The 288,358-nt window shown below is 40.3% G+C and overlaps 1 protein-coding gene across 5 annotated transcripts; it reads right to left on the bottom strand.

Moving 5' to 3' along the window:
- Positions 1–89,719: 89,719 nt before the first annotated feature.
- Positions 89,720–241,943, bottom strand: DOK5 (docking protein 5). 5 transcript variants are annotated; one of them, XM_001488976.6, is made up of 8 exons: positions 241,197–241,943; positions 175,277–175,384; positions 144,927–145,041; positions 144,722–144,841; positions 141,761–141,950; positions 126,009–126,144; positions 98,628–98,748; positions 89,720–90,480 (listed from the first exon to the last, which is right to left on the bottom strand). In XM_001488976.6, the coding sequence occupies exons 1-8, from the start codon at positions 241,260–241,262 to the stop codon at positions 90,416–90,418; spliced, it is 921 nt and encodes a 306-aa protein (XP_001489026.3). In that variant the 5' UTR covers positions 241,263–241,943; the 3' UTR covers positions 89,720–90,415. The 5 variants fall into 5 exon arrangements, with proteins under 5 accessions (XP_001489026.3, XP_070103309.1, XP_005604851.2 ...); XM_070247208.1 differs by having other exon boundaries at positions 241,024–241,213; XM_005604794.4 differs by lacking the exon at positions 241,197–241,943 and adding an exon at positions 207,296–207,348.
- Positions 241,944–288,358: the final 46,415 nt, after the last annotated feature.

The raw sequence follows: 288,358 nt of genomic DNA, 5'->3' as shown, positions 1-288,358 counted from the left end.
GTTATGTCAAGTAAGACATGTCTTAGATTGTCTTTTGAGATTATGCTTTGCTGTGAGCAACACTTCAGTCCCCTTGGCTTTTTCTTTCTAATTCCTTTTATTTTTAAAGGGAGACAGTTTGGGCTTATTCTCAATTCTAGTCACTAATCATCTCATCTGAGAATCAATTCAAATCAGAAGTTAAAAAATATCAAAATATAAGTTACCAGTCATTGGGCACTCCAGTGGAGAGGCTGTCACCTTTCCTCACGACAAGTAACTTCCTTAAGCAGACTCCCCTCCTCTTTCTCCACTCACTACCATCACTCTAATTCACCACTGCAGAGTACAAGGAGGAATGCTGTGAATTTTACCCATCCAAATTCACATTTGAACAAACAGATTACCCCTAAGTGAACTTTGAGGAACAAAAAATGCAAACCACTGAAGTCAGAAAGACTAAAATACAATGATTATGAATGGGAGTGGAAAGAGACTTTGGTCCAGATAAATATATATTAGTCATGAGTTTCATACATATCAGAAATAATTCCTTCTCCTGCTCTGGCCCACCGAAGTGGAAAATTGATTCACCTGCTCCGCCAAGGCACATTACGTCTGTCCTCCATAATCCGCTGGCGATCTTAATTGACGCAGCACTGCCTGTCTCTGGTTGGACACGTAATCACAGTCTCAGTTCTGTGAAGTATTTTCTGCTGTAGGAGGATGAGAAAAACAATCTACAGGTGTTACATTGAAGAAATTCATTAAATTATCTATCCAACCTGCCCTCAAACCAAGCCAGTGGTTTATTAATTTTGTAAACCTAGATGTTTCTCATTAAAGGGAGTACATTCAGGTATTAAATTCCACTGATCATACAGGATGGAATAGTTTAAAAGGGAGCTGGATTATTTTCTCATAGAAATTAAATTTAGTATTTGCAATGAATATTTGCAGCTGCCTCTTCAGCATCCGTTTCCCGTTGTTCCAGCCATCCACGATTTTTTTTTTTATTTTATATTTTTCCTTTTTCTCCCCAAAGCCCCCAGGTACATAGCTGTATATTCTTCGTTGTGGGTCCTTCTAGTTGTGGCATGGGGGACGCTGCCTCAGCGTGGTTTGACGCAGCAGTGCCATGTCCGCGCCCAGGATTCGAACCAACGAAACAGTGGGCTGCCTGCAGCGGAGCGCGCGAACTTAACCACTCAACCACGGGGCCTGCCCCTGCCATCCACGATTTTTTAAGGGCATCTTCCCATTTTCCATTCTCAGCATACGTTATCAGAGAAGAGCTCCATTCTCAATCCTAGAACAGAATCAATTAGCCACATAACTTGCCCTGAGCACGTTCAGGGATGGGCATAATATCTAAGCTGGACTGATTAAAGTGAACAGTGAGGCTTTTGTTAGAAATATTGGGAAAAAGAGCCTCACTCTTCACTCGATTTGACCTTGGAAGGATTTAGCCTCAGATTGTCCTGACAGCCGTGGTGCAAATCCAAAAGGAAAGGTGGTCTGCGAATGGAATCAACAGAGAAGATACAGAGTTGAGTGATGGAGAAACAGAAGCAAATAACTTTTGACAGTTTCAGTCTTTGCTTCCAGCCTGATCTGCTCTGTTCTGTTCAATTGTGTGAGCAAGTAAATTTATTTTTTTCTGTTTAGGACAAATTGGAATAGATGTTTTGACACCTGCCACCAAAGAAGAAACTAAAAGATATAGTCTCTGACAGTCCTTAAATGAATAGGAATAATTACCTTGTTCATTTTGATTAAGACAAAGAGAGGCCCCACCACGCATCTGATAGGCATGACTGGAAGCACTTCCTTTGAGCATCTCCCTTTCCTAAATTCTGATGGTGTCATCCATCTGATACATATGACCACCCACATAGAGCATGAACTAAGAGCTCAGCCTATGCTGCCAGACTGGCTGGATTCAAATCCTGCTTCACTACCCACCAGCTGCATGAAACTGGCAAGCTCTCTCACCTCCCTGTGCTCCAGTCTCTCCATCCATAATACTAGCACATTCCTCCTAGGGGTATTAAAAGGCTATAATGGGATAATTTATGAGAAGTCATAGAACAGAGTCTGGGATGCTCTTAATGTAAATGAATAAAATGTCAGTCCTAAAATCTCATTCACCTGAGAGTTGTCTTATTGATAATAAATGTTCTATATAAATTGACATGAATATGTATATCAATCACAGATATCAACTTTTAAATTTTTAAAAATTTATTTCCCTCTCTAATATCTCCTCTTCCTTGCCAGGCACCCACTGCCACTTAGCTTCCCATGGTGTCCTAGCCTAAATTTACAGCCAAAAGAAGCAAACTGGAATTGCTTCCTTGCTTCTCCCCATCCTGTCCCAAACAAGCTAAACTTAGAAAGACACTTAGGAACTGATTCACAGGCATGTGAAAATGGTTGGTTATAATCAATGCATTGACCCTACTTGCATTTTATGTATAGATATAGATGGATAGATATAGTACGGATATATTATAGATAGATAGGTAGATAGATAGATAGATAGAAAAAAAGAATATGGATATATATATATTTATATATATATATATATATATATATATATATATATATATATGTTTCCATTTGTCTAAAAATAAAGAACATGCCCTAAAACAGATTAACATGTCAACAATACGGGAGTCTGAGAGACCTGAAATAGGTTCACAGAACAGCTGTGACAGAGGAAAACTACCAGAATACAAGAAATAATTCTGCTTAAATGGTTACCCTTTAAAGGGCCTACTTAGATATATGATCCAAAAAGAGACGTTTCCAGTTAAGGAGCTTAGTCGGCATAGCCCTTCATTGATCATTCTCTATTACAAACATCTATTAGCAGCTATTTGTGTGATGGACACTCTGATAGAGGGTGGAGATAAAAATTGATACTATATAATCCTTATCATGTAGTTGTTTCCACTCTAGTGGGAGATACAAAACCAAATTAACGTAAAAGCAACACGGTAATATATTTCGATAAATATATTGTGATTCTCACCTAAGAGCTATGTTAAATGCTGGTGATACAAAGATGAATTTTCACATAAATCCTATCCTGGAGGAACTCACAGCTATACACTTGTGACACATGCAATAGGGGAAAGCCAAATGCAGTGTACTGTTGCAGCACACAGGAGAATGAAGCAATTAATGATGTCTCTGAAGAAGAGGTTGGTTAGGAGAATGACCAAATTCGGTGATAGATTTTGATACAATGGTCTGCGGGGACAGGTGGTTTAAGAAATTTGGGGGTTTTATGGACTAATAGAAAATATAATCATGATTGGATCCCCAGTGTTCAGCATGACACTTAACAAATAAATCTGAGCCTAACGTGAAGAGCACAAATGTATTGCTTCCCACCCCTGTGTGTACTTTTTATGGACTGAGAAGCTATCTTTAAACAACTTGGTGACGAGAAACACTCATGTGGTAGATGCCAGTTTTCCTCCAGTGAAGGCAGCCTCAGTGAGTGGAAAGGCAAGACTGCAAGACTTCTGTTAGGGACTAATTATTGCAACAGGCAGAAAACGATATGAACTCTAAGAATTCTGTACAGTATAAATTCTATAAGCACAGATAACGGTTTCTCTCAAGATATAGTTATGTGTTTGCAGAAAAGGGCTTGGCATTCTTATGCATCAGTGAGCAAAAAGAATGTTCCCAGAATATAAGGTCCGTGAGAATAGAGCCTGAGTCTGTCTAGTTCACTGTATATCCTTGGTGCTGAACCAAATGACAAGCACAGAGTAGGTGTTCAACAAATAGTCACTGAATAGACCCCTTGATTTTAAATTATTGATGATTTACAAACTATAATTTCCAGAATGAATGGGGGAAAATGACCTCTCATGTGCCATGGTGGAAATATAATTTGATACAAGCCTTGCAGAGGGTAATTAGGCAATATGCATCAAAAGCTTTGAGCATGTACTTTATCATCATCTCCATCATCATCATCATCATCATACAAACTCAATACCTTTTAACTCAATACGCCTGGCACTGTGCCAAATACTTAATATGCACGGTTTCATTTAATTTTCATCACAGCCTAATGTGCTAGATATTCATATTAACTCCAGGCTTATGTGTAAGGAAGCATTCTTAGAAAGAGGCATATGCCGAATTACCCAGCAAGCGAGTAGTGGAATCAAAATTCTAACACAACCATTTCTGATTCCAGACTCATGTTCCTGACCGCTATGGTATATTGTCTCTAAACAGACAATGCAATGCATTTTTTTTTATTGTGCAGTGCCTTTTCTAATTTTCCTGGAAGAAATAACTGTGTGCTCCAAAATTTAGTCAAAGTGTATGTTTTATTTGCTTAACATTCTTGCCTTGTCCTTTACTTTTTTGCTAAAATTATATAACTTGAGTCTTTGGTCAACAATCCTTTGCAAAATTGTCATTTTCCACTCAATAGTTTGGAGAATTTTTGAGGCAACAGCTTCAAATTAGACATCAGTTACCATATCTGTTAAAATCTATTGCTGTTCCCCACTGCAGACCCCTACTGGCCATCTCTCTTCTTGGACACCATGCTACCATATTTCTAGAATGAGCTTCTTCCACATCAAGTCACACCTCTCTTTTCTTCTTATAGTCACATCTATAGAGCCCCCCCACCTGTGGTGAGTAGACCATTCAGTGAATTGGCTTTCAGTGAACTAGCCCATACTTCGTACTCTAGGGCCACCAGCAGAGAACATATTCAGTTCCTTCATGATGCGGAACAACTGACCTCCTTCACTCAATCGCTCTATTTTAGATTAGACTCTGGGATTGGTTAAATAATTTGTGGTATAGTAATACAATAGAATACTATAGAGCAAATCAAAACTATATTGCTCAAGAACAGTTAAGAATCTGGTAAAATATTTAAAATATATTGAGTGAATAAATATATGGAGGTTATAAAAGGATAAAATATATTACACTACTTAAAGGAAAACTTTAAGTTGCATTTATGTTTATGATAATATAATCACAGATTTTTTTTTTGAGGAAGATTAGCCCTGAGCTAACTACTGCCAGTCTTCCTCTTTTTTGCTGAGGAAGCCTGGCCCTGAGCTAACATCTGTGCCCATCTTCCTCTGCTTTATATGTGGGATGCCTACCACAGCATGGCGTGCCAAGCGGTGCCATGTCCGCACCCGGGATCTGAACCAGCGAACCTCAGGCTGCCGAGAAGCGGAGCATGTGCATCTAACCACTGCACCACCGGGCTGGCCCCATATCACAGATTTTTTAAACCTATGTAAATATATACATAAATATCTGCAATTGCATACATAGATTAAACCCTGGAAGAAAATTCAAAATACTTATCTGTATTGTCTAATTATTCTTAAGTAAGTATTATAGGATGTAACTCCACAAGGTCATGGATTTTTGCCTGTTTTATTCACTGCTGTGTCACAGTCTCTAGAGTGGTGTTTGAGATGTTAGCCACTTAATATGTATTTTTGAGGGAATAAATGTTTATTCTTTTATTATATGATATAATTCAAAACAAAAGAGGCTAATTTTGAAAATTAAATGATGCGGAGAAAATTAGTCATCTGTAAAGTAAATGAATTGGATACCTACATCACACCACGTACCAAAATCAAATTGCAGATAGATACAAGGGTTGGGTATAAAATAAAAGTCTCTTGTCCTCCTTCCAATCTATTCCTGATACAGCCAGAGTGATCTTTCTACAGCACACTTTTGATCATATTGCTCCTCTATTTAAAAACTTTTAAGGCTTTCCCGCTGCATTGGTATTGAAGTTTTAAATGTTAAGAATGCTCAGCACAGCCTGGAGGTCCCGCCTGGTACGATACCCGCCCGCCACTCCAGTTCATCTTGTCCTCTATCTCTCTTTCCCAGTTGCATATTAGATTGGGACTTTCTCTCCTTCTCAAAGAACTCAAGATTCCCAGCCTCAGGGACTTCCCGCAGGCTGTTTCCCTCCTTCTGAAACACCTCTCAACAGAATTCTCATAACAAACTAATCACTGCCCATCTTTCAAATGGGACTTCCTGGATATTTACATGGTCTCAAAGTATCTCCCCACAAAATACATACTTATCAAAAAGGGAAATATAGTAACTCTATAGTACAGGAACTGGCAGACACGTCCTTAATCAACAGGCCAAATCCCCCTGAGAGGATGCACTGAAGAGGTCACAACATTGTTTCTGTGGTGTTCCTGCCACAAATGCCTAACCTGAAGCTAACGGACGAGGAAACACCATCAAACCCACATGGGGAGACATTCTGCATACAGTCAGTGCGCTTCAAGATAGCAAGGTCACGAAAGACAAAGACTGGAGACGTCTTCCCGATTAAATGAGATTAAATAGACATGACAAACAAATGCAATAAGAATTCCAGATTGAATCCCAGACCAAGAAAGGACATTAGTGGGACAACTGGAAGAATCTGAAAGGTATGTTGATTAGGTAATGGTATTGCTATTGTTAATTTCTTGGTTTTGTAATTTGTACTCTGAGTGTGTAAGAGAATATCCTTGTTTTTTTTTTTAGAAAATACACACTGAAATATTTATAAGTGAAGTGGCATCATCTCTGCACCTTACTCTTCAAGCTCATGAGAAAATAAAAATATAAATACAAATAAATATATGTATATTTACATACACACATATTAGTGCAAAATCATAGCACAACAGTACGAAGTCATCACAACTGGATATTGGCATTGATGCATTCAAGATACAGAATTTTTCCATCACCACAAGGATTCTTCACTGACCTTTTATGGCCACACCCACTTCCCACTCACAGTCCCTTTCTAATCCCCATAGATTGCTAATCTATTCTCCACAGCTATAATGTGCTCATTTCAAGAATCTTATATAAATGGGATAACACAGTTTGTAAGCTCCTAGGATGGGCTTTTTCCACATAGCATAATCCTCTGAAGATTAATCTGGGTTGTAGCAGTTATCAACAGTTTGTTCCTTTCTACTGCTGAGTAATATTCCATGGCATGGATGTACCAGTTTGTTTAACTATTGGAAAACATTTGGTTGTTTCCAGTTTGAGACTGTCATAAATAAAGCTGCTATAAACATAAATGTACAGATGTTTTATTTTACGTAGGTCTTCATGACCCTGAGCTAAATGCTCAGGAGTGTAATTGCTGTGACATATGGTAGCTACATGTTTAGTTTTATAAGAAACTGTCAAACTGTTTCCCAGAGTGGCTGTGCCATTTGACATTCCCCTCAGCAATGTATGAGTGATCTATACCTACAGAATCTCCCCAATCCTAGCTAGCATTTGGTATTGCCACTACTCTGTTATTTCAGCTATTCAAATAGGTGTTTAGTAGAATCTCATTGTGGTTTTAATTTGCATTTGCCTAAGGGCTAATGCTGAACATCTTTTCATACGCTTATTTGCCATCTATATATTCTATATATCTTCTTCACTGAAATGTCTCTTCAAGACTTTTCCCTATGTTCTAATTGATAGTTTCCTTTTTTACTGTTGAGTTTTGAGTGCTTTTTATATATTTTTAATACTATTCCTTTCATGAATATGTGGTTTGCAAATATTTTCTCCCACTTATCTTTCCATATTCTTAACTGCTACAGGAAACATTAAATACAGCCCAACTTATGGAAAGGATAACATATAATCTCACATTAACAGCCTATTTACAGCAGTTCCTATTACCAAATACAACATATTTGGCTTTTTACAAATATTAGAAGACATGCTAAAAGGCAAGAAAAAATACTGTCTTAAGAGATAAAACAAGCACTTGAACCAGACTCAAATATGGCACACTTGCTGAAATTATCAGACAAAGAATTTAAAATAACTATGATTAAAAGGTTAAGAGCTCTAACGGAAAAAAGTATTCAACAGGCAAGAACAGACGGGTGATGTAAATAGAGAGATGTGATACCTAAGAAAGGTTTTTAATAATGCTAGAAATAAAAAACACTGTCACAGAAATGAAGAATGCCTTTGATGGAATCATAAGCAAACTGGATAAGGACGAGGAAAGAATCAGTGAACTGAAAAATAGGTAAATAAAAACTTCCCAGACTAGAGTGTAAATAGAAAAGCAAAGAAAGAACAGAATGTTTAAGAACTCTGGGACAATTTCACAGTGAGTGTCATATGCATAATTGGAATATCACAAGAAAAAGAAAGCAAGAATGGAAAAGAAATACTTAAGATAATAATGGCTGAGAACCTTCCAAAACTAATGATAGGCACCAAACCACAGATCAAAGAAGTTCAGAGAACACCAACAGGAAAAATACCAAAAAAAAATGCATCTAATCATATCACATTCAAATTGCAGAAAATCAAAGACAAAGAGAAAATCTTGAAAGAAGTCAAAGAAAGAATAAACACCTACATTATAGAAGAATAAAAAATATGAATTACGTGGGCCAGCCTCAGTGGCCTAGTGGTTAAGTTCAGCACACTCCACTTCAGGCCTAGATTTGGTTCCCAGACGTGGATCTACACTGCCCTGTTAGCAGTCATGCTGTGCTGGCAGCCCACATACTAAAAAGTAGAAGAAGGTTGGCGTGGATGTTAGCTCGGGACGAGTGTTCCTCACCAAAAAAAAAGAAGAAAAATGGTCAGCCTTAAATTGCCCCTAAGAAGTGGCAGTAATGATGGCTACTTGGGATATTACTATACTGGCACAGAGAAGACAGATGAAGTCCACCGAGGCTTTCTTATTAAAACCTGAACTTTATCACACCAGGGATCCTTTTAGTATTCGTTAGGACATCTTTTGAAAAAGCTTTGTATGAAGTGAAAAAAAACATATTTCTCCTATCAAGATATTTAAATTAATTCATCCAAGGTTTTTAGCTATTGCTGCTCTAGGTTACTTGAAAATTTATCGTAACATGGAAAAACACCTATCACAAATGAATACTTAGCTAATAAAAAAAATATTTCGAGTCCAATTTATGAAAGTCTCTAGAGAGACAGTGTTATTTAGTTTTTAAATGAGTAACAAACTGATGTTTCAAATACTTTATTTATTTCCAGGAAAGAATATATTTAGAAATTTGAACATTGAAAATAATGGAAAGTGGGTGTTAAAAAACACATTTAGAAAATTAGCCTTTAAAAAATTTTTTTTCCTCTGAAGAATCATCTTGAATCATCAATAAAGAAATATTTCTGCCATTCTTTTCTTGGTAGTTAGGAAATACAGAAGTAAGCCAATGTTAGTTCTATGTAAGAGAGAGAAAAAGCCAACAGAAGAGAAATTGACTACCTGGAGACAGTTTCATCTGGAAGAAGGATACTCTGCTTAAAAATAAAAATCAGACTAGAATTCCACTAGGAAACCGTTAAAATTATTCCATCGATAATTTATACACTAAGATGTTGAATGAAATATTTTAGCAAAGAACATTTGGTGTTGCATATTTAATAAGGAACGAGCATATTTGGATATGGTATAAAATGTTATTCTACATTGCCTTGCTTTGTCCTCTTCAAATAGTTATTAATAAATTATTATACTTGGTTAAACTGAACATTAGTTTATAAAGTCCCAATTACCAGGTAATTATTCTGGGATAATCCTCGGATATTTGCTGACCTGGAGATTCAATATTTGTTCAGAAAAGCAAAGTGTTATTGTCCTAGGGTATGCCTTTTAAACATCTATATTTTGAGATGAAGCCTATCCCCATCAAACATTATTGACTATTTGATGAACAAATTCCATGTTAAACATTAGTCTGGATTGCCCCCTTTTCATTCACGTATTCAACAAATTTGTAAAACACTACATGCCTGCAAGTGTGCGTGTTGCTGGTATCGTGGAAAACTTACTAATGTATCATGCTAAGCACTAGGTATATTTTTACACAATAGCCCTGCGTGAATAAAAATTAGGTACTGTTATTAATTTCATTTTACAGAGGAGGAATTTGCAGCATAAAGAGAATTAGTAGCTTTCTCGAGGAGTCATACCTAGGCAAATGGACAAGTAAGCTTTTTATCTTTAGAGCCCAATTCTTAACAACCATGCCATCCTGTCTCCTTATTAAAAATTTAAGTGTTTTCCAAGCAAATACAAGTCTTCAATTCTTTATCTGAAACCCAAGGGGTAGAATTTGATTCTGCTTTGAGAACTTTTCAATTCTAGAAAGGTAGTACAGTTGCCCCGGTAATCAATCATCTTACTGTTTCCGCAGTGAAATGCATGGGTGAGGGCTACTGCCCGCCTCAGCTTAGTTTCGGTTATGTTTTACCACCACACTAATTTGGGATATAATTTTACCAAAAACAAAAAAGTTTGATGTTCAGAACTTTCTGTACGTGAGAATTGCAAATAAAGGATTTGTGGATCTGTTTTTCAAGTCAGAGCTAGTGCCAACTCAGTGCTGCATAGAGTTCATAGAAGCAGAGACACGTTGTCTGATCCCTTCTGACCGTCCCAGTTGACTCTCCTGCAAAGCACAGCCCTCTCCAGAGAGGTTGCTGCAGATTCTGAGTTTCCACAGCCCCTTGAGATAGCCCTCGTCTAATACCCTTGGATTCGAAGCACCTGCAGTAACATGAATGCAGTGAAAAAAAATCTCATTATCACATAATTTTTTTTTTAAGGAAAGGCTTCAAAACTTATTTATTTACTTATTTTGCTGAGAGAGATTCACCCTGAGCCAAAACCTGTGCCAATCTTCCTCTTTTTGCTTGAGGAAGATTCCCCCTGAGCTAACATCCGTGCCAGTCTGCCTCCACTCTGTATGTGGGTTGCCGCCACAGCATGGCCACCGATGAGTCGTGCAGGTGGGCCCCCAGGAACCAAACCCAGGCTGCCGAAGCAGAGTACACTGAACTTAACTACTAGGCCATGGGGCCAGGCCCCAAAAATTATTTTTAAAAACAGCTGCCTAGAAGTAAAGAAAGCCACTTATGCTTTTATATAGAAATTGATCTCATCTAAGGCTAAAAATATACTAAGCAAAAAAAAAAAGTGTACTAAAATGTTTGCTGGGTGTTAATGATGATTTCTTGTTTTACCTTCCTATGTAAACTTTCTTTTTCAGTTGTCTGTACACATTTTCACTCATTTACTCAATAAACATTTTATGAGCACTGATTCTGTGTTACTTTGTTGCTCACTGAATGAATGGATGAATGAATACTTGATGCTTGGGATACAATAAGAAGTGTCTGATCTCCTAGTGTCCAGAGCCTAGCGTCCATGCCTAGTCTCCTCTGATGTGCACAGCCTAGCAGAAAACCAGAAGTAAATTTTATTAAGAAAATATATAGTAAAAAATGAAAATAGCATTTTAAAATGGATATACTAAAATTTCACCAAATTACTTAAACTGGGAGGGAAGTAAAGACAAATATGAATTACTTTAAGTTTATATGTTTCTTACAACTTAGAAAGATTTTTACAATTGTATAACTTTCAACTGTTTCTACTAATACTAATAAGGAAATGAGGTAAAAAAAAAAAAAAGCTAAACATGTTAAGTGAGCCTTGTAAAAGTTTTAGTACATTCCAGCCATGTGAAAGCTATTGCATTGGAAAATTGATTAAAATTTACTTTTAAGTTATTTATTTACCTCATTTCATTACTAATTTCATTTATAAACCCCTTTTTAAAAATTGTGCCAAGATGTATTTTACCACGGAAAGCCTGAAACATGGCAATTTTCAAAAGAATGAATTCCAAATTAATGTGGAGCTCAGTATCTATGATCTGCCTCACACCTAGTAAGTGATAGCCACGCGCTGAATAAACCAGAGTGCAGCTAGAGGATACCACCGATAGTGTATAGAGTAGATGGTGTAGCTATAGCACATGCAATACAGCGTACAGTATAGTACAGTAGCTGTAGACTACTATAGTGCAGCTAAACTGACATCTTGAACAAAATAAATCTCCTCAGTGACAGTCCCTTTGCCCTAACCTAAAATGCAGTCTCTCTGTTTATAGTTTCATGACACCTGATGGAAAAATTCAGTCAAAGCTCCATCTTTGACCTCAAACAACAAAAAACTTAGAGTGATTGGTCATTTCTCTCACTGAACTGACCATTTGTTCATCTCTGTGGAAGTTGCACAATAGAAACAATTGTCACAAATGATGAATTACCTGGAAAATGTGGAGACTATTTCTTTTTTTCCTGACCAATTATTGTATGCCAGGAACTATTCTAATGTTACAGAGGATTATTTCATTTAACCTACTGTGTAACTCAGTTACAGACACAGAGAGCTTAAATAACTTGTTCAAATTACATAGATAATAAATTGTGGAGCTTGCATTAGATTCCAAACAGAATGATTCCATGTAAATTATTTATTTAATTTGTAAATCAGCTGCGAAGAGTTGAAAACAGAATATTAAAATGAGTTTAGTATAATTTAAGAGGACTGTCCAGACATTCCCACTGCAGTTCCCCAGAGGTCTGCTTCAGGCCGTGAGACAGACTGAACACTGTTAAAATTCCCACCAAAAACAAGGTAGAGAGCAGAATGCCAATTTATTAATTTCAGAGAAAAATCTAATTGTTGAATGACGAATACTTGGGTTGGCAAGACAAGAGTATGTTTCCTTTGTTGTCATGCAAAATCAAGCTTCTTGCAAAATCAAGTCATAACCAGAAAACATTTGATGAATGCGTCATGAAAAACTGCTCTCGTGTAGACTAGAATTACTCAAAATCCGTTTCTTGAGTCCTTCAACAGATTGCATCGAAATCATAATATTGGTGATAAATATGCAACAAACAAGTAGAGCTAGCTGAATCAAAAAGGCCTTAGCATCAGCTAATAGTCATTGATTAATTCAATAAGCATGGATTGAACTCCAACAATATGCCAGAGACCAGGGCTAGAATAGTGAATAGGACGTACCAAATTTGATAAAGATTTAACCTGGCATCTGACAAAGACATAACTTGATGAATTCCTTCCACAATATGGATTGTACTACTTATTTCATAAGCATGTATGTAAAAGACACTGTACTAAATGCTTATCAAATATTAACTTGTTTATCACAACCATCCTATGAGGTATGTTAAAGAAAAATTATTCATGATACTTGTTAAAACAGTAAGGCAGACTTTATTCAGGAGGTGGCTACAATGGGGCTTTGCAGTGGGGAGAGAGATTGGGTTCAATTTGAAGACAACAAGGAAAATAGGGATTTATAGCCAAGTACCAGAGGAGGGGGAGTGGTTCGTGGATGGAAAATTACTAAGTGGTTAGGGTAATTCTAGCCAAGTAACCTAAGAAGGCAAGGCAGGCCAGAGTGATAAGATATTAAGATACGACCTGGGGGATGAGGAATTTGGTCAGATATTGAGGGAGATCATATATCGAGGGTGAGACATTCTGGCAAAACGGACTTAGCAGGATTCTTGCCAAAACTGGACTCTACAAGGATGGGGACTGAAGCTCAAGGTTGGATCAAGTTGGGCAGAGGGCTCAGAGAAGCCTGACTACTGTTTGGTCCAGGAGATAATCTCCGTCAGAGGTATTACTAGAATCTCCTCTTTACAGACGGAGAAACCAAGGCAAAACGTGGTTAAGGAACTAACTTAACATCATACAGCCAGTAGATAGCGGAGCCTCCTATCTACGTCTGTGCTGCTTTAAGAATAGAGCTGTATGTTCTCTTTGCCCCTTCCCCCAACACGCACACACACATTGCATCATCTTCATATAAACGCACAAAGCTCTTTAACTCAGATTTTCTCTCCTGGGCAGTACTTGGGATGGGAACTGCCAACATTTCTCATGATCATGCTTTTACTATGCTTCCTCTGCTTGTTGACATTTTCTTTATTAAATAATATAAATCAGGGACCTATTCTGCAATGAGCTGGCATTTTTCTGCCCCGACCAACAGCATATTGATTTTATATGTTAAGCAGGCATTATGAGTTGCATACAAGTATCTTTTCACTGAATTTGTTCTAAGTAGCAATATACTCAGATAAAAGGTTTGCCTTGCCAAACTTCCTTGCAGCAGAGGTGGACCTGTGACTGAGTTCTCATCTATAAAAGGTAGGTGGGAATCTACCACATGGAATGCTATTATTTTCCTGAAAAAGGTGATAGACCTGGCTTCACTTTCCTTGTGGCCTTTGCCCTTATGCCACTCTCTGCCTGGAATGCACATATGATGGCAATAGCTCCTGCAGCCATGCTGAGACCATGGGTGGACGTTTCACGGCTGGGGAAAGCAAAGCAGAACTATAGATGCAACCTGGATCTATGCCAGCTTCATGGAGCTACCATGTTACGCTTAGATTTCTTCTTCAGCCCACTCACTATGTGAGATAAATAAATGCTCATTAGGTTAATCCACTATAGTAGAGTTTATGTCTCATGTACCTGAAGACAATCATAAGTAGCAGACTAATTTTAAAAGGGAAATATTGACATTATTTCCTCATTCTCGGTGAACATCTCACTATAACTGTTAAGTATTTATAGTAAATATTATCACTTACAAAATTTTATTGAATAATGCACGAGGTTTATATTTTAGGTAATATCATGCAAAAGAAATTACTCAGAAATTGCTTTCGCTGTTGTTTCTAGAACTCTTCCTTCGTCTGGTTATTTTCCCACCCATTACATTTCATCAAATGACCACTACAGAAATAACAGCTGCATTTTGAACTTTGCTATTGCTCAGTTATTTGGAACAATGGTGACCCTAGAAACAAAAATGGAGATGGTAGAAATTAGTATTCTGAAATATCCATGGAATAGAATGCAGATTGTACAGCCTAAATATCAGATATAATCTGATCTGAAACCAAAGAACTTACCTAGTACTTAAATTCATTCTTCATGAAAAGGAGTGTGAAGTTTTCAAAAAATAACAGATTCAGGTATATTCTCAGTTTTCTGAAAACCCACTCATTACTTTTCAAGCATCTTTGGCTCAAAACCAGCCATTTCCAGAAATGCAATCATCATTCATAAGTGCTTTTGCAGCATAATCAAGGAAGGAAGATCAGAAAATCCAAAGATCCAGATTATTTGGGGGGAGAGGTGGCATGAAAAATGGTCACTGGTGTATAATTTCACTTTTGAGAAACAGAAAACCTAGAGGGAAAAAATACAGACGCGAAGGTCTCTGAACTGCCTTAGAAAGAGAAAAACAGTTTAGATTGCTCTGCTGCCATAACAAGCAGCAGAGTTTATTGTTTTGTTTGCAGACTGAGGTCTGCAGAAAATAAATATCTGCAGCTGAGGGCATCTAGAGATAATGAACATCCAGAAGTGCGACTACACCCCAAGGTATTTTGGGAATCATCTTACTGACAGGGAAGAAAGGAGATAAAGTAGCAGAGAAATGTTAGCAGTGATGAAACAAAGGAAAGGCTACAAGAGAGAGCAGTCGACTGGTAAGGAATAGAATTTCATCCCCAGTCAGCAGCCACATCCACTCAGGGCTTATTAAACAGGACTCACTTAGATTCTGCTGTATGGCCTTTAGCATCCGGAATGCTAATCAACCAGAGAAACAGTTACAATTCCAAAAAGTTGAACTGCATCTCCTTTCATTCTCTTCCATCAGCTCCATCTCCTTGCAGAGAGCAGTAAACCATCACACTCAAGATGGCTTGATTCATATTCATTTTAAGAAAATGCTTTTAGGGGGCCGGCCCCGTGGCCAAATGGTTAAGTTTGCGTGCTCCTCTGCGGCGGCCCAGGGTTTCGCTGGTTTGGATCCTGGGCGCGGACATGGCACCCCTCGTCAGGCCATATTGAGGTGGCGTCCCACATGCTACAACTAGAAGGACCTGCAACTAAGATATACAACTATGTACCGGGGGGATTTGGGGAGATAAAGCAGAAAAAAAAAAGAAAAGAAAATGCTTCTAGTTAATGGTAGAGAAAAATTAGTACCAGAAAACTCAAGTGAATTGAGCTGGTTTCTCTTCTTTTTATAAATTATGTATCACTCTACCAAATGATAACCAAAAAATGATATGCTTGCTTTTTGTTTGTTTTTAATTCATGTCTCAGGTCCCATATTATTTCTAATACCTTGGGGATTACATGGAACATCTGGCTTATTTGTTGTTCTAGAAACGAAACTTTGAATGTTCCTAAGGTGAGACTGAGTCATTGCAAAATGATAAAGTGGTCTGATGAATCCAGTAGCTATTCAACCGACTTTATTCATTCATATAGGAATTTACTGATTCCACCAATGTCTATCTCATACCTCCTACGCCCAAAGCACTATGCCAGGTGCTGATCTATACAGACAAGTGTGCTACACAGATTCTGCCCTCAGGAAGTAAAATGTAATAGAAGGAAAAAATAAACATATATTTACAAGGAAATGTAAAAAGTAGATGATGACGTCAATGATAGAAAATTATCTAGGAAAACAGCATGGGAATAGTTTTAGCTATGAGATAAAGGAAAACATTATGGACACAGCGTGTGAAGCTGATGGTTTTGACTGTTTAGAATTAGTTAAGATGACATTGGGGCAAGAGAGAGGAAACAGGAAGCTGATGCATCTAATAGGGAAGCGTGCTGTTCCTCTGGAGAAGGGTAAGCATTTGTCTGGACAGCAGCACTCGAGGAAAGCCAGAAAGGGAAGGCACGTCCTACGGTTGTCTCTCTCATTATCCAGTCACCCCCCTACCACTGTATGAAGTTTGCAAATCAACTCACTTTCATTGACTTATTTTTTGTTAAGTTGATTCATTTTTTCTTAACCACTCTTTACATTTTACTTAAAAAATATTGCAAACAAGTAAAAAACTCAGTATCATTTGACACGAATAGAAAGTAGCCATAAAATTTAACTGAAAATAAAGCAATGTGGTTAAATTCTCCCAAGGCCTTCTTGGTTGCTTGAGTTCGCCTATTGATGTTAAAAATGGAGATTAATAAGAGTTAGGGAGGGTTTAATACCACTGGAAACAAACTAGGTGTTTCTTCTTGACACACCGTCAGAGAAGGAACCAGAAGAAAAGAAAACCAGTGTCTCATCATTGAATGCTGTTTAATGTTATGTCTGAGTTCCACAAAAATGCAGCTCATATTTATCAAAGATATAAGTGGCACACTTTGGCAAAATCAAACTACAGACATAGGAAAGCTTGGATTCAAATTACAGCTCTACAATAAACTGACTAACAATTCTGTGTGTTAAACTTTCCTGAAAAAGCTCTCTCTCTTTCTGTCTTATATATATAACATTTTATCATACGTATGAACATATAAATATTTGTGTCTATAGAGACACACATATACAGAGAGAGAGGAACAGGGAGGGGCATCTAAATGTACATTTATATCTATATCTATCATTCTATTTATGTCAATATATACATATATACAGATTATATGTATAGATATAGACAGATTGATAAAAATATATAGAAAGACAGACATATTTAAAAAGAGACAGGGGCTGGCCCTGTGGCCGAGTGCTTAAGATTGCATGCTCTGCTTCAGCGGCCTGGGGTTTTGCTGGTTCAGATCCTGAGCGCAGACATGGCACTGCTTGTCAGGCCACGTTGAGGCAGTGTCCCACATAGCACAACCAGAAGGACCTACAACTAGAATATACAACTATGTACTGGGGGGTGTGGGGGAAAAAAAAAGAGGAAGATTAGCAACAATCTTAGCTCAGGTGCCGATCTTTAGGGGGAAGAAGAAAAGAGAGGCTGATACATACCAGACGTGCAATTTAGTATTGAAATAACAAAATGAAGTTAAGTAAAAGTTTGGGACCAAACCATGGAACTTCAGACCAGATATCACTAAAAGTACATATTTCTGAGAAAAAAGGCACATCGGAACACTAATCTAGTGCCAGAATCATAAGAAAAACAATTAAAATGGTCTTGGTTAGTGCTAAAAGGCAGACAAAATAGCAACTGAATTCCGAACTTATAAACATGCAAATTTAAGTGCTAATCAACATGCATACCTATATATGAAAACGTATAAATTTATTTTGATTTCAGAAGACTTTAAAATAAGTCACATAGTTGTCTTAAAAATTTCAAGTAATGCCCTAAGATTTTCTGGGTGAAAAGAGAACAATCCAAAAACCAGCTGCCATCTATATACCTCATCGAGCAGTAATTTTGTTCTTTTTGAGGGGTGGGTTGTTGCCCCAGAGGTTTTACTGATCTGTTTTTTGTTTGGTAAAATGACTAACTATTTGAGTATTCCAGCAAAAGAACATAAATGACTCTTGCTTACAGCCAAGACTCCGTTATCCATATGCAAATAATTTTTGATGTGTTCGTTATCCCAATGTGCCATTAGCCTTCCGCCAAGCAGAGTTTTCTAGGCCAATTTTCCCCACTGCTGGTTGGGATATACTTAGGAAATCCACAGTTGTTTCAGCCTGCGCCTCAGCAAGCCACAATTAGGTGAGTCTGCTGAAACAGTCAAACTAAATAGTGCATTCCGAGACCAAGATCAATTATAGTAGATGACGTAAGCTTCTGGGCTGCCATCCATTGGCACAGAGAAATGAACACTACATTTTATCTTCATTCTATATTTGAGTCTATATGAAAATGGATGAATAAATCACTCGACTCTCACATCTGCCCTTCCCACACTACTATTCATGTAAAAAGAAGATAGTTTAAAAAGTAACCGTATATCCGGAGGACTGTCTCTGTCCGTGATGTTGGTAAACTTGATTTGCCATTCTTGTCTTTCTTTATCATCTAATTAGGAAAATCATACCATTCCTGACTTCCATTCTCTGTCACCTCTTTCCCAGGGGAAATAAAAGCAAAAGAGGACACATCCCACTGTGATGATGGGAGTTTATGGCTCATAGCTTAATCAGTAGCTGGCTTGTCCATCTAGTGATTCTAATTGAGGACAAGTTGATGATGCCCTTAATTGGAAGAGCGCATAGTACTCTAATTATAGCAACTTTCATTTTCTGAGTACTGTCTGAGTATTTACTATGTGCCAGACACTTTGCTAAGCATTGGAAAAATGAAGAGTGTTACATAACACTTACAATAACACTATAAGATAGGAACTGAATATACCCTCATTTTAGTTATGAAAAAACAGATTCAAAAATGTTAAGGGCCCGTCCAAAGACATAGTGAGAAAGTGGCAGAGGCATGACTTGAACTCTTGTATGCCTGACTCCAAGACCTAGGTTCTTAGTGACTTGACTTTCCTTTCTCCTTCCCTGTGTCCAGATCCATGGACACAATAACACTAAGTCATCGCAAGCCAGAAACATTCACTAAGATCAGCAACAGTTAAACTCAAGTTCACGTCCTCAAATGTGATTTAAGCTTGGAGTCCTCACAAAGCAGAGAAACAGAAGCTGGAAATTATCTGGTGGCTGGAGGACAAAGAAATAAAGGCCAGAATCCTGAAGGTCATATAACCCTCCTTGCAGATTTCCGTGTTAGCTGTTTCAAGGTTGATGCTTAATTTTGGTGTCTTTTCTAATTTATTTAATCAAAAAAGGTCATTTCAAACTCAATGTCTTCTTGGTGGTGATATACTGATTTTTATCAGAATTTCCAACTGAATTGACTAAAGCCTGAGAAGGTCAAGGGCAATGAGTCAAAGCTCTGACCACACTGGAGCTGGGACTGTATTTGGCTCACTGCTTCTTGCTCTTTCACTAATTACTCCAGTATTTGTTTAATATTGTGATTCATCAGACAAATTACTTGTGTTAGGCTCAAGGACTCAAAGACTCAACACCAAGTCCCATCCAATGTCTGCTTTAATCAGGTTTCAATGAAATAAAATGCATTGGGAAAGCAGGAAATTGTATTTCATGTAAGAGGAATGCAGTGTATTAAATTCATTTTAAAAGGGTGCCAAAGTATTCCCAGGTGCTATATAACAATAACCAGAGAGAGAAGGTTTCTGCTCACATGGTGATTGCATTCTAGAGGGCATCTCTTTTTGCGTATATTCAATCCCCTTTGCTCGTTCTTCTGGTTACTGAAAACTGCTTCTCCTTTGAGGAATCGCTGCTCTGCTCCTCTCAGACCATGTGTAAATTTGACCCAACTCTAGCTGCCCAGTGGCTGAAGAAGGATGAAGCACATGACCCAGGTCTGGCCAATCAGCACTGTCCCTTCCATTAGACATACTAATGGGTTCCAAGATGGGCATATGACCCAGGTGAAGCAAATGAGACTCAATTTTATGACTTTTTCTGGAATTTTGGAAAAGTGACTGCTTGATAGGATGGTAGAATGTAATCCTGGAGCAGCTGGTAGCCATCTTGCCACCACATGGAAAGAGAATGCCTGAGAAAGAAAAGTCCAACATACACACACAAACACACACAGACACACACACACAGCAGAGTAAAGAGAAGTAGAAAAATTTCTACGATGTTATTTGAGCCCATAGATTCAGCTGAAGTTGTGTCTATCCCTGGGCATGTTAAGTTATAAGAGATAATGAATTTTCCTTTTGTTTTTCTTTTTTTCTTCTTGGGCTAGGTTAAGGAGAGATTCTGTTCACTCGTAAGCAGAAGAATTCTGATTAATAACTCCAAGAATAATTTTATCTTTTATCCTTTTCAAAAACATTTCTCAAATGAAGAGTTCTTTCCTTCCATAATAAGTACAGGTATCATATGCTTTCCTTGCCAAGTCAGGGTCTCATGCAGGATTTCAGTCCTCAGTCTCACACCTGGAGGAGAAGGAGGAGATTTGCTTTAATATTTTTGGCTCTGAAGCCACCCTGGAAGTAAGGGATTTTGAAATAAACAGCTGACATCCATTTATTTCTAGTCATTTTCCAATTTCTGTAAAAATTAGAGTATAAAATGTTCATACACACACATATGTAATCGATAAATGACTCTCCTGATTGGTAGGGACAGAGGCAATTTTGTTAATAGGTCTTGAAAGTCTATCTTCTAGTCTGGCAAAGCTAGCTTACATCTAACTTGATTTGTCCTCTAAGCAATGTGCTTCCTTCCATGACTCAATTTCCTAAAAGCTAGAGTGGCTAGTGTCGTTATCTAGCTTGGGAAAAAGAAATTGGAAGAAGACACTACACCAGCTAATCACCTGAGGTCCTAGAGAATGATGTGTGATTGGTTTCCTTCTAGTCAGTCAAGCCAACGATTGAAAGCCAGTGATTAGCCAGAAAAAAAGAAGAAACCAGCTGTCTGAAGTGATCATACAGATGTTAGGTCATATAAAGGCTACAGAGTCATAGACTGTCCAAGCCTCAATGGCCTTAGGGACCATCTAGCTCAATATCTTCATTCTAATTTTGCTCCCTGCACTCCATTTTTCATTCATCAGCAGAGATGTCTTAAATAACTCAACATAACATACCATAAAATAAAGTGATGAGACGCTCTTATTGAAAAATGTCCAACACTTTTTCACCATACTTAGGATAGAATAAAAAATCCTTAACCTGGTCTATTAGATCATACATATTCTGATTTATGCCAACCTGTTCTCTTCATCTGTCTAGACAGCCCCTACTGCCCTACTCTTTAGTTTTTCTCATTTTCTACCACGCCAAGTTTCTTCCAGACTCAGGCCTGTTTACGTTGCTGTGTCTGTCTTGAATTCTCTTTAGTCACTTCTCACTTGGGTAATTCTAACTTCTCCCTCGATCTCCAATTACATTAAATTTACTTAGAAATTTTCTTTGGCATTACTAAAACAATTAAGATCTCTCATTTAAATGTTAATTTAACACTCTATATAGTCATTACAACATTTCCCATAATCTTTAATTATATAGTTAAAGTATACTTTTTCTTTAAATGTTTGTTTTCCCACTAGTCTTTAAGCTATGAGGTCCAAGGATGTGTTTATTTTGTAACAAGCTAATGGTACCAACATATAGTAAGTATTCAACAAATTTCTTCAAAGTGAAATAAATGGGAATGTCTACGGAAGTGAAATAACTTGCCCTTAGAACGAAAAACCATGTTAGATGTTTTCATATTTTTGACCCAGAGATTCCAATAACTCTTTAGCATTTGATTTTAATGGTAATGAGATATTGGTATATATGTGTAAATTTTGTATTTATACATACTGTAATTTCTTTTCAATTGTCTTCTAATATCAATGTTCAACTATAAGTTATAACAATGTCATATGAAATAAAATATAAATAAAATGTAGCAAAGTATCAGAATGTATAGTAAGCTGGATGTTATTTCATATACTAGTGGTTTATATAGAATATATATCTCTGTGTATGTTTATACACACATACATATATACACATATGTACATGCACATCTATACACACATGTATGGGTACAATAAGTTGTGATGCAAAATGTATTTCTCCTTGTGAATTACAATCAAAGTGCCTGAAAACCACTATATTAGTCGTTCAATGATAAGCCTTTATTAGCTTCTAATTCTTCCTTAGCATTTTTTTCTCTATCTCACCATCACATTTTAAAAAGTCATCTATTTGTATACTATCTTGTATTTCGTGTCATTTGTTACCCAAAATGGTAGCATAAACTTGGGATTCACAGCTAACTAATTTTCCTGGAGGAAAAGCATGTATCCTAATTGTCTGAAAGAAACTTTCAATATCAGGAAACCACAGCAAGATCAGTAATTCAAAGCCCACATTCCCAAATCCATTCAAAGCCTTCGAAGCTCTAAGTTTTCTAAAAGAAATTATGTATATACACACACACACACACACAGATATGTATTCTATAGATGCCCCTCTCTCTCACATGCACACACACCACTAATATTTATTTCCCCCAGGCTGTCAGGGAGAGGCTGCCCATAGAGAAATTATGCCATGCCTTAGCCAAGAAAAAGATGGACATGTCAGTCCAAGAACAAGTGCTACTTAAGTGAGGTTTAGGGAGACTAAGGAAGGAATTATAAATCAAAGAAGAACAAAACCTTGTGCTTGAAAATCTGTTAGGAATCTGGCTCCTATTTCCAATCAGCCTTATGTTTTTATGGTCTTCAAAGGCCACTACTCTAGAATACGTCAGATCTTAGTTAATAAATTTTAAAGGGACCCTTAGCAGAGACCAATATATGACAGAAATGATAGAAAATTAGTCGATGAAGAAGGCAAAGGAGGAGGTGAAGGCGGGGGTGAATTCCGAGACCAAACTGTGGATTCAAATTCCAGAGCGGACGCTCACCAAAGTGAGGTCTCAGGCAAAGGACTTAGGCTCACCTGGCCTGAGATCTCTCTTCTGTAAAGGGGACACTACCAGTGCCTTGTAATAAGGACGAAAAGAGAATTCAGGTAAAGGTATAAGCTTAGCAACTGGCAAGTAGAAAGAGCCAGTGTGTGTTTGCTTCTGTTGTTTCTGTTGCTGTTACGTTTATGATTATCATTGTTAACCTTTTCCCCCAATTCTGAGTAATCTGAAGTACTACAATATTAATTGAGTGTTTTCTAATGATTAATAGCATCAGAGATTAAACCTTTTGTATTTTAGGCTGTGTCAGCTCAAGTATTCCGAAGACAAAAAAAGTGATTAGTGAATAAGTTCATGTAGCAAACTAATGACACTCATCAAGGGATCCGCTATCTCTCTCCACATAAAATGTATCTGATTTATATGGACATTGTAGAATTCCCGTTAATTCTTAATTTCGCCTTTGGGGTCAGACAAACCTGGATTTGGTTCCTGGTTCCACCACTCTCTCACTATTTGACCATGCCCAACTTCATGAACTTCTTGGAGCTTCAAGGTCCTCAACAGCAAAGTTGCGATAATAATAATATCTTCCTTTATGTTCCCCCAGAAGCAAACCTTAAGACACATCTTTGAGGGTATTTTACAGGGAAAGAGTCAGGAGCTCCAACGGAGACGTGGAAATGTGGTGCAGGGAAGGGCAGGGGGCCGGCAGAGGGTGTACTGTTAAACCTGTCACCACAGTGGAAAGCAGGAGTTTCTTCTCCCAGAGAAGAAGCGGGCCCCGTGCAAAACACAGGCATCAGAATCACCCCCGAATGGGGCAAGGGAGCTGGGATACTGTATACCAACTCTTGAGAGGCAATAGGTGAGAGCAGCTGTTCAGGGCTGTCAAATCGCAGCCACATCTGGGCTGTTGTTTGCTCATGGGGGCAGCAAGAGTTTCTGCAGTTGGATGTGGGGTTTGAAGAAGGCTGAAGAATCCTCAGGCACAGAGACTGGTAGAACACACCAAAAGGGCCAAGACGTGTGGGCGTGGATCTGAGAGCACCTGCCTCAGAGGAACAACTTACTGAGGCCTTAGGGATGAATAAACGAGATGATGCATGAAAAGTATTTGGCATCATAAGTAAGTAAATTGCTGAGCACATAGTAAGCCCTTAAGAAAAGTTTTCTTCATCTGGTAGCAAAAGGAGGAAATGTTTGGTCTCGTTTTTGGACTCATTCTAACAGGAGCCATAATCATTTCTCTTCCACATGCCCAGTGTGAGATGATTCTCTCTCGCAAATATTGCCCAGTAAAAAAAAATGAGAAAGCTTAAAGAATGTTCTAAACTTTTTGTCAATAACCCAACAGAATAAATCTCCAAATCCATAAAAACAAAATTTCAAACAGTACAATCTTTCCTGACTAAAATATAACTCATCTAATTTGTCATTCTATCTGTGTCTAAATTTAATGTTCAATGTTTAGAAGATCTAAGTTCCAATTCCATTCAATTCAACACCGTACATATTTGTTTAGGACCTATCGTGTGCAAGGCAATATGCTAGGTATTTGGGATACAATCATGAAGAAGGCACAATGCCTGTTTTCTTAAAGATTATCTTTAACACTGTGTTCTTTAAAAACTTCTGGTATAATGGGTGATGGTATAAGCTGTGTCCTCAGTTTCTTCTCTTTCATAAAGACTGGCTTTTAGTAAATGCCACTATAATATTTTAGCCATATAACAACAGTATAATAATACTGATTAATTCAAAAAAGTAAGCAATTGCTTAGATGTATTTTAAGCAAAGATTTACCCAGCACAAAATTAAATATATTCTGTTATCAAAGCTTATCTTCTCAACATCGTTGAAGCCAAATGTGCAAAAACATATTTTAGGTGTTCACATGCTTGTTTTTATCAGATTTTAAAAAAACAAAACTTGATACTTGAATTGAATTCTACCAAGAAAGAGGACATCTGGAGGGGCTTTTGCCTATTATTTGATTTCACAGAAATAATTCAAAGTTTATTTCTGTTAGTGGTCAAAAAGAATTTTTAAGTACTTATTTAAAAACAAAACATACACAAAGTTGTTTTTCAGTGAATGATTTGAACTGACTGAGGACTTCAATATCATGGGGCCAAGCCACGATGTTAAAAGAATAAAAATAAATGAAGATGATAAAAAGCATAAGACTTGATACCTCACTTGCTTCTAGCTTCTAGGAAGGTGAGCCCTGGTAGACAATAGATGACCTAAAAACCAAATTCACACAAGGTCACATCTAGACAGGTGGACTCAAGGCTGCCATAACCTCCCGCGCTAATCACTGTCCCCCCTTCCTCGCTCCTGCCGTGTGGAGAACCCTCCCCATCCTCTTAGGTTTATTTCCCACGGGCCCGATGAGTAGGCAGAAGCCCGCCTGACCTCATTGGCCCAGGATCACCAAGGATCCGAGTTAAGCCCCTCAGATTCTCTACCCCAGAGATTATGGAGCTGGGTTTAAGAGATTCACTTGGGCTCTGAACTTGAAAAGGAATTTACTGGTAGGTTGGGGTGGCCTAGCTACAGTGACAGAGAAGAACAAACAAGAAGAAACATGCAGAAATGAGATCTCATTCAACCCTTGAGAGACAAAGAGAATAACTTTAGTTTTTAAGTTTATGGTTTCCAGTTCCAGTCCCTCAAACCCGTGTATATTTCCTCTCCCTGAGTTCTTAAGACATCTTGATCCTCCTAACGTGGCTATGGACACACACACGCATACATACATATTTCACTAGAACTTAATCAAGTTGCACAACATTTCTGTTACTGGAATCAAAAATTACTGAAAACAAGGATCAAAACTATTATAACAAAAATGGCAACAAAGCTAATTACTCAGTTGAGTCTACTCATCACGGATAAAACGGTAACCTTCCTGTACTGTCAATTCAGTCAACAAAGATAACACATAAAAAAATCAGATACCCTGTAGTTTACTTTGGTGCCTAGATTGACCACACATCCTACTGACCCTTATTCCATAAAATAGACAAATTCTTATGCTTTGCGTGCACCAAGGCAGAGGCCTTGGGGTGGCTTCACAGTCACAGATTAGGACTAGGAGATGACACCTGGTCTTGCAGACCATGTAAGAGCTGTAAAATTCATAGGGCCAAGATCTAATAAAAGTCAGAAGTCTGAAATCGGGGATGCAAGTCAGCCATAAGAGTCCTATGGCCCAATGCCCCAGGTGACCCTGTACGTGTCTCGTTCCTAGGGTGTTACTCACAGGTCACCAAGGGGCATCTCAGAAGAGACAGATGGTTTCCCTAGCTAAAAAGGTAAACTTCTCTTAGGAGCCTTCTGTTGCTCTTTCTGCTGTTAAATGGTTCAGACCTTGACCGTTTACTTCCATATCAGGCAATGTGTTAATAAAAGGCAAGGTAAAGCCCACAATTGTTTAGTGGGTAAGAGTGTAGTTCTCTGGAGCCAGATGGATGGGATACTGATAATCCTGCCGCTTAGTAGCTGCGTGAACCTCAGCACATTGCTGAACTACTTTGAGCCTCAGTCTCAGGGCTATAGCATATGCTTAAAGACAGTGCCTCTTCATAAGGTAGTTGTAAGGATGAAAGGAGATGATGCTTTGAAAGTTCCTAGAGAAGCCCCGAGCCCAGAGTAAGCACTCGATAAACGTGCGTCATCATCACCATCTGCCCTGTTAGGAAGTCCCACCACTTGTCATTGTAACTTGTCAGATCCAGGTAATAAAAGCTAATCCCCTCCTGCTGTTACTCCCTTTGTATCCACTCATTTGTATTGTTTATAATTTATTTAATAGTTATAACCATGTCTTTTCTCAATCCAAACATTTAAAACCAGTCTCTCTTTTTTTAGTTCCCTTTTCATAGAGATCCTATCTTCTACCCCCTCAAATCCTAGATTCCTAGCAATTTGAGCCTCACAAGATCAAGAAATCTTAGAGGACTGATGTGGAAGTAACCAGGCTTTCTTGTTGCGTCTCCTTCTGAGACCGTCTCTTGCCATTAAATGAGCTGATGGGCCACAGTTGATCTCTTCAGCAAATGGCGTCTGATCAGGTAAACACACTGACTTTATAAGCTATAAGGGTCAAGACATGACAGCAGTGTATGAAAGACCAATATGAAGACTGGTGCAGGCTGCCCTGGGGACCTACGCAGCTGACCTTAGGGCAGGAACTCCCAAAGCAGAGAAAACACACAATTTTAAAGACTGTGACCCATAGATGTTGTTGACCATGTTCACACTTCCCGTTACAAAATAACTCCCCAGCATTTCCCTGTGAGATTCATTCATATCCTGTGGTTAATACTTACGTAGTTTCAGTTGTTATTCTGAAAACCAGGTGTGAGTTTGTGTGGCAGTTACACAGTGACATTCTGCTGCTTTACTCTCCAGCATGTTCCCTAATTAATATGAAATGTCTGGTACGTGAGAGGCTATTTTCTGAACCTAACCACGGATAATCCTTTCAGAGGTCTATTCTGAAGCGCATTGATTTATCTCTTTCAAATAAACTATTTGCTTTTTCTCCCCAGATTGTTTCAAAACAGAGCTCATCTCTCGGGTTGGCACAGTTGAATATGTATCCTCAACGCGAAAGCGCCACTGCTCAGAAGCTACATGGATATTAATACCGTTTCCCTGTATTTCCCACCATTCAGCATTCATCTGCCCGCAATTGTTTAAGCACAGGTGCCTTCTGAAAGGTGGAAATTATACAGGGGAGCAAATGGACCAAATCAAGAATAGGGTAGAGCGCCAGTGGAATAATTCCACTTCCGAAAAACAAATGACCGAACGTCTTAACTTACCACATCCCTCTCTCCCACTTCCATTAGGATATAAATAACTAAGTTCTACTTCCCTTCAGAAGCAGTTTGTGCTTATGCAGAAAAAGAAACAACCAGCAGAGTTACATCCAGTAACTAGAACAGACCTTGCTGTAACCCTTGCTAAAGCACATCTTTGATAAATAAGAGTAGGTTTGGTGTCCCATCTGATTAAACAGAATGAGTCCAAGGTGCTATTTAGAGACAGGATTCCCCGAAGGTCATAATTTAGGGTTGATGACAAGCTCAAAGAAGAATGGGAGCTGGAAGTTAGGACTAAATCTTGCCTGGAAATGTTAAAGAGGAGTAGAAATGTATCTCAGACATGAAGCATATGAACGTATGTACCAAAGAAATCACCCCTAGTTTTATAGTTGCTGCTATTGAACCTCTAGGCTAAGATTTTTCAAGTGGCTTTAGCCATGGATCCCTGATTATTTCGTGGTTATTTTTAATCACAATGAATCCTTTCATAGTGTATGGAAAGGAAAGTATTTGGAGCATATCATGCTTGCAATCTTTTCTCCCCTTTATTGTGGACGTCTCAGAAAAGAAAGTAAAGCAGTCCAGCCAAATCTCATTGAAAATATGCTAATGACAGACCAACTGGAAAACTCACAAAATGCATTCATTAGCAGGAGAATCCTTGTCTATGAAATGCTTTCAGTAGGATGTACCTGGTCTGTCTGGGATTGTAGGGGTAAACTAATCTGGACTCTATGGATCTATGAGACACAGCTCCCTGGAAGATGCTACGTAAGTTATGTAAACATCAGAGCATAAAATGAAGACGTTTGAATAAGTTATGCAGCTGCATACATTTCTTAGACACCCTGCATGTTAGATTTGGCTGGAGCCTGACCAAGGACACCAAGGAAGAACCAGAGGAGCTGTATTGGCAGTCTCTGGCTGCACCCTGCTTTGCCTACACTTGGTGATCATCTGTATGCTGGAATTAATAAGGCAAGCTCAATACTGAGTAAAAGCTTAGTTTTTATGCTCACTTAATTTAATTAATGCCTCAATATGCAAAACAATGGCGCAGTGTTTAGTAGTGTAAATATAATTACTATACTTTAATTAGCTGTATTATTTCACATATAAACTCAAAGTGAAACGAAGATTCAAATGATTAAATTACAGAATTGAATATATACTAAAATGCTATTTGTTAGGAAGTACACACGCACACCACACACACACACACACACACACACATTGGTAAATACTTTGGAAATAATCTGGAAGATTACATATACCAAACCATTAGAAGTGGTTGTCGTAAATTAAAATTGAGTGGAGGAGATTCAAGAGTCTTTCAATTCTTCCTTTATATACTTTCCAAATATTATGTGTTATCAAAATAATAGTCTGATTTGGACACATTTAAAATAAAGGGTTAAGTATTTTATATGCAATGCAATAGTTTAGAAGAGCACATCATATTCACGTTGGTGGTTAGAAATGGTAGCTCCAGTCTCCTATGATCCTCATCATCCAATTTATTTCTGTTTTTTGCATTGCATGCCCTAAAGTATCAAGTAAATCCTGGGTCATACAGATAAGCAGATCCAAATGCTAACCAATTTTCAGTCTTTGTTGCAAACTTTAGTATTCAATTAACTCATTCAAAATCATGAGAGTGAGGTAGCAATTATATTTTTCATTTTTTTCATTTTTAGTTTATTTTAATTTATTTTTATTGAAGTCATAATGATTTATAACATTGTGTAATTTCAAGGGTACATTATTGTTTATCAGTTTCTGTATAAACTGCATCGTGCTTACTTCCAATAATCTAATTTTTATCCATCACCATACATATGTGCCCCTTTACGCCTTTTGCGCATTCCTCAATACCCTTCCCCTCTGGTAATCACTAATCTGTTCTCCTTATCCATGCATTTGTTTATCTTCCACATATGAGTGAAATCATACAGTGTTTGTCTTTCTCTGTCTTGTTTATTTCGCTTAACATCATACCCTTGAGGTCCATCCATGTTGTTGCAAATTGGACGATTTTGTCTCTTTTTATGGCTGAGTAGTATTCCATTGTATATATACCACATCTTCTTTTTCTTTTTTTTTTATTTTTTTCCTTTTTGTCCCCAAAGCCCCCCAGTACATAGTTGTATATTCTTCGCTGTGGGTCCTTCTAGTTGTGGCACGTGGGATGCCGCCCCAGCATGGTTTGATGAGGAGTGCCATGTCCATGCTCAGGATTCGACAACCAACAAAACACTGAGCCACCTGCAGTGGAGCGTGCAAACTTAACCACTCGGCCACGGGGCCAGCCCCATACCACATCTTTATCCATTCATCAGTTGAAGGACACTTGGGTTGCTTCCACATCTTGGCTATTGTGAATAATGCTGCAGTGAACGTAGGGGTGCATAAGTCTCTTTGAATTGTTGATTTCAACTTCTTTGGATAAATATCCAGTAGTGGGATAGCTGGGTTGTAAGGTATTTTGATTTTTAATATTTTGAGAAATCTCCATACAGTTTTCCATAGTGGCTGCACCAGTTTGCATTCCCACCAGCAGTGTATGAGGGTTCCCTTTTCTCCACATCCTGTCCAACATTTGTTACTTTTTGTCTTGGTAATTATAGCCATTCTGACAGGTGTAAGGTGATATCTCATTGTAGTTTTGATCTGCATTTCCCTAATAATTAGTAATGTTGAACATTTTTTGATGTGCCTATTGGCCATCTGTATATCTTTTTGGAAAAATGTTTGTTCATATCCTCTGCTCATTTTTTGATTGGGCTGTTTGTTTTTGTTGTTGAGTTGTATGAGTTCTTTACATATTTTGGAAATTAACCCCTTGTCAGATTGCAAATATTTTCTCCCAGTTGGTGGGTTGTCTTTTCATTTTGTTCATGGTTTCCCTTGCCTTGCAGAAGGTTTTTAATCTAATGTAGTCCCATTTGTTTAATTTTTCTTTTGTTTCTCTTGCCTGAGTAGACATGATATTCCAGAGGATGCTGTTAAGACTCATGTCAAAGAGTCTACTGGGTATATTTTCTTCTACGAGTTTTATGGTTTCAGGTCTTATATTCAAATCTTTAACCCATTTTGAGTTAATTTTTGTGTATGGTGTAAGAGAATGGTCTACTTTCATTCTTTTCCATGTGGCTGTCCAGTTTTCCCAACACCATTTATTGAAGAGACTTTCCTTTCTCCTTTGTATGTTCTTGGCTCCTTTGTGGAAGATTAGCTGTCCATAGATGTGGGGTCTTATTTCCAGGCTCTCAATTTTTATCCATTGATCTGTATGTCTATTTTTGTGCCAATCCTCATGCTGTTTTGATTACTATAGCTTTGTAGTGTATTTTGAAGTCAGGGATTGTGATGCCTCCAGCTTTGGCAAACATCATACTTAACAGTGAAAAACTGAAAGCCATCCTTCTGAGAACAGGAACAAGACAAGGGTGTCCACTCTCGCCACTCTTATTCAACATAGTTCTAGAGGTTTTAGCCAGAGCGATTCGGCAAGAAAGAGAAATAAAAGGGATCCAAATTGGAAAAGAAAAAGTTAAACTCTTGCTGTTTGCAGATGACATGATTCTATACATAGAAAACCCTAAAGAATCCATCAGAAAACTATTAGAAATAATCAACAACTACAGTAAGGTTGCAGGGTACAAAATCAACTTACAAAACTCAGTTGCATTTCTATACACTAATAATGAACTAGCAGAAAGAGAACTCAAGAATACAATCCCGTTTACAACAAAACGCAACAAAAAGAATAAAATATCTAAGAATAAATTTAACCAAAGAGGTGAAAGACTTATACACAGGAAACCATAGGACACTATTGAAAGTAATTGAAGAAGACATAAAGAAATGGAAAGATATTTCATGCTCACGGATTGGAAGAATAAACATAGGCAAAATGTCAATATTACCTAAAGCAATCTACAGATTCAATGCAATCCCAATCAGAATCTCGATGACGTTCTTCACAGAAAAAAAGCAAAGAACCCTAAAATTTATATGGAACAACAAAAGACTCCAAATAACCAAAGCAATCCTGAGAAAAAAAACAACTACATTGTTTCAAAGTTGAAAATTAAGAACATCTAATGAATGCCCGATGTTTTAAAATAAATAAAAAAGTGAGACAAGGAATTATAGCCATTCCATTCTTACATGTTTGCCCTTGAGAAGCTCTCACACATTTGCATACGGATGTGGTTTGCACAACCATGTACACTGCACCATTCTTTGTAAGAATGAAAGATTGCAAACAACTTTTATATACAGTAATTGAGAGATGAATAAATCCATCGTGATGTATTCTTACAATAGTATTACTGCACAGCAATCAAATAAATGAAATAGGGATGACCTGTCAGCATGAATAAATCTCCAAAAAGAGCTTGAATGAATAGAGGAAGTTGCAGACAGATATGCTTAGTAAAGTATTATTTACATTGATGTTTAACAACAAAAATGCTATATTGTATTTTAAGTATTGGCCTTTGGAACATCCATTTGTGTTAAAATATTAAAATCATGGCTGTGTAAGATACACAGCAGCTTCAGAATAGCATTAACTGGAGGTGCAAAGAGGAGGCAGATAGAAAGGAAAAGGAACAGAGTAGGGGGAAATTGTGTCTGTAGTGTTTTATTTCTTTAAAAAATTAATTAACATTTTAAAAGTTGATACCTATTATATCTGAGTAATAGATACATAGGTGCTAATCATGCTATTATCTGTACTTTTCTCTATTTTTGAGATATTTTATATCTCAAGTGATGCAAAAATGATATTTTATATAATATAGACACATAAAATACATGTATCTCTAAATATACTTATAAATGCATGCATTATAAAACCAATATATTATAGATGTTCACATATGGAGAAGATATATGTATATATAAAGTATAGATATTTATGAAAGGTATTTGGCATATAAAAGATACATAAAATATATAATATGTATTCTATAAATTTATATATACTTCAAAAATAAAATTACAGAATATAGTACAACTATATGTTATAATCAAATGAGAAACAATTGGAAATACTCCCGAAATGGTATGCTAGCATCCCGATATTATGTTACACATTTCCTCATTATTGCTTGTCCTTGCATAGTAGCTAATAATACATATGTGATCATATATGTGCTGCTAGGGCAGAGCTTCAAACTTTCCAAATTAATGATGCATTCACAGAAAGTTTGTATAGATGGATAACATGACAAGAAAAAGTTAATGCTGAGGTCTGCACAGCACCAGCAACATTAATAAATTAGGACTGCCATTTGTTTTGTGCTTTCTGTGCAGCAGACTGTTCCAAGTGCTTTACCCATTCAAGTTCATTCACTTCCTACACAGCTACAGGAGGTAGGCATTATAATTGTACCCGTTTCACAGATGAGGAAGTATATCACAAAGAATGCAGGCAACTTGCCAAGTCACGCAGCTAGGAAGTGCTGAAGGCAGCATTGGAACCAGGCCCTCTGGCTCCAAAGGCTGTGTTCTGAACTACAGAGTTAATCTGGCAGCAAAAGATGATATCCTAGTATTCTCCAGTGAGGAAGATTTATCTAAAACACACTTGAGTGTACTTGCTTTCGTCAGTGTTCTCAAACTATCTTACATAAGTTTTAAAAATGAAATATAGCAAGTTTTCGCAGCACCCCGTAAGCAACTCTGAAGAACTCTAGGGATCCACAGAAAACATTACAACTCATCACAGGAATCTTTGCTATCTGGGAAGTATAAATCCCGAGACGTTTGTAAATTCCGTTTTCAAGAACACCAGTTAGCATAAAATACTCCCCCATAAGGCAAAAACAATTGGTGCATAGGAGTGAACCCTCAGTTTGAACAGAGTTTGGCCATTTTCCAGAAAGAAAAATCTGCAGAGTACTCGGGCTGCTTTATGAAGGGTGAGAAACAGAGACCAGCAAAGCCCCGCTAACACGCACGTGCTCAGCAGGCAGCTGGGCTCGGTCACTTGCGTCTGCACCCCAGGCTCACAGTCCTCAATCTTCAAATTCCAGCTTCAGAGAGCAGACCATGGTGCACATCAAGGCCATTGCTGCACCCATTAGACTCTTTCAAGTCTCAAAGGAAAGTGGTGTGCTCAAGAGGACGTGACCCCTGGTTGACCTGCAACCTGTTCCCAGGCACTCAGAGGTCCCTCCCCCATCCTCTGTCATTGGAATGTACCTTCCACACCCCATTCCCACAACTGCAACCACTTCCAAGGATACAGCCCTGAAAGAGCAAGGCATTGCTGAGACCATCTGGACTGTACACGTGACTAAGGCCTCTCCATAAACTTTGAAGATTCTGGTGGGTGGATGAGAGATCTACTCATCTTGTAGGACTCAAGACAAGCGTGGTATGTAAGATCTCTTGCTGGTTAAAACCGCACCCTACCAACCTGAAGCCATCTTTTTTGGTCTCTCCTTACCCTCCAGCGAGGGGGCCCATGTCAGATTTCACTCTTGGAGCTCCCACCATTGGCAACTAACATCGGGTTGCCTCAGATAGGGCAGATGTTCTGAGGGAGAGAAGGAAGGCAGCCACTCTCTTAGCAGATAAGCAGAGTTCATGACACCACGACCATTGCTACTCAGAATCCCTAAGATGCTCTGGCGGCCAGAGAGCACTCTCCCATCTTAGTTATTCAGTCTTGGGTAATGGGGTCATCTTCTAACGCCTATCAGTTGCCGATACTCTCTACTCTTCTCCCAATCTAGTTTCTCACACCTTCTTGCTGGGTGCCTCAATTTTTATACTGCTCTGCTTTTATTCTGTGTCCCTCTCTGTCATGCCAACCTTCTGAGAGAAAGAATCTGATGGACCCATCACTACCTCCCCAACACTCAACAGCCTTCTCAGCCGGAGCTCTCTAGCCAGGCCCTCCCTAAGGCTACTGGCCTCTCTCCCGACTTGGCCACTTCCGGGTTTATGTGAATTTAGGAACTTAAGCTCTATGTGTCTCAGTTTCCTGTGTGGAAAAGAGGAGGTTATCAGAGCATATTTCGCTGAATGAGATGACATACGGGTGGTATTTAGAAGAGTGTCCAGGTGGTATAGAACACTGTTGTTCTATATCTGGGCCCAGATTGCCCAGGTTTGTCCCAGGTCATACTGTTTGACCCAGCAGAGTATTAACAGAGCCCCGTTCCCTCTCAATACTGTCCTGGTTTTGACCATAAGTTATTTGGGTATCCTACCTATACCTATTTTATAGATATTTTCTTTTGGATCAGACAACAGCCTCCACTCCAAATTGAGGTGGCTGGGTGTCGTGATCCAACGGCTCAAAGTCTGGCTGGCTATGACCCAGGAAGCCCGCTGGCTGTTCTGTGGATGAGGACCAGGTGAGCACAACAAGACTCTCCCCACATCACAGACTCCTCTCTGTGAGTAGTACAAATCACTAGCACTAATCCTCAAAGAACAAGTGTTTTCCACAGAGAAGAAACAAAACTGCATTTATCCCATAGGACCCATACTTGAAAATTTTTTATTTTTTTTAATCCCTTAAACTTTTTTTGTTAACACCAAAAACAGGTTGCCTCAGTTTCTCTTGGTTAAGCTGGAAAATTATAAACCATGCCTGGATTCTCCTGCCTTTCTGATAGATTAGCTCTGGCTCCTCCTAAGGCAGAGCTGAGATCCTGCTGACCTTTCTCCTAGCCCTGGGCTTCTACAGGCTGAGCATGTAAGAAATCAAAAGCAGAGCAGAAGATGTAACTCGACATTCTCTCCATGCAGAATGCTGAAAGGTACTCCAACTTGCTTTTCAACTGTTAAGGGCTCCAGGATTCCAAATGGGCCAGATCTGTGCAAAGCAGTTTCATTCAACACTTAGCTTGCCATAGTCCTATGAGTCAAAGGAAGTTCCCAGAGAAAGAGCAGCAAAGTCAGCACCTTCATGCCAAAATTCAAGATACCAGGGTGAACGGAACCATCTGTACCTTTTTATTGAACTGGGAAAAGTGGCAGAAGGAGGAACTGTCAGCTACATCTGTTGTTGAGAATTTATTAAGCTGGCGTACACATATATAGAGGCTTGGAGTTTATTTTTTTCTTATGACTGACACATGCTATAATGATATCCTACATTTAATAGAACACAATAGCAGTGTGCATGTACACCAAGAATGAATTTCACAACCAGACAAATTTCTGAGAGTGGAGAGAATAGACAAGTCTTGGAAGCAAGTATTCAGCAGCTAAAAGAGCTGCTAAAATAATTGAAACAGGGTATTTTTATGTTTCTTGAAAGCAGTATTGCAAACACTATGCATTATTTATTTTTTAAATGGTGTATTTTTTATTGTGTCAGCTAAAAACATTTTCTCCCTACTGCTGATAAAACGACAAGTCCCACAACAGAAACAGTCTGTCACAGAATCAAAGATGTGAGGAACAGAGAAGTCTGATTATGGTGTCTAGATTTCAGATTCTCACCTAAAGATTGCACTCTGTGGTACATTTGCATGATCTCAGTTCGAATGAACAGAAACCAAATACAAAGAGTTGGAAAAACTGACTTTCAACCATCTTTTTTTTTGACTTTGACATTCAACCCTTTTCTCTGTTAATTGCATAGCCTTTGAAGAACTCAAGCTAATAATATCTTTGAGGGGGAAATTAAAGAAGATGACAAAATCTTAATACAAAAGGCAGGATGCTTAAGGAGCAGACAATTGTTGCGCTGTTTGGGATATTATTCAAGTTCTTGGGGAAAAAACACCCAAAATAGCAATGACTTAAAGACTTGCGTATTTATATTTCTCTTTGTGCATCCAAAGTTTCTCTTCTTATAAGGACACCAGTCAGACTGGATTAGGGCCCACCCTAATGATCTCATTTTAACTTAATCCCTACGTCATATAGGGTCACAATCTGAGATACTGGGGTTTAGGGCTTCAATTTACAAACTTTTGGAGAGACACAATTCAGCCCATAATAGACAGGTATGATATAAGCACTAAACATATATTATTGGCCCCCCATTCTTCAGCAAAAGAATGGTTCTTGTTCTGAGTCTACTTTCTCCCACTCTGGGTCTACTGAATTGAGGAGAGGTCCACTGCTGGCTTCAGCACATTGCATTCTGCAGGCTACAATAGTAGGTTCAGGAGCTACTCCAATCAGAGTGGATCTCAGGAATTCTGTAGGAATGAGTGGAATGGGGGCTCTGTTTCTGGCTAGACTTTAATCCATGAGGTTTTACTTCAGCAAACTTGCCATCACTGGGGGAGAGCTTGGAATGGGGTGGTGGAAGGCCTGGTACACCACATGGACCCTAGCCATTGCATCAATCCTACTGGAGGAAGCCACAAGAGTTGGAGAGAAAGAAAGTTCTATTGACATCATGTGAATCCCGAATCCAGCCCCATGTCTGAAATGAGCATAACTCTCAGATTTTTCAGCTGTGTTTTCTAAAGTGAATTTGGGTTGGTTTCTTTCTCTTGGAGCTGAAAAAAGTCGCAACCAATCTAATAGATACCCTACATTTTGGACATGTAGGGAGATGTGAACTTCCTCAACTGTTGCACTGACATTTCCTTTCCTAGAAACAAGAGAAAAAAAGAGTGGATGACATGTCCACGTTATAGCACAAGTTTAGGCGTTAGAAGCACTGCTCAAATTTCACTGTAAAAGTCACCTTGACATTTTTGAACATGTAAGATCAAGATCCCCCATCTTTCTAGTAAGTAGCAAGCATCCCACTCTCCAAACATTAAGACATCTATGCCTCATGATATTAAGAAAATCTGAGGACCATTTTTGCCCCCTAAAATGGTCAGTGTTACTATAATTCTCCCTAGAGTGTTCACAATAAGCTACAAGTCTCTACAGAGCACAGCATCATGTTATTCTCTCATCCAAAGTCAACGTTTTGGTCAAGGGACTTTAGACACACTGGAACCACCTTTCCAGAAACCTCAGAATCAATGGTACTTCCCTGAAAAATGAATATGCAATATTGTGCACACATCTCTAGCCCGTTGCTTTGGAAACTTAATGAAGATAAATGTCATTGGCATCTCAGTTTGCACTCAACTGGCAAGACAAGTCATTCTTGTACAAGCCAAGCCCTGAGTGTACGTTATGGGAGGATGTTTATTTACGATGTACTTCACCGCGGTCAGAACGCTGTCTTGGCGTTGTCAGAGTCTCTAGGAGAAGGAGACTCCAAGGCAGTTGGCTTCCACAGACTTAACAAAAATAAAATAAAACAAAAGTGAAGTCCTAGAGCCCCTTCATAGTATATATGTGTTAGAGAGAAAATGCACCCATTAAACTGCAGCCTTTCAGAGCATGATGTCACAAGTCAGATCCTATTAAAGGAAGCAGAAGATGAATGTTTGCTCCAGGCAGCTGGAAGGAGTCACAAAGAAAATACATTGTAAATCTTTCCACTGCGTGCCTGAATTGTAAAAGATGAGTTTCAGCCTCACGCAGACTTCTTCCAATGAATAACTTCTTCCCAAGGAAGAAATTCCAAGCAGTCAGTAAATATAATATATAGATAATCTGATTAGCAGAGGAGGACGTGTATAATACAGTTTGTTCCCCACAATTGAAACCTGACTGAATTTTGAGGAATTTTTATATCTGAAGAGGGACCAGGGAGGTTGTGGAATTTGTACTAGGCAAAACAGAAGGGTAGAGAATTCAGAAGAATAACTTGATCCACATAAGCATCACAACTGAATACGTCATTTTTTTGTGATCTTTCCCCCTGACTGGACTGTGTGTATGATTACCCCATCTTTCCACTTCATTTAGGCACCTCCTTGGGCCTAGAGCATTGGTTTCATTATCACTGGTTAGTGGCATTTTATTTGGGAAAGGCTTAAACAGATAACAATGAAGAATGACATTGGACCTGCTCCCCAGCACAATTTCATGGGCACACGCGGAGACAAGGCATGCACCCCATATCACTAGTATGTTGCAAGAGAAAGAGGCCTGCTGGGGAGGAAAGAAGGGTTTTCAGTAGCCCGATATATAGCAGAGGGAAACCCTTTGGAATAAGACCAAGAACCAAAAATCAAAGCTACTATATAATTTCGAAATATTGCTAAATGTCTCTCATATATTATACACATAGACATCTGCATACATCTGGGCAGACAGCCACAGCATATGTCTTTACTTCCATGAGTGCACCAAAATGATATATGCTACAAAGTAGCTTAGGTGAATGCGAAACAAAAGGAACCCAAAGAGTGTGGGCAGGAAGAAAAGGAACACAAAGGAACAAGGTGAAAAGGAAATACAGGGAGAATGGAAGTGCTGAGAAAAAGATATGGGTGCAAAATGGCAAGGTTGTCAGTAGGCTTTTTAAGTGCTGTTTGGCATGTCTCCAAATTAGAAACCCACACTCTATTGAGTTGAAATTAATGAACGAGTGCCATATTGAATTGCAGAGATATTGAATATTGGACAGAAGGTTAGTTTGAATTCAGAGCGGGTAATTAATGTTCCAATTTATCATTCTAAGATAACAGAACTACCCTCATCCCCTCGATATATTGATCGACCTTAACATCTTTTGGGAGGAGGAATTCTGCATTATAGATTTTCATATAACGTTGATTACAACAACTTTCTAGATATCAGCCTTCAGATTTTTAGAATGACCATTACAAGAGGAGATTTGGAGGGTCTAATTTTTTCAAAACTCCCAAAGTCTATCCTAGCAAGTCCAGAAGTATTTTTTTAAGTAATAATAACATTAAAACATTGATAAACTAAAGATTTACTATATAATATTTGGTAAAAGAGTGACACATAGGGAGATGTCAAAAAACAAAATAGCAATAATAAACTATTCAAACCTTTAAATTTGGAAATCATCTACGGACTCAGGTGGGAAGGAACTCTACAAACCACCTCACCAAGGCATGACAAATATTCCTCAAATTCCTCGTCAAATCTATCTGATTCAGAGTCATTATCTGTGTTGAGAAGGATTCTGAAGCTAAAGAAAAATGTTTTTTCTTTACTCACACCACTTGATGCCAAATGTGTGGATTTTTTCTCTACACTGACCAATTCTCCAGCACCAGCTGGATATCCTACAATTCGATTCAATTCTGACATCTCTACCTGGAGTTAACATCAGATCCCACAACTTAAGGGCTCAATCCCAAAAGACTGGCCCCACTTCAGATGTTAATTGCATCTGACAGACCAGCTATAAATCAACAGTTCCCATGACCCCCTCCTCAGGTTCAACAATTTGCTATAACAGCTCACAAAATTTAGGGAAACCCTTACTTACATTTACCAGTTTATCACATAAGAAGGGATATTATAAAGGATAGAGGGGAGCAGCCAGATAAAGAGGTACATAGGGCAAAGTCAAGAAGGGTCCCAAGCACAGAAGCTTCTGTCCCTGTGGAGCTGGGGGGCATCATCCTCCTGGCACATGGATGTGTTCACCAACCTGGAAGCTCTCTGAACCTGCACTTTAGGGATTTTTACGGAGGTTTCATCATGTAGGCATAATTGATTATAAGCTCAATCTCCAGGCCCGTTCCTCTCCCCAAAGGATGGGGAGTGGGGCTGAGAATTCCAAGCTTCTAATCACGATTGGTCTTTCTGGTGAATAATCCCATCCTGAAGCTATCCAGGAGTCACCTCAGTAAAACAAAAGACACTCCTATCACCCAGAAAATTCCAAGAGACTTAGGAGCTCTGTGTAAGACGCTCCTATCATCCCCAACACTCAGGAAATTACAAGGGTTTGAGGAGCTCTGCATCAGGAACCATGGTCAAAGACCAAATTTAGAACAAAAGATGCTACTAGCACCTCTATTCCTCAGGAGATTACAAAAGCTTTAGGAGCCCTACGTCAGGAAACCGGGGCAGAGATCAATATGTGTATTCCTTATAATTTCACAGAGGCTCAGGAGGAAAGAATACAGTCATGAATACAGGGAAGGTGACACCTCTACCTCGGTCCCCAATTATTCACATATTTCTGTTAAAGATAAAGAAACTGAAGGGCTTATCTTCAGAGAGTTTAAACAATTTGCACAATGCTACAAAGAGAATTACTAGAAACTCCATTACAAGATCCTAAATTTCTTAATATTCTTACCATCATCTGTATAGCACATTTTGCCAAGTCATGCTGCCTCCCGCACTGAAGGGCCAGTACATTTAATATACGGTTGGATCAAAAATGAAATCAACTGAACGCTTAAGACTGCAGATGGCCCATTAGGAGCAACCTAGTAAGTTATGAAAATTTGACCCAACCAAACTGTTCAAATATGATCTCCCTAGACAAAATGCTTTCCAAGAATGTTTTCAAGTTATCTTCTTAATGAGGAAAATTCCCAAACCACAAATGAATCCAATTCTGCCTTTACTTTACAGCTTCCTAAATTACAGGTGTTGAAAAAAGAAAAGGAGACACACGACTCATCTTTATGCAGAAATGTCAAACTCTTGGCTGATTGTGTTTGTGATTAACCAAAACCTCCTCATCTTATTTTTTTCCTAAAGATTTTATTTTTTTTTCCTTTTTCTCCCCAAAGCCCCCCAGAACATAGTTGTACATTCTTCGTTGTGGGTCCTTCTAGTTGTGGCATGTGGGATGCTCCCTCAGCGTGGTTTGATGAGTAGTGCCATGTCCGCGCCCAGGATTTGAACCAATGAAACACCGGGCCGTCTGCAGCGCAGCGCGCGAACTTAACCACTCGGCCACAGGGCCAGCCCTTCTCATCTTTTTTTTGAAAAATAAAACACACACGTGCACACACCCAAAGGGCAAACACACACAGTTATGCTCAGCACTTTGCTATCTAGACTTGTTAATAAAGGGGTTTGTTTTAACATAATTAAACTTTGCTTTTACGCCTGTCCCATATTGTCTTTTGGGTTTGGGTCTATCATTTCATAATCTCAGGTATTTTTGTTTCTTTTTCTTTTTCTTGAGGAGGATTAGCCCTGAGCTAACTACTGCCAACCCTCCTCTTTTTGCTGAGGAAGACTGGCCCTGAGCTAACATCCGTGCTCATCTTCCTCTACTTTATATGTGGGATGCCTACCACAGCATGGCTTGCCAAGCGGTGCCACGTCCCCACTCCAGATCCAAACGGGCGAACCCCGGACTGCTAAAGCAGAATGTGCACACCTAACCGCTGTGCCACCAGGCTGGCCCCTCAGGTATTTTTCAATGTGATTCCATTGGAAGCCCTTGCTAAACTTGGGTCATTTGAAAATTTGAGGAGCGTGGTTTTTGTATTCAAGTTGACATTCAGGCAAAAGGCAATTTGGAATGCTGCGCTGTCATTTAGGTATCCAATTTAGCATTTAGCAACGTAAGATAACAGGATTTATCATATACAGTCAAACCAATATGGACTAATCAATTAATACATATTGGCCATTGTGAAAATAATCACAATCCTATATAATTGTGCTATTATATATCCTATTTCTTCCTTCTGCCCGGTAGTATATGTTGAAAGATTTTTGCCAAATATTTTTCTGCACTCTCACTATATCTTTTATCTATACCATTCATCTGTTTTAATAATTTGATGTACCATTTTTTTAAAGTTTGATATTTATTTTTGTTAACTCACACCAGGGAGTAATCAATTGTTGGTGCATCTGCTTGTTTAATAATGTATGCCAATATAGTCCAGTAATTGAGCTCAAATATTCTGGTCTATGGTTCCCAGAAGTAACAATTCACCACATTTTAGAATATTAGTACACGTCTGTCTCCAAATTTGATACTTTACTCAGCCAATACCATCTGTTATGGATTGATGGCAGCGGTTCCTTAGTCATATCTCCAGGTTTTTGCTATGCTCGTATACTTCATTTAACAATAGAGAATGTCATCTCCCATTGAAACTGACTAAGGGATCTCTTATTTCACGACCAGCATCTATGGCCCACAAGCCAACTCTGGCCCAACGCATATTTTTATAGGGCTCAAAAATTAAACATGGGTTTTTAAAAAAATACTTTTAAATGATTAAAAAAATTAAAAGTAGAATAACATCACATGGTGTGAAAATTACAGGAAATTCAAATTTCAGTGTCCATGAATTCAGTTCTATTAGAACACAGCCCCACTCCTTCATTTCTGCCTATGTGGCTGCCTTTGTGGAACAACAGCAGAGCTGAGTAGTTGCCCCAGAGACCAGAAGGCTCCCGAAGCCAAGTATTTATGCTCTAGGCCTGTACAGAAAAACTCTGCCAATACCTGACTTATTTTACTGTTGTAATATGTCTTTAATTCTCCCCTTAACGATGCTCGCTTGACACTTTCAGATTGAAGATCAGATTTCTTGGTAAAGAAGATTGAGACAAAATGAGGATTGAATGGCTGTGCCATCATTTAACTTCTTACTACGCCCCAAGCAGACGTGCCATTTCCTTCCAGTTTATCTTGTCTGACATATCACTATAAAGCATTTTTCCCTTGAGATAATATTTCCACAAGTTTTAATGCATCGTGACCTTTAGCCTTCCTGAAAATCTTCCTACAGGTCTGCGACATTTTTTCTTTAGTATTTGGTCTTGGTTATGTTCTTTTAACTCCATCCTCTGCTCATGTTCATGAACACATCAGAAATCTACCTCCCAGAACCCAGATAATCACATATTAAGCTTAAATAATTAATCACCTTATTTTAGTGCCCGTATGTTTTTAGAATCTCTTTTCAAGTCATTTTACTATTTCTAGTCTTTTTAAATCTGTTTTTGTAAAGGCAAGTGTGGTGATAGAACTTATGTGACACCAGGTGTCCACTCTGTAATGCTTCATCCGTTGCAGACGTTGCTAAAAGACGAATGTGCCGTTCACCCAGCCCCGGCCCCCATGGGACCCAGACCTCTGTTCGAGTCGGAGATTAAAAGGCCAATCAGAGTCGGGAACCACGCCTGCGTTAGCTTTAGAGTCTGAGAAGCAGAAATCCCTCATTCAAAGCTGAAATCCAGCCATTTCCTTCTGTGAAGGGACTGATAGTATTTATTGAAAGTTGCAAAGTTTCTAAATTACACATCTGGTTCACTAAAGTTCCATATCCTCAAGAGAGAAAAAATATAGGAAAAATGCCTGCTCAGGATTTCCTACATAGCGGAAATTTTGAAAGTCAAACTGTAATTTGTTAGAAATATTAACTGTATCTCTCAATGTGAGAACATGAGAAAATGCGTTCTGATAAGAGACTTCTTCCAGATTGCAAACCTATTTTCTGGTGAAGAAGAAAGAAGACATTTGAGGAGGAATTGATCCCGATTCTCAAATCATTCCTGAGAAAAGGAGTCACCTAGCTGCCCATCTGAGATGTGTATTATCTGTCTAGTACAACATTCCAGAAAGAATTAATCAGAAAGTGTCCTTTTTCCTTTTTTTAAATGTCTACTGTAAGTAGATGCATAACACAGTCATTAAAAGGTACATGACAGCAATACTGAAATTTTGTTTGTTTGTTTTTGCTGGGGAAGATTTACCCTGAGCTAACATCTGTTGACAGTCTTCCTCTTTTCGTAGGTGAGCCACTGCTGCAACAGGGCTACTAACAAATGAGTGGTGTGGTTCCGAGACCGGGAACTGAACTCAGGCCGCTGACGTGGAGCGCACCAAACTTTAACCACTAGGCTATCAGAGCTGGCCCTGAAATAGATTTTTTTAACCAAAGAATAACTTTAGAAGCCCTGCTTGCTACCAAGGTTTTTTTGAAATCCCATCTTCACTCATTAGTGTTAAACAGACCCCTTGACTCTGTCAGTTTAATTATTCCATACAACGATTTTTAAAAATTACAAAGATTTAGTATTATTTGGGGGCCCTGTTTAAGTTCTTTAAAATATGCCCCAAAAAAGTGATAACAGGCATTCAGGTAAGGCTGTGTCCTAATGACAAGCACCAATCATTCTCCAAGATCTCCAAAGAAATAGCCAAGGAACCCAAAGGCAGCTTCAGAGTTGGAAATGAAGGAGGTTGTCATCCAAACACCCAGAGAGTACACGGAGTGGACGACAGGAGCCTTAGAAAACCTTTCCCCTTCTGTGAAAGAGGCTATTGCTTGGGATATAGTAGGAGGAGATACTGGAAAAACCCCGCTAACATATAGCCACGTCATGCGCATGCTGAGCTACACAACTTCAACATATTTGCTAGATGGAAGATGGATAGAGAGAGAGAGAGAGCACTAGAGGGAGAAAGAAAGGAAGGTATGAAGAGAGGAGGAAAAGAAAGAAAGGGCTAGATGAATCATAACATCAAAGGAGCTGAAGTAAAGGAGGTTACTATAATGTAAGGCCTTTACGTTAAAAACTACAAAAGATTACTGGAAGAAATCAAAGATCTAGACAAATGCGTAGATATATCACTATTATGGGTTGAAAGACTCTATAGTATTACAACTACCCCAATCATAATCCTATTAAGTTTTGTGTGTGTGTGTGTGTGCGGAAATTGAGAAGCTGATTCTAAAATTTATATGGAAAGTCAAAAGACTTAGAATAGCTAGAGAAATCTTGAAAAATAACAAAGAGAACTTATATTACCTGACTTCAGGGCTTACTATAAAGCTAGAGTACTCAAGACAGTGCTGTATTGGCAAAAGGATAGACAAACAGACCTCTACTTGATTCTGATTTACTAGGTCAATGAGTCTTTTATCTGTCCATCCATTCATCATTTATTATAATTCATGAACTGATACACAAAGAGGAATTAGGATCTAATTGTCAAAGAGTTCTCAGTTTAACTGGTGCTTTAAACATGGACAAAATAATTAAAATACAAATATATATATACAGATAAATTTATACATATTGTGTTTTTGGAATATAGAGGAAGTAAGAGAAATGTCAAAGTGTGTCTAGGAGACTGAGTGGCATATTGGATGGGGATAATGGACAGAAGGTAATTCTGAAAGAGGAATTAGCAGGGACAATACTTGACAGATACTTGAGACAGTCTGTGTTTATGGAGCAAGGAGTTTGAAAAGCCGTAAAGAAGTCAGAAAGGAGACAAGGTCGTAGGTAGGATGGGACAAAGACACAAAAGGCTGTATAAGTCCTCAAAGAAGCTTATGCAACAGAGAAGCAATGTTTTGTTTACTTTTGTTGTTTGTTTGGTGTTATAAGCAGGTGACACAGTACAGTTTGTTTTGTACAAAGATAATTGGAAATGGGGAAGATGAATCAGCAAATTTGCATGGAATGGTTAGAATAGGAAACCAACAATTCCATTTAGTATGTAAAATTATTCCCCAGATATATTTTCTCACTTGAACACTGGCAAGACAACTGATAACCACTTAGAACTTGGGAAGAATTTTTATTTCCCTTAAATGTGTTGATGTGCCTTGCCATCAGGAAATGGAATATTGAATGATTGATTATATTTATAAATTATTCTGCCATTGTGCAGCCATCAGAAGGCATTTCTGAAGCATAGTCCCATTTGGAGGCTCACAGTAAATTTTTAATGTGTCAGCATGCTATGGTAGCCACTTCTTCCCCAAGCTCCGGCAAAATTTCTAGAGCAACATGTGTTTACTCTACCACTGATGCTTAGAGACCAACACCAGGGAAGAAACACAACATGAAAATGTAAAACAATTCAGAAAATAAGTTCAAAATAACTCAATTAATATTTTCCATTTGTCTCTGAACCAAGATTGCTTTTTTTGATATGAAAACTTACATAAGTAAGCAATGAAAACCGAAAATATGACTTGGAGCTATCAGTCCCCATGTAGACACTAGAGCAAGGAACTGTACCTCAAGGGCCACCCCAGCCCTGCTGGACTGTACCATCGCAGGCTGTGATGTGGAAACAGAATGCATGCTGTCTAACACAGTCAATCTTCCATTATCTGCTCTAGTGGAAAGAATAATCACCTTTCGTGTTATATTGTAATTTATATTTTTACATTCTGTCCCAAACTAGACTATGGGAAGACCAGGGTAAGGGAATAAAATCCTCATGAAGCAAAAAGAACATGAGTTTTGAATACAATATTTAAAGCCCTCCTTTACCACTGTAAAGGGCATCTGTTTTTCCATCAGCTAACCCTCCTCATCCTTCTTCCAGCTACATCACCCCAGTTTTTATGTTATTAACAACCTCTCCTTTACTCTCTGCCCCTGCAGATGGTCCAGTTCCATTCACCGCTTACACTTTCCCAATTCCAGTTCCATGGATGGTCACACAACTCAGATATGATCATGCTCCTGTTACCATGGTTGCATAACAAATCTCCCCCAAATTTAGTGGTTTATGACAATAACAATATCCCTTTTGCCCACAAATACGCAACGTGGGCAGAGTGCAGCAAGGATAGTTCATCTCTGCTCCGCTCAATGTCAGCTGGAGAGGCTGGAACGTAGAGGCTGGAATCATCTGAAGTCTTACTCATGTGTCTAATAGTTGATGCCTGCTGTTGGCTGACACCTTAACTTTGTTGCCCAGAATACCTACATGGAGCCCCTCCATGTGGCCTGGGCTTCCTCACAGCATGGTGGGGGTCACAAAGATGAGCATCTTAAGAGACAGGGACCCAGGTGAAAGCACTCACTTTTTATGACCTAGCCATGGCTGTCTTGCAGCATCACTTCAACCATATTTTCTTCACTAAGGTGATCACAAAACCCCACCTCATTTCTAGAAGAGGAATAGACTACCTTTCAATGAGGAGTTGCAAGGTTCTGGAAGAACATACCAGACCCAATTATTGTTGCAGCCATTTTTGGAAAATGCCATCTGCCACGTCAGCATATTGCATCTCTCTGACCTTGGTTTAAGAATTGGAATTCCACTCCCACAAGACTGAATCCTAAGACTTTTCACGGGACTATTGTAAAATGCATAGTCTGTCTCTTTTCTAGATATGCAGAGAGGCCAGGAGGGATACTGGAGCTTCTGATGAAATGTGCATGCTGAACCAAGCTAATCAGAAAAACCCAGAAATATAGATATTAACACATATATACTAACTTGAGTTTTCATTACTTTCCTGCAAATGGAGGGTACAAATCTCTACCACACAGAGTTCTTTTGAGGATATGATGGGAAAGAAAACACAGCCTATGTGAACAGTCACAGAAAACGGCCCTCTCCTGCAAGTGCATCCACAAGAACAACTTTACCTCTGTCGATTCAGGGAACCTAGTCTAAAATTTCCAGAAATCCTAAAGACATCATGATTAAGATGAGAACTTTTCCACAGATAACCACAAAACCTCAATTTATCCAGATACTACAAATGGAACCTGGGTGTAAGATGCCTTGGGCTTGGGGAACCAGGCATGTTTCTTTCATGTGCTGGACCATTAGCTCAACACGCAGCAGTAAGCACATGACTGCTGATTTCGTAGGGACCCATGTGTGCTTCTCAACTCCTCACTGCACTAATTATGTGTTGTTTTATCTCTTTAAGCCTCAGCTAACCTGTCTCTAAAGTGGCAGTAATAACAGAACCCTCTTCAAGGACACTGAGAAGATCAAATGAGTTAAAACATACAAATGAACTCATTAGGGCCTGGTATTAGTCAGCGAGGGCTGCAATAACAAAATATCACGCACTGGGCGGGTAAACAGCAGAAGTGGCCTTTCTCACAGTTGAGGAAGCTGGAAGTCCAGGATCAAGGTGCCAGAAGGCTTGGTTTCCGATGAGGCCCCTTTCCTTGGCTTGCAGATGCCCCGGCCTCACATGGTCTTTCCTCTGTGTGCACGCACTCCTGGTGTCTATTCCCTCTCTCATGAGGACACCAGTCCTATTGGACTCAAGGTTCACCATATGATCTCATTTAGCTCTAATCACTTCTTTCAAGGCCCTGTCTCCAAATACAGTCCCACTGAGGGGCAGAGTTTCAACCTATGAGTTTTGGGGGGATGCAATTCATTTCATAAAAGGAACTTACACAAATCAGCTTAAAGAAATATGGAAAACATTTAACTACACATTTTACAGAAGAAGAAACAGGCAGAGGAACAAGATTGTTTGCCTAACATCCTACAGACAGCAAGTGGAGGAAATGGGCTTAAACCAGGTCAGTCGGGCTCAAACTCTGCTGTCCTTCCTTTCCATGGGGCTGTAGAACCAGCTCTCCTCTCTGTATTTTCCATTCCTGTCATCTCCATATTCGCTTTCCTCATTTACAGGAATTTGCATAAATTTGACTATGGCTTTTATTTGGAAAATAGTAAAAAAAAAAAAAAAGTTCCCTTTAAGAGTCAAAAAAGGACCAGAAAGAAGCAGCAGCTTGGGCCAATCAAGATAGATACTGGTGCTGTCACTTTTACGCCATGCCTTTTAGGCACCGCTGGCTTAATTAAAGATGTAAGCAACCAGTAAGTTGTGGGAATGCGATCTTCAATTGGAAAGACATGAGGAAAACGTACGAATATTAGGCTTACTCAAGAGCCATAAGTGAAAGCAGGGGCATCACTAATGGCATGTTCGGGATCACTTTATTTATCCACCCTCAGGAATCCCCTGGACGAGTTTTGCATCGCTGCTGTAACCAATGACACAAACGTAATGGCTTAGAGCAGCACACATTTATCATCCCACAGTTTCGTAGGTCAGAAGTTGGGCAACCTCAACTGGGGTCACTGCTCGGGGTCTGCGCAGGCTAGAGGCAAGTTCCCACCAGTCTGGGATCTCATCTGGAAACTCTGGGGACAGCCCACCTCCAGAGTCATTCAGAGCCATGTGGTTGTATGACTGAGGCCCCTGTTTCCTTGCTGGCTGTTGGCCAGGAATAAGTCTCAGCTTCTAGAGTCTTTCCGCATTCCTTGACCCGTAGCCTCCTCCATCATCATATCTTCCAAATCAGCAAGAGTGAGTCCAGTCTTTCTCTTGCTTCCAATAGCTCTGAATTCTTCTTCTGCCCTCAGGCAGGGGAAAGCTCTGCTTTAAAGACTAATATGATTACATTGGGCCCACTCTGATAATCCAAGAAAATCTCCCTCTGTTAAAGTCAACTTAATTAATCTGCAAAGTCCCCTTAACCATGTAACATAACATATTCACAGACATGAAACTAGGGTATGCAGAGCACAGGGGCCAAAATTCTGCCAACTTCAAAATGCATATAAAACTAGAGGGAAATGCATCACTTCTACTTTTCTTCTAGAATTATCTTCCTTAAAAAAATGCGTAAGGGATCTGATCCCTGCTATGAAAGGAAATGCAGGGGGATTGTGATCAGGTGGGAAAGGCTTAAGGGACAGGCATGTGGTAATCACTCACTCCAAGAGGGAGGGAGATGGGCCTCATGGAGACTGAAGTCACCCATCTGAATCAAGGAGAGGAGGCTGCTAGGAGAGAAATAATGAGGTAAAAAGGATTATCTAAAACCGAATGACCATAAAAGGTAGCTTAACAGAAACAAGAAGAATTTTTTCTTTTTTTTTTTTACTTTTTAGGCTGGGTTAAAAAAGAAAAAAAAAAAAAAGACATGAAGTGTGCCTTGATAAAGATTTCTCTGCTATGTGGAGCCTCTGTTAAATATGGCCAGGGCATGTCAGTGACACCAGTAAGAGTCAACATTCACTGAGCATCCTGTGGGTGGTGGAACCATCTCATTCGATCCGTAAACCTTACTTGGCAAGAACACTGTGGGGTCATCATTATCATCATTACTTAAAGGTGAGAAAATTAAGTATGGGTACAGTTTAGACACTTGCCAGAAGTCACACCACTGCTAGAGCTTGAAGCCCGGACTAAACCCCAGCAGTCTAACTCCGGAATTCATGGTCTTAAGCATCTCTGTTCTTTTCAGGAACACATTCTCCAGCTTCAGCACGGGGCCTCCTGGAGATGTAAACACTGGAGTAACAAGAGGCTGCAGAAAGAATGAGGCCATTCATGGCCTCTCAAGCCAGATATAGCCAGGAAATAGAATAAAAGAACTCAAAAAAGGCAGTGGTGTTATCTCTGCATTTTAAGACATAAAAGAAAAAGTGGACCAGAGATAGTGCTTATAAGCAAAGGCTGCATCTACACAAACTGGAGGTTCCGATGATCCAGGCTTTTGTATTTAATGTCTTTAGATACTTGTTTCTAATTTAGTCAACTTTCTAAAAGTTGATTTAGTTGAAAGGCTTGAAAACTGGAAACTGAAATCTATAGATTATGCAATAGAGAAAAAGCAATCTTATGACTGAGACTTGTTCTTAGTTTCAGAAGCATCCTGCACAGTTCTAGAAAGTTCCACAAAGTTTGTGGCCCATGTACTGTTCCGTCCAGAGATAACCACAGGAATAGGGTTGGTCCTCTTCTTAGAACACTAATTGCTGTAGCCCTGGTATGGTCAGCTGAATTACGGCCCCCCTCAAAGAAGTAACATTCCAATCCCCAGAACCTGGAAATTTGTTTCTCTCTCTTTGTTTTCCTCCCCAAAGCCCCAGTACGCATTTATATATTCTAGTTCTTCTGTGTGAGCTGCCACCACAGCATGACCACTGACAGACGAGTGGTGTAGGTCTGCGCCCAGGAATTGAACCCAGGCCACAGAAGTGGAGTGTGCCCAACTTTAACCACTAGGCCATCAGGGCTGGCTCTGAATTTGTTTCTTTATGTGGCAAAAGGGACTCTGCAGATGTGATTAAGTTAATGAGCTTGAGACGGGAAGATAATCTTGGATTGTCTAGGTGGGTCCAGTGGAGGGTCAGGGATAGAGATGTGCGACAGAAGCAGAAGGCAGAGATAGAGATTGGAAGATTCTAGGCTGTTGGCTTTGAAGATGGAGGAAGTGGCTATAAGCCTAGGAATGCAGGTGGCCTCTAGAAACTGGAAAAGGCAAGGAAATAGATTCTCTCTGAGAGACTCCAGAAGGAGCACAGTCCTGCTGACACGCTGACTTTAGGACTTCTGGCTTCCAGAGCTTAAGACAACAAATCTGTTAAGTCACTAAGTGTGTGGTGACCTGTTAGAGCAACAATGGGAAACTAATACATCTGCTTGTGTGTTTTAGCTATACAAGCTCAGTAGTTTCTCTCATCTCCATCTTTCCCTCTGTTAAATGGGGGAGATCTTCTCCCTTCACAGGATAGTGGTGAAGAGGAAATATTACAAGGTAGGCATGAGACAGAAGTTCATTCCCCTACCTTACTGTCATAGTTGGTGCTCGGTTAAAAAGAGCTGTCCTGCCCCTCCAAGCTCCATTTCTTTTTTCTCTTCAACTGGGTTTCTGGTAAAAGTGCAAGGAATGCGAGGGGAGACGACAGACGTTCCTGAATTTGTCTCGTTTATTAGAACTGCTTCGATGGACTCTACCTTTTTATCTTTTATTTGAGCAGCCCTAAATCAGGTATCAATACAGATAAGTTGGAGATAGATTTGTGCAAATGAAATCATGGGAAATTAACATTTTATTAGACACAAGAGCACACTAACGCCACATAAAAACTGCCAGCTGAGCATTAAAATATGTGCAAAGACTCACACATAACTCGGCAGGCGGACCCCAGGCAGCTTACTTGGGAACACAATAGCCGAGGCTGGAAGCTGAAGCTAGAAAAAGAAACCATTTTGCCAGCAGTTATCCTATTGTAGCATGCTGCAACATCTTCCTGGACCCTCTGGTCCTAAAAAGTCTTTCCTGAATCTTGAGGATTCATTTAGATTTCATTGCTTTCTGTCCCTGCCTCCAATTTATGGCACCCTAGTAGCAGAAGTTTAAGTGACAAGCTCAGCTCCAGCTACCGCACCATCACATCCCGTGACAGCTGACAAATAGCAACGGAAACTTTCTTACCACGAAGTTTATTCTCTCCTGATGGCTCCATTGTGTTTAAATGCATACCAAGCTAAAACTACAAACAGAAATGCAGCCCAGGTTCTGCAAAATGACATTTTATTCTTTGGCTCTTCTCTCTGATAACTGTTTTTGTTATCCTATTAGCCAGATGCAGACAGACTCCAAAGTCATCTACACAATGCTTATATTCTTGTATCTTCTTTTTATGAAAACAGTGTTTACTCCTTTTCTTTGCGTGAGGGTAAAAAATATATAATAACAATTTCAGACACCCCTGCAGCAAAAATGCAAAGAGGCCACAATTAAACCTCCATCAAGGATAATAATCTGAAAGTTGCAAACAAAAAGTAACATGACATCATGGATAAGGAACTGAGGTTGCAAATAAGCTTCTGGAACTTGCATTCTCTCTAACTCAGGCTAGACCAAAGCTATGACTCAATCCTCCTCATCTGGTGGCATTTCTTTTTGCTTTGATTCTGGCTGTCTGGTTCACAGTTGTAGAGATAACAAAAGCCTTGCAATTTAAAAGCAATGAAATTCTCAGTTGATAGGGCCCGGGAAGCTATAACCGGCAAATCTGATTGTGTTACAAACAAGTTCGCTCTCAAAGAAGGCAGCAGGAAATTCAGATGCTGCAGCTGCCCACCGACGAACCAAACCACCGCTGAACACCACATCTGCAAAGATAATTAAACTGTAATTAAATGCTCTGCCCCCCTTTAAGCAGTGGATCTGCAATTGAAGTGCTCTTCTGCTGGGATTGGACAGTCACGTGTCCTGGGGAAAAAACAACTTTGGATTGATTTTGCTTCGCTGTGTAAACAAGTAAATGAAATAATCCATTTGAGAGGCAAATGGCAGAAGTAACTGGCCTGCCCCGCCCCAAACCCAGTGTAAATGAAATTTGCATTGCCTGTGGCTGCTTAAGATCACTTCCAAAACTAAAGGACAGAGTATAGCAGAGGAAAACAGTCTCAGTCGAGGAAGGGTTGAGGTGGTTGGCCCTGAGGACAGGATCTCAGTTTCTCAAGAAATTAATGGTAAAGGAAAGAGTATTTCAAAGTAGATACTTAGGGCTATGGCAAATTTTTCCCTCTGCCAATGCATGAACACATGCACGTGCACGTGTGTACGCGTGCACACGCATACACACATGGACACACACATCCTTTCCCTTTGGTCTCACAGAGGATGGGAAGATGCTGTGATTTGCTTGGAATCATGCTGCTCACTTAGGGAAATCTAGTTTCCCATCCCTGACCTCTACATTTTGGCTCATACGTTCACATCTCCCTGTCCCTAAGTGGGCTTCTCCTCGCTCTAAAATTGAAAGACTAGGGCTGGCCCCGGGGTGCAGTGGTTAAGTGCACACATTCTGCTTCAGTGGCCGGGGTTCACCCGTTCAGATCCTGGGTGCGGACATGGCACTGCTTGGCAAGCCATGCTGTGGTAGGCGTCCCACATATAAAGTAGAGGAAGATGGGCACGGATGTTAGCTCAGGGCCAGTCTTCCTCAGCAAGAAGAGGAGGATTGGCAGTGGATGTTAGCTCAGGGCTAATCTTCCTCAAATAAATAAATAAATAACATTGAAAGCCTATGTGAACAGATTTGTATCATTAATTATGAAAGGACACGAAAAAAGAGGAGAAATCATTCTAAGCATGTATGTCAAGCTCTATACTAAGAGCTTTGTATGGTAAATTAATCCTCATAACAACCTTACAAAGCAGGTTCTGCCTGTGACGTTTACCTCCTCAAAGAGGCCTCCTCTAACTCTCCTCTCTAAAATACTCTACTCCCATCACACTGTCCTTCCCCACTTATCACTAACGGGCACCATGGTACATGAGTTCTTGTTATTTCTTTATTGTCTCTCTCTGCCAGTGACATCTAAAGTCGTTAAAGTCATGGACCTATTTTATTCATTGAGTATTTGTCAACTCTTCTAATGAATTATGATCTGTGGTTCAAAGATATATAGCAACTTATCAAAGGTAGTAGGGCTTATGACAGACCTAGGATCCAAATTTGAGTCCATCTGAATCAGGGTCTCAGTCTCTAGCCGATGTTCTAAACTACAAGCTAGACAAAGGCCTTCTCCCCTTAAACCAGGCCTGCCACTGCTCTGCATATTATGCTTTTAATAAATACAGTTGTAAAACAATCAAGAAGCAAGATTTCAAAAGGCTAGAGATCCAAATTCTATGTTCAACTTGCGGTCTTCTCAATCTCTCTCTCTGATTGATTGATAGACAAACAGACAGATATAGAGAGGAAGAAATATAGATTTCTTATTTTGCCATCTTTACCACCTGCCCTTATAAAACCCAGATCAGTGAATCATAAATTGTCAGAAGACTAAAAGGGGCCACCTCAACTACGTTAGCCCTGTTTCTCCTCAGATTCAGTCCAGAGCACTGGTTTCAGATGATTAACAAGCAAGATGGTTCCATATACTCACTGACTGATCCATTTTGGGACTCTGAGGGATTATTCTGATAGAGAGGGGAAATTGACTTTAAAAAAATAGAAATAGAGAAATTATGCTCAACATGTCTTGAGAAATTCAAGAGCTTTTGATGGAAAAAAGGACTTCTCAGTATCACTGAATACAAAAGTATTTCAAAGCCAGTCTTAAAAATACCACGGAAGCCTTCCTCAACACAGTCTGCATCTAAGAGAGATGTAATCACCTGAACGGTGGTACCTCTCAGTTCACAGAACCCATCATTAGATATTTGAGGCCTGAGAGAATCAGAACTATGACACGTAATGTTGGTCAAGGTGTTACTTACAGGTTCGTAATGATGCAGAAGATGCTGCTGCTGCTGCTAATGATGGGCCAACAATCACAGTAACCGGTCAGTAAATTTACAGCTATTTGCCAGCACTAGGTTAAGTAATTTACAGGCATTGTTTCATTAAATAGTCACAAGTACTAAATAAGATAGGTGTTACATTTATCCCCTTTACAGAGAAGAAAACTGAGATTTAGAGAGGTTGAGAATTCCCCCACAGTCACATAGCCTATCAGCTGTAGAGCTTGGATCAAAACAGGTCTGACTCTTGACCTCTCAAGCACTAGCCTATGCTGTAATCCATTCACTTGTGGATTTTAAGCAAACACACAATTCTGTATAAAACAAGTAAAACCCAACAATCGAAACTTAAATCTCTCTAAACTAGTGAGACGGATAAATCAGAAAAATAGTAACAAGGAAGTCGGGAGCAGGTAGTCTCACACACTGCTGGTAGGAAGAGGAAATCTATAGCCTTTGTGCTATGTAATTTGGTGACATCTAGTAACATTTAATTATACCTATCATTTAACCTAGAAACCCTGTGGTGGACGTATCATAAGGTGACCCCCAGTGAGTCATGCTCTTACATAATTTTCTCCTCTTTTGTGTAGGCAGATCACATGACTTGTTTCTAATCAATAGAATATGGAAATAGTGATGGGATATCAAACCCATGATTAGATTTCGTTATACAAGACTCTCCCTTAATAGCCTGGAGGGAGAGAGATTCTCCTGCTCCCCTCGAAGAAGCAGGCAGCCTAGTTGTGAACTCTCTGTGAAGAGGACCACACAGCAGGGAACTGTGAGGACCTCTAAGAGCTGAGAGAGGGCTGGGACGAATAGCCAACAAGAACATGGGGACCTCACTTCTACAGCTGCAAGGAAATAGATTCTGCCAACAATCTGAGTGAGCTCGGAGAGGGATCTTGCCCTAGTCAAGTCTGCAGATGAGAACACAGCCCAGCAGATACCTTAACTGCAGCCTTATGAGACCCCAAGCAGAAGACCCAGCTAAGCCGTGCCTGCCCCACAGAAACTGTGAGATGATAAATGTACGTTGTTTTAAGCTTCTACATCTGTGGTCATTTGTTAGGCAGTGACAGAAAACTAATACAAATTCTCTTTGGGGCCTCTAGTCTAGAGAAATGAAGTGGAAGCACATGATATTTGTTCAAAGATGTTTGTGGCAGCATTATTTATAACGGAAAAAATGGCAATAATATGAATGAATACGCATTGATATTATAACAGTTGATTAACTTGTGGTTTACTCACATGGTGGATTATCGTATAGAATAAAAATCAACAAGTTATAATTAGCTATTGACCTGGAGAAATGTTCACGATGAATTAGTTTTAAACAGGGATTTAAATACCATTTGTATTGTTATTACTAAGAGAAAGTTAATATATTTGTTTGTTTATATTGAACATAGAGAAATATTTGAAAGGATACACTGTGCTGTTAATATTGGTTATCTGTCGGGGTAGAGGGAGGCAGCAGATGGCGGGAGGAAGCAGAATATGGAAATGGATTTCTCGTGTGTCACTCATTCATTATAACTGAAACTTACTGAGCATCCATGACGGGTATTGTTCTGTGCATTGGAGGTAACTTTAGTTAACGTTGCTGTAGGAGGAGCCAGACCATTGAATAAACAAATGAATACATGAGATCATATCAGGCAAGAATAGTTGCTATAGAGGAAAAAAAACCAGGGTAATAAAGAAGATGCGCTCTAGACTGAGAGGTCTCACCCATCTCACTGAATTCCTATCATTCTCTCTCAGGACCCTTTCAAGGCACTTTCTGATGCTAAACAGAGAGTTACTCTGCTTCACGTTTTTGAGTTTATTTGTTGTCAACCCTTAGAACACAATTTAGGGCCGCCAAAGTTATAAACACACACCCCAGAATTAAAAGCAAAATTTCGTTCTGGTCAAACATTGCCTGTGCATTTATTGGCAGAGACACATATTTCTTTGATTCTGGTGACACTTATCTGAAGGAGTTCTTTGTATTATGTCACTATTTGTGCTAAATGTGTTTATTTGTATAATTTTGGAGTAGTATTTTTGAATTAAAAAAACATACAGGAATGGGAAGAAATGCCAACGCTGGGAATTTTTAACTAGATCATTTCCTTGTCCACAGAGCTTGCCAGGACCGCCACACACCTCTCATCCTTGCTCTCATTTGGGTTTTCGTGTGTAAGAGGTTGGATGACTGACTCACAGCCAGTTTGTTGGCTGCGTGGATGGTACAGCTGTTTGTCTTTTATTTACCACCTCTTTTTACGTGCTGGGAAGGACTCAGACTGCTGGGGATGTTTCCTCACAAACACCTTTCCTGAACCTACATTCGTGAGCCCTTCATCCCTATATTTGTCTTTTCCTGATTCACCTCGAAAATGTAGGCATATAATTCAGGTACACAGACCTGTGGCATAGTTTTGATATAGAGATCTAGAGTAAGAAAGGACCTCAGAGACCACCACAGGCAAAAGTCGCATTCTACAAAAGAGGAAAACAAAAACACAGTAAGCGAACCAATATAAAGGTTAAGTGCATGCCCACTGGGTGTGGAATTCCAGGGTTCACATCCGAGGTCTCCTTCTGCCTGCATGACTTTGGGCGAATTAGTAGGTACTGCTCCGTGGCTTAACCGCCTCATATATAAAAAGGGGGGAGGGTCATCAATTTAATTCAAATCAACAAATATTCATTAAACACTGTGCTGGTGTAGGAGGTTCACTGAAGAATAAGCAAATGAGCTCCTGTGTGTGGGGCTTCACAGAGCTTACAATCTAATGGATATAGTAGTACTTACTTGCCAGGGCTGCTGTGAAAATTAACTGAGGAATATTATTAATAGAGCGCATTGAGCACTGTGTACCATGTAACAATAATGATAATATAATGATTATAATCATACAGTTGTTATAATAATAAAATGTTACAACAATAATCGTTGTTGTTATGGTTATTATTTAGTAACAATAATATACATAACCATCACATCGGGGGGTTAATCTGAAGACCAAATGACTAATTTATGTAAAATACTTAGTAAAATCATCTAGAAACCTTCAATACATTTTATCTATTGTAATTATTGCTAGGTTAAGTGGTTTTGCCCAAGGCACAGCATGAGTTACCAGCAGAGCTGAATCGAGGATTTCCACCACATGCCTATGCCATTTTGCATACCTTCCAGGCTGTACTCTGATTATCTGATTGCCTGCCTGTCTCCCCTCTTCAGCCTTGAACCATACATTCTCTCTGGCTCAGACTCATCGTGCCAGGCCCCTTGAGGGACCTCTACTCACCAGGCCTCAGCACCAAGAGCAACTAAGGACAGTAATACCATCAGTGAAAATAAACATGGTAACTTTAGATTCCTTCTGGTACCTTCTGGGACCTTCCATCATCATTCATTTATTCAACATTCATTTAAATAAACATTTGTTGAGACCCTAACAGACACAGTCCCCTCCCAGCTCAGGTGAACCCACAACTGCCACTCCACACTCCTCCCCTTGTTTTTATTATAACACTGACCACAACTTGCAATTATTGTAAAGTTTGTCTGTCTCCCCAACAGGAATATATAACTCACAGAGGATGGGTATTGCTTATTCATAGACATATCTTCACATGGGGCACATTGTACATGTGCTACACCATAAATATCTGTGAATCGGATGAACATGCCAGCTCCCTGGCCTCAGTGAGGTGGTGGACAAAATACTGATACACGCCACAGCGTGGAAGCGCCTTGAAAGCAGGATGCCGCATGAAGGGAGCCAGGCACAGACCACCACCTACTGTCTGATTCCCTCTGTGCCAATGCCCAGAATAGGCAATCCAGAGACACAGAAGGTAGACTAGTGGCTCCCTGGGGTTGGGGGTGGGAATGGGGTTGGACTGCAAATGGCACAAGGGATCTTTTATGGGAAAATGAAATGTTCTGAAAATGGATTATGGTGATGTTTGCACAACTCTACAAATTTACTAAAATGAGTGAATTTATAATATATAAATTATCTCCACAGAGCTGTTTTAAATCAAAATATCCTGCAGAGGAACAGACCTTAAACAACTCATTACTCAATTACTTATTTGATTCCAGCGTGTTGAGTTCTATGCAGGGAAAGTCCAAGGTCCTGATTACCTCCCGCATCCTGCAGTCTGGGGAGAGGTGCGCAGAAAGAGCATCTCTGAGAAAGGGCTGTTTAAACTGAGTTCAGATGGGGCAGGGGAGGGGGTAATCAAGGGCAGAAGACACAGCATGTGAGGGACTCAGGGATGAGAATGATCCCAGCAGCGACGGCTGTGGGAGGAAATGAGAGAGGAAGAGGGGCATCCATGCGGCTGGAACATAGACTTTGCGGAGGAGAGATGCTCAACGTGAGGCTGAAGGAGGGCATGGGTCACAAACTCAAAGGGCCTTCTAAGAACTTCGTCATTTAAGCCCGTCAGGACCGCCACCAGTGGCCGCGGAGCGCAGGACGGGATTGGAGCCCCAGCTGGGCAAGAGTCACTGTGAGGCTTTTGAGGAAGGTGTCCTCAAAGCCGGCTTTTGGACTGCCTGGCTTTCTCCCCTAGTTAGCCAAAGGGATGGGTTTTTGCACAGTATCCCCACAGAGACTTCGTTTGACCAATGTCCTGTACATTGCTGATTCAAATCACAGGAGGAAGAAATCAGCAAAGCGTCCTGCTATGCAAATCTGATGTAGAACGCATTTGAATCCAGGTGAATCTGATGGAGAACCCTCGGTTCATCCGCTAATTGAAAGATTTCAAAGAAAGGCTCCTAAAATTTCCCCACGCCTATAAAAATACTTTCAGATGAATCCAGTATGACCAGTAAGTTACTGTCAAGTTTCAGTGGGTGGTCCACTAAGAGGATAATGATGGCGGAGCAGCTAGGTTTGCAGCCAAGGCTCAGAACTTTTGGCCAAAGACACTTGGGCAGATCCAGGATTTAGACAAATATGCTCCACAGATTCTGACTCAGAGACAAAACCAGATTACTTTAGTTGTAGGAGAATCTGAAAATCTGTTTTCAATGAGAGCTATTTTTGAAGAAATCTCCGTTTTAAAAACATCACACACGTGCTCACGTGCACGTGCACACACACACACACATTCTATCTGAAACATCCTGCGGTCTCGTTGTGAATCACGTCTTTTATTCTCCTACATTCTTCTAAAAATACACACAGTCCTTCATTAACACCAGAAGGCTCTCTCTAAGCTATCCTACATTTGCGAAGGAGCAAGCACTCCGCGCCTGACAAAACAGCAGCTTTTCCCAGCGCATTCTTAGGGAGCCAGACGACCAGAGGGGACGTCTTAGAACTCCTTTTCTCTGCTCGCGTTTCGTGTTCCTTCTCCCACCTTCCCCACTATCTCAAACATCTCCACTTCTAGCTGCCTCTGAGGAAAGGGAGGGTGTGGGTCACCACTCTGCTAAGATGCCCCCAAGGAGCATATGGACTGTGTCAGAACCCCAAAGGGGCTGCTGGGCTCCCGTTTTCTCCTCCACAATGAGTTTCCTACTTTCAGAGATAAATGAATTGAGGAACAGGGACCTGTATGCTCCGGAGATTTAGTGGAAAAAGGGTTTATAAATATAGACTCCAATTATTTTCAAATTATATGCATAATGTACATACATAACTCTATGTATATATGTGTATAGAGACACATATATATTACATGTAACTTTGTACACACAAATACACAAACCATATTCCCCTTTAGAAAAGTGAGCCTTTTAATGTGTTGAAGTCATATTAAATAACACCTCTGCTCAAAACCCTCCAGAAACCTCACATTTCACTCAGAATGAAACTCAAAAGCCAAGGTCTATGAAGGCCTCTATAATCTTCATGACCCCACCCTTACCTCCCCACCCTCCTTTTCTACCACTTTCTCCTTGCTCACGTCATTAGAACCACACTGGATTCCTTGCTGTTTCTCCAACACATTCCGACTACTCCTACCTCAGGGCCTTGGCATGTGCTGTTCCCTCTGCCTGGAATGTTCTTTCCCCAGAGAATGGCTTGGCTCATTCCCTCAGCTCCCTGACAAATATCATTTCTATCACACAGGTTTCCCCAACCATCCCTTCTCTCTCCCTTAATTTTCCCTCCTCTCCTTATTGCCACCTGGCACATTATTTATGTATCATTTACTGCCTGTATCTACCCCATTCTAATGAATTCTCCCCGACAGCAGGAACTTTGTCTTAGTCCTCTTACAGCTCCCATGCCCAGAATAATGTGGGGAGGCTCTGGAACATTTGTTGAATGAATGCGGCTGGTCTGATCCCATTGGACTAGACTGCTGCCAATCACAAAACTTAGAGCTGGGAGGGATTCGAAAATGGCAACTCATCCATCCTCCCTGCCAAGAAGTCAAGACCATGCAGGTGAACCGGTGCCCTGAAGTCAAAGTCATGAGAAACATCGCAGTCCAGGACGGGCAGCTCAGAGAGCCAGCCACTGGCAAAGGGCCCGCTCAGCACATCCTGTGGGGGAGGGTTCAGATGCCAGACCCTTACCAAGCAGGTTAGTGAGGTTCCCAGAGCTGTGGGCTGAGGGTGCAGCACCCAGCAAGGAGAAGCAAGCAGGCCTAGGTGGCTGCATGCTCCTTCGTAATGGGCAACTCATCCCCGAACTTATTTCAGGCTTGGCATCTCTGGGCATGTGGGCTGAATCCTCCAGAAGCTAGACCCACTAATAAAAAGCCCAGGGCCTAGAAATCAGCTTCAGCCAGCTCCGTGCAGATCAGATAGAGTCTTGCAGACCAAGCCTGTGGCAAAGCGAAACAGTCCAGCAGCCACAGCTGAAGCTCGCAGGGCAGCCCTAAGTGTGACTGCCCCTCAGGACCTCTTGGGAAGAGGAAGAGCAGGCAGGCCACGCGTGCTGCTTCTGTTGGGCCCGGTGCTAAAAGCAGGCCTCCCAGTCTCTAAATCTGCTCTCTCCCCCATTTTTCTACCCCACCCCCGCCCAGCCAGGGGCCAGGCCACCTCGGAGAGACATTCTTTAGTGAGAAAAGGAAGAGGCTTTACCCCATTTTTCATAGCGGCAGATGCAGCAGGTTCACAGGAAACAAATGCACAGCAGCCCCTTTCCATGAATTGGAGGAGGAGGAGAGATGGAGAGATGGAGAGATGGCGAGATGGCGGCCAGTCAGGAAGGGGCCAATGGGCAAGGAAGGAAATGCACCAAGAAAAAAGAGGAAGGAAGTGTTTGTTTCTATTAGAGGAAGAGACGCCGATTCTGAATGTACAAGTATGAGAAACAGAGTTGGACGAAGGGAGGGAAGAAAGAACCGGCACTGAGATCTCAGTAACCCCAGCACTTAGAGCAGAAGAGGAGTGAGGCGAGTCTGAAGGGAATAAAGACTAAAGGGAATGAAGACTAAATCGTGTTAACTTGCCTTCTTGAGCTCAAAGGAGAAATTGCTAACACTCGTGTGCGCTGGCCTCAGACAGGCACTTCCCGTATCTCCGCCCCCACCGGCTCCTGAACCGGCTCCCATCGTTCTCCTCACCACAGGGACCACTGTCACTGTTTCTTGCAGCGAGAGCTGACAATGAACTCCTCCCAATGAACTGTCCTGTGTGATTCAACACTGTCATTTGGAGGTTGAGGAAATCTACACGGGGGCACCATCTATGCAGTCAGAGAAATAAATGGAAATTTTAAACCCAGCCTGTTGGTTGCCCCCTCCCTCACCTCCCACCTTCCCCAATCCTCCATGCTCTGGAATTTGTCCCTCGCTGACTGTCATTCAGAAGCGGCCATTCGCCTCTGGTTGGGTGCTGCCCCTCCAGATAGACAAGCTGAAGAAAGATCTTTGAAAAACAGTTTCATATGCTATTTCTTAAAACAGGTCTTTGGGCAGCCGATCTTCTGTCTAAATTCAATTGTCTTGGAAAGCTGGAATAGAAGGCACAGCTGGTTTTTTTCTCCCCTCACCCTCGAGACAGTTCTCCAACTCCTCATTCATACGTGCTTCTGTTCTGCTCTTTCTCTTCTGCAGCTCTGTTTCTGAGATGATGCCTAGAATAATACAGATGTGCCCCTTGTATACAGTTTGCATAGCAATTGCCGCAGAAATAAATATTATGGGCTTGGCGTGGCAGGATCTATGGAAAGTGACATAAGATAAATAAAAAAGGAAAAGTGTGTAAGCTGTTTTTTCTTTATTAGCTGTAAACCCAGGCTTAAGCAGGGATCAGAGAACCCAGCAGACATCATTCAACAAAAACGTTGCTCCCTCTTTCACTCGCTTTTCCATTTTTCCCAAATGAGAATATCGCCACCTGGTGGTAAATTTCTGAATCGCCATCAACAATTTAGGAAACAACTCGGAGACAGAATTTAAACCCAAACCCGATCGTGGAGGTCAGCGGTTGGCAGAAAGAAGGAACTGTAGATAATAGACGGAGCACAGATTTCAAATTACTTGCTGACCTTTTAGAGTCCCTTATATATGACTTGTTCCCAGGGGACCAGATCTCCCCCGATTGCTTCTTTGTTCTTGTAAATGTTTGTCTTCCCTGATTATGGGTTTCCAGGTCTTGCAATTCCCTTTGCTGCTACTTGCTCAGATTCTATCCATCATTTAATGCCTAGCACACTAGCCACATTCTTGGAGAATGCATGGAAACCATTCTATCCACTTTGGATTGCTCCCTCCTCTGGCCTCGCAATGCAGCTCATGTGCTGCAAGATACATGACTTGATAAAATAACCTGCTCATTGCTCCTGAGCTGCTGGAACTTTCTTCTCAACTAAGGTCTGAGCCCCTGGATCTCTTAAACATCTGTGCCAAGGTCTCCAGCTGGAAGCCACAGAGGCAATCCAGCCAGGAGATAGGTTGGGTTTGGGGACACACATTGTGAAAACAAAACAAAAGCCATTGTTTGAACACTGGGAGATTTCACATTAAAATTTGGATTTATAGAATTTCTAAAATAATCTTACTATCTTCCAGAGCTGGGTCCACATGGAACAGGCATGTTCCTATTTTTCCACAGTCCCCCCCACACCCTATTGTACCATTAGTGCCAGGTCTGAATTTCAGTTGCCGTTTATCATTATGCTTCCTCTGAGTTTTTCTTACATTTGAGAAATATATTTTCTATCTATGTCTCTATTAAAAGTGAGGAAATAAGTAATAGCCCAAGCAGAGCATATATTCAAAAAACAAATGGCAGAAAGCAAATTTTGGAGGATCTTAACCATGTAATAACCATACAATCCACTTCATTTACTTCTGTTACTTGTCTGGCCTTTATGAGACTTGAGTCTGCAAGCTCTGGTTTGCTGTCAGAAGCTCTAGACGTTCCTCCAGGTTTTTGTTCAATTTAAAGTGCTCTCCCCACCCAGTCCTGCCTATGCCCATCTCTCCCTTTGCCTCTAGAATAGAGGCTGGGAAATCTTTTTCTTTGAAAGGATAGCTATGAAACATTTTTGGTCTTGTGGACCATATGGTCTCTGTCATGACCACTCAACTCTGCTGCTATAGCACAAAAGCAGCCATAGACAATATGGAAACAAATGGGCATGGTCGTGTGCCAATAAAACTTTATTTACACAAACAGACAACCGGCTGCTAATCCCTGCGGTAGGATATCTATCCATCATTCGACCCTCCTTTTGACATCACTTCCTGCAGCCTCTGCTAGCCTTCCCTGTGGTACATTCTCAATTAAATAACTCTTCACTTCAAATCTCGTCTTCCTTGCTAGGCTGAAAGCGCCAGATTCCGAGGGCAGGGACTCCTGTATCTCCAGCGTCATCAGCAGAGTCCCATGATTCAGGTAGTGGAGCTAAAGAAGGACCATGAAGACCAGCAGGTGAGGGCGCTGGCTGCAATGAGATGGAAATCGGCTGCTTCTGGCTCCTGTACAGATCCCAGCAGAAGCCCGTCCCAGCCGATACGGGACTCCCACTGCATCAGGGACCCCGGCGCCTTCTAACTTGTCGTTCTGTCATCCTAAAAGGCAACTCCCAGCCCAGGCTCCAGGTGGCAGTGCCAGCTCCCGCCACAGTGTTTGCATGACAGAGCCCAAATTCCAGAGCATGTTTCTCAAATGCGGGTGTCAGTGGAAGTACCTGGAAGCGACCATAACATGTGACTCTGCTGCAACCATTTTCATTTTATTTACTTATCTGTGTATTCAACAAATTAACTCTCAAGGAGGACTAGTTACTGTTAAAATTCTGAGCATGCCACTACTTCAGACGTCTGCGTTGTTGCTACCTGGAACGTTCTTCAAGATTTCATAGGATTTTCCTCCTCCCAACACACAGGGAAAACCCTCTTCTCCGTTCTCCACCAATTTACCGTGACTTTTTCATAGAACCTGTTTCTATCTGATGTTTCTATTTGTTTGTTTATCAGCCGTCTCACTTCCGAGAGTGTGACTCCGCGAGGACAGGACGGGCCTTTAACAAAGGTCAGTCAGCGCCTCCATCACTTTTGTTATTATTTCACTCTGAGGAAGACATTCCGGTGAGAGGAGGGGCAGATTCTAAATGTACAAGTAGGAGAAACAGAACCGGATGGAGGGCAGGAAGAAAGGACCAGCCCTGAGGGAGGGGACAATCTCAGCAACCCCAGCGCTAGGCTCGTTTCCGTGTAATTCACACAGAGCACTTAACAACCCGAGCCCCGTGTGACCCTGACAGTCCTGGTTTGCTATGCTTCCAGCAATAAAAGAAATCTCCTTGTTCAAAGTACAGTCGCTGCCCACATGGTGTTGCCCATTGATCCTGCATTAGAGTTCTGCTTCTTACGACCGCCTTCTTTCCCAAAGCGTGAGCGGCTGGAGTAGAGATCAATGTCTTCATCATCACACTGGGCTCTAGAGAACCATGAGCTCAGTGTTTAAGGAAGACAAATGTATGTACTTATTTATATGTTGTCTTTTTGAAAAGGAATAGTAGAATGCTGGTTGAATAAAAGTGAACAAAATTCCACAGTTAGAGATTAATTCATTTGACTTAAACTACATCCCCTTTTTAATGAGTGCCACCTCCACATCATCTGTCTCAAACAAGGACTTCCAGCCCTGCCAAATTTTTCTATTCCCCAAATGTAGCACAGAATCAGGAGAACTGCTGGACCTCAGATGACAATGAGGTGAAGCAGAGTGTAGTTCAGAGATCACCAGCAGGCTCTTTTGAGTGCATCAGCAAAAGACCCCAGGACTTTTGTACAACCCAGGTGAGGCACTCCTCAGGCAGGCCAGCAGAAAGCAGAGTCCCGGGCCCAGGGGCTTCCTGTCCTAGAGGGCAGAGCTGTGATGCTGGGTTGACTGGAAGACAAATGTGCCCAAGCACCCGCCACCTCTCAGCCGGAAGACTGGAGTCACCTCCTGGCTGATCTCCACACCACCACCCTTGTTTCTTATGGTTTCCTCTCCTCAAAACAGGGATCCTTCTAAAATGGGACCACTTTGCTCCCCGTAAGCCCTCCAGGGAGTTCACATCAAACCTGGAGAAAAATTATATCCTTATGGTGACCTTCAAGGCCTAAGGCCGCTAAGCCCTGGCATGATCTCCTCTGCAGCTGCCCCAACCTTCCTGCCCCAGGGCCTTTGCTCTTGCTGTTCCTTCTGCCTGAAAAGCCTCTCCCCTCAAAACTTCCCATGGCTCTCTTCCTCACCTTATTCAGATCTCAGGAAGGTCTTTCTTGCCTAGTCTACTTAAAACAGCCTTTCCTTCCCAGCCCTGCCACACTCTCTGCCGTCCCTGCTTTACGGCTTTCATAGCGAGAAGCACACCTGTTAACTGTTTGTTTATTGGAATGCTGTCTGCCCTCTCCCTTAGAATACAGCTCTGGGAGAGCAGGGGCTTGATTTCGTCTACTGTTGTTTCTCTGGAAAATGGTCTGACACAGAGATGGCCCCAACAGATGCTATTCCCTGAGTGAAGCCACCCAGCCATCCAGTCACCCGCCCACCCACCTTCCAATACTTTGTTTCTTCAATGGAATATTCAGTGAGGTAGTGAGCTCACCATCACTGGAGACATCCAAATGAAGCCTGAACTACTGTTGGCAGAGATTTGCAGTGGACATTAAGCTATCTGATATACTAGAGCCCTGAGAGGAGGTTTTACATCCTGGGATACACAGACATCTGTATGAATAACCTCAGGGAGTCTGAGACCTTGTAGATTATCTCAAAGTTTCACGCGCGTGGCTAGATGTTTACAAAAACAGAATCCTAGAAATGTTTGCTAACTGTTCCTCAGATATTATTGGAAGTGCAGGGGATTCAGGGATGACCAAGGCAGACCCAGGCCCTGCCCTTATGAAGGTTCAAGTCTAATGGAGACAACAGACGGGTCACTGAATGAGACGTACAGGGGGCCATGGCAAGGACCCTAAACCCAGTCTTAGGCGCCAAGGAAGTGACTCTTGAGGGAAAACACGAAGAATGATTTGGATTAGGTCAGGTGAAGTTGGAGACCAAAAAGGTTAAGAAACAAAGACCTAGCAGATTCCTTCCAAGAACAGTGGAAGAGCATGCAAGGCGTCGGGCATGCCCAGAACCACCCAACTGGGCAGACGATCCCCACACTCTCAAGAGCAAACCCTCCTTGCTCTGAGAGACGGCAACAACCAGTTTCCCAGACGCCGAAGTTTGACAAAAGTCAAGACACCAAATAGGGCAACAAGAGCCGCGCCCGTGGAAATGCTCGGGTCCACAAAAGATCAATGTGTCTTTGTGAAACTTAATGAGGACATGAAACTATCACGGGGAGCCCGAGCTCTGAGAGCCTGGAGCAGTCACATTGTCATATGCTGTCTAGAGCTCGGCAGAAGCGGAGGCCACTGCCATTCCATAGGAGCACAGGGCTTTTATCTATATGAAGTCTCCAGAGCCCAGACGTGAAGGGCTTACCACCTGCCTGATGGACTCTCCGGCCCAGAAAAGGCTCTGCCCCAAGGACTCTCTTCCTCAGGGCACAAGCAGAGAGGTCCCACTGAGAAGCCTGGTTAGGTGTAAACCTGCAACAGCCCCAGGGCACTGGGCTCCCCTGAACGACCCACTGGGAGAGCCGTCTACAGCAGTCTTACCAGCCCAGCAATGGGGGAACATGTCAATTCTGTGTCCCTCAAGTTTCTAATCAATAAGCTGGATAGAAGAGCGTTACCTCCGCCAGTGGGCTGCAGTAAGGAACAAATCAGGCGCTTTGTGCACTTGTGAATGACTGCCAATTCTTCCTCCTCCTCCTTTTTCTCCTCCTCCTCACCTTCTGAGCTTCTAAAGCACCGAGCATCTGGGCTGTCTGTAAAATATGCTTAATATATGGAGTACATCTTATATCGGAATCAGAACCAGCTGCCTAACTGGTGGTGCCCAGTGCAAAATCAAAACACAGACCCCTAGTTCAAAAATTATGAAGAATTTTGGAATGGCAACAGCAGAGCATTAAACCAAGCCTGGGGTCCTTCTAAGCATGGGGCCCCGGGCAACTGCCCCGGTCAGACATCCATGGAGCCATCCCTGACTGGGATAGCAGGTGAATAACACTAACGGTAATTTTTATAAAATGATTACAACACCTACTACTACTATTTACTGACCTCCTAATTTGGGGCCAGATGCTGCTGTGTGTCGTTATTTCAATGTATCCTTATAACACCTAGTGGGCGTGCACTATTACCGTCTCTGTTTTACAAACAAGGAAACCAGGTCTCAAGGGGTTGAATTCAGTTAAGTGAATTGATGGAGGTAACACAGGTTTGGGATCCATTTCTGCATGACTCTAAGGCTGTGACCTAAGGCTCTAAGGAGTCATCAGTTTAGGCTAAACTGAGTATTCAGATGCCTAGGATTATCGTCAATCACACCTAGCCCTCAGCAGGAGGTGGGCCAGGAAAGAGAACAAGCCAGGAGGGCAGCAGAAGGCATCTCTCTTCAGTCGGAGCAGAGGTTCCATGCAAGGGACATGCCTGGTGACAAGAGTCGTCACCCCCAGGAGAACTCAAAGCTGTGGCTTCCCATGGCCGACTTGTGGTCACTTCCAGGCCCAGGCGGTATTCTACTCGGTGGTCATTTTTAACCTGGTAACACAGCTGGCATGTCATCTTTATCAGGTTTCCAGAGCAACAGAGGTAGCAAGTTAGCCCAAGGCCAAATACGTCCCTTGCAGAAGAAGAAAGCACTTGGGTCTCCATTGCCCACAAATGCTCTTTACCACCGCAAAGCAATTCCTTAATAGGCTAAGAATTCTTCCTATCCGAGGGCAGCGTTAGAGGAGATTCCATGGTGGACACTGCGTGGTGTCTTCTGCTCTGTTCCACCACCTCCAAGTGGGTGTGCCATGATTAACCTCTTTAGCCAAAAAGTTTTCTTTTACTTAATGATAATATTTAGTCAGAGCAAGGAGACAGTCAAATAGGCATAGCCAAAAACAATTGAAAGACTGTAAATTTGTTCAACTATCTTTTGAAAATGACCAGGGTAATTTGGGCTCTTGACTCAGTGTTTCCCCTTCTAGGACTCACAGCTGAAGGTGACTAGTCATGGACGCTCATTGCAACGTCACTGAGAACAGGAAACTTTTTGAAAACAACTTAAATGTTCAAGCGTAGGGCAATAATCAATTTATGAAAAATTCTTATCTCAGAATATAATGAAACCAACAAAAAAGCATGTGTTTTAAGTTTCTTTTATAATCTAAAAAATCTTATAATATCATTTTGAGTGAAAAAAGCAATTCTTTACAAGGTACAATTTTTAAAATAAAAATGAACTGTATGTATATGCACAGAAATGACAAAGGAAACACCAAAATGTTAAAAGTGGTCCTAGGCAGTAGGTGAGACGATAGTTTATTTTATTTTCTTCTTTACTCATTTCTGTATTTTCAATGATGCACTTGCTTGAATTTTTAAATCAATAAACATAAAAGAAGTTTATATAAACAACAACACAAAAATAGAACTTAATAATTCCAGGGAAGTTGAATTGTGGGGTTTTCAGCTGGAATGGAGTTAGGAACAAACTAACAATGATCTAGCCTGGCATTCACAGGGGTTTCCTGGGAGCTGCCAAATTCTGTAACGTCGCTGCTTGAAAGAACAGCTGTGTCCTCATTGTCTGAAGGTGCCCTGGACCAGGGGCTCTGCTTAGCCCTGCAGACCTGACCTACACGACTCCATCACGGAGACACGCAACGTGACGCGTGCAGCTAACTGTCTCAAGAAAGCCAATGACACTTTCACTTTCAACCATCCTGTTTGATAAAATCAAGGTCACAGTAAACACCTCAGAAAAAAACAAGAACCTAGGTTTTATAGATTCTACAGGTTTTTGCCAGACTATAAAAGTGTTATTTATTCCCTACATAAATCAGACAACATATTGTCATTCACAAGAAATACATTTAAATTTACCCCAAATCCTGCAACCCAAATATTAACACTTAATATTTAGGCTGTCTGGGATGCTTATACCCTCTTTGAGTTGTGTGTGTGTGTACACATAGACTCATTACACACACATGCATGCATAACCTTCACCATTCACACACATACACATATACCCCTGTAAATATATGCACGTATGTAAATCCACAACTTATCACAGAGATGGTGATATTGATGTGCACTGTCCTCTACCTTTCTCACTTAGGAACATGTCATTCATTCAGCAAATATGTACCGGGCACCTACCATGGGCCAGAATCTCTCCCAGGTGCTGAGGCGAGATCAGCGGACAAAACAAAGATCTTTACCCTCATGGAACGTATGTTCTAGGGAGGGAAAACATCATAAACAAAAACTATAAACAAGGAATTAAGTTTTACCATGTTAGACCGGAATAAGTGCCCTAGGAGAAAAGAGGCACAGAGTAGAGAGTCAAGGATCAGAGGTGTGGGCAGGGGGCAGGGGGCAGTCATTTTTAAGGAGAGCATTTTAATGAGATGTTGCGAAGGATTTGTTTGAGCAAAGATCTTGACAAAAGTAAGCCAATCGGGGATGGGAATTGCTGGTGGAAGAGCAGTTAAGCAGAGGGACAGACAGTGCAAAGGCCCTGGGTACAAGCATAGCTGGAGGGTTCAGGAAGAGCAGGGGGCCAAGGTGGAGGGAGCTGAGCCACCAAGGGGGAGAGGAGGAGGCAAGGAAGTAAGAAAACTGGTAGGAGTGGGGGACATTGAGGTGGGCAGACCGTGTAGGACTTTTTTAAGGCCATTGTAAGGACTCTGGCCTTTCTCTAAGCTTGGCAGGAAGGGATATTGTGACTGATGGGTAATAGCTGCCGTGGATACAGAAGTAAAGGCAATTGTGTGTATTTGTCATTGCCAACATGAAGGTGGCATCCTTGGGTACATCGTCAGACAATCCTTGTCAGCCGACTAATTTATGGAAAGGAAAAGATGGTGGATGAGTTACGCAATAGGCCCTCGATATTTCACATCTGTGATGGGAACAGTGGTTATTCCATCACTTGTTTCAAACACACCAGTAACAGAAACTAGGCTTTTGGTGGTGAGCATGATGGAGTCCATACAGAAGCTGAAATACAATGATGTACTCATGAAATTTACACAGTGTTATAAATCAATGTGACCTCAATAAAATAAAATTTTAACATACCCGTAAAAAAGTAGATTCAGCCATTTTCAGGCAGTGATGGAAGAGGTGCACTCATGCATGCCTGAACACACACAAGGACAAGGGCGGGAAGGTTCCTCCGGATACAAGACAAGCGTTGGAGACGAGCTGAGTGGCACAAAGACTTTACTAGTGAGTAGAAATCCTTCAGCAGTTAGGGGCTGGAAATCGACATCTTCCACTGCTGCCAGCTGCACAGTTTTGGGCCCGGTCAAGGACAAACAAGATGCCATCTATACTTTCCTCCCTAAGTCTTCGCCTGTGCCGTTCCCCAAAGCTCGATGGCCCTTTGTGCCCTGACCTGCCCTCTCGCTCTTCCCCCAACAAACTCACTTTTCTCCAGGGACCCTGACCCCACTTGTTGTTTCTCAGCATCCCTGTTCCAGGGCTTTCACCCTCACTGCTCCCCTTCTTGGAATGCTCTTCCCCAGACTCTACGAGGATGACTTGCTTTAAGTCTTGGCTCAAAATCACCTTCCCATTGATCACTCTACTTAAAATGACAACACCCCACCCAGAACGCCCCACACTCATCCCTGCTTGGTTTTCTCAACAGCATCTATCAACAGCTGGCATAACGCAAATATTGCCTATTCTTTACTTCCCTCCACAGAATATAAGAACTGTGAGGGCAGAGAATTTTGTCTGTTTTATTCACCACTGTATCTCCAATGTCCAAAGTACATCATAGGCGCTCAGTAAGCGTTTGTTGAATGGCCGAATGAGTGAATGAATAAATGGCTGTAAGGAGCCACACTTTGCACAACGTTGCCTCTTTCATGCCCCATCACAGCATCTGCTCTCTAGCAGGAAATTATAGAGGCCTGTTGAATAGTTCCTTGAAATGGGGGCAAAGGGGACTTCTGTGCAAGGAGATGAGATGAGCGAGCTTCTAGCATGCCACTCCGGAGAGGAGGCAATCAGGAACAAGACACCAATCTTCTCTACCACCCTGGGCTCTCCTACCCTAAGGCAAAACAGCTAAATCTACCAAATTGTCTTTATTACCTCCTTTTCTTTTCCATCATTTTCATGACATCTTCCTTCTCTTCCATGGCCTTGCCCTCCTCCGAGGCTTCAAAATGCTCTAGGGTAACCCCTGTCTTCCAATAGATTGTTCCTTCTCTCTCCACTAAGACTATCTGCTCAGTGGGTAACGCCTGTTTAGGTTTCAACACGCTTCTTCAGGCATCACCTCCACCAGGAAGCCCTCCATGGCTATTTCAGTTAGGATTAGGTCCCTCTCCTCTGGGCTTCCAAACACCCGGGACTCACCTGTCATCACAGCCCTATCACACGCTGAACTTGCATCTCTGTCCCATGAAGCTCTCCCACATGGTATCAACCGGCTTGAGAAAAATCACTTCGAGAAATAGTTCTTCATGCACCCTGGAATCTAACGTGCTGCTTGGCCCATGTCAACGTTGTTAGTCATATTTGAGGAACGAATAAATAAATGAATGAATGAACATACATATATGTGTTAATATAGGTTTTTTCTGACTGAGAGAATATAATATAATCACCCAATAAACTATTATTCCCTGCTCCCCTAGGAAAGTTTGGTTTTAAACAAAAGACCATGTTGAAAAGATGAAATGGAACACACGACAGGGAGCATGTCTGGGGGATGGGGGCATCTTAGCTTCCCCAAGTTATTTGCGAACATAGTTAAATAATGTGTTGAATATGTTTGGAACTTCAAACTATCAGATTTCTTAAAGCAAGTGCCCTGTGCACTGCTGGGCACATCATAGGCATCATCCAGTCATGGGCCAAATAAAGAAAGGGACACCCAGTCACCAGGATGGTCCTTTGAGGACATATCCCAGACCACTGCCACTGCCTCTCCAGGAGAGTGGAGAAGATTCAGCAATTGTCTGGTTCTTTGCTCCATGTCAACAAGGCTTCAGTGTGATTGCTCCTGCCCCAGGGTGTGGTACATCGGCACACGGTTCTCCAGTGCCTCTTTGGAACTCCTGAACCAGGCAGGGAGAAGAAGGGTTGAAAACGGGCACATTTGATCGCAGAGAATGAAACTTTGAGTCTCTGTCTTCAGGAGAAAGAGAGTGCTGCTGTTTCTTATATGGAATCTAAATGAGTTGATACAAGGAAAACGTCCTCTTCTTCTCTACAGGCAACTTTGCATTAAGATGTTTTCTTATCACAGCGGGATCTATTATGTGTTTGTCTCAAATTCACTTGGTGTGTTTTTCTGCATGCAATCGGAAAAAAATAAATAAAAGTAATCCTGTGCATAAGATATTTGCATACAAATTGTATTTGGCACTTTCATATCATACTATAGAGTCTTCAATGCACTCTGATGTGGCACAGAATATTATAATGGGGAAATACACATTTTTCTAATAACCAATTGCTTTTTTCACAGATGGATCTGTAAGGGAGTTATAAGGCAAAACGAAAAAACATCCCCACAACAAAAAAAATAAGCCACATCTAAAGTTCTGACAGCTTCTTCCAATGAAAGCTGGTTAAATGGGTCTTTGAATTACCCGATCCTACACTGATGTCTGATTGTTGTGCTTAGAGAATGGGTTTTACAAACAGTTATACAGAACAAAATCATTACAGAAGAGATGCTGGGACATCACAGTAATGATTGTGGGAAGGGGCACCGGGCTTAATTAAATTCAAGTGCAAAGCATTGCTCTTTTGCAAAAGGTAGAAGGATCTCATCTTGAGAAGAAGCCACTTTCATAATCCCAATGTTCCGCCCAGCAGAGAGGAGATAACAGTGGACTTTGCAATGGGCTCAGTGCTCATGGCCAAGTGGAAGGGAATTAAAAACAGAACTGAGTGCCAGATATTGGGTTTCATGTGTGTGGACTCCTATAGTCCTCAAAAGACCGCTACCCAGACAGTGTCTGCTATATCATGGCATTCCAATCATTGTTGAATACATGTATGAATTCATCAATCAATTTTATAAAACTGACACCAAGATAAATTGAGAAGCTTCCCTCAAGTCACACTGGGGTTCACACCCAGTTCCACTGGGCACGGAAGCCTTTCCAGTGGCCCTTGCTTCCTCTGTTGAAGGAGGTGTGTGCTCTTCTATCCATACAAGAAGATTTTGGAATAGAAAATAAGCAAGAAGAAATGAGAGCAATTCCTTTTTGAGATGAGGAGGGGTCCCGGGCTGCATAGTGACTTTCATGGGCCATCAATATTTTTGCCTTCATGGGCCTCTTCCTCCATAAAACGGTGTTAAAAATTATATGACTGAGTTTGTACAAAGACCAATATGATCCAAGTTGGATTTTTCTTCTTATTTTAAAAGAAAGTAAAAGCTTTTCATGGGTCTCGAAAAGTACCACGAGTCCCAGGTACCACGCCTACTGCTTAACGGAGAATGAGGTCCTGACGGTACCATGTAAAACCTCCATCAACTATAGCATTGCACACACACACAAAATACAGTCAGTCCACGTGTCTGCAAGGTTTGGATGCTCACAACATTTGCCAAACACCATTGAAATAAATACCTAACAGCTTAATTAAGATTTTGTTTGTCTGCACATACTAGAGACCCATCAATAGTCACTTACCCAAAAAGGAATTTTTCATGTGAAATAAGTCCACACATGGGCAGTCCTGGGTTGGTACAGATATTCACGGGGAGTCATAAAGGACCCATACTCCTTCTAGCTTCCTCTCTGACATCCTTCCAAGTGTCTTTGCTCCTCATGGAAGCAAGATGACTGCTTCATCTCCAGGCATCCCATCTGCATTCCAGGAAGTACCATGGATGAAGAATGAAAGCCTTTACCTCTAGAGGCTCTGTTTCATTGGGGAAAGGAAGCCTTCTGCAGGTCACCTGCTGGCATCTCACTGGCCAGATGTGGGTTCCATGACATTCCAGAGAATCTGGAAATGCAAATATTTTTAAGTAGAATCATTGCTTCCCCCAACCAAAATCAGGGTTAGTAAGGAAGTAAATGGAAATTGAGCAGGCAGTCAGCAGTGTCTGCTTCAACAGCCGTAATTCCTATAAAACAAAATGACTCCCTAGTCTCAATGCATGACCAAATCTTTGAAAATATGACTCAGTTCAAGAAAGTTTCAGCCTAACGGAAAACTGGGAGAGCTCTTAGGTTTTCCCCAGAATAAGGTATTCCAGGCCATTCTGCCCTCTGTTAGCACCTGGGCCCACTGAGAAGAAGACGGGCAGTCACGCTGTCTATTTGCTAACATATATTTGCCCAGGCTGCACTTATTTTTGTAAATCGCTTATTTCCTAGTACAAGACACTGGAGTTATCTTTCTAGGCCAATAAAAATAGGCATGTCATTCACATCTACTTCTGCCTGAATAGATCTTATCTGTTGGCTAACGTTTTACCTCAAATGCTATTCTCTCAATAAAACCACTGCTGTAGGCACCAGAACAGGCTAAAAATGCTTCTCATGCTCTCCTAGCCTAGAGATCCAACCTCAGCTTATTGGGGCCTCTCTTCCTGGATGGTGGGCTGCACTGGACGCCTGAGACTAAGCAAGGTTCTTGGTAATTGAAGCCAGTTATCAGTGTTCATGGACCAAACTATGAACATGACTCAACAAAATCTTCAGCTGTTCAGCTGAAGTATGACTAGGGTGACCAACTGCCCGTGTATGCCCGGGACTCGGTCTTCCCAGGATGTGGGACTTCCTGTGCTAACCCAGGGCAGGCCAGGATGAGCTCATCATGTGGGCACAATGCCCATGCAGCATTGGCTTAGAATCAATTTGAAATAATATCATTATTAACAAAACCTAACGTTTATTGAGTGACAACTCTGTACCAGGCCCTCCCATAAGCACTCTATATAATATGTAATATGCAACTAGTATTCTGTTTTCACAAGAAATCTAAGAGGACGGGACTATTGTTATTCTCATTTTACAAATGAGAAAATGGAGGTGGAAACGACTTAAATAACTGACCCAAGGACATACAGTCAGAAGAAGCAGAGTCTAGACTGAAGTCCAGGCAGTGTGGTTCAAAATCCCAAGGACTCTCCACTGCCCAGGATGCGCTAGCGCCTCCCTGGGATCCCCCTGAAGACAGGGGGCTGTGAGAGCTGAGGCCCCTTCAGCTCAGGCTGGCGATCCACCACACGTTCAATCTGTGGCCTCACTGATTCGCATGAGAACCCTCATTTTATAACTGGGGGAGGAGGGAGGAATTTGTGAGCAGGAACATTCTATCCATGATTTTAGTGGTTCTGAACTGCCCCAGGGGACATTTGGCAATGACTGGAGACATTTGTGGTGGTGGGGAGGTGCTACTGGCATCCAGTGGGGAGAGGTCAGGGATGATGCTCAACATCCTACAGCACACAGAAGAGCCCCCACAACAAAGAATGGTCCAGCCCAAAAGAGCCAGAGTGCTGAAGCTGAGAAACTCTGTTTTATCTTGTGAAGTAAAGTCTGGTCCAGGAGGAATCATGACAATCATTCTACAAAGTAGGAACCAGAACCACAGAGAGGCTCGGGGTCTTGGTAAGGGTCAAGAAACCCTGTAAACAGCAGAGCAGGACTAGACTCTGGTGTGACGCCAAAGCCCATGCTCTTAGCCACCCAGTTCTGGAGGCCTTCACGTCCCGCCTGTGAGCAGAAGACACCTGTTTCTGCTTGTTCTGACTTACAGCTTCCTGCCTAGGGCTGGACATTTAGCATCTAGTATTTGTCCATTAGTAGTTTGATAATCTAGTAAAAGCCAGAAATGGACTTTATTAAATTATATTTTTATTCCTATTCTTTTCCTTCTCCACTCCTATTAGCTGGCTAGTCACATGTCCTGTCCAGTTCATCTCACATGGTTTGAATCTTAGCTTCTCCTCCCGCTAGTTGTGAGAACTTGAACTTAGCTTCTCTAAGCCTCCCTGTCCTCAACTGTAAAAGGCAGCTATGCCCCCGTACAGGCTCGTGGTGAAGATTAAATGAGATAATGCATGAGGTCTGTGCCTGGCACAACGGTGAACACACAATCACATATCAGCTCTCACTATTCCAATCTCTAGTCCTCCGGCTGAAAAACTGGCCCAGATAATACATGAAATTGAAATTATTTCCATTTATCAGTGACATTTTTAAGACTACTAGAGTACTTTTTTCCATCTTTTTTGTTTTGTTTTTTTAGCTATGTTGATTCTGGCACATAGTAAGAAATGTATATTATATGATGATCTAGGACACATACAAACACACACACACATAGACACACAACCCTAGAACAAAATTTTATATAACATACTCACCATTACTAATGTAATTCACTCTATTTTCTATTTCATTTTTTAAAAATACTGGTTGCAACACATTAAATTTACCCACAGTTTAAAAAACACTACATATCATATGATTCTATTTATATGAAATTCTATAAAAGACAAAACTATAGGGTGAGAAAACAGATAAGTGGTTTCCCAGGGCCCAAGGTGAGGGGAAGGGTTGATTGCAAAGGGAAAGGAGGGAATTCAGGAGTGATGGAAGGTTCTAAATCTTGATTGTGGTGGTGCTTATATGACAGTGTACTTTTGTTGAAATTCACCAAACTGTACAAATAAAAATGGGTGAATATTATGTTTGTAGAACTCCATGAAGCTGATTGTTTAACAGAAGAGTATTATGCGGTTAGTAAAATGCCAATGTTTTATTCCATCTGATTTGGAATTTCCTAGCATTCAAATTACATATTTTAGGAATACCCATATTAACCATCTAAGAAGCTAAGAACTATGCACCCTTATTGGCTGGCCATCAAAACTGATAACCATTGCCATCAAAACTGGTACCAGGGCTTTGCCATTTCACTTAGTGATGGAACCACAGTCTGAGGGGTCAACAATTTCAGAGATGAGGAAACTGAACTGGTTGTTGGTGTAGAAAAAACCCACACATTTGGTGTCAAAGTGTGGTGAGTGAAAATCGCGCTGTCTGATTCTATCACCCATAGTTTTAACCCTGGGGGCATGATCTCCCACACGGAGGAAAGTCTGTATTTTCTATTTGCTTCTCTGACTCATTTGGCTTCAAGGACTATTTGTCATTGCTTACGTGTTGGATCCAATCTGCTGCTGCCACTTGAAGAAATATATTTCCCATGTTTCGACAGACGTTAGACGTTACATACCAAATACTACAGCTCGAAAGCAATATCGCATCAGTTTGCTTTTCTATAAGAAAGCTGGTGAATAACAACAACAACAAAATTTTAACTAATTTAAAGGACCTTCATGCAAAGACCAAGGTCACAGCATTTTCAGGCTTTCCAGATAACTGTGGCCAAGTTTCATCACGTCTGGTCAGTCCATTAATAATGTCTGGACAAAGGTATTTACTGAACTGTCAGTTCTATGATAAAATTTCCCACGCTGTCACTGCTAAAGAAGATGAATTAAGGGATCAGAGCTTTAAAGTCTCAGAGTGGCTCAGGGGAAAAACCGGACCAAATTATTAAATGATTAAAGAGCAAAATTAATGGAAGAAAGGGCCCTTCGTCCTACCCTGAGAATCACGCAGCAGAAGGTGCTACCTCCTTGCACATTTCACCACCGTGTCTCTCTCCCCAGTTGTAGAATGATATTAGTAATAGCTAACAACAGCAGCTAATGATAGCAATGGCAATCCAACTTGGGGGCTTAAATGGAAGGCCTGTTACTGATGTTAGCCCACAGACCTTTTTTCTATCCTTTGGCCCAAGGCATTAACCAGCACAGATTCTTTTTACATTAGTTTAAATTAGTTTCCAATATTTAAAAACTGAGAAATTTCACTAATCCAGAGTTTCCGCTTTTAATTAACCAAACACACAAAAACAAAAACCCTGAAGATTTAGCAACTCTTGAGCCCACATTTCTATGCAGCAACAATTGGCTGGAATTCAGTCTAGTTGCCCCTTTGGATAGGTGGTCCCAGTCTCCATGATCTCCCCCACGCCCCAAACTTGGCCCAACCTCACTCATTGACGTTACCTGCCCAGCCTCCATAGGCATTTGAATTTGATACCCAATTTAAATATGAGCATGATTCATTTTCTGAGAAAAAAACTAATGCTTCCTCTTATTGCTGACAGACTGTTCGATTCTTAGATGTTTTGCCTTAGCAATAGATGGGCCAGAGTTGACATAAGGAAAAGCCCACTCGTTATTCTCACTGGGCACCCTGGGAAAGCAGCCAACACTGTCCCATTGTACAGCAAGGCACACCAAGGCCAGGCAGGCAATGTGATCCCTCAGTGCAGGGGGAACAGTGCCTGTTTTGGAATTCTGACTGGCTCAGTTCAAGGCCATTCCTACTTACCAGCTGTGAGAATTTGAGTCATTATTTCCCCCTCTGCATGTCAGTTTCCTCTTCCTAAAATAAAGGTAATACCCACTCAAGTGCAGCTGAGGTTCAAAAAACATAATTCATTAAAAATCTCTGGAACCCAGTAATTTCTCAGTAAGTATTAATTGCCTTTGTCTCTCTTCTACAAGGTGGAAGCTGTGGGTGTCTTTATTTGTAAGGCCAGTAGTAGCTTTCATTTCATACATACTCATTTTAGTCTTCATGCCATCTTGGGGGAGAGGCCCTTGATTTGGGAATAACTCTAAAAGCACCTCATATTTTAATCATTTTTACAATTTACAAAGAATTTTCATACCTATTACTTCATTTGGTCTTAATCAAAAGGATAGAAGAATTGTTGCTGTTAGTTTGTAGATGAGGATATTGAATCAGCTGTGTATTCTAGCTATCTCTGGAACTTTTCCAGTTCTTACTCTCTTTTATAGTAGCCTATAAGGCATTTTTATAAATTATTTTTATTATTATCCCTTCTTTAAGAATCAGAGCATAGAGAGCTTAAATGACTAGCGCAGAGTAACACAACCACACAATAAGCAAGATAAGACTCCTAGGTCAAAATTCTTTCCTCCTACCCATCAGTTCCTAAAGCGGAGTCCTAGGAACCCCAGTCCTGAGAGATGTTCCAGGGAAAAGAGTTCTCCTAAATTTCAGAAACTACTGTAATAGCTATAATTTACCTTCAAATAGTAACAACAGCAAAAGTATGATATATAAGTATGTTCGTTTTAATCTACACATTTAATACTTGCAATATCCCAACTGGAAATTTACATTCCAGGAGTCGAGTTAACATCTAAAAAAAGAAAACCCATTCATCAAACTCCCTCCCTCCAGAAGCGGCCTCTGCTGTCTTTCCATGTGGTCAACACCAGAAGCTTTGCTAACTGGCGTGCTGAATATCAGAAGTGGTTTTTCTTGGTGACTAAGGGGGTGTCCAGGAATATATGGACCAGCTAGAAACTCTGTAGGCATTCCCGTCCCTTTCAGGATTAGGGAGTGAGACTCCTGCAGGCCCAAGAACCTTCACCTGGCAAAATGGTGCCCTCATAGGCTTGGGATTCCCAACTGGTCCTCTTTTCAGTTGACAGCTGTGAGATGCCCCCACCTCCCCGTAGAACCCTAGCTCAATCTTGCTGCTAGAATATTGTCCCATCTACCTCAAGGAAATCTTTCCCACACAACACAGTCAGAACACCTGAAAGGAGAAGGAGCTTACCCCTTGGGCCACATCTCTGTTTTTGTACCTGCTGCCTAATGTTGTCAGCAAGTATCTGGAAGTTTGGTGCCACTGCGTTGTAAACAATCATCCGGCGGCCATGATTGAGGGTGAGGAGACCTGCCTCCACCCACCGTTAATCACTGGAAGCTACTGATTCAATAACAGCCACCACCAGCCAAATTGGCTTAAGTCACATGGCAATAAAACCTCGGCATCATATAGCCTGCTCCTCGGCCACTGCACTTACTAAACGTAAGGCTCCGAGAAGTCCTCAAAGTGAAGAAACTGGTTTGACTCAACATTTACCAAAAAACGCACTTGAGGACAAAACTTTGTGCTTTTGTTTTTCAGGAACCTGAATTGGCATCTCATGGAATGAGCTTGGGAAAATCCTGGTCTAGCCGTGTCTGACCCCTTCGCTATTAACTGACATTTCCTCCAGGCAACGAGAGGACCAGACTTAGACACCGGGCTTTCACGCCTTCGGAGCTGAGTTCTTCCTATTGTTCTCTGCTCTTTTCTTCCTTCTCTAAGTAAATCACAGGATCGTCAGAAACCCTATTGAAGCCTCTCTAGGATGGCACTGTGATCTTTATCTTCAAAGCCATCCTGCTAGGCCCTCTGGCTTGAAATTTGCATGACAGCTAAAGGAAAGTAAATTTGGGAGCTGGCTTCCTTTGATAACCAAACGCTTCTCTTTCTTTCTTTGTTCTGAAGGTACGACTTTAAAGGAATTCAGTGATGAGGAAAATAATTCTACAGTATTTAGCTCTGTGCAGCCACTGTGACTGGCTTGGGGCATTTGCTTAAAATGGGAACTGTGGGGCTCGTCTTCAATAGAGGTCAATTATTAAATGACTGGACTGGAAGGTTTAAAAGGCAAGCAACCGTCCTGGGTGGGAGCCACATGTGGACGCAGGAAAGAGGCAGAAAAAGTCAACTAAAACATCATCCTCAGTCCCACTCAGTTTGCCTTCTCTTTAAGGAGCTCTTCTGCACAGGTGCAGCCACTGAATTGTGAGATCCAGTGTAAAATGAAAATTTGGGGCTCTGGGGCTGGCCCAGTGGCCGAGTGGTTAAGTTCACGCACTCTGCTTGGGGGGCCCAGGGTTTCACTAGTTCGGATCCTGGGCACGGACATGGCACTGCTCATCGGGCCATGCTGGGGGGCATCCCACATGTCACAACTAGAAGGACCCACAACTAAAAGTACGAAACTATATACCTGGGGGGCTTTGGGAGAAAAAGGAAAATAAAATCTTTAAAATGCAGGGCTCCGTGTTCAAAAAGCAGGAAAGAAGTGCCGTTAAGGAACTAAAACATAAAGTACTTTCCTTTCTTCCTTAGTCTCTCTCTCTCGTCATTGCATTTCTCATTTGCAATTAATGTCATTGCAAGTAAGGAAAAATTAAAATTTTTAATTATTAGCATGAAGTTTACTTGTTGTCTTTATATGGTGCAATGTCCACTTTAAATGTTAATATAAGAACATTAATTCACATGCTGAATCACCAAAATCACACAACTTGTAATGCATAGCTCGTACATGCATATATATTTTGTCCTTGCCAGAACAGGAGAAATGCTGCACAAAACTAACACAGCTGTTTTTATTTCGCTTCTTGATACACACACATTCTAACACTCTCTAGGCCCTACTGATGAGTAAGGAAGGGCTGAAAGGATAAAGGAGCCATGGGTTGCCCTGTCTTTCCTTTTCCTTCTGAGTCATACAGGGAAGTCACGTGAGTAAGGAAGGACACGATCGGCTTCCTTGGTTTTTCGTGTTTCGTAGAACGTTACTGCCTTCTTTCTGCATTTGAAGCAAGTTCTGGTTCAGAGAGAAAAGCTCTTGGGGCTGGAAAGGCCCTGTTTACTCAGTGGTGGATGTGACACACTCTCTTGTGCGCTTTGGGTCTCACTCATCTCGCACGCATCTTGCCTCCTCTGGACTTCTGTGTTCATGGGGCATCATGAACACTACATGCAAAGAACAGCAAGTAGACACTCTCCCTATAGGTACCTCTTCTGCTCACACACGTGCTCCATTGTCCCATCAGACTATACTTACAAACGCAAGTTCAAAGATAGAAGTAGTCAAACTTTCAAGATGGCGACAGCAGAGCATTAAACCGAGTGTGGGGCCTGGTGAGCCTGGAGCCCTGTGTGACTGCACAGGTTGCAGCCAGGAAACCAGCCCTGCTGCACGTACTAGATACAGGGCTAGGGGCTTACACCCTAGAGCCGACATCTGAGGGCTGTTGCAAGACAGGAGAACATAACGTGAGCAGAGGTTCTCACATTTTCTCTGTTCACAGTGCTCTCAGCATCTCAGTAATTTTTCATAGCACCCTCAGGCCAAAAGAGATGCTTAGCAGTTCCACTTATTAAGTTGTTAGGTCCAAACAATTTAATTAGTATTATCTCCTAATGAATTAGGAGCCATTAAAAAATACACCTAAATCAAAAAAAAACCTGTATTTTATCCTCAAGTAACCACAACTACTTGCTAAAAGGATGTATATGCTAGGGGATGTCTGTTGGACTCTGAAGCTCCTCACACCTGGCAATCAGACTGGATACCCACCACGGTCCTCATTTCCTGGTCCACGTTGATTTTCACATAGCACTTTTGCTTTTTATCAGAGCAACTGTCAAAAACCCAGCTTCACAAAAATGACATCGTAGAAATGAATTTCATGCGATCTTTGTTGAAATTGAACAGCCTCTGGCCAGTAGTTCTCAAGGGTCCAATAGATGTCGAGTATCCCTGTTTCCTACAAAAATTTCATATATCCCACAGCACCTCTGTGAGTTCACTATGGCACCCTGGGGTACCTTGGCATACAGTTTGGGAACCACAAGTGTAGAAGTTAAGAATGTGGGTTCTGGAGTCATCATCCTCACACGGATGATGTAAGGATTATGCCCAGTACACACAGGAGTTCCAGAAAAGTTAGGGCTCCCTGGCACTTACCTCTCTACAGGACTCATCTGAGAGAGAACCTATATTGCCTAAAACCACGACCTAATGATGCATCTGTTGCTGTCTCTCTTTCCATTTCTTTATTTATGAAGTGAATGTTTATTGAGCACCCACTAAATTAACCAGCATTTTGTCTGGTGCTGGGGGTACAAAGCTTAGCGTAATGGATGTAGTACCCGCCCTCAGGAGCTTGAGAAGCACAGAGAAGACAGACAATCCAGTAACCACGTGAAAATGTCATTATAAACAGTACATAGTGCTATGCACGAGCCACTCTGAGTACTTGAGAAGCTGATGACTGGTAGCTTCGTCTGGTCTTGTGGGGGGCAGTCTCAGGAAGGAACTCTGGGAGCCTGGTTTGAGTGAAGTCTGAAGGAAGTGTCAGTCGTGCAAGAGTGGAGGAAGATGAGATTTTTCTAGGAAAAAGGAATAGCAGAAAAAATGACCCCTGCAGCGAGAGGGAGCAGGCCCTGCTCGGGGGAGGGTGGAGCCTTCCCTGTCACGGAGAACACTAATTTCACGGGTAACGCTGCTGATGGCAGATGCCTGCACTAGCAGGGAGCCGAGATGATTGGCTGGTTCTTGAGGGCGGGGATCACAGAGAGCAGGACTCGGCTGACTTTCCTGTAGAGGGCATGTGAGCATGTGGCCCCCATCACCGCCACTCAAATCTGCAGCTGTCACACAAAAGCAGCCATGGATAAGACATCAACAAATGGGCATGGCTGTGTTCCAATAAAACTTTATTTACAAAAGCAGGGAGAGGCCGGCTTTGGTCAGCTTGCACACCCTCGCTATAGAGGACTTCCACGTGTGCCTCAACGGTTGGGCCTGGAGACGGTAACTACCTCCTGAAAAAAACAAACAATTAAAGCTGGTCCTTGGCCTCTTGGGGTTTCCAATGTAAACAAGAAAATAAACACAACACGTAAACACAACATACAGACACCAGGAGTGGAGTCATGGTCTGTCAAAATTCTGAGCAAAAACACTAATCCTTACCCATCTCCAACATCTTTAAATCTACCCAAGCAACCTCTGCTTTTTGGTAGAGAGGGGAATGTATTATTACCAAAAACTAAAGATAATAAAGTTGCTATTATAACAAAGATTGGAGAACTCAGGCAAGGAGGGAGGGCTGGAGACCCATTGGCTGGTGGCTCTGCGCTGATTCATTAACACCCTGCATCTTTCGCACCCTGCATCTTTCGCAGTCTGTGCTTTGCCTTCACAAGCAGCTCCTGGCTGGCTTTCTCCCACTAAAAAGAGCAGTGAAGGAAGCCTTTGCACTTCAGGCATCTCAGAGAAACAAAGAAGGTCAAACTGAGTCTCCTTATTAGTTGTTATAGTAACAAAGAGAACATTGCAGAGGCACTGAAAACGCCACTCTGGAGCCCACTTTCGGAGCTGCCATCACAACACATCTCTGCTTCCCGTATGTAATCCACTTGCTGAAGGGCATCTGCACCTGTGTGCTGGAATTCCCACATCTCCTGGCATCCCAGCTCTTCCTGTTGACTTCCCAAAGGTGTCTTAGTTAAGAACACCCTGATGACTGCCTCCAGGTGCCAAATCTCACCTGATGGGAACTCTCTCCATTTCTATCCCCTCAATGTTTCTTAAAACAGGATTTTATACCACCTGCATTGGTATTACCTAGAGATGCTGATTGAAAATGTAGATTTATGGGCTCCACCCGAGATCTACTAAATGAGCATCTTTTGCCAACATCTGATAACTGCAGGCTCAGAGAATAGAATGTGGGCGGCGGTATCTCACTCAGCACAGATATAGGCAAATAATTATCACTTGGCCCTGCCTTGGCTGAATCAAATCACCACAGATTGAGCCAATAAGCTTGCTTTGAAATCAAGCTACTGTTGTCTTTCATTAGAAGATGGGCGGCCTTACCTCCAATATTTAACCCAAAGATCTTAAAACCTCAATATGAATGGAAAATATTGATTTTGCTGCCTTAAAGGAAATCTGAAAATGGATGTATTTTTTCTGAGACTAAAGAGAAGAAGATTTTGTTTATAGTTGATACAGTATTCCTCCTCTCAAAGTCAAGACAGTCTCAAAAAGAAATCATAAAACGTCTCTTTATACAAATGTATGTTCTCTTTAGCTTTTTGTTTCCTGAGAAAACTGCTTAAGTACTGTGAGCCCACGGATCAGGCAGTGTGAAGGCAGGTTTTTTCCTTGCTTTATTCACACTGTATTTCCAGCAACTACCGCACAGCCTGGCATAGCCAGAGATGATACTGAATCGACACTTGGTAAATGAATGAATGAATTTCCCAAGCAGTCCCGCTCTAGAAGTCATTTTAGTAACTACTGCATTATTCCACCTTAAACTAGGTAAAAGTTCTCTTTAGCACTGGTTGAGCACGCACAGGGGGATATGCAATTTACTCTCCTATCCCCTACCCCACCTCCTGCCCCTAAAATGTCACTTTTCTCACTATATAATTAAAACAGAAACAGCAACTGGCTAAGAAAAATTCTGTGGTTTAATCTCCAGATTTCAGTTTATTTGCAATGTTGGCACAAGTGCTTTAGAATTTAGCTTGAATTATGGACAAATCCACCATAGCTTTGAAAATTCCCCTTTCCCACACTTGTATGTTTACCACTTGGGTTAGGGAGTAGAAAAAGAAAAATGAAAATCATTTCAAATCACTATTCTCCTTATCTAAGGCCAGAGGTTGAAGTATTTTAAATTTCTTGTGGTTTCCACCAAAACTCTGAAACTAATAAAAGATAGTGTTGGAGGTTCCTATGATCTAGAGCAGGGGTTGGTAACTACAGTGTGTGCAAATCCAGCCTGCCACTTGTTTTTATAAATAAAGTTTTATTGGCACACAGCCACACCTATCTGTTTACGTGCTGTCTAAGGGACCCTGTGACTGCTTTGTTTCTGCATCTTCCCGATGAAAACCTTTCCCCTAATTCCTGTTGGTGGAGGGCTCCTAACCACCTTTGGTTTGGGTGGCCTGATTTGAATCGATGCATGCTCAAATAAAATCTTGAAAATTTTGCATCTCAGTTTACCTTTTAACAGGGCTAAGAGATCTTGGGCATATTATTTAGACTATTTAGACTCCTTAAGGCTCAGTTTGCCATCTATAAAATGGGAACAATGATACTTACCTCATCAAGCTGTCGTGGGGATTAAATAAGATGGTACAAGTAAAGCACTTAGAATATGCTCAACAGTAAATAAAAGCTGCTAGGGTAACCTAATAGAACGCCAACTCTTTTTTGTCAATATGTTTCTTTTTTTAAAGGCCCTGAGAGGTTCCGACTTGTAGTTAACTCCATTCAGCAATATTTCTTTCCACCCTCATTAGCTTTAGACTTGCTTCAGCAATTTCGACTTCATTAAAATTATAATTATTTCTTTAATTCCGTTTCCTTTATCTACTTCTTCAATTTAATCCCCCACGTTGGCTGCCAAGGCCCTGGGAATCAGGGAGAACCCCTTAGGAGACAATTTTAGAAGAGAAAGAAAATAAAATAGGATCCAGACAGAGTCAGGAAAATGAACAAGGAGAGAATTATCAAAAATGTGTGTGGCAAACCAAATTTTTAAGACAAATATTAAAAAACACAACAAAAAAAAACACCTGGGAGAAGTAGGATGTCCTAAAATGATGTGCAAAGAGCTACAGAGGACACAGAACACAAATGCACGCCAGCGAAGCCATTAGCACTCAGTCATTTCTAGATCCCTAATCCGCTAATTAATTCTTAGCCAAATTTAACCCTCCTTCCCCCAATATCTCCTCACCCCTGAGAAAAACACATCCTAGCCAGGGTCCTTGGAAATCCAACTCACTTAGATCCCAGAGGGAGTTTAGGCGGGGAACTCAGACTTCAGCAGGGCCTTTGGGTCTAATTGGTCCATCTCCATTTGGAGAAATTATCCAGTTTTTGAAAGGAGCACAAATGAAAATGAACCTTTTTATGGCCCTTTCTTGGGGCTTAGCATAATTTATTTTCTTCCTAGAAAATACAGGATAGTATTTTCTAGGGTGAAAATAATCATTTTGGAAGGGCCTAGCCCAATGCAAGGCACTGAGGAAGCACACCATCAATGTGAATTTGCCTCTGCTTGTGGAAAGAATTCTATCCAAGGATAGATAGGAGTTTCTTCTTCTATCCATTCATTCAACATATATGTTTCAAGCATGAGCTATGTGTCAGGCACAGTTCTAGGGCCTGGGAAATAGCGTTGCCAGATTTGGGGCAGAAAAGTACAGACCATCCAGTTGAACTTGAGTCTAAGATATACAATGAACATTTTTAAGTATAACTATGTGCCACGCAATACACTTATACTAAAAAATAATTCATGTGTATCTGGAGTTCAAATTTAATCGGATGTCCTATATTTTATCTGGCAACACTACTGGAAATAGAGTCGTGACCAAGACAAACACCATCCCTGCCCTCTCACACAGCTTTACAGCAACTTCAGCCTCAGAAGCCCACAGGATTCAATTCCCCTCTCGCAGTTCCCAGTGGGAAAGCCTGCGGAACAGAGTGACTATCTCTTTAGAGGCACGTCGCCACTGGGCACCCATTTAACAGATGTCACTCTGTATTGTAATTGCAACATTATTTCCTTGTTGTACTCTCTGAACTTAAGGTCCTTTGTGACAGGGCCTGTGTCTTTTTACTTCTATAACCCCAGACTCTATCTAGCACAACACCTGGAACCAGGAGATGCTTGGTACAGACCAGCTTACTGAACGAGCAAGCAAATGCGTAAACGGTTAGATTGGCATTGGATGCAATGGCAAACCATGCTCATGGCTCGTAAGGAAAATATTCACACACCTTCAGAAATACTGAAGACACACAGAAAACCACATTGCCAGAATCCAAAGACCATGTGGGTGAAGAATGACCTTTTATTTTAAAATGTTTTATGAAGGTACTCCAGACAAAATAAAGGCTTTAAGAAAAGGAAGTGGGGGGATCCTGTGAGGGAGAAATGGTAACCCTGGAAAGAATACTAAAGGGGCTTTTAAAAAGTTATTTCTTAACATAATAGGTAAGAATGCATCAAAGCACTGATTTAACTAACTGGTCATATAATAAAATATGATTTCCAATAGTTAACTAGAACCATAATATTAATAACTGAGGAATATGGTATAAACAAATAACAAATAATTAAGAGCCATTTTACTGTCAGTACTGACTGTCATACAATTGAAACACTCAGAAGGAAAATCACAAGAATCCACAAAAGGATAGATCCAGAGAGGTGCAAGGACATGATATCTACAATAGAAAATCATTTTGTGGCATTGACTCCTTTCTGTCCAGCTGTAAAAGAGGGAACAAAAGTTGATATCTATAGAGTATGCTTCAATCACGCTAAGATTTTTTAAAAAGAAAGAAAAGAAAGGAAAAAAAGAAAAAGACAAATTTTGTATTGCAGCGTTTCCCAATGATGAGACAATTAGCCAGGACTTGAAGCTTCTTTTCTTCATGGCTTCTCTCGCTGCCATCCTGTGACCTCCGGGGTGGATCTGTGGCTGACCCATCGCAAGCGCGTCACACACAATTCTTGGCAGTTACTGTCAGTGCTCAGATCGGTAGGCGGGAAAAGTCTCTGTTCGATGAAGCTTCAGAGGGCTGGTGACATCTTTTCCAAAAAAAAGTTTTAAAATGGCAGTTATATTTCAAGAAAGCCCACAATCAAATTAGCTAGGAACAAGTTTCTATATAACAGAAATAAGTAACATACGACACAGGACTTTTTCCAGAGGCCGCTCACAGGGATATGCAAAGAAGAGTCACGAGAGATTGCGTGATTAACATATCATTTGCATGTGGCCTTTGCACTGAGCTGTGATGGAAGCACTAGTAGATATGTTCCTCCTCAATTCTTAATTGTTCATCTTGATCAACTCCTATACCCAAGGTATTTAAGGGAAATGAGATGGAATCATAGGACTGTGGAAACTTCTTTCTAGGACAGTCTTTGGAAACCTGACGAGAAATAAAACAATACTATACTTACAACTAGGAAGTCTTGCTATAAGGGAGGCCTTCTTAAACTCCAACTAGTCTTTATTATTTCAGGTTTAGGTTCCAAACCAAGAAAAGTGAAGAAGTCATGAAGGAACACAGAGGCCGCCGTTAGCCCCCTTTGTGATATGACAGGCGTTGTCAAACCCTCTCCATAAAGGGCAGATACTCAATACTTTAGGTTTCGCAGACCATATGGTCTCTTCGCAACTACTCGATGCTGCCACCTGTAGCGCAAAGGCAACTATCATCCATACGTAACGAACAGGCATGGATTTCCAATAAAACTTCCTTAACAAAAACAGACAGCAGGCTGGACACGGCCAGTGGGCCATACTTGCCAATCTCTGCAGACAGATCCCTTGATTTTATAAAAGCAAAAGGCTTTACTGCCATCTGCTGGCTGAGGATTCCCACAGGCAAAGCAGTGCACACTGTAGACTCTGCGAGCAGCTCTCAGAAGCGACAGAGCGAAAGCCGCACGCCTGAGCACAGACAGCACTCCTGTAACCACGTGCGGATCAAGCCAGCATCATACACAGGGAGACAGAACTGCAGCTCAGGGGCGCACGCACGCCCCGCCGGAACTCACTCAAAATGACGCTGTCCTTAAACACTGAACCAAGCCCAAAGGTTTATGGTGGCACGTGGCCCGGTAGCCTTAAGTTTATGCTCTGTCACATTATCACAAACTGCTCTGAGCTCCATCAGACCTCAGTGGAGTCCCTGGGTGACATCAGAAATCACAGATTCTGAAATATGCAAGCCTCCAATCCGAACCATAAGAAAATTATATATCTAGTCATACAATCCCTGGCACACAAGAGCAGTGATTATTATCAGAGAAGTTTGAATATTAAAATATCCCAAATCACCGGAAATAATTTCCTCCAGCCTCCTAGCCACTTTGAACACGAATTCTATTCTCTTGCCAACACACATATACACACACACGTGCTATAACATAGAGAAATTCTATTAATGGGTTTGAGTGAACATCTGGGTATATTTTGTTATAGTGTGATAAAAGTCGCCACAGGCAGCAGACAGCGCACAAACACCATTGTGCGAAATCCAAACCTTCGGCCAAGTTAAAGCCCTTCCTGAGCCTTCGACCACAGCTCCTCAGACTCTGAGTTTTTGAGAAAATGACTGACAGTATTCACTTGCGGTCAAGTCGAAACGAAGACACCAACAGCTTCTATCATTATGGCTAATTGGCTTTCTGGCTTGGTTTGAATGCCATTTTAACGTAAAGCCAGGAAATGCATTGAAAGATTTTCTTACACTTTTTCAATTCACACAAACGTCACCAGCTGGTACTGGCCAGTAGACCTCATCTGGGCCCAGGCCTGTTCTCTGGCCTGCACAGGTCCTGAAACATTGGGAATTGCTTGTCCGTATTTAAGTAACTGCAGACTTCCCATAAAGGGGTCGATTTCCCTGTGCTACTGTACAACTGGAAGGTGACACCGGCCCCATATTCTGCCACAGCGTGACGGCTAGAGGTGGCTGCAGACCGTCCTCTTCCACTGAGGCCTGCACTCTCCCTGGGCTTCACCTGGGGCCTCACCACACCCATCTACCCCATTTCACTCTGGCCCCTATAGACACAAGCTTGAAACCTTGGTCTTTTGTCATTTTTTCACATTTGCTCAGATCCTAGTCTATTACTTCTGTCTTAACTTCTGCACGTACAACGTATGTGACTGTGCTAGAATTAATATTGAAAAACCAACGCTAACTTTTCCGAAGTAGCCACTTGCTCCAAGAAACTCTCATCCTTACAATAAGTATGTAAATTGCATGGGCTGGAACCGTCCTCTCGAGGAGCCATTTCCATCGCGCGGTGCCCGCCTTTGAAACACCCACGGTGGCAGGATTTCCTCCCACGGGGAAGAACATCTCAGATAAGAAAGAAACAGCCCTGCACTGGGAGTCAGAACCCTGGAGGTCTAATGCCAGTCCCTCCACCCACTAGCCAGGTGATCTCGAGCAAGTCCTTGACCTCCGGGGGTCTTGGTTTCTGCCCTTATTGAAAGGGAGAAGGTAGTCCTGCTCTTGCCAGCTCAAACTGTTGCCAGGAGTGCCCAACAAGGCAACACAGAAGATACCTGGTAGAGTGTGACACAAAGATTTGGTGTGACTCTTTGATTTCCTAAAATTGTCTAAAGTCAAGTCTGACCAATGATATGTGCCTATTTTTCCTTGTTTTCGTTTTGAAACAGGGATGCTATCTTCCAAGGCAATTCAAGTAGAAGGGTTCTAAAGATATTGAGCAATGGATCACCTATGGAGGAAGGGCAAAGACACCTAGAAGTTAACTTTAAGAAGGAGGTGAGGGAGTTTGAGAAGAACACCACACCCGGCTATCTCCTAATGCCCCTTATGCACGAGCCGCACTGCCTCCTTCCTGCCCTTTCAATGCCCCAATTCATTTCTGTCTCAGGGCCTTTGCACATGCTGAATTCTCTGTGGAGAGTGCTTTCCCTGGCTCTCTCTATGGCTGCCTCTTCTCTGACTTCAGATCTTGGGGTAAATGCTGCACCTTTCTGTGACCACCGCCTCCAAAGAAGTCCCTTTGTCGTCATCTTCCCCAAACCAACAACTCTGCTTCACTGTTCTCTATTACAAACACTTTCTTTTCCATGTGACATGGACCAAATTTGAAATATATTTATATTTGTTTAATTATTGACTGTGGCTCTTCTTTAGACTATAAGCTCTAGGGGTGCAGATGCACGCCCGTCCAGTAGCCCCAGAATATCTCCATCACCTAGCACAGTGCTCGGCATAAAGTAGATGCTCAATAATCATTTACTAAATAAATGAATGAGTGAGTTAATGAATGAATGGAGAGGTGAAAACCTCAGCTCCTTACTAGATAGGTATCTCTGACACACTAATAACCCTTCAAATTCTGTCTCTTAGTTGCAGATGGGAATAAAATACCCCCAGGTGGCTGTTTGAGCACTAAATGAGATCACGTATGCTAAGAACCTAGTGCAAAGCCTGGTACACAGTAGGTCTACAAGAAACAGTAGCTTTTTTTTTTTTTTAATGAGAAAGATTTGCCCTGAGCTAACATCTGTTGCCAATCTTCTTCTTTTTGCTAGAGGAAGATTGGCCCTGAGCTAACATCTGTGCCAATCTTCCTCTATATTGTATGTGAGCTGCCGCCATAGCATGGCTGCCAACAAGTGGTGTAGGTCCGTATCCAGAAACCAAACCTGTGCTGCCAAAGCAGAGCGCAGCAAACTTAACCACTAGGCCATGAGGCAGGCCCAGAATGGTAGCTTTTATAAAGATACTCATCGAGTATGTCTTGTCTCCCTCATAAGGAACAAATCTGGCACTTCATAGTGGTATGTTAATGTTTGTTTATATAAAAAAGGAGAAAAAAGTTCTCATGTTCAAATAAATTTACAAAGCTCTGGTTTAAACAAGATTAAACAGATTCTTTACTGCAGGACATCTCAGAGCCTTGAAAATATTGATTTACACTCTGAATCTCTAAAAGGAGAATTGAACATGCAGCAATTCTCCCAAACTTCTTGGACCCTAGTACTTTTTCCGGAGAGGGCAATAATTCCCAGGGTTAGCAATCCACAGAACACAATTTGAAAAACGTGACTCTGTGTTTATTTTCTGCAATGCCTTCCTAAATGAATTCTGTGGCTACAGTGTTCGACATACACTTGTTGAATGGTTTTCTTTCATAAATTTCTTCCACTGTCTTCATGATAAACCTCCTTCACGTGTTGATTCTGTATATGCCTAACCGTAGAAGAAAATTTCTATATAAAAACTGGAAAATAGGCTGGGAGAAGTAGTGAAGGTAGACTAAATGTGTCTTAGTTTATGTGGCAAGTGTCAGAATCAGCACCTCCCGCTCCTCACCAGAAGCAATGGTAATAAAATGATAATTCCAAAACAAACCAGCAGGTGGCGCTCTATGACTAATTTTGAGGAGGAAATGAGAATTTTTCTCAAACCAGTTGGCTAAATCCCTTCATAAAGGTCTACATAATTTCCAAGATTAACCTCCAGATCTGTCAGGAAAAGTCAGCCTGAAAGAGATCAAAGTAGGGGAACTGGCTAGGGGAATTACAACTCATAGATACCAGGAAACCAAGAAGAAATTATGAGCTGTGTAACCTTACTATGTAGCACACAGAGTGCCATGATCTTAAGGTTCCCAATTTTGTTTTTTTTGTGGGGGTGAGCGGGAGGGAAGAGATAGGTAGGTGGTATAGGTGGAACAACCGATGAACTTATTCTATTTATCTGTCATGTAAACGACCACTCCTGATAAGTAAGATGATGTTAGGTGAGCCGTAAACAATTTTTTTTTTAAACCTATCAAATTTACTGGTAAATTGGGTGCCATACTACACATAGAGTACACACTGGTACTGAACCTCAGTGAACATTGGTGACTAAAAAGCAATCCACATGATAAGATAAATGTGGACAAATCTATACAGGACACCCTGGTGAGGAACATTACAGTAAATATTGGTACAAATTAAGTATCAAGATAAAACACATTTACATGAATTTCTACACAGGTAACAAAAGTAAGTGAAAACAAATAAAATAACTGGTACAGAACATAAAGCAAAAAAATTTTGAAGCAATTACAATGCCATTCTCATTCACACAAACATTCTAAGACACTAGGACACTTCACTGAGTATTAATATGCAGCCAAAACAGGACAAACATAAGAATTGTAATGGAAATTTTTGTTCAATGAAGATCATACTATATAACAAAGAGCAAACAATAAGTTTTAATTATATTCAAAACCTAGAACACAATCATGTTCAAAACCTTCTAAATTCTCAATCACAAAGCTTGAGAATCCATCATTTATGCAGAAGCTCTGTGGCCTTTGTTCTTGTTATCACTGGCATTTATTTTGTTGGAAACTTAGTCATCACTATCTTCAAATTGCTGTTTTGTAAGTAGTATTACTGTGTTCATTTGAAAAATCTAAACTTGAACCTCATTTTACAGTAATGCCTCATTACTTTTGAGTATTGGATTACAAGAATAGTAAATAATAAACCTGAATATAAAGGGGATAAACCCCAGTCTAATTCGGATGAGCTGTTTGGTTTATGGCTTCCTATACTTGATAGAAACAACAGCCATAAAAACTTCTCCAAGAACGGGAATTTCTTTCTTTGCTGTGATGTTTGTATCGCTCTGCTCCACTTCTAGAGGTAACATTATCTCTACTGTTGTTGCAGAATTAGTGGATTAGCCTTTGATAATCATCCCAGACCTGTCGGCTCTGTGTGGCCTTCCAACCATAATATGGGCTTTTTGCATCCACCTATATTTGCAATTTTTGTTGTTGTTGAAAAAACTGTCTGTATGCTGGAAAATAGAGTTGTTTTCTTCATAGGAACCTGATGTGGATATTGTCAGGGGCAGCCATATACACTCTAGGAGCATACAAACAGTATGCTAACAATACCTAAAACATCCTCTTTAATCTTAAGAAGAAGATTTTTAAAAATATTATTATTATATTATCAGGGCCCTGATGAGACTGTTAGCCCGAAATCATTTCTGATGAAATCCTACTCATTTTGGTTAAGGATAGTTAGATTATCAAGTTAAGGATGGTAAGATGATTATGTTCTTTATAGGGTATTTTGTATGAATAAACTGTGCTGAGATTTTTAAGCTCCAAGATATTTGCTAATGAATCTGAAACAGCAGCACGTCTTACGTCGTCCATGTTCCTCACTCTCAGTGCATCTTTGCAAACATGGTATTCTAGAGAAATCCAGTGATTCATCAGCTTTGATGCAAGCTGACTATTCTCAAATTACCACACTGCATCTCAGGAAGGAAGGCAATTTCTCAATTTCCTCTCTGAAGTCTAGCTCACTTTGGTTCTCGACTTTCTTTTGAATTCCAGACACATGGAATCTAAAAAGACATACCTTCTGTGTAAAGATTATCTTGGTGTGTATAGAAAGTCAAATTACAAAGCAATTCAGTCGCTTTGCGTGACTATATGCTCACACGCATCCTTATTTTAAACCTACAATACTTATTCATCTTATCGTATATTAGAAAAATATGGCCAGTTGTTATAAGAGTATAAAGGTTATTTAAAAAACTAAATTTATTTAAGTAGAAGAGACTGAATAAAACTGACAATAGTACACACCAAAAACTGCGATGATATTCAAAAATTGCAAAAATTTTTGAAGATGATATGGAACAAATGGCATTTGTGACAACCTGATCTAACCCAGCTCTCTCTGTAGGTATGTCTTGGAAAGTAAGCTTATGTATCAATTATTTATCAATACTGTCACTGACTCAGTCACTCACAAGACACTGAGGATACGTCTTTTGAGCATTTACAATGTGCCATGCTCTCTGCTAGTGAACACAGCCTGCAGTCATAAAGACTAGAATGTAAGCACCCTTCATGCCCTCTGAACGTTATACATTCATTCAACAAACGTTCATGGAATGGCTACTCCATGCAAGGCACGGGGGATACAATGATGGGGAGAAAAGAAGACACAGCACTCCTGCCTCCTTGGTATCACTGCTTCCTGGAAGAGCTAGTCATGGGTTAACTGACCACATAATTAAATATGAAATGAAAATTATGCTGAGGCTATAAAGGAGTGTCGTCATCCTCGTCTCATGAGTACACACAATCGGAGATTCCACACCAGTTAGAACAAAGTCTGGGAGCGCACTGGAGGTGAGACAGAATTACCCAGGATGGGGGAAAGGCACACCATTCCAGGGAGAAAGAAGGGGAAAAGCTCTCTCAGGGAGAAATGACCAGCAGGAAGGGCTGAAAGGAAGGCTGGGTGACCGGTGTACAGAGAACAAGCATTTAGGGCTGAGACCGTTGTTTCCTAGGGTCATTCACTTGTTCCCGCATTTATTTATTCAGCATATTTCTGCATACGAACTAGGTGCTGTGCAATGCCTGCTCCTCCAAGTTCTGGGATCTTGCACCCTGTCTTCAGCAAAGATCCTCTACATAGGCCTATTGATTTATTTATAAGTTATATATGAACAAGATATTCTTATACACTATAAAACATACAAAGGTGCATTTGAAAGGATAAGAAATGGTTAAACAGACTTTCTAGTTGTTCTGTTGTCACCCCATGAGCCACTGTGTGCCCTGCTTCAGAGAACATTTTCTGGAAGAGGGGCATCTCAGGATCAGCTTAGTCACAGCAGAACCAGAGCCAAGGACTGCCCGCCTCGGTGCGTTCCCCTTCCGCTCGAGCACGGTTCCTAAGCTTGAGCATTCATGAGAATCACCTGCAGGGCTTGTTGACACACAGATGGCTGGGCCCCACCCTTAGAGGTCCTGATTTTGGAGGTCCGGAGGGGGGCCTGGAAAGCTGCATTTCTAGCAAGTTCCCAAGGAATGCTGGTGCTCTTCGTCATCAGTGAATAGATTATTTCTTGAAGCGTGGACCCTAGACCTCCTGCCCAGACCCTGTTGTAGGTGTTTGTTAAAAGTGCAGATTGCTCAGCCACGTCCTACTGCTTAAGATCTAGAATCTCTGGGATGGAGGGCCCAAGAAACTGCATTTTAAGCGCTTTCCCCCAGGACACTGTGATAGAGTTAAGTGCCTGGGAAGCGGGGCCTTGATGGGGGCCCTGACCCTGGGAGGAAGGGGACTAAGCAGTGCAGCACGCGACAGGAGTGGGTTGAGCTGAGCCCCCCCGGGGCCGCCAGGCCCCCGCGCTTACCTTGCAGGTGGTAGAGCTGGCCTGTGCTGCGCTGCCGCGTGATGTGCTGCCAGTAGGCGCTGCGAGGCAGGGGCACCATGGTGCTCAGGGAGGCGGCCCGCTCGCTCATCTTCATCTGGAGCTGCGTCAAAGGGAAGACAGTTTTGTGTCAGCAACCCTAGGACTGAAAGAGATCTGACCGAGGGTACCTGAGAGCCGAGAGTCTTAGAACCACGGAGCTAGGCAACAGCAACTCAGTAAGTATTTGCCCGTGATGGTGGACAGCTGTTATTCTGGCTTCTTCACAGCATCCATTCTTCGCCGGGCATTGATTTTTCTTTGGGGAACTTTCCTCCAACTCGGCACAAATCCACCTAGTCATGGGGGGGCTGACCTCATCACTGACTCTAGGGGTGGCCTGGTGACCCAAGCCAGGCCAATAAGACACAATCCCTGGGGATATTTATTAGAACTTTTGCAGAAGAGAGTCTCAGTAGAGGTAAGCCAAGGGTTTAGGCCTGTTTCGTGTATCACTTTCTCCCCACGGTGTAGAATATTTCCTGGCACAAGGTAGGTACGCTCTAAATACTTTGTTGAATTGAATGAATGAGCTTTCTTGTGGGGCTGCTGTGAGGAAATGAGATGGGACTGGAGCATATCTTGGAACAAGGAAGGGAGAATGTGCCCACCAATGGACACAAGTGAGAGGAGAATGGTTACAAACTGGAGAGTGAGAGTCTTGACAAGCTCCGTTGAGACCCTGGATCCCACTTGAACCCGGAGACTAGCCCTGGACTCCTCAATTACATCAGTCAATCCCATCTTTCAGTTGAAGCTGATTTGAGTTGGGTGTTCTATCACTAGCATCAGAAGAAAACCCTGTCTGCTCTACAAGCGCCTGATTCTTGCTCCAGATCCTGAGGAAGGAAAGGAGAAGTCGTGGCTCTGGGCTACAGGCAGCTAAGAATATCTCACCCAAAAGACACTGTAAAGCCCCAGATCCTTGGGGAGTAGTCAGTGGCCCGTCCGACCACATCAGGGGAACCGACCTTACAAGGGCGGTTTCAGAGAGAAGACAGCCTAGTAGCCTGAGCAGAAGGTGGATAAAAAGAGAGGTACAAGAAGACAACGCACACAAGATGAGTGGGTGTACCATCTGAGGCAGCTCTCCAGCCACCCTCTCATCTGAGCCCTGGGCTAGACACAATCACGATATAGCTTTATTACGTCATGACCCAGGAAGGGACTATTAGCAACGTTTGATTTCCTGGAGTTGCCTGAATATCAAATAACTCACCCAGGCTTATAAAAATGAGCTGAGAAATAAGCAGATCTGTACAAGGATGTACGTTGGGACGTAGTTTGCAATCATGGAAAACTAGAGGCAACTTAAGGCTCCATCACTCAGGACCTGGTTAATTGCACTTAGAGCAATGGATACTTGGCAACTGCAAACCAGAGGAAGGGAGATTCCCATCAACTAAAAAGGAAACATGTACGTATTGTATCATTAAGGAAACAGTGAACTGCAGACCACTGTCTCCAGTGGAAATCCATTTTAACTGCTCATGCGAAAAATGGTGGCATTAAATGCCTGCCCATTTGGGTTGTATGAGAGTTCAGTGAGATGACACTACTTAGCACAAAACAGGTACAGGAAAAAGTGGATGATACCATTTATATTATTAGCATTGTTATTTTTAGTATAAATTGCAATGTCCATTTAAAGATTTTTTTTTTTTAACAAAAACTTCCCCTCTCCACACCTCTTCAGCATGGTAGGTCTAGGCATGAACGTATGTGCAGTCACTCAATAAAGCCAAAATAATATGAGGCTTTGTACCCTGGAGCCCGAAGCTTGTGGTAGTTGATGAGAATGAACTTTAAACAGAGATTATAACCATTTATTCCAAACACAATTTAATTTATATGTGTTGTATTTACATTTAACCGATTGAGTTCTCGGTCCCTATCACAATAGGACAATTACTGAAATGTGTCCCGGAGTAGAATTACACAGTATTAGGTTTCATGCAGACGTTTTTTCCTCAACATGTCCTGTTAGACAGAAAGAGCAAAAAGCTGAGAAGAGGGCTAGTAGAAAAGGTCTGTGGCTATTTCTCTATTTTTGTAGACATGAAAGTCTCAACGTTTAAGAGCAAAAACCAAACCAAAACAAACAAAAACCTATTTACCGGTGACTTCTGGTGATAGCTAGCCTCATTTACATGGAACGCAAGAAAATAAAGGGAGGAAAAGAAGTGAATTTTCAAGGTATTGATTATTTGATTTTCTTAATATAAAGAGATCATATCTGAGATAAGAAAAAAGTTAATATAAAGAAAACATTTGGGAAATAGCCATCACTTCAATTATTCGCTACATTAATGTGAGTGTATTTCTGCAGCCCAGCATGATGTGACTGTATTTTTAGAAAGCTTATTTAGGAACAAGAATGCAATGACACCAATGTCATGGTTCATGGAGAACATTATAAAGCTTGGCTCTCTATTTCTTCCTGAACACTTTTAAAGAATATCCAATTTTATGAAAGGAGCATTTTAATTGTCTTTAGAGAAAAATGATGAGAAAGTCTTCTTACTTAACAATGCAAAAATGTCTGAATTCTCTAAGGGTGAAAAGACAAGAAGCCATTTGATGAAAAGTCTAGCAGGAAAGTTTCCATCCTCGTTCTTTATTGACACAAGTAACTCGGATCCTTGATATTAACAACTATGGGTGCTCAGGCACACCACTGGTGGAAATATAAATTAACACTACATTTTTGGAGGAGTTAAAATTGGATAACCTGAAGTATCTGGAGAGAAGAATTGTATGCTTCCTCCTTTTTCTTTTAACCTTATACACTTTCATATACAGTCATGTGCTATATAATGATGTTTCAGTCAAAGATGGACAGCATGTATGACAATGGTCCCATAAGATGAGTACCATACAGCCTAGGTGTGTAGTAGGCTATACTATCTAGGTTTGCGTGAGTACACTCTATGAAGTTTAAACAATGTCAAAACTGCCTAATGACCCATTTCTCAAACCGTAGCCCCATCACTGAGCGATGCATGACCACAGTTTGATTTTTCCTTTTACAAGAAACATAGTACTTTCATATTAAGAAGCAAAAATAGAAATTACCCCAAACTGTAAAATTTTAAAGTATAGGTATTTCTGCTGTAACGTGGTAGAGACATTCCTGAAAAACCTCCCATTCTGCAAAATTTTGGGGAAAATTGGGTTATAGGAAGAGCACCCAAAATGCACGCCCATTTATAACCAGAGTCATGTTACTTTGGAAGGTAGCTTGGAGGCTGGAAGTTGCCTAGGGATTACAAAATATGCAGAGGAACATTTGGTTGGAAATGCTGGCTTCAGAAGTGCAGGCTATAGAGATGTAGGAAGGACTCTTCCAAAAAGGTAGGTGCTGGTAGATGCGCAGCCCATGAACAAGAGCCAAGCAAGCGCTGTGCGGGCTGCGATGCACCTCTCTGGGGGAGCCCTCCGTGCCTCTGCCCATTCTTATCTTCTTAAACTGTAGCTGGAAGAGGCTCTGTCTGTGCAGTTGTTTACTGAGGGCATTTTCCTTTCCTGCTAAAGGTTACAACTCAACTCCTGCCATTCTGGCCTTCCCTTGCCTAAAAAGGGGTTTTACACCAACACACTTCAATATTTCAATGAACCATTCTCCAATTTATCATCTGAGCTCAATGCGAATACACAAATGGTGTTAAAGTAGAACTGGATACCATATCTGACCCATACTTGTCCCCATATTTCCATTAAACACATATCCTTGAGCTCTATAGAGAACAGAAATCATAGCCCAAATCATCCATTTTGTATCCTGCAAGTGTCAGGAAAACTTAATAGAATCAGGGAACATGAGGGTTGGAAGAACAATGGGAGCATCCAGCCCAGTCTCCCAAGTTAACAAGTCAAAAGTCTAAGATCCAAGTTCACGCAGCAAGGAGGTGACGAGCTGACATGTGCTTCCCAGAACCCAAATCTCCCATATCTCAGCACCTACTGGGGGGCACCTATTTGGTTCTCCATGTTTACTTTAGTTTAGTTCAATTCAAACAGCATCTTAAAACCATGGCTGCCAAATGGGAGACAATCTTTACAGCTGCTGATATACATTTTAACGTCTGATTTTTCCAGAGTTGATGAACTTACAAGGGTTGACCACTGATCGATAAATGGGAAGCACATTTATTCAGCTTGTCATCAAATACTTGTTGACTTTGTTGATTTTGAGGCAGTCTACAACCTCAAGGAGCTTCTGTCCTGAGGGAGACAGATAATGAGAATCAATTGCGAGACAGTATCGGTAAGGGCTAAGACAGACGACGTCTAGGTGCCCTGGGACGACAGGAAAGGGGCAACAGAATGGGAGCAGTGGGAGCGAGGAGGGGAGTCAGCAGTCAGAGAGGAATCCTCAGAGGAGCTGCCACTCACACAGTCTGATCCCAAATATTTTCTCCTCTGTTCACTGACCTTTCAGCGGTTCTGCACTCTTAGTGGATCTCCCAGAATACCTCTAGTCCCCAGGTGGGCCGCAGGTCAGACCTGATCTGAGGTCAGATCAGGTGTCCTTGGTTGCCACTTCTAAATGTTAGGCTCTTTAGATGATTGGATGTCATCTGGGCTAACAGATGTGGAGGTGATGTGACTTGTGTGCAGGGACCCGAGAATGTGGTCAGCAGTGGGGAGTCACGTGTACAAATTGGAGGAACCAAAGTAAATACGTAGGCACAACACTGGTTAGAAGAGTAGTGGCTAAAAATCATAGAATTTTAGAACCAGAAGAGAATTTTGTTTGTTTTGTTCACTGATGTATTCTCAGCTCTCAGAACAGTGCCTGGTAAACAGTAGACACTCAGGAAATATTTGTGGAGTGGAAGAAGTAATCCAACCGATGGTGGAGTGGAGCTGTCTCAAACCAGCCTGCAGAAGCTGAGTGTTACATTATCAGGAATTCTGTGAGCTGCTTTTTAAATACAGCCATCATTAAAAATTAAATTATATAAACTTACAGTTAAATAAATTGTGTATATATAATACAGCTAATTGCATAGATATTATTCAAATAATTACATGTATGGTGTGTGTGTGTGTGTATATATATATATATATATATATATAGCTCAAAACTCATCACTTCCTGATTATTTTATTATAATCTATGCTCCTGATGTTATTTATATCTATTGTATCTATGTGGTAGGAAAACTATATAATAGTATGCTTCTGTATATCTCTTTCCAACTCTGTGTACACTTGAATACACTTTTCTTTTTTCTTGAGGAAGATTAGCCCTGAGCTAACATCAGCTGCCAATCCTCTTCTTTTTTGCTGAGGAAGACTGGCCCTGGGCTAACATCCATGCCCATCTTTCTCTACTCTATATGTTGGACGCCTCCTACAGCATGGCTTGACAAGCAGTGCGTAGGTCTATACCCGGGATCCGAACCAGCGAATGCTGGGCCGCCAAAGTGGAACGTGTGAACTTAACCACTATGCCACTGGGACGGGCCCGTGAATACACTTTTTTCAGAGAGCCGTTTACTAAATATTTGCCAGCACACGAGTGAATCCAACCCATTAATCTAAAAGAAGGGCTGCCAGCCAAATACGGCCTCTAAACAGGCTGTGTGCGGTCTGCGCGCCCTCTCCAATTTCCCCACTTCTCACCTGGTTATCCTACTTTTCCTTCAGGAGTCAGCTCAGGAATCACCTCCTCTCGACATTCTCCTGACATCTCTTCTCCCTCCGTGGCATCAGGACCTCCTCCCAGACATCTCCTCGTTCTGTTCTTCCTCTGATCATTGTTTTGTGATAGCCGCTAAACCAGCCCACCTCCTACCTTAGGCCATGAACTCCTGGAAAACGGGGATTTTATCTTTTATTTCTGTATCCCTAGCACCTCGCTGGGGCCTCCAGGGGCTTAACAAATATAGGACGGACGGATGAACGAAAGAATAAACCCTGCTTTTGCCCAGGTCACAGGGAACAGTGTTCAGAAATAAATCCTAATCAACCCAGCAAATTAGAAGCACTGTTGCCCAAGGCTGAACTCCTGCTAAAGCTTTAGGTCCAGGTTAGATTAACGTGCAGTCACTGGCTGCAGGGGACAGGACAATAAAGCTCTGCTCCATTCAAGTGGTGAGCAGAAGCAGGGGCTGGAGGGGGTGGGGGACCTGCTAACACACATACGCACAGTGGGCTAGGACAGTCCAACAGCAGGGGCTCAGCTCTGCACATTTATTCCTTCTACAGGTAGCGTTAGCTCAAAATCCCACCAGGGAAGAAAGACCAGGCTTTGTGAAAATCAAACAAATGCCACCCTGTACTTCAATGCTCAAACTTTTCCCCAAACAGCAGGAATGCACACAGCTCCTTTCCTAACCCAGCCTGAGTTCTGATGCTGCCCAGAGGCCTGAAATACTCAATCAATGGATGTAACTGATCGGGTTTTGAAGGCACAAAGAGTATTGTGCTTTCAGGGAGATAAACTGACCGTGGAGTCACAGACCCAGGTTTCAGTTGTCCTCTTGAGCTGTGTGAAAAGAGACACATCCATCCTCTTGTTTAACCTCAAATTCTCCTTTCTCACGGAACTTTCCTTCTAAGGAGACCGACAATAAAATGAAACAAATAAAAAATAATTGGATCGGCATGAAAAGGAATGAGATCCTGACACATGTTACAACATTGATGAAGCTAAAAACATTACGCTAAGTGGCCGAAGCCAGTCCCAAAAGACCACATATTGCATGATTCCATTTACATGAAATATCTGGAACAGGCAAATGCAGAAAGAGAAAAAGCAGATCAGTGGCTGCCTAATGCTAGGCAGGTGGTGACTAAAGGAGACGAGTTTCTTTTCGGGGGGATGAAAATGTTCTGGAGTTGATTGTGGTGATAGTTTCACAATTCTGTGAATATATTAAAAACTGAATTATACAGTTTAAAAGGGGGCATTGTATGGTACATAAGTTATATCTCAATAAAGCTGTCACCAAAACAATAAAATCAGATAGTAGTATGTGCTGTGCAGACTATTAAAAAAAGCATGATATAGCAAGTTACTGGGTGGCTACTTCGGTCCAGCAGTTGCAGAGGAAAGTAACATTTAAACTTGAGTGACAACTGGCCAAAGCAGGGTCCCTATCATTATCCTTGTCAACAACACAGACAGATTCTTTTAAAAACCTCCCAATATTCACAATCATGGAAGTGCTGATTGCCAAGACCCTTCCCTCATAATGTTGGGCACGTCACATCAATGCTCTTGGGAGAGAAAAAGTTCTAATGACCACTATGTATAACTTCTCAGCGAGAAAAGAAGAAGAAATGTCTTCCACGCCGCCAGCCATATTTGTGGTCTCCGTATTCTTCCCTTGGTTTGACTGACGCTTACTCGCTGCCTGTGCACCTCTTATTTAAGTCTGAGACCAGGAGTGCAGGGCCCTCATGAGTCTTAGCCACTATACTGCAGCCTATTGCCCTTCTCTGGAATCCAGCTGTTTTTACAGTAGAGCATTGTGTTTTGCGAAATTGAACAGCACGACAGGATGTAATTGTTTGCTTCTACAGCCAATCATGAGTACCATATGCCGTGTTTGTGGCATCGGTCTGGATCCATTCAGAAACAAGCACAAATCATCACAATGGCAAACGTTAGTACTTCAAGACCTAATTCCATCCTCATCAGACTCTTAAACTTCCACTAGCTTGCTCCTTAAAAGTAACTCAAGTGGGATCTTTGCCAATAGCAACTTTGCAAATGCAAATCATATTATAATTGCCCATTCCCTCAACCCGGGCCCCCGTGCAACTGTAGACTGACTGAGGACACAGTTTTGACAATAAGATTGAGCTGTGAGTCAGAGCTACGTCTACGCCTGAATGTCTGCTCAGCCTGACACACTTCCAAGGCTCATGCAATTCTGATAGTAGACTCAGTTTAAGAAAGTATATATAAACCAACTTATTTTCTGTGCATATTTTAAGCACAAAATGTGGGCAAAGTTGACTCAGAAGGGACAATTCAGTCCATGAGAGAAAAAGTAAAACTGGGTTCCAAAAGAAACAGCATCTCAGTGTGTCTTTCTCTCATTCCACTCAAAACTCAGCTGTCACGTTCACACTACCCTTCAAGTTACTGCCGTTCTCCATCTGGCTTCCTGAACTATGCTTGCGAACTCTCCTGTTAAAATAATATTTGAAAATCTAATCTACCTATGCTTTCTGGACCCTGTGTCGGAGGTTCTCCAACTTTTGCAAGCCTAAGAATTACCTGGAGGGTTCATTACAATGCAGATTCCCACAATGCGGGTGGGGCACAGGAGTTTGCATTTCTACCGAGTTTCCAGATGGTTCCAATCTTACTGGTCCATGGACTACACTTTGAGAACCACAAATGTTATTTATCACAATTGGATCAGCATTCTGGGAAAAAAGTTTCCCACTGTGGTAAGAGCTCAAACTTGGCCGAAAATCTGGGTTAAAGTCTAGAATCTACCACTAATAATTGCATGACGCTAGGTTAGTTATCTACCTTCTGTATCTTTAATATCTAGTCAGTAAAAAACGAGAGCAAAACCGTTTCCACTTTGCAGCTAATTCCAAGAACACACATGACTAGTGGGGTTCTATTAATGTTAGCAACATTTATAATTAGCCTTATATCAATCAAAATATTGTCTTTAGCAAGAGTTTCTGAATGAGGTCCTAGTAGGAACATTCACATTTTCTTTTTAAACCTAAACATTTGATATTGGAGTGTGTTTCTGGCTTGAGGGCAGAAGCTTAAAGAGTTTTCAGGCAACAACAACAAAGTCACATATCGAATTGAATAAATAAATATGCTTAGAGAATATATGTAATTGCCTGGTCCCAGTTGGTATATAATGAATTCAGTGAACAAGCGTGAATGGAGCTCTTCCTACAGGCATGAAACAATTGTAGGAACAGGAGAAAATCCAAGAAGCTCTAGGGTCCCCGAGGATCAAAATCCCCCCCTCCTCTCCCAAGGAGTTTGTCTACATTCTCCAAGGCAGCTCTATCTTTGGATCTGGTAGTATTTCGTTTACCTGGGTTCAGTCATCAATTTAAATGGAGACTGCAGCCAAGAAATCAAGAGAAGACTGAAACTTGGAAGGGCAACAATGAAAGAATTAGGAAAGATCATCAAGTGTAAGGAAGTGTCATTAGAGACTAAGGCCAAGATATCCACACCCTCATATTCCCAATTACTACGTACAAGTGCAAAAGCTGGACAGTGAAGAAGGCTGACAAGAAAAAAATCGATTCACGTGAAATATGGTGTTGGAAGAGAGCTATACGGACACCCTGGACCGCCAGAAAGATAAACAAGTGGGTCCTAGAGCAAATTAAGCCTGAACTATAACTAGGGGCAAAAATGATAAAACTGAGGCTATCCAACTTTGCACGTCATGAGAAGGCAGGATTCTTCGGAAAAGACAACAATGCTGGGAAAAGTAGAAGGCAGCAAGAAAAGAAGATCAAATGAGATGGACTGACTCCAGAAAGAAAGCCACAGGCCTGAGTCTATAGAAACTGAGTAGGGCTGTTGAGGTCAGGACATTGCGGACATCACTCATTCACAGAGGACAGGACATTGTAGATGTCATTCATTCACAGAGGACAGGACATTGTGGACGTCACTCATTCACAGAGGGCAGGACATTGTGGATATCATTCATTCACGGGGTCGCCAGGAGTCGGAGCCGACTTGATAGCACGTAACAAGTATTTTGCCCGGTACCTAAAAGGGAGCAGGGGAGGTACACATTTATGTGATTTTTTTAAACTATTTTTTAAAACTTGTAACACATTGTATTCTTTCTTTCTTAGTATTGATATATTTTTATTGTGTTCAGGAAATACAGAAAAGAACATAAGGCAGACTTGAAATAAACCCCATACTCGTCATCTAGAAAAAAACGAAACCAAAGAAACAAAGAGAATTTTAACATGTTAATATATTTTCTTCCAGTCTTTTTAAAAATGTGCATACATAATAAATACAACACAAACTACTTGATAGTGTATACACTCTTATGCCAGCCTCTTTTTTCATTTAATATATTAAGAATATATCTTACATTCCTAAGTACTGCCATCTTCTACACTGTCATTTTAATGTCCGTGTCACAGCCCATCCTTTGGCTGTAGCAAACTTTGTTCATTTCCCTAACCATTTTTAATTTACTAGATGAGATAATGTAATTAAATTCTGACTCAATCTCCTTTATAACATTTTTTCCTGCTAACCACGATTTGCATTCTGGGACCCACTCTATCAACAACTATTTCAATAACCACTTTTTGAATAAATTTTAAAATTTAATTTTAATTTAGATGTCAAAGTTAGACCGACAAAAATTACTTTTAAATATTACTACATCAGAAAAGTGGACGAGTTGGTGATTTTGTTTTTATTCTTAAACAAAGCAGCCTTACCGTCACATTATCGCCCATCATCCAACAGACTAATCTGTAGCCATTAAAAAGAAAAAGGTAGATCTTTGTGAAGAGATATAAAATAATTCTAAAATCAAGAGGCTGCAATGACTTATCTATGCCTGCTCATGGAGACAGCTCATCACTGGGATGGGTTTAAATACCATCTATCCACACTCTGATGATTTTCAAATGCACATCTGTAACTCCAGTCTTTCCCCGAAACCTCAGACTTGTGTATTTAACAGTCTGCTCCCCACCTCCACCCGGATGCCTAGTAGGCATCTCTCATTCAACGTGTACAAACCCAAACTACAGTTTCTCACGCTCCTTGCCCCCTGAGCACTTCCCCTTCTAGGTAGATGGTTCTTCCAGCCTACCTGATGCTTTGTTTAAAGAAGGAGAAGAAAAGAACCTTTGAGACTACCTTGTTCACTCTCTGTCCTACAAGAAGCTCATCCATTGGCAATTCCTGCTGTTCTAATCTTCACAATGTGTCGAGAATCCACCACTTTTCACCACCACCTCCATCTCCGCCATCCTGGTCCACGTCACTAGCGCTCACCTAGATGCCTGGGTGACCGCAACAGCCCCCGATACACCTTCTGGCTTGCACTCTTGCCCCACCCACCCCTAGTCTTTTCCAAACAGCTGCCAGGGTGTTCCTTTCAAAAGCGAAGTCAGCATATCTCCCCTTTTCTCAAAACCTTCTAGTGACTTCCCAACTCACTCCAAGAAAAATGCAAAGTCTTTCCCACGGCTACAAGGTCATATAGGACCTGGCTCCTAGTTACTTACAGACCTCACCTCCTACCTCTCTTCTCCTCATTTCATCTGCTTCAAAATCATGGCCTCCTTGTACTTGAACATACAAAGCACAGAGCTGCCTCAGGGCCTTTGCACTTAAGGTCCTCTCTGCCTGGAACAATCAGCCCTTAAAAATTTTCAAGGCTCACTCCTCACTTCCCTCAGCTCTCTGCCAGAGTGTCACCTTATCAGAGCAACCAACCTCCATTACTCTTTCCTCTTACACTGCAGTCTTCACAGCATTCACCAACTCTGGATAGAGAGTTATACGTCTATTTTCTATTGTTGATTGTCTGCCTCACCCCCCATAACAATGCAGTAAGCTCCTTGAAGACAAGAACTATTTCTGGTTCTCTGATGTACTCATAGTTCCTAGAACAGGGCCTGCCACAAAGTAAATACTCATATTTGTGGAACGAATAAACTTATTAATAAATAGATAAGTTTTATATCTATTAAGTGATATATATTCTGGAAGGATACAAAAAATCTGGTGAAGTGTTTGCTTCTGAGAAAGTAAATTGATGGCCCAAGACGATAAAGCCTGGGAGAGACTTATTTCACATTGTACATCCTTATGCACAATTTGCATTTTATATCATGTGCAAATCAACTCTTTTAATCCAAAAGTCTTCTTTTGATATTAATGCATCTCAAAATGAATCACAGCCTCTTCCCTCAATTGCATACCATCCCATGCACTGGTTTCAGAACTCTGGAACTATGAAGAAGGTGCTGAGGAATACGTGTGAGTACGCCACTCCTCCAAGAACAGGCTCGCCGAGAAGAAACATCCTCCCACTTCACACACAGTAGTTTCCTAGGTCCACCCCTCACCCCAGCCCTAACCCCTTCAGTCTTCTCCAAATGACACTTACAAGAAAATGAAAACCGAGGGAAGTTAAAAGGAGACTAGAAAAGCATTCTCAAAGAAGCTCAAACATAATTTCAAATCCCTAACCAGAGACAAGTACTCGAAATATCTCATGAATAGTAAACGTTTTGAACTGAATCTTAAAATGTTAGGTTTATTCCTACAAAATTCAGACCAAATGTCTCCCTTGAAAGAGAATAGTAGTCTTAGACAATACTTTAAAAAAAAAAAAAAAGACAAAAATCAAGTACGTGTTTGTGGAGCATGCAATCTATTCACCAAGTCTGGCAAATCTACATTTCTGAGGTTTCTCAAACACCCTGGTAAAGTTCTAGCAAATATATCTTATTTGGTTCGGTCCTGGGTGTAATTTACTGAGATAACTACATTTGCTGCATTCTTTGGGGTTCCTTCCTCTTGATGAAGCAGGCTCACTTAATCAATACACGCTGCTTAAAATCCTAATTGCTCCGCTAAGTGGTAGAAACCAATTCCTCTGGAACAGAGGTGCACATGCTGTCGAACAACTTTTGTAATCGCTGTGGGGCACCCACGCTGTTGACAAGAAGAGGTAAGTCATTCTCAGGGTGTCCAGAGGTCTGCACAGTGGCTCTTGCGCCCGCTCTTCCTCCACCTGCTGGACAGGTGCGATCTCCTTTGTGTTAAGAGCAGGAATGACCTCTTAAAGGATCTGGCTTTCTGCAATGAGAGAGCTTAACAACTTGTTCTTGCTTTCCTAAATACACAAAACCTGGTGAACATGTACTGCGGATACACGTGGAAAGACCGGTTAATGTCCAGTATAATTAGACAATTAGGGAATTACGCCTGAATGGACACTTCTGTTCTCAGTACGATGGTATAATCTCTGAACGATTGCTTCAAGTTTTACTGTGAATTTTTGTATGTATAAACAGCATCAAAGCATGTGTCCCATGCTGTGCTCTGTCTCACTCCCATTCCATTTCTTCTAAGGACCAAGGAGCCAGACTCTCAGAGTCACTTTAGAGCAGTGGTTCTCAAAGTGTGCTGCCTGGACCAGCCACATCAGCATCACCTGAGAACTTATCAGAAATATGAATTCCAGTGCCTCACCCAGACCAGCTGAAACACTGGAGGCGGGGCCAGCAACCTGTGGCTTAGTATGTCTTTTAGGGGACTCTGATGCTCCCTGAAGGCAGAGAACCACTGTCTCCCTCTCCTGCCCCCTCACCCAGCAGCCCCGCCCAGACCACAAACACACGCACAGTCAGGCCCCAGATGCCTCGGTTCCACCTCCACCGAGTCTCCCAAATGAGCACAAGTCCGGGCTTTGTGCTTCTGTCCCGATTCCTCACTTAGTAGTTGTGAACCACTCAGCCTTAGTTTCCCCATCTATGAAATGGACCTAATGAAACTGTCACTGAAAGGCACAGGACTCCAGGACGTTGGAAGGCAATACAACACTACCTATTTAAATTTAAAAATACTTACAAACTTTAATTCAGAATCCTACTCATGAGTTTAGAAAATTCAGCTAAATAAAGTTAAGTTCAGAAACTCAGTTAAAGTTAACAGTATAGAAGAGCACGTGGACAAGGATGTTTAGTGTAGTATTTTTTATTAATGGCCAAAAAACATCTGATATTTCCATAGATGGCTTAATACATTAATCTTACTTCAAAACCCTGAAATATTATGCAGCCATTAAAAAGCATGAATAAGACCAAGGTCAGCTAACTTTTCTGTCGAAGGCCAGATGGCAAATGGCTTTGCAGACCATACAGTCTCTAGCACCAACTAATTAACTCTTTTTTTTTCAATGCAGGTGACGCCGTGTTCCAATAAAAGCTTACTTACAAAAACAGGTGCAGGCTGGGTTTTGCTTGTGGGGTGTTGTTTGCCAACCCCTGATTCAGACCTATCCCATGTAACTTTTAACTATGTCCATTAGGCATTTATATTTACTGTTGAATGAGAAAACCGGGGGGTAGTTTTTAAAATGTGCAATGTGATTACAATTTTGTAAAACCAACAATGACCCCCAAATACTGATTATGTGTATACATCTATGTGCGTGTGTCTATCTACGTGTATATGTATACATAGACTTCTGTATAGGATTCAAAGGGTAAAGAGGAAAACATGGAAAGATAAGTGTGAACTTCTTAACAAGATTTAGGAGTTGCTAATGAAGGGAAAGGAGGGAAGGAGATGCATACAAATAGCGAAGAGAAAAAAATATATACCAATAACCATCTATATGATCATATTTTTGCGGTTAGTTAAATGTTACATACATGGGTCTATGTAAAAATAAATTAAATAGGATTCAAAAACCAATCCTTATCTCCAAGGATAGTTGTGAAAATTAAACGAAATAAAGCACGAAGACGCTCAGCACAGAGCCAGCTGGAGCCGCTCGTTCCAACTCTAATTATCCCTCAATTTCACCGCGCCTCCTAACGTGGTTTTCTGCTTACACATTCCCTGCCTGACGGCCCTGCCTTTTCCCTTCCCCGTTCCAATGAATTCTGCCCTCTGCATTCTTTGGTTCATTCACTCACTCCTTGCATCCATTTATATACTCTGGGCGTCATCTATAAGTCATGCACTATGCCAGGGGCTGGAAACTTAAAAATGAATAAAACACAGTTCCTCGGCTCCCCAGGACTTTATAAAGAATGGCTTTAAATCTCAGCTCAGCTCGCGTCACCATCTGCCTCCACAATGGCGCTCCTTCCTCTACAAAAGACAGCAGAGCTTTCCTTCCTGCAGGCGGAGGAGATTCCTTGTATGTGCTCATAGACCTAGTGCCTGGCAGGATTCCTGGCACAAGGTAGGCACTTAAGAAAAAGTGGGTGAATGACACTGAAACACTGATGGACAAATTGATTGACTTGACTGAACGAATGAATCATTAAGTGAATGAGAAACCCCCATAATCTTCCATCCTCTTGTCATTTCATCCTCTTCTACTATAAGTCAATAATAATAATGGCTCAGATTGATTTGTATTGAGTAGGTGACAGGCACTATGTCAAGAAATCACTTGCCTTACCCCATCCAGTAAGGTGTGTAGTAATATAATCCTCCCTTTATAGAGGGGGAAACAAATGCTCAGAGTGGCGAAGTGACTTACCCAAGGACACTGAGCTGGTAAGGATGCCCAGCCAGGATTTAAGACCTGGCCTCCTACTCCAGAGCTAAAGTTCACATCAAAATTCTGTGTATTTTTCACAGGAAGTGTTGAGGATGTTATGAAGACCTTTAAGAATAGGTTCATATCCTGTTCATAGTGATAAAATGAACCTGAATTTTATTTCCAAAGCTTAGAGAAATGGCAACTGGTCGAAAATCTAGGCTGCAAGGATATGGGAATGCCACCCCCGCCATCTTGAGGAACAGAATCTACCAGTGATTCCACCAGACCCTTGGAACCCCACTGTCCCAGGGGCCTTCTCTCAAGTGGAAATTAACTATCTGCCAAACGTGGTCTCCCCTGGCGGCCTAATGAAACCTGCTCTCACGGGCTGCCTGGCCCTGATTCCAGCTCTGACAGATGTTTGGCATGAAACACCCAATGAGCTATCTTTCCTTTCTCCAATTCCTCTCCCTTATTCTGACACATGGAGAAAAAAATGATGGGTACTCCTCTCATCAAAATGTTACAAGAGATCACAGAATATTATTGAACTGTCAAGGAAATAGAGCAGGGGCTTACTTCTTGAACGTTACGAGAAAAAAAAAGGAGAGAGAAGTAAAGAAAAAGTGAGTAGGAGAAAAAGATTGCTTTCCTGCTAAGGAAAAAATGCAGTGGAGACACGACTTGGTGAGCAGAACTCTGGCTAAAACAATGCCTCCTTTGTCACTTGCGGCCTTGATAGAGCAGACTGTTAGTGAAATCAACCATTTGGGGCCAAATTTCCAAGTGCAGCATTATGCTGAGCACCAGATGCACTCAAACGGTTATTTTCACGGGGAATGAAAGTGATTTGCATCAATTTATTCAGAGCCATCTGAATTCTCAGCCACATGCATAAAACAAAATCACTGCTCCCTTTGCTTCTGATAACTTTTTATGCCTCCTTGCTAAGGAAATCCTCTCCCCACCTGTACGTGGAAATGGATATCCTCAAAGACTGTTTGCCAAGGCCTGTTAAAGCGGACTCGATTGGAACCTGCACCTTGTTTTGGCCTTGGGAGGGAATGGATTGGGTATTCTGGCTTCATTTTTCTTTTTCTCTGCACTCATAAAACTATCTATTCAATCCTTATTTTGTTCATTTGACAAACCTTTATTAAGCCCTGTGCCAGGCCATGAGCTTATTATAGACACATGGGGCCTAGTCCCTGCCCTCTGGTGGCTTAGAGCCTCCAGTGGAATGGCCACTTACTCAGAGGTCAGCTTTTGAAGCTAATGCATAAGGCAAAAATCCCATAAGGTCACGTTGAACCTTTAAACTCAATGGCTCAAACTCAATAGAAACAGGTGCTTTAGTGACAAGATGGCACACGTATGCTGGAACGGAGTCCAGTGAGCGAAGGCACGATTTGTGTCTCCTGTCTTAGGTTCACTCTGGAGTGGCGGGTTGGTGGGCAGATCGTCTAGGCCATGCAGATACGCCGTACTTCGTTTTCCTGAGCTTCGCTTTGCAGAGCGGGTATAACTGTGCATATTTATGGAGTCCTGCTGAGTGCTAGGCCCTGCCGGAGCCCACAGAGAAGACAGGGGCCTTACCTCATAATCTGACACTGTCATGCTCACATGAACACCATCAGTGTCTTAAAAAACACCAAACAACAGTGCTCAGCCCCATCCCCCAGAGGCCTGGTGCGCCCATTTATATCCCTCATATCCCCACTGCTTCAAGGTGAGTATCTTTCTCCCAGCCCAGCTCACACCAGTTTGTGCGAGTAAACAGGACTCATTAAAGAGCCCACATTTGTTGAATCTTACTATGTCCCTCCTCAGTGCCTAACGTGTCCTTGCTCATGTGGACCACACAACATCGTGAGTCATACACCCTATTATCACCCACGCATGACACATGAAATAAACAAGGCAAAAGGAGGCTGGGCCGTGTGGCTCAGAAGCGACATGCAACCCGAGACAGCCTAGCCCATCACATTCTGGCCCAGCCTTCCAGCAGGGCCTGCCCTACCTTCATGCCAGGAGTTCTCCACCTCCTGCTATTGACCTTCTGGGCCAGTTCACTCTTTCCGTCCCGTGCATTGTAGGAGGCTTTGCAGCACCCGTCTACCCACCAGATGCCAGTAGCACATTCCCACCCCCCCCCAAACCCAGTGTTGACAACCAAAAATCACTCCAGATACTGTCAAATGTCTCCCGGTAGGAAAACCACTACCCGTTGAGAACCACTGGTTTAGGGTGACTCTACAATCCAGCATGCCTGGTTTACATCTGTTATCTACACATAACTCTTAATCAGGGCCAGTCACACAGGGCCCCATGCTCAGAGGGACCTCACACTTGGTCTGATGCTGTGCTATCACCGTCTTGAAAATCTTAATCTTTGAACAAGAGACCCTGCATTTTCATTTTGAACCAGGCCTGCAAATGACATAGCCAATCTTGCTCTAAACAGGGTTAAACTTTCACTCTCAAAAATGTCCGACCTGGGAAAAAAGTTCCTACGGTCACCCTTCTGATGATACATAACAGAGCCTTTAAAAGTTCACCATGCAATTTTTGCCTTATTGAATGAAAACTACGAAAGCCTGGTTTACTTGTCTGTAACATGTTGACTGTACAGCCGGCTTTGGTCCCCATGTATACTCATGCTTACACACGTTTTGCATTTTCTATCATAAACTCCCAGATGTACATCTACCCCGACATTTTCCCCAGTAACTGCCACCTTTTGCTACCAGGGAAATGGCCATAATCTTCAATGAAAAGCCATGTCAGGGAAATAAATATCTTGGCAAAAATATAAAGCACAAGAGGTATGTGTTGTTCCCCTAAACTAGGGATTGCAAACCGAATGCCAACATGGGTTGTGCAGGGAGCATAAATGAGTAAAACCTCCTGGTTGTCAATACAACAAGAAATGACAAGAATTATGAAAAACTGAAGACCATTCGCCATATCAAAATGGTAGTCGCTATTCCATTATAACCCAGGTAGGCATGGTATTACCAGATATTCTCATTTTTTCAAAAGATAGAACTACATATTTTGTGTGAAACCTCCCATTTTAAACATGGGGAACTAATTTAATTTTTTAAAAATATCATCTGTGCCAATACCTTGTAGACCAAACAAAAAGTGGAGTGCATGTGCGAGCCCACAACACCTGCCCTCTAAATCTTTGGTGATCTTAACTCCCTCTCCCTGGTCTGGCCACTTGAGACATCGGCCTAAGATTTCTTACTGCCTGAAGCTGAACCAATGGATAACTTTACCCCTCCCCCTTGCTAGTTGCATAATGGAGGAGGATTTGCATTTTTCATGCTGGGACAGGTCAATGAGTATTTGGGTAGGAACCTACTAAGTGGTTAATTTCCAGTTCTGCAGAAACAACTCACTGTATCTCCCCAAATGCTAAAAGCTTCATAGTTGGTGACAACCATCCATCCTGGCGCCACCTCTGAATGCCCTCTCCATGCTGCATTCGGGTTATCAGATTCTGGTCACGTCCAACACTTTAATATTATGGGGAAAAAAAGCCACAAAAGGCAGAGCATGTGTCTGCTGGGGCAGCCAAAAGCTGGAACCCCTACTGAATGATGCCTATGGTCTCTCTTAAAATGAGTGATTCTGGTTAAGATCATAAGTGGCCTCTGATTTTACTGAAAGGTATTTGAGATTATTGCTTTGCCTTCAGCAAACTCCTAGGAGAAAAAGTGAATCCACGTGGCTTGGCGGGCAGGGACGGGTAAAATAATTGCATTTGTATCTAATGCCTAAAAACCAGGGTGTAGAGTGGGGACAGTGAACTACAACCTGCAGGCCAAATCCTGCTGGCCTGTGTTTGTACGGTCCAGAGCTAAGAATGGTTTTTACATTTTTAAAGTAAAAAAGAAGAGGAGGGGAAAGAGGAGGAGGTTGTGGAGGAGGAGGAGGAAGAGAAACAGCAGCAGGAACCAAAACCTAAAGTATTTACCATCTGGCCCTTGCAGAAAATGTATGTCAACCTTTGGTGGAGACGGATAAAGCACTTATTTCCTAACTTCTCAAAATAGATTAGAAATTGTATTGAACTGACTCCATTCATCTCCCACTCCTCATCACCATTCCTATCTTTATCCTCTCTGCCATGATTGACACTGGGAAAACTACATTACTCCCCATGGCCCATATGGTCAACCAGATGCACCCTCTGCCCTCATGGGAACATCTTCAGTTTATGTCACGACCTGCTGTCTTGCCACCATCAGGCTTTCAACTTACAGCCTACTTACGGAGCCACCATCTCAAGCATTAATACCAGTTTTATAGCTTATAAACAAAGCTACAACCTGTTAGCAACATTCAGTTTGTCTTCTTTTCCAGTAGAGGCACAGCCACCAGCTAAACGATGACCACAGCAAGGCTACGGGAGCTGACAGCAGCATTTATGAATCAGCTGAAAGAACTATGAAAGAACCATTGCACGGTGCAAGTTATGATGTTGTTACAAGCGACTGAAAAGAACATGCTCAGAAAATGACTTTTCCCCCCTAATATACAGAAACAAAAGTCACAGCAAATTTACGGGGGAAGGCTAAGTTGCAGAAGTATCTATCGTGTCTGAACAAACAGTTTAGTCTGTCTTAAAATGTCTATTCCTAGATGTAGGTTAATCCCACTCAGCCTCTTTTAGTTTCTAATGAATTCATGAGAAGTGCTTTGTGGCTTAACTCAGTTAATTTAATTTTAGCTGAGTAAGGACAGCACGGTTTCTAAAGTGTGGACCGAGGAGCCAGCAACACCTGGATTTAAATCTTGGCTCCATCATTTCTAGCTGTGTGTCCACACTTCGAACTCCCTAGCCATAAAAATGGATATTAGTTCCCAAGTCAATAGAGTCATGTTGAAGATTAAATGTTAATACATGTCTGGTGCCTGGAGGAGTGCCTGGCACATAGCAAGTTCTTAATAAATGTCAGATACATTATCATCACCATCAGTAACACGTAGCAACTGTTGATCATCCTAAAACTCAGCTCAGGCATAACCTTCTCCAGAAAGATGCCCTTGCCACTTACTGGAAACCCCATTTCTAGCACCTGGAAATTTCCCTATCAAGCTTTTAAGCTCCACAACATATATTTTTTTAAATCAGTATCTCTTATCACACATTTTTATGCATTCATAGTGAGGGAATCCTCCGTCTCCCCCACCAGTGGCAACAGTTGTTTGCCATATGCCAGAAGTTCAACTATTGTTTCTGTTCCTACAAATATAATTATGTAGCCATGGTTAAAAGAAATTAAATGGAAGAGAAAGACATACAGTCCCTTCCAGACCCTCAAACCACAGTCCTGCTCCCCAAGGGTAATCAACATTCCCAGGTAGGTGTGTATCCCACCGGAAGTTCACTTTCTGTGCTTACAAAGTGCGTGTGGGCCTGTCGTGCTGCCTCTTCCTCATTTACTCCACACACCTTTGATATTACCGAGGGTGACTCTTCATGCTCCTGAGCTGCTTTGTATACTTCCTGTGACATCACTTGCCATCATTCATCTAATTATCCCCTTTGGGTGGACACTGAAGCCATCTCCAGTTATTTCTGTTATTACAAATAAGCTCCCCAAGAATGGGAACCTCTTCTCCGGAGTCATTTCCCCAGCACCTCGTGGAGAGGAGGGCTCAGCAAATGTTGGTTAGACATCTAGTGTAAGAATAAAGAACCACTCCCCCCAGTGACACTTGTGTCCACACCATCTTTGTTTCTGCTAGTCTATCTTCGGGGTAAATTCCTAGAAAGACTATTGCTCAGAAAAGAGATGCGTGAATTTAATTTTGATAAATACGGACAAATTGCCCTCTAATGAGACCACAATCAATTGGACTCACAGAACTATATTGCTGCGTATGTGAAGGGTATAAATCATAACTCCTTATCTAAATTTGAAGCTCCTTTAAAAATGCAAAGGATTTTTTTTATGTTTTATTTTATGTTCTCCATAAGACCTGCCATATTGCTTTGCAAGCAATAGATAGGTGTTTGATAAAAGAAGTTTGAATGATAATTAATAGACCAGGATATAAAAAGGGTTTAATTCAGAAGGGGACAAAGCCAATAATTGCTTTATCAGTACACCAATTAAAAAAAAAATCTATAGGTTAACCCAATCAACCCATAAGCAGAAGAGGTAAAAACATGTTTTGGTGTGAGACAGTGGAGGATGTTGAGTTGTGAAAAGAGTATTTATACATAGAAAACGCCAGCAGGCAACGGTCTCTTTCAGCATCTGAATAGTAATGAAATCGATTCTATGATTTCTTTGATTTCCTCTATATTTAAAAAAAAGATTGCATAGCATATTGCTTTCTAAATTAGGTTGAACATAAATGATTTTGGCTTCCAGAATGGTGGACGAATTGCACTTGAATTCTACAAATTCACTAGCAAATTTTATTTGCAAGACTAAGTTCGAAAGTAAGTCTATCAATTAAACAAACAAAAAACAAGAGGAGATGAAGTGGAAAGAGTGAAAAAGTGTCGTTCAGATTTCACTCTCAAACCTGTGTGCAGTCAGAGCTCCAGGGTATGAGGGAGAAGTCACCCAGGAGCCTAAATGTCACCCTGTGGCCCCCAAGAGAGCCTTCTTCATTGCAGTCATTCTCCACCTTGTCGCGTTTGCCTTGAAGGAAATTCTAAAAGTGACAGGCCCGGACGTGGAATGAGGAACATCCCACACACCGCCACTCCTTGCTCCAAAATTAGACTTTGTCATAGACACTGATCTCCAAGGTGGCAAAAATAGCTAGTTGCTCAAGGGAGCCCCGAGCTGTCCCCACGGTCTCCCTGCAGCTTCTCCGGCTGCAGCTGGCAGCTGATGGCAAACAAGCTTGCCGCCCCATCTCGTTCAACAGTGAGTCCCTCCCCGGGACTCCAGGCCCAACCCCACTCCCTGTTCTAGCATCCTTTAGAGTGAAGATGAATAACACACTGAATGTAAAAAGCAAGGAGGCGAGAGAGGAATTATGAAATACAAGATTGCGACCAGGTGCCCAAACTACCCAAAAAGGTGGGATTTCTTTAACAGTGATTTTTTTAGATATACTCTAAGTTGATAGATATTTCTGAAAAGTACTCTGATATTCAAGGTAATCTGAAAACGCTATGACTATTCTTAGTGGAGACATAGGAGGGACACAAAAAGCCTTAAAACTCTTCAAGGGAGAAAGGTATTGTAGCCAGATGCAGAGATTTAGGAACCAGATAGAACAATCCTACATTCTTGGCTCCACTGGCAATGAGCTCTATGGCTGCAGGCAAGTGACTTAACCACTCTGAGCGTCAGTTTTCTCATCTATATGAAAGGGAGAGTGATTCCTTCCAGGCCAAGGGCCATCAGTAATACTGTCTTGAATCGAAGCATGGGCTTCACCTGTCTGATCACCACTATATCCTAGAGCACATTAACAGAGCATATTCGGTCCTCAATAAACATTTTCGAACGAACAAATGAATGAGAATGAATGAATGAATGAATTTACCTCACAGAGTTACTGTGGTGATTAGAGAAAAAGCAAGGAAAACATCAGGTATATTGTAGAAGGTTTGATAAATGGTAGTGGCTGCTATTACTAAAGAGCCTGGCATATAGCAGATGTTCAATAACCAAATGGTATCATTAGCAAACACCACAAAGTAGGAAAAATATTTAAAAGTCAAAATCAAAGCACCAAATAAATATTATTCCAGAAGTTTGCACAGTGTGGGGACAGACCCTAAGGTGGCTCCCAGGATTCCTCCTCCAGCGTTCATGCCCTGTGTGTCTGTCCCCTTCCCCGACTGTGGGAAGCATTTGTGACTTGCTTTGAATCAACAGAGTATGACAGGGAGATGGGATGTCACTTGCATGACTATGATACGTGGGACTGTGGCTTCCACCCTGCAAGGAGACTCTCTTGCTGGATTCTATGAAGTAAGCAGCTTTGTTGGGAAGGCCCATGCAGCGAGGGACTGAAGGTGGCCTCTGGGAGCTAAGGATGGCCTCCATCCAACAGTCAACAAGAAACTGAGGCCCTCAATCCTACAGCCACAAGGAACTAAATTCCATCAATAACCAGGTGAGTTTGTGAGTGGATCCTTCCCCTGTCTAACCTTGGGATGAGACTGGAGCATCTTAGCCTCATGAGAAACTGAAGCTGGAGGCCCAGGTAAGCCATGTCAAAACTCTTGACCCGCAGTAACTTTGAGATAATCAGTGTACTGTTTTATAGTGTACAGTTTGTGTACTTTGCTATACAGCAACAAAAAGTTAAAACATGTAGTAATGTAGGCAAGACATGAATTGGCCACAGCATGGGTAGCCACTGCCCAGAGAAGGACCACTGGCTGAGAGTAACAACAGAGAGAGGCAGAGACTGTGGAGATGTGAGGGTCCCTATTCTATCTAAAGAGGGCAGACACTACTGGACACATCTGACTGTTGCCATGTGGGGATGCGAGAAGAGTGTTGCCAGATCTTTTCACTTTTCAAGATAATACAGAAGTCTGAGTTTTATGTGAAACCTCTTAATTTTTAAATGTTGGCCACTAATTTGGAGTTTTTAGAATGGCAGTGAGCTAATCTCATGCAGGGCAAAGAAAACATGTTTAGGGGTTGATTCAGAGATAAGGCATAAAGTGGGGTTATCTCAGCACGCCTCCTCCAAATTTGAGCCCCACTACTTCCAAGCTGGTGGCCTTGGGCCTTCAATCCAAGGGTCATTATGAGGATTAGAAAGTATAAAGAAATTCTTTAAAATGTTGCCTGTTACAGAGTAGAGATATGATACATTTTTATTATTATTGTATAGTTTCCTACAGCTCTTGTAATAAATTACCACAATTTAGTGGCTTAAAATAACACAAATTTATTCTCTTAAAACTCTGGAGGCCAGAAGTCCAAAATCAGTTCCAGTGGGCTAAAGTCAAGTTGTCAGCAGGGCTGGTTCCTTTTGGAGGTTCCAAGGGAAAAGGCGTTTACTTGTATTTTCCAACTTCTAGAGGCCACCTACATTCTATGGTCACGTCTCCTTCTTCCACCTTCAAAGGCATCAGCCTAGAATCTTCAAATCTCTCTCTCTCTGTTCTTTGCTTCCATCATCACATCACCTTCTGTCTGAAGACGCCTCCCGTTTGCTTCTTATGAGGACCCTGGTGATTACAGTGGGCCCACCTGGATCATCCAGGATGATCTCCCACCTCAAGAGCCTTCACTTGATCACCTCTTGCAGAAACCTTTCTGCCATGTAAGGTAACATTCACAGGCTCCAGAGACTAGGATGTGGACATCTTTGGGAAACCATTATTTAGCCTACCACAATTATTATTATTATTATCATTTTATTCCCTGATCAACAAATCTCCTCTTTTTGACCTCTGGGATTCAGGGTCACAAGTCTGATCCAAACCAATTCACTCAAGGTTACAACTTCACAGTGGCGTGGGTCCCACAGTGAGGCATTCTGTCTGTACTTGTGGTCTTGGAAGTTTCACAACAGCGGCAGCTTACAGTGGGTTAGGGCTTCCTAACAACGAGGCTAAGCCCAGAGGTTAGCTTCACCATCTTTCTCCATTTGTGACATTGGCTCCCTCAGAGAACCAAGCCAGCAGTGACATAAAGGCAATGCCTAGATGAGAATATAGCCAGATCTGTGTGGATCCAATCACCAGAAAACTCAAAACTGTAAGCCAGGGAGGGTAAGCCAGTTTCATTTGTTTCATTTTAACCTGGTATCTCTTTCCTCCCCTAATCAGGGATTGATCCAAGTGCACTGAGTTTCAGCATTTCACCATCCCCAGTTTAACCTCTTTGAAAGCCAGATCCCATTTTGAAGCTTACTCATTTCCACCTAAAACAGGATGTTGTGGCTTTAAAATCACATTCATTTTGTAGAACTCATTAAGCATACAGCAAATTAAGAGCAAACATTATTTTCCAGTTAAATTTGCAAAGGGATGATCTCAACGAATTAATCATATTCCTGATTAATTTTAGCGAAAGTTATGAGAGGGTTGTAAACGGAAAAACGTGTGTGTGCAGAACCCGCCTTTCAAGTGCAAAACAACTTATGCTAATTGATGGTTTTACCAATAAGGTACTCTTGGAAGAACCTCTTCAGATGTTTAAAGGCATCTAATGGGATAGCTACACAACTTTAATGCAATGACATGTTGCCTTGTAGGATTGAAGTGACTTGAATTCTACTTTACAGCTATCTATCTATCTATCTATCTATCTTTCACCCATCCTCTCATCTATCCATTCACTCATTTATCTATCTCTATTGCAATATCCAGAATTGGTAAGCATATGGAGTTACAGAAACCATGCTGCATTAGTTCAAAAAGAACATTTTTAAATAGTTGGGGGAAAAAGCAAAGAAGACTATTTCATGATATGTGAAAATTACATGAAATCTGAATTTCAGTGTCCATTAATACGGGTCTTTTTTGGACCACAGCCGTACCCATTTGATTACGTTTTACCTGTGGCTGCTTTTGCATCACAACAGCAGAGCTAAGTTGTTGCAACAGAGACCATCACAGGCTACAAAGCCTAAAGTATTTACTATCTGGCCCTTTACAGAAAGTTTTGCTGATCCCTGCTCTAAAATTCCAGGGCACTGCATGCATAAGTCATTTGGGAATAATCTGGGGCTGCTTTGGTATAGATCATACTACTGGCATGCTTTTCCCCCTCTTTAAGGCCAACCATCCTACGTGTTTAAATCAGGCAGTTTCAAACTACCCTACTCTTCCCATGCTAACCCAGCTCCTCTTGGTTTTACAGATTTCATTCCAGATGTGAAGCTCTTTGCATGTTGTTTGCAGCCACAATGCATGACTTGCATTATTTAACTGTTGTCCATTCAAGAGTTCATGAATGTATTCTTCTTAAAGGAGAAACACATGAATCCTAGTTCTCTGTACAGGTCGCAGTCCCTAGCACAATGCAGTGAACAGAGTAGGTGTTCGGAGAGAGCATTTACATATGCTCATGTGTATTTGTTTGTGGTGTCTTTATACATTGATGACTATGAAGGTTTATCAACCAGACATGGCAAATGTGTGGCTGCGGGCAGGATGGGGTCTATAGACAGATCTTATCTGGCCCACAGCATTACTGTTTTGTTGTTGGTTTTAAATGAAATTAACTTCCAATAGTTATAAACTAGAAGATATTATATACGGACTCAAATCCTTTGCTTCTCTGGAAAAAAATCAAGAAATCTCCTACATGGAGGCCATAATCTCATGTCAAGAGCTGTCTAGTCTTGGGCTTCTCACACTTCACTCCAGTTTCCCTTCAGCCCTCTCTCTCACATTTTCTTTCTGGTCGCTGTTGACATTTGAAATGATAACTTCTGATACAGCTATAAACATACTTCTACAGGTAAATAATCCACATAGCTGTGTCTACAGATGTCCATACACATCCAAATTGATTTTAACGTACACACTCACTATAATGCACTGAATGATTACGCTCCCCCCCTAAATTCCTATCTTGAAATCTTAACCCCCAGGGTGACAGTATAGGAGGTGGGGCCTTTGGGAGGCGATTAGGTCATGAGGACAGAGCCCTCATGAATGGGATTAGCGCCCTTATAAAAGAGACCCCAGAGAGCCCTCTCACCCCTTCCGTCTTGTGAGACACAGAGAAAAGACAGCCATCTACGAATCCAGAAGTGGGTCCCACCAGACAATGAATCTGCTGGCACCTTGATCTTGGACTTTCCAGCTTCCTAGTGAGAAGTAAATAAATTTCTGTTGTTTATAAACCATCCAGTCTATATTTGTTGCAGGAGCCCAAACTGATTAAGACAAACACACATTTATAATGATTGAGGCACAAAGGAGATAAACAGGAAAGTATGGTTACTGTGTTACTAACTGGCTGCTTTGGGCTTTCCGAGAATGGCGTTTAATCCAAGGAAACCATTGCTGACTACAGGAGTAAACCAACTGCTCAAATAATGCTCGCCATGTTTTTCAGCAGAAAGATTCCAAGGTTGCATTCTATAGTTGTATACACTGGGTCATAGGAAGAAATGCCACACGTACCATTGAATTTTTCACGCTCTGTAGCAAGCGCTCGTGCTGCTCAGCTATGGCCAAGGCAGCAGAGTGCACTTTCCGGTAGATGGCCTCCCCATCTCGAGTTTGAAAAATAAACAGCCCTTCACCAGTCTCACACATCCTGTGAAAACAAAAACAAAAGGCTGCTGAAAACCCAGCTCCTAGACACTCAAGGCACTGAGAGCCTAGAATAGTCCATGAGACTAGGCCCGTTTATTTTGTATGAGGTTAGGATTCTTGTTCACATGTAGTAAACAAACTTAACTGGAATCAACACTTCCAATTAACTGTTATTAATATGGGCAGGGAACCAATCAGTTTAGGATAACACAGTGTTGAATGTTTTTGTCAAGAAGCGAAGTGGAAGATTAATAAAAAAGCTATTTCTCGATTTTTAGTATAATCCCTGTACTTGGCCTTACCACTCTCAAATAGGTTACCTGTGCAACTGCGTTCTCATTATAGTCTGTGAATCAGAAGCGACGCCATTCAGCTCAGAGGAGAAAGGAGGATTCTGTGACTCTCACATTCTGCTCTAATTTTCCTTACAGAGAATGGCTTTAAGGATTCTTTCATTTCCAAAATCACAGATCAAATTTTACTCCAGGTTGTGATGGATCAAACTCAGCTAAGAATTTTTTTTTAAATGAGTACGACTGCTGAATTAATGTGTGGAACATAACAGAAGTTCCTCAAGGAACGCTATACAGGTGTCACAATTAATGTTAAGGATTAAAGAGAAGATCATCTCTACCGTAGACTGTTAAAAAACGGAAATGGGGGCTGGCTCTGTGTCCTAGTGGTTAAGTTTGGCACGTTCAGCTCCCTCTGCCTGGGTTTGGTTCCCAGGTGTGGACCAATATGACTCGTCAGTGGCCATGATGTGGTGGTGACTCATATACAAAATAGAGGGAGATGGGCACAGATGTTAGCTCAGGGCAAATCTTCCTCAGCAGAAAGAAAAAAAAAACCCAGAACAGAATTCCATTAATAAGGGGGGATTAGTACACACAATTAGGCAAGAACCAAATAAAAGTGTTCTAATTACTAAGCATATTTTATTATATATATAGTTTATATATAATTATATATAGTTACCAAATATATTTAATGACAATATTTTTAAAGAACTTGGACAAAATTATGTGCAAGTATATTTTTTTAAAGTTCTGATTTTGATACATACATATATCAACAGTAAACTAAGAGGTTGTTTTTGTTTCTTTGTTTTAAAGAACCTAATGATTCTGACACAATTCCACTCCTTCCATCTTAGAACCTCTCGCTGAAAAATTGAATACTGGCTTTAGTGCCTGAGTTTTGCTCAAATCTACAGAAATGTTTAACACAACATGGAAACCAAGCAAATTTCCAACCCAAAACCCTGTTAATTATTTCATGTACCCCAGTCTATGCAATTAAAGCAGTAAAAATAGGAGGATTTATCCATATCTAATTTTTCACACTTGGCCCAATACCAAGGCCATATGACAGTTTTCCACATATGTGGCCTGGCGAATGTCATCAGTCAAAACCTGCCTTGATAAATTTCACTAATATGGGCTACGTGAAAAGAAGAAAGAAAAAAACGAATGGCTCTTTCAATAAGCTAATATAAAGAACTAGCTCATGAGGTTGATCACGTGATTTTAATTATTAAGTCATGCTAATCCAATGAAGGACTAAAAACTAAAATTCAAAGCATTTTCACTCAAGTCCCATTTCCTTCCTGAAGATTTCCTAAAATACTTCAACCCTCGCTGCTATCCCCCTTTTTATTTAGGCCACCACTAAATTTTTGACTCTACCACTTGTCACCTAATTCTGCAAGGTCTTATGTTTTTCACACACCTTTTTTCCATCAAATATGGGAATATAATTCATTAAGAGGAGGAAGTAACCTCAATTAATTCTTTAAGAGGAAGAAGAGGCCTGTTTCCCTGAGGGTGGAGATCATTGTTGATTTACTTACTTATGTGTCAACCTTGTTTCCAGAAAGGATGAAGGTACCTGTACTCAGAAACACTTGTAGGATGATGGATTAATATCAAACGCTGCAAGTGCATTTCTCAAACTTGACAATCTAGTAGCTTTTACAGTTTTTGTAACTGCAATCTCCAGTAATAAATTTGGTTTCGATTGTGACCCAGTATATGTCTAGCCTTCTTTTTATCCATCATCAATTTATAACATGTTGTTATTTTCTATTCTATTTGATTTTTAATGCTGATGGTGAAATGCTTAAGCTATATTCTGACCCACTAATTGGCAACATCTACTCTTTGAAAATCACTCTTTTATCCAATGTCTGCATTTGATTAACATAATGAATCCGCAACCTTCTTTTAATGACATTTGAATCTCTAAATAATTATTGTAATGAAAAACAAATGAATTCAAAACAATTATAGTATTAAGTATTCTTTTTCAAAGTACACAGACTCCCCTAGCCTCCATGTGAGGATCTGAAAGCACGTGTACTCACACATACTCAAACATACTCTCACACACATTCACAAACACACCACTTACCACTTACAGAAAGGACCAGGAGTCACAACCTTCAATCCCACCAAGGTTTCACAAAGAAGGTTAATGGACAAAGGGGCTCAGACGCACCACAACAAAGAGCAGAGGAAGTGTGGCTAATGAACAGCGGCCACCAGGCAGCCCTAGTCAGGATCCATATGGAGGATGGGAGCCCAACATAGCCATAGCTTCTGATCGTTTAAGAGAAGCCAGAAATCTTCATTTTGATGTGAAAGAAACTGAACTTTTAATGCTGGCAACTTATTCCTTTTTTTTTTCTAAATTTGAGGGGGCTAAAATATCTCTATGGACCAGATTTGGCCAAGAGGCCACCAGTTTGCACTAGAGACTAAATGCAATCTTTAGAGCTCTAAATAGAACAGAAATTAGGCCTTCAGGTTGAATTGTTGGGACTTTTGTCCATGCTGTTCAAAAGCACACGTCCTTCAGTAGGATGGCATGACCGAGGAAGTTGATAATAAACAAAAATTGGCCTTCAGATGCTCCTCCATAAGGTCTCTTCTGACCTCTGCCCACAAGTTCTTTTATTTCATTCACCTCTCCCAATGGCTTTGTTTGGTACTGTTTCATAAGCAGCTTTATAACCCATTAAAAATGTTACTACAGGCCTTTGTCAAAATAATATAATGGGCAAACTTCCCAAGGCAAGTAAGGAGAAAATAGGAGAAAAGAAAAAAGGAAAGAAGAAGCACAAAGAAAAGCACATTAAATAGCCTAATGGTCTTGCATAACCTAATACAGCCACATCTGCTTCTCATCTCCGGAGAAAACACAACGCAGAACAAAGACGTTCTAATGGGTTCACCCACAGCATAAGTGCACATACACATTTTTACTTTGATGGTTCCGATTCCTTTCTTTCTCCTTACCCATTGACTTTTGCCTTGGACACTTTTCCAGCATCCGAAGTGGTCCCAAAAGCCCCAGCACTCTTTCCTTATGGACTTACACTAACAGAAACCAGTGGCTAGAAACCCAGAAAAGGTAAAATAATGAGTTTAAGTTGGACCTTTCCTACATCCTTTGTAAACATAAGGATTCAGATACAACAACATTGTGGCCATAGAGATACACTTAGTTTTGAATCTCCCAATAATTATTTTGCCGAAATGATATGCCTGTCACTCCAAACCATGGATTATGCAACTGGTCAAGAATCCAGAAGAAAATCAAGAGCTCAGAAAGTATTGGGAAATTCACTCATTCACGCACACAACAAATACATATGAAGGCAGAGTGAAACAAGAGTCAAGACACGGGCTCCACATTGCCTGACTGGGAGCGCCCCTTACCAGCTGTGTGACCTCCTAAGGCTGCATTTCCATTTGTAAAATGAATAGAATGATAGTAACTGTCACCCAGATATATTGAAAGTATTACATATGATATGTAGATGCACAAAGTAAATCTTTACTTAATGTGCACTTCCATTATTCCACTGGAAGGTAAGCTCCATGTAGACAGAGATTTTTTTCTGAGTTATTCCTAGCTTTTCCACCAGTGGCCTATATTGGGTGCTTCATGAATAACTGCAGAATGGCTTGTGAAAGAGCAGGAAGTGCTAGGAAAAGGTGTAAGTGCGTACCTGACTCAGGTTTCCCTGAGCAAGTTTTATTCAAATTGGGGATTGATTGAGCCACCCTGGGGAGGAGAGTGGTTCAGAAGAGAAAGCCGGAAGAACAGTCTAACACAAGTAACTGCACATAGGATGCCTTGAGGCGGGACAAAATCAAGTGACTCCAACACATTGGGAAGAGGGCGGGAGGAAGGAAGTCTAGGTGCCAGGAGTGCGTGAACCGAGCATGCGTGTTCTGTGACGATGCTTCTCCCTATTGGTTAGTCACCACCTGATGCAACAGTTTGCACAGGCACCGAGTGCCCAACTTCAGAAACTCTGTTCCCTCTCTTTGCCAATGACACTTCACACCAATGTATACTAATAGAATTGAATTTTGGATGGAAATAAATTATCTCAAGATGGACAGTATTAGTAAGTAAACTTATGAGATGAGAAAGCCAGTCAGTTCCATATTTTCTCACTTGCAAGACATATTTTGTGCATGTTCGTGTGTGTGTACGTGTGTGTGTTTAGAATATTTGGACATTGCCAAAAGCAGGATGTATCTTATCCTCAACATGTCTATTTGAGGTACTCTCCTCTTCTCTCTAGCCCTGCAGACGTGGTTGTTAAATCAATGTTGAATTTTACATTTACGATTACATATTATAATTGAAAGACCACGGTACTTAGACTAACAAATCATAATAGCTGCTGTGACGGGTATAAACAAAGGTAAAAACATGGGCTTTTTTTGAGGAGTTTATCATTTATTTGGTTAGACAAGACTTTCCTATGTGAACGGGTCCAGGAATAATCTATTGGTGGAACGAGCCACATTGGTCAGAGGAGCAATTAAGAAAGGAAAGGAAGAGCTGGGAAGAGGGGTGGGGTCAGGATTAGATAGTAAAGAAGAAAATTAGGAAGCCAACAACCTGAAAGAAACAGATCAGAAGCACCTTGCAGAGAGGGACACAAAACTGAGAGCAAAAAAACCACAGAATGTTGACATTCTTTTGTCTATAAGAGCGAGGCGAGCTACAAATCCAGTCGGAATAAATGGAGCACGACCCCTCCCCCAGCTGCGGCTATGGCGATGCCAAAGGCACTATGACAATAAAACACACACAGAAACACAAAAGGAAGCAAACAAGAGGCTTAAGCACAGGGGATCAAGTAGCTTCATTTTGAAGAAAAATCTGAGAAGGGGTCCGTAAGGAGCTTATAATATAGGACAAGTGTTCTCTACATCGACACAATTGACATCAGCAGTATTGACACGGCCGGATCATTCTTTGTTGGGGGGCCTGAAACAAGAGGATGAGGGAGAATCTGACTCACACTTAAATGGGAAAGAGGCTTATCATATACAAGGCAGCTTCTGGGTTCGGGGCGCTGTTGCTTCACTCCAGACTGTGTCCAGGTCGGGTAAAGACCGCATCCTGTACTTGTCTTCCCTGTCCCAAGCTTTGGCATCACTGTCTGGTTGTGATCTCAGCTTCAGAGAAGGTGGCAATTAACTCTCCTAGTGCCGTGTGTGTGTGCTGGGAGTGGGGCATGCTGAAGGTCAGCGCAATCTAGGCCAGCTACTACCATGATGGTTTCCCCGTCCTTTATGCGACCAGTAGGGTGAGATGCTGGAATCAACATAAGGCACTATGTGATGTACCACTGTGCCACTCAGGCCTCCGAGCACAGGACAGCTCTTGGGAACATCAGTCACTCACAGACAACTTTCCTTTGTTTGTTAAACCTTTGTGCTGCCTATTTAATATTTTTTAATCAACTCCTTTTTCCCCCTTAAACAAATGTATTGTAAATGGCATCATCAAATCAATATCAAAAGCCAGTATGCTCAGCCATAAATTGAAAGCAGGCATGAAAATAAACACAGTCAAACCAAAATAATGTTATTAAACTCTGTCTAGGTCCTCTTGTCAAAGATCTGAGCTGGAAGTTTGCTCACTTGCTGGTAACACAGGTAAATTAGAAAGGGTTAGAAGACGTCTTTCAAAACATGCCAACGCCCAAGTGAAATGTTTCTCTATAATTTAATCAGAAGGATCAAAAAGGCAATTGAGAAGAAAATGACTTTCTCATGGTAAGAGTCACATTTATTTAACGTTATGCCTCAAATGGCCCAAGATCATCCCACATTTTGGGACACCCAGTGCGGTTCCTGGAGCCCTGCTCTGGGGGATGTGGTGGATGGGAAGTCTCAATCCCGCTCGCTCCTATACTGGAATCATGACCTTGGGCAAGTTCCTTGACCTCTCCAAGTTTCAGTGACCTCATATTTCAAATGTGAGTAATAGCATCAACCGAACCTCACAGGGTGGTGGGAAATGGCGTTTTGTATTTAGCAAAGGATCTGACCTCAAGTCAGCATTTACTTAGGATTTTTTGTTTTGTTGTTTTAACTCTGTAAGTGTCAAGGCCAATGAGGACGGGGGTTCTCGGGGAAAACTTTGTGAGGGAGGCATAACCACATCTTTGCCTTGAAGGGAGTGTGGGCAGCTGCCTCCCAGAGCAATGGGGAGGCAAGACTAGGATGCAGGAGAATGGAATGTGTGTGGTTGGGGGAGAGCTTATGTTTGAGGCTAATGACTGTGTGAAACAGAATAACATAAACCTCTTCCTTGAGAATGAAAATGCGAACTCAGAAATAGGAGTCTCCCTTTAAGAAAAGAATCAGCTTTCATTAAATAAACACTATGATGCAAAAAAAATTGAATGTTCTGTTTCTCTAGCTCCAGTGAAGTACACCGTGTCTGTTCTGGAGTGTTAGCCACACTTTATAGGATATAAAGCTTGTTAGATGAGTGAGCAGCATGAAGACAAAGGTGCCAGTTCAGACCGTTCATTGCCACACGCTGTCCTTTCTCCGAAGCTTTCACCAGCGATGTCATCAGATTTCCTAAGAGAGTTCTCCTAAATGTGTACTGAGGCCATTGTTATCACATGTTAGATACAAAAGCTAATCGTTATATATGTGGACTTCAAGGTTTGTGAAAACAAAAATTATCTGAAGTCATAGAACATGGCTCGTATAAGAGACAGTGCTAGTTTATTAATCGTCTCTGTTCCTAATCACTTAACATGGAAATAAAGTCAAATAAAGATTGCTTGTTTCTTCCTTTTTCCTTTCTCATCTTATGCCATGACCTAGTCTAGCTCCTTCTGTAAAAGAAGTGTCTTCACTTAGACTTCCTGTTCTAGGACTTCATATGCAGTGGTCGGAAATTGAAGTGTTTTTCACAGTTTCTAAACCCAAACACGAGGTCTTGCTTTACTAACCCCAGACAGGATGAAAAGTCAGTTTAGCAGAGAGGGAAATTGCTGGCCGAGCCTTCGAGTTAACATATTCAAAACTGAAGCCAGATCACCTTCGGCCCAGCCCTCTGCCCCTTTCTCTACAGTTTTAGCTGCTGACGGCGGGCCGTGAACACCTCTCTTTCTCTCCTAACCCGCGTCCAATCAGTCAGTAAATCTTTTTGGTTTTAGCTTCAAAACATGTCAATGTCTAAACACTTAAGCCCGTGTTCACTGTTCCCAACATGCTTGCAGCCAATCTTGTCCTCACCGTAAGAACTACAATACCCAGCTAACTGGTGTTAGCCAGAGGGAGTCTGGTAAAAAAAACTCAGACCATGTCACTTCTTTGCTTAACACTCCCTGTGTAGTAAAGAATTTAATCCTGGCCAAAAAGAGGTCTGGCCTTTGCCATGGCAATTACCTGGGAGGTAATTTTTGTTTGCATCGGGTTCTTGGGCTAGCCACATAGTAACAGCATGATTTAGGGGGGCTTTGGGGCACATGGCATCAGTCAACCTAGAGACTGAGGTCAACCACGTGGGCAGTCAATGAATCCATCAATCATACATGTAATGGAGCTCCAATAAAAACTCTGAATGCTGTGTCTCAGGACAGCTTCCCCAGTGGGCAAGCCTCTGTGTATTGTCACACATTGTCATGAGGAAATTAACACTGTCCTGACCCCATGGGGAGAGGATAACAGAATCTCCACATCTTCTACTTTTCTGGACCCCATCCCATGCACTTCTTCCCATGGCCGACTTTAATCTGTACCTTTTGCTGTAACAACTTATAACCATGAGTTTAACAGCTTTCAGGGAGCTCCATAAGTCATTTTAGCAAATTATTAAACTCAGGTGGTTATGGGAACCTTTGAACTTGCAACTGGTATTAGAAATGAGGAAAGTTTTGGGAACTGTTCCTTCAAACTTTGTAGTTGTCCAACTCTATGCAGCCCCCAGTGGCTTCCCATCTGACTAAGACTAAAAGCCAAATTCTTTACAACGGCCTTCAAGTCCCACATGTCCTGATGCTATTGTATCTCCACCGTTATCATACATTGCTTCTCCTTCATTTATTCTGCTCCAGTCACGTCAGCCTCCTGGCTTTTTGGCACACTCCAGGTACACTTCTCTCTCAGCATCTTTTCCTAGGCTCCTTCTTCTGGCCAGAATGCTCTTCCCCCTAATTCCTACATGGCTCACTTTCTCACCTCTTGTAGGATCGTACATCACTGACTCAGCAAAGCCAGTCCCGCTCACCCTATTTAAAACTGCAGGCTTCCTTTGGCACTTTATATTAAACAACTTGATTTTTGTTGTGGGCCTTACACAATCTAACATCTACTTTACTTTTTTTAATGTTTGTTATTGTGTGAATCCTTTCTCATCTATAGAGTAAGTTTCATAATGACAGACCTCTTGTACATTTTCTACACTGCCATATCCACAGTGCTTGGAACCACACCAAGCTCTTACAGTGCAGTCAGTGAATATTTGATGGAAGAAGAAATGATGAATTTTTACCAGTCCTTTCTAGAATTCTGAGGTACCATCACACATAAAACGGTCACACCCACTAGTGGTCCATCACCTACAGTAAGATGGCCACACCATACAAACGGCCAACAGGTACATGAAAAGAAGCCCAACATCACTAATCATCAGGGAAATCAAAACCACAATGAGATATCACTTCACACCTGTTAGAATGGCTGTTATGAAAAAGATGAGAGATAACAAGCGTTGGCAAGGATAGGGACAAGAGGGAACACTTGTGTACTATTGGTGAGATTGTAAATTGGTGCAGCCACAATGGAAAATGGTATGGAGGTTTTTCAAAAAATTAAAAATGGAACTACTATGTGATCAAGCAGTTCCACTTCTGGGTATATATCCAAAGGAAAGGAAATCACTGTCTCAAAGGGATATCTGCACCCCTATGTTCACTGCAGCATTATTTACGTAGCCAAGACATGGAAACAACCAAAGTGTCCATCAATGGATGAATGCATAAAGAAAATGTGGCATATACATATGATGGAATATTATTCAGCCATAAAAAGAAAGAAATTTTGCCATTTGTGACAACATAGATGGAACTTAAGGGCATTACAGTAAGTGAAAGAAATCAGACAGAGGAAGACAAATACTGTATGATCTCACTGATATGTGGCATCTCAAGAACCAAACTTATAGAACCAGAGAGTAGAAAAGTGGTTATCGGAGGCTGGGAGGCAGGGAAAACGTAGAGATATCGGTCAGAGGGCACAAACTTCCAGTTAGAAGATAACTAAGTTCTAGGGATCTGATATAAAGTACGGTGACTATGCTTAAAAATACTGTACTGTAGGGGTCAGCCCAGTGGCACAGCCGTTAAGTTCGCAGGTTCCACTTTGGTGGCCTGGAGTTAGCTGGTTCAGATCCTGGGTGCGGACATGGCACTGCTCAGCAAGCCATGCTGTGGCAGGCGTCCTACATATAAAGTAGAGGTAGATGGGCACGGATGTTAACTCAGGGCCAGTCTTCTTCAGCAAACAAAAACAAAAAAACCCTGTATTGTATACTTGAAACTTGCTAAGAGAGTAGATCTTACATGTTCTCACAAGACACATAAAAAAAATTATGTGAGATGACGAAGGTGTTAACGGACCTTATTGTGGTCATCATTTTGCAATATATGCACGTATCAAATCATGATGTTGTACACCTTAAACTTATACAATGTTATATGTCAATTACATCTCAATAAAGCTGAAAAAATAAATAAGTAAGATAAAAAATATACCAAAAAAAGAAGGCCACAAGAAAGGATGCATTGATGAACGTCTAATTTTTTTCCAAAGGTCATGAGAAAATCAACCTTTTCCTCAGGGACTTCACGTGCTAAACTGACAGAAGCTCAGAGGTAGAGGGGATCCAGCTAAGCCTCTTATGATAGTGGCCTTGCCTTGTCTGTCTTTACACCCGCACGCCCAACACCGTGTCTGGCGGAGACCAGGCATGCAATAATGCAGGATCCATCAAAGATGATTCTTAAAGAGGTTATTCTGCCGAGCAGAAAGGGGACTCTCCCTTCTGATTTCACACATGCCTCCACTAATGGAATATTTATAAGATCTATGTGTTACTTTTATAATTAAAATTATTTTTTAGATAAATGCTAATGAAGAATGAGGGGCTATATACATGGCACAATTGTAGTTTCTGTTTTCTTGCAAAAGAAAAGAATTTCACTTCTCCTGAGCAAGCCTGTATGTGAGACCCAGTGCATTTGTATTCAAATTTCTCCACTCAACATGGTAGGGAGAACAGAGTACGTTTTCTTTGTTAATTTGCTTTCAATTCTTTAATAAGAATGAGTATATGCCCCATAAATATTCAGAAATGAGAGATTACTAAGGAGCTTAGAATCAAGAAGACAAATAGAGAATATTCAAAGTTTTACATCAGAAAAATGGTCCTTTTACCTGTCAATCCGCCAATTAGTGGTGGAAACAATTTTCCTCTCCAATGAAAAGTTATTTCACCAATTAGACTTATTTTTAGAGTGATAAACACAAGAAAGAAATGATTTCTTTTCCGAGGCGTTCAGAAGCCTTTACATCCAAAAAAAAAAAGATTTTTCCACAAATTTATGCACCCCATTTAAGGGAAAGAATTTGTATATGCAGTGTTGATTTTCACATATTCTTGGCATAGCTAGAAGTTTCTCTTAAAATGATGTCAAAAGCACACAAGAGACTCTCTCCGCTGGTAAAGAGAAGCATTCATGTGTGGTAATTATTCAGAAGGTTCTGCCAAATGTCACCTGAGCTGTTCTCGCTCCTCCAGGTGCTAAACTCAGGATATTAATTTAAATCAGTCAGGGAGTGAGGCGGAGCCTGCCACTGAAGCATGCTAACTCAGCAGCCAGCTGCAGAATTAACAGGGAAACGTACTGGACACCTGCCACCTTTCTTTAAACAACAACATTTCAAGAATGGTCCGTGGGAGATGTTGCCACAGTTAGAGCTTCATGTCAGTTGGATCGTCCCATAAAAAATCAGAGCCCTTGCCAGTCTGACGTGTTTCACTCAGGCTTTGGGGCTTCAAAGTGGAAAGAAACAAAGAAAAGACTGGAAAAACCTCAAAAAAAAAAAAAAGTGATATATCTCTCAGTTCCTCAGATAAACTAAATTGTTCTTTATCTCCAGGGGCAATCAGTGGCAGTTAATTGTGTCTTTGCACCTTATTAAAAAGTTTATGTTTCGACTGAATTTTTTCAAGGAAAAAGTAGAATTGTGGTCAGATTTGCTTATATTGAGGAAGAGAGGAAGAAATGGCATCCAGAAGACACTGCTAACCTACAATCATGAGACTGCTGCCCAGGAAGACGGACAGCCCTGGCTGTATGTGCCTGCACTCAAACTGCAAGAGCAAACAGGAGGTTTGCTGTACACATTGTATTGGACACATTTCGCTATTTTTTTGAAAAACCTCACATCCATCCCCCTTCTGAAGGCATCAATACCCCTTCCTGCTTTGGGAGAACCATCTTCATTCTATTTGTGCCCTGTGCTTTGCATAAAGTGCCTGACACATAGTGACGGTGAATGTAATGGGCAACATATGGTAGGAATTTCTCTCTTTTATGTTGTCTGATAGTATGAGAAGATCCCAAAGCTCCTGGAAGCCACCATGTGGAACCAGAGTAAAGCCATCCTTGAAGAAACAGGACCCAGAGATGAAACCTAGGGTCATCATTTGCACTCTGAATCAAACCACACCTGAAGCCGCCCCTACGTCCTGGATTCTGAGTTATTAAGCCAATCAATTTCTTTTCCGTTTATGTCAGGTTGAGTTGATCTAACGTGCCAGGTGTTATGCCAGGAGTTTTTATGATTTATAGCTAATCTTCATGGCAATCTTGTGAGATACGTAATACATTAAACCCATTTTACAGGCGGCCAATGGAAGCTCAGGGAGTCAGGTCACTCACTCAAGATCCCACGGCCAATATGCAGAAGAACTGTAATTTAACTTTACTTCCTCAATTCCAAGCCCACTTGATTACACATGCCCACGGTCAGTCTTGGTGGGGTCAAATGGGGCCAGTGGGCAGGACTAACACTCAGTTCCAACTCTAACAGAGGCTAAGGTGAGCAGAACTTTGCCCAAGGTCTTCGGGATGACTACCTGTGTTCTAGAGGGAATACTGTGAAATCTTTGCAGATGCATGTTGGATATGTGAAAACTATTTACCAAGATAGACTTAACTCCTGTTCATTTATTGACGTGAGACAGGGAGAAAATTCTATTAGATAATACGAAACTGCCTTGTTTTGAATACATCCAAAAATAGCCAGGGAAAAAATTGTCTTTGCTAATAAAGCAAGGCAGATATGAAAACTTCACGCTTGGGGGAACACAAACGATCTTATTATCCTGAGCATCTTGATGGTAACTGTAAAAATCCATCTTTATTTCAGTTTCAGGCAAAATATAAAATAGTAATATTAACTTTCGTTTAACACTGTCTGTATCCTGCAAACTCAAGTCCTACTTCAAAAGTAATCATAATAAAATATCAAAAGTCTCATTGACGAGGAGCCCAGGACCCTTCTGGATTATCCACTTGCATTGCCCCTTTGACCTACAACCACACTGCAAGAAAGTTCTTACTTGGATAAATTGACAAGGGAAATTAAACACTTTGTCCAAGGGCAACAGCTAATAAAGAATAAAGAATAGAGATTAGAAACTAGGGTCTCTCTGACTCCTGAATCAGTGCTCCTTACGCTACACAACGCTGTCTGAGAAATGAGTGAGATCCTAAGTACACATTCTCAATACGTCCCCTTTGATCATTCAATCTCGTTTGCGCCAGCCCCACAAAGTATGACCACTGAAATAAGAATGCTATTCAAAACCAAGGAATAGGGGCTGGCTCCATGGCCGAGCGGTTAAGTTCGCGCACTCTGCTCTGGAGGCCCAGGGTTCGGATCCTGGGCGCGGACATGGCACCGCTCGTCAGGCCACGTTGAGGTGGCACCCCACATCCCACAACTAGAAGGACCTGCAACTAAGATATACAACTATGTACGACGACGGCGGCGGGGGGGGGGGGTGGGGTTTGGGGGGATAAAGAAGAAAAAAAATAGAAGATTGGCCACGGTTGTTAGCTCAGGTGCCCATCTTTAAAAAAAAAAAAAAACAAGGAATAATACAAACCCCTACAATATTTGAGGCACAACACTGTGTGGTATGGGTTGTAGGTATTAAAATCACCTAAGTACTGGAGTTCTTGGACAAAATATCCAAAAGGTCAGACCATAAAGAGACCAAAGTCGTAGACTAAAACTCTTTCATTTTCCAACTCAGCTCTTTATGGCATTATGAATTATTGGAATAATTCCGAAATTTAGATTTCCAATATACCCATGCTTTTCTTCCAGCATTTCTCTCACAGGAGCTACTTCAGCATCTCTTCACAGCCACATCTGCCCCCTCTATCTCACTGCTTACAAAATATGAGCATGATTGCATAAAACACACACAAAGACCAAAATACACCTGCTTAAAAATCTCCATGGTTTCCTATATCACCTAACAGAAATATCAAAGTCTTTAAAATAATCTCCTAGATTTGGAGCAGTTCTACTAGATTTCAATATGAATAAATCAAACTTTTGAAAGGCATCAGTAGGATTAAAACTTGGAAGACTGAGATAATTTCTAAAGAACTTTCAATTAGTCATGATAATACTAGTTTTAGCCTTCAGAAATTACCATAAAAAGCCATACTCTTTTCCTATTACTACTTACTCTAAATAGTAAATCAAAGAACAATTAAAAAATATTAATGTTGAATGAGCATTGCGCAAAATAGGCCCAAAACGTTGTGATCAATGCAGAATGCTACCAAGGGTCAACATGAAATTCGAGCAGGGAATAACGCAAGGTGTATAGTCAACAGAGAAGTCTATTTCTATTATGAAACATTTTTTATATCTAGATCTCAATGGCAACAATTAATACATAAATAATTTCTGAGACATAAACAGGGAAATATACCCACCTTCCCAAATAAAGACTTAATTTTCTATAGAGATTTTCCCATAAGGATAAAAATAAGTAATTCTGACAAAAGAGGAACATTGCTTTGAAGATTAAAGTTTTATTTTCTAATATGAGGGCCTTTGCAGGTTCTGGGGGATTTACTGACTCATTTATAGCATTTTCATTTCCAGGTATTTAAACATAAAATAGACCAGAAAAGAGCTGTATGGGAAAGAAGAATTTTTAAACTTTCCAGGATCATTGTAAGAGCATCAAATTAATCATATTTCTGAAAAGCAAAATTTAAATTTCTGAGCTTTGTTTAAAATAGAATGAACAGATTAATTTGAGCGGAGTATTACTATCACATAATCAGGTGAATTAGGGTCTTAGGAGTTCACACCTTCTGTTTTCACTCTCCGTATATCAAGGATCATATTCCTGTCCACTTTTACAAACAAAATAGTTTTTTTTTAAGTCACAAGTTGATCATTTTCAACTTTAATTTAATGTCTGGCCATATACAGAAGGGCTTGTATTTCTTAAAATTTAGTCCTTTAAAATTCTAAAATATAACATTTATCTGCAACGTTTTTAAAAAAGAGCCTAAATTCTGAGGAAGGAAACCTGAGGGAGAAGGAAAATGAGATACCAACTAGACTAATCTCTTTGTAGCTAATGATCTACTCAAATATTATTGGCTCCATCTTCTCTCTCCAAAGTTGACCTCTAACCGGAAAAAGGGAAAGCCCTAAAAGTGCTTATTGGGTATTACGATGAGCAAGTTGTAGAATTAATCTCTTCCAGTATTAGCATCATTCTTCACACTGTGAACAAAATAGATGGAACCCAATAAACCACAACTTCAGAAATGTGGAATGGCCCCTCATTTTGATAATCTACCATAGTTAGCTCAGCGGGGAAACATACATAGAATAACACTATGGAAGTTTTCCAAAAACCAACAAGTTGGTCTCTGTTCAGCTTGACCAAGGAAATGGTATATTTTCAGTATTCCTAGTTCAACTTCAGTTCGTGGTATGGAATCAAACTGTGTAATCAAAATTCATAGCACATTCATGAAACATTAGAATCGTCCATGGAAAAGAAAGCCATATTGACTGTATGACTATTTTACAATATGCCGAGCGCTGTCCAGTCGTAGCTAGGCATTTCCCGAAGCGTGCTTCAGGTTGGATCTCACGTGTAAACTCAGGCCTCAAATGATATGAATAGGGGCTGGGGGAACATGGAAAAACAGTCACACAACTCACCTCCCTGCCTCAAAAGTGAACCAAGCAGCATCTCGTCCATACCGCCGCAGGGCGCTTAGCGGCCAAGAGATGAGTTTGACTCTGGGATTCTGGACGTCCCAAAGACAGATGTGCTCATATGTAATCTGCAAGGCACATTCGCCATGTACATCTAAGTTAGGAGATGGCATCAAATACACATTGAATCTCTCTGGGAGAAAAACAAAAGGTTAGTCTAAAATCCCCAGGAATAAAACATCAAAGACATTGTAGGAACAAAGAGGCATTTCAAAATAATTCAAGCTCATATTCTAGGTTTTGGTTGAATATTCAGGAACATAAACCTTTCTCATAAATTAGCAGTCCCAGAAAATGATTTTTTAAATGAAGACCATATTCAATCACAATAATGATACAGTCTGGCTGTCAACATACACTAAACGCTGTTTACATGAGCAAAGACCATTTTTAGAACTTTCAAATTTGCATAATAAAAAATTGTATGCCAATAAAAGACTAAAGCAATGAAACCATTAAAAGCAATTTTTTCTTGCCAAATACATATTAATTACACCCACACTGTTGTGTTCACAAAAGAAGCAGGTGCAAAATAATTATTGCATGGTTTAATGACATTAAAGTTATATTGATCAACTTATAATTTTCATAACTAAACGAATAAAACTGTATCCCAAATTATTTAACTAAAACTGCACACTAATACTCTGTATTTAACTGACCAACAGTTTGGGGAAATTCCTCTGGATATATTTGAAGTGGTTTTAACAAGGAGTTCTCTTTAGCCAAATACTGGAAAGAAACATTCATTTGCTTATTTGGATGATTGTTAAAGTTTTAATCAAGATTACTCTAAATAAACTACTTGATTTATTTCTACAACCAAATTTTCATCCCCACAGATACAGCCATGATATTTCTGTTACATTTCTAGAAAATTCATTAATTTAGAAAGAGTCAAAATCTTTAAGCGAAATATGAATAAAAATGTTATTGCTATAGCAAACACATTTTCACCTATCCAGCATTGTGATAAATTTCCTAGATCTGACAAAATAGTGTGGCACTATTAATATTAGTGGTATTCTAAATTAATTGTTTTATAATAAGAAAGTCATGAGAATTTTCATAGATTTTAGTTGAATTTAGTAAACGAGTGTTCAGATTATGTTCATGAAATGTATTCATGCATCTGTTATTCAAATTTTCTAAGTTATTTCAAACTCCCAATAACGAAATATTTATGGCTTTCTAATAATTATTTTAAAAGCATATTCCAATGGAGCAAATTTTCCCCTGGAGAGTTGCGGAGCAAGTAAGAAGGACTGTCATCCTTAAGTAAAAATTAAGAGAGACCATTACCAATTTATTTGCTTACAAGTTCTTCTATAACCACTTTGGTCCAGAATGACATCAACAGTGGTGAGGACCACTTTGATTACAATTACTTGGAGGCATGCAAATTAATACTGTAAAGTCCCTTCAAAGGCATAGTTGAGTTTCATAATAATCCTTAGTAGCTATAGACCAGGGGTATTTTTATTCCTACTTGACAGAAGAGGAAACTGAGGCACAGAAAATTGGTGTGGGAAGGTAACTCCCAGGCACCGCCAATTTTGAATTCAGTTTGCGGCACTATCGTGACACAGCTTCACAAACACAAGTTTGTGGAAATAAGTGCTGCTCTGAGCACCCTAGGTTAAAAAGAAATCAAAACCTGTCACGTTTTCCTCTTTATGTTTAACTTTATATGCACCTGTCCGTGAGGCAGCACGGGTGCATGCCCTCAGCCCGGAGCACCTTGATTTAGCGAACCATAGAGGAAGCAGCTTGGTGCTTGGTTGTACGGCCCTGGTAAGTGACTCAACCTCTCCCTGGAGCTCCATTCCCCAGTCTACAAAGAGGCTTTGCTGAATTCGCCAGCACTCCTAGGTCCCCATCAATGACGCTTGTGCGGAAGTGGATTATGGCAGATACGATGCATCCAAAATAGTCCCAGACTGTAAACGTGTCATGAAGACATAGTCCCAGTTGGGAGGGAGGGTATTTTTTACTAACAGTTGGCGTGTGCACTCCAATGGAAACAGTCAGTACAATTCCACCTCTGCCATGTTTGTAATCAAGCCAGGTGACCACAGCCTCTTCGCTGTGATATATCCTCATAGATCAAGTCAATAAGCTAAAGGAGAACTCTGGGATCCAATCCACCCTGTCATAGGCTCAGTAATTTGGAGACAAAGAGACGATTCCTCACCTCCAGGCTCATACTGTAAACTAACATTGATTTTTGCTGGAGTTCATGAATATTTTGATCATTATTACTTAAAATGACTTATTCCCAGTTTGAGCGTTGAGCTCAAAGAATTGGCTCAAGTGTTTCAGTAAAAAAAAATCGCAAATTTAGGTGGGTTTAACTTTGACGAAATATTCATGAAGTTCAGATTCTATTAAAAACATCGAAAGGCTTTCAATAAAATTTTTAAGTGAAAAAGGCAAGACAAAACCCATTACACTGTAAAATCTGTATATTACAAATATAGGCCCAAGAGTACAGACTGGAATCAAACCTAGGTATTGGAATTGGAGCCAGATCTTTAATTCTTCCAACCTTCAGTTTCCTCATCTGTAAAATGGGGAAGTAATTGTACCTATGTCATAGGGCTGCTGGGAAAACTAAATGATGTAATGCCTCTTCCACAGAAACTGGCACAAAGCAGGTTCCCCCAAATTTCTAGCTGATGTTATTAATGTAGATATATTCACATTATGCATCAAAAATATATTAAGAAAAGAAATACACTGAAATATTAACACAAGTTTTAGGTGAAATAAAAGGCTATTTTTACTTCTTTATGCATTTTTATAACTTCAAAAATTTTACATAATGAAGAAGCTTTATGCTTTATCATATGGGGACAAAAACAGTTTTAACAGAGACCAAAGGAGAGAATTTTCTTTACATACCACTCTGTTCTCTCTCAACTCCAGTAGCCAGTAAGTCAGGCTCTCCGAGGCTGATGTCATTGACCCGCGTCCCTACACACTCCATCTGGAGTACTTTGCACCATTCATCAGCCTCAAGATCTGTGGAAACGTCCAAAAGATTAACCTGGACACCTAGTGCCCGCTTAAAAGTTAAAAGCAAAAGCCCTTCATGCCTCAGACAAACCTGATTCACAAGCAAAGGTCTTGGAGGTATCATCATTGAAATAAATCCCTACGGCGTGTTTCTTGGTGCTCTTTGGCAATCGAGCTACGTTCTTCACATTGTTGAGTTCTGTAACCTGAAAAACGAATAATGGCAAGTTTGATCACACTCCCTGAATGAATGCTTCCGACCAACAACACCAAGCCAAGTGGAGGCACAGAAAGTAGAAGGCACAGCACAGATGAACACGGCTTGACAGAAAGTGTGTATTCAAAAGCTATGAATACTATTTCAGTGTCATCCTTCATATGTAGCAAGGAAAGTTAACAAATTACCTTTCCTTTTTAAATTTTCTGAAGCATGTTAAGTGGCAGAGGCTCAAAACTCCAAAGAGGTACAAAGCTTGTTTGAGTTTTTTTACCCCCCAATGACTCGACCTTCTCAGCAGTTCTCATGTCTATCTCCATCACTGTGGACAGCCTTTTGAATACTCCATCCATTCCGAGTACTTCCCATGTAAGCATCTTACACGTATTGACCCAAGGAAAGGGAGAAAATGGTGGTCCAATTCATAGCTAAATTATCTCCCTCTTTGCCAGTTAGAAACCGGGTGTCAGGAGCCTCAAAAATGTTCTCGGGGTTCAAGTCACATATTCCAACACAGAGAGTCAATATGAATTTGGTTTGTGAAATATTTCCCCACTCTCTCGGACTTACTTCTAGCTTCTCAGTGGTTATGGGGCCTCTTGTTGCAAAGGCTCAGGACACTGCATGGTATCACCTTCATCCTATCAGTAGCTAAAGCTTTCCCATAGTCATTCTCTCTCTCCCACAACCTCTTGGTCCCTTTAACACTTTTGTAAACTGCTCCCCTCCCAGAAAAAGCGTTGGCTTATTGTGTTCCCCAAATGGCCGTCCCACATCCAGTTATATCCAGATCCCCTGATGCATTTGAGGGGTGTAATAATTGGGTCCTGAATGAGAAAAGGCCTAGGTGGCTTCAGGGTAGAGTATTAACAAGATAAATAACTGTTTCATGTTGACAAGTTTAACCTCTCCTTAGTATATGTCTTTTGTGTTGTTATACAAAACAATATGGCTCCCATCAATCTTTACCTCCAGTAATGTCATACCACTTCTCCCATTTTTACTCTAAATTCAATAAATGCATGGCTCAAAAAGTAGGTGGGGAAAGAAATTAATATCCTCCACACACACACACATGAATCTGATCATTTCATTTCCCTGCTTCTTAACCTCCGTTGGCTCTTTTTATAGTATAAATGCAAGTTTCTTAGCATGCAATATCATAATGGTAGCTATAGACCAAATGTTTGTGGCCCCTTAAAACTCATCCATTGAAATCCTAAACCCCCAGGTGATGGCATTTGGAGGTGGGGCCTTTGGGAGGTGATTAGGTCCTAAAGGCAGAGCCCTCGTGAATGGGATTAGTGTCCTTATCAAAGAGCTTCCTCATCCCTTCTGCTATGTGAGTACACAGCAAGAAGACGCCTCCTATGAATCTGAAAGCAAGTTCTCACCAGACACCAGATCTGTTGGCAACCTGATCTTGGACTTCCCAGCCTCCAGAATTGTGAGAAATAAATTTCTGTTGTTTATAAGCCACCCAGGTTAGGGTATTTTGGTTATAGCAGGCAAATGGACTAAGACACCAGCATTCCCCCAAAGCTGGTCCAGCCAATTTCTTCAGTGGCTTGACACTACCTATCTTGTTCTGCAACTACAGCAAGTCCCTGAGAATTTACCAGATGCAATTTATCTTTTGTTTATTTTTTTTTTTGGTGCCTCTGCCCCCATACAAGCCACTAGCATCCTGCCACAACTACTTATTGGTCTCTCTACTTCCATCTTAACCCCATTGATTCACTATGAACACAGCATCTCGATGCTCTCTTCAAAACACAGGTCTGATTCCAGCATTTCTGTGCATAAAAGAGAACACTTCAGTGACTTCCCACAGCACTTGGGACAACAGTCCAAATCCTCACCAAGGCCTCTGTGGTCTTTTCCACAGCCACCTCACCAACCTCCTCTCTGACGTCTTCCGCATGCTTCCCATGGGGAAGTCCCAGCCACACTGGCATTTATGCAGTTCCCAGAGGCACCATGACTCTCCGGGCACAGAGCCTTCCCCACTCTCCCCCTACTTCACTCCCACTCACCCTACAGGTCTTAGTTTAAATCTCAGATACTAGGCCAGCCCCATAGCCTAGTGGTTAAAGTTCGCACACTCTGCTTCAGCAGCATGGGCTCAGTTCCTGGGTGCAGGCGTATATATTTGTCAGTGGCCATGCTGTGGTGGCGGCCCACATACAAAAGAAGGGAAGATTGGCACAGATGTTTGCTCAGGGCGAATCTTTCTCAAGTAAAAAATAAATAAATAAATCTCAGATACCTGCAGAGGCCCTACTGCTCAACCTCCCTTAATCTAATCAGAGTCTCAAGGCTCTACCATCCAATGATATCTGTGCCCTACGGCCCTGTGATGTCTCTGTGGGTTACAGCTCAGTATCTGTCTTGTCTCTAGAATGAGAAGTCCCACAGGGCAGGGCTAGTATATTTTTTGCTCACCACTGTGTCCCCTGAATCCAGCATACAGCCTGTCACACAGCGGGAACTCCATGAATACACATAGACTTGATGAACAAGACTAAACTCACTCATAAATTTCCTTGCATGGTACTTCTCCAAGGGGAATGCCTCTCTCTCCTGCCCCTTTCTCCAGGGAAATTTCACTTTTCCTTCTAGGCCCACTTCCTCTGGGAAACCTGCCCTCACCCCAGTGTGAATTAATTGTTCCCTTCTCTCTGCTCCCATTTTGCTGCATGAAACTGTATTCTATTATCGGTTGTTATAATTAATCCATTTATCTCTCCAGCTCCCAGCTAAACATGAGTCACCTGTCAATGACTTACTGATGGACTGAATCAATGAAAAACAATTTGAGAGTCAACATTTATTGAGCCCGCACCATACACCACACACTCTGCTCAGTATTTTTATATAGAATGTCTCATTTGATCTTCATAAAAATCCTATGAGGGGCTGGCCTGGTGGCACACTGGTTAAGTTCATGCACTCCAATTCAGTAGCTGGGGGTTGCCAGTTCAGATCCTGGGTGCAAACCTACGCACCACTTATCAAGCCATGCTGTGGCAAGCATCCCACATATAAAGTAGAGGAGGATGAGCGTGGAAATCAGCTCAGGGCCAATCTTCCTCAGCAACAAAAAAGAGAAGGATTGCCAGTGGATGTTAGCTCAAGGCTAATCTCCCTCAAAAAAGAATTCCTATGAAATAGATATTATTATTATCAGTATTTTCCAGATGAATAAACTGGATGAGAAAGGTTTAAGTCATGTGTGTGCCCAAGTTCACAGCTAAAAAATGACAGAACTGAGTTTTGAATGAAGCGAACTGACCCCAAAGCTTGTGCTTTTCACTCATCCAAAACGCCAATGCCTAACTCTAAAAACCTTCAGCACAGACAATCTTTAGCCTCAAAAGTCATCTCTGATTTGAGAACCTCTTTCTTCTCATGGGGGGTTGAAGTAGGGCATGAGTGCTCCAGGCTTTATTCTGGCCCTCTACTGAGACATTGTATAAGAGTAGTCCACTCCAGCCTGAAACACAGCAATGACTTTGAAATATGTCATTTCATTACACATCCATTAAGGGCAAAGAGGAAGGAATAAGTCACCTGAAACAGTCAGGAAATGTAGGGAGAATTGCATGAGTCAGAACACAATTACCCATTTTGGAAACTGGTTTAGATAGTAAGGAACCCAACGCCCCCACTCAGGGGAGGTGAGTGAGCGTTCACAGAGCAGGTGCATTCTGTTTAATGTGTCAAAGGACTATCAGATTCTAAAGCAATAGTACCTGTCCCCTTCTCAGAACTACATCCCAAAAAGCAAGTGTGTACACACACACACACACACACACACACACACAGACACACACACAGACACACACACACACATACAGACACACAGACACACACACAGACACACACACAGACACAGACACACACACACAGACACACACGCACACAGACACAGACACACAGACACACACACAGACACACACACACACACACATGCCTTACTTTCAAAAGGACTGCAATCTATACTAATTCATAATAGAGTCTTCCTTAAAATGCAGGCTAATGTGATAATTATGATAACTAACAGTGGATATCTTTATAAGTCACATAAAAACTTTTATAAGACATTTATTTCCACCATCACTCCATTTTGTAAATAAGAAAACTGAGGCAGGACATATTTTTTAATATTTCTTTTACAAAGAAATCATTCTCCCCCAAAGAATCACTTCTGAAACAAACAGATTTTGATAAGGTCTCAGGTTCTCATTTAATATGAATATTATTTTTTATTATTTTTTTAAAAGTTTACTTTTTAAAGTTATTTATTTTTTAAATAATTTATTTACTTTTTTAATTGCAGAAACATTGGTTTATAACATTATATAAATTTCAGGTGTATGTCATTATATTTCAAGTCCAGTGCAGATTACATCATTCTCACCACCCAAAGACTAATTACAGTCCATCACCACAGACACGTGCCTAATCACTCCTTTTGCCCTCCTCCCTCCTCGTTTGCCCTCTGTTAACCACCAATCCCATCTCTGTCTCTGTGTGTTTGTTGTTGTTGTTATCTTCTATTTATAAGTGAGATCATACAGTATTTGACTTTCTCCCTCTAACTTATTTCGCTTAGCATAACACCTTCAAGGTCCATCCAGGTTGTCACAAATGGCCAGATTTCATCATTTCTTACGGCTGAGTAGTATTCCATTGTGTATATATACCACATTTTCTTTATCCATTCGTCCCGTGATGGGCACCTAGGTTGCTTCCAATTCCTGGTTATTGTGAATAATGCTGCAATGAACATAGAGCTGCATGTATCTTTACACATTTGTGTTTTCATGTTCTTTGGATAAACGCCCAGCAGTGGAACAGCTGGATCATTTGGTAGTTCTATTCTTAATTGTTTGAGAAATCTCCGTCCTGTTTTCCACAGTGGCTTCACCAGTTTACACTCCCACCAGCAGTGGATGAGGCTTCCCTCTTCTCCACATCCTCTCCAACATTTGTGATTTCCTGTCTTGTTAATTACAGCCTGAATATTATTTTAAATGGGAGCTGTATAAGTGCATCTGACCATCCAAATGGACTGCATTGGATCGTCAAGATTGCCTCAGAGAGAGGGAGCACTCAGGGCCTTGTGCATGCAATAACTCTTTGAGTTCATCTTCAATTTGAATGTCCTGTCTTTTCTTTATATCTCAGGTCAACCAGAAGTTATTTCCTGCCAAGCTCAAATTCTTTTAGGAAAACTCCCTCCTGAGTCTCTGTAGTTATAAATTTTATTTTTCTTTCACAGTGCAAGAGAATAGACACACCTTAAACTCTACATGAAGTATGACGTCTTTGTATATAGAATCACAGATAAAATGAAAAAATTTCTTCAAGGTGTTTAACAACATTCAAGGAGGGAACCACTTACAATTGTAGTAGAACCACATTCCCTTTTCAAGAATCTTCCTTATATCCATAAAAACTTTTAATTGATTGTCTATTTGTTATTTATCATTCATTTTTAGCATTTACTCTGTGTCAGGTAAAAACTGTTCTATTCACTGGGGATAAGATTGTCCAATGACAGACAAAGACCCTGCCCCTCTGGAGCTTATGTTCCAGTAAAGGGAGAAAATAAGTAAACAAACACTTCACCAGGAGGGATAAGGAACTGCTATGAGGACAAATAAAGCTATGAAAAAGGATTTAGTGTAGTGTGGGCTCAGGGGAATTTTGCTGTTTTTACATAAGGGGGCAAGGAAGCCCTTTCTGAGAAGGGAGCATTTGAGCAGAGACTCATAAGATCTGAAAGAGTGAATCAAGTGGATAATTAGGTCCAGTGTTTCCAGGCGCAGGTAATGGTAACTGCAAAGGCCCTGAGGTAATAACTTATTTGTTTGGCAAGGACTAAGTTTGCTTATAAGTTTTCACATTTGACTCCCTTCCCTTGACATCTGTACTCAAGGCTAAGCCATCTCTGCAGCCTCTCTGCATCTCTCCACCCACCTTCCCCACAAGGCTGTACAGCTCATGCAAAGCTGGTGGACTTAAGATCAATACCTCTAAGGCTTTTCATTTCTTTTCTTCGATCAGCCCAAAATTTATTTCCCTAAGCTCACTGAGCATCTTTATGATGGCTATTTTGAATTCTTTGTCAGATAATTCATATACTTCCATTTCTTCAGGGTCACTTTCTGGAGATTTATTCTGTTACTTTAATTGGGCCAGGTTTTCTGTTTCTTCATGCCCCTCATAACTTTGTGTTGGGATCCACACACTTGAAAAAGCAGCCACCTCTCTCAGGCCTTACAGACTGGCTTTGTACAGGGAAAGAGTCACACAGAAAATTTGGAGCTAAAGAATATAATACTGAATTGAAAAATTCACTAGAGGGGTACAAGAACAGACTTGCTGAAGCGGAAGAAAGACTCGGCAAACTTGAAGACAGTCACTCGAAATTATCCAGTCAGAGGAAAACAATGCATGAACAAGGAAATTGAGCTCTTGGTATCAGAACGTTACCTCCACACTCAGTTACCTGTAATCACTCCTTGCATATTTTACAGAGCGAGGGCTTCATTCATACATAGGGATTTCTGTGTTAATCAAAGAGAGCCACACTCACTGTTCAGAGCATCACAAGCTAACTCCATATAGCACACTTTATTTCAACTGAAGGTCAATTAAAATTTGAAATAGGAAATGATAAAATTCCATATACTAAACAAAAAGAGTTTTGCTGAATCACCTTGGTATGCATAGTTTTCCCATTTCTATAAAAAAAATAATGTTTACATATGCATACATGCACACATACATGTTCTTGTATGTATATGTGGCGAGGGGCGCTAGGGGTCTGGGCAAACTTACACTGTGTGTCTCTTTGTATTATTGCATTCTTTCCTACTATGTGCTTCCACATTGTAAAGGAAGAAGTCATACCTCCGTTTGCAGATAACATAATCTTATACGCAGAAAACCCTAAAGATGCCACAAAAAAACTTCCAGAACTAGTAAATAAATTCAATAAAGTCGCAGGATACAAAATCAACACACAAAAATCAGTTGTGTTTCTATACACTAATAGTGAACAATCCAAAAAGGAAAATAAGAAAATAATCCCATTTACAACAACACTAAAAAAATAAAATATTTAGGAATAAATTTAACCAAGGAGGGAACAGATTTGTACACAGTGGAAAACTATAACACACTGTTGAAAGAAGTTAAAGAAGCCACCAGTAAATGGAAAGACATCCCGGGTTGAAGGATTGGAAGACTCAATGCTGTTAAAATGTCCATACTACTCAAAGTGACCTACAGATTCAATGCAATCTCTATCACAATCCCAATGGCATTTTTTGCAGAAATAGAAAAAAGCAACCCTAAAATTCATATGGCCCCACAAAGGACCCTGAATAGTCAAAATAATCTTGAGGAAGAACAAAGCTGGAGGCCTCACACTTCCTGACTTCAAAATGCATAACAAAGCTACAGTAACCAAGACAGGATGGTACTGGCATAGACAGACATAGAGACTAACAGAATAAAATAGAGAGCTCAGAAATAAACCCTCGCATACATGAACAAATTATCTCTTCCAGATCATTTGCCAAGAAGACACAATGGGGAAAGGAGAGTTTCTTCAATAAATAGAGTTGCAAAAGAATGCACTTGGACTCATCTTATACCATACATGAAAATCAACTCAAAAGTGATCAAAGACTTAAATGTAAGACCTGAAAATATAAACTCCTAGAGGAAAACATAACAGGAAAAGAAGCTTTGTAACATTGGCCTTGGCGATGATTTATTGGATATGGTACCAAAAGCACAAGCAACAAAACCGAAAATAGACAACTGGGACTACAGCATAAAGCTTCCGAACAGCAAAGGAAATAATCATCAGAGTGAAAAGGCAACGTACAGAATGGGAGAAAATATTTTCCAACCTTATATCTGATAAAGGGCTAATATTCAAAATACATAAGGGACTCCTACAACTCAATAGCAAAAAAGCAGCCCAGTTAAAGGATTGAACAGATATTTCTCCAAAGAAGATATAAAAATAGCCAAGTATGTGAAACGTTACTCCACAGCATAATCATCAGGGAAATGCAAATCAAAACCACGGTGAGACATCACCTCTCACCTGTTAGAACGGCCTTTATTTTTTTAAAAAAGAAGAAAAATCAAAAGCTTTGTGCTTTGTTGGTGGGAATGTAAAATGGTGCAGCCACTGTGGAAAACAGTATGGAGGTTCCTCAGAAAATTAAAAATAGAACTACCATATGATCCAGCAATCCCACTTCTGAGAACACAGCCAGAGGAAACGAAAATAGGATCACCAGGAGATATTTACACTCCCATGTTCATTGCAGTATTATTTACAATAACCAAGATATGTTAACAACCTAAATGTCCATTGATGGAAGTATAGATTTAAAAATGTGGTATATACATACGATGGATTATTATTCAGCCTTAAAAAAGAAAAACATCCTACCATTTGTGACAACATGGGTGAACCTGGAGACATTATGCTAAGTGAAATGAGCCAGTCAGAGGGTCAAAGACTGCATGATTCCACTTACATGAAGTATCTAAAGTAGTCAAACTCAGAAGCAAAAACTAGAATGGTAGCTGCAAGGGGTTGGAGAAAGGGAGAAACGGAGTTGCTATTCAATGGATATAGAGTCTCAGATGAAAAACTTTTATAGATGTGCTGCACAACAATGTACATTTAGTTAATAATGCTGTTCTATACACTCAAAAATTTGTTAAGAGGGTAGTTTCACATTATGTGTTTTTTCACCACATAAAAAATATATATATATATTGCTGGCAGGCAGCAAAAAGTAGCCAGCACCTAAAAACATTATTTTCTTTCCATTGGACTTACTTATAAATGTTAATTCCTGTTCCTGGCAAGTGATACTGGTTTTCTATTGATGGTAATAAGAAAGTTTTCTCCTATAGCGAATTTATTTAAACAAAGGAGTGAGCTGATTTAAAGCAAAATGATAAGTAAATAAGAGTAGAGGTGATAGTGTGACAACAAACAACAAACATTAATGAATAAATGACAAATGACTAAAAATTAGGAAAATATCATAAATCTACTACAACTAATCTAATACTATTATGAAATGCAACTGACTTTAGTTTTCTACTGAGTCAACAGTCCAGGTGATAACCAATTAACCTAAAGGTCACAGAGTCCCCCAGAACAACCCTCATTTGCTTGGCAGAGGCACGGAGATAGATTTCAGTAGAAGCTTGGTAAAGATTTGGTTCCCACCTGATATCCCAAAGGTCATTCATCTGAATAGAACCATTTGTTTCCCTTTCGCTTTTTTTGCATATTTCACAATTGTATTTCCTAAGTGAGAAAGACAATAAAGCTTTTCGAGCATCAAAATCTGAAATATGTCTGAGAATCATGATTGTAAAGGACAAAAGACAAGTTCCAAAGAGAGATCTATAGTGAGATCTAGTTACAAATATTCATCACTAACAGAAGGGTTTTGATAGCAGAAACAAAAAGAAGTCAAATTTTGTGATTAAAAATGGTATATAAACAGAGTTTAAGTACTCTTACCTACCCTTTTATATGATTTCCATGCTAAGACAATAACAGACCCCAATAGACAATCAAAATAGCTTCTGTTTATTTTCTGGGCTGCTATCTGTCTGGTTACTCTTCCAGATTTATCTGTGACCCCTAGATCTTTTTCCTCTTCCAGGATATATTTAAGCTTAGAGACTCCAGAGATTTCTCCTCTTGAAATGGAACTAAAACCTGTACCTATCAAAGACCAGAAACATTTGTATGGCTTACTGAAAATGTCAATATTAGGACCTTTGAAATGCTTGATTTTCTCTAGAAATTGGGTGTTTACTTTCAAAAGCCCAGGGTAGCTTCAGGCTTAATCTGATTTTGTACATTCTGGGGCCAATTCAATCCTTGGACTAACTCAAAATTCACAGAAGAGAGTGGCTCCTTGAAAATTCCACTGGTAAAAGATAATGAACGCAAAATACGAAGTTCTTTGATGCATAAAGTATGCTTCTGAGGGTGGAGGCTGGAAAAGATTAGGTAAAAGACAAGACTTGGCAAAAATGATTCTCTCTCTAGGATTGGGAGGTAATTATAATCAGACCAAAGGCAAACTCTGCACCTCACAGCGATCTTCATTTTCTAGATTGAATTATTTTTACATACAATTATTTTAATAAATGGATGCTGTTGACAATTATCCATTCCCTCCTAGGCCTTATGACTCTTTCCTGATGAGTTTGGACTTGGCCGTGCAACTTGGTTTGGCCAACAGAATGTGAACTAATATGTCACATCCAAGAGGATGCTTTAAATGCGTGTGTAATTAGATCAGTTCCTAGCTCCTTGAGCTTCAACCTTTCACCATGAGAACAGCATTCCCCTCCTTCTTGCTGGATCTCTGAATGTGCAAACAGATGGATCTCAGCTGAGTCATACTAATCCAGCTGTGCTCAGTGCACCCAAGCCAACCCAGACCCCTCATGTAACCAAGGGAGGAGATAAGAGTGTGTTGCAGCAAGCTACTAAGATTCTGGAATTACTGCCACAGCAGAAGTTGGTTGATACACTCTCTGTTTGATTTCCTTTTGGCCAAGAATTTTGAGTTTTTCCTTCAAATCCCACTGTATAACAATACTTCTTCTTGTACAAAGGAAACCACATGTCCTGGCCAATCATGTAATAATCCACTGTAACGTTGCTTACCAGTTTTATTTTAGTAGTTGAATCATTTGGGTTTAAAAAAATTTTTTTCAAAGGAAATCTTACACAATGTCTCATTATATCAAAATAGAGCTAGTCTAATTAAACGAGGGAATAAATCCTACCCTATTTTTCTTGTCAATAGTAAGTTGTAAATCCTCTTTTCAAGAAGGAAGCCCACTTACTTCAATCAACCACAGAAGGTTGAATGGTTATAATGTGACCCTAAATTCTCCAGATGACATAACATCCTTGGAACTATTATTAAACCCATTATAAGGATGAATATTGAGAGTCAGAGAAGTAACTTAATTGCAATTTCGCAGACAGAATGGAAGGGTGGAGCCACACTCAAAACTAGAACTTCTGGCTTGTATATATGTATGTTTTTCCTAATACTACACTCCACAGCATGTGCTCCTTAAAAAATAATAAAAATAAGTGATTGGCTGAATAAATGAACAAACAAAACTAAAGAGGCAAATTGTTTTGACAACAAATATATCAAAAGATATTTCTGCAAGTTGTAAACCATATCTTTAAAAGTACATCACTTGGACGCAGAAGCAACCTGAGTGCCCATTGGCTGATGGCTGGATAAATATATATATATATATACACACACGCACGCACACAATGGGATATTACTCAGCCACAAAAAATGATAAAATCAGCCTATTCACAACAACATGGATGGACCTTGAGGGTATTATGTTAAGTGAAATAAGCCAGATAGAGAAAGACAAACTCTGTATGATTCCACCCATATGTGGAAGGTAAACAAACACATGGACAAAGAGAACAGATTAGTAGTTACCAGGGGGAAGGGGTGCATCTATAAGATGACTGACAAATAACGTACAACTGAAATTTCACAATGTTGTAAACTATCACAACCTCAATAATAATAATAAAAAAAAGTATATCACTTGGGAGAAGGGGAAAAAAGGAATGCAAATCTTAATTCCTAAATGAAAAGAAGATATTTGTCAATTCAAAAGAAGGTGGTCTGAAATAAACTCATCTTTCCTACTGGGATCTTAAAATCTTAGAGAAAACTTATCTTTTCCAAAGCCACTTGCTTTTATGTGGGTACACATGGCATCCTGGTTTCTGTCCCACGCTACTGCTCTAGTGAAATTCTGCTTGGGACACCCAGCACAGGAATCTAAATATCAGGTCAGAAATGTCAAGGCTACAGTCCAGTGAATCTTTACGTGTGTACACACCTGTGTAGTCACCACCCAGATTGACATATAAAAACTTTCAGTCAATACCACCACCTCCTGGGTCAGTACTGCCCACAAATAAAACCACTACTCTGACTTCCATCACCATTGGTTTGTTCTGTCTTATAAAAAACTTTATATAGGGGCCAGCACAGTGGTGTAGTGGTTAAGTTTATGTGCTCCACTTCGACAGCTGGGGATTTGCAGGTTTGGACCCCAGACGTGGACCTACACATCGCTCATGAAGCCACGCTGTGGTGATGCCCTACATACAAAATAGAGGAAGATCGGCATGGATGTTAGCTCAGGGCCAATCTTCCTCAGCAACAAGAACTTCGTGTAAATGGAATAACAGCATACGCATTTTTTCTGTGTCAGAATTCTTTCACCCAACATCATGTCTGTGAGATTCATCCATATTGTCACAGAATATAAGAAGGTTTGGGTTCTATGTAGTATTCTAGTGGGTGGATGACCGATCTTTGTTTTTAAATTTCTTGTTCACTTTCATTTTAGATATATCTCTTGTAGAAACATATTATCTGACTTTAAGAAATAAAGAGTTGCATTACTACATTTTTATTCAATCTAAGCCATTGTCTTTTGCTACAGGCGTTCAGTTAATTTAAATTAATTCTTATGATTGACATTTTTGGAATTATTTCAGTACTCTTTTATTCTTTCTAATTCCTTTATGCTTCATTTCTTTAATCAAAAATTTTGTTTCTTGCCTTCTGCTTTTTGCTCCAGAAATTCTATGTTCATAATTTTCATTTCCAAAATTTTATTTTGAAGATTTCCAATCACAGAAAAGCTGAAATAATACAATGTATACCAAGCACCTAGAATCAACAATTATTAACATTTTGTCACCTTTATTGTACTTGCTTTATCTCTCTTTACATACAAATATATGAGTGTGTGTGTGCACATGCTTGCACATTTGCGTACACACATGGTTTTTGTTGCACTATTTGAAAGTAAACTGCAGGCACAAACACACCATCCCTAGAACTTTAGCAAATGTTTCTTTAAATAAAGCAGTTCTCTCACATTGCTGCAATGCCATTTTCATGACGAAGAAAATAGCCAAGCATTCCTTGTATCATCTAATTTCCATTCCATACTCAAAGTTCCCTAAAAGCCCCCCAAATGTCTATTAGAACTGTGCCCATAACCCTCAGCCATCACTCAATCCAGGATCCAAAGAAGAGGCACGCATTACATTTCTTCTTATATTTGAGTTTCTTTTAATTTAGAAGAGTCCTCCATTTTGGAAATGATTCCACCATTTTGAAAACATCACGTCAGTTTTCTTGTAGCATGTTTCATATTCTAGAGATGTTGTTTTCCTATGGTGCCCTTAATTTTTCTATTCCCCATACTTCTGAAATGGAAGTTACAGCTAAAGGCTTGCTAAGATTCAGATAACATTTTTGTTAAGAATACTTTGTAAGTGACATTGTGGGCTTCACAGTGTATCAGATCAGAAGGCACAGAGTGTCAGAACACCCCTCCATAAATGAGGGCCAGTTTGACCATTTGGAGGTATCTAGAACTTACTCTGTATATTTAGCTGATAGAAGTGCACACCACACACTCTTTATACATTTGGGCATCCTCATCCTAAGTTTTTAACTTAGATATGTCAATAAGTGAGCTGTCGTACACAACTGGATAGCTTACTCGAGAAGGGAACCATGCCATCGGTGGTTTGACACCATCATCAGCATCTTCACAGGCATTTCAGCAGGGACAGCCAGCTAGCTCTTATCACAACTGTAAGTTCTAGCTTTAGTTATTTAGGGTCTGAAGAAAACCATGCACAGGTGAATATAGGGGTCCATTTAGGTTACACAAATAGAGCACATTCAGAGGGGATATTGGCGAGTCTTTGCTTCTCGAACGTTTTGGTAGCACTTGCATACCATCTTAGTGGGGCCTTCAAATATCCCCCTGCACAGAGGCATCCTTCCTTCATCAAGGCAGATGGGGAAGGCAGCCCAACTTGCCTTTCCTGGACCAACGCAGGAAATGACAGAAGGCTACCTTGTTGGTGGTGTTCTTTTTGGCTCCAGCGTGTGATTATGTTGGATGGTGCTGCCTGAAAATCAGTCTGAACAAACTTTGATTCACTTTTCTCAAGATATATTCCAACCGATGTTTTCCTCCCACACACTGAGTTCCTCTAAGAGAAATCCATTTCTTTCCAGAGCTGGAAGAAATACAGCTGCATGTTGAAGTCTCCACACAAGGCCTGTTTGTCTAGCAGACAGTTCTTTGAAACTTTCAGAGTGTTCCTATAAGCTCTCTGCAAACAGAGCCTATTGTGATGCTGGAGGTCATGATATTGAAGAGGTGCAACTCTCCTGAAATAAAGGTAGCGCGCAGCTTATTGGTTTCCTTATCTTAAAAGCCTAACTGAAGTTGGTTTCATTTATGTGGTCTTTTCAATCCCCTCAAGCAAGAAAACCTTGCATTTGCTTTGATTGCCCCAAAACTCTCTTCTAGTCATCCCCATGCTTCACTCCCACCCCATCTTCAGCTACTCACATCTTCTCAATGACACCATTCCTGATTACCCTATTTACAACTGCAACACTCTCATTCCATACTTCCCATCCCTCTTCCCTGCTTTAATTCCTCCTTAGCATTTACCAGTCACACCCACACACCATATATTTTACTTATATATTTCCTTTATGTCCACCTCTTCCCCATCAGAGAGGGGGCAGGGATCTCCAGTGCCAAGAACTGTGCCTCACACAGCCCAGACCCTCAATAAGCACAGGTTAAGCGAAAGCTCTACTGCAAGGTGGACATTATCATCATCTCCATTGTAATGACAAGGAGACTGAGGAGCAGTGATGTCATTAACACGCCCAGGGTTGGACAATTCCCGAGCAGTGGCAGAGGCAGGATTTGACTCCAGGCACACAGACTCTTAATTATGGGTTCTAAGCACTTCATATTGATTATGTTACTTAATTTTTTCACAACCTTTGTAGCTAGCTGGCACTACTATATTACCATTGTACATATAAGAGTGCTGAGGTCTACAGAGGTTAATTTGTTCACACGGCTGGCAAATAGCAGAGCTGGAATTTAAACACAGAAAATCTAACTAACCTTTACTAAACCACCAAATGAACATACAGAAAAAGATCAGAGCGACATTATATTCCTGAGTTAGAGCTTGTTATTCCTAACATGGGTCATGAAGGATGAGCAAGGGTTGATGAGGCAAAGAAAGGAAAGATGAATTTCCAGGCTACATATGCACCATCATATGCACCATCATGGAACTACATATGCACCACCACGAAACTGCAGTTTGGTATGATAAAAATATGAGGAAGAGTGACAGTTGAGGCAGGGAACAATGGGAAATAGACAAGCACGAAGCTGGAGCAGTTGAACCCGGGCTAGATCCTAAAGGCCTGGTGTGCTGCCATCAGGAGTTTAGTGAGAATCATGAAGTCTGAAGAGCAGATATTAAAAGGTTTAACCAGATAAATGGAATGGTCATATCTATGTATTAGAAAGATTATTTTGTAAGCCAGTAGTTCTCGATCTGCGGGAGATTTTCTACCTCTCTCCTTCCTGTGGGGAAACGTTTAGCAACGTCTGGGGACATTTTTGGTGGTCAAAAAAAAGTAGCACACTTCCTACTGGTATCTAGTGAGTGGAGGCCAGAGATGCTGCTAAACACCCTGCAACGCACAGGACAGCCCCCACAACCAAACTGTTAATAATGCTGAGGTTGAGAAACCCTATTATAGTAAAAGTAGACAATGAACATGGCTGATGCACCACACAACTACAGAGTGCCGTCCACATGAAATCAACGAGAATGGCGCCCGCTGGAGTTGAGCAGTGTGCAACTGGCTCGGTCAAACATGATGCCCTTAACCAGGGGAAGGATGGGAGCATGACGTGAGGGCAGAGATGAGGTCTGGAGAGGCCAGCAGGCAATCAGGCAATAAGTAATTATGACTTCAGCTTGGGTTAGAACAGGAGGAATGAAAGGACAGGGAAAGACTTAAGAGCTACTTACTTACTATACAGTTCTTGGTTTCTAGTTTTCTGAGTATCAAAAACACAAAGTACTATGACTCCATCAAAGGAAAGAAACATTCAACACTCTCCTAAATTTCTGATAAATCTTAAAGTATGCCATCCAATTAGGAATTCCAAAAAAAGGCCTATCAAATTAGTTTGGCTGTTTAAAGCCATACTCCAGATGTCTTATTCATCACAAATGATAGTATTCATCGAAATAAATGTTTAACAGCCAGCGATTAACAAAGTGGCCATACTTTAAAAGTTTAATTTGCTACTGATATAGTTTCGCATTAACAACTGGGAAAACAATTATGAATTGCACAATTCAATTTTCTAAGTGGATTATTTTGTAACTAGACAGAGAAACTGTTGAAATGTCTTCTGGTGTTTCAAGGGAGGATTAATACAACTGGATTTTTTAAAGTACATTCTCTTGAGGAATTGGTATACTCTTATCACAAGTACACAATTACCAGCATCGTTTGGGAATACAAAGTATGTTCCTGGCATGCTGCAAAGTCAAACGCCATTTAAGAAAACAAGAATCTGGTTTCCAATTTTTCCCCCTCTTTTGCTGATGGTAATTTACAGATGATTATTTATTTATGTTTCCAGAGTGAAAACAAGACCGTTACCTAAAAGGCAATTTTCCATCTTGCTTTTGTAGGCTGTATCTTAATTATTTTTCCCCTTGTGGGACTGAATGAATTAAGTGAGCAATTCACTTTGTATATGCAAATTGCAAAGCTCTGCAGAAGCTTCAAATTACTTCATTCTCAAAAAAAAAAAAACAAAATTAATGCCATTATTTAGTATTATTTCCTACTGGAAATTATTTAGTAGCATTTCCTACTGGAAATGAAGAGGCATAAGCCCCCTTAACTTTTGTAGGCTGTCTGTGAATATAAAAGTAATATGAAAGCAATCTGTTTCTGGGTCCATAATGTTTTCTCAAGTATTAATAAAACAATCAATTACATTATTATTGTTATTATCTGTTGAAATTTTCAGAGTACTCTAAAACACTCTAATAAACATTTCTATTAAAATTTTCAAAAAGCCCTCTTATAAAACGCTTCAAACCTTTTAACTTTTTCATATTGTCTTTCCTAAAAAGCAGAAAAGCATCACTGGTTTTAGGATACACTGTGCGCAAGGACAGGCAAGTAAGGAGAGATGTGCTCAGTTCTAAGCAAAAGTTGTCAGCACAAAACATTTCTGTCCACAAGGCTGCCCTCAGGACCTTGAACACAGCAATTTAAGCAAAGATTTTATAAAAGATTTCTTAAGAAAGAACCAGTCTAGGGGCCGGTCCCGTGGCGCAGTGGGTAAGTTCACATGTTCCACTTCGGCAGCCCCGGGTTAGCCGGTTCGGATCCCTGGCGCGGACATGGCACTGCATGGCAAGCCATGCTGCGGTAGGCGTCCCACATATAAAGTAGAGGAAGATGGGAACAGATGTTAGCTCAGGGCCAGTCTTCCTCAGCACAAAGAGGAGGATTGGCAGCAGTTACCTCAGGGCTATTCTTCCTCGAAAAAAAAAAAAAGGAAAAGAAAAGAAAAGAACCTTTAAAAGAAAAAGAAAGAAGCAGTCTAGACAGTTATATCCCAGACCCCATACAGATGGTTTCATTCCTTCCAAAAATATCTACATGCCCTCGGTCACTTAAAATAAACTGGACTTGTGCCTGTCTGAGTTATAAATTTGGCCTGTCTCCCTGAAGAGTGGATCTTTATTTGTTCATGTGAAATGACTCAAATAATCTGTTCATTGTCTCTTCTTTAAAAATAAAAAAGCCACACACACAAAAATGGCACCTAAACTGAAAAGTTTGCATCTGAACTTTACAGAGAAGGTGAGGTGTGGGGGGCAGGACGCTGCTAAGCTGTCAGTGGGGGTGTGGTTTTGTATAACCCATCTGGAGACAATTTGGCAATAGTAACAAAAACATTAAAGGTGTAGGATATTATCTGACAGTTCCACTTCTAAGACTTTTTCTTCCAAAAAGATTAGCATGAGAACATAAAGATAGATGCACAAGTTTTTCACCATAATAGAATTTGTATTAGTAAAAAAATTGGAATGTTTCTGTCCATCAATTTGGGTCTCTTTAAACAGACCGGTGTGTCAATATTAAAGAATACACTAGAGTTGTTAAATTAATGAAGTACAGCCACTAATATTGACTTAGAATTATAGTCAAAAAGTGAGGGGAAGGTATAAGTAATGTGACCATTTATTTTATTTCATAAACTACAATATTTCGAATGTGAAAGGAATTGCTACTGAAAGTTATGCAAGGACTATTTGCTCATCAAAGTGTCTTGGGGAAATCTGTATTTATGGTCTCCTTAAACAGAGTATGTACAGTATGCAATGGATTATTCCATTTGCTTTAAAAATGCGGTCTATATATGTGTGGCAATATGTTTATATTCGCGTATATGTAGAGAAAAGAGTCTGAAAAGTACACATCAATCTATCAGTACTTTTTTCTGAGAACAGAGACTAGGGTCCAAGATAGGATTATTTTCTTTCATTTTACTCCACACACTTCAGAATTGTTTAAATTTGTTACAAGAAACATGTATGACGTTTATAAATGATGTAAGAACAAATAAGAAGAGTGAAAAGAAAAAAGAGGAAGAAATTTGCAAAAAATTGTCAAATGAGGTAAGTGGATCTCCATCCACAGCTCCTTTAACGCATTTGGCCAACAATATCCTGTGACTTCTCCCACACTCAAAAAGCACTTGGTTCACCACCATGAGAGAATCTACCCTTTTTCTTCCGACATCATTTACAGAGAGCTTCTGAGGTACCTGGACTATAGCCAAGTGTTTGCACATATACACAAATGTGAAATCACAAAAACCAAGCCCTAGCAATATAAGCCTTTAAGAAATTCATGTAAGAAATACATATGAATGGGGGAAAAAAGCATTTACAATCAATGAACTTTGTAGCTAAGTTTGTTTGTGTCTTGTTCTTATTTTTCTATGAGTATGTGCATTTCCTAAGAATATAACTAAGTCACACAAACTAATAGACCAGCAACAGCCTAAACAGATTAAATTTTCATAAACCTTCCAAAACCTGAGGTTCTCTCCAAAATGAAAAGACAACTAATAATTTCAAATGACTAGTCAAATAATTGTGGGATGGGAAAAAAAATCATTTAAACTGGATTATTGCTTTATCAGATTATAAGCCAAAAAACAACTGCTTTACGGAAGTTAAATACTTAATTCAAAAAGGCTTTAAATTTAATCCAAATTAAATGAAATAATCAGGTAAACTTAACAAAACATGTACAGGATGTGGAGACGGAATATTATAAATGCTGATGAAAGAAATTAAAGACGATTCAAATAAATGGAGCGATATACCATGTTCATGAATTGAAAGACTCAACATAGAAAAGATGTCAGTTCTCCCACAGTTTGATCAATATGTTTATTATAATTCTTTTTAAAAGCCTAACATGGATTTTCAATATGCATGGACAAATTTCATTTAAAATGTTACGGAAGGGCACAGGTACTAGAATAGCTAAAATAACCTTTAAAAAGAAAATACAGTGGAAGGAACCATTCTACCCAATATTAAAGATTATTATATATCTACAGTAATCAAGAGAGTATATTAGCAGAGAGAGAGATACATAGTTCAATGGAAAAGAACAGAGAACCCAGGAATAGACCCAGGCTGATATGCCCAAATGATTTTTGACAAAGGTGCAAAAGCAATTCAGTGGGAAAAGAATAACTTTTTTTCAACAAACGGTACTGGAATAATTGGATATCCACAGGTAAAAAGAAGGAAACTCAATCTACATCTCACACCCTATACAAAAAGTAAACTCAGGGGCTGGCCCCGTGGCCGAGTGGTTAAGTTCGCGTGCTCCGCTGCAGGCGGCCCAGTGTTTCGTTAGTTTGAATCCTGGGCACAGACATGGCGCTGCTCATCAAACCACGCTGAGGCAGCATCCCACATGCCACAACTAGAAGGACCCACAACGAAGAATATACTACTATGCACTGGGGGGCTTTGGGGAGAAAAAGGAAAAAAAAATAAAATCTTTAAAAAAATTAAACTCAAAATGAATCATGGACTTAAATGTATCACTTAAAACTAGAAAACTTTTAGAATAAAAAAAATAGAGAGAAAATGTTCAAGATCTAAGGCTAGGTAAAGAATTCTTAGACTTGACACCAAAAGCATGATCCATAAAAGTAAAACTTCAAACACTGGACCTCATCCAAATTAAAACTATTTTGTTCTGCAAAAGACACTGTTCAAAGATGAAAAGATAAGCTATGGAATGAAAGAAAATATTTGCAACCACATATCTGACAAAGGACTAGTATCTAGAATATGTAAAAATTTCCGAAAACTCAACAGTGAAAAAAAAATCCAGTTAAAAAAATGGGCATATGTCATAAAGAGATATTGCATAGAAAAAGATTTACAGATGGCAAATAAGTGTGGGAAAATATGTTTAACATCATTAGCCATTAGGGAATGAAAATTAAAACCACAACATGATATCAATATCAAAATGACAAAAATAAAAATAGTGCCAACACAAATGCTGGTAAAGATGCAGAGAAACTGGATTACTCATTATTGTTGGTGGGAATGTAAAATGGCACAGCCACTCTGCAACACAGATTGGCAGTTTCTTATAAAACTAAAAATGCAACTACCATATGACCCAACAATTTCTCCCTTAGGAATTCACTCCAGGATAATAAAACTTTATATTCATACAAGAACACGTACATGAATGTTCATAGCAGCTTTATTTGTCATAACCAAAAACTAAAAGCAACCCAGACATTCTTCAATGGGTATATGTAAACAAACTGTGGTAATCCATACTATGGAAAATGCTTAGCAATAAAAAAGAATGGACTATTGATACTCACAACAACTTGGATGAATCTCAAGGAGTTATGTTGAATGAAGAAAGCCAATCTGAAAAGGTTACATACTGCTTGATTCTTGAAAATAAAAAATTATGGAAAACATATTAATGCTAGTGTCTGCTGGGGTAGAGGATTGGGGATGTGGTTACCAAAGGGTAACACAAGAGATCTTTTTGCAGATGGAATTGTTCTGTATCTTGACTATCGTGGTAGGTACAAAAACCTACAGGTGACGAAACTGCATAGAACTACACACACACACACAAGTAAAAGTGAGGATATCTGAATAAACTCAGTGGATTGTACCAATGTCAATTTCCTGGTTGTGATATTGTGTGCACTTTAGATTTGCAAGACGTTAGCACTGAGGGAAACTGGATAAAGGATACACATTCTCTCTCTGTTATTTCTTACAACTACTTGTGAATCGACCATTATCTCAAAAGAAAGTGTAATTTAAAAAAATTTAAAGGAATGGTTTTCAAATGTGCTCCCTGGTATATTTCTATGAGCTTCTGGGAATGTGGGAAAGACTGGGGTAAGAATGAAAGTCTAGATCTCTCTTCCCCTTCTCCATCCTCCATCCCTGTTTCAATGAGAACAGCTCTCCCTTTTATCTATTTAAATATAGGGCCATCTGTTTAAAGTATCATATGAAGTAAAGACTCAGTGCCAGGGAGGCAGGGTTCCACGGTTATCAAGAATGTGGGCTATGGAGCCAGAATGCTGGGCTCAACTCTGTCACTTCCCAACTGTGTCATCTTGGGCATGTTCCTCAGCTTCACTCATCCTGGTTTTCCTCATCTGGGAAAGGGTGATAATAAGAGTCCCCATCTCATAGAACTTTTATGGAGTTTAATTGTTAGCATATTGGAAGTACTTTGCTCAGTGCCTATTGGGACAAAGTGATCCCTCAATAAATATCAACTATTATGATGACCAAAGGAAAATCTCTAGCTTAAATGGTATTTTCCAAAAGCAGAGTGTATTTTAAAGAAATTCCATTAATAATTTATTACTAAAGACTTAGAATGGGTCCAGCAAAGTGTAAAGTGCCTGCCTTACATTATTTTTTTCAATTTTCACATCAGGCTTATGAGGCCAGTCCTATCAGCACTATTCTCACTTTCTAAATTAGGAATTTAAGACACAGAGAATTTAAATGTCGTGAATGGCTTTTCTCTCCATAAACCAGTGGTATACTATTCTCCTTCCATCACAAATTCAACCAACATTTAATGAATGCTTATTATATTCCCTATAAGGATAAAGATGCTGAGAGCACAGAGCTAAACACACTATACGGGATCCATGTTTTCCTAGAGCTTACTGACAACTAGCAGTAATCAAGTGTACAAATAAATGAGTGACGTAATTTCAATAGTGATAAACGCAATGAATATACTAAAGAAATGTGATTCAGAGTTACATGAAGTGTTCAAATAAACCCTTTTAGAGGCAATGACCTTTGAGTTAATATCTAAAGGAAGAGAAGAAACCATGCAGAAAAGGTTTGCAGACCAAAGGAACAGCAAGTGCAAAGGTCCTGAAGTGGATCAAGAGTGAAAGGGGGCCAATGTAGCAAGGTGGTAAGTGGCACAGGGTGGTCTGAGGGATGTGCTGGGGTAGAATCACACATGGCTTTCTAGTCTGTGGTAATGGCAACGAGTCTTGAGATAATTCTAAGGTGATAGGAAGCCTCAAAAAAAAATTATTTTGAAGGCACAGGTTTGAAACCATCTGGTACTTGCAACTCACAGGTGACACATGATCCAAAGTCCATGACTTATGCTGTGGTAGATGTTACAACATGGACTGATTCCATCCTGAATCATGGCCATACTGCATGAGACACTTATTCTTTCCTTCTGGTTTGGTTCTTTGCGTCTTCCTTGAAACCTGTCATTCTGGTGTATAAAAACACTCAGCTTTCCAATCACAGTTAGAGTGCTTTTGCAGGGGTGGCAGAGAGACCAAATTTATCTTTGACAGTTTTAATGATATTTTTGACTAAAATAATATTTCATGAAGAATATGTGCGGCTCTGATGAAAATCTTCTCATAGCTGAAGTGTTTGATGTTTTTCCATCACAGTGCATGTATATTCATGCACTAATACAACTAATACAAATAACTGAAAGAAAATAGGAGGCTAGCTTCATCACAAAGTATTATGGCAGTTTCATTTGTAATTTATACATATGAAAACAGTTGGCCTACTGAATACAGTGTGACACGTGGACTCCTGGAAGATTATCACTTTCTCTTTCTACTATTTGCTCAAGAGGTAACTCAGAGATTTAAAAAAAAGGGGGAGGGAGCTTGCAGGTCAATTCAACCCGGAAAAACGTTTGACTTGGCCTATGTTGTATTAAAAAAATATACTTAAATATTCGTTTTCACTAAAAAAATTTATATTCCCAGTTTCTCTTGAAACAGCGGAATGTGTGACAACAGCAGGCTCACATTTCTCTAAGACACAGCAACCTGGAGCTGGACAACGTAAAAGAGAGCAGAGCCGACAAAGTGCAGAAGAGAGAAGTACTGCGGAAGAGAGAAGTACTGCGTGGAGGCAACAATACCTTCCTCTTAGGAGGTTATGTGTCAAGAAACACTTTGTAACATTACCAGGGAAAGCACAGGGGTTTAAGGACAGTATTGACTGTTACACATATAATCAGTAGAATAGTTCTTTAAAATAACGTAATCATCAAAATTCGCAAGGAAAAGGAAAGAAGAGTTAGTTGAGGAATTGTATAAATGAGCCAAAACATCAATGTCCTAAAGTGGGGGAATCTGTTAATAAGGTTAAAAGTTGATAAAATAAGAAAGAGCAGTATAAACATAGTTTAGTTACAGAAACAGCCACCAGGAAAATGAAACCAAGGAATGAAGGTGCTGATAAGGCCTGGGGAGGTGTGTGAGTTTCCGAGGCCTTGGGCTGCCATAACAAGGGACCACAAACCTTGCTCAAGACACAACAGAAATTTCTTCTCTCTGGAGGCTGGAAATCCAAAATCAAGGCATCAGCAGGGGTGGTTCCTACTGAAGGTTCTGAGAGAGAATCTGTCCCAGGCTTCTCTCCTAACTTCTGGTGGTTGCCTACCATCTTCGGTGTCCCTTGGCTTGTAGATGCATCGCTCCCATCTCTGCCTCCGTCGTCACATGTGCTTCTCCATATATGGCTGTGTCTCTTCTCATCAGGACACCAGCCATTGAATCGGGCCCACCCAAATCCAGTAACTTCATCTTACCTTGATTACATCTGCAAAGACCCTATTTCCAAATAAGGCCACCTTCAGAGGTCCCAAGGGTTAGGACTTGAACATTTCTTTTTGGGAGACACAATTCAGCCCACAACAGGAGGAGAGAGGTGAAGTAAGCAAAAGTGAACTTTCACTATAAGCTCTTCAATATCAGTTGATTTTTTTTGTGTGTATAAGTTTTATATAGATTTTTTAAAATTTAAATATCTGTACAACTATCTTCCTCATTAGTCAGTGTTCTCCATAAGACAAAACCATGTAGTAAGTCGAGATGACAAAGAATTTGGCATATGATTCACACAGCTCTTTTTATTCTCAATATACCAAAGGGCGTCCTAACATTTCCACTGTGCAGTCCTAGTATGACTAGGCCACAAATCATTTCCTGGGCACCCTAAGTGTCCTTGGGATCCAAGCAGCTACTTTGTGCCAGACACTACACTGGGGCCCCCGGATTCAAAGCTGAGTAAAGCACAGTTTCTATCTTCAAGGAACTCATAGTCCAACAATGAGTGGTCATATCATATCAGGATATTCCTGGTTGCAAGTCATAGAAAGCCCTACCCAGAGTGCTTTGGATGATGAGCAAAATTTATTATGTCTCTGTTAGGATTAAGCTCTGCTGTACACAATAGAAAATCCAGAATTATAAAGGCTTAAACAAGACAGAAGATTATTCCTCTCACATAAAAGAAATACAGAGATAGACAGTCTAGGGCTGACCTGGCGCTCTATGGCGTTATAGACTGAATATTTGTGGCCCCCAAAATTCATATATTGAAACCTAATGCCCAATGCGATGGTAGTAGGAAGTGGGGCCTTTCAGAGGTGATTATGTCATGAGGATGGACCCCTCATGAACGGGATTAGTGCTCTTATAAAAGAGACCCCGGAGAGCTCCATAGCCTTTTCCACCATAAGAGGACACGGCAACAAGTTGGCAGTTGGCAATCCCAAAGAGGGCCTTCACCAGAACCTGACCATGCTGGCACCGAGATCTTGGCCTTATAACCTCCAGAACTGTGAGAAATAAATTTCTGTTGTTTATGAGCCTCCTCATCTGTGGTATTCTGTTACAGCAGCCTAAATGGACTAAAACATGTGGTGTCAGGAAGCATAGACCACCACAGAAGCTTTGGACACTTCCTCCAGACTTCCCTCATGGGACATGTCCAGTTGCTGGGCCATCCTCAACTTTTCTGTTGTGGGCCAGGATGGCTGATGTCCATTTTCTAATCAGCAGGAAAGAGAAAGAGATAAAGGACGTGGCACCTTCTCTGCTTACACTTCCTTAGGCCAGGATTTAGTCACATGGCCTCACCTCACAGCACAGTGGTCTTCACTTTGTGTAGCCTTGTGCTAAAAATCAGCCATCCATCACCAAAGAAGAAAGGGTACGATTAAGGGGTCAGCACCAACCAGGGAGAGACTGCCACCAACATGAAAACAAACCACTGCTTTCAGGGTGAGCAGAGCACCCATGAAGATAGGGCCCAGCAGATGGATTAACTCCAGTGAGTCAAGAAGAGTCACAGGGAGGTGAGACAAAGCAGAGATTTTGAGGGATGGATAACATCTGCCACATGGACCAGGAAAGGAAGGGTATCCATCCAGGGGGAAGAGCATGTGCAAACCTAGTGATGGACTGGATAAGGGAGGGGACAAGGAAGAGGGCAAATCAAGTGTGACTCCTTGGCCTCTGACGTGAATAACAAAATGGCTACTGATGCCATATACTGAGATAGGGAACCTCCAAAAGGAACCAAGCTTGGGTAGGAAAGACAGTTAATTCAATTTGGAACATGTTCCACGGGTCTTTGGCACACTGGTGCATACTTGTACCTGCTCGATTAGTACAAGTACTTAAATCAGAAACGTGGTTCTGGTACCATGGTTAACCCTCTCTATCCACTCTACCTATGCCTTAGAAATGTGGGCGTGGGAGCATTTACCATTTGGGAAAAGCATCAGAGCAATAAGCTATAATTTAATTTATGGAGATGCGAAGAGTCATGTCCTCATTGGCATAAGTGAAGGCAACTTCCAGAACAGGGACCAGTGGGGAGTTGCTGGCACAATGAGGGGATGACTCCAAAGTAGTAAAAGTATTGAGAAAAGAGGCTATGACATATTTTCAGATTTTGAAATGATGTATTGTAGACAGCCACATCAGAAGAGGAAATGTTTTAGAGGAAGGAGAAGCCACGTAAAAAAGAACGAGTCATTGGAAAAAGTTATGATACCTACACACACACAGAGATAAGTTGGCAGAAATTTCAGAGAAATAATTTTTAGGACATTAGCTCACTGTGAGGAACCTGGAATTCTATTTTTGCAGAAACCAAGAACAAGGTCTGACATTGGGTTTGGGAGATGTGAGAGTGATGCAGTCTCTAAGGAAGGATGGAATGACAGAACAAATAAGCCTAGAGGGGTTTGGAAGAATGACAAAAATAATAATGAGTATTACTCCTCGCAGTTGGAGGGGCTTCTGTTTTTCAAATACATTCACAAACATGTGTTCATTTGACACACAAGTTACCCCTATGTTTTCAGTGAAACAGGAACAATCACCCCTAGTCGTTCCTTGTTGAAATAACGACGGGTCAAGAGGACATTTAATATAAAGGTAGCACACAAAAGCAGCAAATCAAAATTGTGTTCCTTAGAACGAAATTAACTTGTTTCACAGGATGTGTAATTTTTTTAAAAAAAAAGGTAACTCCGTGGCCCCATCAGTTTTGGAAACGCTGACTCAGTTACTCAGGTTTCCCGATGGCAGAACTTCTCAGAACCTGTGACAGGCTACAGGAAATTAGGAATCTCATGAGTGGGGATGGAAATGTTGCACGTCCCAAGCTTCTTTGACCACAGAACCCTGGTCGTCCCAGAAGTCTCGCTGGCCACACTCTAGCACACATTTTGGGAAATGCTGTAGTATTAGAGAATTGGTTGGAGTCATCCTTCTGGCCCAAGGTGAACTGAATCCTGCAGGCTCAGCAATGCATGATGATGGGGAAGGTAAGACTGACTTCCCTTTGAGGTGTTAAATTAATTAAACAAGGAGGCCAGTAGACTGAGGCAGCTGTAAAGGCATGGCGGTCTATGGAAGCAAACCAAACTCTCTGAGGCCTGTAAACGCCTCAAATTTTCAAAATCAAAACACTGAGGACAGCCAATCACAAACAGCCAACTAGGGCTTTAAGCTGTAGCCAATCAATGATTTCCTTACTTTGCTTCCACCTTTTCTCTATAAAAGTCTCTCCCAGCTCCTGCCCATGGAGCCTTCCTAATCACTTTCGGTTTGGTACCACCCAATTCAAATCAATTTTCGCTCAAATAGACTCTTAAAGTTTTTAATATGCCTCAGTTTATCTTTTAACAGAGGTCACCTTTACACAGAGGTTAAGCAACTTACCAGACACAGACAGTGGCCAAGCCGGGGTTAGAAAGCCGGTTTCCCAAATCTAGTCCAACATACTTCCCGCCACATGATTTGCCCTGGTCTCAAAAGCAATAGATTGTCTTCCTCTACTTAGATTTCCTCCCAGTCGTGATCCATCTCAAAAAAGTAAAACTATGCGTTGAAACTTTTAACCCCTCCTAGTGAGTGGGAGCAACTTTGATTTCCTGAATGAAAACAGTGAACTTGCCTTTAACAAGAAGGTCAGGAACTATATTTAAAGTCCCTGGAGTCTTAATATTGTTGCAATTATAGTTAATCAAATTCACAGCTATCTCTGACAGCTGTGGATGCTTGAGGGGCGCTTCACGGAAGAGGTGAAGAAATGAAAAATGAATTGTTCTGTATGTGCATTATTCATATATTTATTTTCCAATGTCTGTATGAGAGCACCTTAGCTACATTTTCAGCGAGGAAGGCACCAAGTTTTAAAATTCTACAGTCAATTTCGTGTGTTAAAACTTCTAATAAGAATCAAATACATAAAACCAGGCATTTTTTTCTTGATAATATCTTTAAAATATCTTTAAAAATGTAATGAAAGAAGCACTGTGCTCTCATGTAAGTGCTACGGATTTCCTACATGAAGGATGTGTCTATATATGCCACACCATCTCTGTATTGATCAAATAACATACTGCACAGTTCTTCATTTCTTTTGGAAATTGCTTTATATATATTCAAATAAACTCTGAAATCTGGTCATGGTGTGCTACTCATAACCCCAGTATTTTATTATCAAGATTCATAAATTACACAGCATTTAGATAAAAAATGCATATCTCAGAGTTAGTCTGGCTTTTTATATGCCCCCAAGAGATTAATACTAAATGTATCAGATCTGAAAGAGTAAGGAGGATGATTCGGCTACGGGAACTCATCAAGGGCTTGGAGGCTTAATGTAGATAATTCTTCCGTTCTAATGCTTTGAACCTTGGTTAATGATTATTACAGATGAAAGAGAATGTGGTTTACCATGTTCCCCAAAGATTTACATATTAAATTCCAAAGTCAGCAGGTAGAAGTCTGAATAGGGCGAGTTTGTCCTCAACCTCCCCTTACTTGTATCACATTCAAGGGGAGGACTTTGCAGTCCACCTTGGTTTTACATTTGAGCCTGCCCCCCAAAACTTTCCAGTGCTGGTTTTCTCTGCTCCCATCACCACCTACCCCACATCATCTAAATCAAAATTCCTTTTCCTGGTTTCAGAGGTCTTAAGTACAGATTTCTTCCGGTAAGCTAAATAAAAGTACGACACAAAGACATAAGTATTCCATTTCCCCTATTGATAACATCCATTACTTCTCAATCAATACTTTAAAAAGTGTCCACTACGTGTTAGACACTGACAACTAACAGTGAACCATGCCCTCCCCCCACAAACATCTCTGCCCTTGTGGACTATTTTGTGGTGGCGGTGTGAGGAAGATAAGAAGAAACAATGAAGTAAATATTTATGAAGTAATAGGTGCTAAAGAGGAAAACAAAAGGAGGTGTGGGAGGGGGCATGCCAAAGGATTCCATTTTAAATAATGGGGTCAAGGAAGGGCTTCACTTAGAGGAGAAATTTGAGCAATGACCTGAACAAAGTAAGGAAATGAGCTATGTGGATACCTAGGGGAACAACATTACAAGAAAAGGGAAAAACAAGCTTGAAGGTAAGAATGTGTTTGGCGTGCTCTAGGGGAAAGCCCAGGGTGCTACAGCAGAGAAAACTGGGATCTGGTGAGAGATGAAGTTAAACAGGTGAGAGGGAGTCAAACCACGTGATCATGCAGGCCAGCAGAAGGCCTTGGCTGAGGGCTTAGAGCTGAAGATACCACTCTCAATATGGGAAAACCAGAGCCTTGGGGAAAAAGAAGTGTTAAGCACATGCTTTTACATGCTTGCATGAAAAGAGAAAATACATAGGCTGCCAGTAACAAGGACCTTGAAACACATACTGCCACGTAGAGGAAAACATGGGCCTAATTTGTGAATCCTAATGGTAAGTATACCTTATATTTACTTAAATATTCTACTCCTGAATGAATAACACACAATTGCTTAAGTGAAGCAATCCACTACCACTAAGAAAACTGCAAGTCTGAATTAAATTTAATCACCAAACTCAAAGAAATAAACTAATGGGTGGAGCTTCCTCTCTCTCGACCAGTCATCCGTTTTCCAACTTCTTCCTCTCCCTACTCACCCCATACTCCAAGCACCTCTGCCTCAGGCTCTGTGCTAGACACAGCGAGAGCCAATCCTTACCCTCCGGGGCTTCAGCATTGGGAGGAAAGTCTACCATGCAAACTAAAAATTGACAAAACAACAACAATAACAAATAGTAGGAAACCAGAAGAGTGACTTTAAGTTAGGCAATAATTTTAAACAACAAGCAAGTACATATTATTTTAGAGATGTTTTGTCCTTGGAAAAAGTATTATTTGTACCTTTGTTAAATAATCTAAACAAGTTTTCATGAACTCAAGTTACCTACTTGTGAAGAGATTTCTGGAAACCTACAACAATTGAGTCTTACCTTATGATAACACCTAAAATATGCAGCACGCTCATCGGAAAATTTCTCCAGTCTTTTTGGACCTTTGCTTGAAGCCTTCTTGAATACTAACCAGCATCGTTGATAAATCTGGAAGGAAACACAAACGCAGAGCTGAGCATCACTACTGACTCAGATTATTACTGACATTTGCATTTAAATGTTTTCTTTTTGATGTTTTCACCTGTAAAATATTCATAAGCCATAAATGTGATGTTGCTTTGAGAAAATAAAATTTTAAAACCCAAAATTGTTTCCACAATGGGTGTATTATGTCGTTTGGACAATTACTGGAATCAAAAGAAAATAAGGATTTGAAGGCAAATTTCTTCATGTTTTGATAACAATGTCAGTAGGAATATTTCAGAAAAAGTCCAAGATATCAGAAAAAATCCCAAATAAACACAAATAATACTGGCATTCATGGCACATGTTCTAATTTCAAATGCAATTAAATATGGAAATCACGGGCCGATATGTGTGAAAGACTTCATTGGCAGTCTTGGAAAGACATACCCCATGTGTCCTGTGACATTCCTCGTAAGTAACGGTCAAGAGCTTGGACGGACACCAGACTAGCTAATAAACAGCTGATCAATACCAGCCAGATTCTCCCTCAGAAAATTCAGCCCAGAGACTCAAAGAATATCGCCAGACTGAGGTGCAAAGCTGGTAGGTTTTATAAACTGAGGTTGGTGACCATGTTGAAATAGGGTGCAGAATTGTTAAGCAGTGGAAACTAGTATGGAGAACTAGATAATTTCTGCTCTAAGCAGAAGAGACGTTTTAGTCCTTTGTCATCTTTCAGTTGCTGACTTTATGATCCAGTCCTCCCTCTGTTTTCTGGGAAATCATCTCTACCCCCGGGAACCCACCACCACCAAGATCACTACAACTCTTAACTGAGCTAGCCTGAATAGGGTTTTGATCCTAGCAAGCAAAGCTATCCTAATTGGAATAATCAATAAAAACTAAATTAGACACTAATTATACTAATAATGCCAAAGAGAGAAAATGCCAAGAGCTAATGAAGGTATGAAAAACCATGTTGTCCAAAAGCAAAATCAAATGAGATTTTTTAACCTAAAAATTATTAAGGGATTAAATTAATAATATTCACTAATGGCAAAGATCTGAGTGGCACTCTCTTACTCTGCTGGTGACCTCTAAGGGCCATTTGACAACAAATATGAAAAATCTTAAATGAATAGGAATCTGTCCTAAGAAAAAGGCCCAAAAATGTAGCCAACAATGAAAGAGGAATCCCACAGTCAAATGCACACAGGTGGGTACTATTCACTCGTGATTATCTCCTCGATCCCAAAATCATCCTCGAAGCACCATATACATGGGTTGTATATTCAACCCACAAATAAATTTTACTCACTATAAAGTTTAAGAACCCCTGAGCTAGTAGGAAGAAACAAAACAAGTCCACATAAAACATGTGGTCATTCAAACCACAAGCAATTTAAAATGCCTCCGACAACCTTATTGGTAACTGGCAGAGGGATGAGGAATCCAGGTTTGCTACCACTTGTCTGCAGTGCTGAATAGAATCAATTTTTCTCTTCAAACTCGGTAAATTGAACATTCCTCGACTGTTTTGTTTGGGTGGTAAAAAGAAAATGAAATCCACTCAACTCTGAAGTTTAGCTCTGAATATAGACGGTAAGATATGTGCCCGATCCCACTGAATGTACAATATAATTTTAGCAGTATTATTTATAATAATGAAAACTGGAAACTACTAAATCTTCAACAATAAGAATGACAAAGTAATTTAGTGATATATAGTAAATAGGTACACATAAATATAATAAATATATAATATATAATATATATAGTGCACACCTATAATATGGATGCTATACAACTATACAATAATCTAAGTAGTCATTTTATTAAAAATATAGTAATACAAATAGTATTCATAATATATATTAAATTATATTACAGGATAACACAGGTAGTTCATTTGAAACAAGTTTCAAAAGGAATTTGTAATAATATGGGAAACTGTTCGTAAAATGTTATGTGAGGGGAAAAAGCAGAATATAAACTTTATTTCATGATCCCTATTATATTAAAAATGCATGGAAGAAGACAAAAAAAAATACCAAAATGTTACCAGTGTTTTTTCTCAGTTGTGAGGATGGGTTTTTGCTTGTTAGTTTTTATTTTGCTTACTAAAAATTAATACTGTAAATTAAATGAAAGAGAATTCTGTTACTTCTTAAATGTCCAGAGGTGTCACTAAAGTAGCATAATTAAAATCAATTCTATTGGTTTTCACCTTGCAGTCATTGGACTTATCAAAGGATATAAAAACACAGAGACAAAAGTGGAAAAGTAATTCAGTGGAGGAAGGGTAGCCTTTTAAACAAATGGCATTGGAATAATTGAATATCCATAGGGAAAAAACAAATAAACATCTTAACCTAAAATATTCACTTTTTACAAAAATTAACTCAAAATGGACTTAACTATAAAAGCTTAGCAAAAAAAAAAAGGAGAAAATGTTTGGGATCATGGTCTGCACCAAGAGTTTTTAGACTTCATACCAAAAGCACAATCCATAAAAGAAAAACTCGCTAAATTGTACCTCATCAAAACTTAAAACGTGTGCTATGTGAAAAACTCTAAGAGGATGAAAAGACAAGCTACAGGCTGGGAGAAAATATTGGCAAACCACGCATCGGACAAAGGATTAGTATCCACCATATATAAAAAATTCAAATCTCAACAGTAAAGAACCGAACCATCCAATTACAAAATGGACAAAAGACACAGACATTTCACCAAAGAAGGTGCACAGATGATGGAGAACCATGTGAAAAAATATTCAGCATCATTAGCCGTCAGGGAAAACTAAATTAAAACCACCATAAAATCTCATTACACATCTATCAGATTGGCTGAAATAAAAAAATAATAACACTACCAAATGCTGGCAAGGATGCAGAAAAATTGGATCACTTATACATTGCTGGTAGGAATGCAAAATGGTACAGCCACTCTGAAACGCAGTTTGGCAGTTTCTTGAAAAACTAAGTAAGCAACATATGACCAGCAGTTGCACCCTTAAAAATCTATCCCAGAGAAATGCAAACTTCCCACACACACACACAAATCTGAACATGAATGCTCATAGCAGCTTGATTTGTATCAGTGCAAAAATGGAAACAACCCGTATATTCTTCAACGGGTGAATGGTTAAACAAACTTGGTACATCCATGCCGTGGAATACTACTTAGCTATAAAAACAAATGAACTGTTAATGCTGCAACAATTTGAAGGAATCCTCAGAGGATTATGCTGAGTGGGAAAAAAAGCCAAACCCAAAAGGTTATACACTGTTTGACTGCATTTATCTCATTCTTGAAATGACAAAATTATAGAAACGGAAAACAGATTAGCAGTTGTCAGGGGTTGGGGATGTGTGAGTGGGGAGCAGAAGAGAAGCAGGTGTGCCTATAAAAAGGTAACATGAGGGGTCCTTGCGGTGATGGGATTGCTCTGTGTCTTGACTGTATTAATGTCAATATCTTGGTTATGACATTCCACTGTAGTTTCAAAGACGTTATGACCAGCAAAACTGGATAAAGGGTACAGGATCTCTGTGCAATATTTCTCACAACTGAATGTGAATCTACAATTATCTCAAAACGCTTAAAATTTTTTAAATGGAAAAATGTAGAGATATTTAACCAAGATCTTAAAATTACAACCTAATCTGTCATCTACATTTTTCTCCAGTCTTACTGTTTTTTGCTTTCAATCCATTGTCTAATGTACCACTAGACTAAATTACTTTAAGAAGCAGGTTACAAGAGCCATTGGTAAGAATTCAAACACAAAATCCTTTTCAGGATGAAGATTCAGGCATGAAAACTAACATTTTCAGTACTAAGATTGGCAAATAGAAGTTCTATCAACTTCTCACTTATGTCTGAATAACAGATGACAACTGGCTTGCTTAACATCTGACCACCACAGAGGATTATATTTATAGTAGGAGTGACTGTCACTCTGATTGTTCAGACAAAGGGGGTGGGAAATGGGTTTCTCACTGCCATTCTATTACTGGCAACCCTTTGCTTCTGTACGTGCCCCCCAAGATGTGTTAGAAATTGAGAACGCTAAAGGTATACAAGAAAAATGCCCACCGTGGGGAAAAATTATTTTCACCGAGGCAGTATTTTACATTTCCTAATTATGCCTCGACTTTCACACCCAATCTTGAATGAACACAGCTCTAACTTCTTTTTTTAACTTGTTTATTTTTTTCTTCACAATCGAACCAGTATTGTCTGGCTTATGTCCAAAGGCTGTTGAACACAAGCTAAAGATTCCTCAATTTCAGCACGCCTATTGATTTCCGTGTTTGATCCATCTGTATAAAGTTTAAAGAAGTTTTTGTCTTTATTTATTTGTTGTTTTTCTTTTGTTTTATGAAGTAGTAAGGGCCAAAGTGCAACATTATAATCACAAAAACTGCAAAAGATGTTATCACAAAAATTCACATGCAACGTTGCTTATGACTATTGGCTGGGAAGTCTCCACGGAATAGATTAAAACATGTTGGTTCATCAGAAGATAAGAAAAACAAAATTTTTTTTCCTTCCCAAAAGCCCCCCAGTACATAGTTGTATATATATCCTAGTTGTAGGCTCTTTTAGCTCCTCTGTGTGGGACGCTGTCTCAGCGTCGTTTGATGAGCAGGGCCGTGTCCGCGCCCAGGATCCCAGCCAGCGAACCCCGGGCTGCCAAAGCGGAGCGAGCAAACTTAACCACTCGGCCACGGGGCTGGCCCAGAAAAACCAAAATTTGGTTTATGAAAAGGCTGTTCAGGATGTTTGTAACATACAAACACGTGGTACAAAAACAGACAGTGTCAACTGTGCGATCGAGGCCGTTCCTTTGTTGTCATATATCATACATCAGTGATTCTCAGAGCTGGTCCAGCATCACTCAAGATAATTGTTAATTATGCAGATTCCTAGAGATTAGTCAAGGTCTATTGAACCAGAACCTCTTGGGGTGGGGCCAAATTTGCTCTTTGACGCGTTCCCCAGGTATTTTGTTTGTAATTTGCAAACCCATGCCGTAAATACTCATAAAGACTTTCAGACAGCACAGTGCTTCCCGCTTGGGACTTGCCAACAAAGAGTCCTCCAACACGCCCCAGGAGGAGGGCCTCTGAGAGGCGTGGTTTCCAACAAGTAGCCAACAGTGGCCTTCGCAGCAGAGCAGTGTGAGATGCCACTGAGTTTGAGAGACAAACTGAAGGTGAAAACTAAAGCTGCTGAGCTCCAGTCAACTCCCAATTTCAACTGCCGTACCCCCTCAGTCTTAAGAACACCAGGAGAGCCACCTCGTACTAAAAGAGCAACAACTTATCCTAAATATCTCAGTATTGTCTAGAGGAAACAGGACGATTCACTGAACAATGGGAACAGGTGGAGACCAGGTGGGTAACACGGACACTGCTAACAGGATGACAATTTGAGAATAATCCCATTCGCTTAATACTTTACGGCAGTTATTTTTTCTTAAAATTAACTCATTCGACCATCTTATTCATATTTTTTTATATATAACACATCTACTTACCATCTATAGTATTTTTTAGCTGATATTTTTCTTTTTTTTTTTTTTGAGGTATGCTTTTTCAGTGAGGAAGATTGGCCCTGAGCTAACACCTGTTGCCAATCTCCCTCTTTTTTTTTTTTATCGCCAAAGCCCCAGTCCATAGTTGTATATTGTAGTTGTAGGTCATTCTAGTCTATCTGGGACGCTGCCTCAGCATGGCTTGATGAGCGGCGTGTAGGTCGCACCCAAGATCCGAAACAGCAAACCCTGAGCTGCCAAGACAGAGTGCACAAACTTAACCACTCGGCCGCTGGCCTGCCCCACATTTTTCTTTCAATTGACTTTTTTTAACTAAAATTTTTGTTTTATTTAACAGAGGAAACTTTTATCTCAACCATAAGAGCAAAATGTAGTTTCAGTGGACATGAAGAGTAGGGAATCCTAATGATAAATATACTGTTAGAGAATTTGATGACAGAATAATTTTCATGTTGAAATAGCTCACCTCCTACACATCAGGGTTTTGTAATTATCAGCACTAGTGAAACGTTAGGAAGGTCATTTTTTGTAGTAGGGGGGCAGGATGGGCTGTCCTGTGCATTGTAGGATGTTTAGTAGCATCTCTGGTCTCCACCAACTGAATGCCAGTAGCATAGCCCCTCACACAGCTGACAACCAAAACTCTCTCCAGACATTAGACAAAGACATAGACAAACTATCTCCAAATGGCCCCTGGAGGGCAAAGTCAGAACCACAGCTATAGATAAACGCATGCTGATCTGAGATTGCACATTTGAAGAATATGAGGTTTTGTGAATATCTTCAAAGTCTTGGATTTGGACTTTGCCATGCAAGCCACTCGAAGCTAAAACAGATAGGCACATCACACAGTTCTGACAAGCTGGGTGGATCTACACCAGAGTTAGCAGTTACAGGAAAATCTCTTTCAGAGTGTATTTTGTTATTGGTGGTGGTTTTATTACACCTAATTTTCACCCTTATATGTCACCAACCCACCTATGATTTCTACTATTTTTTGCATTGTCTTTCCTTTCTTTAAAACCTAATACCCTTAATAATTGCTTAGCTCTGCTTTCAAATCCCTGACATTTTTACTACCTTCTTTTCCTAACAAAGAATAGTCTGGTAAATTCCCCAAGATTTCCAGAGCCAAGAAGCAGCTGAAATAATTAAGAACTTGCTTAGAGTTCCTAATTTTATTAGTAGCCCATCACAGTGTCTTGAACAACAGAGCCACAAATTAAACTTCTGAGGGATGCATGGAGACGTCATGAAGATAACAGAATGCAAATTTTGGTCATAAAATTCCTGTTAAAAGGAAATTGTAAACTGCCTCCATGTGAGCTCAAGAAAAGCAGAAAGCCTTAGATGTGACCATGTAGGTCTTTATGGTCTACTCCCAGAGTCGGCAAACTTTTTCTGTAAAAGGCCAGATATTAAATATTTTAGTCTTTGAGGGTCTTAGATCTTTGTTGCAACTACTGAACCTCTGCATTGCAGCATGAAAGTAGCCACAGAAAATATGTAAAAGAACGGCGTGGTTACCTTCTAATAACACCATATTTAAAAAATCAGGCAGTGGGCCACATGCAGCCCACAGGCTGCAGTTTGCCAACCTCTGGTCTGTCGTAGTATTTCTCAACTGTTTAAGCTCAAGTCACTTTTTGATGAACATAAAAATCTGTTTGACATGTCCCTCCCAGGGAAAGAGGGAAGGGAATATACCCCGGGTGAGAATCCCTAGATATTCCACATCTTCCCACAAGCCAACATTTTACTTCAATAAAGTGATATGAAAACGTTGACCTGATGCTTTTTCAACGCCCTGCAACACATTCCTGGGCTCCCTGTCCACTGTCAGGGAGTCACTGCTCTACAGGGAACACAGATGCTGTCCTGAAAAGCACCTCCACATGCAGAGATATTAGCATCCCATCTCTAGCTTCGGGATGTAGTTAGCTCCTTAGAGTTATCCTATCCTATGAAGTCAAGGGGCGCTTTGGGAAAAAAAGGTAGGTTAGGACTGTTTCCCCTTTTGCCAGCATCCCCTTTCTGTAATCACATCGACTTTCTCTTCTCAGAGCATTCTCCCCAACTCTAAAGATAGATCCTCAGACATATAATGCTAAATTAGCCTCATTTCTCCCAGCCTAACCCAATTTCTACTGCTCTCCAAAACAAATGAAATATCCTTCTCATCCAGGATGTTAATATCAACACCAAGCAGTGGCCGAACCCTTTCTCTGTGCACAGCAGAATGCTCAGCCCTTTGTGTGCATCATCTCAGTTAACCCTCCCAACATCCTATGAAGCAGGTGCTATTATCATCCCCATTTTACGAGGAAATACAGGCTTAGTGAGGTTACTCACTAAGTGTTACTCAAGGGCCTGAAGCTTGCAGAAACAAGCCAGAAGAAGGCCACCCTCAGTTTGCCGGAGTCTGGAGAACAAGCTTTTAACCATTATCCCAGGATTTTCCCAGAAAAACTGGACTCGTAGAGATGCACAAACTTATGCTGAGGGTCGAGCCATCTGTAAGAAATTTATTTTCATGCTTATCATAATGTAAAAAGAGACATTTAGTTGTAACCATATGCTCTTTCATCTGGACGACGACTTTATCGCCCAGCTATTTCAGGGTGACATTTACATCGATGATATGAAGCTTCCTGGCACCAAGTGTTCACCTACCTACAGTCATCATTTTTAATGGAGTATTTCTGCAAAAGGAGTCTTAAGACCCTATCCAGGACTCCAAGGAATCCTAGCAGTTTGCAAGAAGTGTCTGCTTTTAAAAGAATTCCACACTCTTTCTCAAGTGACAAAGTATTCAGTATCCTTGACTGAAGTCCAGAAACCCAAAGGTGCTAAGTATTTCTAACTACAATCATGGACCACATGACCATGTTTCCGTCAACGACACACTGTCTATACAACAGTGGCCCCACAAGATCAGTAACATATAGCCTAGGTGTGTAGCAGATTAGACTATTTAGGTTTGTATAAGTACACTTGATGATATTCACACAGTGACAAAATCACCTAACGATGCATTTCTCAGAATGTGCCCCCATTAAGCGACGCATGACAGTACCCCGGAAGTATCTCATGCAACTTCTCAGTCTTTCTTGCCTTTCTCGCCTCGCTAATCTTCAGCCTCTTATTCTTAATTAGTTATGGGTACAGCACACGAATGTCCTGGCTAATTGGCTGTCTGCTGGCATGTGCAGTCGGCTACGTGAGGCTGACTAGTCACTTCTCTAGAAGCACCCAGCCATCCACTTAGGCCAATGATGCATAGCCAGAGTACCCAGATGCCCTCCCAGAGTTCCGGGCTCCCGTGTAATTTTGGGGCTGATGAAACACCACAATCCAACGACAGCACAACAGCCACAGAAAACAGCGCTGGATGATGCAATCTGGAAGTGGAGGGGAAGGGACTTTAACCAAGGAGAAACAGGTGAAGGGAATAAGCGGCTAATTCCCCCTCCATCCTGTCTGCCATTGTCTACAGATGTCTCCTTCCACAACATAAGAATTTTGACCTGGATGATCTCTGTGACCAAGATGGTTAAAACTTTCTAGTCCTACGAATGACTCTGTCATTATGGGACTCAGAAGGTGACAGAGGAAGAGTATAAAACAAGGAGTTCTGTGGCAGCTCTGAATCGTGACTTGTAGGCTGCTACCAACTCCATTTACCAAAATAACGAGCTGGTTCAAAACCATGTATTTTATGAAGGAAAAAGTATTTTTAATGAGTAAACAACATGATTCCATGACTCTCATTTATATACACACCTTTCATTTGTAAGGAAAGAAATGCTAATTTGGAGAAGGTTGCACAGTGGGGAGCAAGGTGCATTTTAAATTCACTGCAAAGAAAAATACCAGCAGAAGCGGGATAATTAATCACAAAATAAAGTTTGTATAAAGAGGATTAAAAATACTTAAAAAGCATCCACAGGCAATAAAGTAGCTATGTCAATCCTTTGCTGGTAGTGAAGTAAATTAGCACAACCTTTCCAGAGGCAGAATTATGCCTACCCTTTGACCTGGAAATTTCACTTCCAGGAATTATCCCCTGAGGAAATAATTAAGAAAATATGCAAACATATGGGAATGTGGTTCTTCCACATAAAAACTGGAATACTCTAAATGTTCCAGGGGACTGGTTTCATTAATTATGGCATATCTGTAAACTGGAAACTGCTATCATTAAAAATGATGCTGTAAAAGAACATACCATAGAAAATGCTATTAGTCAATTACTAAGTATAAAAAGTAGGTTATCCTTGGCTCTTTCTAATCTGTTTCTACTCCAGGTTCTATACTCATTCAGTAGACAGGGCTCAGTTGTTCATATAAGAAAATTGCAAGCTCTATTCGATCCTTCCCCACTGGCCCTCATTCACACACACACATACACACAATTATAGGGGAAAATCTGTGCTTTAATGGAAAACTATGCTTTCTCTAGCACACACACTTCCAGGGTTAGCAGCTTCTGATTCTGTGGGAGATATTACACAACTCTGAATTGTAGCTAAATCATAGACATGCAAAATAATTCGAGTCCATAAAGATGCAGATTCTGCCCCCAGGCAGTAGAGGTTTAACTGACTTCCCTCCCCCGCTGTCGATGAAGCTAGCTGTGCCTCCTTTCAAGCATCCATTTCATGATGCCACATATATAAACGTGTGGGTTTTTCGGATCACCCTTTAAACTAATTACAACGTTCTGCTTTTTTCTCTCACTTAATGAGTTAAATAGAATCTTTAACATCTGTATGAGAGTCATGATTTTACCTGTTTTTGAAAATTATCTTTGAACATAATCCAGCAATCACTGAGCTCTCTGTATTTTACCTTCTGGCTGAACCTGGAACATCTTTATGTCTTTACTGGGGACCACCACCCTAATCTAAGCTACCATCCCCTGAGCTTTGGCGAGTTGCCTGCTTTCATTCTTGCCACATTTCAGCCCATTTCTACAGCACATCTGGGGCAATCTGTAAAACACTAATCCAACCACATCAATCCAAGGCTTAAAGCCTTGTTGCGGCTGCCTGTTGCCTTTAGGGTAAAATCCAGTCTTAACGAGACATTCCAGAAACTGAAAGAGCTGGCCTCTCCCTACTGTTTTAGCCTTATTTTGCTGCTTTCTTCCTTTATAAGTTCTTTGCTTATAAATATACAAATAGGCATATTTTAGTAATGATCGAACGAGTAATATGTTATTTTGAAAAATTATCATGGAATCAGTATCTGCCACGAACTGTTCTGGCCACACAGAACAGCTCTGGTCCCTTGTCAGGACCCGGTTGACTGGTGTCGAGAGCCAATACTAAAAGAGGTTCTGTATCCTTTTTCTTCTTGCTCCAGTTCCTTTCTGTTCTCCAGATCTACAAAGTAGGAGGAAGAGGAGGAATGAGGAACAGAACTGCCTAAAGAAACCATGAGCAGTTTATTTATTTAGCCTCTATTTGTGACTAGCCCTACAGAAAAAACAAACTAAAGAAACGCTAGAGAATCTTAACTACTGGATGAGTATTCTACTCAAACAAAAATTTGGGAGCTGATATTGATCGTTAATTCATTCAACAAACATTTATTGGGTGCCTACCATGTGCTAGGCACCGTTTACTTACTAGGGCTACAGCTGTAAACAAAATGGAGAAAGTCTACTGCCTTCATTGGACTTACAATCAATAAGATAAGATATATTTGCGTACATACATACGTATGTGTGTGTCTTATAGCACATAGATAATATGTCATATGGTGTAAAGTACTAGGAAGGAATATAAACTGAGGAAAGTGGATAGGAACTGCTGGCGGTGGGTATCTTGATTTTAAATAGGGTCATCAGGGAAATTCTCACAGAGAAGGTGATAGCTGAGCAAATGCCTGAAAGAGACAAGGGAGTAAACAGTGGATATACCAGGGAAGAGGCTCTAGCCAGTCACAAGAAACCACAAATGGGTCTTGAGACAGAAACACGCCTGACATGCAGAAGGAAGAACAGGGAGGCCAGCAGAAGTCCGAAGTCACGGACAGTAGTGGTGGTAAGTGTGGGTCTGACTGGGTAGGTCTGACTGTAAAGGCTTTGGCTTTTTATCTGAATGAGATGGGAAGCGAGATTGAAGCGTTCTGAATGGGACTAACAGAAGCCAGTTTACGTTAAGGAGGCTGCAGGAGTCTAAAGGCAGAAGCAGGGAAACCAGCCAGGAGGCTGCTGCAATAAACCATGTCTGGGGTGCTGGTGACTTGGGCCAGGATGGAAGGGGGAGGTGATGAGAAGTAATCAGAATCTGGAAATATGCTGAAAGCAGAAGCAACAAGATTCACCAATGGGGTTGGATGTAAGGATGAGAGTAAGGAAAGAGCCGAGGATGATTCCAAGATTTTCAGCTCAAGCAAGTGGAAGGATGGAGTGTCCATTAACTGAGTAAGCAAGCCTGGAAGAGAAGCAGGATTTGTATGGAAGCTGTGGAATTTGATGATGGATATAATGGGTTTGTCATGCCTGTTAAACATCTAAGCTTATATGAACATATTATTAAACATAATGAATAGGCAGTTATGTATATGTCATATATATAAGCCTGTATATACAAGATTTTATTGTGCTTTTAAAATGAGTTTATAACACTGTCTCCCCTATAGGGCTGTTGTGAGAACTGAATGAATTAGTGTATTTAAAGTGCTCATATGGCTCCGGAAGCACTCCATGGAGGTTAGCGGCTCGCCCCACCTAACGAGGCGTTGATGTGCACGCAAACAGGGACAACACATATTTTGGTCCCTTCATTTACTCATTAATTTTGCAAATATTTACTGAGCATCTACTACATGCTGGGCCCTGTTCCAAGCCCTGAAGACATGGCAGCGTATAAAGCAAAGTCCACAAAGTTCACTTTCTAGCGGGCAGAGATGGGTAGTTGGGGCTGCCAGCCCCTAGCACAATGCCTAGCATGTGGTGGTAATGATTGCAAACCACCTTTGGGGAATGCTGTCATGTGGTAGTATAGACCCAGTGAGTATTTGGTGAAATTAAAAAAGAAATGATCTCATTGTGGCTTCCAAAAGGACTTCGCAAGCAGTCTTGGAGTGATCACCAAACCAAAATCACCACGACTCAGCTCCCATTTCACAAATGGCCCTGTATAGTCTGACCCCTGCTTACTTGTCAGACCTCGTCTCCCACCACTTCCCGCTTCACTCATGACACACCAGCCTCCGAAATGTTATCTTCTTCTTTGACAAGGGATGGGAGAACTTGCTGGAACTCTCCTCCTCTTGCTGTTCACATGGTTAAAATTTCTCTATCAGCTGGCTACTGCTGCATCACAAATCACCCCAAAGCTTAGCAGCTTAAAACAATAGCCATTTGTCACTTCTCTGGAATATGAGGGCGGATGAGGCAGTCCTGCTGACCCCATCTGGCTTTGTTCTTCACGGCTGGGCGCATTCACATGTGAGCAGTCAAGTCACGGAGGTCTTGAGTCTGCCTGTCTGGAGCTCTGCACTACATGATCCCAGATCCTCCAGCAGGTTAGCTGAGGCTTGTTCTCACGGAGCAAGCAGGAGTCGGAGACAGCAAGCAGAAAATCACTGATACCCGAGAGGGCCCTTCATTGCTGCTGGGTGAGGGTGGGAGTCCAGGTTCCCCTTGTGGTCTCCCCAACACCATGGTGGGGAGGGCTAATTACTGACTAGTCTTGGTCTCCACAGACACCACCTTGTGGGGTAGAGCACCTTGTTCCAGAGAAAGGGGATCAGAATACACCAGCGCAAAATGTAGTACTTTAGCATAAGGATTATTTTGAGCTGAAGGCAACTGAGAAACAATACACACAGGAAGAGCTCTCTGCCTTCTCCCTGTCTGCCTAAAAGTGAGGCATAAATTTCCCTTTAGAGGTGACATAAACTTGTATTTGTAAAGGTGTTTCCCTATTTCATACCAGGAAGACTGGAGACGGCACCAAGTTAAGTCTGTGGAACAAAGCATATTAAACAACCATTAACTGCTATACACTTCCTAGTCACCTTCCCAGAATTTGCCCCCTCTAGGAGCTCAGATCCCGTTTTCCCTGTCTAGTTACTTCTCCACACTTATCAACCTTTGTTAAAATGATACGTAAGATCAGAGCCTAACCACTTCTTTGGATTTTCACTTCTTTTCTGTGAAGTCCCCATGCACATAAAAATATCAGTGAAATTTGCATGACTTTTCTCCTGTTAATGTCTTTTGTCAGTTTAATTCACAATGTCAAGGCACATCACCTAAGAAGGTAAAGGATGATATTTTACTCCCCTACAGAGTTTCACAAGGGTGGAAGTCTAGGTTCCTTACTCAGCTTTTGCTGGCATGGGTGGGAGCGGGTCCGCAGTTTATTCTGAGGTGTTTGGCTGACGTAGAGTAGTTATTCTCTGAAAGTTTTCTGCATTGCTCAGCTGCCTCATCTCCTGGTCCTTTAGCCTGAAAACTGGTTTTTGTTGGGGTTCTTGTAGCAGTTTTGTTTGTCTGTACCCATTGGCATTTCCGGGTTGCTGGCTTCTTTAGCTCCAAGTCTGGGATACACGAGGCAAAAAGAAAACCCAGGGAAATCACCCCTGTGTGCTGTTCCTCAGAACCGAAGACCCCTAGCCAGTGTGACATCTCTCCACCACCTTTCAGAGCCTTCTGAGGTCGATTTACATATAATGTCCAGGGTTTTTAGTTGTACTTAGAGGAGGAATAGGGAAAGGTATGTCTACACACTCGTCCCTGAAGCAGAAGGTAAATATGTTTCATAACCTCTGTATAAAATGCTTTTAAAAGCCTCTGCTTGTGTCAAGTTTGCTGATATTTCCTCTCACAGGTCTTTCACCTCACAAGCCCAGAGTCAGGGCAGATGGGGACAATAAAGGTTCAGAGTAAAGATCACGGAAGTGAGGCCATGAAAGGACTCATAATCAACCACGATGTCACCTCCTCAGAGATAACTTCCCACTCACCAAATCTAACATACTCTCCAACACCCCCCGAAATTAATCAACGTCTGAAAATTATCTTGCTCATTGATTTGTCTGCATATTTATGTTTTACCTTCCTCCCTACATTGTAAAAAAAAAAATCATATTTTATCTTAATCACCTTGAATCCTCAGGACCTAGGAGAGCATCAGGTTCTCATTTTTTTATTTATGAATGACTGGCTGAAGGAATAAATGAATGAGCAAATAAATGAATGGGAAAAAGCCATACTCAGAACTCATGAGATTTTCAGAATTTCATAAATGATGCCCTTGGATATCAAAGTGCCTCAGGATGGACCTGACCTTTCCAAACAAGCCTTGATATCTTTATATAAGAGCATATTAAAAAAAAAAAAAAAAAGCCCAAGATATGTAGAGCACATATATTCAAATTATATTGAGAGGCATTCTTTTAAAAGAAAAGATTATATAAGCACATTTTTCCTTAAAATGTGCATTCCACAAAATGCTATGTTCTATATCATGGAGAAAGGCTCCAGTGGCCATTTGTCACATCAATGTTTTTAAACATCAATGGGTTTTGTTCTAAAACCACAGAACCTCAAGATGATTATATTTCCCTACAGACTAAAACAAGTATAATCCTATAATTAGAAACAGGCTCTAACCAAATTGGACAGACATCTATCTGCTGTGGCAAAAAAAAGATCACAAATTAGGGAGTTTTCATTAAAAATATCTATTCTGAAGTTGTCACTGTAATGATTTCAGAAGGAAACATTTCAGCGAGGCTCAGTCCTCCACACCTCCCCATCACTGGGGCAACACTGAGCAAAAGTCATTCCGTGAGAGGGCTCAGTACAGAAATTAGAATGTCACTCTCAAAGAAAAAAAGAGAAATGAATTCCATGGTTGAGAAAGCACTCTTTAAAAAAGCCACAAGGAACAGATGTTGCCAGAAAAGGGCAGAAGGGTAAAGAATAACAGTCACGCTGTAGAAAATTCTAAGCCAAGAATTCAAGAGATGGAAACCTGGGTGGCCACAGAGGAAACAGTTGCAGATTTTCAAGGGGGAATTTACAACAAAGAAACATATTTTCCAAAAGCATTCTTGTGAAGAGATGCAAAATTGACAGCACCTGCAAGGTTGGTTGGTTGGACATCTTTGTTTTGGGCTGTTTCTTTTTTGGTTTTGTTTAAGGATGAGTGGTATTAAACACCATGAACACATCATCATCATAGTCCTCATCAACCTTCGCAGAGTGCTGACGACACAACAGGCACGTGCCTAAGTATTTGACAAGCATTTTCTCATATAAGTGTCACCCGAGCTGTGTGAGCTAGGACCTGTCAATGTCCCCGTAACGCAGACGAAAAAACTAAGGCTCAGAGACTTCAGCAATGCCACCAAGGTCACGCTAATATATTATGTGTCACACTAATGTATTACCTAATAAATTATGGAGTCAACACTTGAAATCAAGTCTGTCTAGCTCCCAGAGCACAGTCTACACTCTGAGCTTAAATCCCCAATGTTTGAACAAAAGCAAAGCTTCAGGACCATTCATTTTTCATAATTGGTGGGCCAGCCATACTGGTCAGGTTTGTTAAAATTCATTCTTCAGAGATTCAATTTACTCCTGACTATCTAGTGACACTTTACTAAGCCATTAGCAGAACAGTCAAAAATGAGATGATTATCAAAGAAGAGTTATAATACGGTGGCTATCCATAGACAATGCTCCTTGTAAACAATGTTTGGGGCACATATTTTCTCGAAAATTACAAAATCAATCAAAAAAATATAATTTTCATCTTTTGTGACATTTCTTCAGAAAAAAGTAATAATTTACCTCTTGTGGAATAAATCAAATAATAAACAGTGATGAAAAAATAAAAGTATTGTTTGTTACATCACAAATTTAATATTGAGAGGTACACCACAAGCTCTAAAAATGAGAAGCCTAGAATAAAATCAAGGTTAATAAAAATATGATCAGTGTAACTTTGAGCCAATAACTTAGACTTCTGAGCTTCAGTGTTTTCATCTTTTAAATGGTGAAAATAGTACATACCACCCAGGTTGGTGTGTAAGCTGTCCAAAACTTAGTAAGTGCTCAACAAATGTTAGTTAGTATTTTATTCTTGACAAATAAATGGGAAGCAATAGGATATACTGGAGTATATGAGGAAGCCATCTGGTGTAGACCTCATTTGGCCTGACCTTGTTTTTCCAAAAGGGACTGATGGGGCCATTGAGCATGCATTGCTTTAAGCATTTGCTGTGTCCCACAGACAAGAACAAATGGCCTTAAGATAAAGGTGCAACTTCCCCTGCATTGGCATTTCCTTAAGGATGAGCATCTCTCCCTAGGCCAAGAACTGATTGCTGTGCTCACCTGTGACCACCCAGCTCCAGGCAGCAGACTTGCCACCCTGCTGTGTCCACCGAGACAGCGGACCCGCTACCTGCTGTGTCCACTAACTGTTGTGCTGGCAGAGTAGTCTCGTGACTATTGTGAAAAGGACATTTCAATCATAAGTGAAACATGCTCTTTGAGGGTATACAACCACTCTGTATACGCCACTTCTTTGGTGCCCTTCCTTCTCGGGGAAGGAAGGCCCCAGGCTATATGGTCCTCATATTTGGCTCAGAATAAACTCAACCCAATTTTCATTTACAGATTGGTTATAGATTACTTGCATCAACATTCTTTATATCTTCTTTTTCTAATTGCATGTTTCATTATCTTACTACTATTCATATTAATTATAATAGGTTAGAAAAAATGTCTAAATCTCAAATTATTACAATGCCGTTAAATGGCCTTTTACTATATATCATCCAGATTACAAAACCAGTGTACATCTGCATGCCAGAGGACGGCAGATGATGAGCAATACTCCTGTATGGTTAGATCAGTACTTCTCAACCTGGGGCGAGTTTGCCTCCCAGGGGACATTGGACAACATCTGAAGACATATCATCTTGAGGAGATGCTACCCGTATCTAACGGGCAGAGGCCAGGGATGCTGCCAAACACTCTAAAAAACACAGTAGAAGCCCCAACTGCAAAGAATTATCTGGCACAAAATGTCAGTAGTGTCAAGGTTGAGAAAAAAAAAAGACATTAGATAAAGAAGGGTCTTCTTAAATTTGAAGACTTTATCCAAGATTTAAAAGGACTAATTGGTCAAAGTTAAGTCTATCTGAGTAAGCAACGTACACCGAAGGCGTTTTAAAATGCAGTGAAACCAAGCATTTGTCTCGTCGGAAAGCAAACATCAAGATGACTGAACATTTCTGTTAACTGATAGAAGACCTTAGGGTCAGGAAGACAAAGACCCCAACAAGGCGAGACAAGCCCGTAGTCCCAGGACGAGATATTCAAAACTTCAAAGAATTTTTGATGTCCGGTGGCAGCAATTAGGTTTGGGCCAGGAGGACTGGACAAGGCCCCAGGAAATGCCACTCAGACCACAGGTCCCTGAGCCTCTTGGCAACTGGTCCAAATTTGACCCTGGCTAGAAAGGTCATTGCCAACTAAGATATGGAAAACAAGAGAAAAAGTGGCATCGTGAGGATTCACCGCAGGAAAAGAAACACAACAGAGGCTGTGAAGAACAGCGGCTCCTGCACATGAAGCCTCAAGTCTGCATGTGACTCAGAAGCTCTGCCACGCCAGGCTCACACCCACCTGCAGCCTTCCACACCACCAGGCTCCTTTCTTTGCAGAAACCATCTCCACCTTCTCTCTTGCACCTGGGCGTCATGCCTCTGCGTGGAACAATCTTCCCATTTCACACCCTTCAACCTGGCTCCTTATCTTCTATGTGTCATGTTACTTCCTCTAGGAAACCTTCTTAATGCCTTTCTCCTGTCACCCCCAAGTCAATACACACACAGACAATACAAAGAAGCATATACAACAGAAGTCAAGAGCCCAGCCTCAAAAGCCAACCTGCCAAAGTTCAAATGTTCATTTCAAAGTGTACACACTGTGTGGCCTTGGGCAAGTTATGAACCTCTCCATATTTCGAGGGATAATTGTAATAACACCTACCTCACTGGACTTTCAAGAGGATCCAATGAGTTACTACATTTCAAGCACCTTGGAACAATGCCTGGCACATGATAAACCTTTAATAAATGATAGACTCTTACTGGAATGCAACCTCCATGAGTGGAGGATATTTGTCTACATTCTTCATTGCTTTATCCTCAGCTCTAGCACAATGCTTGCTATATTGCCGAGATTCAATAAATAATTACTAAATAAATGAATTGCCAGAGGTCCTTCTTATGTACACTCAGAGCACCTGATACCTAAACCAGACTTTGTGACGATTCTTCAATTCTCTCTCTCTAGACTATAAGTTCTGTGGGGGGCAGTGCCTGTTTTATGCACCACTCTAATGTAGTAATTGGCTCATGGCGAGCACCCAACAAAATATTTCCCAAATGCGATGGAGAAATGAATGAATGAATGCCTAACTTAAAGAATAAATAAAATTGTCAATAAGGCCCGTAGCACATTCATATAAATTCCTTCTTCTTGCTTTCTTGGAAACTCGTCTCTATAAAAGTTTTACTAGAAATGCCTTTGGTTTTACAAACAGTATGAAGAAAATGGGAGCTTTTCCACTAGAAACTAATTGGAACCCAGCTCCCCCAAGACTTTGTCTCTGGTAATCATATGTGGAGGTAAGAAGCTCAGCTTTCGTGTTCCTTGTATTCAGGCCAGAAAGAAGGTGTGTAGGAAGCTGTTGAATGTTTAAGACCCTGGAATGGCCTTCTCACTCTGGTTCATTAGGAAGTGCAGCAAAGCTGGTGATTTCTTTCACTTACATTATCAATTTATCCTTAAGTGTCCTATCTATAGTAGATTTTATTCAAACTCATCCAAAATTTAAAAGCTTCCCTGGTTTATAAGCCACGTTCTATTGCAATTCCAGTCTTTGGAGCTCTGAGGTCCTACAGCTACAACTGAAGCTGACTCAAGACTCATTCAAATGGGAATTTTAAGACTCAACGCAATGCTTTTCCAATACCATGAGATGGGCAATGGAGACGCTGACGTAAAAATCCATAATACAGTTTCATATACTTACTAACGGTGGACCATAAATTTGGCTCTAAGCAAGTAACACAATAAAAACTTGACGAATTATGAGTCACACTCTCCATAAGATAAAAACAAACCAATTACTGAGGAGAGTCACAATCACCCTTTATACTAGGTCCAGACCGAAATGTCTCCTCAGAGTCTTCGTAACTGAGGGGACTGCAGTTTGGACAACTTCTGTGGAGGGCAATTTGGCAAGATCTTTCCCAAAAAGAGACACATCCTTTGACCCAACAATTCTACTTGTAGGAACTTAGCTTAAGCTTATACCCGTATATGTGCGAAATAATGGGTGTGCAAGACTATTCATGTAGCATTATTTGCAATAGCAAAAGATTGGAAACAACTAGAATATCCATCATGAGGGGACTGGTGAAATAAAACGAGAATGTCACGGAAGGCTATGGAGTTGTTAAGAAGACGGAGGCCACTCTGCGTCTACCAAAATGAACTGGTGTCCTCCAAGAAAGACAGCAAAGTGAATACCCAGGAGAAATGAAAACAGACATCCACACAAAAACTTGTGCACTAATGTTCATAGCAACATTATTCAAGATAGTGAAAAGGTAGAAACAATCCAAATGTCCATCAACTGATGAATAATGGACAACCAAATGTGGTATTTTTGTACAACGGAATATTATTTGGCCATAAAAAGGAATGAAGTTCTGATACATGTTACAGCGTGGATGAACCTTGAAAACATTATACTAAGTGGAAGAAGCCAGACACAAAAGATCACATATTGTATGATTCTACCTAAATGAAACGTCCAAAAGAGACAAATCCATAGAAACAGAAAATAGATTCGTGGTTGCCAGGGTTTGAAGGGAGGGGAAAATTGGGAGTGACTGCTAATGGGTAGGAGATTTCTTTATGGAGTGACAAAAATATTCTAAACATGGAGTGTGGTAATGGTTATAAAATCCTGTCAATATGCCAAAAACCACCGAATTGTACATTTTTAAAAGACTGAATTTTATGGTATGTGAATTATATTTCAATAGAGCTGTTATAAAAAAATAAGTATCACCCTTATAGATTTGTGAAGGAGGGGGTCATAAAATTCAAAATAATTATAGAATGCCTTGCAGTGTGCCAGCAACAAAAACATCATCGTCTTGAGCATTTACTGATGGCCAGTCACCTGAGCGGCATTATCTTCTTAAATTCTTATGACAGTTCCATGATCTAGAAAGGAACTATTGCTGTTACCATTTTACAAGTGAGAAATTGGGGTTTAGAATATTAAAAGTAGAAGTAAAGAGCCATTCTGATTCAAGAACCCACATTCCTGTCCACTAGACTAAACTACCTCACACTAAAGCATTGTTTCTTTTATTCTTCTTCTTATAATTATGTCTCCAGCCTTGAACACCCCAAGGCCTTCAGCAGGTAGCTATTAGGAGGCTAAATGGCAGCTAAGAATTAGCACTTGTGATTAGAATCCTATCTCTGCGAACAGTTTTAATACACATAAGAAAACCATGAAATCCAAACTGGGTAAACACTCTGCCGTCTGACCCTGTTCGGGGCCCTGCTGTGGGTCATGAGAGAGGATCCATTCAAAGATGCAAAGATGCTTTAACATCAAAGGATGGGTCCAACAAGACAGGGAACTGTCACTTCTGTTATGCCACTAACCTTGGACTGATGGGTTACCATGTCTCCCCTTTTATTTTTATTTCTTCTTTGAAATACCCATTTCTTAAAATGTATTTTTTTTCACTGTTTAAGTAAAAAAACTGATCATTTAAAACAATCAATAATACGGAGTGTATAAAGAAGAAAATGGAAGCCTCCTCTTCTCCATCCCTAGTGCTGGAGGTTACCACTTGCAGCTTTCTTGCAAGTTGCCTCTCATTACCACTCTCTTCTTATCGGACAGTAACAAAATCCTGGGCATTGTGCCACCTGAGAGATTGTATTTTTAGGCTTCTAGGTGAAGCTAGGAAAATACTGGGCAAGGAGACAGAAGAAGTTTTGTGTGGGCCTTCCAGGAAGGCTTCTTAAAATGGGAGGTGACAAAATTATTTTGCCTTTTTGCCTTTCCTCCTTTTTCTGGGCTGTAAGAGACATGATGCATGGAGCTCTGGCAGCCATCTTGAACCATGAGGTAATCTTTAGGTGGGAAGCCACATACTAGAATGGTGGAGCAGACGCATAGAAGAAACCTGGTTTCCTGATGACCATGGAACTACCAAACCAACTTCTTTTCCATGAAAGAAAACTAAGTTCTACCTCCGTAAGCCACTATTAGTCTGAGTTTTTGGGTATATGCAGCCAAACCTAAATCAAATAGTAGTATTATTTGACCTTTCTATTTATATATAAACCTGCATGTATTGTTTTTTAATAAAGAAGATCACACCAAGTATAATTTTTCACAACTTTCTCCTCTATTCTTCCACTTGAAAACAAATCAAAGGCACCTTTCCACTTCAATATGCATAGCCTAACTCTTTCTGTTTAATGGATGCTTAGCTTTCCATTGGAGAGAGGTATCATTGTCATGTATCTGAAAGCCTCAAATTGCTCCCCTGTAATCCTTTGTTACTTTGTTCAATTCTTTTTTTAAATGCTCTCTTTCTGAAAAACTAAAACCTATTTCTACTCAATTTCGCCTTCCCATGGCATTGAGTTTTATATTGTTCTTAGGAAAGCAACTTGGTTTTCCAGCTTCCATTTTGGGAAATAATAAAAAGCCCTTTTGGGGTTAGCACCCCTTATAGCAAATATTAGAGCATAAACCATCTAATAACACCAACATGGGAGGTCTGCTCTTGGATTCGAATTTAGCCGTGGACACCATGACAACATGTGGTTCTGTGAAAGGAAGAGAGGGAAGGGATGTTTCTGGGGAACAACCAGGGAATTGCAAGTAAAGAAGCTTCATGAAATTCTAAGCACATGAATATACACTTCAAATGGATCTTTATTCGTCAAGCCACAAAATAGCTGTTAATTGTCAGGCAACAAATAAAATTTAAAAACTTTTAAAGCTCCCAATCCCAGAGAGAAGGGAAATTCTGAACCACAGGTCCTGAATTTTCCTATTGAAACCAGAATTGAACTGTACAGGTAAAATATACCTCATTTATCATTCAAAGACCAAATCCGTGTTTTCAGGCACGTTGCTCAAGCTTTCAATTTTAGAGAGAAATATTAATGAAAGAAATTCTCTGGATTGCCCTTTCTGCTGAAAGTACAATTATTTCAGCATCCTTATCAGGCCAACACAGAAACCAGACTATTTTGAACCAGTTCTCATTAAATAAGAGACCAGGCAAATTGTACCTTAACAAACATTTTCTACGATACATAAAAATCTCATTATTTCATAGACATTGCCTGTTTGTGGTAAGCAGTTGATTTTAAAACATCTCTACCTGTGAATAAGAAATTGCACTTACCTTTCACACTGGTGCTCAGAAAGAAAATAAAAAAGGCTGCTTTCTGATAAGAGACAGCCCTACTGTTTTCTCTGGGAGTTCAGACATAGCCATGTGGACGAAGAGATATCCATTACTGGAAGATAGAGTTGCTCTAGGTATTTCTGAAAAAAACCGGTTTAATTTAATTACATGGCTCTAGGAGGCATCCAGTAATTGGACATCTTTTTTTGTGTTTTGAAAAATTTTTTTTTAACCAAACATATTTAGTTTCTGCCAAATACTCACTGGGTTTATAATCCAACCACAAGTCTGAAGCAAGAAAGTTCAAATCCTAAGGAGACAATCATTATTTCTAACATTCTTAATACCCGAGTTGTCAGCCAACACACTTTCTTTCACTTTCCAGCCAGCACGCCTGGCAGCCGCCTCTGAATCAAAGGGAACAAATACATTTCTTTCCTGAATATTCACCATTTAGAACTTCATGAATCCTGGCGCCAGACTGTCGGTGCCCCAGCTTTGGGGCCTCGCCCTTCACAATGCAGAGAAAGGACACCCCTCAGACCCAAAGTGTTCTTTAAACAGTCTGTCTTTATCCAACATGCTCAACCGAAGAAGGAGAAAACTGTCAGGTGGCAATTCTGAAATGTGACCTCAGCCAACCCAAAGGAGAGGAATGCAGAAAATGGCTAAAATATTCTCCGTTGGCTTTTACGCAGGCTCCTCGGCCAGAGATCAGAGAAGAGCAACATTGAACGGGGAGAAGCAGCCAAATCTAAAAAGTAAAACTTAGTGAGGGAAGGTGGTTCGAGCAGAAAGGAAACCAGCAGCCTGTGGCTGGGAATTGGCACGGAAAGATTGCACACTCAAGCGCACACATTTAAAAAAAGTGATTTGTTTTTAGGGTTTGGCCCCAAATCTGCGGGCGAATCTTCAAAACAAATTGAATCACCAACTGGGAAGCGTTAGAAGACCTGAATACAACTTCTTATGGACCTCTGTACAATATCAGTAAAGATTCAAAGGATTGCCCAAATTATTAGGTTTTTATTATTGCCTAAATTATTATAATAATAATTACTAAGTTGCAAAAATAGGCAGCACAATTTTAAAGTGGTTTACTCCCAAATGGATAATCATGGTCAATATTTAATGACAGCCTCAGCTTGGGGCTTCTACATAAAGCAGCCTGTTTACCTCTGTCAACATGGGCATCACGGTCATCGTTTCCATTTTCTAAATGAAGAAACTCCCACAGGGGTAAATAACAGGCTCTGACATCTTGAAATCAGATCTACATCTAGATTTTTCTACATTCCCTCTCACCTCTCACAAAGGTGTCACAATCATTATCAGCCCTGAGGAAATAAAATAATAAAAACAAACAAAAATATAACATGTTCCCCACTTTGAGGCATTTCAATGAATATTTTTCTCTGAGAGCACTTATTCCCTGTGTAAATACATTCAAAGGACACACACTTGAGAATGAAATAAGAATTTTAATGCTCAAGTCCCAAAGATAATTCATTGTGGCCCATTTGGTGAAATTCCACTTGCCCCTGTAATCTTCTTGGTATCCCAGAGTCAATGGGGGCACTAACATAAAGGCTTCCAACCAGCTGGGAGAGCAGGATGCCACCTCCTTCTGCCTGAGCTCAGGAGGTTGTTAGCCAGGCTCCCACCCTGGGGAAAGCACTTCCTTCCAGGGCAAGGACAGTCATAATTAGACCCACTATAAATAACCCGGGCGCTCAGAGCAGTGCCACCCAGAATTTAACAGACAAGCAGAGCAAGGGCTTTGCCTGTGCTCCCACCAGACAGTGACCATTACCCACTTAGGAGCATCCTCGAATAACGTTCTTCTCCAAAGGGCTATCCTCTGGCTGAAAACACATCGCAGCCAAGTACCACAAATTGAAAACTATAGAATGATGAACATCCAGCCTTTCCATTCTCTTTTTTTTTTTTTTAAAGATTGGCAGCTGAGCTAACCTCTGTTGCCAATCTTCTTTTTTTTTCCTTCTTCTTCTCCCCAAAGTCCCCCAGTACAAAGTTGTATCTTCTAGTTGTGAGTGCCTTTGGTTGTGCTATGTGGGACGCCGCCTCAGCATGGCCTGACAAGCGGTGCCGTGTCCGCGCCCAGGATCCGAACCAGCAAACCCTGGGCCGCCGAAGTGGAGCGCACAAACTTAACCACGGGGCCAGCCCCTCCATTCTCTTTCTAAAGTCTGATTTTTAACCTGATATAGACAAATTTCAGCTACAAGCTCAAGAGCATGCTAATTATCTTAATGAAAATTAGTTAAGAAAGATAAGATAGCAGAGGGGAAATATCAAAACTGCAAGAAATGATGTGTGGTGTAAATTTGCTTTAAGAGTCACAGAGCGGAGTCCGAAACCCCGCCCTCCTTCTACTGTGGGGTCTTGGGCAGGTAAATTCCCAACTCCTCTGAATCTCAGTTCCCCCCACTGAATAAAGAAGAAAATACAACCAGCACCTTCCTGCTTACTCCCCAGCCCCGTTACAGGAGAGAGGGCAGGTCCTGACAGCCTACAACAGGCTGTTTCACTGTTAGTCACGTAATGGATAGTCCTAAGATCAGACCATTCAAGGAGACTGTGTGGTCAGAAAAGCAGACTGGGGTTTCTGAAAGTTGTAGGGGTTTCAAACGGCAAGTCCTGGTAGTTTTCACTGCATCCTCATGAGGACACTTACCAGCAAATAGCTGCTTACGTTAGCCAGCAGACCAGACTGACGTATGAAGACAAAAGGACAAAAACCCCAAGTTGCATCGTTTCCTGTAGCAAAGCTGCCCTTCACTTCTTCCTGCTCCACGATTAATGCCACTGCCTGTCTCTCGTCCTAGACTTCCGTTTCCCAATCTTTTCTCCCCTCTCCCACCACCCGACTTTCTCCCCTCAGCCTCTGCCACTTCCAAATGGGAGGACACTGACATGGGGTTAGGCCTGGGGGGTGCAGGAGCAAGGCTGAGAGGTGAGTGGGGTGAGCCATTGCTATCTCCAGTCCAGCACCATTTTTCAAGGCTGGTGTGCAGCAGCCTAACAGGACTGCATCTACATGTTTCAGTTCTGCGACCAGAACAAATTCAGTCCCTGATGCTGACCTTAAATACAGTTCTTGAATTAACAGTTGTAACAATTTGTATTAGAGTTTTGAAGTTAAGTGCCCTCAAGGAGGCGAGGATGGTGGTTCCTTTTAGAGTGCTCACTAGTTTCTGATTTTAGGACCTCGACAGCTAGCAAAGGAACGTGTGGGAGCTTTCTCCCTCTAGTCAATAGGAAATATCAGCCTTTCTCCTTTTAGCAATCATTTATTAGAAAATATTTTTGAGCATCCATTATGTGCTAGTCACATTTCTTTTACTCTTCTAGGCGTATAAGGGCTGCATTAGCCAAGGTACTTTGGCTTGCAAGAAATGGAAAACCCATTCACCCTTGCTTATGAAAGGGGGGATTGATTTTTCAGGAGACAAGCAAAACTCAGGGAACTCTCCAAGGGAAAGAAAGAAAATAGAGTGGCGCAAAGGACTAAAACTCAAACTAGAAAGCTCTTCAGAAAACAACTTTGTTCTCTCTCTCTCTCTCTTTCTTAGGTTTGGACTTTCCTGGAGCACGTGTTCACTCCTCTCTGCGTCTATCTGTGGTCCTCCTCCATTAATCTTGAATTAATTAATGTTCAATTTAATTCAATTAAGTAACTCATTCAATAAATTTTGGTTGAGTGTTTACTGTGCCTCAGGCACTGTTCTGGGTGCTGAATAAGACCAACAAAAAAACTATTAAAAGCAACCTGTGGCTGTGGAGCTGAATTCTGGCAGGTACAGACAGACGACCAACCTCTAAGTACAACATGAAGTAGGCTGGTGGGTGTGGGATAGCAAGAAATACGTATTTCACTTTTGTCCCTGGTTCCTGGCACAGAGCTCCTAAAACCCTTGGAATTTCCTGAGTGACAGAAAGGATGGAGTTCTAGGAGCATCTTCTATTATTCATAACTAGCTCCTTTCAACCGTACCTAAATTTACGCTAATGAGGTGACTCGTTGGGCCAGAGGAACCAGCCATGTGATTGGAGGGTTGGGCTCTCATTTCTACCCCAGCCCCACCCCCCACTTCAAGGAGGGGAGAGAGGCTGGAGATTGAGTTGGATCAGCAATGGTCAATGATTTCATCAACCATGCTTACGGAACAAATCCTCCACAGAAACCCCGAAATGACAGGGTTTGGGGAGCTTTGGGATTGGTAAACACGTCAAAGTGCTGGGAGGGGCGCAGACACAAAAAGGCAGGGAAGTGCCACACAGCCCTACTCCCCATAGCTTGTCTTATGCATCTCTTCCACTGGGCTGTTCCTGAGTTATATCTTTTATAATAATCTGGTAAGTGCAAGTAAAAACTGTTTCCCTGAGTTCTGTGAGTTGTTTCAACAAACTGTTAAACCTGAAGAGGGAGTCATGGAAACCCCAAATGTGTAGTCAGCCAGGCAGAAGTGTGGGTAGCCTGGGTACCCTATTGGTAGTTCGAATCTGAAGTAGGGGAACTGTTGTGGAACTGAGCCCTTCACCTGTGGGACGTGTGCTAACTCCAGGAGTCAGGATCAGAATTGAACTGAATTGTGGGACACCCAGTGGTGCTGGAGAATGGATATGGGAAAAGACACTACACATTTGCTATCAGAAGCTGTGTCCTAAAAAAGACACCACAGCTGGTGATAAGGGACATGAAGCCAGAAAGTGAAGGCCAATGAGAAAAGACACACGCACTTCAGCAGTTGCTCACAAAAAGTCTCTCTGAAAGGTGTCATTCGACCAGAGAGCCAGACAATGTAAGAGAGCAAGCTGAGCCATATACAGGGAAAGAGCAATCCAAGCAAAGGGTACATGCAAAGGCCCTGAGGCAGTGTGGCTGTCATAATTAAGAAAAAGTCAAGCAGCCCACAGAGTGAACGAACAAGTGTTTGGAGGGAAAACCAGAGAAGGAGCCAGAGGCATGATCATGTGAAACTTCAGAGGCCATGGACGAACTCTGGATTTTATTCTGGGTAAGATTTGAGACTTGTAGAATTTTGAGCAGAGGAGTGGCATGATCTAACTTACAGTCTCAAAAGTCATCTCAAGCAAAGATGGGCAAGGTTGGAAGCAAGGGAGCAAGTTAGGAAGCTGCTGTGATAGTCCAGGTGACAATATATGCAGTTTTGACTTAGAGCGATAAAAGAAGGGCCACTAGGAACTATATCCTAGATGTACTTTGAACATAGAGCTAACAGAATTCGCTAAGGGACTACTAACGAAATGTGAGAGGAAGAGAAGAATCAAGGATGACTGAGGGTTGATAGTCCAAGCAGCTCGAAGGCTGGAGTTGCCATTTACTGAGATCGGAAGGACTTATGAGGGGCATTTTTGCAGAGCTAGATTAGGAGTTCTACTGAGACGCCTTTGGTCCAATCAACTGGAAGGGAAGGGATCCCAGGACATGAGCCTCTAACCAGAGTCCAGATGTTCAGCAGAAGCTGTAAGTCAAAGCGCATCAGCGGGGAGGGACGTGCACTGCAGAAGTCAGCACATACTTGATTTTCAAAGACCGAAATGCGAAGATAACAGAATTCTTTCTCTCCGCAATCTGAAATAGGGTGTTACTAAAAGCCTACAAGTCGGATTTGCCACAGATAATCTGCAACTTCTAATATATCACATCTCCTTGAAGCCAAAACAAGTATTAATTCAAAGATAAAATCAGACAACTTGGTTATTTCATAGCACAGAGCCAAATTCACAAATACAGTTATTGAATGCATCATTCACTTTCAAATGAACTGGTATAGCATCATGTTTAAACAACTCATTTCTCTTTCTTAACTGAATCACAAAAGGATGATTTTATACACTTAATGATATTTGTTTAAAATGCAAGCTAGTTATCTGAAAAAAATGAGTGCAAGTCATATTTAAACTTGAAACTTTGAGCTAAATGAGGAATTTGTTTCTGCCTTCCAGGGGATATTACAGAAATCTTGCTATCCCTTCCTCTTCAATGTATGGGCACTGAAAACATTTGTGTCTCTATGCAGGAGAAGAAATAATTTAAACCTTTCTGGATTTTAAATGTTAAGGACAACAATAGAAATGGAATAATAAAGATTATAATTTATAAGCAGAAAAGAAATATATCTAATATTAATTAAATATCTAGTATTTATGTAGTATTTACTATGGGATGAATGCTAAACATTGAACATTTATTCTATCTCTCAATCTTCATACCTCTGAGCTCTTGATGGAAGAGAATGTAGCTCAAATCACTAGACTACAAGAAAACCATTAAATGAGACACGGTACATATTGAAGTCAGTTGAGCCTACACTGCAGTCCTAGATGTGCTAATTCCTACCTAAGTGAACCTGGGCGTGTTAATTAACTCCACTAAACCTCGACCTTCCCATTAACAAAATGGAACTATAATAGTACCGACCACAGAGGGTCACTGAGAGTACTAGGAGGTGATGCATGCAGAGTATTCAGCGTGGGACCTGGCAAAAAGTAAAAGCTTACTAACTGTGAGGTGTTCTCATCAACATCACCACCATCATCGCTCTATCATCCCCACCAGCACCTTCGGCATCACTGATCCTAGAAGGGAAAACCTATTATTATTCCTATTTTCCTAATAAGGAAACTAAAGCTCAGAGATGTTAAATAAATTACCCAAAGCCACACAGCTTGTAAATGTGAAAGCCAGCATCTATAGTAGGCATATGGACTTCAAAGACTATATAATTCAAATGCAAGTTGTGTGACACCAGCATACACAGAAGTTAGGCTATTTTGGTATCCTATGTTGCCCAAATCATGATGCTTCATTTTATTTCAGACCTTAAACCTGTTATGGCATTATTTTATTTCAGAGAATTCCTACACAATAACATTCGATCCTTGTAAGAATCTAGACCTATGCCCATTACTCCAGGTGAAGAAACTGAGGCCAGATTAGTCCAAGAGAGTTAACCAAATGCTAATAAAACCTTGACAAGAGACACAGAAGGTATCAGAAGTCAAATCTCTTAAACTCAGTGGTTCAGCCTTGCGTAGAGGGTAGGAAGTCATATTTGAATCAAATAAGCCCTGCTAATTCTTTAGAGATTTTGTACACGGCAACATATATTTTCAAATTCTCAAATAAATAAAAGAAATTGAAGGATTATTATAGAACAAAAGACATGAATCCTGGTATATGTTGTATCTAAAAGTGAATGCAAGGCTTTCAAGAAACTTGATAACATGAGGCATTTTGAGCCCAGGAGACAGTCTGTAAAGACAGAATTGCTTCTGAGAAAAACCTGTTTTAAATTCAGTGTTACAGGATAAAAGCAAAGAAGTTAGAAACTTAATTACTGGCTTAGAAGTGCATTCCCCCCAGCCTGAGAATGCTTTGACGGCAGGAACTAAATCTAACTTCCCTATTTCCCAGTCTAGCAAAAATCTTGACCTTTAGTACTGTGATATTGTCATATAAGAAGAAATACACATTTGGGCTTCGTCCCTGCTTCCTAGAACAGGGCTCCTAAAACCCCGGTCATTTCCTGAGTGACAGAGGCAAGAGGAGCATGTTTTAGTACCCATTATAAGCCCCTTTCAACAATACCTGAGTTTCTGCTCCTGAGGTGACTCCAGGTGGGCCCCAAGAGAGCTCCAGGATGAGGGCTGGTTGCCAGAGGAACCAACCCCATGATTAGCAGGTTGAGGGAGGTGAGAGCACTGGAGACGGAGTTCATCACCAACGACCAATGATTTAATCAATCATGCCTACACAATGGACCCTCCACAAAACCACTAAACAATGGGGTTCAGAGAGCTTCCAGGCTTGTGAACACATCCACATGCTTGGAGGGTGGCACACCCCAGCTCCCCAGGGACAAAAGCTCCTGGACCCAGAACCCTTTCAGACCTCACCCTGTGTACCTCTTCATCTGGCTGTTCAATTGTCTCCTTTACAATATCCTTTATAATAAACCAGTAGCAGAAGTAAAGTATTTCCCTGAGTTCTGTGAGCTGTTTTAACATATTATCAAACCTGAGGGAGGGTCATGGGAACCCCCAATTTGTAGCCCAGTCCAACAGAAATGTAGGTAACCTTGGAGACCTACTACTTGCAGATAGCATCTGAAGTAGGGGCCAGTCTTGTGGGGGAGCCTTTAATCTGCGGGGTCTGCACTAAATCCAGGCAGCGTCAGAACTGAATTGGATTGTAGGACACCAGTTGGTGTTGAAAGAGTTGGGGAATTGATTGATGTGAGAAAATCCCACACACATTTGGTGTCAGGAGTGTTCTGTGAGCAGAGACTGATCATAGTTAGTAGTAAGTGCCTATTAAATAATTGAATGAATGAAGGAGTGAAAACCTATGTTAATTTATTCATCACTTATGGCTAGGCTAGATTTGGGGTCAGTGTAGAGCACACATCTGGGGTCAAACCATCTGAGTTGGAGTCCCATCTCTATCACCTGGAGGGACATGAGATTTTGTGAGGATAAAGCTCTTAGCACAGGATGTTAGAAGAGGAAGATACAAGTCAGATGTGACAGCATGCTCTACCAGACCCAAGGAAGACAATAAAATGTCCCTAAAGCTAGAGTATTTCCAAAGTTAAATTTAAATTATTTTCTTCTCTCACTTATGTCTTTCCAAGTGCTGTACAAGCCTCTCTAAATAAAGCCGGGGTATAGATACATACACACATACTGTCTCCTAAGAGGCAATCATTTAAACAACACTGCTCAGTTCTTTTTAGACTGAATTAGAACCCTCATTTGAATAAAATCAACCCCCACATCATATTCAAATTCAGGGATTTTTTTCTTACCGTAATTAAATATGTATCTGTAGCTGACAATGGGTTCTCCACATGCATATTTAAATATAGCTCCTCTTCTCTCTATAGCAGGGTTATATAATCAGGCCCATTTCTGCCCACTTAAGGAATTACATACAAGGAAATGAGAATATGAGAGCTGGATTCTGAGACGCTGTCTATCTTTAGCCTAAGGGTGCATGACACACTGCAAGTGAACACTTTACTATTATACACACCTTTCCTTTTGCTTCCCCTGTCCACTTTAGAGTCAGAAGTAACTAGAGCTAGAAAGAGATGGATTGTGTCAGGGACTACTGTCAGCTAATGCATTACCCAATTACCGCAGCATCATGGAATTGCATAAAAGCATACTCTAGACACTTATGCCATCATCTGACAAAACTGGATGATTGCCAGCAATCTGACTTCTCTGTATTACTAGCACACATTTCTGGGTCGCTAGCAGCTCCAGAGGAGGTACAAAACCCATCATGGTATGCTCTCTTTGGTTAAACCATGCCTCGTTTCATGGGCAACCAATATAAGAAAGGATTTGTCTACCTGGTAAATTAACTTTCTGAAATGGGATAAGTAAGAGAGAACATAAGATCAAAACTCTACAAATATGCACCTGAAGTGACATTAGTAGATGTGTCTCATTATAAGATCTCAAAGAAAAATTTAGTAATCAATAGCAACAAGATATATTATGGTAGACAAAAAAATGTCTCCCCAAAAATGTTCACATCTGAATGCCCAGAACCTGTGAAGATGTTGCCTTAACATGGCAAAAGACACTTTGCAGCTGTGATTAAGCTAAAGATTTTGGTATGGAGACAACGCCCTGGATTATCTGGGTAGACACAATGTAACCATGTAACCACATGTGTCCTTGTAAGAGTCAGGCAAGAGGGCAAAGTGAGAAAAAAAGATGTGACAATGGAAACAGAGGTTGGAGCAACGCACTTGGAAGATGAAGGAAGGGGCCAAGAACCAAGGAATGAGGGCAGCCTCTAGAATCTGGAAAATGCAATGAAGCAATTTTTCCTGAAGCTTCCAGAAGAAACGCAGCCCTGCTGGCACCTTGATTTTAGCCCAATGAGGCTCCATGCAGACTTCTGGCCTCCGGAATTGTAAGATAACAAATGTGTGTTCTTTTAAACCACCAAGTTTGTGATAATTTGTTATACCAGCAACAGGAAAACAACATATGTATCATTAATTTTTTTTAAAAGGCACACTTTCAGACAAATATTTTTGGAATGATTTTCTGTTTTTGAAAACTGAATCCATAATTTTGAAGACTGATCCAGAACTATTATAACTTAACAAAATTCTTTCCAATTCTTAAAAATGTATTTATGTACTTATTCTTCATTTATTTGTTCAAGTATAACACATTTATTTATTCATTCATTTAATATTTTTTTTTACTTGTGCAGCAGTCCTTATTAAAAGCCCATTCTGAGCAAAGGTAGGTTAGAAATACACAAATAAAAATTTCAACTCTTACCCTCCACATGCTCCCACTCTAATCTAGGAGGAACACGTATCAACAATTTCAGTATTGGGCCATAAATAATTTGATGGAAACACGGATATGATGTGAAGAGTATAGCAGGGATCTCTCCATGTCAGTATATATACATTTATTCTCTATCTCCTTCCTTCTATATCTTCATTCTATTTAAAACTGTATAGAATTCCAGTGTGCATAATGAATAGTTATTTGGCCACTCCTCTCTTAATGGAAATATATGTTGTTTTTAACTTTTCACCACTACAAACTATGATGCAACAGTCATCCTATTATATCTCTGTTTATACACATGTGTTTCTCTCTAGGTAAGCAAATAAAACATCTTGCAGAACACTCCATAAAGGATACCATTCATGTAAAAGAACACACATACCCAATAACTGTATTTCCAGGGATACATATATTTATTCAAATGCCTAGAAGTCATCTGAAACTATAGTAGGCAAATTGATAAGAATGGTTACCCCTGGTAAGGAATCAAAGGCAAGAGGATATTGCCAAGGGACACTGGCCTTGGCATTTATTTGTAATGTTTTAACTTCCTAGAATGAGAATGCGCTATGCATTACTCACATAATTAAAATTAATAATAAAATATGGCAGAGGTATATGTTCCCAAATCAGAACGAGGAGGCATCAATAGGGTAGAAATTGAGGAAGAGTCAGCTAGACACAGAAAGGAGAAGGATGGATGATCATGGCATGGGACTTCAAGGTAACACAAGAAAAATATGGAAGAAAAGATGGAAAAGGCTGGACCAATGATTCAACCATTGCAGGGCTTTGTTCCCAACAGAGATGCCAAAGAACATTCAGTAGAAAGAACAAAGTCATCGTCTCTCCGAAAGGTTACATGGTAACTGCTGTTCCTGAAAAGACATGTGCCCACAGCCTACCTAAGACCACTGTGAACCAAACCAGCCCGCTGGGTACACCGTTAATCCATTTTCCCTTCCCTAAAAAACACTTCTTTCAAGGTACAGTGCCCTTCTACTTCTAGAAGATGGAGATTTAATAAACTGGGAAAGAACGTTCTAGGGGCATGGTCCTTGCTTGTCTTGTTCATCATATCACCCTAGGACATGTTCCTGGCTGGGAGATGACAATAAATGCTTTTTAAATGAATCAAGTCTAGGTGTCCTGTATCACATGGTACTAATGGTTCCATGAACTTAAATTGCATTTTCCCTCAGTTTTCTTCTTTACAGGTCAAAGAGTGTTAAAAAAGAGTGAGAGAGAAGAAACATGATGTGTCCTTGACTACAGAAAGGTGCACTGAGTATTACCATAAGTTCAGAAAACTCCCAGGATCCCCACATAACTCGGCAAAGTTCAATATTCAGCCCTTCGACAAGTTAGTTACAAACCTCGACTGACTCAGTAAAAACAGGTGATGGCACCAACTAGACTTTCATGTTGATCACTGGTTAATTATTTCCCATTAGGTTAAAAGAAGCAGAATTAAGAAAAAGAGGAAAGCTAGTTCTGAAATCAGTTATAACCAATCCATATCTCACAGCCTGAAGTCAGGTATATGGAACACTGAGACTATCTATGCTTTTGTTACAGACTGAATTGTGCCCCCCCCCCCCCAAAAATTCACGTGCTGAAGGCCTATCCCCAATGTGACTGTATTTGGAGGAATTGACTAAGGTTAAATGAGGTTATAAGGGTGGATCCCTAATCTGATAGGACTGGTGTCCCTATAAGAGGAGAAGAGACACCAGAGATCTCTCTCCCCACGAGCACAGAGGAGAAGCCACGTGAGGACACAGCGAGAAAGCAGTGCCCCGGTGAGGAAGGGAAGCCTCGCCAGACAGCAGCCCTTCTGGCACCCAGAGCTCAGACTTCCAGCCTCGAGAACTGTGAGAATATAAATTTCTGTTGTTTAAGACACCCAGTCTGTAGTATTCTCCTACGGCAGCCCGAGCAGACTAATACACTTAAAAAGGAAGGATGGAAGAAAGGAAGAGAGGGAAGAAGGGTGAGAGAGAACATTTTCACAATTCAACTCCCTACGATACGATACACTTCACTCAAACTATTCATCATATTCAAAAGTCAAGTGGAAGACGATTTCCTTGAACTTGTTCCTCCCTGCCTCAGACCAGAACCTAGTGTTACATGTTCCCTCTAACATCAGCGTCATGGGCTCTCAAGCCCCCAAAATACACCTTGTTTTTCATTTATTTGATGAACCCTCTCTCCCATTACTCTTCCCTGACTGCCTTTTTGCAGCAAAAAAAAAAAAAGCAAACTACTCTTACACTGCTGGTGAAGCTGCAGTTACTAGGCAACCCTCCATATATTTTAAAATAACTTGAAGTTCTTAAGCAAAAGAAAAAAGAATATTTAAGACCCTGTTACACTTCGAATTTTTAAAACACACCTGAACCAATGTTAGTACCGAAAGAGATCTACTGCCATTGCTGGAATCCTTGGAATTCCTCTTCATCTGAAAACTGAAGTACGTATGACCCTGGACTCCTAGAAACTCTTGACATCTTTTGACAAGTGGAAAAGGCAAATTCTCATGCTCAGTACAGGACTGGAATGAGGAGGGTTTTGCAGAATTATTCAGAATAATGAAAGAGCAGGAAAATGTCAAGTTGGCATCTGTCAAGCTGGAAGGTGTGACTTCCCCAGGGGAAATTTTTTTTCTACATCTCCAAAAGGAGCCGTGTATTCAAAGTGGGTGTTCATTAACTGGAGCAGTCACGGCATACGAGGGCCAAAAGACTCTCTCAAGAAATCAGAACCCAAGATCACTAAGGACTTCTCGGTTCTTCCCTTCAATTGCACCCTGCAGTGAACAGCAAGCACGAAAAGTTAGGTGCAGCTACTGAATGCCTTCAGAATAAGTAATCACAGCCTCATAATTCCAGATAGAGGGTCATTACAAGGTCATACAAACCACACAAACAAATCCCTCTGATAACCTGTCTTATTTTTTAAAAGTCTTTACCAAATGAGTCCATAGCCTTTTCTCCTGTTCAATCTAAAACTTAATAACTTCCAGTATCCAGAACATGTTCCTCATGTTTATTCATCATTATTCCCCTTAAGAATGAATCCACTTTCTTTTCGTACTGTTCTCTAGGAGATAAAAGATAACTAGTCAACATCAACTGTTTAAAATCCTTTCAGCTATTTGAAAACTATTAATAAGCCAACACACAGCTCACTCGTCTCCAATTTTAATAATCTCAGTGTCTTTTATCTTCCTTTGAACATCTTATTCTCCAGCCCTTCTGTGACTCACTTTTGAATTACCTTCAACCTCTCCAGTTTGTTGACTGAACAAACGAAATGAATGAATGATTAGTGGTGGCAAAATGGTGGCCTGTAAATGGATATGGAGATTCTCTTGCTCACAGAGCATTTTAAAAAAATAAATGAACCAATATTTTCTAATCCAGTTTCACATAAAATTGGATATCCAATTTTTCTTTAAAAATTGGAAGAACTGAGAAAGCTGGATCCCCAAGCAGGGTATGCAAAGTAACTGCTTAGTGAGACACGGCAGGTGCTATTTTACACAATCCCTCCCAGGCGTTCCTCACTCACTGATGTTGGCAACTTGCCCCAAGGGCATTTAAGTTTTTGACTCTTTGGAATAACGTCTTAAGCAATCATAGCTCATTTTTGAGGACCTACTATGTGTCGGTCATCTAGAATTACTATTTACTGATCATCTACTATCTGTCAATTACCCGTTAATTCCCATAATTCTCACAACAGCCCTATTGGCTAGGTATCATGGTTATTCCCACTTTATAGAACTGAAGTTCTGAGGTTAGACACGTCAATTAGAAAGTAAAGTGGCAGAGACGAGACTTGAACATATGTTTCTCAAACCAAAGTTGTCAATGATATGGAGGTGAAAGAGACAGATTCATAAGGTCTGTCAGTGATAGAGAAGTCATGGTGAACAATGAAAAGGAGTAAGTGAGTTAATTCCCACTGCTAGTTTATTAGTCCACAGCTAATTAAGCAGTCCATGGGATTAGTTTTCCCAAACTCTGGAGGCCATTCTTGGCCACAGATGCTGACTAGTTTTAAGATTTGGGACAAAGGAATGGAACTAACTTCTCTGCTCTGTGAAATAGACTATGTAATTTCCATATTTCTTCTGAAATTGAGTATAGTCCTGAACACATCCTAGGAGGCAGAGTTTTTGCTTATTTCTTTAACTTATTATTTCATCCAATTTTACCTACCCAGGTAACACAAGTTCATTATAAAAAGTCAACTTACATCTTCTTAAGAGCAGAAGCTTTGCTATGGAACAGACCCACGTTCACACTTAACCACTCAGGGACAAGTTACTCATAATCTCTAAGCTTCAGTTTCCTAATTTGTAAAATCAGGATATTGTTGTATCATTAACAACATGCTTGTGGGAGGGATTGTAGAGTAAGGTAAATGAAATAATGAACATAGAGCATTTGACACAGTGCCTGGAAGATAGCACACACTCAGTTAAAGCTCAGTAAACTACTATTACTATCATTTTACTCATTAGGAATTGTTTTCAGCTGAATGTAACAGAAAACCAATTACTGTGGCTTGTTAGCTTGTAGTCCCAAAATGGCTGCTCAAGCTGGGTAACTTCTCCTTGCTGCACTCTGAGAAAAGGGCAGGAGACAAGTTGCCACTAGACTCTGCCCCTTATTAAAGAGTTTCCCAGAAGCCCCATCGGGTGACTGAGCCCAAGCTGAGAAGCTGGGAAATGTAGTTGTTTTAGCTGGGTATACCGGACCCCAAACAACCTGGGATCTGTTGGTAAATAAGGAGAAATGAGTATCAGTTAGACGTCCAGCAGTGTCCACAAAACAAACCAACACCATGGGCTTGTTATGAGGAAGAAACAGTCAGTGCACAACCTCTACACACCTCACGCTCCACAAATGCTCCCTTTTGCTCCTCTCTCCTTCCTTCATCCCTCTACATCCCTGTTCTTACTCTTCCAGCTGCCAGGTACTCTTGTGACCCCCTTCTCCAAGACCACGCAACGACTGAGGCCACAATCTAGCACGCATCACTGAAATGGAGTTTATCCTTCACAGCAAATTTCGTCAAAAAGGAAAAAAAGAGTGTGTATTTTTGAAATAGTAAAGCAAAGTTCAGGATTTCATTATGGCAGAATACTACTAAAAATGCCACACTCACCAAATCCACTTTTACACTCTCACTGTCCCAAAGGTGAAGACTTAGTGGGCCTATATTTAACGCATTGGCTGCTGTTACCATTGTTAAATAAATAGTGGATAAATGGCAGAATCAGCTTCTCAAATTGATTCTCAAAATGAGGAAATTCACAATTCATATTTTTAACAAACTATAATTGTCCAGGTCAGTTGGTTCCTTTTGAGTTTCTGCTAATCACCATTAAATGTGATGATGGTCTGAGTGTAACTGATGTATTACAATATTTAGAGGACCAGCAGAAAATAGAAAATGTTGCGTTACAGTTGGCTGTTTCCCCTTGAGGGTGATAAATCTTTTTTTTCCTTGATTCTCTGAATAAGTATATTTTGCAGAAAGAAAAGTTTAACAGAGAAGAAAAGTAAGGAAGTAGATTTCTCTGAGGGTTCATAGGTGAGTCTACTCATTACGTATTCAGTAGTCTAGTGGATTTCTACTTTTTGTGCCACTTGGCATCCGTTCACTTCCACTGCTAAACAGCATTCCAAATTCCCTCTGTGCAACTGTCTCTGCTCTGTTGGTACGTGTGAGGTAGACCCATCCTCAGCTTCAAGAAAGCAACCTGAATAGCCTAAGCCAACTAGCCTACCCCATCTCCTGAGCCACATGATTGGTTCAATGATGGACATATGACCTAATTCTGGCCAGTGAGAGCCAGACTCAGAGTGTTTCTCCAACTGTTAGGTAAGAGGAGGACACTGGCTTTCTCCCACCAGATAAGAATCTGAAAGGATATGAGTTTTGGAACAGCTTCAGTCATCTTGCAACCTCAAGAAGCAGGAGAGCCCGCCTGAGAAGAGAGAATCAGTTCCTGTCAATGTCATCTGGCCTCCTGCAACAAGCCATCCCTCCAGCCAGATGTACTCCTCTGTCTTTGAATCTCATGAGCCGATACCTTCCTTTTAATTGGATTTTCTCCCATTTGTACCACAACTGATAAAAATTCCAGCTATGAACCTTTACCTAGTGTTGGACAATCACTGTTTAGTTCCCCATGGAACTCTGGATAACCCACTAGCATACCGGAAAACAGTTTGTTACGTTATCTGTTACCTGCCACCCTTTCCACTCTACTTTCTGTGGTTTCATCTTTTGGTAAGGCCAGAGGAAATATTGATTGTGTGAGCATGAGCACGTTAGTTTACTTCACCTCCTTGTCCCTATACATCCTCATTAGCAAAGCAAAGTCGACAACTAACTCTTACAGAGTACTATGAACCAGGCATTACAGTACCCTACTTAACACAGCAGTTCTAAATAGGCACTACTATTGTTACCCTCATTTTAAAGACAGGAAAACATGGGCCTCCAGGAGTCAGGCCATTCTCACGAGGTCACACAGCTAGGAAGTGGTCAACACAGCGTTCACACCCAGGAAATGTGCGACTTCAGAACAAGCACTCTCATTTTACGAAGTGATGCTACTTAGCTCACAAGGGCATGGGAAGGTTTTGTGAAAAAGTATTTGAAAATGTTTAGCTTAGCGCTGAGCACATAGAAAATACGCAATAAATGGTAGCTATCACTGTTGTAGTTGCAGTTGTTGCTGGAGTCTGGTGGCTATGTCTGTCCTCAGACACAAACGCTATTCTATATTGTCATGTTGAGCACAATGGGCAGACAGTGTTGATCACGCCAGCCTCGCTGAGCCCTCTGTCTCATTCCCATTCGAACAGGCTGCTCTTTCAACTCCAGAAGCCCAGACGAGAAACCAAGTGGATAAATCTGTAGACGGGGTGTGCTTCCAATGACTGAGCACGGACAGTAATTCTGACCTAGCAAGTGCACAAAGCCAGGCACCCTTCCAATCCAGCACAGCCCTGGGCAACGTAAGCGAGCTCGAGCAGAGCAGGCAGGGGATGGGCTAACTGGCTCTGGCAGACCAGGAAGAAGAAATGTTCCCTCTCAAACGAGGCCAGGACATGGGATTTTGCAAGCCCGCATAATATTTCTCTCAACGTTCCAACTATATTGTCCATTTTTCCAACTAGTCTTTATTAGAAAGTGACTTTCTGACCATACATCTCTGGCTGCGGTTTAAAGAGATGAGCAAAAAACACCTCTTTTAATCATGACCAGAAATTTAACATGAAAGAGCTTATTCTCCCTTTAATTCTAATATGAAGCTAAAAATTGTATAAGTACGAAGCTTAAAATTGGCTGTTTTAAAAATATTATTTCACATACACATATTTTCGAATTAAGCATAAAGTGTGACTGTTAATTACTGAGCATTTTTACCATAAATACCATAAATTACCATAAATACTGGGTAGAGAAACAGCCCCTCCATGGCCAGCCTGCCTAATGGAGGAGAACCTGGAGCAAAGAAAAATGAACAGCTTTGCTTCTTACAGCAGCATCATTTCCAGGAAATTTTATATAAACGAACAAAGAATACGAATAAAAGGAAATGTGAATCGGTATTTTTAAAAGTGTCCGTACTCCTGTCCGAAAGCTTCTGATGGACATTTCTACATCTCAGTATAACTGGGCACTTTTTATTGGATTAGCTCCCAGGCAGCATTTTTCTTCTGGAGCGGTGGAGGTAGGGGTCAGGGTGAGCTGGTGTGCAGTCTTTCCCGGAATGAAATTTCTCTCTGTGATCAAAGCTATGGTCTTTATCAGCAGGAGTTTTCAAGTCACAGAACTTAATTAGAGAAAGTAGAGAGGAAGGAAAGGAGAATACTCTAACCAATAATAAATGTTCTTACTTTAAACCCTTTCATTTGTTCTTGCTTTGCACGTGTTAAAGACAAGAAGAGAAAAATGAAAGGAAAGTGCTCACCAAAATACTGGATACTTTCTCTAGCTTAAAACCCAGCAGTGGCCTCCCATCATATAGAGAAAGATATCAACATCCTTCCCACGGCCTATAAGAGCCTCAGGATCTAGCCCTTGCGTAGATCTCCAGAAACAGCTCTGAACACTCTCACCTCCCGATTCACTCTCTGCCCTCCCAATGTTTTGCGCTACTGCTGTTCACGTGGGTCATGCTTTGCTATATCCTCAGGCCTTAGCCTGTGCAATTACAGTCATTTCCAAAACAGGGTGAGGTGAAGTGAAGGCAAAAATATTAAAACATATTAACTTGGGTATGGATCTGGAATAAATAAGAAAACAACTTCTACTAAAATATGATACTGTAATATATGCGTTGATAGAAGAGCACATGTATAATGAATAATTAAATATAAAGATATTAGGAGTTGCTTTTGTTAATTGAATGAATTATGTAATCAACAAAGTTTGAAGAAGATGGGTCTAAAACACCTTCTGTGCCTTACAATCCCATCTCAGCTTTGCCTGGATAAGTCCTCTTTATAACACACTTCCTCCAAGCCATGCTTGACCTTCCAAATTTGGACCAGATGTATCTCCAATGGTTTTCTGCTTCCAGTCTTGCCTCTTCACATTTTGCACTCTGCGCAGCAGCCAGTGATAGCTTAATCTTATCACTTCCTACTTAAACCCTTCCATTGATTCTCAACACATAGTGAGGAGTTCATCCACGCTCCTCACTATGAACTCTAAATTCCTACAAGATCTGGCTCCTTGTAGCTCTCCAACCTCATTTGACTGTCTGCTTTGTCCTCTCGGCTCTGGCCCAGACCTGTTCTCAATTAGCACAGGAAGCCCATTCTTGCCCTGAGCTCTTTCCTTGGTTCTATCCTCTACACAGAACGGCTTCCCCCAAATCTTTGTTGGGTCCTTCTTGTCATTAAGTCTCAGCTTTCCCTGACACTCAACCTAAAGCAGACACCCAGTCACTCTAGACCTGCCCTGTCCAATACGGCAGCCAACAGCCACATGTAGCTTTCGAGCCTCTGAAATGTGGCTAGACCAAAATGAAATTTGCTGTAACAAATAAAATGCCAGATTTTGAAGACATAATAGAAAAAAGAATGTAAAATGTCTCATAAGTAATTTTTATATTTATTGTATGTTAAAATGATCATCTTTTGGATATACTTTATGGGATTAAATAAAATATACTACTAAAGGTAATCTCACCTGTTCCATCTTACCTACGTAATGTGCCTTCTAGGAAATTTAAAATTGTATACATGGCTCATATGTGGAGCCACAAATTTCTATTGGACAGTGTAGCTCTGGAACATATTTATTTTGATTTTCCATCTAATTCTTAGCTCAACCTACCATTTTCATTTATTTGCCATCTGTTCCCCCCCCCCTCTAGGATCTCCTCGAAGGCGGGGTTTTCATCTGTCTTTTCCAGACTATACCATCAACGCCATGCAAGCTCCTGGCATATGGTAATTACTCAACAAATATTTGTGAAACAAATGAATGATTTTATAGCACCTTTTATACTAAGTTAATGTTTATTGAGCACTTAGATGCATTATAAAAATAAAGTTGATGTCTCTATCTTACAGATGAGGACAGGAATATACAGAGATCAAGGAAGCTGCAAACGACTACATTCATAGAAATCACGATTTGGACCCATGCAGAGTCTGTGTGATTCCTGTAAAGCTGCACCACTCCAGGCCAGTGATTTCACACATAATCTCCGAGAATTTGACTCTCTCCCCACCAGGACCATGAAGACAGGGATGGGAACACACTCATTGCTGTTTTTCTAGTGCTGACGTATAGTGGGTATTAAAATGTATATATATAGAGAGAGAATGAGTCTTCAGTAATAATATCAATCATGTCAATAAAAGTTAACATTTATTGACTATTTACTATGTTTCAGGCATTGTTCTAAGCATTTACATTCCCACATGGATGTCTAATAGGCATCGCAAAATTAACATGTTCGAGTCTGAATTCTTAATCTTTGCTCCAAAACCTGCCCTATCTCCCATTTTCCCCCATTTCAGTAAATGGTAATCTCATTCTTCCAGCTGACCGAGTCAAATCCTTCACTTAAGAAGCAGAAATGCAGAGAGGAGCATGCAGAGCATGACATCATCTCCATTCACCAGTACCTATTCCTTAAATTGTGGGAGCACCCGAAGAAATTGCATGGGAGAGGCACTAAATAACATGGAATCTCACAGAGAGAAAGATACTCATTTTGTCATTTCAATCCTTCTGAATGAGTCAAGGAGAATGTTCCGGTCAGTTGGTAGCAATGATTTTAAAATCTCTCTAATATTTGTTATTCTTCCTTTTCAACAGAGAAAGCCTCAGAGTCAGTGCCTTCACTGAGTAGTGTGTCTAGTTAGAATTCAATAATATTGTTTAGTTTTCATTGTATTTACTTTTAAGTCATCTTTTTTGGTGGATTTGTATTGTCAGCTCAGTAAGCTGGAAATACTTTTGGAAGAATTGCCTTCCCCGCATAGGTCGGAGTTAGTGTGGAACACGAGATCCGGAGGAGGAAGTGAAGCAGCGGCCATATTGTTTTCACACCGCGGAAGGTCAGTGCAGGATGCTCTACTGCCGCTCAAGCACTTTGTCCCAGATCTCCTGGTTCACCCAGTGTACATGGAGTAACATCTGAGCTGCAGCTTCTTAGCTCCTACTAGATCCCCTTTCAACTCCTCAGAAACCTGGGCCGAGTGTCTGTTCAGCTCCTTAATGATGGGCACCATCTTCCCATCCTCTCCTTGCAAGACGCCCCCATTGTTGACGTTGGTGAATTGGAGGCTTTGTGAGTAAGAGGCTTCCAGCCCATCCTCATAGGTTCCAGTCTGTCTTTGTTTCCTCCACTTCATTCTGATTCAGCCTCCAACATCAGGCACACCTAGGCTGGTAAACCAGCTCCCACAATTGTGAAAGAACTAATCCTGAAAACAAATCCCTTCTTAAATATCTCCTAGTGGTTCTGCTTCCCTGATGGCACCCCAACTAACACAGCTTCTGTTTAAGGAAAAGGACATTGGTTTTCCACCAAGGGTTTCAACATAAAGAATAGTACACATTTTAAAGGAAGAATAGTAAGTGATAACAGTAAAAGCTGTCCACAGCTATGACAGAGACTATGGCGGGGACATGTGAACGCCTGATATTTGGGAAATACTCCACTACTTTTTCATCCTTTTTAAGAGTCACGGATAAAAGCAGCAAACCTCTGAACTAGATCCCACCAACGAACCAGGACCATGCCCGGGTGTACTTTGTGACTTCCCACATGTCACTTGATACTACTTTCCTGATATCCCAGTCTTTAAAAAAAAAAGCCATTTGCATCCATATGTTGAAAATGGCAGTATAATAGAGAATGACAGTTTAATTTTTAACTTCATATTTAAAATTGAATTTTTTTAAAGTAAAACGTTCACATGGCTCAAAATTCAAAATGATTTCAGAGGTATCTATTAATTAGCCTCATTCCTACCTCCCCGTTTTATATCCCCTGAACTTGTCCCTATCACCTATTTGCAACTACATTTATTAATTTCTTATGCAAACACCAGCACATACATACAAATATAAATATAAAGCTTCACCCCCCACTTCATACACCAGATACATTACCCCATGCATGTTGCAGTTATAATTCTTCCAGGTTATAATCTGAAAGACAGATTTCAATAGCCATAAAAATGTGCTCCACTCTAAGTTCACATTTCCACTTACTAGGGAAAAAATCAAAAGGAATGAAACCTATGTGCAAAGATGTTCTTTGCGGTGCTATTTATAACTCCAAATAAAAATGAGATAATACACTTAAGAATTCAAAATTAATAGAATATTCAATACAATGGAATACCATACAGCCAGAAAAAAAAGGAATGAGGATGATCTTTAAATAATGAAGAGGAGAGATTTTCAAAGTTTATGAAGTGACACAGAATATATGTAGGGAAAAATGGGGTGCACACACATAACATATATGTAAACATATACGTATATGTATATATGTATATGTTGATATATGCCTGAAATATAGCTGAAAAAAATACATAAGATAATTATATCATGGATTCCTGTTTGGATAGTATTGGGTAGCTACGGGAAGAGGGATGAGAGAATTTTTGCTATGTACCCCTTGTAACTTTTAATTCTTGAATTTTGAGCCATGTGAATACCCATAAAACTCTTAAATCAAATAGTATAAAACTGTTATAGTAATATTAAAATTACTGATCAAATGACTGCATTTATCCTTAATATATTTTCCTGTTTATTTTGATTCACGAGTTCTCTCTTAGTACCAAGAACTGAGCCTTGCGTATAGTCAGTATTCAATAAAAAGGTGCTGAATAAGTGAATAAATGTGTGGAATGCATAGACACACAAACAAATCTAAGTGGATTAAATATTTTAAACTACAAGAATGACTAGGTCGCTAGTATAATGATTATTAAATAGGTCTCAGTTGCTCATGTGGTTTCTGACAGCACCATGCATATACCACTAATAGCCAGAGGTGCACATTCACTCAGGACAGAACTTACTAAAAAGAGCACGTTCTCACTTTGTTAGCTTTCCCAGCTTCACAATAGATGTAGATAGCTTTATTGATGGAGTATAATTTATAAAGGGCATAAGCCACAAAACCAAATTCAACGCCCTCCACGGTTAGCAAGTGTAACAAGTAAATTGCATTCAGAGTATTAACTGAAGAGCTAAAATTTGCTCAAAATCCAGAAACAGATACCATGTGTCCTCTTTCCAGCTTTGGAACAAATGAAACCAAATCAAACCAAACTGAAATCATTTGGCAGCAGTTATTAATGTGCTGAAGACGGCATAGCTCACCATTGCAAAGAGCATATTTAATTTTTCTCTGGTTAGAATGAAATTTCTAATGAGTTAAAGAATTTATAGAAGGTCTAAATTATGGAAGTCACAAAACACTGTATAAATCTTCATGCTAAGGGCCAAAACATACACTGTAGGTATGACTTTGTTTTATTACCGAGTTTGAGATCCTGAGCCAAGCCCTGTAACCAGTGAATGGATGACTGCAAAACAAATAGAACGTCAGCTTCACGGGGGGCACACTGCCAGATTTCTCATTTTAAAAATTGGTCTTCGTCCCCTCAGACATTGCTGACAATGGTGTAAATTGTTCTGGCCCTTAGGGAAGTTAATTTGCGATGTGTATCAAGGGTCATAAAATATTCAAACTCGCTAGCATCATAATCACATCCACTGTAAGGGAATAATTCAAAACACGGTCAAAGTTGTAAGCCTGAGTGTTATTTGCAATTAGGAACAATTTAACTGTTTTAACTATCAATGGGCCTACTCAATGGCATATCAGAGACTTCAAAATTATGGTTTTAGAGGCAGCCCTGATGGCCTAGTGGTTAAAGTTCAGCACATTCTGCGTAGGCAACCTGGGGTTCGGTTCCCAGGCACGGAACCACACCACTCATCTGTCAGTAGCCACACTGTGGCGGCAGCTCACATAGAAAAACTAGAAGAACTCACAATTAAAATATACAGCTATGTCCTGGAGCTTTGGGGAGGAAAGAGAGACAGAGAGAGAAAGATTAGCAACAGATGTTAGCTCAGAGCAAATCTTTCCCAGAAAAAAAAAACATTATGGTTTTAAAGATTATGTAACCATTTGGGGAAATATTTACAGTGCAATGCACCTTAAAACATACACAGGATATGACATTGTAAATACGTGAAACTTGCAAGTATGTGAAATTTTACATGTGTAGAGAAAGAAGTGTAAAGAGATAATATTAAAATGAAAATGTTTTATTGGGGCAAAAGGTTTGTTTATATAATTTTATTACAGGAAAATATTGGAAAACGCAGCAAAACAATAACAATAAAAAGAGGGAAAACATTTATTGACATTAATATGGTCTTTCCCATTTTCTTTGTGTCCAGTGTTCAAATTTAGTTTACTATATTGAATGAGATGACCTTGGTTATCAAAATTCTTCTGAAGATTCTATTTATGGAAGCTTGTTTTAGTCTATTGGTCTATTTTCTTACAAGAATAAATAAACTCACAAAGAATGCTCAGACACCCCGGCTGCACTCTGCTTCCATTGTTTTTCAAGTCAGATGTATGACATTCCCTTTGGTTTCCTTCAAATCCATTTTTCAGTTATTTTCCTCATTAGCAACTCTTTGAAGCTGCTGCTTCTTTTCAGAGAATCAAGTAAACAAAGTAGTTCAAGAAAATACGTAAAAGAGGCAATCTTACAGTAGGAATTCAAGGTATTCAGCTAGTCCTGTTACTAATATTAAAATTACAGGGATTGGATGTAGGGACCTGCATGAGTACATAGAGATTAAACAGAGAAAGGCAAGCATCTGAACCCCTAGCTCCCCCTGTTACTAGCTGGGCAATCTTGAGTAAATTATGCATCCCCTCTAAGCTCCAACTCCTTCATCTATAAAATAAGGACAATGACAGTACATGGTAAGAGATTGAGACTGAATTCAAAACCATATTTAACCATTCTACCATACTGTCACTTAGTCAAGTAATGTGGTTAACTATAGACACAGATGTGAGTGTCTTGTTTGTGTGACCTTGGTAAATCTCTCTGTATCTTAATTTTACTAATGTACATAGAGGTCCTTTTAAACAGGCCCAAGAGATGATGTAAGTGGTTACCCCCCTCAGTAATCATCCCACTAATATTGGCTCCACAGTGGTACAGTAACTGCAGCAGTAGCAGAACATCCCTACGTGGTCTCTGTGGGTGATGCCTGGTCCAACACACTGTCTGGTCCAGACAACATCCTGATGAAACTTCTGGCTCTGTCTCATCAGTGTTGGTATAAGTAGCAGAACGAGCATGCTACATAAGAGCGAACACCAACACTTGCAATGTGACAGAGAAAATTATAAGTGAACAAATTATCAAGGTAAACTGGAATCCAAATCAGCTTGATTTGTTCTAAAACTGTGACCCAACTTTCTTCTCCCCTGTGCTCAGTCTGACCACCGTCTCTCACTCCCGAGACTGCCGTATGTAAATATTTGAGCATGTGAATCTAAATCCCATCCTTCTCTCTTAACAAACTGGAGCTGCTCTTGGTCCCTTGATAAACTTAATATGATTTTTAAAAAGACCATTTAGTCTGGGGCTGGCCCCGTGGCCGAGTGGTTAAGTTCGCGCGCTCCGCTGCAGGCGGCCCAGTGTTTCGTTGGTTCGAATCCTGGGCACGGACATGGCACTGCTCATCAAACCACGCTGAGGCTGCGTCCCACATACCACAACTAGAAGAACCCACAACGAAGAATATACAACTATGTACCGAGGGCTTTGGGGAGAAAAAGGAAAAAATGAAATCTTTAAAAAAAAAAAAAAAGACCATTTAGTCCTCTGATTTATGACAGTGAGAGAGATGTTGCTGAAACCCTGAGCTATCAGTGTTCTCAATTTAAACAATATTAATAATGATCAGGAAAGGAAAATATATTTCATCCTAATTGTGAGGATATCTTATAATGTTTTTGACAAAGCCATAATAATTATGCCAAGGTGCAGAAAGTAACACTGCCTAGCTACCTCTCCTGCAAAGGAAAAGATACAGTGAAAGCAACAATGGAGGAATTTACACATAAATGAACGTGATCTGTTGTTCTCCAAAGTCCCAATAGGAACATAAGAGAAAGTTAGTGACCTTGTTGGATGATGTCTTTCAGGACAACACAATATATAAATATACACCCTTATACAGAGAATGGGTTTTCAATCTATATTAAATAAAAGGAGCTCACTAAAAAGTCTCATCTCCCAAGCGCTGTTCTTTGTGTCTGGTCAATTAGGGTCATGATATTTGTTTTTATTGTACTGCAAAAGGTATGAATGTGCACTGTAAAAATAAATAAATAAATAGATAGACAAATAGAAAGATGTGAAAGCATAAAAGTGAAAAAGCAAGTGACCACCCACCTCACCTTAGCTCCATCAGTCTCACTTCTTAGAGGAAAGCACAGTGACTTTCCAGAGTTACTACCAGAAACCGTTCCCAGCTTCATTTTTCTATTCCCATGCAGAAATACACACGCACACATTTGTGCCAAAATTCCTTTTTTTCCGTCACTTGCTTTTTTTCACACTGCACAATATATCAAGATAATTTTCCAAAGCTATAGCAATGGAGTAAAGAGCAAAACTCAAAGGTTTCAAAGTTATTAATGGGCGATTTTTCACCTTACAACAGATTGCACACCAACGTTCAACCATCCTCTCCTCCCTTTAAAAGATGCCCTTTATCAACACCTTAATTACACAGTTTTACACCTTCAGTACAAGAGTTTGCAGATGGATATTCAAGAGTGAAAACCGATAAGTTCTTCAAATGCAAGACTTTTTAAATTGGCAACCATGTTAGCTTCAGCAGTACAGAGGCAATTTCTCCACATTCGGGGTTGTGGTGCCCATCCATCGATTCATTAAGGGCCCACTCTGTTCCTGGGGGTGTGCTTGGGTTAAGAATCCAGGGAATCATCAGCCAGGGTCTCCAATTTCAGAATCTGCTTTTTAAAGTAACCACTAGGCTATGAAATGCACTACATAAATTGTTTTATTTAATTTTCACAATATCCTTATGAGACAGAAACTGTAATCATTGACACCATTTAATTGAGGAAACAAATGAAGAGAGGTTAAATAACCTGTCCAAAATCGCAGTGAGTCAGTGGCATAGAAAGATCTGTCTGATGCCTCTTATCAAGGTTTTTGTTCTTAGCCAAAAGGCTCTAGACTTCGCAGCTTAAAAATATGATTTCTGAGGGGCCTTGGAAAAGCCATGAAATCTCTCTTGGCCTCACTTTCGCCACCAGTAAAATACAAGGATCAGATGAGTTAATATCAGATCTCTTTGCACTCTGAATGTCTGTTTATTCTGGTCCTTTTCTCCTTTCTCTGGTTTCAAAACTTGAACCAATGTGGTTCTTTTTATGCGTTTTCCCTTAAATTTAATATGATTGTCATTTGCACGCTCTCTTGGTCAGAGAATAGTCAGAAATACTTTTTAATAACCCTTGTATTCTCCTTGTTAGCTGCTAATTTCTAACTCCATATGCCTACTGTCCATCTGAAATCACGATTACAAATTCCCTGGAAAGTATGACCTTCACTTGCAGAAAGCTGACCCATTCTTTGGGTTAATATTAAGGCCATTAGCCTAACTAAAGGATTTTTTCATCTTCAAAATGTTCATCTATCTCTGAAAAATAAGCTTCAACGTTAAACACCAGTAAAATGTCCAATCTCCTTCATGCACACTTTACCCTATATCCATCTCTCTCAAATAGATTTAACTTTAGAAATATATTTCTGGATGATAAAGAACTTTTCCAGTCTCATGTGTAAAACTGTCAATCTCATTAAAAGGTAGACCAGCAGGCTGGGGAAATGTACTTCTTTCTAAATCTTTAATCAATCTTAAAACATCTGCCAGCCAGCATATCTTCTGTAATTCCATTTATTTTACAAATGTGGCCCAGAAATTCACAATCACCCAACGAAATTGACAGTTATGAGAAAAAATCAAATTGTCTCCTCTGAGTGAGTGGGCTACTTGGTGGCCAAATGCCCTGTTCAGGACTAAAGTGGAATCGAATCCATAGACAAAAGCATTTTCCTTCCCTCTGGCTACAACAAGCATAACCAGAATTCCCCCTGCATGATGGTGTAAACAGGGACTCAGGAAAAAGCACTGCAATTAGGCCTTTCAAGCAAGAAAAGATAAAGTAATATGGGTATAAATTTGGTTTATTTGGAGCGTCTTCCTCCCAGAGTGAAACATGGTTGATACTAATAATTTCCTGAGTCCAGGTTAGGACAGGCAGAAACAAATGCTCCCGAGCAGTCTCGGTGGCAGGACACCTGGTACAGTGTCTTTGAAGGAAAATTGGCTCTATTTATCAAAATTGTAAATGGACACAACTTTGCAAGAACAATTTCCTTTTTAGAATTTATCTTAGAAATATAATATCATGTGTGCGTGAAGGGTATGCACAAGGACGTTCACTGCTTCATTGTTTAAACAGCAAAAATTAGAAATTGCCTTCAAATGTCCATTTTTAACATGAACTCATTAAAGAAATTGTGGAACAACCAAATAAATGAACTCTGAGCATGCATAAAATTTTTTGAAAAGTATTCCAACATAAGTTAAAAAAATGGTACAGGGTATATAACAATATTAAATAATATGAACCCATGTGTGCAAAACAAATTATACATACACAAACACATGCATTTTTCTGCAGGCCTATGCATAAACATCTCCACACAAATATACAAGAGTCTGCCTAGAATGGCTATGCCTGAGAAGTGAGAAAAGTTTGGGGTGGGACGGAAATTTCCTCTTCATTCTATCCTTTCTTGCATTGTTTTATTTCTTTACTGTGTAGTTAAATTTGGCGTGCTCTGCTTTGGCGGCCCAGGTTCAGTGTCTAGGCGTGGACCTACACCACTTTTCTGTCAGTGGCCATGCTGTGGTGGCAGCTCACATATAAAAAGAGGAAGATTAGCAACAGATGTTAGCTCAGGGCAAATCTTCCTCAGCAAAAAAAAAGATATATATAAAATCCATCTTTTGTTATAGGTAGAGCGGGTCTTTTTTTTTTTTTTTGCCAGAAATTCAACTCCAGCTTTTGAAAGCCCAAGTAAATAATAACTTTTAAAAGTTATCTGTTCTTGTTTTTTGGTCTGACACAAGTCCTAGCAGCACAGTGTGGAAGTTTTCTCTGCTATTTTCCACTCAGGAGGCCAATGGTGGGGCGCTGGGGAGACCAACTTGGGACTGAATAGACTGTTCTGTGTGCTTGGGCATGCTCTTCACACCCACAATGGCACCTCTGGCTCGGAGGTGGACACGTGGTGAGAGAGGGAGGTCAGACATTTCTGTCTCCATCTTGCTACAATGGAAGCTGAGGTGTGAGAAGCTCAGTGACAAGCTCTGGTCACAGCAGATGGCCAGCAGCAGGACGGGGCAAAAATCAGGCCCTTCTAATTCCACGCAGGTTTCTCTCCTCCACATGTTTGGCCAAAGTCTATAGTTGGGATATTGCAAAAGGACTATAAACAAAAATACACAGTAGAATTCCATGTCTTGGGATTTATGAATATGTGTTCACATTATATGCTAGGGTTACTGTCTATTTCATAAGTTAATATGAAAAATGTTTTCTCAGGGTTTCATTCATTTACTTAAATGTTTTTTGAGTACCTACTATGTGCCAAGAAACTATTCTAGCTGCTGAGAATTCAGCCATTAACAAAACAGAAAAAGAGCTTACCCAAGTGACGCTCAGAGTCAAGTAGAAAAAATGAGCATTAAAGAAATGAATCATTTTAAAAATCACTACAGTTGTCAGGAATGATTCCGAATGAAACAAAAAGGGGATGAGATGGAGAATACTCGAGGGAGGCCACCTGCAAATGGATGGTCAACAGCTCTCTGGGGAGGTGACTTTTGAGCTGATAACTGAAGAGCCAGCCTTGGAAGAGCATTACAGATAAATGGAGGCATCGCGTGCAAAGGATGTGAATGAAAAAAGAGCTTGTGGTGTGAAGAAGGGAAAGGAGCTGGAGTGGCTGGAACTTAGACAAGAAAAGAGAGGCTCAAGACACTGAATTAAGCAAGGCCTTGTGGTTCTTAACATCTAGGAACAAATTCAGAAGTTGTATCTAGCTGTCAATAAGAAGATTCATATCATAGGGCCGGCCTGGTGGTGTAGTGGTTAAGTTCATGTGCTCCGCTTTGGCGGACCGGGGTTCACAGGTTCAGATCCTGGGCACAGACCTACACACGGCTCACCAAGCCATGCTGTGGTAGTGTCTCACATACACAATAGAGGAAGATTGGCACAGACATTAGCTCCGTGACAATCTTCCTCAAGCAAAATAAGGGAGATTGGCAACAGATGTAAGCTCAGGGCCAATCTTCCTCACCAAAAAAAAGATTTATATCATCCCTCTCCTCCCAGCTAGACCCACCTGAAGCATCTTACAAGACTGACCAAGCTAATAAAAATATTGGTTGGGCTACATTAGTCCATATGTATTCATTGATTCAACAAACATATCTTTTTGCCTAAAATATGTTGATTAAATTTTCAATTTTATTTTTAGAATAAAAGTAACAAATGTAGTCACAGTTAACATATGATTTATCACATCTTCTAGGTCAAAGACTTCTAATGTAGCATTTCCCAGGAAGGTGCTTTTTTAAGAAAGCAAATAACCCTTTATGTGTTTCTAAGTCCGTCCTTAGCAATTGCTTTTTAAGTTGATTAAATATCACGCAGAAGAAAAAAGACTACCAAACTGAAAAGATTCTAACCATAAAATTGCCAAGAATTCGGTCTCAGGCTTGAGAAAATCTATATACAAATGGGCCCATTTTTCACATTAGATTAGGAAAACCTTGAACAAGCTCTCAAAGCACACTACAATAAGATGAGAGGAAACGGGCGCTCTCAGAGTGCTAGGAACATCCTAGTAGGCACTGTTGACAAAATTTTCCACGTGAATACGCTTGGACAATGAGTCCCACTTCTGGGAATTCATTCACCAATGTGCTCACTGCTGGGTGGGATGAGGAGTGACCTGTGGCACTGTTCGCAACAGAAAAAAAAAGGAATTACTCAAACGGTCCACAAGAGAGATGCAGCTCGGATTCAGATTCAGGCTCTGCTATGCACCAGCTGTGTGACCTGAACAAAAACTTAACATCTCAGGAGCTCAGTCTTGTGATCTGTAAAATGGACATAAAAACACCTACTTTTGTCCATATTTAATGATAAATAAAAGAAAGGAAGGAAAGAAGGAAGAATGAAAAAATAAGCAAATAAATATATAAGATATATCCATATACTGAAATCCTATCCAATTATTGAAGAGCATGATATATTGCTAAATAAGAAACCATAGTGCAGAAGAGTGTTAATTATATATTACACACACGTGCACACAGAGACACAAAGCTATTTATACATAGACTATTCTAGAAGAAACTATTCACAGTGGTTGCTTCCGGGGAAGGGAATTAGATGATTCCTGGGGAACAAGTATGAAAGGAAATCTTACTGTTCAATGGATAAATTTTGTACGTTTACATCATATTACCTATTCCAAATAAAATAAAATAAAATTTAATTTTAAGGAGGTCAATTCAATCCTCCAGCATTAATTGCTGTGCTCTCTGATACTGAATTTGCAGATTACATCCAACAGTAATTATGAGAAATTCTACAATATTCTACCACTCAAGAATAGAATACACAACAAAATAAGGTGGGATAGATACACAATTTTCTATTTGTCTTCTTACATCTGAATATCTCATCCTATTATTCTGACCTGAAGTAAAATTGTTCATTCATTCAATCAGCAAATATTAAGCATTAACTATGGGCTAAGAGCTGAGGAAACAGCAGTGAACAAGAGAGCCAAAGTCTTTGGTCTCATAGAATTTATATCCTAGCGGGAGAAAACATAACCTATAAAAAAAATTAAGAAGAAAATATCGGCACGAAAATAAAAAAATTAACCTTTAAAAAATCCTATGCATACTCTTAAATTAGGGCCATGTTCTAGAGGGATCTGAGGAGAAGACTTCAGATGCAGTGGTCAGGGCAGGTCGCTCTGAGGCGGAAATACAAAGCCAAAATCTAGATACCAAGAGAGAGTCAGCCAGGAGAAAATCAGAGAGACGCCCAGCCATTAGTGGAGAAGACAGATTCAAATAGACTAAGACCTCTCCAGGGAAACTGCCCCTGCCCCAGAAAGGTTCCTTTCAAATCTCACTTCACACCACATTTTATATCTGAATCAACGATGTTGAAAACTAGACGCCTTTCATAACATCTAGATTTTGGGCCACGATTGGTGGAATCCAACCCAGGCTCAAAAAATGGTTCTTTTGCAAATTAGCCAAACTATCTGCATATTGGTAGATGGAAATACGGAAACCTGAAGAAATTTTTCAAATGAAGAGTCAATTTTGTTAGAGTATTCAAAGAGGTATGATTTCTTAAAGATTTTTTAAATTTAAAAAAATGTGTAGTGTTAACATAATAAAACACATTTTAAGACTTTGATTGCTTTCCTAAACAGTGAAACTTGTATTAAGTAAAAGCTTTGAAACCAAACTAGTGTTTTAATTTCATTTGAGGTAGTCCATTCATAAAACAGGCTAATTTCTCTTTCCATTAACCACTGAAGTATTTATTGTATATACAAATGGAGGGAAGACAAGATAAAGGCTTGGGTAAATTCGAGTTAAGTTTGTGGGGTTTTTTTGGTTAAGAAGTGAAATATATATTTATAGAGATATCAGATGCAAGTTTCTTAAGAGGATGGTATTGAGTAGATGGGATATTTTTTCTTAGGACCCAATTTTTAAGATATTTGTATAAAATTAAGCCATATGGCAGCTATAAGTAAAGAAATTTTTACAAAACCTACTTAAAAAGATAAGTACAATGGTCCTGAGTTCCCAAACTTCAGTCATGCATAGGCCGCCACATGGATGTGCGCTGTATCTGAGTTCCACCTCTTACCTCTATAGTTTTTGCCACTTGTTGGTAATACTTGCACTATCAGTTAATTATCTATTAAATCACTTCACTTTTTAAATTAAATAAACTTATTTAAAGAGAAAGCTACATGTCTTATCTTAAATGGAAAACCAGTATCACCTGAAGGTAACTGTAAAATTTAATACAACATGTAGTTAACGAACACGATAAAATACGATATCGTCACATGAAGACTGTACCACGTTCAGGTCTCTCTCTATTAAAAGGCCAACTTAGCCAACAGTTCTTGAGTTAAGTTGAACAAGAAGCAGCATTTTTTCTCAATTTATGATTCAACGTTGTTTACTGCCCTAAAATGGTCTCTTGAGATATACAACTCTCACATTTGGGCAACACTACTAGCGTTACTAGGCAAAAATATTATGGTCAGTCTTTTAACCAAAAGTCTGCCGTCATGGCTAATATAGCCAACTGTACATTTTCTAAGATAGTGTTTCATTAGTGGCCCCTAAATAAGCCCAATGTTATAAAACTTTATCGCTGAAGTTAACAGCTAGAGGAAAGTGAAACGCTCCCTGTTTTTCATTGCTAAGCCATGACACTTCTGCTGAGATAGGAGTGAATGCATCTCTATTAGTTTACGGTTCTTACAGACAACGAACAACAAATATTGTCTCAATCTCTTAACAATAAAAAATAAAAATCAACATCATAACCATTCATTAAGTTCCTACTATGAGTCAGGCAAAAGATTAAGGGTTTGACATACTTATCTTTTATGAGAAGTGCATTATCTTCGTTTTTTATATGAGGAAGCTACATGTCAGAAAGAGTAAGCAATTTTCCCAAGGCCATTGAGTCACTAAGTGGCCAAGTTGAGATATGAGTCTCAAATTTATGCTATTTCCACCATAGAAAAAATAATGCATCAATTCAATCATTAAAAAGAGAAAGAGGGGCAGGCCCAGTGGCATAGTGGCTAAGTTTGCATGCTCCACTTTCGCGGCCCCAGGTGCAGGTTTGAATCCTGGGCATGGACCTAAGCACAGCTTGTCAAGCCATGCTGTGGCGGGCATACCACATAAAACATAGAAGAAGATGGGCACGGATATTAGCTCAGGGGAAGCAAGGAAAGAAGGAAAGAAACAAAGAAAAAGTGTCCCAGCAAGATGTGCAGTAGTTATAGACAGGATTATTATAAAATTCATATCGAAAAGCAAAGGAACTAGAATTGCTAAAACAATTTTGAAAAAGAAGAATAAAGTGGGAGGAATCTGTCTACCCTATTTCATGACGTACTGTACACCTACACCTAGAGACATATATAAACCCATGGCTGCACATATACAGGTATATAAACAATAGAACAGAATAGAGGACCCAGGAATAGATACACATAAATATGCTTAACGGAGAAAAGACAGTCTTTTCAACAAACGGTGCTGAAGCAATTAGATATCTATAGGCAAAAAATGAACCAAGCCCTAAAATGCACACCTTATACAAAAATTAACTCAAAATGGATCACGAACTTAAATGCAAAAGGTGAAACTATAAAACATTTAGAAAAAACAAAGGAAAAACTATTTGGGATCTTGGGCCAAGCAAAGCGTTAGTATCAAAACCATAGAAAAAGGAAAAACTTGTTGAATTGGGCTTCATCAAAATTAAAAACTTCTGCTCTGTGAAAGACCTTGTTAAGAGGATGAAAAAGATAAACTACATACTGAGAGAAAATATTTGCAAACCACGTCTGAAGAGGATTAATATCTAGAATACATAAAGAACTCTCAAAACTCAACAGTTAAAAAGCAAACAATCCATTTAGAAAATGGTCAAAAGACAGAAACAAGCATTTTACCCAAATGTACGTAAGGATGGCAAATAAGCACAAGAAAAGATGTTCAACATCTCTCCCTATTAGGGAAATGAAATTAAAACCACAGTGAGGGGCCAGCCCCATGGCCGAGTGGTTAAGTTCACGCTCTCCGCTTCCGTGGCCCAGGGTTTTGCCAGTTCAGATCCTGGGCACAGACCTAGCACCGCTCCTCGGGCCATACTGAGGTGGTGTCCCACAGAGCAGAGCCAGAAGGACCTACAATTAGACTATACAACTATGTACTGGTGGGACTATGGGGTGACGAAGAAACAAAAAAAGAAAAACAAGCAAACAAAAAGATTGGCAACAGATGTTAGCTCAGGTGCCAACCTTAGAAAAAAACAACCAGAATGAGATGTCAATACACACACCTCAGAATGACTAACATAAAAAATAGTGACAACACCAAAACTAGTGACAACATCAAAGGCTGGCAAGGATGCGGAGAAACTGGGTCACTCATACGTTGCTGATGTGAATGTAAAGTGGCACAACCACTGTGAAAAAGTTTGGCAGTTTCTTAAAACACTAAACACGCAACTAGCATACCACCCAGCAATTGCACTCCTGGGCATTCAGGTAGAGGTATGAACACTTACGTCCATGCAAAAACATGAACACAAACGTGTATATCAGCTTTATCACAACAGCCCCAAACTGGAAACAACTCAGATGCCCTTCAACAAGTGAATGGCTAAACAAACTACGGTGCATCCATACTATGGAATACTGCTCAGCAATAAAACGGAATGAACCATTGAAATCTATGACAATCTGGATGAATTTCCAGAGAATTATGCTGAATCAAAAAAAACCAATCCCAAAAGGTTACATACTATATGGTTCCATTTATATAACATTCTTGAAATGATAAAATTATAGAAATGGAAAACAGACGAGTGGTTGTCAGGGCTTTAGCAGGAGGGGCAGCTATAAAAGGTCAACACAAAGGACCCTTGTGGTGAGGGAATGTTCTGTATCTCGACTGTACCGATGTCAATATCCTGGTTGTTATACTGGACGATAGATCTGAAAGATGCTACCATTGGAAGAAACTGGGTAAAGGCCACGGGATAGCTCTTGGTATTATTCTTACAACTACATGTGCACCTACAATTACCAAAAAATAAAAAAAATTAATTTAAAAAATGAGACCACGGTTCTGAATCTTTTCGAAGTTGCAGAGGGTGAGGGTGAGAGAGCCTGGGGCAGGGAGGTCCAGATCTCTGCCAGAATCTGATGAAAGCTATGAAGCATCACCTGAGAAAAATCACCAGCATCCTATCCCTGGAGCCCAGTTAATGATTCCACTGGAGAACATAATCCACACGGCTAACACTGATGTTCTCTGCGATCTAGGGCACACACAGAGGCTTAGGACACTACAAAATAAAGACAACCCCACAACTGTTCGGCAAAAATCAGCTTCCAAATACTTCCCCAAAATTTAGCCATCTGCATTCAAGAAAGAAGCTATTTTAATTTCAACATTCACATACATCTGTAGCATTTCTAAACTCACAATTTTATTTTGAATTTCACAGAAACAGAGAGTTGTAGGAGGGAAGCATATTAATCTCTTCCTGGTTTACAATCTCCAAAGGTTTTATTTCCACCGGACTGGAGTCAAATTCCTAGAGTAAGAAGAAAATCAAATTTGCCCTTCCTCGTTTCACAAAAACGGACCAGGGAGAGACCTGCAGATCCCTTTTCACTTCAATATTTGACCTGTTACTCAGACTAATTCACCCTCAACGATAGTAATACACAGAATGTTAAAAATACTATAAATAGAGTAACATATAGTGCTGTATAGTAATATGTACAATATATTAATCTGTATTAATCCTAATACAAGTCCAAAATAGACTGTCAATTTCTTGAGGATGCTGACTATACTTGTCTTATTTAAGGTGGCTTACCTGGAGCTTAACACTAGTAGGCTCTCATCTCAATAAATATTGGATGAGTAATAAAATAAATAAAAGCAAATAAATCCCAAACGAAAACTAAATTCTTAAAATACCAAAGAGAAGCATTCCCCACAAAATTGACAGGGCTGTTTGAAAAATAAGTATTTCTGGTCATCTAATGAATATGATAAAAAAAAATACATTGGCAGATGTGGGAAAAATCATCACATCAGTAATTTGGTTTAATGTCTACACACAAAGCACTAAATAGGCCATTCTATGCTTAAATTAGTTTGGGGAACGATGATTAAAGGCTGACTTTATGCATTTATTAATCATATCCTTCGCACAGACCACCAGATGAAGACGATGAAAATACCAGCTAGAAAGCACTTCTGAGATGGAAACCGGTAAAGATAGTTCAGACGGGGCCAAAATACTCCGGAGTCTTGACTTCGGCATGCGCATTCAGTCTATCCGACCGTAAATTTCACCACAGGCAAAGTTATCCCCAAAGCTTCTTTCTCTTGGAGAAGAAAAACGGCACTTCATTCAGGACTTCCTGAATGTCTGCGTGTGTGGGGTGCATGCATGTGTACATATACTTATGTTCTGATGGTTTATGACAAATTTATTCTATTTCTATGATTTTGACATTATGAACATAAATTTGTCATGGTACCATAAAAAATGCACAGATCTTGGTCATCTATAAATCCTAAACCCACAGATGAAACACAGAAGCCTCTTTGGTATACTGGGTCAGGTGAAACAGAGAAACAAAAAAGTGAGGAAAGGTTTCTGCCCAAAATCTGGCCAGGAACGAACCAATTTTTCAAATCCATTCTCTGTCACCAAAGAAAAAGACCCTCAAATTAACAGAAATACCTCCTTCTCTGATGAGCTCATTCAAACCAAAGTTACAAAGAGAGGATCTTTCTGTCCTTGATATCTTTGTCATTTGTCTAAGGATCATGAAAACTCTTAGAAAGGCAAATACCTAGCATCAGTGCTGAGCAACATCTGTGCCTGTACATTAATTATTTCGGTGACATTAAGTTCACTTTCCAGCTAAACAGCAAGTTCTCTGAGGATGAGAGCTATTTCAGTAGAAACAGTAAGAATACTAACCATCTAGTCGCCATGGTCCTCTAACAGCACTAGTGCCAGAAGTGAGAACAGTAATAAACATTAATTGGGTTTCCACTGAGCCAAGCATTGTGTTCAACCCTTTACGAGGACCGTCTAGTAGGTAGGTATTGTGAGTCTCCCTGTTTTTACAGAAGAGTGAGGCTTATAAATGTTAAATAAATCACCGAAAGTCACATAACCGGTCGCTGAATTGGGATTTTCACACAGTCTCATCTCGGAGCCCATGCTCTTAAACCAGTATACAGCGATGGATTCATTCATTCATTCGTTCATTTAATAAATCTTCATCAAGTGCCTGCTTAGTGCTGAGTACTGTTCTGAGCACTGGGGTTCAACTATGATGAAAAGATAGAGAAGTCCCAGCCCTTGTGGGGATACGGGCAACAGACAAGTAAAAGATACAGATCAACCGTGAGGAGTGTTAAGTCTAGAGAGAAACAAGGGAAGGGATGGGGGGGGAAGGAAGAAGTAAAATGGAGTATTGGAACACCTCAGTGAGAAGGTAGCATTTGAGGAAAGCCTGAAGGATATGAGAGAGCCAGCCAGGAACAGATACATGAGGGAACAGCATTCCAAGCAGACGGAACAGCGAGAGAAAAGGTTAGCCCAGTCAACTCATTGTAAGGCTTTTTACTCTGAATTGCATTGAAAGGCCTTGGTGGTTGAAGCAGCCAGGAAGACAAATTAGGAGCTTATTACAGCATTGCAGGGAGGAGATGATGGGGCTTGGACGAGGGTAGTGGTGGTGGAGAGTGTGAGAGAGAGTCATTTCCTAGATATATTTCAAAGATAGAGCCCACAAGATTTCCCAGTGGACTGGTGGTGGGAGTGAGAAAAAGACAAGGAGAGAGAAATGAGACTGAGGTTTCCTGGTGTGTTGCTTGTTTGATTGGTTTTTATCAGGGTAACTAAAATGCTGGGACCTCCAGCGGCTGAGATGCAGACTCCAGGAGAAGCAGGTTTGGATGAAACAACCAAGGGTTTGGATGCATTAAGTTTGAGACTGTTAGACATCCAGGTGGAGATGTGGGCTAGACTGAAGAGGCCCTCGGTAGACAAGAGCACAGAGACGTTACTCAAAGGCGAATAATCAAGGGATTTCGTGTAGATAAAGAGAAAAGGTCTGAGTTTAAACTCTGAGGCTTGCATCATGGCCAAGCCATAGCAATTATTGATTGGGACATTCTCACCATTGCAAAGGAAGAAACCAAGTGAGGATAGTTACATGATGCCATCTAAGCCACACAGTCAGGTTAACGATGTGCAAATCGCCCGATTCACCATTCATCTAAGAATAAGTTTTTAGAGCCTTTTGTGGATTAGCCAGTTAATTGTAGACAGCTGTTCCCCTCTCCACCCCCCCACCCTAGCCCCCGCACAGCGCTTCAAATGGTAACATCGACATTCCTGAACAAATATTGTACCCAGAGCACAGCTTGAGACCTCCATGTACCAATGGAGATTAAGCTGGAGAAGGAACATGTGAAGATACTGAGATTTTTGAGTTAAATGAGTTGAATTTCATGAAGCTTCTTGATGTTCAAAAAAAATAAGTCAATACCTATTTGATTGTTTAATGACTTAAACTGTTTAGGATCTCAACTAAATATGACCACTTATCCACCACCCATTTGAACCAGGATGGTCTTAGAACGTTTCCTGCCCCATTGAAAAATCACTTAAATACTCGTAAAAGCTTCAACCAATGAAAACACCTACAGCTGCATAAACATTTCCGTCTTTGGACACTTCTAGATATAAAGATAAGGAAATCAATAATCCCTTTATCCTTCTACCAATCTTAATTCATTTGATCACACTAAAGAAATAATACAGTCAGAATCAATACTGTATGCGTTCATTGCATTTTCACAGGTGTTATCATATTTAATGCTCCCAACATCATTAAATAGTGTTCATTGTACAGATTAGAAAACTGAGTCCAAGAATGATCAAGGGTCATGGAGCTAATGAGTAACAGAAGTAGAATTTGTTTTCTTCTCTCTTTCCAAAACTCAGGGAGCGTTCCTAGGCACAACAGCTGCTTTCCATGAAATGCTGTTTTCTTGTTTAATTATAAACCCTCCCAAACATGGTTCTAATCCATAGACATTTGTCTGGATTCCATTAATAAAACTATTATGTCATATTCATTCCTAAAGAGGCTTATGAATTGCAAAGTCACACATTCACGCTGTAGTTCAATGCGTTTTTCAGTGTGCACTTACTAAGTGCCCACTCTGTAGCAGATGTAATGTCCTAGCACTCCTGGAGACTGACACACTTTCATCCTGTTCCAGGCTATATGCAGCCTAGATTAATACCACTAACACTTCTTACTTTGGACACAGGGTCCCTCTGTCGTTTCCTGGTAGCATCCTTCACCGTTACTTGCAGCCTCCATTAAAACTTTGGTTCACACTGTTTCTCACAACTATGTAATCAGCCTCCTCAGTTTATATAAATAAATTATATCATAATAACACTTTTTAAAAATTAACTGGTGATAAAACCAATGTTAACAAATAAGACCAGATTTCTTTGATTATATTTTTCTTTTTCTTTTTTTTTGTGAGGAAGATTCGCCCTGAGCTAACATTGGTGCCAATCTTCCTCCACTTTGTATGTGGGATGCCTCCACAGCACGGCCAATGAGTGGAGTAGGTCCACACCCGGGATCCAAACCCACAAATCGGGACCACCAAAGCAGAGCATGGAGAACTTTAGCCACTCAGCAACAGGGCCAGACCCCTCTTTGATTATATTTTTGACCTTTTCTTTTCATGAGCAATAACCATCATTCAATATCCTAAAATCTATCTGAGTGCTAACACACACGAAATGAATAAGTCCTGAGAAAGTCTACTGCTCACCGGCCTTCAAAATACTGTAAAATATAAAATGAATGCAAACTAAACTATCTTTCTTTTCCTTCGGCTTCAAATATCTGTCCATAAACGTTGGCACACAGGACTATGTATCAGTGGTAATAATACAGAAAAATAATCTCAATTACCATAAACTAGAAAGTTACAGCAACTAGTCTTTCAAATAAATCACCATGTGTCACAATTTGGCATAAACTCCGATCCTTATGAATAATTCACATTTTGTGCATTAATAATACATGCCTTCTTCCTATTGGAATGTTCCCTAAAACAGAATGGATGTCTCCTATCAATTTCCTCAAATGACATGATGGAGTAAATCTAAAATTAGAATGGTGCTTTTAATGCTCCCTTTAAAATCGCCACACTTGGCTGGCTCTTGAGATTATCAAAATACAAAGTTCCTATTATTTCTGGTCCTTTGCATGAGAATCACTCAGTTAAGTACCCCAATAGTAACTGCTCCTGCTGGTGAGAATATTTACAAAGCAGAAGGGAAAAATCAAGAAAATTTAGGCAGGGCTGATAGGGATTGGTTAGTTCTGTTATATTTCTCCCCAATTATATATTTATAGATTCACAATAACATGGGACATAATTGCTAAAACATGGTAACCAGGAGGGAAAAAAAGAAAGAAAGCAAAGACCAAAACAAATCAGGCAAGAGTTTTTAATAACTACAGATCTTTCTATCACCAGGTTTTCCTCCCTAGCTGTGAAATTTTCTTTCAATTTTCAGTAAAATTATCTGACACGTAAAAAAATCTAAAGACCAAATAAAAGAAAGGTGTCAATCACATATATTTGTAGAGAAAGACATTCAACTTATTACTGTAACACTACCCCCAGTGGGGCCATTCCACATCATTACTGTAATTATTATTGTTTCAGATATTACTAAAGTAAGCTTTCCTCCCCCAACACTCTTGCCGAAACACACACAATACACAAAAAACAGCAACAACACATGACACAAGGCAAAGAGAAATGAGATAGTTTGAAATTAAAAAAAAAAAAAACATTCCAGTGTCTTCCTCCTCCCTCAAGAATTCCTTTACCATCACTCAAGCCCAAGGAGAAGCAGAATGAGTTCTCCTGACGTCCCATCAATGAAGAGCCAAGGGGAAAAGGGCAGAAGAGAGGGAGTTTTAAGAGAGGGGCCACGCCTGGGCCAACATCCGTCCCCTACAAGTACCCTCAGATTCATTCATTCTTTCAGTATATATTTAGGGAGCATTCGCTGTGTGCCAGGTATTATGTTCCACCCTAAATAATCTCCCAGCGGGTTTCCAGTGTGTATTCCAACAGAACTCCACCAGCCAGACTAAGGACTCTGGTATCTACCCCAAGCCGGCCTGGCCAGAGGCCAGCCCACGCGGCCTTCGCCAACACCTGGGACAAGGTGGGTCACTGTCCAGCATCCGGAGTCCGAAGAGACCTTTTGCTTGGCGGAAACCTCTTCCTGGAGTCAGAGGGTCACTGACCTTGTTCACACCGAGGGCGTCTGCCCTCTTTCTCAGACAGCCGATCCATCCCCTAGAAAAGTTAAGTTGGCGGGGAGTGGGAAGAGGGGCACCGGGGCCATCCGGCAGGCTCAGCACCCCCGCCCGGGTTTCTCAGCTCTAACTCCCATGGCTACGGAGAAATATTTATTTCCAGTAGACGGGCTCCAGTGGCTACTGAAGCCGAACACGCGGCCACCATCAGAAAGCCAAGTCATCCGAGAGATAAAGATAGATCCATTACATACCTAGACCTGGCCTTCCAGGGGCAGCCCCAGCAGACGTGGATTTCGGCTGAGAAAGCCACAGCGCAATTCCCCAGCGCGCTGCCGGGGAATCTCCTTCCACCCTTCAGGGATGCTGGCTAAGGATAAAGACAATTGAACGGGCGAACAGGAAAAAAAAAGGGGTCGATACTTACCCCTAGGCGTCTGCTCCGGATCCTCACGTACCCTTGCTTCACTATGTCATTAAAATTGGAAGCCATCCCGGACAGCCGGTGACCCCCCTCACCCAAGCGCACGCACCCTAAGTGGCTTTGGGGAGGGTTGAGGGCAGGGTCAAGAGAAGACGTGGGGTCGGGAAGGGGGGAGAAAGTTGGAGCGATGAAGCTGCTTCGGCTGCGGCTCAGCGTGGCTTTAGAAGGCGCACATCACTTTCTCTGTCCCCCAAACCCTGAAAGTGGGCGGCCGGTTTGCAGCCACTTTGGGGGAGCGCAGAGAGCGCGGCGCGGCGAGGCGAGGCTGGAGCGCCGGCGTCAGCTGACTCATCAGCCAGCCTGCCAGGAGGAGGAGCGGCGGCTGCTCAGGGATCCAGCCCTGCCTCTTCCCGGGGCCCAGGAGCAGAGGAGGAGGAGGACGGGAGGGTGAGGAGGAGGAGCCGCGCGGGTCCCCGCGCCCGGCTGAGGCCACCCGCAGGCAGACACCCTTGAACGCGCGCACACCCCTCCCCTCCCCTCTAGCCCACCTTGCCCGACCCGCATCCCATCCCCCCAGGACCACGAGCGAGCCCCAGCCCGCCCCCGCGCCTAGGCTACAGCCTGCCGTGATAACGCTCCCTCGCTTCTCGCTCCGGTGGCTTATTTTAGGAAGAGGGGAAATTTCACTTTTCCCGGCCGCCGCGCCTACCCCGCCTGTGCCTTCGGCCCCATCTCTTCCCTAAGAAGGGCTCGTTTTTACCTCTGCTGTGCGTGTCTGGGGAGGCGATGTTGCCATGGTTTGCCTTGACCTTGGCATATGAGGGGAGGGATATGGCCATGGCTTAAGCTACGTGCTTCTTCGGGTTTCCTTGGCATCCTGGACCCAGCCCTCGGTGATACCGTTTGGCACGTTTTCCTTGTTTTAGCCTGTCTTTCCCACCCGGTTGTAAGGTTCCCACGGACTAACACTTGGCGTCGTTAATACGTGAACCCCCTAAGCCTGGCCCAGAGCAGGTGCTGGATAAATCCATAGTGCCAAGCACAGCTTTAAACCCTTTGCTGATTAATTCATTTAAACTCCCCTGTACCTATTGTAAATACCAGGCCCTTATTTACGCCTCCCTAGCCTGGCAATAGAGCTCACCGCCTGACCATTAGGGGATGCTGCCTATAGAATAAGATTCAAAGGCAACCAGATTTTACACTCGCCTGCCCCTGGCTGCGCTACCTTCCCAAAGCGGCTTCAGTCCATAACCGCTAACACTTATTGGGCACCAGACTGCTAGGCACTGTGCTAATCCTGATAAGGGAATAATAACATAGATCCTAGCATCCACGTTTTATAGAAACTGAAGCTCAGACGAATTAAGAGACTTGCCCTCGATCCCACAGGGCTAGGATTGAAGGGAGGTGTGTGTGACATCAGCTCTGCTGGTAAGCACGGCCCTGTACCTCTTCTAAAGAGCAGATGCCACGGAGGAGGGAGGTTAGCTGGTTTCCAGGGAAAATCTTTCTAGTCATTTGCACTAACCACAAAGGCAAAAACAGCATCAGAAATTTGACAATTCTTGTTCACTAGAGGTGACCAAACTAAGGCTGGGTGACCTCGGGCAGGAGCTATTGAGAAGAGAATTCGTTTGTTTAGTGCGCTATCTGACCTGATGACATTTGAAGGCCTTTCGACTCTAAGATTATGTGAATCTTTCCTTTCTCAATGGGAGCACTAGCTTTCAGTCACCTTGATTTGATGGGTGTCAGTCAAAGAAGAGAATCACCCAAGAATGTGTCATGGGAGAACTGAGACTAAAGTGAGACAATCAAAAAGCAAAAATTCTGACAAGGAGAACTCTTTTGGCCGTATAATAAATCATTAGCTCTGTCATCATGTTGTCATTTGATGTAAATGATGTTCTAAGTTTAAATCTCTGACCAAAAGAGGATGAGATGACAAAATCGTTTGGAGAGTTCTTTCTGAAGGCTTACAACTTAAAAAAACAAAAAAATACTGTCCGTGGTTGCCATGAAATGGACGTGTTCATGGAAGGCATTTGTCCCACACATCATTTGTAGACCAAGCCCACAGTATCACAGAAACAAAGAATGCAGGAATTTAGGCATGAGGAGCTTGAAGTTAATGGCTTAAGATAACAGAAATAATCACTGACAAAAACTGAGAAATCCATCCCTTGTTAGTTAATGTTGAGTGCAATCAACATCCGTAAATAATCAAACTAGAAAATACCAAACTAGATGTGAAGAAACAAGTGATTTCTTTTTAATTGCAAGATTGAATCCAGTATATGATGTTATTTGTTTGTTTTTGGTGAGGTCAAACTGACATACATGCAAAACACACAGACTGTGTCATACTATTCACAGGATGGAAGCCAGTTAGACTTTGGGTGGGCAGTCCAAAATGTGCAGTACGCAACCATGGCAGAAAGACAAAAGATAATTTACAGAGATACACAACGTAAGCAGTGCTTATAGAGTTGCACAGTGCACAACTTACACAATTATATACTGCCAACCATATAGTGAAACACAATTCAGTTTCACTGGAGAGGTGAGACACACAAAAAAATCCTATTTCAATCCCTGATTTTAAGGCAATTTTCAAAACTTAAAACTTCTTATTTGTTGTATCCATTTCTGTTTGCTTCCTCAGCATCCAAATTCCCTTCTTCCAATAGTGGGCATCATTGTCACTTTGAATATACTTTATGCCCTGCTCCCAGGGCAGGTGTGCAGGCTCGTACATTGCCTTCCTTCAGACGCACTGATTGGTTCAGACATGGGCACATGATCTAAAGTGGCAGATTAAGAGTTTATTGCATTAGAATGAAATGAGCGTGAGTTCAAAATGGAATACATATAGTAGTACCCTTCTATTCGGACATCTCATTGATAGGAAGCAAAACTATGTCATGCATTGAAATAGAACTTTATAACCTTAGCATTGCAAAGCAAGAAATTAATCCAAAGGTTGCCCAATCCAAGATATTCAAAGCAGAAATCCACTCTAGCTTGAAACATGAACGTGCTGTTCGCTCTGCATTCCATTCAGCCAATTATTATTATTATTGTCATCATCATCATCATCATCATCATCATCATCTTTTATCTCTTCAGGACAGGAAATTGTGTGCAGAAATCCAGAGGCTTCTGCACTTTTCCAGAGCAGGTGGTGGGCTCCCAAGCTTCGCCAAAGGAGGTTGTACTTTCACTAAGTACCACAAAGTACCAAGGCAGAGGCTGAAATGGCAGTTGTCCAATATCTTTACCAAAAATAACTTGAGCTTTGGCCCCATGGCCCGCAGCTCTCAGTGGGAGTGTCACAGATACATAAGCAGCCTTTCCTCCAAAGCGAGTCAGCGCTAAGGAAAATGCTTTGCCCGACACTAAGGAGAGAGGCTGTCTGCTCTGCGGCCAGGTCTCCCTTCCCCAGTCATTACCCACCCAAAGAAGGATGACTTGGAAGATGACATTGAAATCAGACGGGAGAAAATCTGGGCACAGGTCTGCTTCCGTTGTTCATGGCTTCCATGCTTCCCTCCTGCGTTTAATAAATATTGATGGAGCACCTGGTATGGGTAGAGACTGCCACAGTAACTTTCTCTCTCTCTTCCTCTCTCTCTCTCTCTCTCACACACACACACACTCCAAACAGATAAACAAAGTCCCTGTCCCCATGGAGCTTACACCCTAGTAGGAGAAAGCCTTCTGAGTGATTCTCCTGCTATAAGGTAAGGAGTGAGCTCCCCCTTCCCTCTGCCCTGGGAGGAGAAGACCAACTCCCTGCTCCGCGCACGGGAACATTCCTTCTTTCATCTCTTTAACCACAATGTCTTATTTCGCTTGGAGGCGCATGATCATCGACTAACGCAGACGGAATGGTTTGGAAATCCCATTTCCCCAGTTTCTGCACAGAAGCCCCAGCACCCTGCATTCGAATGTTTTCTAAATGCTCCTCCCCCGGACTTTTGAGAGTTCTTCTGAAATCGAGTCAACAGGAAGAGTCACACTTACCATTCTGTTACAAAGCCATATCATAACCATTAAAACAGATGTAAAAGATGTCACTGTCACTTCTTCTTTGTTCATTCAACAAACATTATTTAAGCCAGGCTCACTAGGCACTGAGGAGTCAGCGAGCAGATAGAAAGAAACCAAACGCTGCCCTCCTGGAGTTAACTGTCCACTGGGAGTGCAAGACCCTAATAAAATACTCAAATAAGTATAAAATTATGAAGGAAGGAAAGTTACCTGATGTTGTGCGAGGAGGGGACACGGAGACAGGACCTGACTCCTTTGGAATGGGGACGGAGAAATTAGGGAGCTGAGATAGGAAGGGGAAGGTACTAATTCCTACGTGAGGACAGAGAGAGGCTGGTGGGAAGGAGGACAGGATTGGCAAATATCCCAGACAGGAGAGCACACAGTACATTTAGAACAGAGAGAAGGGGCTGGCCCAGTGGTGTAGTGATTAAGTTCGCGCACTCCACCTCTGCGGCCCAGGGATCCAGGGTTCGGATCCTGAGCGTGGACTTACACACTGCCCGTCAAGCCATACTGTGGTGGCATCCCACATACAAAATAGAGGAAGATTGGCACAGATGTTAGTTCAGGGACAATCTTCCTCACCGAAAAAAAAAAAGAAAGAACAGAGAGAAGGTCAAGGTGATTGGAATTTGGAGAATGAAAAGAGGGTGGTGGGTGATGAGGCCAGAAAGGATAAAAAGATTTCTTATACATTAATCAGTATGTTATAAATAATCTATGCAGTATGGTCTGGCTTTTAAAAATGAGTTTTATATCCATATATATATATAAACCCAGGCTGAATATATCTATGCTAAAATATTAGCAGTGGTTGCTATTTGTTGGTAAGGTTATTAGAAATGTTGATTTTGTCCTGTGGGCTTTTTTAAAAACTAAATTCCCAATGCAACTTTAAAAATAGAATGACTATTTCTTTCAGCCCGAGTGGGCCTCATGTCATAAGTTTCTAACCAAGGACACACAAGCAAACGTACACCTCCAGTGAACCGGACTGGGATACAAAAAGAGTCCTCTGGTCAGCAGGCTCTTCCAGATACTGGAGCTTCTTTTCTTATGAGAAGAGTCCTCCTCTCTGTGGGTTGATGCAAAGCCACCCCAGGAAAATCTAGGCCATCACATGAGAAAAAGACCAGAGAGAAGTAATTAGGTGACAAAGGCATTTGGCATCTATAGAGCCCTTTTTCAAAATGACGCACGTATCCAGGGGTTGTTGCAAGAAGATTAGAAGTCAATATTCCAGAGGGCTCCTCAAGGTTCCCCCCCTAGTTTGCTGAGTGACTTTGGGAAAGCCATTAATTTCTCCTGCCTCATAACCTGATCTGGAAAACAGAGATAAATGGGGCCAGCCTTACTGCTTCAGTCTGTTGAAGTCCCTGGACAAAATGTGCGAAGAGGGCAAAGTCTTACGTTCAAAGTGCTCTGCCAATGTTAATTAATCCTCACAGCACCCCGAGCCCTGTAAAATTATCCACATTTCACAGCTGAAGGACCTGAAGCAGAAAGACTAGATGACTTGTCCAAAGACGCAGAAGGAGCCTACTTCAGAATGGGGATTAGCAACCGCCCGCATTGGCATCCGAATAAGAAGTGTTTTAACTTCACTCATAAAACACAAATAAATTGGGTCTGGAAGCTTTTTATTCTGAAAACAGTTTTGGTGTCCATGAATTATAAGGCAGGGAAAAAAGCAGACACATTTTCGAAATAATGTAACAGACAGACCCGTTTGCAATTTTAGGGTCTTCTGTCTTAGACTGATGACTATAATTAGCTGCACACATCAATTTCACTTTTATCTCATTGGCCAGAGTTTAGTCGCATGACCTTGACGTCACAAAAAGATGGGAAAGTGGGAAAATGAAGGTTTTATTCAAGGCAGCCATGAGCCTGGCTAAGTGGGAGTCCATGGAAAAGGCAGACGGATTGCCGTGTGGGGAATGGATCAGAGAGAACATTTGAGGATGTAGTGGCCAGTTTGGAATCTACTAGGCGACAAGGAGCAGTCTCTAACAAGACAGGCGAATCTTGACTTGGCTAACGGCAAATTCACAGTCTTCCCAACATCACCCCCTTCCAGTATTTCCTAGTATGTCAGTTAGTATGCTTTTAGCTAAAAACAGCATAAAGCTCAGCCACCAGAATCTCAGATCAAAGGCCTTTATTGCTGTCATTTATGAATCTAAGAGGCCATTAATTTTAAGATGCACTACCGCTTTATACACTAGTAAGGAAGAAAAGTTACTACCGACTTAACTTTCCATGTCAATGATAAACCTCAACAATTTTTAATAGCGTTGTTGAGGTATACATGACACACAGCAAACCACACATGTACCAAGTGTAAAATTTCATAAGTTCTGACATACGTTTACCCCTGTGAAATCATCACATAATCAAGATAACGAACCTATCCATCAGCCCCAAAGTTCTCTTATGCCCCTCCTATCTCATGCTGCCGTGCTGTAGTAGGAATCATTTTGCGATATACAGATGTATCGAATCAACACTTGTCCACCTTAAACTTGCACAATGCCATGTGTCAATTTTATCTCGATACATCTTGGGAAAAAATTGTATTTTTCTCTGCCTATTTGATTACAACTTACCTTTCCCCCCTCCTCCTTTGTGGAGACTTGTACAACCTGTACATTTTCGTAGATCTCATTCATTAAACTGCTGAATCATATTCCATCATATGACAATAACACATTTTTTTCTCCTTTCTGTATTGATAGACATTTAAATTATTTCCATTTTATCCCATTACAAGCAACAGACACTAAATTGTTAGGCCTAAAATATGAAATAAGATCATCACTGTAACATCTTTCTAAAAAAACACCTAAAATCACTGACAGTCATTGCCACTTGATATCAGAATTCTTCAAGAATACAGCTGCTTGTGGGCTTTTTAAAATCAAATCAAATACTCAATAGACCTTCTAAGAAGCCAGTGCAATAAAAATAGTCGGTTTTGCAGAAACTCTGCAGGCAGAATAAAAACTAAACTAACATATTTTAAATATTTCTTTGATTTCCCTTGTAAGCTTCAACCTTTAACTCTCCCATCAGTCTATTTAAATAACCGCCAACATAGAACTGTGACTGATAGAAGCAAGGACATGTAGGACGCTGCTTTAGTATTTTAGCTCAAAGAAAGATAACATTTGGTCTTCCTTCCAAAGTCACTTCAACAAGATCACGTTCTGTTTGCCTACAGAATATAAGCCATGTCCCTCCTTTGGCCTACAAAGTCAGACACGCCTGGAACCTCACCCACCTCTCTGTCACCATTTACCTCTTGCCCCTGCACACCCCCCACTGTCCACAAAGGCCTCCTTGCTGTTCATGAAATACACCAAACTCACCCCCACCTCGCATCTCAGCGTTTGGTCGTTCCTCTCTGTCACACACTCTTCCTTCAACTTTTCATCTGACTGACTCCTTCTTGTCGTTTAGGTCTCAACTTGTGTCACCTCCTCTGAGAAGCCCTCCTTGACCTCTAAATCCAAATTAGCACCCTCCTTCCAAACAAGTCACTTGCCCTCATACAATTCTGTTTTATTTTTTTTAAAAACTTATCACAAATTGAAATTATCCTGTTGAATGATATGTTAGCACATCGCCTATCTGTTTCCCACACCCTTGTTAGACTGAGCCTGAATGGGAGTGCTTCTGACCCGTCCACTCCGAGCCCCCGGTGCCTAGGACAATGCCTGGCATTACTGAAGGAATGAATGGATGAAATGAAAGCAACTCAGTGCCTGCAAGCTATTATTTGATAATACATGCATCCTGTGATGCTGAACGAATAGTAGAAACCTAAAATAATGTCTGCGTCACCATCTCACGTATACCTTCTTCCGGAGTGAGCTGCTTGTAGATTAACACATCTCCTCAGTGCATTTCTTTAAAGGAATGCAGTTAAACATAAGTGAATAGTGCTCAAGATAGACCTGTTCATAAGAGTATTGTACGCTAGGAAAAGTCCAAACACACAAGCAAAAACAACCAACAACTACGGCCTTTGGAGTCAAACAGATTTGGTTTGAATTCCCGCCCCACTGCTTATTCTGGTGCTCTGCCAGGGTGATCTTGTCATCCAGGAGATATTGGTCTGGAGACACTCTGGTTGTCATAGCTGTAGGGGGAAGGGAGCTACTTGCATCTGGTGGGTAGAGGCCAGGGATGCTACCAAACACCCCACAACGCCCAGGACAGCCCACAACAAAGAGTTATCCAGCTGCAAATGCCAGCAGTACCGAGGTTCGGAAACCCTGCTCCAAACAAAAGGTTTACTCTCTCCTGTACTCAGTTTTCTCATCTGTACATTGGGAACAAATAATATCAACCAGATTACTGTGGAGATTAGTAAAAACTATGTTTAAGGCACCAAGAACTGAGTCTTGAGCATGAGAACTCTACAAGGAAGCATTATGTTTCTTACGAGCATCACATATTTTATTGTTTATTACTTATTTCTCTTTATTAGTTATTTATTAAGGCATGTGGCTCCTTCTATGGCACAGGTTTCTCCTTCATCTTGAATCTTCAGTTCCTAGTAGAGGGCCTGGCACTTAACAAATGTGTCCTGAATTAATTAAATTAAATGTTGAATAGTCTAAAATATCTTATACTTTGCTCTCATTTTGTCCCTCTCTCTCGAAATTAATGTGACTGCTCATATCAGTTCTCTTCCCTATGTGGTCAAGTTTCTTATTATTTTCTTATTAATCATCTTGCTGGCCTCTTAAGTCAAAGTTTGAATTACAGGACCTTTACTTGTCTTTGTTATCATCGTCTACTTCCCTCTCTCTGGCTTATTAAACACAGCACAGTGACCTTCTTGCTATTTCTTGACAAGCCAAGCAGGATCCTGCCTCAGGGAACTAGGACTTCCTCTGGCTAGAATGTTCTTCTCCCTGGATATCAACATGGGATCTTAATGTTCATTTCTCTGATTACGATGGGGTTGAGCATTGTCATCTTTACTTTCTATTCCTGTTTTATATCCTGGAGATGTTTATTTATGTTTTTTGTCCATTTTTTAAATGTGTTTTTCTTTTTTTTTGTTATTTATAGGAGTTTTTGTTAATGTATTCTAGATAATTTTTTGTCACTTGTAAATGTTACAAAAATCTGGCCTAAATTGCCTTTTGTTTGTCTTTATGGTGTCTTTTAAGAAACAGAAGTTTTAATTTTTATTGGAGTCAAACTCATCAATCCTTTCTTTCACTGTTAGTAAGTTTTGTATCTTGTTAAAGAATTCCTTCAGTATCCTAAGGTCATAGAACATTCTGCTATTTTTTCCCACAAACTTGAAAATTTTGCTTTTCACATTTAAGTCTTTAATTCCTCGTGAATGACTGTCCCAGGAGGAGAGAGAGGTGTCACCGAAGATTGGGATCTAATTCTTCTGTTTCCATGTGGGACCGCCTGTGGAAGCCTCCTGTCGCCCTCGCTCCACGATGCCTCATCTGTCGCAGATCCAGTTTCCCTCTGTGGGTCCGTTTCTGGATATCCAGCATTATGCCTTCCCAGTGCCCCACTCCCTTAGTGAAATAGCTTTATATTAATATTCCTCTTTCATCTACGGCTGCTCCTTCTTGTGTATTTGTTTTCAGTCTGCTCTCCTTTTGCTATGCCTTAAATGCTGGTATTCTTTGGAGTTCAGTGGAGTCCTCTCTTATCTTCCCATTCTGCACACATTCTTTAGGATTCCACTGCCATCCATAAGAATGTGCTTCCCAAATATGTATCTGGACTGTGACCTCTCTGCCAAGTTCCACAACCATATGTACAATAACAGTAGCCTACACATGCTGTGGACATACTGTGTGCCAGATGCAATCCGGGAGCTCACGGTGCATTGGTTCCCCAAGGCCACTCAGCAACCAAGTGTGGCAGGTACTGTTGTCATCATCCACAGTCACCAGTGAGAGAGCTGTGGCACAGAGGTTAAGAAACTTCTGCAGGTCTCAGAGCCAGTGAGCGGGGAAGGAAGGCTGTGAACACCATCGACAGGGTGGCGCACGCAACCCACCGCTAAGTCCACTGCTTACCGGACAGCTTCGCCCAGATGTCCCCAGCATGTCTCCAACTCAGTGTGTCCCAGTCTGAACTACTGTTGACGAGAGCTTTTCAGTGTTCTAAGAGGGATCGTGTGTGTGTGTGTGTGTGTGTGTGTGCATGCACATGCATGCACATACATGCTTATAGGAAAAAATTATTCACATGTTTGCTTTTTATTTATTGTGTTAATATTCGATTTATGAAATTTACAAATTTAAAAACTTAATTGCTAAAAAGAATGAGAGAAACTGGGTGAAGGGTACAAGAGACCTCTCTGTACTAGCTTTGAAACTTTCTGAAAATCTCTAAGTATTTCAAAATAAAAGTTTTAAAAATCTGGTTGTTCCTTTTAACTGTAAAGAAAAATTAGTATTGTATTTATTGGTTTTGCAAAGTTTGATTTTCACTTCTAAGGAGTTTATGAATGATGTTTGGCTCGTTTTCAAACTTAAATACCTTTAAATACTTTAAACTGTATTTATAAATTTAATATATTTGATTTCCTTCTTAAGCACTGCAACTGTCTACCTTGGCATATAGAATCTCCCCAATACAAATAATTTATATGAATTTTAAATGCGTAAATACTGTGAGCCTAAAATTTTCTCACTATCTCAATGCTTAGTAAAATTTCAATTTAGTCATAAGCCATAGCAATTTTTCATTTACTCTTTTATTTTTGATGGAGTTAGAAAACTTTCACTCGAATAAACCAAATTCTTTTCAAGTTTATAAGTAGATTTTCTAAAAAACTAAATATGTCACAAAATGTTAATACCACATTTTTGCTCTTGTTCGACCTGTCTATACACAATTGTCAATCTTCCTGGCTTCCAAGAGGCACAGAATTTATGAAGCTGAGCTGAATATCAGCTCAAACTATGGAGGTTCTGAGGCTCAGTGCCCTGAGAGTCCTGTCACCAGCAACTAAAACAGAAACAGAGCTCTCTTGCCATAAGGGGCCTCAACGGGTCTCTTAATTGTTTGTGCCATTTGATTATGGTGGTCTTTTTTTGGTGGGGGCGGTTACCTGCTTTCTCCAGAAGACCCATGTAGGACTCCTTCAAGGCTGGCCTCCCTCGTAAGCCTGCCTACTGTGTGCTCGTAACTCATTCCACCAGGAACTCTCAGTGTTCACCTGCCACGCCCCTGGAGAGTTTCCTGCCCGGCATACGAGTTTGGCACGTGAGATTTAGTCGATAATCCAGTGCATGCTTGGGGGAAAAAAATTAAATTAAAATTAATTTGGGGAGGTTACCTGTTCTGCATGCTTAAAATTCCTAATGCCTGGGGTGCGGACTGATTCTTCTCAGCAATACTCTTGGCCATCATGAGCCGTACTTTAGAGTTGCCATGTCATGGACCACAGAAAATAAGAAAAGGCAGTCTGCCAGGTCACATATGTCAAGTATGCCACAACTCTGTATTCAAATTACTTTCAAGATCCTAATTCCTCTGTCTACTCCCAGAAATTCGCACCCCCAGTCATCTTACACTCCTGATTGAAATTTGCATTTCTCTGCAAATTCCAATCTTGAGATCTGTAAATGTTTTTCATCTAGGTCTAAATAACAATGCGTTTGTCAGGAATCCTGAATTCTTCCATGTTCTTTCTCTCCTCGGACCGCACAACTCTTAGTGATCTTCAAAATGACATGAATTTGAACTTGGCTCGCTCACTTTTGACTTGGAGGCCACTCTCCTGACATTTTCACAGCCTCCTCCAAACACCTTTATTTTTCCCCTCCAAACCTCCCTGGTCCTTCTGCACGTCCCACCTTGCTGACTCTCTCAATAAGTAACATCCCTTAGTGCCACAACTCCAAACCACACATTCATCCTTAATTCCTCTTCCTCCTCTCCTCAACAGTTTTCGATTTACATATTTTGATGCTTTTTTATTTTGTGCATAAAGATATATGACTGTATTTTTTTCACTGAGTGTGTAACACCAAAATAAAATGAACTTCCTTTGCAATATGAATAATTTGTGCTTTGAATTCTGATGTCTTATAATACTCCCTCTTAATGTTTTTGTGATGGTCTTAGACATCACTGCCCATCTTTTATCTTTAATCTATAGGTATCATTTTAAAGCATGTTCATCCTCAATTAGTATAAAATTGAATGCATCTTTTCACTGGACAGTTCAATCACTTTTCATTTTTAACATTTATTGATGTGTTTGGCCTTCCTCCTGCCCTCTTAAATTTTGTTTTCTGACTTCATGTTCTTTTTATGTTTCATCTTTCCCTTTTTTTCTATACAAGCTATGTTTTCTTTGCAATTTTTAATAACGTTGTTTAAAAAATGTTGTTGTCACCTGATACCATCTACATCAACACAACTTACTGTCTACATTAGCATAATTTGATTATGCCAGGAACTTCCTGCCCAGAAAAATGAAGTTGCAAATAACCTTATTGTTTTTTTCAGGAATTTACTTAAAATTCATTTATCTGAACAATAGACTATTCACCTTGTTCTCTTCAGCACAAGGAACAATAGTCCCTTCTTCCTATTAAAAGATTACGCAAGTGGAGTCATCAAATTATTGTTTATTTTTCAAAGGCTCACATCAAAATCTTCACCTCTCTATATCCATCAATCCTCAACTATTATATCACAAACTTTGCCAAATCTCAGCCAGCTCCCTGCATTGAAAGACCCACCTTGAACTAGACCACAAAACCCACATAGATTTCCCACTTGTGGCTCTTCCCTTCAAGATGCCCCCGGGACTCTGCCTTCCCCTAATGCAGTCAACAGTCACCTTGACTTTGCTTGATCTGCAGGTTAGTTTGATGGTCTCTGTGGGGAGTCAGGATTCAACACTATCCTATTTTTATTCCCCCGGCAGTTAATTTTATAATTTTATGGATATATTTAAATCTATTTTTCATGTTTATGTCAAAAATTTTAGAAGTCTAACGTTTTGTAGATGATAAAAAATTAAGCAATTTTTATTTTCCCTAGACCCTACCCCCTTTCCTAACTTTTCTTGATATGATATAGGATTATAATGTTAAAGATGATGATGACTTTACAACATATTTGCTCTTTCAATAATTAGTTTTGACATTTGTATTAGGTTTTATAAATATATAAATAACTACAATGGAAAATTTAGCACACTTTATTTTATACCAGTCCATCCTACCTCTTCTGGTATCTATTATATACTATCTATGTAATTTGAGATCTATTTTTCATTTTTTTTCTGTTCCTTCTTATTCAAGAAGTATTTGTGGATTTGTGTCACTGTTACTGTCACATTTAACGAAACCCTACTATTAAATAGCACCTCTCCTGATCACTGCCAGTTTTTTACACTGTCGTCGTCCTCCTCTGAAATTCTTTGATACATTTTAATGAATAGGAGGAGAGTGTCTCTGATTTTATTATTAGGAAAAGTACCTATATTTTCCTGCCAGTAGAATGACCTCCTGAGTTTAAATGCAAATCAGACAAAGGCCACGTGAGGCATACAGAATTCAACTGGATGTCATTAGGAACATCTCCATCAGCTGTGTATGTATGTACACAGGCTGCATACATAGGCTCATCAAACTGACAAGTCTTTATCCTTGGGTAGAAAGTATATCTATATGTCTTTAAAATTCCATCAAATTTATAAGTCCAAGTTACCAAGGATTAATATAATGTGCTTAAGATGTGGGGGAAACAGCAAAAGCAAAATCAAATCAAGTGACCAACTTGGGTGAGAGTTACAGAATCTGTGAATAGACATATAAATTAGTAAATGTGTAGAACTTGAATTTGGGGAAATAGGCTAATCGATCACATCCTGGATTTACGGAGATGTGACAAGGAAACTGTAAAATAGAGCTCAATGAGTCCCAGCAGGGTACGTGCCTAGAATACGTGCCTAAAAGTCCAGGCAGTTTCCTGGATAACACTTCTGGTCATGAATGAATCCAGTTAATTGGAATGATAACGATATTCCTTAAATGGGAACACATTCTTTAAACTTTAAAATTATGTACAAAAAATTTGAGAGTAATAAAACTGTGTTACCTTAAATGGGAACACATTCTTTAAACTTTAAAATTATGTGTAAAACATTTGAGAGTAATAAAGCTATGTTATTAATATTTTGCTATAAATAATGAATTTGTACACTCTTCATATTTATGTATTTGAAATAATTCAAGAAAATAAAAACTTCAAATTTTATAAGTTTAGACATTAGTAAATGAAAAAGACTTCAGTATTCAGGGAGGTTGTTTTTATTAATTCAGTCTCTTGGAGTACTTAAAAAAAGCAAATATATTAAATTTATAAAAGCTGTTTAAGATGTTTGAGGTGTTTATGCTTGTAAAAGGCACCAGATATTTGTCAAAGACCACTTAAAAGTGATTGCTAATATCTGTTGGATTTAAAAATAGGATAATATATTTATGAACTAAACTTAAAACCCAAGAAACAGCTAGCCTTTCTTTTATAATTGTAACTGTAATAAATTGAATACTAATTTTTTCAAAAAGCCTTCTGAATAGTATTTTCTCTATGTACAAACCTCCCTCGAGGGCACCAAAAAAACCTCACATAAATATATTCTTCCTTTCGTATGGCTTCATCAAGCATTTATTTAATCATTAAACAGAGATTTATTTCATGCCTATTTTAATCATGTAATGGGCAAGACACTTGGGATACAGTGAGAAATGAGGGGGTATTACTAGCAATATGTTCACATGAACACATATTTTTGTATTTTTGTAAATTTTGTAAGAGCCAGACATTTAAGCACAATTAAGTTAGAATGCTGCTTTCTTCCCCACTAACTTTCTGCGTGTTACGCTGCCCTTTTATCAGTGGTATTAGAGTAGTTGTGGACGATTTTTTGGGATCTGGCTAAGAGAAAGACGAATTTAAGATATACTGATTGGGTTTAGTGGGATGTGTGTATGTGATTCCCAGTCACTGGTGTGTTCAGTGGCGTTTTTGCTAACTGTTCTGGTATAGGAATTGCTTCCTGGGAGATTCTCAGTGTCTACTGGGTTGATTCTCCGGGCATAATGACACAAGATGCAAGGACAGAAGTGGTATCAAAATCAAGACCTGCTCCTGACCTCACAAGTGTGTGAGCCGTGGAGGAGAAACAAGGCTTGGGATGTTCAGAGGCAGGTGACAGTCTATGGAAAGTTCTGACACCAAACGTCTCTATCCTTGGGAATCTACTTGATAATATAGCATAAGTAACAATAAATGCACCATACATTTTCATTCCTCTTTTGATGGGAACGATGAGAAATAGAATTTCAGAATCCTTGCATTCATAATGTACAAGACATAAAAATTGAGTAGCAGCATATTAAATCACGTCTCAGCTCATCTGACACACCTTGTCAGATCCACATCTGGGTCTTGTGGATCCAGACAAAACAGCACACAAAACTGATCTCAAAATAAAAATAAGCAACCAGAGTAGGAGAAAGACTGAATCATCTTCCAATTCTCCCTCTACAAAATAACATTACAAGATCGTTGTCACATGAAAGAACAATCAAAAAGTATGTCAACAAAAAATGTAGGGAAAAATGTAGCATCGAGGTGTGAATCAGTTAACAAAAACTACATAGTATGCTACTTTTCTGGACTTTGTGGCATATGTGGCTTTTTTCACCTTTAAAATAATTTGTAATTTATAACTTTAGTGGTTTATTATTTATTTCATGATTTATTTTCTCATTCTAAGTAAATACTTGTCCTGCACCTAATTCTGCATTCATAATTTGTATACATTTTCTTTTTAAAGAGGGCTCTAATAATTGTAAAAAGCCTCAGGCCTGAAAGACCCAGATCTATCAGTAGTTCTGGAACAAAGAGCTGAAGTTCCTGGTCTCATGGAACTCACACTGCAGAGAGAAAGTGTCTGTCCGTTGCCCGTGAACAGTAATAGTGATTGGACCTAGATTCTTGCTTTTTTAAATCTTTTTTTCTTTCTAAATCTGTACACCTCATTTCAGTTAATTCTGAGTTTTAGTATCACAGAAGACTGGCATAAGGGGAAACAGAAGACAACAGGGCAATGACGAGGTGAATTGCCGTCACGGCGTGAAGAAACTGTGCTTCCGTGGAAGACCGTACATGTCAACAGCACACCCTCTGCGTTATCGGAAGCTAGCTCTGTTCCTTGACACTGAGCTGTGTTACAACTCTGTAAACTGTAGATAACCGATAGATATGCAAAGCATGTCTTATCTGGTAGAGATCGAAACTGTCTTCACTCCTACTCTGTGGAAAAAACAGTTTTTGTCTTTACTTGCAATTCATCTAAACATTCCTTTACTCCAGATAAATTTGTGCTGTTTCGACTTTCCCTTTGAACCAGTTATAACATCAGCTTGGACCCCACATATGAGTAAAATACAATCTTTAACACACGTTCATTTTAATATCTTTGTGGAAGTCAAGATTTTACCTCTTGCTGAAAATTATCTTTCAATAATGATCAGGTCTGTTTAATTCCCTCTCTCCCAGAAGAAAAGTTGGACCTAGACTGACTTTAGTTTCCGTCTAGATCACTTGATTTTCCCTCTAGACACTTAGTATTTTTCTTTATCCTTAAGATATACTACGTCACCACAGATCAAGGTTATTAGTTTGTTGTGAGATGGTGAGTTACAAAATATAGTCAACAACCTCTAAGACAAAATAAAAAATCATTCTGATTATCTTAACTATTTTTGAACTTTCTGGAATTTGTGGGTGTTATTAAGTATTGTTTAAACTTCAACAAACTACTGATTTTTCACATTACAAGCATTAAACCATCTTATATTTAGACAAAGCCTGAGAGACATTGTACACGCCCAGCTTCCAGCACAGTTATTTTATTCCATGCCCATCAAGACTATTTTAATCCATTCCAGTGGTATTATTATTATTATCTTACATTTCAAGGAAAATTTAAAAAATCTGATGTGTACTATGATGTTATTTTGGTCTCAGATTTGTTCTCCAGACAGATAATTTGAGATTGTTGTAACATTGTCAACAAAGCTTATGTGTCTCGCAATGATGCAGTTTATGGAAGTCTTAGGCTTAAAGTATCACATATTTAGCATGCTCAGACTGTAAGTTTAGATAAAGAGGAATGCTTATTTTTAGAAAATGAATGCACTGCTTAAAACCTGCCGTTTTTCCTCATCTACGTTTTCTTTTTCAAGACATTTTCTGTTTCATTTATCACTTAAAATTCCCCTTCATAGAAAAGGAGCCATACATTTTATTTCCACAGATCACATGATAAGTTGAAATACGCCGACTGAATTAACTCTACACCTAGGAATGGGAGGAGTTCCAAGTCTTTGGCACAAGCTACTTTGATGTTATCCTAGACTGTAGAACCTCTCCTTGCTACTAGAATTAAACTTCTTTTTAAAATGTAGGTATATCACAACACTATCTAGAAAAAATTCTTTCAGGACAAAGTCCACAGTATAATGTTAAATGAAAAAAGAGAATGAGAGAGAGACAAAACTATCTGCATCTTAACATTATAATAAACTAAAATCATAATAAATACATTATACTGAATTTACTTAATTATAAAAAGACTGAAGGTTATACACAGAGCACTAAAAACTTTACCTTTGGGTGTTGAAATTAGGTGATTTTAATTTTCGTGTTTATACTTTTCTACTCTTTAAGCTTTATGTAACAAGCTGAGATTAACTTAAATTAAGAAAAAATAGTATCAAAGAAATGAAAAAAATATTATTACTCTCCCATGACAGAGTTCGAATGCTTTGGCATGACCTATGCAAACGATATTTATGATCCAGCCCCGGCCAACCTCTCAGCCTTCACCTCTCATTGTCCCACTTGCTGCTCACACACGTCACCGTCCACACTCCAGCCACACAGAGAAAATAAGATGGAATCGATGCCCCTCGGCTTTTGCACAATCACATTTCCTGCTTTTGTTGTTTCTGCCTCAAGAAAACCTTCCTTGATTTCTTTCAATGGCTTCAGTTGTATCCACAGCATTTTGGAAACATCTCTTCAATGGAAATGATCATATTATGGCTATTTCTTTACATATTTTCTCCACTCACCTATGGGTTCTCTGGGGGCAGGGACCACATCTGATACATCTTTGCACCTATAGTGTCTCTCATGACAAGTAGCGGGCTCTATATTTATTGAATAAATAAGTAAATGAGGAAAAACAAAACAAAACAAAAATTTATGGGAGCTTTTTTCCATTTCATGCAAACTTCACTTCTTGAGAGGCCTGAGAGCACTTCCTGCATCCTCCATAAATTTACTGTCTGAATTGGCATTCTTTCTACAAGTTCAGTCAAAAAGCCAAATATGGATGGTGTGTGCTAATGAAAATCTCCTTTTCTTCTAGAACAAACAAGAAACGCTCCTTTGTATCTCTGAGGAAAAACCAGTTTTCTCTTAAGAAGCGTCCAGTCTATAAATAAAGGAAGCAATTTCTGAAACTTGCTGCAGAATGACATCTAGGTCAAAAATTATCATCCTTTTGTGTATATCTCACTTATTTTGAAGTTACTTATTATTCTGGCAAAAATACACCCTGGGAAGCTCAGCTCTTGTGAAAAGGAAGTTGGTTGAGTCTGTAATAAAAAAAATTCTAGATTTCATAAAGCCTGTCCCGTGAATATGTCCTCATCTTTCAGATTAATCTGGTAGTGACATGTTTAACAACTACAGAGTACTTTTTCCTCAAAGGACTTGAATCTCATTATCCTCCCTGTAGCACCCCTATGAAGAAGCAATCTTGTCATCATAAAACAAATGAGAACATAGAATCCTGGTGTTAGGGGTTGAATAGTGTTCTACAAAAAGATATGTCGAAGTCTTAACCCCCAGAAACCTCAGAATTTGACTTTATTTGGAAATAAGGTCATTGTAGTTAGAATTAGTTATGATAACGTCAAAGTAAAGTAGGGTGGATTCTAAATCAATATGACTGGTGGCTTTATAAGATGAGGAGAAGAGACACAGAGACACATGGGGGATAAAGCTATGTGACTACAGAGGCAGAGACTGGAGTGATGTGTCTATAAGCCAAAGAATGCTAAAGATTGCCAGCAAACACCAGAAGCTAGGCAAGGCATGAAGGGATTCTCCCCTAGAGTCTTCAGAGAGAGCACGGCCCTCCCAACACCTGGATTGCAGATTTCTGGCTTCCAGAACTATGAGACAATAAATTTCTATTGTTTTAAGCCACCCTGCTTATGGTACTTTGTTACAGCAGCCCTAGGAAACTAATCCACATGGATAGATTGAACCCATTTCCCAGGATTTTGCATCTGACTATTGGTGAAAATAGGACTAAGTCCCAGTCATCTGTCTTTTGAGTCAGTCTGTGGCCAAGTAGGAGACAATTACAACTCTGTAGTTATAATTCGTCTAGTTCTGCCATGAATGTTGGCCATGACTGTTGAGTTCTATAAGTGGTAAAAGGTAGAACATGAATTTGCAAAGAGGTAAGCTTGTCTTTCTCTTAATTTTCCTTTTAACCTTTCACAAGATTGGTCTAAGAGTCAAGAACAAACCCAATAGGGTTAAACTAGGCTATAATTTTGCATTATCTTTCATGTAGCCATTTATCTGTCCTGATGCACTGTGAAGTCAAGATTTCTGCTTATTAACCTTTCAGCAAAAGCAAACCTGACTTTTTAGCTAGAAGCTAAAATATTAGGAACAATTACCTTAAATGGCATTGCGTTTCACATCAAGGAATTCGCCCTTGTGGACATTCTTTTTTAATTGGCCATTTGTTACCTAAAAGAGGGAATGGAGATGAGAACAAATGATGAGCTAAAATGAAAAAAATGTATAGATTCAAACTAGGAATTAATACAAGTGCCTGTAAGTGACCAACTTGCGATTCCCACGGAAAGCAAACACATGACTTTGGCGGCAGAAGAGGGTCATTGTGAGCAGCACTGAATATGGATTCAGACTTCCAGTTTTAAAACCTTGGCTCTACCTTTTACCAGTCTTAAGATCCTGGGCAAGTCACGTACCTCTATGCGCCTCTGTTTCCTCATACATCAAGGGGGGTCATAAGAGTATCTCCCTTACAGGATTGTTGTAAGCGTAAAAAGTTCTTAGGATTTACATTCAAGAGAGAAAAATGCTGATGGTACTTTGACCCTAATCCATGCCAGAAACGAGGAATCACCAGAAATGGCTTTAAATCCATCCCAAACTATCCATGACAACTCACCCAGCACTACCCTTCTGACAGGGTATCCCCAGCAGCTCAGGAAACTAACCAGACCTTGAGAATGAAAGGGAAGCCATCTCTGCTTCTGAAAGCCCCCAATCCTTGACTTCCACGCATCTCCAAACTGTAATGTGATCAGCTCTCTCTGCTTGTTCAGAAGGAGACTTTACCGGAACAGTTCTCCCTTCTTGGCAAGCAAGAAATTCAGCTTTTATTTGATGTTGAATAGTGGCTTCTTCCTTCAACATCATAAGGATTAAATCATTGAATATATAATAGATCCCTTAGACAGTGCCTGGTGTGTGGTAAGCAGTCAGTAAGTGTTCATTATACTTATTAAAAACTTGACCTACTGGATGGACCACCAGGAAAGAGAGGCAGTACAGAAATGCCTCTCCTTCCTGCTTCAAAATCTGGCATCCAGGAATCAGGACAACCTGGGTTCAAACCCTAGCTGCCACTTAGCTATTTAAACATAGGCAAATTGCCTACCCTCTGTAAGAGAGGTCCACAACTATAGCCAGCTAAATCTAGCCTGCTGCCTGTTTTTGTAAACAAAGTTTTATTAGAACACAGCCCCACTCATTTATTTATGTAACGTTGGTGTCTGCTTTTGAGCTACGGTAACAGGGCTGAGTAGTTGCAACAGAGACCACATAGCCCACCAAGCCTATCTGGCCCCTTACAGGCAAAGTCTTCTGTAAATCTCAAGTACTGCATATATAAACGATGTCAGTAACAGTACCTCCTTCCCAGCGCGACTGTGAATGTTAAATGAAAGAACACACGTCCAGCACGTAGGGAAGCATTCGGCAGAGTAGGCATTGCATCGAGGATCAGGAACCAGCCCGCTGAATCAGTGGCAAAGGCTCCAGTTTTTCTTTCTCTTTTTAACTTGAATTTGAATTATTTTAGGTGGCGCATGACCGTGACTCTCTAGTCGCGCCACAGCTCTCACCCTTTCTCCTTTCTTTAAAATCAGTGTGACTTCAAACTGTTTACCTGCTCGGCGCCTAAAGCCCTTTAAACTGGAGCGCACCATTCTAAATATTAGCCATTACTATTACTCTCCTTCCAAGAGATCACCTAAAATCTCATGAGTCCTCCTTGGGTTTAATTATAAACCTAAATGTTTTCTTTAAAAAGAACAAATTGGACATAGTAGAAGCATAATTCACGTGATTTAAATTAATTAGCTCCTTTTGTGTGTTTGGCACTGTGCCACGCACTGGAGAAGGGAGAGTTACTTTAAGAAGGGTCATAAGAAAGGCATCTGTGGGGTGGAGGTATTTGAGCTGAGCCAGTCATAGTAAAGGTAGAGAGGAGCGTGCTGGGCAGAGTAAAGGCCGTGAAGCTGGGTGAGTTTGACTTGTTCAAAGAGAGCAGTAGGACAAGTGTGGCTGGAGGAGAGAGACAGGGAGAGTGATGCAAAATGAGAACAGAGCCAGGCGAGGTGGGAATGGTGCGGGGTCTCCTGGGCTAAGGTAAGAGGACAAGCTTTTCATCCAAATGCGTGAGAAACTGCTAAGCTTTTCAACAGTCAAGAATGTTTGTGATCTGATGAGTTTTCTTCATAGATCTCCCTGGGTGCTCTTTGGAGAATGGATGAGTAAAGGAAGGAATGAATGAATGAGCGAGTGAATGGTGGCAGCCAGTTTTCTGTGTTCATTATTAAAAAGTCAACGGGGAGGGCTTAAGAACTCTGCCGAAACCAGGAGGCACAGAAAGCCCATCGGAACCTTTCATGTGGTGAGTGCTGCGTGTCCTTGGACGGTGCTCAGTGGTGCTGTGTGCCAGACCCGGAAAAGGAAAACGCCAACTGGGTGATGAGCCAATCTGGAACGGCAGCAGGTGGTATAATTGTCCTCCCCAAACGTTCTGGAAAAAGTCTGTTGTGCAAATATTTAATTAAACTCTTGAGGTTCTAGCTAGAAATATCCAGATCCACATGCAAACATGTGAATATCTTTCAGGGCCTAGTTTAAAAGAATCTAGACAGAGGATCTTTTGCTGCTAATGTTTTTTGTGAATTCTGGCAGGGTAGGATACACTTTGAAAATCCTTTGCCCAAAACACCTTGGCATTGCCTCGAAAATTAAATAACTAATATAGCCTGGAGCTCTTTGGCAGGGTCTAGATACATAATTGCTCTGTTCCATTTTGACTTACTTGCCCAATCCATTCATTCAATTAATGTTATTTTGGCTAATACCTGTTTTAAAATATTTACAATGTATAAAGTATGGTGTTAGGCACATAACATCTTATCCTCACAAACTCCTATAATTATTAATATTAATTATAAAACATATAGTCATATAATGTAAATATAACATTAATATGTGAATATTATTAATATTAATAATAAGTGAATACATGAGAAGTGCATAGGACAATGCCTCTCACTCAATGACTATTCGCTAGTATCATCATCATCATGATCATTATCATTATCATTATTGCTATTAATATTAGTCATATATTTGCTATTATTAACTCAATCAATAGATGAGGAAACTGAGGCTCAGAAAAATTACGTAATTTTCCCAAGGTCAAATGATGGTGAGAATCAGAACCCCAGAGTCTGACCTCAGAGCCATACTCTGAACCACAAGGTTCCACCAGATCTACAATGATAATTATCTGGTTGAAAATATGTTATTATTTGGGCCAATATTGGAATCACTTGCCTATAGGATCTATCCTTGATGTCCCTTTAAGATTTCCTATACGCAAAAACTCTCATACACACATAGCTGCCCATATAAAAACACATTCATAGTTCCAGGTACATGTAGGACCTCTAATAAATTACAATAATAGACTCTGTGTGTGATAAATGTGCTGTGTTTGTCAAGTGAAAAAAAAACCAAAAGTTATTTTTTTGAACCTTAAAAAAATATATTTCATATTTCAGACGTAATAGTGTAAAATAATTCTCAGGGAAAAATATTCCATGATTATGATTCCAGTTCACAACAATAACTCCCCTAATGTCACTGCTGTCACGTTGATAGGTGCAGTACTTGATTGCAAAAGCCAGGAGAAACTTCCAAAGACGTTTCCTGATTAATGCACAATTTTTATTTATTTATTTATTTTTTTGCTTAGCTCAGGTGTTTCTTGAACAAGATCTCAGGGAAGCAAAAAGAAGGATGATTTCAGTAGGAACATATGCAGAACTTAAAAACCTGCAAATTACTGTCAATATGGTGAATATTATTAAAAGAGGAAAATAACGCTAACTAAACCTGCCAGCAGACTGTGCTGAATCCTGGGCTGTGTCACCCGCTGAGAGACGGAGCCTTCGTTTTGCTTGTTTGGGATTTTTGAGACAGGTTCCAGGCATACAAACAGCTTTCTCTCCACTCCCTTCTGCTTTCGGCCCGTTGACAGCGTATGCCAAGACCTTCTCCTCGCTCTATTCAGTGACTCAGGAACACGCAAGGCTTGAGTCAGATTACAAAATAATTCCCATTTGTCCTCTTTTGTGCTCTTTATTTAAAGTTCACTGAATTGGAGTTCTTTGCCAAATTAATTGGCAGGCTCTGTACCCAGCGCCAAACCAGGCTGGCGTGAACTACACAATCCCTCCTCATTGTTGCCCCTGGGAAACCAACTATAAAGCCACGACTTGTTTTAGTGACTATGGAATTCCAATTCATCCCTCTTGCTCAGTGCCCATGTCTAAATGCCAGAAAGCAACTGGGAGAGAAGTGTGCCAACCCAAAAGCCAACAACTCCTTTTCTCCTCAGTCACACAACCTCAATTTTATTCAAATGTCTGGGGAAGTCCCACAGGAAAGAGAGGGCACACCTCAATCTAGGTTGGCCATGTGACCCAGGTGGTCATATGACGCAGATGTGACAGATGAGATATAAATAGAAATCCCCTGTGGGCCCCTAGGAAAGTGAGTTTTCATCCCTGACAGGAGGATAGCATTGGAAAAGAAATGCTATGCATCACTCCCCCTTGCTTTGGAAATTATGGTTAGGACACCATTCTTAGAAGAGTCCCATCCATCTTGTAACTGTAAGTGGAAGGTTTGCAGACTTGCAGGGATGTTGACGTGAACATGGAGTCTTGATATTGTTGAGTCACGGAACCATCACTAGAAAACACCTTTCGCCAGAACTTCATTTTATGTGAGAAAATGAAACACTCCTTTATGATCCTGAAGAGTGAATAGTCCCTTACTTGCAGCCAAAGGCATTCAAAATTCTTATGCCAGTACTCTGATTTCTTATGTATCTCCCTGTACCTTTCTAAAACAGTGTGAGAGTTAAGTTTGGGACAACTTTCTGGATCAGTCCTGAGGAACCGGCTTTTACAAAGATGGCTCTGTTCCCACTGGGGGAATGTGGCCCTGACGGAGGGAAAAAGCAGTTGCCGTGGGCCCTGACTGAGCATTTCTGCACATTCCTGCTGAGTGTGCCAGGAACGCAAGGCCTTGAGTGCTCTTTACCCAGGTCGCTTTTCAGGGTTCTCGTTACAGCAGGGAACTTTGAGGGATGAGGTAACATCTCCCCCAGACAGCTCACTGCAACAGAGGTGGATTCCCCAAGCTCAATGTTCCTCACTTGTAATGCAAACCCATTTAGGCCCCTCTGTGCTGGCAACTCTCCCTTTCCCACCTCCCATGGAGGGCAATGGGAGTCAAGCCAAGCCTCCATGACTTGAAGGGCAATGGGAGCCGAGCCAAACATGAAGCTCATGTTACTTGCTGTGCATAATAAAGCCTTTTGTCTCTGACCTAAGAACCTTGCGTCTTCTGCCAGCATGGATGAAACTGTTCACTTGCAAATAAGACAAAATCTCAGATCTCTCACAGTTCTCAACAGGCCCATGGAGGAAAATGTCCCCATAGATGAGAGTCAGATACTCCCACATCCTGAGACTATGGCTGTCACTTCCATCATTCCTCCCATGAAAATCCACAGCAACTCTTTCCCTGAAGTCATGATACTATAGCACTTAAGAGCATAGTCTTTGAAATCTGACCTATTCAGTGTTGTCTGCCATTTACTATGACTGCGTGCAACATTTTTAGCCTTCGGAGCTCCAACTTTCTCACCTTAAAAATAAGAATAATAGTGCCTTTCCAAAATGCTGTTGTTAGTTTTAACATTCTTGAAGCATAGATGCAACGCCTAATACATTGTAAGCCAACAATCTTAATAGCTTCCCCCCAATCCAAACCACAACAAGCTCTTTCCCAGATGATGAAAATGGTCCCTTAACCACTTTCCCTCCTTACACTCTTGGCCTGTTTTGATTCACTTTCCACACAGCAGCCAGAATATTTTAGAAATCGCATCATGTCTTCTTGCCTCTAACCCTCCAACAGGACAGACTCACATGCCAAGTCGTAATTAGGGCTGATAAGACCCTACATCTTTGGATCCCCGTGTACCCTTCTAGCTCAGTTCATCAATCTCTCCATTTTTCACTGCTCTCCTTGAACAATTTATTCCAACCTTTGGGCATTTGAATCTGCTATTATTGTTACAAGGAATGCTCTCTCTATGGATCTTTGCATAGCTCACCACTGCTCATCATTCAGATCTGCACTCAAATGTACTCCTTTGGAAAGACTCTCTCTTATCACTTTATCAAGATTTGTCTCTACCAATTACTCTATTCCTTTATTCCGTTTGATTTCATGGAACTATCTGAAGTTAGTATTTTTTTGTTTATGTAGGAATTTTATTTTTACTTTTTTCCTTCCATTAGGATGTGAGTTCTATCCTGTTAGTTGCTATAACTTTTGCACCAAGAAGGGTGCCTGGAATCCAGCTATACTGTTGAATGAATGAATGAGTGTTATGCTTATATCATCAGAATATTAAAGGAGTGAAAGTCCAAAGCCAGTGAATGTCTCAAGGCAGGACAGTGCAACAAAAAGAAACAATCCTGGTCCAGCCTCAGGGGCCTGGTGGTTAAGTTTGGCACACTGCTTTGGTGGCCTGGGTTCAGTTCTGGGGTGTGAACCTACAACTCTTGTCTGTCAGTGGCCATGCTGTGGCAGCAGCTCACACACAAAAAGAGGAAGAATGGCCACAGATGTCAGCTCAGGGTGAATCTTCCTCAGCAAAAATAAATAAATGAACTAATTAATTAATTCAAATAAATAAATAATAACAATACTTAGTCCTTTCCCAAACCCACATTTATTCGTGGAAAGTCAGTGGTTTGTGAAAAACATTATATCAACTTTTCTTGCAATGTTTGAACTAAATAAATACAGTATTGAGGGGCTTCTTTCACCTTTAAAGGCAACCCTTGTGAATCCTACAGAGAATTCCCTGAAGATGGGTTGTTTTTGATCACAAACATTCCCTTGACAAGTATGCCCACAAGGACTCAGCTCGCTGTGGAAGTTAAAAACATTACAGGGGTTGAAGAGCATCATGGTGGGCTCAGAAAAGCCGATAAGATATGTAGAAAAACAAGCGATGTTGTTGACTTTTGATTAAATAACTTTTTTGAAGAATATGGGCTTTTCTTAGATATTTATGGTTCAAATGACATTTCCTATGTATAGCAATGTATTCCATAGGAAATGACTCATTTGGGGACAACCATCCAAAGTACATTTTCCTTATCATTTGAAAATAGCAATTTTTTGTGTGAGAGAAATCATGATGTCCTGTAGAAGTATATTTTAGGCTTGATTCGTATCAAATATTAAGTGCAGATAATACATGGCCATAATATTCCAGGGGAAGTCTGGCTAGGTCCTTTATAATTTCTCTGCAATATTCAGGCTTTGGCTGCTGACATATTAATACAATGAAACACACACTAGATTGTAAATGTCTTACCAGTTCATAAGCAATCAGGAAGAACCATTGCATTTTTCACAATGTTTATCACAGTTTTTGGCAGATAGTGTGTTTATTAACACAAACATTAATTTATTGGTTAGAAGAATGCAGAAAAGAATTTTGTTATGAAAAGAAAATGTTAATATGACCTATCACAGTCTAGGGCTAGTGTGGTGACTCCAATGTCTCGGCCTCCCTCTATTTTGGGTTTTGCTATTCCTAGGGTGTGGCTTTCTTCTTAAGTTGGCCTCGTGATAGCCATATAGCTGCTGCTGTTGCAGCCATTGAGTCCACATTCCATCCAGGAAAAAGGAGAAAGGGAAAAAGAGGACCTATAATTTGAGCTTTTTAGGTGCTTCCTAGGAACTCCCACAAGTAACTTCCATTTACATCTTTACTGGCCTGAATTTGTCATATAGCAAGCCCTATCTTCAGGGATAATGGGAAATATAGACTTTTAGCTGGCCACATTGTTTTCACCATCAAAATCATGGCTCATCTTAGTAAGGAAGAAAGGTTGAAGAGTTATTGGGTAGGCAACTTTTGCCTTAATAAAGTATTATAAGCATCAATTTCCCTTAATTTTGGAGGACAGACATAGAAGATTCTACAGGTTCAGAGATGGAAGTTAAAATTCTTGATAGGGACTCATTTATGACTTTCAATCCATATATTCTGATGGATCTATTTTCAAATTCTCTGAAAAATTAAACACCTAAATTCAGGACTTTTATCTAAAAAGATGGAAATGGAACAATACAGTAGGTCAAATAAAAATATTATCATTTTAACTACTGATCAATGATGGCACTGAATGCTAAATGCGGAATACTAAAGGTATTATGATACAGCAGATGCTACTAGATTATCAGAGATTGTGAAACATCTGATAAGCTTAAATATGATTTTTTGAAACACATCACACAATGAAAATCATTCAGAAGAGTCCATTTTGAAAGCCAGCACTATCACTTGCCGTCATCGACAGGATGCTACTGCTGATGGTGGGAGGGATAACGATGATGATGATGATGGGATTGGTGGTGGTGGAGACGGTAGCTAACATAAGAATTGGAGCCAGATAGGTGCCGAGCCCTCTTCTAAACAATTCACACGTTTCATCTTGTTGTGGATTCACATCTGTCTTGTAAAACAGCTAAATATTTTTTAACCTCATTTTATAGATGAAGGAAGAGAGTAACAGCCCAATGGCACTTGATTTTGAAGAATTTGAAGTCTAACTCTAGAGTTTGGCTCTTAATTCTCACATTATACCGTATTATATCTCAGGAGGGATGAGGAAAGGGAGGTCAAGCAGGACTCAGAAGATCTGAAGCCTCCTTACAATGCAGGGCTCCTACCGTTGGCTTCATATCCATCTTGTTCACCCTCACCTAAAGCCTGCCGCTACTCCTTGGCATATCTCTGCTGCTGGGACAGTGGGAAGCCTGTAGATGAGCCAGGTCCTTTGTTAGTGTGTCCATCAAAACCCACACACACCATGAAAGACAGAATGTATGGAAAATCTTGTTCTGGGACTGAAATTGGTGAAGAGTAGAAGCCTCTTTTATTGTTTACAACAACCAATAAGTAGATTCGGTCCCTTTTCTGCTCATTCTCAGATGTTTATAACATCCAAAAATCAACCTTCTGCCAGCTAGGGGACTACTGTCATGGATATTGGTATTGAGCATGGAAGGATATTTAAGCAGCGACTATTTTTTAAAATAGTTTATCAATCAATGATTTTTTTTTTTTTTTGGTGAGGAATATTAGCCCTGAGCTAACATCTGTGCCAATCTTCCTCTTCAATACTTTTATATTATAATAACTTTTACTTTCTCTTGAATCACAGGGTTCAGATAAAGAAATCTCAGATATAGTATTAATAATGCCACATTATATATATTTGTCGTTAAGTCTTTGCACACATCCTTAATTTTTGAGATAATAAATTTCTGGAAGTGAGATTGTCACATTGAAGGATTTATATATAGCAGGAAACATTTTAAATAAGTAGTTTTTAGTTAGCATTCACCAAGAGGTTGCCTTTGCCAACTCTCTACCTCAGTGTCATATGAAAAGTGGCTGCATTGGAACTTGACTCTCACTTTATATCCATTAGTGGTTCCATCCCAGCTATATGTTATCACTACTGAGAAATGGAAGCCCCTCTGGCCAGCTAGCCTCCTGCAAATGTTTTTCATCCACATACTGTCCTGTGTTTTTCTACCTCCTTTTACTTCCCTCCCTTCCAAAACCTTGTGCTCCTTGGGGAACCAGTTACATGGCTACCAGGTCCCCATCTAGATCCTCAACCTACCTCTTCATCTACACTCTCTAGACCTTGGTATCAGCTGAACTCTCACTCTCCTCTCAGAGCGTTGCTTTTCTGTAGACCACTGGAGGTGGGTTGTACTTGATTCCATACCCCAGTTTCCACAGGGCAAGGGATGGCTCAGCATTCTCCTAGCTTCTTGTTGCCTCTCCTAGCCATTGCGTTCATCCTGATGTAAAAATGCCCTCTCCTTGGGGAGTCATAGTAACTGCTGTCTGTCAGAATTCCTCACTTTCCTTCTCTGTGTATCCCCTTACCTCACATAGCAATCAGAGTGATCTTTTTATAATACGTAAGTCAGATCCTGTCACTCTTTGCCTAAAAGCACCCAAAGGTCCCCATTACACACAGAGTAAAATCTGAAATTCTTACCACAGCCTACCAGGCCCTAAAATATTTGTGCTCCATTCTTGTTTCTTGCTACTCTCCAAGTACCTGCCACCTCAGGGCTTGTAGGTCACACTTCTGTCTGCCCTGGAACATTTCCCTCAGCTTCCTCATGGTTGACTCTCCACCTACTGCAGATCTAGGCTTAAGCAGCATCTTATCACAGAGGCCTTCTCCAACCAACACATCTAAAATACTGATGGCTCTCCCACCCCGATCTCATTCTCTATTTTCTATCCCTACTTTGTTCTTCTTCATAGCCTTCATACCCCTCTCACAGCAAGCATGAAATGGCACACATCCATGAAAGCAGGGACATTTTTGGTTGGGTTCAATGGTGAATCCCCAGTGTCTTCAGTCTCTGGCATATAAGAAATACTCAGTCAATATATGTTGAATGAATGAATGAAGAAAGTATTATCTACTTAGCGTTTGGTCATTCCTCCATGCTTATTTTGACACTCTGTCTCTCTCTATGTTACAATGTAATTCTTCTCTTGTCTTCAGAATAGACTGCAAACTTCCCAGAAGCAGGGCTTCATCCTATTTTTCTGTGTCACCTACACTTAGGAAGGACCTGACACGTGATAGAGACTCAGGAAAATATTTTTGTTGAACAGAACCCTCCTCCCTTTCAGATCCCTCTCTCCCTTCCCTATCATCCTCATTTTTCAGACAAGAAACAGGCCCACAGGAGTTCAGAGAATTCCCCAAGCTGGTGAATGGCCGAGTCACGACTTTAACTCACATATTTTTACCCCAAGTCTAGTTTTTATTTTTTTTCTTTTACTTGTGTTTTTCCTACTAATTGCCTATCCTCATCTTAAATTGATATATACAGAAGCTTCCAGTATTATGCACATGCTGTGAAAATTTATGTTTGAGACCTTGGGATCCTTAATTTGTCAAATGTTTGGAAGAAAAATATACTGCTCTAATTATAGAATGCAGATGGGACTTTGAAAACTTACAAACTATGTCATTTAACAAAGTAGAGCATAAGAGAATCGTGCTTTATAAAGTGACCTTATTTTCCTAAAGGGACAATTTTTGTGAATTTTACTTTGAAAGGCATAAACAGGCTGCCTACACGTTCTTGATTATAAGAATACCTAAAGTAAGCCCATTAAACACCAGTTATAATAATTTTAACCATCAATTATAAAAGTGAGCCTTTCTAATTATAGACAACATTTAGCATTTGGGACTGAGTTATTGCTGGTTATGTAAGTTGCAGATCTTACTAAAGCCAAATATACCCTAGCTGGATTTTACCCCACATTTCTAAATTTCTAATTATATTGTGATAGCATCAGCACTACCCTCTGCAAAAGTTTAAATCTTCATGACTCAAAAACAATCTACAAGGAAACTTCCAGAAGCAAGGAAAAAATGTGAATGAGCACACAGCCTAGTATCAAAATCAAATATCCTAAAGAACAAGCCCTTAAAAACATGAGAAGCTACAACCAACCAATCGATTCTTTATTTTTCTATGAATTTTCTAGAGGTGACACAAAGTATCCCAATTCTGCCATTTCTTCCCTAGAATGCATACTAACCATACCACAGTGGTAAAACATATTGTGACAATTCCCAATTCATCCACAGAGCATGGCATGAAGGAAGAGAGCAAACAACAGAATTAATGAATGAATTCAACAAATATTTATGGAGCAGTAAATAAGGCCAAAGATCCCACCTTTACAGAGTTTATATTCTAGCTATAACTAAGAGTGATTATAAAACCTACTCAAGAGGTCTTTAAAAATAAGCTTGTCAACTCTCTGAGACACTGAAGACTCCTATTTAAAGTATGAACTCATTAATGTTCCCCTAAATGTGAGATCAGAAGTGAATTCAGGTGTTAAACTTTTTAAAAAATTGTAATACTTTTATTTTAATGTGTACATAGCATATATATTTCTAGAGACATGTATAAAGATATATATTATGTATTTATATGTCATACATTTACATTTATATTTAAAGTAAAAAGAGAAATTTTTCTGTTTAAAGAAAAATACTAAATAAATAAGAACAGAAATGGTATGATACATGGATTATGGCAAAAATTGTGAAGGTGACACATGACCAAAGTTTTGCAAACACTAATCTCTTCAGAAAATGATTTTAACCACATAATTCCAAATTGCAGATGTGCAAATGCTTGATATTAGAATTTCTTCACTCTAGAATGTTTTATCAAGCACATGGAGATCTATATAATATAAATATGTATGCATATATACACACATGCACACACAAATATAATTAAATAACTTTGCAATGACAATACTATTGATTGTGGTTTTACTACATTTCAGGCACTGCTCTAATCATTTTACATCATTTAACGCATACAACAAAATTATGAGATAGGTAGAATTCTGTTTCCTCTTACAGTTTAAGAAACTGTGACATTATAAGATAAGGTAATTAGAAGTATAAGAATTAGAAAAAAAGACGTAAAACTATCCTTATTTTCATTTGACATATTTATATATCTGGAAAACCTAAACAAATCAGCAGGAAATTATTACCAACACTAAGAAAACTAATAAAATAGCAGATGGAAAATCAGCATACTAAAACCAACAGCCTTTACGTATACGTAAGATGATAAACTGTAGAAGATACGTAATGGAAGAAAAGAGAAAGAAAAATGAATGAACGAATGAAATACTTAGGTGCAAACTTAACAAGGAATGTTGAAGAACTGTGAAGAAAACTAGAAAATTCTCCTGAGGGACACAAAAGTTAACATGAGCAAAAGGAAAGACAGCATCATGTGAAGATATGATATCATAAAAATGTTAATTCTCTGTAACTTATTTTATAAATTCAAGATCATCCCAGTAAAAATACAAAAGCATCTTTTTTGAGTTAGACAAGTTTATTATAAAGTTTATTTGGCAGAACAAAAAAGCAGAAAAAGTCAGGAAAACCCTAAAAAGGAAGAATAACTGTGAAGTGGAAAATAGCTAGCCCTACCAGATACTAACACATATACAAAGCCTCTAAAATTAAAATGGTGTGATACTGGTTCGCTATGAATGGAGACAGAGAACAATGGATCAGAAGAAAAATCTAGAGATAAATCCAATTGTACAGGCAAATTTAGTATGCAATAAATTCAGAATTGCAACTCAATTAGGTAAAGATGGACATTTTAATAAGTGATGTATGAATAACCAGATTGCTATAAGGAAAGAGAAAATTGAGTATAATCCTCACATTATATACAATAATGATTTCCAAATGGTCAAAGATTATAGAGGTAAAGAAAAAATAAAACAATACAAATATTAGAAAAAAATTGATGAATCCCTCTGTAACTTGAGTATGCAGAAAGCTCTCCTAATTATAATTCAAAATCCAGATGCAATAAAGGAAAAGACTGATGAGTTTGACTACATAAAAATAAACTTTTGCACCATAAGCAAAGTAGAAATACAAGTCACAAAACAGAGAAAAAACATTTGCAACTTATACCAAAGGATTAATATCCCTGTGACATAAAGAGCTGCTTAAAAGAAAATTCAACAATCCTATTAGAAACTTAAGCAATGACTATGAACAGATCGCTCACAGGAGCAAATGCAAATAGCCCTTAAATGTAAGGAAAGGCTCAACCTGGCCTGAAAAGCAGACTGCTATATAAAATGATGGAGATAACAGCAAGGAAGACAGCAGACCTGTGACTCCCTCCCTCTCTTCTTGGATTTACCTCAAACAGACTTCCTTTTAAACATTTTAACTTTTACCAGGATACACTCGCGTACTTTAGATGGCTTATCATAAACACATCCCTGGAATGTATTAACGGATGGAGCAGAGATAGCTGGAAAATGGAAGCTGAGTGGCACAGACTCTCTCTGCACAACTGACGGAGTCTAAGAACTAAGAAGCCCCGAACACCTGCCCCTGAGTGACTTGTGCCGCACACACTGTCCGTGTTCGTTTTCCTCCGACACTGAAACGCGTTCCATTGTGGGTGAGGCGAACAGTTTTTGGAAGCTCCCTCTGATTTTTGGAGGCCCTCCAGAGAAGCATGCTGTGACTGTGCTACTCGCTTTATGTTTTTGAATTACTAGCAAAGTCTGGTGTTAGGTAAAATCTATGATTTGCCTGAGTCGGCTCTGACAATTTGACATTTTCTAGTGAAATAGTCACAATTATTCACCTGTACAGGTGACGAAAATAATCTGTGGGGAAAGAAGCGTGTTTATACATTGCTGGTAGGAAAACACAATAATGTGTAGAATTTAGCAATGGAGAGCACAATTACATACACATCTACTCTTTGACATAGCGCTCCCTGTTCTAGGAATCTATCCCAAGGTACACCAGCAAAAACCAAAATAAAACAAAACAAAAAATCTAACAAAACCCACATATGTATAAGACTAGTGACTGCAGCCCTATCTGAAATAGCAGAATTTTGGAAACACTACAGATGGCCATCTGAGAGAAGTGAGTTAATAAGCAATAACACATCTACACAATGGAGTACTATGCAACTGTTGAAAAAACATGGGACATTGTAACATTAATATGCTGCTGTAGAGTGGTTTCCAGAATATATAGTTAAATGAAAAAGCAAGATATAGAACAGTACATGGACTATCTATATTTTCTCTAAGAAATGAGTATTATACAGATGTATATACATATTTGCATGTATTATGAATAAACAATGGAAGGATACGCCAGAAATGTTAAAAAATAAAAGGTCATCCATTGGGCAAAGGAGAAAGTAGTTCAAGGGGAAGGGACAGAAGCTAAAGTTCTCGGGGTAGTTCTGGGTTTATGGATTTAACTTTTACACAGTTACAAAACAAAATCTTTTTTCTTAACAAAAAGTAAGCCCTAAAATGAAAGCAAAATAAGACAAAATAACCTAACCAGTATTGATTGGTAGCTTAACCAAACAGACAGAAATTATTTTAAGTGACTTTAAAACACGGTAATTTGACTGTATATTCTTAAGCCGATACATTATAAGAACAAAACTATTTTAATAATAATAGTGGTATTATTTTTCTCACACACATAAATATATACATGATTACTCATAAATATGCAAATGATAATAGTGGTATTATTATTCTGACACATACACATTTATAAACATGACTGAAATGAAAACAAATAGGTATTTACATTAACATTAGGTATAACAAGATTTTTCAGTATAAAAGAGATTCAAATATAAAATCAAAAAGATTAACTAAAAATCTTGTAACCATAAACTTAAAATGGCAACAGCAGTATAAACTCAAAGTCGATTTTTTTTTTTTCTTAAGAAACAAGCATATATCCTATCTCTGCCCACTGAAAACGCCAAGAGACAAGACCAGCCTGGTATGAGTAAGTAAGCCAGCACCTAGATTGTGCCCTTTGGATGCTATTTTCCTCCTAAAAAAACCACAGCTTTTTGGAGAAATGGCAGATTCCAGGTCTGGGACAAAGTACAGGATGAGTTAGGAGCATCTCGTTCCAGAAACCAAGAAAGCTGTGAAAGACTCTTGAAATTGTGTCAAAAGGAATCAAGAGCAAGTTGAGGGAGATCCCCTTGGCCAAAGAATAAAAGAACTGAGCCTCGAAAGAAAAAGACAATGGATGGAAAAACAGATGTGTTAAAAATACGTTCATAGTAGTACTAGAAAATACTAAAAACAAACAAAAAAGAATCCCTCATTGGACACTTTTGTGGAACTCTGGTAAATATAGGGGAAAAATCAAGCATTTTTCCAGCCAGCCCTGCATGAACTGCACCTTGGGGTGACCAGACAATAGATCAAGGAGAGTTTTCAGCACAGAAGAGTTCCAGATGCTACACATAGGCGTGGTGGGCTGAGACAATTTACCATTTTCCAAGGCCTATTGAGATAATGGATCTAGGGTGCTGAAGCCATTAGGTGAAAAGCTGACAAGGAACTCCACAAGGGACGGGTCAGGCTGACAGCACTTCACCCCACTGGTCAGTCATGACATCACAGGAACAGACTAGACATCCTCTGCCTCCGGAGGGGAGGCAGCAAGAAGCACACAGCACCGTCTCAACCTACGAAGTATCCTTGGAGTAGGGGGAGGGAACTTGACTCAACTTACAAAAATGCCAACCGACGGGGTAACTTCTTAAATGATACGACGGGGTGCAATCAACAAAATCCACAATGGCAATTTTACAGAACACTCTAGGTTTTCCAACCAATAAGTGGCAAGGGAAGCAAGGAAGAGAGAGGTGAACTTGCACATTAAAAAGATTTACGAGACATACCAATCAAAGGCAAGGTGGCGACTGGATCCTGATGTGAATAAAGAAAAATTCTCTAAAAAGAAAATGTGTATGATAAAATCAGGAAAATTTGAACACTGACAAGATAGTTTATAAAATTAAAAAATTATTATTTTTGTGTCTGATGATGGTGTTACGGTTATGTTAAAATTTAGAGGTGCCTAAGGAAAGGCTGACAGATGAAAATAATATGATATCCAAGATAGGTTTAAAAATAATCCAATAGTTGAGGGGTAAGGGGAAAAGGGAGGACATTTAGACAAAAAATATGTTTGGCCATGGATTGAAAATTGCTGAATCTGGTTCATAGATTCATGGGTGGTTCGTTGTACTATTCTCTGTACTTTTGTGTATGTTTGAAATTTTCCATAATAAGCTAGTATACACACACATAGAGAGAAAGAAACAGGCACAAGGATGTTAACTAACCAGCCCAAAGTCACATGGCTAGTAAGGGATAGAGCTATTAATCACTAGGGAAATTATAAATATGTTAAAATTATGAAAAATTTGAAGAGAGGGATTATGTCTTATCTTTTCCTTAATCTCCAGATCTTAACAGGGTATTTAGCACATAGTTGCCCAATAAAGCTTTGTTGCATGAAATATTTTTTATTACTTATGCTCTGTTTTGTTCCAAAGGGATTTAGAATCAAATGAGTGAATAAAGGCAATATGCAAAGCTTTATTATGAAATTAGGACCTTTATTTAGATGTGATAACCATATTTTGGTTTGATATTCATATAATCCATCTTGAAAATACAAACTTCATTATTCAATTTTTTCTAACATTGACATTCAATAATATAATACTGCTCCTACTATTTATTCAGCTTTTGAATACACTTGAATTTAATAATCTATTTAGGAAAGTGTTTTTGCTAAATAAAGTATGAAACTCTGATGAGGAAAAGCTGCAGTGGTCCAAGGATACTACCCTTCTCCCATTTATTCCACGCACTCTGTTGAGTACCTACTGTTTGCCCGGTGTTCTGCTACGCTTGTATTCAAAACCAGAGTGGCGGTTAACAAAAGTGCAATGTGTAAATTAATCCGTTTCTCTGAGATTCTCTTTCCCCTAAACTTAATATGAAATTCTATCCATTCTGTACTGAAACTCCAACTCCATCATCAAATGTCCATACCAAGACTCGCCTCTTACAGACAGACTGCCCTGATTATCTTGGCCCATTTCCTTTTTCAAACTTAGTATATGATGCTTACATTAGTTTGGTTCCTGATTCCCCACGATGTGAATTCTTTGTCACTCTAGCTGTGTCCTTGAAGACAGAGTCTGTGTTTCATGTTTCCGTTTCGTATAGTACCTATACTATATAGTAACAAGCACAAGAAACAAAACAAACTAAATTTGTGTGCATGGAAAAATGTATAGAAAAATATATCTCTAGCAGCACTTATCCCTGAAAAGTGTGCTATGGTTGGGGTGAAGCTGAGGTGTTTTGGGATGGCATGAGAATTTTTGACAGGTGCATTCCCTTCCTAGTCAAGAGGTTGTACCAGGACTTGATGCATAGACACAACATTTTTCTATTTCATTTTCTTGTCTCTTTCTGCATATGCAAGTAGCTCAAGGGACCTGAATAGTGATCTAAGCCCTGCCAGGATGCAACGCCATCTTTCAGATCCACTGCTGGGGGTTGACCATAAGCCGTAGCCAGTACCAAAGTGTTTGACTGCCTAAGAGTTCAGCCACAGCGTGGGAGAAAATGGAAAAATGTGATACTGGCACAAAGACAGTTCTGGAAAAGTATGCAGATTTTGTGGCAGGATGTGGATTGCTTTTGTGCTTAGTTGGTACGAGTGTAAGTAATGAATGAATTCTCGGAAGAGCAGGATTCAGAAAAAGAAAATAAACGATATTTGTGAAATGGTGACGACTATGATTACTTTTCTTCTTTAAAGAATATGTATGACTGAGCCAGAATAAATTAGGATAATATAATCATCGGAAGTACATTGAATTAGGTATATAATATCCAAGCCAGATAATATAATGGATACAATAACTATTTAAATCAATATATGTGTGTACACACACGTATATGATTTACATGTATGTAAATGTATATATCATATAAATGTATATTTGTGTATATATAAGTAAATATATACATACACACCTACACATACATGTGATTTTCATTTGATCTTCACAATAACCTGTGATATAGGTATAATTATCCTCCATTTGACAAACAAGGAACAGTTTATCCCCAATTCACACAACCAAGGAAACAGTGGAACTGGGATTTGAACTGGGATGTTCTGGCCCCAGAGCCCGTTCTTAACCCCTGTGGTAGTCAGAATAATCTCCCCCTGAAGATGTCCATGTCCCAACGAACAGAGCCTGTGACTATGTTATGTGTTACATGGCATGTTAACACACGTCCCATGTGTTAGAGGGAGAATTCAGCTTGCAGGTGGAATTAAGCTTGCTAATCAGCAGACCTTGAGATGGGGAGATGATCCTGGACTGTCCAGGTGCACCGATGGAATCACAAGGGTATTTATAAGTGAAAGAGGAACGCAAGAGAGTCTGTGTAGGAGGGATGCATTGTGAGAAAGACTTGCCAGGCCACTGGTAGCTTTGAAGGTGGAAGGAGGCCCAGGAACGCAGGCAGCCTGTAGAAGCTGGACAAGGCAAAGAAAGGGACTCTCCCCTAGAGCTTCCAGAAGGAACTCAGTCTTGCCCATGCTTTGATTTTAGCCTAGTGAGACCCATTTTGGACTTCGGACCTCCAGAACTGTAAGATAGTAAATTTGTGCTATTTAAAGCTACTAAGTTTATAGTCATTTGTTACAGCAATGATAGGAAACTAATATACCACCTCTACAAAATTGACTCTACCGCCTAACTTTCTTCAGCCATAAGCTCCATTTCATAGCCCTTAGTCACCTTTTCAGCCTCAGTCATTCATTTTTCAAAGATGCGTATTTGACTCTGAAATGAATAGAGTGACTTATTTTTCTCCCATATTAACAGACACGAGGGATGTAACCCTCTCCCACCGGTCACAGTGGCTCAGTCGGCAATGGGAAGAGAAGCTTACCCTCCCACGATGGGCCTGTATCAAAATCTGCTGTGAACTGGTGGCCCCTGGGAAAGCTTAAAAAGCCCCCCCAGGTAACATAATGTACATGCCTCACCTCCATAGGGTGTGCCCAAAAAATTACTAGAAGAGAGAGAGATAAAATCCAATCCAAGTAATAATCTTGCCCTCTGAATCTAACATTTCAGGAATGACACAGCAACAATTTGACCTTATTCATGAGTTCAGCCGAATGCAAAATGGCAATATGGCTAGAAATCACTCCTGTGGACTAGTGGGGTAAATAGTAGCATATTGTGGAGTTGAAGAACATTAAGCAGTAGTTTTCATATCAAGCTAGAGAATAGAATAAGAGAAGTCTCTCCAAAGAGATGAGGGGAAAGTTTTTAAGTTTTGTTTCAGGCCCTTGTACTTAGTATCAAATACTACCGAATTATTCATTCACAGTCCCATTTGTGAATTAGAAATAAATCCTAAGAGATCGCTTTTGAGTATCTCAGGCTCTGTTGATGAGAGATGGCTGCACCCCAGTCTTCTAGGCACTCAACCCGTAGACAGGTCCTTATTCTGTAACATGGGCATGGCTCTCCATCCCTCTCCATCACTACTGCCACTATCCTGGTTCCAGCCAGCATAACGTCTCATCTGGGCAACCTGACTTAACTGACCACCTGTCTTCTCTTCTCCCTGCCCCGACTCCTCCTCTGTGATCATCTATTCTAACACTGCCAGAGCAACAAGGGTGATCTTCCTAAAATGCAAATCAAGCGATGTCATTCTTTGGCCAACCAACTGTTGATATTTTCTTTTTCCTCTTGGAATAAAGCCCAGTACCAATACTATGGCTTATAAGGCCTACTCAGTCTTATCTCTGACAAGTTTCTCATAATTTTATTTGAAATAGTACAACATTCAGAAAAATATAATTAAGAATCAGTGTAACATACTACAAACCCAGATTTAACAAACATTGACATTTTGCCATGACTGCTGCAGGTTTTGTTAATGGAATAGCTTTACTGAAATGTAATTCACATACCATAAAATTCACCACTGAAAGTGTACGATTCAGTGGTTTTCATCATTAAACATTTTCATCATTGAGCATTTTCATCACCACAAAAAGAAACCTCGTACCCATTAGCAGCCACTCTCCATTTTCCTTCAACCTCTCCAGCCTCTGAAAAACCACTAATCTAATTTCTGCCTCTATGAATTTGCCTATTTTGGATATCTTTCATAAAAATTGGATCATATAATATGTGGGTCTTCTTTGATTGGCTTCTTTCACTTAATATGATGTTTTTAAGTTTAATCCGCATTGTAGCATGTGTCCACACTGTAGCAGTTATTTAATTCCTTCTTGTAGCTGAATAATATTGCCTGTATAGATATACCATCTTTTATTTATCCATTCATCAGTTGCTGGACCTTTGACTTTTTTCTGCTTTTTGACTGTTATGATTAATGCTGCTACGAACATTCGAGTACAAGTTTTTGTGTAAACATCTGTTTTTATGTGGAGATCTGTTTTCATTTCTCTGTACAGTATTTAGAATTGCTGGGTTATATGTCATCTTTATGTTCAACATTTTGAGAAACCTCCAGACTTTCACAAAGTGGTTGCAGCATTTTACATTCCCACCAGCAGTGGATCAGGGTTCCAATTTCTCCATATCATTGCCAATACTCATTGTCTGTCTTTTTGATTCTCATCCTTCTGACAGGTGTGAAGTGATAGCTCATTGTGGTTTTTATTTGCTTTTCTCTTATGGCTAATGATGTTGAGCATCTTTTCATGTGCTTATTGATCATCTGTATATCTTTGGAGAAATGTCCATATTAGATCTTTCGCCTGTTTTTTAACTGGTTTATTTGTCTTCTTATTGTTGAGTTGTAAGAGTTAGTCATATATTCCAGATCTAGGTCCCGTATCAGATTTTTGAGTTTCTCCTGTTTCTCCCACTGTGTGGGTTATATTGCAATTTTCTTGATGATATCCTTTGAAGCAAGAAAGTTATTAATTTTGATGAAGTCCAATGGATTCATTTTTTTCTTTTAATGCTTGTATTTTTGCTGTCAATTTAAGAAGCTTTTGCCTAATCCAAGGTCATGAAGATTTGCTCCTATATTTTCTTCTAAAAGTTTTATAGTTTTATCTCTTACATTTACATCTATGATCCACTTTAAGTTAATTTTTGTGTACGGCAAGAGGTCGGGCTCCAACTTCATTCTTTGCATGTGGATATCCAGTTGCCCCAGCCACCAATTACTGAAAGGATTATTATTCCCCATTTAATTGTCTTGGCACTCTGGTCAAGAATCAACTCACTGTAAATGTGAAGGTTCATATCTGGAATCTCAATTCTATTCCATTGATCTATACGGCTATCTTTATACCAGTACCACACTGTCTTGATTATTGTAGCTTTGTAGTAAGTTTTGAAATCAGGAAGTGTGAGTCTTCCAACTTCGCTCTTTTCCGAGATTGTTTTGGCTATTCTATGTCCCTTGAATTTCCATAAAAATTTTGAGATCAGCTTTTCAATTTCTGCAAAGAAGCTGCTGAGATTTTTGTGTTTGCATTGAACCTGTAGATTAATTTGATAGAATATTGCCATCTTAACAATATTCTGTCTTCCAATTCACAAACAAGAGATGTCTTTCCATTTATTAGGTATTTTTAAATTTACTATAACAATATTTTGTAGTTTTCAGAGTATAAGTTTTACACTTCTATTGTCAAATTAATTCCTAAATATTTTGTTCTTTTTGATGCTATTGTAAATTACATTATATTCTTAATTTCCTCTTTGGATATTTTATTACTAGTGTATAGAAACATAATTGATTTTTGTGTAGTGATCCTGTCCCCTGCAACCTTGCTGAACTTGTTTACTATTTCTAATAGTTATTTAGTGGATTCCCTAGGATGACCACCATACAAGATCATGTCACCATGGCCTTTGAACATGCTGTTTCCTTTGTCAGAACTTCTTTCCTGCTCCTAATGTGGCCAAGTCATTTTCTTCCTTCAAGTCTCACATTAAAAGTCACCTGCTAGATGCATCTTTCCTGACCACTCTGTCTCAAGATGGTCAACACCATTTCTGTATCTCAGCCCCCTGCTTCTGTCTGAGATGGCATAATACACAGAACATGTATATTTATTATGAAAATGTTCAAGCAAACAGAAAAGTATTGAGAATATTATAACAGAGCCTCATGTACCTATCAACGATTTAAAAAATCTAATATTTTACCATATTTTCTTCATTTACTTTTTAATTGTTTTATTTTATTATTACTTTTAAACTTTTAAGAAATTTGCAACTATTTTGACATTTTATCCTAAGTAATCCAGTATGAATCTCAAAAAACTCAGGACATTTTCCTACATAACTGCAATATACACACAGAGACACATACAAAACTATTTCCTTAATATCATCTAAAATCCAGGCCGCATTCAAATTTCCCCAATTGTTTCAAAGTCATCTTTTTCCATTGATATGTTAAAACTTAGCTCCAATCACAGTCCACAATTAGCATTTGATTATGTCACTTAAAATCTAGACCAGAACCCCCTCTTTTCCTTTTTTAAAGAACGTTGAAGATATTGGATCAGTTGTCCCATAATTATTTTGTGTACTTGCTTGTTTACTTGATTTTTTCTTTTTCTTTTTCTTTTTTTTCTGCTGGGGAAGATTCGTCCTGAGCTAACATCCATGCCCATCTTCCTCTATTTTTTTATAATGTGGACCACCAGCACAGCATGGCCACTAACAGAGTGGTGTAGATCCACGCCTGGGAATCAAACCAGGCCCGCTGAACTTAATCTCTAGGCTGCCAGGGTTGGCTCCTTGTTTACTTGATATTTTATTTGAGTCTTGGGCTGTCAGCTCCAGGAGAGCATTGGTTTTGTCTGTCTTATTCCTTGACGAGTCCATTGTGCCTGGAATACAGCTGATACTCAATAAATATTTCTTAAATGAGAAATTGAGTGAGGGAATGAATGAATGAATTTCTATGATAGGGATATGGACAAAGTGTTATGAGAACACTGAAGGGATCATTTTTATATAGGTCACTCTTTAAGATTACCAAAGGAACTGCAGAACATAGATTATAAGGACAATCTATCTTAAAATCTACTGTGCTTTGAGGAAGCATCTCTCTTGAAATGTCCTCATTGACAGTAGGCATATGTCTGGATCCTTATTTAATTAGAAGATGAGCCATGGTATTAAATTTTAGGGTGACCTTCTTCTTTGATACTCATATGGTCTTTTCATCTTTCTCAAACTCTCCTACTTTTGTATTCACCTTCCAAGAGAGAGAATTAAAATTCCAGCTCTGTGGCATGGCCACAAATCTTTGAGCTTTAGAATAAACCCTTTGGGTTTCCGAGGTTCACAAGTGAAACACAGAGTCCATATGGGGGTGGGGGAAGCATGACTTCTAGCTACGGTTTCCTCCTGGAACTTAAACTATCTCCCTCTTTAGTTGAGACATGACTGATGTAAAATGGTTCCTGTAGCATTCAGGAAGAAGTGAAAGTCTGAACGCGCTCACATTACCTTGTGGGCTCCACGGCCTATACCTCCTGACAGCCCATTTCCTGAACATTAAAATTTAATATAAGAATTTCTCCTCTTTTCAATTTGGTGTTTAAAAATGTAAGCACTCTTACATCCAAGCTCTCTTTAAAGAATCCTTTCCAGTTTCAAAACGCTTTATGTGAACCCTGGAACTTCTTTTTTCCTTTAGAATATTGGGGTCACTGGTATCTTTCAATTTTGTCATCAAGAATAAAATGCAAGGACCTTGTAATGATTTCAATGTAGGGTACATGCTGAGTCGAGTTGTATGAACCACTTCTGAAGGAAGGCATTGAACAGGAGATGGTAAGAGAAGGCAGAGAGGCTCAATAATGCGCTTTCGCAAGGCTTGATGCAGTGGTCACGGTCTGATTCCTCTACTCGAGACCCCACTAAAGAATGGGGATGTGAATTATTTTTGACGTCAGTGGTCTTCCCGTCTTCATCCTCAATAGATGGACATTTTTGTTCATTGGTTAATTTATTTTTACTGCCTATCATCCATTCTGTTTTTTAGAAATAGCTCATCTTTTGTCCTTTGGAAAGAAATCTTCTTTAATTGAGTTGATACTGTTTTTGAAGGATTGAATCTAGTCTCTTTGCTCCAGCAGGAATCATATGATCAAGGCACGACCAAGCAGAGTATTTCTTCCACCTGGATACCATGTGTGGTTCAGGAATGTACACAAGCCAGGTCAATAAGAAACAACTTTAAGATTTTGATGAAATCATTGTAAAAAAGAAATTCTCTTTATAGAGAGGTTGCTATTCTAGTAGGATGTATGTCTAGAAGTGCTGGAGGCTGTATTGCCAATGAATCGAGAGTTTAACTAAAGCCACAATAGAAGAAAGCAAAGAGAAGAGATATTGGTAGATCCCTATGACAAAGGCTGATCATCTGGATCCAGCCATTCCTGAAGATTACACTAAACATTGCTGCTACATCAGCTTATAAATTATTTCTTCCTGAAGACAATTTGAGCCAGATTTTCATCTTTTGGCACTGCCAGCATACTGACAAATATATAATATTGTTGTCTGATTATCACTGGCCCAACTTTTGGAATCCAGGAATAAGCCAGGAAATTGTCACATGAAGTGCTCCAAGCAAGGGTTTTCATGGTGTTCATCCAGAGCCAAGGGATTTTTTCAGGAAGATCCACTAAGAACTTACTCTTCTTAGAAAGATCTAGCCCTGTAAGAGAGATCTAATAGGACATCGTCTACTTTCCTTCTAGACTGCATTCTTGGTGGACATTCAGAAGAAAAATGTAAGCCTAGAAGAAGTAGTTTCCAATGGATCCAGTCCATATTCAATTCTATTTATTTTCTTTGCTTTTTTTTTTTTTTTTTTTTTTTTGCTGAATTTTCGCTGCCGGTTCACGTCAACTTTGCCGGAAGACCAGATTGGAATGTTGATTGAGCACACAGACAGGAGAGGCAACTTTTGGCCAGCTGGACCAAAACACCATCTGTGGCAAATGAAATCTGATGGCTTTGCACGAGGTCTTCTGGATCCCAGTTGTGGACAAGGTACAGAGACTATGAGGGTGAAAATGAATCCAGAAGCTTGTCTGTCCTTAAATCACCCACATTCTTGGGACAATGAAGAACATGGAAGAAAAAGTCCACCTACAAATGACAAATGATCAGCACTGCTTGCTTGCTAAGTGAAGCTGACTAATCTATTACCTCTGAAATGATTTCAAGGTGTTACAGAATGAGCCTGCCTATATTTCACATTTGCTAGGACATAAGGCAATAAATTCTAAGCATGCTTCATTGCCTTGTAATAAGTTACTCACATCACCTTCACTCCAGTTGATTATTGATCAAATCATCAGGTGACCATGATCGAGACTGCAAGCAAATTTCTGCCGAAGCATATATGCTGCAAAACGTTTTTGTAGTGGGAAGATGCAAGGAAATACACAGTTGGAAGCTCCTCAACTCTGATTGCAGTAGAATAGCAACAGTTGATTTATTCGATCACAGCACATTATCTATCTCCATAATTTCCCTGGGTGGAGGAGAAAGAATAGGGTTGATTGGCCAACCTGACCCAAATCATCATGTGTCACAAATGAAGACCTCACAGCACAAAAAGTTGGATTAGTCTGCCCCCAGGGTACTCACACGCAAAATCTAAATTATCAAGACTATATTGATTTTCTCCCTCACCACTGGGTCTCAGAGACCCTGAAGTAGAAAATGAAGTTAAACCTATTGGTTGTGGTTGTGGCAATTACCAACCAACCCCTCTCCCTTCATGCCACATATCACTCCCTTGCTCAGAAATTTCTCAACAGGACAGCTCAACAGCACACACAGGATTTCTCGTTATTCGTGTGCCTCCATCTATGCTACAGCTGGAGGTTGAAAGATGCATGGATGAGGACCGCTGCCCTCCAGAACTTCTTAATTTGATGGGAGAGACATAGAGTTAAACATTTCAAAGTTTTAGTGCTATCTCAAACACGATTTCTTCTTTATTTACTTAATAAACAAAAATAAAAATAAATGAATAAAAAGCTAGCAACCCCCACCTATTCATCGAATTCTAACCCCTGAAGCAACAATGTGAACAAAATCAGTATGGAACCTTTCCCACCATGTTTTGTGCTTGTGTAAACTTACACAAACCTACGTAGGCTTATTTCTTTAATTTCTAAATGGAGTACTACATAGTGTACACTGCAACCTGCTTTTATTTATTTATTTTTTTTGGTTTAGTGATATTATGGATATCCTTTACATATGCTTGAGCATATATGGAGAAATCTAACTTTTTGAAACAATTGCGTAATATTCTACTTACAGATATACACACTTCACTCATCCATCCCATAACTGCTGGACATTCAGGTTTTTTCTCCTCCGGTGATTTTTCTCCTTTTCCTCCTCTTTCTCCTACTCCTCTTCCTCTTCCTCTGATTCTTATTTTCTCTTTGGTCACCCCAAAAGCAAGATACAGGAAATGCATTTGTGCTTTTGTTTCCACGGAAGTTTTCCCATTTCTATACGAAAGAGTCACAAAAGTGAGATTTCCAGGACAAGAGGTATACTTGAAATTTAATGTCAGTATCTACAATTGTTATTTCATCTGAAGTCCCTTGTACTTTTGTAGTCAATTTATTTGTTTACATTTATCTCTCTCCTTTTTTTGAGTTCTTTTTATGATAATAGGGGCCTGTGATTTTATTTTTATGACGTTTGTTATGCTAGCAAGTGCATCAGCACTTAACTATGGCCCAGATGCTGTT

The sequence above is a fragment of the Equus caballus genome, chromosome 22 (genome assembly GCF_041296265.1).
Source record: "Equus caballus isolate H_3958 breed thoroughbred chromosome 22, TB-T2T, whole genome shotgun sequence".
In the NCBI taxonomy this organism is placed as follows: domain Eukaryota; kingdom Metazoa; phylum Chordata; class Mammalia; order Perissodactyla; family Equidae; genus Equus; species Equus caballus.
This window is presented reverse-complemented; position numbering and strand designations above follow the sequence as displayed.

Excerpts from the sequence above, each read along its gene's own strand:
- DOK5 (XM_001488976.6), bottom strand. The coding sequence starts at position 241,262 with ATGGCTTCCAATTTTAATGACATAGTGAAGCAAGGGTACGTGAGGATC. Across the intron at positions 126,145-141,760 it reads TTCACTTTTGAGGCAGGGAG|GATGTGTGAGACTGGTGAAG; the intron begins GTGAGTTGTGTG and ends TTGTTTTCACAG. Across the intron at positions 90,481-98,627 it reads CCAGCTCTACCACCTGCAAG|ATGTCACCAGCCCTCTGAAG; the intron begins GTAAGCGCGGGG and ends TTTTTGGAAAAG.